We start from the raw sequence: 288358 nt of genomic DNA on the forward strand, positions 1-288358 counted from the left end.
CAGAACGTTTTTCTTTCCGCAGGTCGTTGCCGTCAAAGGAGACATTAAGAGGGCACTCTGACAGTTCATTCCGAGGCGAAGGTTACATTCCCTCAACATGTGGGCCGGTATCATTGGTGATCGATTAGTTGCACCCCATGTACTTGTAAACAGACTTACGGTGCAGGCGTACACAAACTTCCTGGAAAACACCATACCTCATGTTTTAGAAGACACTCCACTGATCAATCGTCAACACATTCACTTCTTGCATGATGGCGCTCCTGCACACTTCAGTCGTACGGCTCGCCGGTACTTGGATCGAAGGTTTCCTGATTGATGGATAGGTAGAGGTGGCCCAATTGCTTGGCCTCCAAGCTCACCTGATGTGAACCCTCTCGATTTCTACTTGTGGGGCCATTTAAAATCATTGGTTTATTCGTCTCCGGCGCCTGATTTGGAATCCCTTCGGAATCTAATTGTGGCATGTTCTGAGGACATACGCAATACTCCTGGAGTTTGGGATCGTGTTCGCAGGTCAATGAGACATCGATGTGAGGTCTGTATTCAAGCAGGGGGTGGACATTTTGAACATCTTCTGTAATGACAACGACCTGCGGAAAGAAAAACGTTCCGGTGAATTTCAATGTTGTGAAGGCCATAACTCGGAAATGAAGCATTTCCGTACACATGTTGTAATGAACTACTTTGATTGTCTACATGTGGGAAATACATACCTGAAATTATGCCCTGTATTTTTTAAACACCCTGTATATATATATATATATATATATATATATATATATATATATATATATATACAAAACATCTGTATAACAGGAACACTTGTATCGAAAGTAGTGGGGACTATGTTAAAAAGTGATAAAGTGTTTGTAGTCTTATTGCACATATTCAATTAATAAAACAATTATTAAGGTTACTTTTTGACTCTCCCTCGTATTTAATATGATATTAATGAAGACAACTAACTGTAATATATTATACTGGTTACAGATTTATTGTAACAGAATTAAACAATATTACAATAAAGTGTGCCATTCACTTTATGCTGTGGGCCTGGTCATCTTAAGTGAAATCTTCCTACAAGAGCTTTTTTTATAAAGAGAAATCATTTGAATCAATTTCTCATAACTGGATCAGTCATCATCCACATCAAGGTTCTGATTCGCATTGGCCCCGATGTTCACACTTGTCACCAGATCTTCTTGCCCCTTCTTGAGTCGATCTCGGATCAGCTCAGCAATAGCTTTTTGGGTGCGCCTCTCCAGTCTCTCCAGTTTCTTGGCAACATCACGCTTCAGATCCCAGTCCGGCTTACGTGGTGCCAGGTTGGTAATGTCCTATAAATGTAGACACATTTAAAGTAGTCAGATCACGGATTCTCACCAAGATGAATAAACAAATAATAAATCTTCATTCTGTACAAGAAGACACCACATGTGTCTGAAGCCCTTTCTATAGGTTGCAGGAAAAGACCCTCTTTATGAAGCCTACAACGCGACATTATTGCACAACCAGTTATATATTTTCGAAATATTAATGGGAAATTCGCTGCTCTTCTGAACAAGAGAAATATGATAGATGTAGCAGTTGAAAGACTAATATGGACTGTCAAAAAGGAATGCACTAAAGTGGAGAATTATGTACCGCAGCTTTCAACTGTGCCATTATAATGATAACCAGATACACGATGTTGCCAACCTATGGACATGTTTACTTGTGACATCGTTACCAGGAGAGGTAGCACCATTGTTAGCAATAAGTTTAGGTAGGGTTTGATGAGGCGATATATTAGTGTAAATTATACACACTGATGGTGATAAGGTTAGATAGAGTTTGATGAGATACATTAATGCAGTGATGGGCGTTTGAGTGCATGTGCACTCCATGCACACGGGGAATTCCAAGTGCGAGCGCTGCAGTGCACTGTAGTGTGCCAGCAGCTATAACAGATCTTACAGAGCTTTTAAATGAGTTAAATTTAGGACTTTTAAATGAGTTAAATTTAGGACTTCAGGGAAAAGAAATTCTTAATACACGATTTGCAGATAGAATTGCAGCTTTTAAGGAGAAATTGCTGTTATGGATACGTCGAATGCAAAAGGGCGAAATATATCATTTCCTATCCTTATCTAAGCGCAAAGAATTTTGAACAATGAAAATTTCGAAATGTACGCATGTATTCTATCCGGTCTATTAGACGAATTTACATCAAGGTTCCACGATTTAGATTGCCTGGAAATGGATTTGCGTATTTTTGCTACATTTTCTGATTCCAACTGATTGTTGATAACGTCCCCCCTTCATTATAGTGTGAATTGATTGACCTGCGATGTGATCGAGAGATGCGAGCGAAATATGATTCAAGGTCGAGTCTTATGCAGTTTTATGACGAATTCCCAAGAGGACGCTTTCCCAATCTGCATAAGCTGTGTGAGAAATTTTTGTGTTTATTTGGTTCCACTTACAGATGTGAACAGTTATTTTCTATTACGAAAATAAACAAATCTCAAACAAGAAAGGATGGGCTTTTAACGGCAGTTCTTCGCATAGCTTGTGCTAATACAGTTTCTCCAAATCTTGAGAAATTGAGTAATATGAATTAATGTGCAACAGACATGTTTTGTTTTGTGTTTAAGGAAGTGTTTCATTACTTTGTGTTCTTATTTAGTTTGGTAGAATAACATTTTCTTTTGAAATATACAGTACGTACCACAACTTGAATAAACCAGTTTTCGTGCGCTCTAGAAGCACACTTCTCTTGTAGTACACTGTGCAAGCACAGAGTGCATAATTCTGCCCAACCCTGCATTAATGTCAGTGATAAGGTTAGGGAGAGTTTGATGAGGAGATAGTAGCTTATATTAGTGTCAATTAAATGCACTCTCGATTTCAATATTCTCTGTACCATATCATATTTCTTCTTCATTTCGCTGTCATAATGTGTTAAGATATCTTCGAAAACGTGCATTTTCTTTTACTAAATAAAAAAAAAACACCATTATAATCCGTAAATCTTGCACTTGACTAGTGCAGTGAATTGTTAAACAATATAATCACGAATTTTACTTGCAGCATTTCGATTCTCTTTTAGGTTCATGTATCCGTTCATGTACGAACCATGGATTATCTTATGCGCATGCACTGGTTGGGTATCTGCAACGGGGTTGAAACAGAACTGCATGATGTTGGAACACTTTTTTTGGATCATTATGTACTAAATCCAGAAATGCTATAACTGCGATCATGTTTGCCTGAGAACGGGCTACTTAAATATTATCGTTTCACAGCTAATTCACATTGCAGAAAATAGAAGTTCGATAATTTTCTATAAAAAGGTAACAAAAATATGGAAAGCAAGAATTCCACTAATTCGATGTCGTGTACGGGGGGAGGGAATCTCATCTAAAAGTATATATTTTTTTATTATTCATTTATATACTTCATTTATTATACTTTTAATGAAAGTTGCATGTTGAAAATGTAATTAACTATTTCAATACTCAAATAATTTTCATTCTCTTTCTTTTTGGCGACAATTTAAATTAAATCTCTAGTTTTATTATTCGTCTGCACTGTCACTTTCCATCTTAACATCGATGTGAACAGTCGATCATGTCTTTCTTAGTATCCAGGAGACGTTGGTAAGCTTATGCGCATGTCAGAGATGCGTACTTATCAGTACATGCCTCAATCTGCCAACTATTTCTGACTGTTCCGGACCCGTGCCAAAAGTTTGTTAGAACATCCGACTGAAGTACATGTTTCTGATTCAGAACTGGTTTGGAGTGTGTTAGAATGCCTTTTCTGTACTGCGCATGCTCACAATAGTTACGGATGGTTTCTGATTGTTGTTGGAACGAACCTTTTGTTTCAGATGGCTTGGTACAGTCTGGTCGCTAGTAGTGACTATAGTCAGCTCTGCTGTGTAATAGACATTATCCAATTCTTCCAAAGCACAGACCGTTGGCAATGAAGGATGATGACATAACAAGGAGATTGTGCAATTTATCTCAATTTATCAAGTTCAAGGGCAGCTGTACAAGCTATAATTTCACAACAGCATATAAAAGAATCTAGAATTGTAAAAAAAATTATCTATTATCTAAACTACAGAAGAAAATTAGTTTACAGCAGAGTCCTTCCCATTGTAATATAAAGGGAAATGAAATAGCACACTTTCTGCTTAAAAAGAGCACTGAAATTTTACAACCATCTATTAAGGAAATCCATTTCATTCTGTTATAAAGAAACTCGGAAATTTTGGATGAATTACATACGTAATCAGTGTTAGAATACACTCAAGATTACAGATTAAAATAGATGCAGCATGTCCACAACTGTGGAGTAGTGGTCAGTGCGTCTGGCCGCGAAACCACGTGCCCCGGGTTCGAATCCTGGTCGAGGTAAGTTACCTGGTTGAGGTTTTTTCCGGGATTTTCCCTCAACCCAATACGAGCAAATGCTGGATAACTTTCGGTGCTGGACCCTGGACTCATTTCACTGGCATTATCACCTTCATTTCATTGAGACGCTAAATAACCTGAGATGTTGATACAGCGTCGTAAAATAACCCAATAAAATGAAATGTACAATGAATGAATACTCACAGAATTCCAAAGCAACTTATACGTTATAACCCTAGAGGAAAAAGACATTTGAGACGGCCAAGGAAACAACTGACTCAGACTGTAACAGACCACATGGTCTAACACAGGCAAGGAAGGTAATGATGACTTCATTCTGTAAAACACCTAATCAGAAGTAAATAGATCTGCCCAGAAACAACAAAATTCAGATGGAGCAAAAGATAAAACCCTGGGAAATTTTATTCACTAACCACAAGATAATCCCCCAAAGGGCCACATAAACCTGCTGTTGCAAAATTCAGGTTGAAGAAGGTCAAGACTGTTGTGGTGTAGTTCATGCTGCGGGGATTTCATATTATATTGGTGGCTACATTGTTTTTTTTTATTTTGTGAACGCACCCCCATTTCTCCCCCTCTGATCGGAGAAAGAAGAGAGCAGTGCACTGTCTGCTGGGGGAGCTATGAGCGGCCTCGAGAGACCTCACTCACTCGGCAGCAGGAGAGAGAGACGACCACTAGTCTGCAAACTTCACCGAGGGATTTGTCGCTTGCTTGCAGTTCGCCACGGTCGGGCTTGAGTTCACCCGCCTGGTTGAAAGGGAACAACTCTGATTATGCGTGGGACGCATCGCCGATAGAACGCCGGTCTGATGTTGTAGTTACATAGACCCGGTCTCTGTGTGCTTCATCGTTAACAGAGCATTGGCCAGCTCTGTTAATTATTATATTCCGGACAGTGCGGAATGGTTAACATCCTTACCCGACAGTGAAGTTTCTCCGAGTGTATGATTGTACTATTGGTAATAGTTTGTGAGTCTACGACGACGTATCTTACGGGAACCAGCATCTGCATTCAGCTAAAGGTTGGAGTGTTGAACTTTATCGTATTTATCAGAGCCTATGTGCTACGGGGAACCGTACGTTTTCTTGTGGGCGTTTGATCACTCCTAATGAATATTACCATTATTTTCACTTCTTATTTCATGTTAGTTATTAGTTCTCTCTGTTTCGGCAATTTATGCCGTTATTAGACCTTCAGTATTTAATATCTCTTTTATTACCACCACCCCCCTTGCCTGGGGTTATTCTTATGTACTTGCAGTTCTTAATTTGTATAACATTTGTAATTTTTTTTCTCTCTGCTCTGTTTGTTGTTTATTAAATTGTTATATGTTGTTGTTGCTGTTGTTGTCTAATGCCGGGCTTTGGCAACGAAACCATTAGCGTTCTTGCTCTCCAATATTTCTCTGTGGTGGATCCATCAGGTAGAACTTCACAGGTTTGTTGATGATCTTCAGTCATTTCTTCTTCTTTGTTGCATAGAGGGCAATTTGGATTTGTGTAAATTCCTATTTTATTCAAGTGTTTGGCCAAATAATCGTGTTCTGTAAGCAGTCTGAATTTTGCTACTGCAGATTTACGTGGGATTTCGGGAATAATTTCTGGTTTTTTTATTAAAATGCTCCATTTTTTATCTATGGCTTTGGTACATAATGCTTGGTTTTGCTTGATTTTATATTTATTTTTAATTAGTCTTTTGATGGATGTAAAAGGTAGGCTTGTATTTATTATATTGATGGTGGCTTTTTCTTATAAGTATTATTGTCAGAGGCAACCAAAAACCTTGTACCATACGATCCATTTTTCCTTCCTGGGTTGTCCCCAGGCATGCCGACACGACACTGTTTGGCAAACCACTTATTCAGGATAAGAATTTCCCACACGAGCACATCTATCTGTTTATGTGTGATGCAAATGAAGAGATGAACATAGAACACATTAAAAGATGCACAGATTGCTACAAGAAGACGATATTATACAAAAATACTAGAGTACAAGACAGCGAATGACTTCATTATCAAGTGCCTAGGTATTAGACCAACAACAACAGTTTATCTATGGCTGCGTCATCACTCATAACACAAACCCAAATATGGAGATGGGAAGGGTGGTCATTCAATCAGTTTCTGTATGCTCCATGCAATATATATATTTAAAGCAGTGTCGGTGCTGTGCTGTGTTAAAATTGCGCGTTGTTAAATGTTCCATGACATACGTAATAGTATAGGCTATAATGGCTGAGCCTGTTGCTGGTAATTCACGTCTCAAACATCATAAGAAGAAACCCTTTACAAGCAGTTTGTCACCTGAAGTGAAGTAAGTACATTCTTGTAAAAATCGCGATGCTTTCAAGGCTTTATGTTAGATTCTTACTTTAAAATAATTATATATGAAGAGTTTGCGGGAAAAAACGATGAATGTCACAGTTTTCTTAAGGTTGATGTCATTATCTAATTCAATGGATCACTGCGAAATTTAATGTTGTTCTTATGAAAAATGGTAAAAAGGAGAATTATCACCACGAATACAGTAATCCTTTCCTTTATCTTCTATAGAAACAGCACTACATCTTTCAGTTATAGACTCAATTAGATCATTATCTAATCCTTAACAGAAATGTGACATTCATTGTTTTTCCCGCATACTCTTCATATGTTATGTGTCATTCCTCCATACATGTCCATGCATGCCTTATTCTATTTTCCAACATGAACATAGGACCAATCAGTGGTTGGAGCACAGAACGATTCTGCATTATGTTTGTTGACATGTACAGTCTCCTTCTATGTAATGATGATCAGAATACAGGAAAATGATATAAGTATTCTTCATATGAAGTTATGCAATACTGACCATAATCAGATCAGACACACACCAGTACAATATAAGAAATAAAGATAATATTTTTATTGAAAGTTTTAACACAACTCTATATAAAAACAGTTTCATTCATGCTGGTCTTCTTATGTACAATAGCCTACCAAATTATCTTAAAGAAATATCTGCACATCAGAAATTTAAGAAAGCTCTTTATAAAATTTTAATCAAAAACTGCTTTTACAGTATGAATGAATTTATTGAAAATTGTCATAACTGAATAGAAAAAGAATGCCTTACTTCAAAAGACTTTACTTCCTCTTTTCCAGATCCTGACTTCGAGAAGTATGTCTTCTCATGAAAGACGCGATGGTTAAAATTGACTCCTGACTTCAAGAAATACTGCAAACGGGACTCATAGCCGAAATCGACCGACCTGTGGTTTTCTTTAATCAAGTTCCAAGTTTTTTATATTTGTATTTGTGTTGCATTTAATTATAGTTATTGCTTTTATGTATATATTGTGTAATTAATTATTAGTTTGTAAATATGACATGTCCCATATCATGTATATGATCAGTGGATGTAATAAATGATTATGATTGTTATTATGATTATGCAAGAGGCAACAGTGTGCCTGATAAACTAGCTGAGTTGGTTAGGCATGCAACCAATAATGCTAAGCAAATCTAGCTTTCAGGTAAAGCTCCCTGTGAACCAGATTTGAATAATTTCAAGGGAAAAAGTGTTCCGGGGCCGGATATCAATCCCAGGACCTTTAGCTGAGCACGCCAATGCTCTACCGACTGAGCTACCTAGGAACTTCACCCGACACTGTCTCAATTTTTCCCTTGTGGGTCCCTATCACCACGGCATGGCGCATCCTCAGGTTGCAGATAGAGGAGATGGCTTTCAGATATGGAGGGTAGCTGCGAATATATTGAATAAGCAGTTGCGGACAGCCAATGAGGGGTGTCCTCCAGCTTGTTACGAAACCACACAATAAGCCTCTGAATGGGACTGATTCTTTGGCACGACTACAGTTTATTTGGAGCTAAGAGGGACGAAGTTACAGGAGAATGGAGAAAGTTACACAATGCATAACTTGTCGCATTGTATTCTTCACCTGACATAATTAGGAACATTAAATCCAGACGTTTGAGATGGGTAGAGCATGTATGGGCGAATCAAGAAGTGCATATAGAGTGTTAGTTAGGAGGCCAGAGGGAATAAGACCTTTGGGAAGACCGAGACGTAGATAGGAGGATAATATTAAAATGGATTTGAGTGAGGTGGAGCATGATGGTAGAGACTGGATTAAACTTGCACAGGATAGGGACCGATGGCAGGCTTATGTGAGGGTGGCAATGAACCTGCGGGTTCATTAAAAGCCATAACTATATCCACATACCTCGAGTAGGCTGAAAAGATGCCAGAAACCAACATTGAGTGCACATAAACTCTGTGTGACTTGAAATTGTGGTTTTCTGTTAACGTACCTACAGTAATGTATATATTATGCATATCTAGCTTTCACATAAAGCTCCCTGTGAAATAGACTTGAATAATTTCAAGGGAAAAATTGAGATGGTGTCGGGTGAAGTTGATTTTTTTATACATCTTGATTACACAACTTTTAACACTGTATCACTTCGGAATATGTATGATGAGACTTTCCTGTATTAAATTCTAACGTACCTTGTTCACATGTTTCGACCTATTTATGGGTAATCCTCAGAACTGGTCATTGTTGGTCTTGGCACCTCTCGTTTTGTTTCCTGTGAGGGGTGTCAAAACAAGAGGCGCCAAGACCAACAACGACCAGTTCTGAGGATGACCCATAAATAGGTCGAAACATGTGAACAAGGTACGTTAGAATTTAATACAGGAAAGTCTCATCATACATATTCCGAAGTTGATTTTTTATTTTTTTAGAGTGAATGGCCAAAAGAGCTTATCTGCATAAATATTTTCGGATACTGAAAAATATATATACTGTATTTCTGTCTTTATAGAAATAAATACAACTTCTGTGTCAAATTTCCTGATCTTATCTAACAAAATAATGGAATTATGGCAAATTATAATTAAATTAAATTATTATTAAATAATTCAAACTAAGAAATGGATTTCGAACACCTCAAAATCTGTGCTTCAGTGGCTGGCCATGATAATATCTTTGAAAAATATTGGAGTGCAAGAGGTCAAATGACTTTATTGTCAAACGCCTGGCATTAGAAAACAACAACAACATAATTAAATAAATTGTTTAAAATTTACAAAATTAAATATACTTCCTTGCATCACATCTGAGAATTTACTGACATTATTGGACTAATATTTTGCCACTGCTGCTACTTTGGTGACATTTACATCCAGCAAAAATATTTTCCAAATTCAAAATGGTGTGGTGGAAAATGTGTGTAGATTTGTTTGATTTGACATGGAATCACCCATATGTGAAAGACTTTTCAATAAAGAATTTGATATTTTTATTACTATCAGGCCAATATTCAAGACACTTACTGTCTTTACAGGGTGTAATGGCTTCAAAATGGTTTATATCCAATGAGTGAGCATTCAGTCCTTTCAATAGATCTATACTCATTTTTCAATTTACAAAATTCGGAATATGTATGATAGGAGCAAAGACAACAACAAACACGCAGACAACATCATATTTTAGCACAGATACGTAGATGACATACTAACACTATACAAAGGAAACAAAAGACAGATCCAAAACCTACATCAACACAAACAAAATACACCCAAAGCTACACTACACATTAGAAATTGAAAACAACAAATCCATAAATTTTCTAGACATCACAATAACAAAAGTAGACAACAAACACACATTCAAAGTATACAGAAAACCCACAACAACAACAACACACATACACAACACATCCAACCGCCCAACATAACACAAACAAGCTGCATTCCGAACAATGGTACACAGACTACTCAACATACCAATGAACCAACAGGATTACAACGAAGAACTAAACACAATCAAATACATAGCACAAGAAAACGGATACAACCCCAACATAATAGACAACATAATACGTAAGACAAAAGAAAATCACAAAAAAACAGAAGAATACAACACAAAAACAAGAACACAAAAAATACATCACACTAACATACGAAAACAAAAACACACATAAAATTGTAACCTCATTCAAGAAATTAAACTACAACATCGCATACAGAACAAATAACACTCTACTAAAACATCTTAACACACAAACAACACAAACATACAAATACAACCACACAGGCGTATACAAACTCAAATGTAACACCTGCAACAACTTCTACATAGGACATACAGGCAGATCATTTCAAACACGTTACAAAGAACACATCACAGCCATAACAAAATTACAAAACACCTCCACATATGCAGAACATATCACAAATGCCAACCACACCTACAGAGACATCAACACAGACATGGAAATACTACACATCCAACCAAAGAGCCAGAAACTCGACACACTAGAACAATATGAAATATACAGACACACGAAAACACACCCCGATATTCTCAACACACAACTCAATTTCAAAACACATACACTCTTTGACTCTACACTACGAACACAACCACACAGGAAACAAGAGGCGCCAAGACCAACAACGACCAGTTCCGAAGATGACCGAAAATAGGTCGAAACATGTTAACAAGGTACGTTAATAATATTTAACACAAGAAAGTTCCTATCATACATATTCCGAAGTGATACAGTGTTAAAAGTTATGTAATCAAGATGTATATATTACAAAATTCCTTGATATTTCATAGTCCATAACAATGTCGACTAATGATCAAAGAAAATAGGACTTGATTCCTCGACAGAACCTGTGAGACAAACTAGCTGGGAGGCAGTTAATCTTGTAATTTTCATTCCATTATTACTCCATTACCACCACGTCGCCACTGCATGCACTTGAATATAAGAGCTGCACCTAAACTCACCAGATCCTCAATAACGACCTTCGTGTTGGCAGATCCCAGCTGTTCCCCAACCTCTGCCTCCACATTGCCTGGCTTTGCTTCAGGCAGAACATTCTCTTTCAGCGAGTCATCCTGTGGCTTATAACTCCGAAATTTTGGTCTGAAACATCCCATCATAATGTGGTTCAAGCACAGCTACCCATGAAATGATCTGAAATTATGAACAACATTAAGCATTGTTTAAGTCCCACACCATAGCACTGTGGTCTAAGACATCATGCCTGAACCTATGTTGGAATGAGCGCTGGTTTCAGTCCTCTTTTCTCATAAAATTTCGGCCAGAGTATGGGATCAGTGTCCACTCAGTATCATGATGAATTTGGGAAGCTAGAATGACAGTAAAATCTAGTTTCGAAATTTAGCTATAATGCCTTGGATGATCATCGTGCTGACCACAAGCTACTCCCATACTGGTTGGATGATCGTTCACCTTGCTGAGGCATGTGGACATGAGGCCAACAGTCGGCTGGTCAGTCTTGGCCCTTCACAAGCTATCATGCCATGGATTTCATTTTATTTAATTTTAAATGTATGTCTAATTACCTACTTTAAGCAGGGCCATCTTAACAGCATTATAGGCCCCCGGGCAAAGCAGTGTACTGGGCCCTACTCACAGGAGTGAATGTAAATTATCTATAAAATATACCTATATTTATTAGTACCTCCAACAAAATCAGTGTTTCGACACTTAAAAACGTTATACACAGCAAAGACTAATCATTACAAAGGTTTGGACAATTCAGAATGAACCTTGAACATCAATCCAGCGAATAGGGATTATAAAGAATGGACACTGAGCGAATTTTCCTGTGTTTTGTTTCTCTGTGCGCCAGCAGCTAGTTCCACTTTCAAGCGCTAGAGGTAGTGTAATCGAGCATACGCTAAGATAATAGAGTTGAGACACAGGATCCAAACATCGCCTACCTCATTGCATAATCCAGTAACAGCTTTTCCTTATTTCTCAGTGACAAACTAGTTGTAATAATAATATTTTATATTTCAGATATCATAAATTATATTATAAAATAATATAATACATTATAAAATTAAGTATCGAATTCGTTTAATATTTGTATATAATATTATATAGGTATATGGTTTTACTTCTCGTAAGAGTTGTTTTTCCATTTTCAGCGCTATCAAATCATTACATATTTTAATTGTTGTTGGGGTCAACGTCTCAACTCTCATTGTAAAGGAACTCTAGAGACTAGGTATTACAGTTAATGAAGGATTTTTTATTTTATGGATCCAATTTATTTTATTTGAGTACATAATGTACCTAGATGTATTAATTATATGTGTTATATTTCCGCTGTGTCGACTGCTAGCTGGTTTGATGTCAGCGCCAACTCTAGGGAGAAAGCTGAATCTGACGCTCTAGCTGGCTTGAAGGTCATTGAAATCGGTCCGGCTACATCAAAGGTACCGATGCGAAGTGTCCATTCTTTATAATCCCTATTCGCTGATCAATCAATCTTCTTAATGTATCCAGCTCTTTGCTGACAACATAAAGTCCACTATAGTCTACTGTAGTCTATTCAGTTGTTGTTTTTCACGAGAAATGAGGGGTAATTGATCGGTGTTCATTATAGATGCCTGTTGCTAATAGCCAGAGTTGGGGTGTAGTCAAAATATACTGCAGGGCTGTGTCTTCTGCAAATGGTACTGATGATTTTAATTTACTTTTGTGGTTTATGGATGGACAGTATAGAAGAATGTGTTCCAGATCTTCATCATGATTATTACACCACAGACAAGTAGGATTATTAGAAATGTGAAATCGGTGTAGGTACAATTTGTGTGACAATGTGACCTGTTCTGGCTCTTGTTAAAAATGTTTGAACATGTCTGGGCAAGTTTTTTGTACATTTCCAGGTCATTTGGTTTCTTTTGTACAGACTGTAAAATTTTCTCTTTGTCAGAAGAGAGCCAATTGTTGATCCATAGGTTTATAAAATGAGACTTTACTGAAGCAAAAGCAGTGGATAAAGATATCACTTAAAGAGGTCTTGATTGCAAATATGTTGCCTGTTTTGCAATATTATGGACTTTGTCGTTTCCAGGTATACCACAATGACTAGGTATCCATTGAAATGTTATTTCCTTTTGGAGTTTTTTTAGTTTACTTAGTTGTTTCTGAAATGGAATAATTCTATGTCCATATAGGTTTGGTACATATTTAATTATATTAAATGTAGCCCCCTTGGAGTCGGTAAGTATGCAAATAGATTTGTCAGAAATTTGAGTAACACACTGAAGAGCAGCATCAATAGCTAGCAATACAGTGTCAAGACTGGAGGAGGATGAACATGGCATGAAATAACTTTCTTGATATTTTGGATTATAATCCCCTTCTCCTGATGTCCCATTGTTAGATTTAGAGATCCATCTGTATAAATCTGAAGGTGATCCTTATATGTGCTGCAGAGTAGTTCCATGGCATCTAACTTAAGAATGTATGGAGGATCATTTTTGGAATGATTTCCTGGAATTTGTATGCTATGTTCTGGAATCAACCATTTCAATGAACATGAAAACAAAAAAATGTCTATATAAAAATGGTACTTAATTGGTATTGACTGAAATAACATGCGCACATTATGAAATTACCATGAGTTATTTATTATAGATCAAGTGTTCAACACAAACATTTGCGAAATTTCTTCTTGTGATTTTCATTTGTTTGATTGTTGAATTACTGGGAAGAAAAGATGAGTTCATAGTAAAATTATTATTATTAATAATATTAGGCTGATTATTAATCTCCATATTTTGTGAATCAAAATTAATTAGTGCTACATCACATAAGGTGTTGAGATTATCACTTATTTCACAAGTGTCCAAGCTAGATCTAGATTCTTGCATAGCTATCGCACAGAACACAGAAGTTCTAAAAAGAAAAAACGAATTAAAAAGGAAGGAAAATATTTACTGTACGTAGAACTTAAGACACTATAAACACTAATTCACAGAAAAGAATATGCGTCACTTTAGAACACAGGACAATCAATCACTTTATCTAGTCTTAGACAAATTGAGCATTTAAATCATACCGCCACTGGATAATGGGCATAGTCCATAGTTTCACCACTAGATGTCACGGCGAAAAAAATGCCGCCATTGTTAATGTCAATCAACTGAATGTTTAAAAGCTCCAGTGAGGAGCAGTGATCTCAACATTTTAGTATAGAGCTCAATGGTGAGGAGAGAAGATTGTGTTCTTCTCTTCTCCCTGAAAGCTCGCCATATTGCCAAACTTCATGAAAACAAAAATGAAATTTAAAACACAAACCCTTGCCAACAGAAAACAGACCTATGATGATTTTCATTACCTGAAGAATTACAGCTGCGAAAATACATTACCATTGTCATTTTAATTATCTGGATCATTACACCCCACAAGAAATGACATCCAAGTTAATCCTAGAGTTAATTTTTTTAGACTGACCATATGAAAGTAAAATATGAATTCAGACTTCCAATTGACTTGTATTTTTTTTTCGCCGTGACATCTAGTGGTAGAACTGTGAACTATTGTTCTCGATCCATTCTGAGAATAGTTACAATTACAATGTTATCGTAACATGAAACACATTATTATCAAGAGATATGATCATTAAAATTGGGGAAGAATATTAATTACCGAGAACATTTGTAAATTTGTCAACGGTGGAGCTTACAAATTCAACCTAACCTTACTTACATAGTTAATGCAACGTAACGATCACACAAACCTAGGCAAATTGATCGAAACTTCTGTATTACTTTCCTCTAACTTATTTCCTTCTTTACCAGTTTCGTCATGCTTTCGTTTCAAGGCCTTCAGTCTTTCTTTCCTCTTGAGAGCTTCTTCTTCCATAGATCCTATACTACTTCCTTCTGCTGCCATATTTGCGCTGCTGGTGACATAAGGACTGCCAACCATATTGCCTCAGAACTAAATTGCAATGTGTAGTTTTTAGTTGGTTCATTTTACGACGCTTTATCAACTGCTATAGTTATCTAGCATCCGAATGAAATTAAGGTGATATTGTCGGAGAAATAAGTCCAGGGTCCAGCGCCGAAAGTTACCCAGCTTGTTAATGGATTGAGGGAAAACCCCGGAAAAATCTCCATCAGGCAACTTGTCCCAACCAGGTTTGAACCCGCGCCCGCTCGTTTCATGGTCAGACATGTCCACATCGGTGAACTACATTGTGTAATGATTGTGGCCATTGCCTTGTAAGTTCAGAATATTTTAAAATAGGCCTAGTTTCTGATACCGGTACCAAAAGTATCCAACTACCGGAGTCTTATGGATTATATTAACATTATTCCATTCCCAAATTCCACACATTTACATCACTACACGAAGCAGAGGTAATTTTATTTGAGAATGTATTTCCATCACAGGCATTCACCTTGATGTGGTAAGGGAGTTTATAAAGTCGTACTTACGAGCAGACAAGAAAGTAGGGGTTGCCTATTGACAGCTCAGAGCAATACTATCGTAACTAGCAGCACCAATAGTAGTAGTGGCGACAGTATTGTTCTGAACCATCACTATAAAAGCTACAGTAACACCAATGCAGCCCATTCATTTTCACAGTTTTTCTGTGGAGGAAAATAGATCCTCATTCCTATCTCTGTGCAGGGACTGCGAGGAAGGACAGAAATCATGACTGTGAATACTTGGAACAACAAAAGCAATTCTGTTCAACCTATCAAAACAAAGCTCAGAAACTATATAATGCGATAAAGTGGCAAACATAGTCTCACATGGACTGATATTAATGGTGTCAGTCAAATCCAGAAGCAAAATCTGGTAACTAGGCGACACACTGAATATATCAGTACATTACGAAATTACTACTAAAAACATTATATCTTTATCGCTTATTAATGTATATGGTAGCTCTTGACATATGTCTTTCACTGGATAATGCAGAATATCTGATTCCACCTGATTACAAGTTCATGAAACTTGGTGATTTTAAAACTAATATCATCTATAGGATATTATCTTTCAAATTAAAATGGCAAAGCAATCTGCAAATGGTTGCTAATTAATGACATTTTACTTATTTTCATTTACAGGATTATAATGTTGTTGTTTTCTAATGCCAGGCGTTTGACAATAGTCATTTGATCTCTTGCACTCCAATATTTTTCAAAGATTTTATCATCGTCAGCCACTGAAGCACAGATTTACTGGATTATATGTATACATATCTTTCTGTACCTAAAGTTTTATCTTTCTTCTCTAATCATTTCTTTCCATTCACTCCTCTTTCTCTCATCTCTGTCCTGACCTCTTGCATCCACGAGCTTCAAGACTTACTCTATTTTTTCTTCCAAGTGGACATCATTCCAACACCTATCTGGGTAATATTCCCTCTTGCATCCTTATCCTACGTTCATACTAATTCAATTGCTTACACCTCACATAATCCAGAATAGAATTTTATTAACATATACAGTAATTGTATTTCTCTAATTTTAAATTGTCGCTAATCTCTTAAAAAATCCATTTTCATTCATAGTAGTTCGATTTTAAATTTTTTATTAGTTTTCAGAATTTTGTATGATTGTTTCAGTGTTATCTGTTATCTCTAAGGTAGGTGACGAATCTTTTCTGTACATTTGGACAAGTATATGCATTTAAAGAGCCAACATATCGTCGCCTGAATGCAAGAACTAGGTAACTTGATTTTTCATATTTTGTGACATTGCCTATTTACTTATTTATTGCACTAAGGAATATGTCTCGTTTTCTTTTACCTACTTGTTATATTAAAAAATAGATGTCGCTGGTATCATTCGATCAGTTACCTAGATCCTGGATTACATTTTGTGCGATTTTTGCTATGCTATAAAGGAGGTAATTTAAAAAAAGCAAATTTCGAGTTACCTAGTTCTTGCATTCAGGCGACGATATTGTTTCCAACTACTTCTTTTGGCTTCAATTATGTTTTTTCCTGAGAATTGTCTTGCTGGTATACCATTCTGTAAGGCATAACACACATAAATACACATTTCACGATTATTAGTTATTAGTCTTGTGGAAGTATATGAAATTCTGAATTTGAATTTTGAATTCATTTTTTATAGGTTTTCCAATAAGTTATATGATAATGAAAAAACAATATGGTTTCAATATTTCCGTCTTTGACATTTTTTATTGTAATGTGAACCAAAAAAATTATTTTTTGTTAACACATTTCAATTATAGAACATTTTCGCCCTGTGTAGGGCATCTTCAGACAATTGTGTAGATATCTGTGCTTAGTGTACAAAATCAATATTACATAATACAGGAATGTGACCAATTATACAAACTTTAAAATTTTCATTGTATGAAATTCTGACAAGCAAAGCTGTCATCTAAAATTAATGATATTTCTTGTAGATCATGCTTCATAGCCACAAAATAATCACTAGGGCTGGCAGTTTCCAATCCAGAACATCGCTCTTAGGTTAGTAGGTTATTTTGACAACACACACAAGCAGATTCTGGATTAAGTGGTTATGGAATAAGGTAAGATTCTTAGTGGCTCATAGTTCACATGGTTGCATTACCTGACATTGTTTATTAAGTTCTAATTGGTCTGTTTCAGCACACTACTCTTAAACTGTATGTTTATGTTCTCTTCCCCTTGTTATCAATAGTACTGTAAACTGGGGTTACTTTGAACATTTTTTCAGAAAATCATATTTAGGTTTCTACATGCTGCACTTGTTGTAGATGAAGGCAAATTATTATAAAATCATTCTCATACCAAATTTACCTCCATCTGTAACAAGAGCTGCATGTAGAAACCTAAATACGATTTACTGAAAAAATGTTCAAAGTTTCCTCTGTGTTCAAAGTAACCCCAGTTTATGTTGTTTTTTTTTTTTTTTTTTTTTTTTTTGCATTTGACATACTGTATTTTATTTTATTTAGTAAATGTAACAGTAAATGTAACAGTCAACTTCTAGGAACTGCCAGCTCTAATAATCACCAATGCTTGAAGTTAGGATACTGGAATCTTGTAATTCAATAAAGTGGACGTAGGTAAGTGTCATGTATACTTTATTTACTACATTTGATAATAATAAAACAGCACAGTCAGCATCTACAATACAGATACCAATTTGGAACATTCTTATTGAGTAACAATTGAAAATAAATCACATTCTTATTCACAATAATAATATATTAAATTGTTATACACAGCCATAATCGAGATAAATACTACTGCAGCTTGTAAGCTCAAACATTCAGTACAATGAAATATGCTGAAGCTTTAATACTCCTAGAGGTGGAAATGTTGAGGGTGGTGATGACATATGCAGTGGCAAGGTGAGGCATACAGCGTGAAAAGTTGCTCTCCGCACATTCTCTTTCTCTCATTCACTCATTTATTCATTCAACCATTCACTTGGTCACAAATGCGCTCAGGAAATAAATGCAGATATTCAGTGATTCCCAATCTCATACAAAGTTATGATACAAAACCTGAGAAATAATCACGCTCAGCTGTAATGGTCCCCCAGATATGGGTGCTTCGTGGTTCACATGACACAAGGCAGAATCCTTCCTTTTGTGCGAATGCAAAGCATTCTTTCATCGGTGAATAAATATCTTATTTTATCCTCTCTATCTCTATTCTCTCTATGTCTACAGAAATAACTTTACATATGCAACTGAGGCATTCTCTGGAACAAGAACTACAAAATCTCGAATCCAAGATAGAGAGCATCTAATATTTTAGGTCTGGTATAACAGCATTGAGCAGAACGATAGTCAAATATTCCTAGAGGGCATTGTGTTGGAGGTAAATAATATTTTGTCAGGAGGGAGATGGGTTATTAAGGATTCAATGTATGCTGGAAATGGGAACGAAGTAATGTTCGTTAAGTTGTTATTCCAGGGAATGCCTCAATTATAACAAAAGCTTGAAAAAATCAATTTAAAAATAGGGAGAGGGGGCAGTTTTATAAGAAACGACAATGGTTGTCATTTTCAACATCTTCTCGCTTTGGAAATTAGATAAACAAAATTTTGATGTTTTACACAACACTCCACTAATCTTTGGATATGAATGTATATAAGGAAATTTCATGTCTGCATTGTATGTATATCATGCTAACAGTTTTTCTTTCTTTCTTTTTAATTTTTTTAAGTTACAACTTAAATATTTTCTTTATTTGCTTGAATTTTTAGTTTTAATAATCTCAAGATAATTGCAAATACAGTAGAATTCCTCGTATCCGGCACCTAAATAACCAGCAATTCCAGAACAATGGCACTTTTGATAAAGAAAAATAAAAATGGAAATTGTGCATATAGTGTAGTTTTAGACATGCGGTCATTTCGGTGAAATTTTCATTGACTTCTGATAACGACATAGAGGGTCTTAACAGCAGTTATGACATTGGTCAGTGGTAATGCAGCATATCACTTAATATAGTAAATCGTTAAACAGAAATTAAATCTGCTTAAAAAAAAAGGGGGCTAAAAGCTTTAAATCATCATATGCCATGATGTAGGCTACCCTGCTCTCGATGTCATATGGCCGCCATTCAATATATCTTAAATTACAGTATTTTTAGTTCGTTTTATATTATGGACTAACAGATGAATGCACTGTATTAAGTACCGAAAATAAAGCTCGCCTTTCAAAATTTAATTTAAAAATTCGCATGCAAATTGTTAAATATCTACATGAAAAAAAAAAAAAAAAAAAAAAAACCGTTGGTGTCAGTCTTTAAATAACCCATGAAACTATTTTCCAATTAACCTCCAAAATTTGTTATTTGGCACTGGTTGTGTCCCGTAGTTGCCATATACAAGGAATTCTAATGTAGGAATAAATATTTTGCAAGTCTAGTTTCTTAACAGCCACTGCCCCATATATTGGCAACAGCTAATGTGAGAGATTCCTATTTCCCGAAAATATTAATTATTATTCCTTTTACTACCTGTACAGAACCTTATTTTATAATGAAGTCCGTAAAAGCAATTTTAACATTCCCCCCTCCCTACAAGGTTAAAGGCACAACATTTTTAAAAAGAGTCTTACTGTGTGAACTTCTTTCGTAGAATCTGTGGCTCAAGCAATACTGGAAAATAGAGATGGGACAGAAACTGTGTAACAGTTTTTCTTTCTTTCAACAGTTTCGGAAGTTTCAAAGCTTTAGAAATGAAAACTGTTTACAGATGTCCTCTGTCAACTGCAGTTTGACAGTCAGTGTTTTCATTAATTCTCTACCAAGTTCCAGAGCAAAACTGTCTAGGTTCTCCATGTAGAGTGCTACCATCCCATTTGAGTTGTAGGTACATTCAGGAGTAGACAAATCCCGGGCTAGGTTACCATGGCACCTAAAAATTTGTATGTGGTGCCTGAATTTTTTTATTGAATTCACTTTTTTTAACACTCAGTTCAAGCCCTATGAACAAGTTCCAGTGTATAATGTGTTTTATTAATTTTATAATATTGTTTAATATATTTCAGTAAATGTATATTTATTTCAGCTCGAACAGTTTTTTCATTGCATGTATGGGTAAAAAAGAAAAAAAAAAAATGACTCCTAAAGAAAAGGAACTGGCACCTGAAAATTTTGGAGTTTTGTCTATCCCTGGTTACAGATATATTGGTAATTTAGCAAACTTATATCTAACCTAAAATTTAATCACTTTTTCGTTTTCATGTCCAACTTCTTGGAAGGTAACACCGCACGGTTACAGCAGCATTTCCGAAAACAAGAAATGTAAAATCTACACAGTTAAAAAAAAATATTAAAACCATTCTCTCTGAATGTAGTTTTTGGATTTCACGTTCAACAGCTATGCAGGGAAACGTTATTTTAAGCTGTTTCACTATTAAAAGAGTAACACTTGGAACAGTGTATCCCATCTCTACTTGGGGACTCAATTTCAATATAGGGATCAGAAGTGTCAAGAATCCGAAATGTTAATTGTAATGCTGGTCATACACTATCGAATTCTTCAAACTACAGGAATAAGACGGGTTGGCCTGGGCTGGTGGGAATCACTGATAGGGGACACAACAGGCGGCTCGCAGTATCTTTAAAATAGTTCAATTCAGTCTTGTGGTCGCCCCACCTCTCATCGGAATGTTTGAGCATTCAATCCTCAGTCGCAAGATATCACAGTCTCAGTACCTGGATCCCAGGGTGATGATGTCACATGGGATCTTTTGCAGCTGCAGTTTCATCCTTCAACTTGTCGAGCTCAACTCGCAGTGACTCGTACGCTTTTTGCAAGGCCTTCGTGTTGTTGTAACTCTTCATGTGGCCTTTAATCTCCTAAAAACACACCAGAGCATTATCCAAGATGAGACAAAATATTATCTGAAAGGGCCTTTCATCGAACTATTTCCAATATTGTTAATATGTTCGAAAAACATGACGTTTGGAAATTCTGATTTATCTGCATGACAACATGTGAGGGAGGGTGTCGGGTTGGCTATTTCGGTTGACTGCAAAGGTCACTCCAAAAGTAATGCAACATATTTTGGTTAAATATATCTTCACTTTTACAGTACTGCTACCTACACAATGCAGTCGCATTCTTTTTGCTCCACTTCTAAGTTATTTCAACGATTACAATTTTACAATTATAGAGGTTTCGTAAGATTTTTTTACATTTATCGAAGTGTTACTACAATTTTACTAATCCTCCATTTTTATTTCACAGCTGTTGTAATTTATTTTTTATCTTGTTGGTTTAATAATAACAATAATAATAATAATAATAATAATAATAATAATAATAATAATAATAATAATAATAATACTTACAACTTACAAATGGCTTTTAGAGTACCCGGAGATTGTCACCCTCACATAAGCCCGCCAATGGTCCCTATTCTGGCAAGATTAATCCATTCTCTACCATCATATCCCACTTCCCCCGAATCCATTTTAATATTATCACAGTCTAGTATATACAGTCACAAAGTTCAATATATATGGGAACACAAGGTACCATACCCTCCTTCTTCGCCAACAAATGTAAAAACCTGGGGCTAACACACAGCATTGTGAAGTAAATAGCCATTAGTGCCCTCAAAGGATTGGCTCAGATATTGAGAAATCATTTGTACAGGAGTGATAATAGAAATTTCAAGTTATCTTAACCGATGGCTGTTGATTGGTTTAGATATCAATGCCAATAAATCCGTACTATTATTTTTCTCGTGGTATATGGCATTCATATCATTCTAACCTATCTGATGATATTTTTTTTTCCCTTTCTTAACTGTAAATGAGCACAAACGCTACTTAGGTGTAAATTTTTCTGACATTTTGTATATTCAATTCCCTCATCGTTTCAAATGCATATCATTTTACCTTTAAGGTGTGTTTCCAAATTATATGTAATATGCTTTGTCAAATCTGGCAACCTTTTCATAAGGGAAGCTAACTTTCTTCTTCTTCTATGCATACATAGATAGTTTCTAACCACTAGGATTGCTACTATCGCCTCATTACAGACAATGCAAAATAGTACCTGAATAGTGTATTGTTCCTAGTAACCTCAACAATTCAAGCTTCATGACTGTGATATTATCCTCCCATCTCGGCCTCTCCAAAGGTCTTTTCTCCTCTGGTTTCCCAACTAACACACTATATGCATTTCTGGATTCGCCCATATGTGCTACATGCCCTGCACATCTCTCAAACGTATAATAATAATAATAATAATAATAATAATAATAATAATAATAATAATAATAATAATAATATTATTATTATTATTATTATTACTGACATACTGTAATTATATATCATAAGATATCAGAAATTCAGTTTGTGCTGATGGCTAGAAAAGGGAACAAAATAATGATTTTGGATACGAGATGCCCACGGATGTTCTATTTGGTGCTTTCTCAGGAAAAAATAAGTGCATATCAGAGATACCGCGAAACTGATCTCCATTACCTAACCAATAAAGAGCAATCCTTAATTGTTGTTTTTTAACAGTGCCTGATTGCTGAAAGTAGGATGACAACTTCTGTCCAATGATGCTGAGCACTTCTTCCAGCTTTACTGCTGACATCCTAAATCTTTAATTAATTTAAAATCTGTTCTGGAAATCGTAATTCATTTTTCTTCTGAAGGTTCTCAGTCTTCGAACTTGATGAAGTTGCTCTAATCCTCAGCACTAGTACTACCCCACTTGTTTAACGTAGGTTTGTAGTCTAATTATCTCTAAAGCCAGATCAAATTTATTTATAATTTTACAGTTACTTACTTACAAACTGTTTTAACAGTTACACATTTGTAATTAATAAAATCTTTCCAGAATATCTATTTTTTTTATTTGCCAGTTAAATTGTCAAACTTCTTCACTACTTACATATTTGTAATTTTACTTTTATGAAACACCAATAAAATTTATTTTTCTTTCTACGAATTTTTAAGAAAAACGCCTGTTAAATTGTAATTGTACTTTTATGAAATAGGTCCCTGGTGTATGAGAATGAGACTGTGCGGACTGCCGCGACAACGGAACACTAAGGCCAATCCCCGGCTCTATAAATAAGGACAAGCAACCAGTCAGATTATCAGTTGCTACAGGTACCCCTAACAGGAGACTTCGACCTAGGATACCTAACCATTGAAGATGTCTGCCGCAGTAGTAGATGAAACTTCTGGGAACATCTGCACCAGTAGACCACGGCATCTTAGCCCGGAAGCTCAGTTTCAAAAAGTCATTAATGATAAAATGTGAGTGTAAAAACCTACGCCCACAATTTTCCTGTTTGAATCACTAAAAAGCAGAGGTTGCCAAGTTGATTCTGAGATTTTTGTGCGAAATTTCTGTGCTTATTTCACACTTACAGGAATTTACCTATACAATGGCTTAACTCAGCTGCTACAGCAAAAAAGCTACAATATGAAGAACACATGTTTGATATTGAGTGAAGGCAAGATTCTCCTTCTTGTCTAAAATTCCAGGACAAAGGGCTTCACTCAGCAAATGGTGCCTAGAGAGCTATCTGTACCTTGAGTATGCGTTTCCGCTTGATGCGGAAGTGCGTGCGAACCACATCCTCGAAGCCAGAGCTGGGACGCCGCAGCTGGCTCACCATGGCGTGCATGATAGTGTTGACCAGAATGTCCTCGCTGTATGACTGGCTGTAGCGCCGTCCCTTGTCTGTACCCAACAGTGCTTCGTAGCCCGGCTCGTTGAAGTATGGCTCTGGCACTAGGATCAGACTCTGGATTGAGATCAGCACCTGCATAATAATGATCAGAAATCATTTTATATAAATGTGTGTGTGAATTTATATGTATACAAAGAGTGTCTCATGCCAAAGAAATTATTATATAAGTAAATTTTCCCATTTCCAAACAGCTTCTATAATCTTTTCGCTGTAAGAAAAATCCTAATGTAAACAATACCACATGACTGAAGTGAGGCTTCATTGGCCACTGTTTGGCGCCATAGATTCTCAGTACGTGTTCCCGCCTACTGTTGTATATTCTGTTTCATGTTAAACATTTCCCGTTACTCATCAAGTAGGCCTAACCTCACTACTATGCATTCGTTTACTTAGGAAACATTAACTTTATAATTACTGTAATTAAATTATTTTTAAGTATTATGTCTTCACAATGGACAGTTGAGGTTACAGAAGCCATACTTCAGTACCACGTACTTACGTGAACAACTACGAGCTCAAGTGACGCCAGCTTGTTACAAGAACAGTCTACCTCGGTATTACTGTTGGTATTCATCCGCGTTCATAGTACATAACAAAATATAAAAGTAGCTTTTCTTTTACATAGCGTTTTACATATGAGTGAAGTTAAATGTTTCATCGTATTTAACAACTAGAATTCAATTTTTTATTTTCAAATAATACAAGATTGTGATTTCCAAATACAAACTATATTTTCCTGCGTCATGTGAGTGTTTCGACTGGGAGCCAATCACGGGTATGACAGCAACGTGCTTATGTTTACATTAGGATTTTTCTTACAGCGAAAACAGTATAGCCAGTGCTATAGTTGGGCTGGTATACCATACAGTTTAAAATAAAAACTTTATATTACCGTACCAGCAAAATATATAGACTCGAAAATATATTAATTACGTTTAACTAGTCTTTAGTATATTCTGAAATGGAGGATGTTAGCTATTTTAAAAACATTTTGATTTTGATATCTGGCATAGAAGTAGCGACTGGCATCTTGATTTTTTTTGCTTAAACACTTGTTCAGTTGTTATTATTCAGGCCTTCAGGAAATATGCTGACAACAATGTGAAACGACCACAGCTTTGTAGTTTGTTGCACATTGTTGTTGTTGGTTAGTCAACTGCCCGAAGACAGGTTTGAACCTCATAAGTGACACCAATAAGGCATCGCTCATGAAGCAACTAAGACAGGAGATAATGAGGTAATGTGGTCACTTCCTTCCCCCCTCCATTACATACACTGCCGACTAGTTACATATTACACTAATCAGACTTCAGATGCATACAAACAATTGTTCTTCCTCTGACACATATCGTCAAGTGAGATGTGTATTTGATAATAAATGTATTGTATTTTACAAGACACTGGCAATTCCAACATTGTTATATGGTTCAGAAACGTGGATTCTGACTAGAGCCCAACAGAGAAGAATTGAGGCTGCTGAGATGAGACTCTTAAGGCCACTAGCAGGATTTAGACTACAGGACCATAAGAGAAACGAAGATATACGTCAAGAACTGAATATCGAGAGTATAATAACTATAATTGAAAAATATAGAAATAATTGGTACGACCATATAACAAGAATGGCCAACGACAGGATATCTTTTAGAACGTGGTGTTATAGACCTACACGAAGAAGACGAGTGGGAAGGCCAAAGAGACATTGGAGAGACCAGTTTGACAGATAAAATTCTCGAGGCGGAACAGGCCATCGGCCTAAACCTTGAAGTTATTGATGATGATGATGTATTGCCTTAGACCAGTGGTCGTCAGTACTCGCTGAAATGTGCAAGGGTAAGCGGTGCCATTCCGTGTGCACCATCGTGCAGCAGGAAGAGATAGAGAGCATAAACGCTAGCAGCTACTACGAGTGCACCATGGTGCACTGCGTTTTCCGCGGGTAAGAGACGCTAGCCCCAGGGTGCTCTGTGCATAAGAAATTCCTTCACGTGTGAACCTAAGCTCTCACAGAATTAACCGAATTCTTCCGAAGGAAACTTAGCATATGGCAGCCGGTCATTTTTTTTCTAAGACTGTACATATCAGCCAAAACCTAATCAGAATCCAGTTACATATTATAAATTCTATTCCAATTTCAACTACAGAATGTGAATGGGCATTCATGTAATGAACGATATCTGTACTAAGAAAAGGAATAGACTACTATTCTAATAAAAGAGTTCCTAGGCTTTTGTTCCTAAAAAGCGTTCGGCCAACAGTGTCAGAATTTAATTTCTTGTCATATGTACAGGTGTCAAAAGAAAAAGTGGCCGCTCTCTAAACACTAAGTTCCCTTCGGGTATCTCTGCTACAATTCGGAGACAGGTGATGTTACATGTTGTTGGACCACGTGGCCTGATATCTACAGTCAGAATGAAAGTTTTGGCGTGTTAATCTGTAGCATAATGGTAGCGTTTCGGGCAAGTGTTCGTAGGGTCGTGTGTTCGAACACAACCTAATGCTTTTTATGTTTTTTTAGGAGAGAGAGAGAAAATATAATTGTTTCTGTTTCTTTTATGACTGTTTTAGTAATTAACATCAGGTTCATGAATGCATTATGCCATGACTGTGTCATTATTTATGACATTATAGCTGCAAATGGAAAGAAAGATTATATTCTTAACAAAAATATCTTTCGTGGCATAAACAAAACAAACTTACAGACGTCTGCCTTAAAAAATTAAAACAATTAAAAGTTAAAAAAAAAAAAAAAAACAAAAAACAAAACAAAATGCCACGATTCAATATTTAGTCCATCTTCCTCCCATCTCGATCATATCTTGCAGTCGAGTGGGCATGGAATCGACTAGTGTTTTCAAATACCGACTGTTCTCAGTCATGGCATCCCAGGGACCATGGACGAGCTTCCACAAATCATCAGGGCGGGTCAATTTTTCCGCATATGCTTCTTTACTTGCGCCTACATATTATCTAAAGGGTTCAAATCCGGAGAGCAACGAGGCCAGTCTATCAATTCAATATCCTGTCTCCTTGCAAACCAATCCCGAATCAATTGAGATGTGTGAACTGGATGATTATCCTGCTGAAATTGAATTCCAACACGACACAGATACTATACCACTGCAGGCACGCATGGCAGTGTATCTGTGGTCGAATCAGATACCAGGAGGACGATATACAAGAGTGCGCCCTTCCTTTGTAGTAGAAAAGGTGACTTCATCAGAAAAGATTGCTCTTTTCCAATTCTGATCACCATTTCCCACTGCAAAGACTAAACGCTCCTCTATATGCTCTTCCTTATGAACTTCCTTAGGAATGGCACGTCGAGATCTCAAATTGGCGGCCCTTAAACGATTTCTCACTGTCTGGTCGTGGCCAGGGAAATTAACAACTGCCTTCAAAGTAGCAGCGGTACGAAAGGTATTCCTTTCAACCTCTGCCACTAATCTAGCGTCCTGTTGTGGTGTTGAAATTTTCCTTCTACCACTCCCAGCTTTTCGGCCAAAAATTGCCGAGCACCCATCTCCGGGCTGTTCTTTATGAAACGTTGAAACGCCTACCTAACTCGGATGCCGAAAAACCAAGATGAATCACAGCCCGTATTATACTTTCATTCATTCCTGGACCTCTTTGTGGAGCCATGTCAGTCAAAGTCGCAGGCAGAAATAACGTCGTGGTTTCCTCAGAGAATTAGCCTCTACCTAGGTCTTAAAATAACAGCAAAACATTCATTGTACTAAAAATATATATTCTTCAATTAGGAAATAATAATATAAATACTTGTTAGAGTCTTATTAAAAACTATATCAATCTCATACATAAATTCCACAGAGTTAAGAAGAATATAATTATTTTATAATCTCGACCTCAGTGTCGTAATTTGTTTTCGAAAAATCTGTATTGAACTGTATCCACGCAATACGTCCATAATCATTGCTGCTGTTGCAGTTGGTATTACAACTACAAATATTATTGTCATAAACGTAAACATTTATACCATTATTAAATATTCAGAATATAATTGAAATGAATGTTCAGTAGTTGTGTTTCTGACAATGTGCTGAATTACGTTAATACCAGGTAAATGACATAGCTCAGTCGGAAGAACGTAGGAACGTCGGATGTCGCGAAATTCGGAATTGAAATGTCAACGTATCAGGCTCAAATCCTCGTGACACCTTTCCAATTTATTATGTTACAGGATAGTAAAATGTAATAATACAACAGTATAAGAATAAAAAACTAACACTCGTATTAGGCAGCTGTGTTGTTCTAAACCTAACATTAAATTTATATTACTTATATCGCTAACGAACGATAACAGAATACAAATGATAATTTGAATATTATTTATATTGCTAATTAACGATAACAGAATACAAATGATAATTTTAATATTATTTATATTGCTAACGAACGATAACAGAATACAAATGATAATTTGAATATTATTTATATCGCTAACGAACGATAACAGAATGCAAATGATAATTTGAATATTATTTATATCGTTAACGAACGATAACAGTATACAAATGATAATTTGATTATTTATATCCCTAACGAACGATAACACAGAATACAAATGATAATTTGATTACTTATATCGCTAACGAACGATAACACAGAATACAAATGATAATTTGATTATTTATATCGCTAACGAACGATAACACAGAATACAAATGATAATTTGAATATTATTTATATCGCTAACGAACGATAACACAGAATACAAATGATAATTTGAATATTATTTATATCGTTAACGAACGATAACAGAATACAAATGATAATTTGAATATTATTTATACCGCTAACGAACGATAACAGAATACAAATGATAATTTGAATATTATTTATATCGCTAATGAACGATAACAGAATACAAATGATAATTTGAATATTATTTATATCGCTAATGAACGATAACAGAATACAAATGATAATTTGAATATTATTTATATCGCTATTGAACGATAACAGAATAAAAATGATAATTTGAATATTATTCACGTCGCTAAAGAACGATAACAGAATATAACAAATTATAACTAGAATATTATATATTATATCACTAAAGGAACGATAAAATATAAATAACTTGAATATTATTCATATCAATAAAGAACGGTAACAGAATATAAATGATAATTTGAATATTATTCACGTCGCTAAAGAACGATAACAGAATATAACAAATTATAACTTGAATATTATATATTATATCGCTAAAGGAAGGATAAAATATAAATAACTTGAATATTATTCATATCGATAAAGAACGATAAAATATAATTAACTTGAATATTACTCATATAAAGAACGATAACAGAATATAAATGATAATTTGAATAATGCAGTATTTATATCTCTAAAGAACGATTAAAAAATAAAATGGAAAGTTGAACCAGGCCCAAACTCACAACCTTCAAATCATTAAGCGAGCTCTCTACCGCTGGTCTACGAGGCGCAGATATAAAATGATTTCATAGTTCCGGAACTGCTTCTAAAAGCAAATGCATCGTGTAACATCGCCATGACCCGAACTGGACTTAGAAAATATTCGCTGTTCACGAGTGCGGCCACTTTTTTTTTTTTTTGACAACTGTACAATAGTGGCTGCGATCTGGAAGGAGATCTGCAGAAGACAGAGACTGCATGACGAAGTAACCTTGGAAAAGAAGTGCAGTATGAGCTCATATAGTCTAGTCTGATCAAGAAGATTTCAACAGGACCCCCTAAAATTTGTTTCCAACTATAGCATTGCTTCTACTGCATTTTGTGGTGTATGAACATTTGAACCAAAGAACAAGTCTGCCTCAGTTATAGAGTATAGTGCGATCGTGATGAGATACAATGCAGTTTCTTTTTGAGACATTTATCGAAAGAGAAGCTTGGATTCAATTACCATATTGTGACAAGGATGTGTGTTACAGTGTTATGTCCCAAGTTTTGACGAACAGGTTCTGTTGCAAATAAAAAAGACACAGATAATAAAATGTATCAAATGCATTCAGGGATCAAATCAAGAGCAGACGCTTATGGTCAGTTTGTTTCCCACATTCAAACATATATTACTTTATCTATGGGAAATTACCTGCAGATATTAAGAGCCGACACACAATGTCAACTGCATACAGTCGTAATACTCAACTTAAAGGTACATCTCTACTATTAAACATTTAACAACAACATGTTAAATGTTAAATCGTTTACCATTAACATCCCAACATGTTGACTGAACATGTTAATGCTAATTTCATTTAACAATTTGTCCACACTGTTAAACATGTTAAACTTGACTTTCTTTGCGTAGTCCACCATAAAGTCTATGAGATTTTAATATAGATAGTGTTTTATTTTCAAACCTTGGACAATGGACTCGGATGATGATCTGACTTTTGTAATTGCCTCTATTGCTTGTTACAAGGCTTTGAAAAGGAAGAAAATGAGAATATGGATGCAGCAATATCTTAGTAAAAGACACTATGCAGGATACATTCTAAGCGAGCTTAAAGTTGAATACAGTATCGATTTGGATTCAAAAACTTTCTGAGAATGTCAGAACACAATTTTAATATAGTGCTGCAAAAATATTTCCTGTTACATCAAAGAAATACACAATTTAAGAGCAGCCATTTCATCTCAATTAAAAAAATTACAGTGCGATTATCATAGGACCTACGACATGATAGATGTTAAAGAAGTTGGTAGTATCATATAATTATTCTTTCCGAAGTTTTACGAACGTTAACATACATCACCAAATACGACCATTATGGACGTCAACATAGCATTAATGTTTAGCGTACAACGGGAGTGCGAAAACTCTCTATTGTATTCTCGAGAACAATTAAATAATAATTCCAGTTCTCTAAAACAGTTGGCCTTAGTTTTGCCCGTATATTCTTTTGCAGACACATCCCACAAACAAGGCCTTTCCATCAGTGCTTTAATTTTATTCTAATGCATTTTCTTTCGTCCACTCCATTACTTCGAACAACTTACAGCTAACACCAAGGACCAATGATAATATAAAAATGATCAAGATACGCGCCACAAAATCGGAACTTATAGTTGTTGCTATGGAAACTGTATGAACTTTGCTGATCTGTACAGACGCTGCACGAGCAAATGAATTGACTTGACATGTTTTCCGTTTCTGCTGGAAAACACGCCAACATGTTAAAAGTGTTAAATTCAACATACTTAGTTAACATGTTAAGTCAATTGAGACTTGAAATATCCATATATATGTTAAACTCAACATGTTATATTTAACATGTTGTTGTTAAATGTTTAATAGTGGAGACGTGCCTTAAGGGCATTACAGTGCTAAATAAAATTTACATGAAAGCTTTCTGAAATATTATTTCTAGTAATTGCCGAGTTAAACTACTGATGAACTTGACAAATTAAGTTAGCAGATGGCACAGCAAAGTATAGGCTCTTCTGCAGAAATGATATGAGCACGTCACCTGCAGCAATGTGGAAGTCTCGTGCCAGTGTTCGCCCTGCAGCCCCTTCCACGTGCCCAGCAGGGAGAGACACACCATGCCGCATGCGTAAAGGTTTGGATTGAAGCGGACCTGCCCCAGGCCGGTGGTGCAGAAGTGCACTAGCGGTGGTTGTGTGGGATACTGCGGTGGAAAGAAGATGTCGAACTGGAAACAGCCACCAGAGTACGGTGTGCCTTCCGGTCTGCAACATCACAAATCATCCCTCAGTAATAACAGTGTAGAGATGTAGTTTCCACTGGAGCACATGCTCATTAAGTCATTAAGCAAATATATGTTACTATTTTTTTTTGTTTATTGTAAGAATGTATATGATTCAAACAAAAGAATGGAAGTCATGATTTGGTATGATATAAATGATGCTGGCACTACTTTCAGATCAATGGATGGACAGACAGACAGACCTACTACTCAAATGATGAATTGTTTATGTTTATGCTTGTAAACTGAATTAATCTGCTTACTAAGTCTTGTACAGTAGAACTTGGTTATAGCGACCTCGTTTTGTGCAAAACCTCGCCTATAACGTCAAATATTTTGTGGTCCCAACTAATTTCCCATAAGACATATGCTTTTCTACCTTGCTTAATATGACAAACATAAATGCATCTACCTTACATATAACGTCATTTTCAACCTCAGTTTGGAATACAATTTTCTAAGAATCAAAGTATTTTAAGAAATATTTTGTTGAAATCTGCCAAATTCTTTACTGTCACCTTCTATCATAGACCTCTGAAATGCAGGCAGATTCCCCATCCCATTGTAACCTGCCCAGAGTTCATGCGGTATTAATGGTACCTGCTTGCGGTCAGTTTCGACAGGACGTTTTCACTAAGTGCACGCATTTTAACGCAGTATGGCCACTAAACGAAGTGAGTGACATTTTAGAAGCCATTAGAATTGTGAATATGTTCTATGAAGCTAGGGGAGGGAGCAGTGAAATTGCAACTGAAATAATGAACATAGAATGTAATTTAGAAAATGTGTATTGGGCAAGTAGGAAACAACGGAGTAAAATGACTGATTACTTCACTCCTCAGTAAAGAAGTTTGGTGAGTAATGAACAAATTGTTTTAATACAGAATTCTGTATTTATAATTGTACGTGTACTTCATTATGTTCATGGTATGCTTAAAAGTGAATAAATAAATCTAAAATAAGCCTAATTATGTTTATTACTTTTTTATTTTCCACCTCACTAGACTGATAATATGAATCTCGGTTACTACGACATTCGTTTATAACAACATAATTTTTAAGGTCCCTTGGATGTCGTTATAACCAAGTTCTACTGTATATTTATGTACACATTTTGATTTGTTCCTCATCTCAAAGCTTCAGTGCTGATGTAAGATCAATAGGATCAATGGAATACAATAAATGAAAAAGGAGTGGAGGGGGGAAGATAACAAATTAGTGTTTTGTGTGTGTGAAAGTAAGTATTCTTTTTTTAAATGCAATGATGTTCTATAATGAGACTATACTTTTGAGCAGTGCATTAGAGCATGATTGTTCCAAAAACTGAACCTACTAATGATATAAGGATTGGGTGGTTGTGCATTTGTTTACATCAAGTACATTCTTACAGTGAAGTGAAAATTAAACAGAAATCATTAACTGGCTAACAATTAAGGTATGCATAAATGTTTGAAATGATATTTTTTAATGATTTCTTTATTTTATTTTTGGTGTCTGGTTTCAGAAAATATATAGCATATAATGATTCTGCTGTCATAATAAAAAAAAATAAATAAAAATAAAGGTCCAGTGCGCATGTACTCTGGCTGATAATGCCGACTTTCTTTCCCTTTTTTTTTTTTTTTTTTTGCTACATTTTCAAGCTTCAAAAGAAGAAAAAAATATATTTAGAAATGAGCTAGAAACTTATTAAATTACAACTTATTACATGAGTACGGTTCTGTAGTAAAATAATTAATACCTATAATCAAAAGAGATATGAGTGTTAGAGAGCATGGAAGAAAAATTATTGAAGTCGTAAATTTTTGCCACAGTAAGGAAAAAGATCTAGCAGGAGGCTGTTTAGAAATTAAGTTACTTTACTACCATCCCTTTCCTACATTCCAAGGAGTCATTTAATCACTTAGTTATTTTAACTGAATTGTTTTCAAGGATCCTATAATTAGTTGCATATTGACAATTTTTTGCCACTTAGAACTTTTACAGCCTTCCCTCCAACCAAATTTTTTGGGAGGTTCTGTGGTATTGTATTTATTTTAATGACACTAGATTTGCTAAAGAAATTTGAAAGAATCTGGCTAAAAATGACAATTTTGATACAAAATATATACGCTTATCTTAACTTGATAAATTAAATACATTTGTATACATAACACTCGAACTTAAAACATTACAGTCTCACAGTTGTGACAATGTCGGACTCAGACGGAAATGAGTGTTACCAAATGACTAGAAATAACTGTGTTCTGTTTCAAACAAAGACAGAAAAACTAAATAACATTCAAATTAGATTTGCTACTTGGAACAAATACTTCGAAATAATTTGAGATTGGAATTAATAAAACAGTTTTGTTTTGTGACAAACTTTGCACTTCACTATATTTACAGCTTAATTTAAGGGTTAACAAAGACCAGCCTCATGGTCTAGTGGTCAGAGCTTCTGACTATAGTTCATGAGTTCCCGGTTAGAGCACAGGAATTTTTCCTTAAAGGAGAGAAGACCAGAAATGTCGAAAAGACAACCTGGTGGCATTGGATTAAAAAAAAAAATATTTACAGCTTACTTCATACTAACTCGCATCTTCATGTGGAAAGATATGAGCTGACTCACCCTATGATAAGTGCTCTCAGCAGCGTGCATTTTGCATCATCCTGCAAGAGAGAGAGAAAGAGAGAGAACAGATACGAGTAAACTGCACACACTGCTATCGGGCAACACTCAATGCTATGCAAGACACTGCACTGTTGGTCGGGATCCGAACCTGTGCTGAACAGGTTTCTAATAATATTGGTCACATGTAGTGTATTCGACAGACATTACAGCTAGCCACAATGTGCATTTCATTATTGTATCATGCATTTAAAATTAAACTGTGCAAGAAAGAAAATGTGTGTATAGAATAGTTATTTACAATACAAGTATTAAATATAAAATCTTATTTTGTGAGTAGGGATATTTGCGAAACAAGGCTATATGCCGAGTGTAGTAAACCTATGAACAAAGTAACATAATTTTTAACATGTATGTCATACAATACTTTTTAGACAGCCATTCGTCTGTGCTGGTATAGAGACAATTTTTCCAACTTCTGCATTGTTGTATTCCTCATTGTAATAGTGAAACTTTATCACATTAAAAGAAGGCAGTGATATAGCTCAGTGGTAGAGGATTCTATGGCAGGTCAGGAGGTCCCTGGTTTCTTATAATTACATTTACACAAAAACACACCCTAATGAAATTCTCAACACACAACTCAATTTCAGAACACACACACTCTTTGACTCCACATTACACTACACAAACACACCCCCACAGGAAACAAAACAAGAGGTGCCAAAACCAGCAACGACAGAATTTAACATGAGAAAGTCATATAATAGGTACATATTCCGAAGTGATATAGTGTTAAAAGTTCTGTAATCAAGATGTATAATTACATTTAATTCTTAATTGCTTCATACAGTTATCAATAAAATAGTTTTCTGAAGCAATATATTTAATTTATGTCTGTTTCGTAACAAAAAACAGTCATTTTTTAAAGTAAGCACAGCATTGCTTGAATTACTTTGTTGATAAGTTACAAATGCTGCTGTGTGAAATCTGGTGAGAAAACAATTGACAATCAGCGCAAATAGTTGAAAGCTGGTGTTAAAAATACTTTTTCCTCTAGTGTTAGAAGTACTCTTCACATGCTACCATGTAACAGCCAATTTTTTAACGTGCTTGCCTAGCATTAAAAGATCTACTTTTAGGAATGACTGTCTATAAAAGTAGGCCTACGTTTATTTAGTGAAAACAGTGACTGACAGTAAAGCATGGTGAAATGACATACTTGTAGCTACTTACAAATTCACAAAATGTTCCCTGCCAAATTGTGTATGGCTACTGCACAACTATCGTGATCAGATGTAACATACCGCCATTCTTATGAGTGTTTTGTGACCATACTTTTTATCTTAATGTCATAATGTGTGAAAATAATAAAATTTTGACATTCAATGCTTACAAAAGGTTATGTCAAGAAGTAATGTAATGTTGATAAAGACCAGCCAATAGCTTGCCTGGCACAAGTGACAGTCCTGACGAATTCACCATGTGACCTATCAATTGTGATGAATTTGCTGGACTTAGTCCCAGTCAGAAAGCTGGTAAGGGTTCGAATTCCTGCCAACAGTGTACAGGGCATGTAAAAAATTTGATCACTTACTGTACGTATGAAAATAGCTGATCCTAGATCAAGGGGCAGAGAAGTCGACAAGGCAGCCATTTCTTGTGCAATCCTTATCACCTGCGCAGAATTTGGAGGGAGGGCCTTTTTAAAATGGGTGCTGTAGTGATGTGCACTAGCACCTTCCACTAAAATAAACAGGCAACTCAAACAGCATCTGTCATGTTCCAAAGCAAAATGTGTGCTAAAACAAACCAAAGCGACACTACACAACAAAGCTTGTGTACAACAATAACACTCATCAAGCCTACTCTCCTTCCAAATAACCTTGCACTCGTTATAATAAACAATAATCATTATTTCTTGTTAATAATAAACACCTAAAACTCTTCAATACTCTGTAAAGCAGAAGATCAAGTAAAGGCTACAGCATCAACTTTAAACTGAATTAGTGGCAGAAGGGACACAATTAGAAGCTGATTTTCGCTGGGCATGTTCAACATCTCTCATATCATACCATCAACACTATCCAATAAAGAAGTCAATATGTTTTTATCACATTCTGTATACCAGAATGATTTTTCTTAAACACTGGCACACTGGTAACTGATTTATTTCTAACAAATTTTGAATAGCCTACAATATTTTACGATAGAACTAAAAATTAATCACCAGTAATATTCGATATTATATGCTATTTACTGTTGAGTTTTAAAAATCGAGGGCCTATTTTCATTGCTCATGGAAACTATAAGTTACGAATTTTCTACACAAAATTAAATTTTTAATCAACAATCCAGCTCTGGTCTAGCAAGTTCATAAATCACAATGAATTATAATCAAATTTCTCTTTATCTACAATTGACTTAATATAGCTGGTAACGTATGAGCCACCTAAAATGCGCCAAACAATATATTATAAAGATAACATTACAAATTTGTAATATGTTTATTTCTCGTTGTCTAACAAGTGTAACAGAGTTTAACTTGGATTTAAGACAATTCTACACAACAATACAAACTAAACGATACTGAACTTTATAGTTAATTGAAAAATAACTATTTTATCGAGTTACAAATTTAATTCGAAGCATTTTAAGAACAGTTCATTATTTCAATATTGATGGAGCTAGAAGACACTCCCTTCAACATCTGTAATATCCTGAAAACTGGTTGGACAAAACACGTATTCATTTATGAACAAGGTTCATATAAGATTTCACAAATTTTGGTTAATGGACATCAAAGAGAATCACGATTTCTTCCACCACATGATACAGGGGTTTCTGATGACTTAATTTCTCCTGGACCTAGTTTTTAGATTAAGGAACCAGACTTAAGGTGTTGAGGTTTGTCAAAAGTATGCATGCATAAAGAGTAATTGGCGATGGTTACAAACAATCTAGTAATTCTAACAATATTTTCAGAAACCTCTTGATATTTGAAAGCAAAAGATTCCATGCTTTGGTCCGCATACAAAACATAACGAAATTAATTTAAATTTTCAATAAAGAAACTTGGATTCTACGTGTCGGGTTCATTTGTGTAAAAAAACCTAGGTACAATTTGCATGTTATGTGAAAGTGAGCAGGAGGCTTGCAGGCACGAATGCCAAGCTGCTGGAGACACTCACCCTCGATGTCACAACTCAAAAACTGGAGGTCTTTGAGCGCATCTTTGTAGGTCTGTGCAAGTGCCTGGTCATTGCTAGTTGCCATGGGGGAGAGGGGTTGCTGCTGCTGCTGTTGTTGTTGTTGTGACTGGGATGTGCTTGGGGACTCGCTTGTTGCCAGAAAGCCCTGATTCCCCAGAGCAGCTGACACGGCATGGCTCATTTGGTAGAAGTCACGGGCCAGCTTCTCTTCTTCTGGAGCATCGGGTGCTGAACCAGAGTTGTTTTTTTTCTTGCCGGCAGGGATATTTCCATTGGCCGAGGTCTTGGTAAGCTGCACCAGAATGGCTTTGGCCTTGTCCTCTAGTCGACTCACCAGTGTGTATATGGACTGTACTTGGTCGGGCAGGCTCCACAGCAGTCCCACCAGCTTGGGCCGTGATGCAATCTCGCTGATGATATCCACCACACAGCGGTAGACGGCTGTGTGCTGGCATATCTCCAGGAATGAGTCCACCTGTAACTTCGATTCCAGGAAAGGCACGAGGGTGGAGGCCTCCAGGACATTGTACAAGTCTTCCGTTGGGTCCACAGGGCTCTTGCCATTCTGCTGACCCCAGTTTGCCGTGTATGGCTTCTTGGAGCTGCAGGACGGCAGCATGAAGCTGGAGTAGGTGTCGTGCTTAAGATCCAAGTCAGAATGTGATCCCTTACGCAACTCCTGCAGGATCTTCTGCAGCACGCACTCTATCTGCTTGTCTTTTTCGCGTTGTGCTGCCAGGTATGCGTTGATGTCCCAGCCTTTGTGAAATGACGAACTGTAGCCTGTCCCAGCAGGGAATAGCGACTTCTCGTGTAGCTTCTTCTTGTCATTGTCAGGAGCGGTGAGAGCAGGTGCATCACGCTCTGTTTGAGGAAACCTGCGATGAGCTCGAGAGGGTATCTCACTCACCCACGCCAGCCAGAGCAGATAGTTCTCCATGTCGATGTAGGCGCCTTGCGGGAAGCGGCGTATATCATTGCGCTCGCTATCCAAATCAAGGCGTGCCCATGTGCCCAGGTAGTCTTTGATCTCCTGCAGCACTGAGCGCATGTCTCGTGCAGGGTTCCAGTGTGATAACTTCAACACATCCATGCCTGCCACGCGCAGCATCATAGAGCCCTGGAGACGGGGACGTACCACCTTCACCACAGGAGGGTAAAATGGGTACAGGTCCATGGTGAAGTCAAGCTGCAATTCCACATAGTCATAGCCATATAGCTGTTTCAGCTGTCGAAGCTCCCCATCCAACTGTCCTGCTGTGTCAAATGCTGACAGAAACACTGCCCACTTGTAGATGTTGTCTTCGATAGGTTCAGCACTTATGCCTGTCTTGTGTTTAGACTCCATAATGGCCACTAAGTCATTGGTCAGAATACCAGATGCTGCCGAGTTGCTGAACACCTGAAAAACATGTGCTGTACTAAGGACTGTGTATACATTGAGAGTGATGAAATCTACGAAAAATCTCGGAATAAGTGATTCTGGAGCTCGAATCAATATACCTTATGTAACAAGAGAGAAACGATGATTATTCACTTTACATCAGTATGATGATAGAGACTAGATTAGTCTTGCTCAGGATAGGGATCAATGGCGGGCTTATGTGAGGGCAGCAATGAACCTCCGGGTTCCTTAAAAGCCAGTAAGTAAGTATTCGTGGTGTTATTAGAAAAGTAATTTTCTTATTTATTAGTGCAAATTTGTTGGCATAGTTTAAACATTTTAGGTCACAACTGTATGGATATTTAGTAGGCGTCTAGGCGTGAACTTTCGGGCCCTAGTTATTGCCACAGCATATTGTTCTGTTGTATTTATATAGCTACCGACTCATATCTGTTTTCAGGCTTTAGTAGTTTAAATTCTTTGTGTGAAATAAACTAACCACTCTACTTTTTATTGAACGAAATATCCACAATTTTACACTTTTTACAGCATCAATAGATAGGTTGTTACATGTCAGAACAAAATCCCTAACTGTAAGGTAAATGTAATCTATGAATGAAGATACAGATAAATTCCAAATACAAGGTTTAAAATTTCCTTTTTCCAAGTCACCATTTAGTTGGAAGAACTAAATTTACAGTAACTCCAACAAACTAAATTTTGAACTTGCATCAATGATGAAGCTAGATTGAAGTCTGTTTCTCTGGAGGAAACCAGAGACCATGAACTGTGCCCAAGGAATTAATAACTCTATTATTGCAGACACTGACTTACTTGTTTTGGGTGGTCCTTGATGTTGCCATCGAACATGTCAGAGGTCTTGGGCTGCTTTGTGGCAGCACGCAGCTCTGCTTCCTTGAGACGCCAGCGTTTCTTCTTCTGACACAGTACATGCTCCCACTCCTCCCCATCTTCTGAGTCGCCATCCACCACCATGAACTCCTCACCTTCCAGCTCTGACTCAGACGAGCTCGCACATGGAGAGCGTGTTGCCTTCTTGTTGTAATACAGTGACGCTGCCTTGTCCAGGATGGCTTCTAGCGACAGCAGCACAGTTGAATCCAGGATGAACTCGTTCAGGGCATTACACCAGAACTGCAAGCATGCTGTGGCTTCTACAAAAAAGTGGTCTTCATAGTGTGGGTACTCTGCAGGGCACAGCAGGCTGAAGCGCTTGTCGGTTCCTATGCTCAGTTCGAGGCATACGCGGCCATCATCACAGATCGAGTGCTGCAGCAGCTTGATCACGTGACCTTTATGCTCAGCCCAGGTCGCGAACTCCGTCAGCAGCTGTCTCTCGCCAATCTTGTCCTCTGTGTCCATGTTCATCTCTACAGCTGCAAGCACAATCACATCAACATTGAGCTGTGCTGTGTTGCACTAGGTCTGAATTAAATTACAATATGCTGATCTCCACAGGAAACAAAAAAACACCTGTTCACATCTCAAAGCAATGATGCTGACTTCGTTAAAACTTTATTCAAATTTACTGGTCCGTCCACGAAATAGTATGTTAATATAAAATCAAAGCTAAATGACAACAACAGTATAACATTTCAGTATATTCTCAACGTTTCCACTGGAAATGTGAATATCCAAACCAATCTGTAAAAAATAATAACTCATAAAAGGCTTAACTGACATTTGGATATGTCACCTTGCTTCACTGATGAGAATGAGTGATGGGCTATAACAATATTCTTAATTGAAAGTAATATGTAACTTACAAAAACTAGGATAAAAGTGACTCAATTAGTAACAGGTGTTACATGGACACATCTACCTTCCTCTAGATTAGAGTTTCTCAAAGTGTATTCAATGAAACTCCAGGGGTTCCTCAAGCAAAATTCTAGGGGTTTCGCAAGAACTAACGGATTTTTTCATTTTATTTTTACTTAGAGGATACAATAAAATGTATACAAAAATATGAATTAATAACAACATGAAACATCACTAATAATTTATTACAATGATAGTATTAATAATAATATTATTATTATTATTATTATTATTATTATTATTATTATTAAACATCTAAAACGCAAAATAAGTGTTTACTAAAATAAAATGCCGAAACAGAAGCAGAAGCAGAAACAGAAACGAGGCTACAACTTTCCGCCATAAAAGAATATGCAGGCTTAAAAACACACCTTCACCCCACTGAACAGAATTATTGAGTACTAGCTTTCACATGTTTCTTAGTTACTAAATACCGGTACTAATAAAAACATAACAAATTTTGTACCATAAAGATGATTGCATTTTTATATTTTTTACACTTATAAAATCTCATACTTAGTACTGATTATAGTAAATCTGTAATTCCAATAAAATTGAAAATTCAAAATTTTGGTACTGCATGTGCTTTAACACAGTTTCAATTCTGCAGTTGCACCCACCTTAATAAATGAGTAGTAAAAGTAGCAGTAGTAGTAACAGTAAAACAAAGAAAATGGATTACACGAGTTCCACTTCTGCACTACAGGTTAAAAGGGCTTTGGAAATAGTTTGAGAAACACTGCCTGGAGATCAACAGTTTTCAATCTTATGCAGACAGAGATCAAACTAAATTCAATTAAAAGACTACAAAATTCATGTAAACTATATTTTACTAACAAACTATGAAGAAAGCTCGTGGCTTTATGCATTAATTTTATATTATGATTATGATTATATATGATACATTATATTACACATTTGAAAGGCTCACAAAAATAGCTGTGGAGGACTGCATGCAGTCTGCGGATAGCAGATTGAAGACTACTTCCCTAGATGTTATACAGAGCCTTAGGACCTGGATTATGAAGAAAGAAGACAGACTTGGTTTTCTGGTCAGCAATTCATGTCAACATAGCTAAGTAATACTACATAAAAATGTTATTTATTTCTTCTTATATATGATATGATTTATTATCACTCAACATATTCGGTCCTACAGTTTTAACAAGAAAGAAGATACCTTGGCAATATTTATTGACTTTCAGTTAGCATATGACTCTGTTTGGTGAAATAAATTATTACTAAAACTCCAGAAATTAGGTATCTCCAGCAATATGTTCAGATGGATATCAGAATTCCTTAGTCAAAGATTCATTGCTACTAAATTCAATAACTCACTTTCTAGTTACAGACAAACATATCGAGGTCTACCTCAAGGCGCTGTCCTCAGCACAACTTTATTCAATATTTATATAAATGACTTACCCTCCCTATTAGAGGAATCAAACATGAAAACAGCACTATTTGCAAATGATATAGTTTTGTGGACTTCCGGATCTTACAGACATAGAGACAAAATTCAAAATTCTGCTCTTAAAGCTCTAAATCAACTACATGGATGGAATACATCAAATTTGATGACACTCAATTTAAGCAAAAGTAACTACCAAATATTTTCACTTGGTAAAAAAGAAAGAAATTCAATATCCAATACAATGGCCAACACCTTCCTAGGACTTATGAATCCAAATATCTTGGAGTTATTTTCGATAGTAAGTTAACATGGAGCAACCATTTGAAATACATTTCTGAAAAAGCTCGTAAAAGATTCTCCCTTCTAAAAAGACTAGCAGGAAAGAAATGGGGATGCTCTAGGAATACTTTGAACACTACATACAAAATGTTTATACAGCCAGTGCTGACATACTGCGGAGAAATTTTAATTACTTCACCTTTCATAAACGACATAGAATATGTTCAAAACCAAGCTCTCAGACTCATTACTGGTGGAATCAAAACAACTCCAATAGATTCTATGAGATTCCTCACTAATATTAACAGCATCAAAATGACAATAGAAGAAAAAGCACTGATTCAATATGAAAAACTTATCAGATTACCAGGAAACAATTGGCATTCATACAGTCCTCTCTGTAGATTGAAAACTCAAAAAAGTTTCATATCCATTGTTCAAGAATTAAAACAGAAAATCAATATCCCAAATTTAAAATAAAACTTACAAATTAAACCAAACCCTTTAACTCTATTAAATATAGAATATAATCTAAATTTAACAGAAGAAATACTGAAATCAGAAGTAAACACTGAAATACTGAAACAATTGTCTTTAGAGACAATTAATATTAGGTACCCTCCACAAAACTGGCTTCATTTATACACCAATGGATCCTTGATCTCCAGAGAACAAGGTGCCGGTGCAGGTGTTACGTGCTGTCTCTTCTCACTTTATAGATCTCTTGGATATGGAACAACAAGTTTTGATGGTGAAATCATTGCAATAAGTGAATGTCTCAGGAATCTTCTATGCCACATCAATAAATTTAGGAATGCAGTTATATTGTCAGACTCCAAAGCAGCTATTCTATCAATCGTCTCTAAACACACACCTTCATCTCAAACAGCAGAAATAACTAAAATGCTCTCTCAATTAATATCACTCAATAAAAGAATTGTATTCCAATGGATACCGTCCCATTGTGGAATCCTGGGAAACGAGAATGCGGATGCTTTAGCAAAGAAGGACAGCACTGCTACTTACAGACCTGTTACTAAATCTATGTATTATTCTGTGAAGAGATTTATTAAATCTACATACTTAGACTTCAACAAACAAAATTTGATAACTCAATCCCAAGGGAAAAAATGGAACACTCTGCATCAAAACCCACAGTTAATTCCCGATTTACCACGAAAATCGTCTGTAGCTGCATTTAGATTGGCAACAGGCCATGATTGTTTGGCCAAACACCTGCATAGAATAGGAATATATCAGTCCCTTAACTGCCCATTGTGCAACTCAAACCAAGAAATGGATTCGGAACACCTCAAAATCTGTGCTTCAGTGGCTGGTGATGATAATATCTTTGAAAAATATTGGAGTGCAAGAGGTCAAATGACTTTATTGTCAAATGCCTGGCATTAGAAAACAACAACAACATATTCGGTCCTACTGGCCCTTCACATTCCTGTATTCGGGCCAGCAGTCCAGGTCTTATATTATTTATAACATTGTTACTGTTTATTTAATTTTCAGAGCAGAAACATACCGTGAAACCCTTTCAAATAAGTGTGAAAAAATAAGAAATACACATTCTTCCCATAGAGGAAAAGAATATATTACTGAAGTAATAGACAATGTTGTTGTTTTCTAATGCCAGGCGTTTGACAATAAAGTCATTTGACCTCTTGCACTCCAATATTTTTCAAAGATATTATCACAGTCTAGTATATACAGTCGCGAAGTTCAATACGAAGTAAATATGCAAACATTAGATAGTTGCCCACCACTATGATCGCTAATATCGCCTCATTACAGGCAATGCAAAATAGTACCGTCACAGTCTATTATTTCTAGCACCCTCAAAACTCAAGCTTCGTGACTGTATATAGTAGACTGTGATATTATCATGGTCAGCCACTGAAGCACAGATTTTGAGGTGTTCCGAATCCATTTCTTGGTTTGAGTTGCACAATGGGCAGTAAGGGGACTGACATATTCCAATTCTATGCAGGTGTTTGGCCAAACAATCATGGCCTGTTGCCAATCTAAATGCAGCTACAGACGATTTTCGTGGTAAATCGGGAATTAATTGTGGATTATGAATAGACAATGTATTGTGTGCAATAAAAACAGGTGTGTAGACTGCAGAAGAGGGAGGGATAAATCTACATGCACTTAAGGCTCATTGTTTCAAAAAGGTGTCAATAAATTTTGCCTGTAATTCTTTGTTACAGTATGTGCCATTTTTCAGGACATAGATCTCCCAGCTTCACTTGCTCCTCCCAAAGAAACCATGCTGAGGAATTTTATCCAGTGGTGTCATTCCAATTTCTTAACAACATTAAATAAAGTAATAATAATAAGCAGCTACAAGTGAAGGGTAATTGCAATGCAACATACTTTTGCAGAATTATATGTAATAGTACATTATCCGAGTCTATAATGATAGTAATTAAGAAGCAAGTTTCATAATTTTCATACGAGCGTTTTAATTACCATTATAGGCAAGTTTCATACGACTTTTTATGCTCGTCCATATTTCTAACTTGAAATTATTCAGAAGTATTCATTTTATTCGCATCTGACAGAAGATCGGAAGTGACCTTGTGCATAGGTCGTTAATTGTGAGATGTGCGCAGATGCGAAAGTATTGATTTTTTCCGAGGAACAATAATGGCATTGACCTTGATATAATTTAGAGAATAACATGAACTAATTTTGATATAACCTGGAAATTGATTTAGGATTGAAAAACGAGATGACAAATTGAATTTATTTGAATATTATTTACAATTAACGCTAATTATTATAGTAACAGAACATAACCTTCTGCGACATTATTGGATTTCAAGCCTCCGTGATGTTTCCCTCGTCTTTCGATTGCACATCCGAGAATAATCGAAAACCTGAACTTTAATGAATAGGTGTACTTCAATGACATGCATTAAAGGACTGCTGCCAGATGTATAATTACTACATTTCGGCATGGTAGAGCATAAAATAATTTTAAAACTCGCACACACTGATTCGTATCATTAAGAGGAGTAGAGAATATTAACACCAACTAACTAGCTTTGAATATCTGACCACACCTATATATTGCTTGAAACATCTGAAGATGCACTTACACCCTCCATTGTTACAGCAAGTTTAACTTTCCACTTTCCAAAATGTCAACTACTTTTCTTAGAAGTGCCACTACTATCACCACTAGAATGCTTTAATGTATCATTGCACTATAATGATTACTTTATGCGAAAATTTATATTAAGATTTAAATATAAAAAGAGCTTAAATGAACCGAATGATATCAGCTCAATGACCTATAATGCATTCAGTATTGGCAATACTCTTTATTAAAAAACAATTTATTTCAATCAAATGGAATAAAAATTGTAGGAGAAATACTAAAAGTGGAAAACAAAATATGGTATCTTATAAATGTTAACAGTGTATTTTTTAGTTTAAAGTCTAGTTATTTTTAATTATTTTTTTTAATACCACGTTTCACTGTTATGTGGTACTGGCATTGGAGGGGAAAGAGGCAGACAGATGCTGAAGTAATCGCAGATAGGTTTCAAGATTGCAGGCATATCATAATTTGAATAATTTCAAGGAAAAATTGTTCCGGGGCCGGGTATCGATCCCGGGACCCTTCGCTTAGCGCGCTAACGCTCTTCCGACTGAGCTATCCCAGGAACTATACACGACACCGTCACAATTTTGTGTCGTTTTGTATAGTTCCTGGGGTAGCTCAGCCGGAAGAGCGTTCGCGCGCTAAGCGAAGGGTCCCGGGATCGATACACGGCCCCGGAACAATTTGTCCGTGAAATTATTCAAACCTGCTTTACAGGGAGCTACTACCTGAAAGCCAGATTTGTATCATATCATAATTGTTTTTGTCCTCATTGCCTGTGCACTTGGATGGGAAACAATATACAATAATAATAAGCATGATCACTTTGAGCTGTATTGTCGTTTATTTTTGCATTATGTTTACTGCGGTATTAAAAAACTGGAAAATTTCGTGTTGAATTAATGTTCTTTACTGTCTGTAAAAAAAAAAAGTAAATAAATAAATAAAACTTAAACAATTTAAGAACCAGTTCTATGAACTGCGACAAATTTAACAAGTGGTTTGGGTGAACCGAGTGAATGATACCACTGTTTTTATCCTAGGGCATAATGAAGGCAATGAAACTGTGAATTCCCTTGATAAGAAAGGCGCAGATCAAAGATTCATTGGCCTTGAAACTTTCATTCCTTCCTGCAAAGGTAGTAAGCAAGAAAACATGATTAAGAAACAAGTAGCCTAATTCTATGGAAAACAAACTGTCAAAAGACAGGCTAAAGAGCTCATTCGAGAACCTATCCTTAAAAGTAACTAGGGACTTTTACAGCTCTCCAGTAAACGTATCTGTATAACTATTGATTATTATCAGGGCATTTCTTAGAGACCATTCATTCATTCATAGTGTTCTGCCTAAGGGCAAGTCTTTCACTGCAAATCCAGCTTTCTCCAATCTTTCCTATTTTCTACCTTCCTCTTTGTCTCCATATATGATCCATATATCTTAATATCATCTAACATCATCTTCTACCCCGAACTCTTCTCCCATTCACAATTCCTTCCAGTAAATTCTTCAGTAGGCAGTTTCTTCTCAGCCAGTGACTCAACCAAGTTCTTTTTCTCTTCCTGATCAGTTTCAGCATCATTCTTTCTTCACCCACTCTTTCCAACACAGCTTCATTTCTTATTCTGTCTGTCCACTTTATACGTTCCATCTTCTCCATATTCACATTTCAAATGCTTCTCTTCACTTCATTGTAATGTCCATTTTGCTGCCCCATTCAATGCTACTCCATACAAAGCACTTCACTAGTCTTTTCCTTAGTTCCTTTTCCAGAGGCCAGCAGAATATGCTCTTGGCCATTGCTATCCTCCTTTTGACTTCACAGCAGCTCATGTTACTGCTTATAGTACACCCCAAGTATTTGAAGCTATCCACTTGTTCTATTGTCTCATTTAGAATTCGCAAGTTTACCTTCTTTATTTTTCTTCCTATGACCATAGTCTTTGTCTTATTTGCATTTATCTTCATCCCATATTGCTCACAGCTGTCAGTAGCTCCAGTAGCATATCCCTTAATATCATCTCCTCTTCTAATAACAATGCTGTATATCAGCAAATTTTACGCATTTTCCATAGAGACCATCTTTCATGATTTTGACAACCCTATTTACAGGGAAAATATATCCCATATTTGTGTGACTGAATATTGGCCTGCTTTCAGATTCGGACATCTTGGTTATCATTCCCTGAAACTGACCGAGCTCTCTCAAATGTCACTGAGGATCATTACTTCATTACTGTTTTTTATCTCAGTCACTGGTCTGATAATGACTAAGTCAGGGGTAGCACAAGAACTTAGACAGCAGTGCACGATCTGTTGCACCATTCTTTATTTAATCCATTTCTTTTGCTTGAGTTTAAACCAACAAACCTCACAAGGAACCTGTCAATGAGCTCAGATCGCAACCTTCCCTCAAACTGCACTTTTCTTTTACATTTCCACAGCAGACAGAAAAAACAATTTTTACTCCATTTCCATTACATTCCAGGGAAAATACCCTACATTGATTTTCTTACTTAAATACTGCCAACGGTAGCAGCATAGCAGCTTTGAACATGCACCCCCACCTCACCCCCTGCAGGGATACCATATGTACAATTCATAATTTCTCCTGGACCTCTTGCATGTTATATTTGTATCAATGTCATTTAACTCATAATGTACATTTTATGGGAAAGATATGAAAGAGTTTCGCTAGGTATTAAGATGAGAGTTACCATAAAGGCATCATTCTCCCAATATCTATCTCCATGTAGTAAGGTAAGTTGTGATTTAATTAGGAAATATAAAATCAGTATGTATAGCAACTAAAGGCTATGAAATAGTGTACTACGGACATAGTAGAGGTGAGACGTAAAGGAAAAATAAAATGAAAGAAAGGCATATGGTAATCGTTGGAGTGAGACATAACAGGAAGAATGAAAAAAACTTAAGAGTGCATATTTCAACCAATTGTATTGTTCTGCCACCTACCAATGTTTATTTGAACCATTGTCATGTTCATGTCACGTACAACGACCTGCCTTTCTCCCAACTATATGTGTTGCTCCCCACCCTATAAAACTCTCTTTCCCCATTGCTAAAATGCTTCTCGTGCATTTACTTTATGAAGTTTATGTCGGGGATACCCAAAATTTTTCTGACAGTTGAGGAAAACATCGGGGAAACCAGATAATCAGTCCATAGAGAATTCAAACGCACGCTCATGCACTCTCTAAATAATAATCAAACAGTCTAACTCATAAACTATAACTTAACAGTACCTACACCATGCTTGGGACACCAGTATACTATTTATTTTAACCTATAATTCATACAAAATTATAAGACAATATTCCTGATATGGTATATCGAACCCATACTTTACATTAAAATGAAAATCCCAGTCAGGTATCAGCCGTCCCCACGCACACAAGCAGCAACAATTACGGATTGACCAACTCTTGACATTCTTGGCCACTCAAAGCCATAGCACAAGTAATGTCAGTTTTGCCAGTCAGTGTGTGTTTAGCTTACGAACAACTCTTCACGTACAGGTATTATTAATATTATTGTGTGTGAATGAAATGTAGTTCAATGAAATGCAACCCTACAAGTTAACAGTAAGGTAAAGGTATCCCTGTAACATGCCATGAAGGCACTTGGGGGCCATGCAGGTAGAACCCCATGCTTTCTATGACCTCGGCACTAGAATGAAGTGGTGTGGTTGGCACCACGCTCTGACCGCCTTTTACCCCCGGTACTCAATTTTATAGGAGGCTGAGTGAACCTCGGGGCTGTTCTGAAAGTTTGGCAACGAGAAAAAATCCTGTCACCACCTGGGATCGAACCCCGGACCTTCCAGTCTGTAGCCAGCTGCTCTACCAACTGAGCTACCCGGCCGCCCCAAGTTAACAGTAGAACAGAGAATTTCCGAGTGTGACGTTTATATGAAAACAGCGTCTTGTAGAGAAGTGTGTAGGCAATTTGTACAGCAATTTCCAAAAAAAAATAAAAAAAAATAAAAACACTACATCAGGTTCCAAAGGCACAAGTTTAAGAAAGCTCAGCCCATAGAGCTACTAAATTGATAAAATTGAAACCTTATACGAATCCAAGAATTACAACAGCATGACAATGTAAGTCATATGAATTTCTATAATTGCGTTTTTACAGAATATTTCTGATGGTTTTGCTGATCCACATTTAATCATTTTCTCAGATAAAGCTCGGTTTAATTTACACGCTTGATTGTTTTCAAAGCTATTGAGACTGGAAAACAGAAAATCCTCCACGAAGTTTCTCTTCATGATAAAAGAATTGGTGTGTGGTGTGCTGTAACTGCAACATGAATAATAATAGGACCCATATTTTATAAAAATACATTAAATGGACACATATACTGCACAGAAACACTCGCAATATTTTTTTCACTTGTGACAAATCAAAAAGGACAATATGGATATTTTCAAATAAGGTTCTGCTACACTCCACACCGAGTCTTTGGCCAATATAAGGAGGGTTTTTGATGATAGACGAATTTCTAGAGAGTTATAGTCCATATGTTCACCAGATCTTACTGTGTCCGACTTTATGAAATAAAAGACAACAATATAACAACAAGACAAATTCAAAGAACTTCAGAATAAGAACTTTTGCGTGTTAATGATAGTAATTAATTTTATCAGATGTCAGGAATGCCTGAATGCAGACAGAGACCACTTTGAACAACTCCAGTAACACAGGTTAATACTCATTATAACATTATGTGCATTCTTTTGTTAATCACATTGTGTGTGTGTGTATCTAATGCTCTGGATTTAACAATGAAGTCATCATCCTTCTTGCTTCCCAATATTTTGATGGAAGGTCCACAAATGTCCTAAGAGTTTCACAATTAGCCAGGTGCTCCATCTCCATGTCCTCTTCTCTGGTGCACAGTAAGCATTTAGGTGAATTCAGTACTCCAATACGATGGAGGTGTTTACTGAGGCAATCATGACCAGTAATCAATTTAAACATGGCCACGGCAAATTTTCGAGGTAGATCAGGAATTAGTTTTGGATCTTTGAGTGATTCTTTCAAATTTGAATTTTGATGTTTTGCCTGTTCGCTGTTAATTATTCTTTTTATGACTTGTTTTATTGATTCATATGGGAACTTGAAATTTGTTTTCAAGTTGATTTTAGTTCCTTTCTTTGCTAACATATCTGCTTTCTCGTTACCGTTCAGTCCACAGTGGGCCGGTATCCATTGGAAGACCAATTTTTTATTTAGCATTTGAATTTGTTTTACCATGCAATGAATTTCTTTTACTTTTTCCACTTTAGGGGATGTAGTTGAGCTGATGGACTGGATTGCAGCTTTGGAATAAGACAGGATGACTATGTTTTTGCACTAGTTTAGCCAAACAAATACATTTTGAAGTGATGTATAAATGGCTTCAACTTCGCCATCAAAATTTGTTGTGTACTTGCCAACATTTTTATAAAGAGAAAAGTACTGACGAGTAGCTCCTGCTCCAGCTCCTTCATTTTGATCCATGAGAGATCCATCAGTGTAAATGTACAACCAGTCCTTTTGTGGATATTTTCTATTAATTGTTTGTAGGGCAATGGCTTTTGCTACTTCTGGATTTATATCTTTTTTGTTGAACACTTCATCAAGATCAAGGCAGCAGTCTACTTTGAAGTTATTAAGTGGATTATATCGAGACATCAAGTTTTCCTTTTCACTTGGTATTTCTAGATTTTGTTTAAGCGTTTCTACCTCTTGTATGTATCCGTTTTGGGTCCTCAATGTAAATTTAGAATCTTTGTATCTACTCCATTTATCCCAATTTGGAAGCCTTCTTAATTTTTCATACGTTAAAAGGGCTTGTGTTTCAAGGTCTGTTACAACTGGTTTATTAGATGTGATTATTTGCATAGCTTCAATTGGAGTAGTTTTGATTGCACCAATGATGAGACGTAAAGCTTGGTTTTGAGTGCGTTCTAATATCTGTTTATTTGTGGTTGATGAGGTTATTAGTGCTTCACCACAGTACGTAATCACATTGTAAGAGCATTGAATATGAGGGGAAATAATAGACTGAAAATGCTAGGAGTTGATCGGTTGGCAGCGGTTGTTACTTGTGTGCATGGGGCTGGCTGATCCTGACTGGGATTCTCTGTAGTAAACCTATCAGGACCTCGACAGCTCTCATAGGACTACTAGTGATTTGAGCACATATAATATGAATGCAAGCAAGCCTCTGCATACAAACCAACATACTGGTGTAGTTCTTATACTGAGGTCAAGATCTGGAAGAACCATACAACAGCAGCTCCATAGAAAAAAGCATGCTACATATCACGACGAATGCAATTAAAAAAAAAAAACCCTTGGATGTCCTGAGGTACGTCTAACAGCACATTGACATGTTGAGAATGTGGCAACGATCTTTTGATATGATAGGTCTTATGTTTGTATGATTTGAGGCTTTCTCGGCGTTGGTTCGCTAATATGTTTTCGCGGGATATCAGCCGAGTTAAAATTTTGGAATGTTCCAAGCTTTCAACTGCTATCTCTGCAGCCATCTTCAGGGAAGTTGTCTGGACGAAAATCGAATCAAAAAAAGAGAGGAGAATTGGGAGGAAAAATTAAAAAAATACGCAAAACGCGTCCTTGCAAGGGGTCGGGGTGCTGTAACAAACTAAATATGTGAGCTCCAAGCCTGTTGGCCACTAGTCTCACTCTGGTTTACGCTTCTCTACTGAAGGATTTCTAGAAAATTTTGAAGGGGAAAGCCGAAAATGGACGTAACAGAGACGGTGGACTGCAGCTTTTTTTAACTGAAATGGAGGCCATAATTCAAAATTATCCATTTCTAACTGGTGTCCTTTTTATTGTGTACAATAAAATTAGTCCCAGAAATTTAGCTGTCCTGTTGAACTCTGGTATTTACCTCAGTAATTTTCTTCATAGCTGCCACTAAAATTTCACAGCAACAATCCTTCTGATTTTTCAGACGTTGGCCAGTCAACTGCAACAGACAGTCGTAATGGTCCCAATGAGCAGGTACCCTCCTCTTTAAATAGATGTACATCCAATCTTTGAAAAGTAATTGTTTATGAGACATTATTAGGCTACAGTAATGAAAATAATTCTAAACAAATTTCTTCCTATAAAAAGTTGTATAATTCTTTACTTGTGACAAGTTTAATGACCAGTCTTATGGTGAGCCACTTTCAACAACTTTACACTTAGCTAGTCACTTTATGTTGCTATTAATACACAAATTATTACAGATACATATTATACTTATATAAAAACCCTAAACAATGTTTTCTGTAAATTTTTACATTCCTGTTAGTATGTGTTACTTCAAATATACATTCTTATAAACAATTAAGTGAATTATATACAGCTCATTTTCTTCTTACAGTACGTACACGTTGGAGCGACGATAAACGATAAAAGGAGCAGCGATGCTATATCAGAGAGAATTGAAGCACGCATTGTTATTGAGGTGTGCATATTGGAGTAACGATAAAAGCGAAGATACACGATAAAAGCGACGAAAAAGCAAAGTTCCATTTTCTTCGCTCTTGTCGTTCATATGATCTCTGATTAAGATAATATTAATCTGTATAAATACCGGTGATTATCAATATTCCGAATATTAATCGATTTATTATTATTTCGGCTTATTGAATTAATTATTGTAGATATTGACAAATTGATCAGTTGTGTATTTATTCGTCCTATGTTATGTGATCACAAGAACCAATCACACCACGAATTTATACTATCTTTGGGATGAGAAACAGGTTTAATTTTGTACGTATTTAAGTTATATTAACCTTGAACTTGGCAGCTGATACTTTCTAAATATCTTCTCTCATTAAGTGGATGCACAGAATATCTTCTACTGATAAATCAAAATGTTCGCTTCCCGCATTCTCGTTGCTCCGATATGAACACTTGATTTTTTGATAATACCAAAGCGTCGCTAGATCATTTCTCTTATCGTTTATCGTTGCTCTAACGTGTACGTACCCTTACACAGCATATAAAAGTTATAGTAATTTTACAGTTGGTGATTATTTTTGTAGGCAACTCTCCTGAAGAACGACTCTAAAGGCAATCTTCCTTCCACCTTCACTAATTGTCAACATAACATGCGAGAGGTCCAGGATAAATTACTAGGGAAATGGTCCGTTTCTCTAGTATTGCATCGTGGATCTCTCAAATGTTACATATTAATAACAAGTGGGGAGAGGGGAGCTACAACAGTGCATCAGAATATACAGGTAAGTACCAATCGATAAAACCACGTGTTTTATCACTAAATACATTTCACAGAAGCCAGAGATGCAAAAGAATAAAGGTGCCTCTTTACTGTAGCTTTTCTGGAGAATTGCCTTCTTTTTTTTTAAATACCCTACAAAGCAAACAAGTTACGGAAATCATCACGTACAAGGTGGCGGTTGCACGGCCGCTTTCAACAAGCTTTTAGTGATAAACGTGTCAACGTGTGACACAATTTCACAGTTTACTTAGAATATCAAAATGAAAAATTACCAGAATTTCTTTCAAGACCTTTATGTTGACTCTCACAGACTCTAGGAGTGCATGGACTGTTCATAGCTTGGAAGTAATATTTGTTTTACACTTTAATGAACTGATTTTGAAATTCACAAGAAACGGGAAATTAATCCTATTCAAACAATACTTGTGTGACTAGTCGTAAGTAGAATCCCACTGGAATCTCATTACATTAGGCTTACTACAATCATGAAAAAACCGAATATGTGCCCTGCTCATCAAAAAAAAAAAAAAAAAAATGCTAGAACCTATATCAGTACCACAACTGATGCAAAAACTTGTTTTTGTCCTAATGTAGAAAGCACTAACAGCTGATATCAACAATTGGTCGTGTGAACAGAAATATTGTGTTCACTTGTTGGTCAAGAGAGATTGCAGGCTGTCTTGACAAAGGGAGAAACGAGAACTTGGCATGCTAAGAACTTTAGTAGGCCTACTAAAAAGACAAAAATCGGTAATCTTTCATTGTATACCGGTACAACTGCAGAAAATCTCAAAACGGTAACATCAATTACACATAGGCCTACCCACATTTACACATATTACCCAATATTCAATTATGGAGATGCAGATATCAACAAAAATACGTTGTTTCTGAAAGTACCATCGAAAGACAGACAGATCTAGTCTATGGCCCTATTACAATCTATGTCTTTTCCCAGTGTATATACTGAATGTTAACACTATCAATCACATGGTTATAATTTCGAACACAGACCTCTAGCAGCATCGCACACACAACTGCACACTTCAGTAACACATATCGAATCAGGAAATGTGAGCTGTTATTTCACAACCATTCGAAACTGTTACGAATATACGATGCCCGTAATAGTAAACAGTACATAATGTAACAACAGTTCACCCTATCTTTAATAGTAATAACAAGCAATCTTGCAAATTAAAATACAACATGTTACGTATTTAATTTACTTACTAAAAAGTATACAACTTGTTCCAAATTTCCTTCTTTCCCAACAACCTCAACAATTAGGCCCAGTTTATTGTGAAAAAAATATAATACCACGTCTAGAAACAATAACGCATCCAGAACTCCCTTCGTTAACTGTCCGACTTTCTCGCACAAGTACAAATCACTCTCATCAATTTGTTATATTATAACTTATTGTGATTATTTACACAACGTAACGCAACACGACTCTACAAAAAAAATTCTGTTATTTTTCGTTTCAGAAATCCGTTTCCTTTTCCTGTTTCCTGGAGTATATACATCTTGCTGAAAAAGTATACAGCTCACTGAGAAAATTCCTAATTGTATTCTGTGGAAACAAGCACTACACTTGCACGGAATATGTGTGATTGTAATTTTTCAGGTGATCAGGAGTGAAATAAAGCAATGTTATTGAATAAATGCTACTTAATAAGCATACAGGAGCAGATAAATGTGAAAGAAGTTTTGTTTTACTCTTCCTATTTACACTCCGTTCTGGATTTCATACAGTTCAGTGGATATTGCTCTTTGCTAAAGTGCTCTTCTCTTTGGGCTTTACTAGCTACGGTTTGTCTACGGCGATCTTCCCCGACGTTCATCGTTGGCGATCTTCTCTGGGATTCTGTCCCGTTGATTTGAATGTGAATGTTTCTTTATGGCGTTATGGCCAAGGTAACTGGACGTTATGGCGATGAACTTCAACGAACATCGCTGTTCGCTGGGCTCGACGAACGTCGTCCGTGTTTGCCTTGGAGGCAAAAACCTGGCGGATCTTTCTGGAATTTCTCCACTAATGAAGACGAGATATTAATTGATTAAACACAAATCCCTGTTCGACATGAGCCAAAAAGAAGAACCAACGTAAACAATAACAAATCTATATTTTGCAACAACCAGAACTGTTAATACAATTGAGTAAAATGATTCATAATTTAAGGACACATATACGATACCGGTACGGCAGATTTAGCTACTGAAGCAAAAGTTTGAGTGTGAAATAATTTGGAATTTCGAGCAAAGGAGAGAAGTGCAACAACCTCCTCCTCCTCACATTATTTTTTTATTTGTAACATTATTTCCTAAATAAATGCTTCTAAATTAAAAAAAAAATAACATTGTAGGAAATAAAAATAAAGTGTTTATACCATTAGTTTTTACCTTAAAGTTGCTGCTTATCTTTCAGCTGGGCTTATTGGTTTTTTGAATAAATTTTGTGGATAATTTTACAATATAATTTTCAATTGAACTTAAAACAAAATTAAATTGTTCGGGAGAAAGTCTGAAATATTCCTTAAAATTGGTGGGATAATTTTCAAGATATCTTAATATCAATGAATTAAAAGAGCCCTCTGTATATCTATTTTTAAAATTCCGGCACACCGGCGACGCTAAAATAGCCTATCCTCTACGGTTGCGAGCGTCGTTAAATAAAACAATTTACAATTTACAAACTTATCAAACCAGGAATAATATGAACACTCCTTACGTGATATTGAGCAAAACTGTATATAGATATAAATGGTACTTAAAAGTATTAAACTGCTTAATGTACTACCTTTTTCTGCTATAACTGTAGCTGACAATGGATTTTAAGAAGTAATTAAAATAGCTTACAAGCAAGCTACAGTATTTTACTCTTGTGATAAATATTTATTTACATACTAATAAAAGTGATGTAGTGTTTTCGTGCAATTTTAATTCAAATTATTATCTATATTGTATGTAATGTATTGACGAAGTCTGTTGCATTTGTAAATGTATTGACTAATAAAGATTATTATTATTATTATTATTATTATTATTATTATTATTATTATTATTATTATTATTATAGATCACTTTAATTTTAAAGAAAGAATAAGGATACTCCATGTCCTTGTTATAACCTGTCAAATAACAATTCATATACTCTCCTCTCTCTCAAAAAAAGTAAAGAACTCTTCCTTCCCTTTTGCCCTGAGTACATTGGTCATGGACGGTAGTGACCTAGTGGGGGGGCTAAAGTACGCAAAGAAAATCATTCTGTTCCACAGCCTCATTGTCCACTACAATACCATATTATTTGCCATAGAAAGAAAAGACCTCATTAGAGAGCACGAATCTGGTCACGCAGGTAGCCGGCATTCGCATCCTTGGCAGGCAACACGCATTACGTAAACATTGCGTAAGTAGGGAGAGAGGTCATCTGAGTACCGTATTTTGAGGCCACCTGACTTTTTGGTCGTGAATTCGAACCCCGGGGCTTATTCTCCTGACTGACATTTCAAGTGATCCTGAAAATTAAGTATCTATTATTACTACGATGTTGACATATTACTACGATTACATAATATGGTCACAGTCTAGTATATACAGTCACGAAACTTGAGTTGTTGAGGTTGCTAGGAACAATAGACTGTACAGGTACTATTTCGCATTGCCTGTAATGAGGCGAAGTAGCGATCCTAGTGGTTAGCAACTATCTATGGATGCATATTTATTACATATTGAGCTTCGTGACTGTATATACTAGACTGTGATATGGTTATGGTGTTTGATAAACTTTTGTATTATACGAGGGACGTTCAATAAGTAATTTTCCCGTAGCTGTGAAATTTATTGTTATTAATTTACACTATTCTACTTTACACATTCTTTAGCTCCCTCTACGTAAGTACCTAAGGTGTTGAGGCATTTTCCCCATCTGTGTACCAGCTTTTGAATGCCATTTTCACAGAATATAATATGGCTCTGGCAGTATAAAAAATGTCGCACCGCCGGCCGTTTTGATCTGTCCATCACTCTGAAAACGGCGACCTTCCATCTCCTTTGTCAGTGCTGGAAGCAGATGGAAGTCGCTAGGCGCCAAATCAGAACTGCAAAGTGGATGTTTATGGCGCTCCCAGTGATTTGGGGTTGGGTTCGGTTTGCAGTATGCGGTCTACCGTTGTCATCAAGGAGGATACTTCGGACGAGGAGTTCAGGTCGCTTATAACGTATTGCAGATTTGAAATGTTGTAAGAATGAACAGTAATGATCAACGTTCACTGTTTCTCGTGGTACGAAAAAATATAAAAGAAGAACTCCTTTGGAATCCCAGAATATTGTCAACATGATTTTCCTTGCAGAAGGAGTGACCATGAACATTTTATTTCTGGTGAAGTGCAATATTTCCATTCCATGGTCGTCACTTTCTCTTCAGGGGTGCAATGATCAGTGGCGTAGCATGAAATTTTGAGCAGGGGAAGCTAACTCAAGTTGTCTTCCATGCAATATGAGAAAATGTATTACAAAAATATAGTCTTAAAATAAATAGTAGTCAATTTCAAGTCAGCAGTCGAAGATTGGTTGGAACATCGTAAGTAAAACCAATAAGGCATGACCTCAAATGAGACGTAATAAAATACGATTTCACGGTTTGCACATATCTCTAACAAATAGACACGTATACGTATAACATTAGCTCACTCCCTGTCATACTTAGAGAAATCACAATATTAGTATCATTACGTAAGTATGCGTCTGTCTTTTGGTTGTGTCCTTCATTGACAGCAAGGGAGTCGGTCATTTGTTTTTTAAATCACACTTTTGTTCGTAAGTCAGTCTTGATAATACAATTGTCCTAAAAAAATTCAAGTAAATTAGTGTCAGGAACTGTTATTTTACTCATTATTTATTATATCAGCCACAATGCACACTAACACTTCAACTGAACACAACTGACGAATAGGGATAACTCGGAAACTACTTATTTTAAATGTTAAAGCTAGCTTCTTTTCGAGCCTTGCGACTACGGTAGCTTAGTTAGAAAGGGATGGAAAATCTGCGGGGTGGATTACACAGAAGAAACCGGTCTGCTTGGAAGCTGGTGTGTGCAGGCTTCTTGTTTACTGCTGCATCACAAATAATCCTGAGCTGCCGCATCACAATATTTAACGCGTAAATATAAATTCTATTAAAATTAATAAATAATTTTCTCCATAAACTGCAGGTTTATTATGAAATTATTATTAACTGGGGAAGCTAAGCTTTTTAGCTTACATTGACGCTACGCCATTGGTAATGATGCAACCTGGACTCCTTGCCCGAGGTGTCCACCTCCTAGATGACAACGCTCGGCCGCCTACTGCAAACCAAACCCAACGCCAAATTGCACGCCTTGAACAGCCACCTTACAGCCCTGATTTGGCGCCTAGCAAATTCCATCTGTTCCCAGCATTCGCTAAGGAGTTGGAAGATCGTCGTTTCCTGAACGGTGAGCAGATCAAAACAGAGGTGCGGCGGTTTTTATATAGCCAGAAACATATATTCTTTGAAGATGGTATTCAAAAGTTGGTACACAGATGGGACAAATGTCTCAAGATCGAAGGGGTTTACGTGAAGAAGTAGGCCACTGATGGAGTTAAAGGATGTGTAAAGTAGGTGCCTGTAAATTAATAACAATAAATTTCACAGTTACAGAAAAATTACTTATTGACCGTCTCTCGTATAAGAAAAGTCAGTGATGGATAGCCAAGGTATTTGATTTGCAGATAATATTAGTTCAGCAAATTTTCCATGATTTGGATGCGTTTTCGTACTGCATACAGGTTATTCATGATCTGCAATCATGGTTTGATTTAAATTAAGACGTCTGTGTTGTGCTCGGACTCTTGAAAATGTGTATAAAAATTATATTCTTTCAAATATCTGCATTTTGAATAATCTTCAAAAACGTTACGAAACATGTGTAACGAATTATGGGCAGTTTTTACAACATGCATATATTACTGGTTGATATGTTTCTCAATTAAATTTCACTGTCTTTAGTTTCGGTATACACCGTATATCCAAAGATGGACCCAATTTCAAAGCCTCTGAATCACGAGTCGCCCGTGAATGACTTGCATATTATCACTTGAACTGGTACATCATAGAGTTTCTAATGACCAATGCTAGATGTCTCTCTCAAAGTAACAATAGCCGAATAACCGAACGCAACAATAGCCGCTAAATTTACTGAATGCAGTTATAAAGCAATTTTCACTGAATTGAGACTAAAGTGAGTAAAAGTAAACGTGTTATGTGCTGTTTCTGCAAGAAATGTTTTTCTTAGAAAACACAGTAAATGAGCAAACCTATCTCGAAATGTTGGAAAAGTGGCTTTTCCTGTAATTTTATGAAGACTCCAATGATCTAATTTTTCAGTAAGACGGAGCACCATCACATTGGCACCGACAGGTTTGACAGTTTCTAAATGACACACCAGCATATAGGTAATTAAGTATGGACACTTCGCGTCGGTACCTTTGATGTAGCCGGACTGATTTCAATGACCTTCAAGCCAGCTAGAGGGTGAGATTCTGCTTTCTCCCTAGAGTTGGCGCTGACATAACACCAGCTAGCAGTCGACACAGCGGAAATATAACACATATAATTAATACATCTAGGTACATTATGTACTCAATAAAATAACTTGGATCCATAAAATAATAAATCCGTCATTAACTGTAACGTCCAGACTTTAGAGTTCCTTTATAATGAGAGTTGAGACGTTGACCCCATCAACAATTAAAATATGTAATGATTTGATAGCGCTGAAAATGCAAAAACAAAACTCTTATGAGAAGTAAAACCATATACCTATATTATATTATATGCAAATATTAAACGAATTTGATACTTAATTGTATAATGTATTATATTATTTTATAATATAATTTATTATATCTCAAATATAAAAAATTATTATTACAACTAGTTTGTCACTGAGAAATAAGGAAAAGCTGTTAACTTGAATTTATTTGAAGCAAAGCGTTGTTACTGGATTATGAAATAAAGTAGACGATGTTTGGATCCTGTGTCTCAACTCTATTCTCAATTATTATCTTAGCGTGTGCTCGATTACATTAACCTCTAGCGTTTGAAAGTAGAACTAAACGCCGGCGCACAGAGAAACAAAACACAGGAAAATTCGCTCAGTATCCATTCTTTATAATCCCTATTCTCTGGACACACTACCTCAACGTTGGATAGGCCGCATGGGACTCGAAACTTAGCACTACACTCTTAGCCCCCAAAGTCCCCAGACACTATTAGAAGGGTTTGGGACGAATTCAGCTATTGCTTCGATGTTGTCCGTGCAGCAACTGAAAGACACATAGAGCACTTATAACGTGGTGAGTAAAACTTGGCGACTCATTAAACTATTTGCAATTTGTTGTATAATTATAACTTATTGTCATTGCGACATATTATGGGGCTTTGAAATTGGGTCCATATTTTTTATACATGGTATATTTTATTCTGGGCCATGCCGTACTGTACTGTACAGCACCATGTTCATGCCTTGATTCTGTTATTTAAAGGCACCGAAATAAACTAATAACTACGTGGTTTTCTAGTGCCGCGCCGGTGGGATTGGCGATTGATTGATAGCACAGTGGTAGGCCTACTACTTGGAAAGATGATGCGAGGATTCGCCATACGAGTAGGGTACCTTTCGTCTTATATTTTGCAGAAAATCTCAGAAATAAAGCTCATTCAGACAACCGGACCAAGCTACATCCTAGCACAGCCTCGGCTCACTGCTCTCGATACTCCGAGATTATGTCGATGACTGATTCATGTTATCAGCTTGTTTCAATATAGTACTTACGTGGAAGTTTAACAAGTTCATGAGACGTTGGGAAAAGGTCTTAAAAGGTTAAATCGGGACAGGGTCATAGTTCATTCATTTGTTTACTAATTTAAGTCTATTTATTATAACATAGGAAAGTACAGTACTGAAAAAAAAAACCGGACCGACCCTTGTAGCTGATTTCAGAGCCTTGTTTACTCCAGAGCACGATAGACTGGTAACTAAGACTTTCGTGGTTCGAATCCTGCCTGGGAAAGAAACATTTATTTTTATTCCTTATTCAAATTTATTCCCAATACTTTTCGATTGCATTTAAGTGTATTTAAATGCGACAGGCTCATGTCAGTAGATTTACTGGCATGCAAAAGAACTCCTGCGGGACAAAATTCCGGCACACCGGCGACGCTGATATAACCTCTGCAGTTGCGAGCTTCGGTTTAAGCACCAGATTGATTAAAAAATAACAAAATATGCTTTTACGTGCACTAAAAGCTGAAATATACTTTTACCTCTTAAATATGCATATTCATTCATAATGTTCTGCCCAAGGGCAGGTCCACTGCAAACCCAGCATTCTCCAGCCTTTCCTATTTTTTGCTTCCTCTTAATCTCCCCATATGATCCATATATCTTAATGTCGTCTATCATCTGATATATTCTTCTGCCCCAAACTCTTCTCCCGTCCACCATTCCTTCCTGTGCATCCTTCAGTAGGCAGTTTTTTTCTCAACCAGTGACCCAGCCAATTCCTTTTTCCTGTTCTCTATTAGTTTCAGCACTATGTATATATATATATATATATATATATATATATATATATATACACTATAAAATCTTGACCTTTGGTTGCAAATAACTTGAAATGCATTTATATAAAGTCACGACGCTGTTATTCCCGGCGTGACTCCTCCCCTTTGCTTACGTCTTAGGAAGTGAAGGCTCTACAAAGTCTAGGTAGGTAGTATCGTTCGCCATTTTTGTTCTTTCGTTGCCGAACTACCAGACGAGGAATGTATTTGCCACACCGTTGAACATTATCATGTCGTAGCTTCTATGATAATAAATCAAACGTACTGTAATTCAGAAAATAATTGAGCGGCAAATAATGTCCTCATGTGCTCTCTGCGAACGCCAACGAAAGAGCCAAAATGGCGGGCTATTATATTAAGTATTTATCGATCCATAGGAAATGCATAATGTTATCAGGAGCGAATCACAAGTTGCACATATTTAAATGTAGCCTACCTGCAACGTGATTGGCTGCCGAAAATAACAGCGACGGGACTATAATTGTGGCATATGATTTGCAACTAAGGAATAAAACATGCAAATATGCTGAAATTCGCCCTCTACTCATAATGACTCAGTACTGGCAAAAAATCAGGGATGTAATAAACTGATAATAAATTGCAGGAGACCTTAATTTCTGTCAGGACCAAAATACGGAAAAAAATGAATTATTCCAAAAAGAATAAAACTGAATTTGCTATAACATGAATACATAACTTCTGTATAAATTTAGTTTCTGAATTTCTTTCTCGACAATTCTTAGAAACTCCAACTAATTGCTGAAAAATGCCGGTGCGCACCATATAGTAGTAGTAGTAGTAGTAGTAGTAGTAGTAGTAGTAGTAGGCCTAGTGATTTTGCTCAGATAAATATATTCGGCCTGACTGTTATAGATCGCACGCGACTTCCATTCAATGCGATTCAGTTTAGTTTTTGGTAAAACAATGAACATTAGAACAGCCAATCTTCAATATAATATGTATAAAGATATCGTACAAAAATGTCATGCTATATTTCTAAGGAAATATTCTGGCGTTCAATAACTATTTGACCCGATAACTAAAAAATAAACTAGGAGAAACCGGCTCATTTTATACCTATATAAAAAGGCGTATAAATAGTGTTCTAACTGAAGAAACACTCGATGACATAGACTATAGGATAGGATAGTCTCCCACGAAATCGTTAAAAAGTCAGCCCAGCAGGCAGGTGTATCCAAGATATTAGCTTCGAAAGCGATACAATAGTTAAAACTAAAGCTTTGTAAGACAACAATCTTCCATAATTGAATGAAACGGACCATATGTCTAAGACTTACGGTAGTTTTAATTTTTTAGACGAAATACAGCCTGCATAGAACTCTTTTCAAAGGATGTGAAATGTACCTTAGAGAGGATGGTTGACAGTTCCAGAATATATTATGAAGTAAGCCAACCAATTGAGACTCGGAATCCAAGAGGGGCCCAATATTTAATCACTTTTAAAATTTATTTCTCACGCAAAATAATTAGTAGAAGCTTGTTGCCATGGTTATATGAAAAGATGTAATGGAGATGTACTTACGAAACAAAAAATAAATAATTAGTCAGAGGCAGTTTGTAGCAACAGCAAACATTTTTTTCAATTTCCCAAAAGTTTGATGTAATGGACTTGGGCCCCTCTTGGATTCCGGGTCTCAATTACATCTGTCATGTCCACACCTGTGGAGTAACGGTTAGCGCGTCTAGCCGCGAAACCAGGTGGCCCGGGTTCGATTTCCGGTCGGGGCATGTTACCTGGTTGAGGTTTTTTCGAGGTTTTCCCTCAACCTAATATGAGCAAATGCTGGGTAATTTTCGGTGTTGGACCCCTGACTCATTTCACCGGCATTATCACCTTCATCCCATTCAGACGCTAAACACCTAAGATGTTGATAAAGCGTCGTAAAATAACCTACTAAAATAAAATAAAAATACATCTGAAATGTAGGCCTAATGTACAAAAGGCGAGATTTTACTGCCGAAAGCTGACGCGTTGTATAACCGCTAAGTGGGCTGTTACTTACCCGTGTCATTTTTCGAACGGCACCGTACTAAGGGAAACCTGTTTCCAGGCGTACATTCGTTAACGGTTTCTACTGGATAGATTATTCAGCGCCAGTGGACGAGAAATAGTCTACGAATTTTTACTGGAGTTCTCTATCAGGGATAAGTTTCTTTTATGTGTTCTAAATCTACGATATGGGAGTCACAGCTTTATTTGCCCCCGGAGGAAGTAATTCTAAGAAATTTATCTTCCTTTAAAATCCATCGCCAACGGCTGGTTTGAGCCCACGAAACCTTGAAACCAACGACCAGCGTGGTAATTGCAAGGCAGCTGGGGACGACGCTCGCAGTTTAAATCAAGACACGCTCATTGGAGTCTAGCACTCTCAGTTGTACGAGACAAGGAAGATAACAGTACTCGTATTCTGAAAACATCAGGTATGGGCGAAATTATACACTTCGCAAAATAGGAGAGAGGTAGCTAAACGAGTCTCTAATCGACATTGTAGGGGCCTAGTCGTCGATGATGCAATGGAGAGGGAAAGGAACTGACCATCCTATCCCAATATCTCCTGGCTTAGTTGCCTCATAAGTAACGCCTTATTGCTGCCATTTGTGAGGTTCAAACCTGTCTTCGGACAATTGACCCAGCGTTTCTCAAACTATGGTCCGCGGACCACCTGTAGTCCTCAAGGTCTGCCCTTGTGGTCCTTCAAAAAAGACAGAAGAAAAAATAAAATTCAAATGAAAATCTCAGAGTTTGTAAATGACATATGGCAATCGCCTTTCACTTTTTCTCCCAGTACTGACATTTTATGAAATTTATTTACTCTACCCGTCTATTGAATTCCCACTCTACTCTCAGCAACAAAAGAGGGATTTAAACACTATGAACGTGGTGTTTCTCGCTATATTTTCCGTGCACATCCGGCGTCGTGCCTGTAACCCAGCCAGGGACTATCCGAATTCATAACAGGAGCAATGTAGGCCTACCGAACCTTTTCATGTATTTATGACTTTCTTATTAATTTGGCGACACCCAGTCTGCACATTGAAATGGTCACGTACTGTAAGTCGTACATCAATAATAAAACATGGAAAATTGAATCTTTACTTGTTGAAAATCGACCATGTTTCTGTTTTTGCAGATGACGATATAAGAAATTTTCTTCTATTAACATTAACTTAATTAGTTAATACTTACTTACTTACTGGCTTTTAAGGAACCCGGAGGTTCATTGCCGCCCTCACATAAGCCCGCCATTGGTCCCTATCCTGTGCAAGATTAATCCAGTCTCTACCATCATATCCCACCTCCCTCAAATCCATTTTAATATTATCTTCCCATCTACGTCTCGGCCTCCCCAAAGGTCTTTTTCCCTCCGGCCTCCCAACTAACACTCTATATGCATTTCTGGATTCGCCCATACGTGCTACATGTCCTGCCCATCTCAAACGTCTGGATTTTGTGTTCCTAATTATGTCAGGTGAAGAATACATTGCGTGCAGCTCTGTGTTGTGTAACTTTCTCCCTTCTCCTGTAACTTCATCCCTCTTAGCCCCAAATATTTTCCTAAGAACCTTATTCTCAAACACCCTTAATCTCTGTTCCTCTCTCAAAGTCCAAGTTTCACAACCATACAGAACCGGTAATATAACTGTTTTATAAATTCTAATTTTCAGATTTTTTGACAGCAGACTAGATGACAAAAGCTTCTCAACCGAATAATAACAGGCATTTCCCATATTTATTCTGCGTTTAATTTCCTCCCGAGTGTCATTTATATTTGTTACTGTTGCTCCAAGATATTTGAATTTTTCCACCTCTTCGAAAGATAAATCTCCAATTTTTATAGTTCTATTTCGTACAATATTCTGGTCACGAGACATAATCATTCGGGATTTACTTCCAACCCTATCGCTTTACTTGCTTCAACTAGAATTTCCGCGTTTTCCCTAATCGTTTGTGGATTTTCCCCTAGCATATTCACGTCATCCGCATAGACAAGAAGCTGATGTAACCCATTCAACTCCAAACCCTGTCTATTATCCTGAACTTTCCTAATGGCATATTCTAGAGCGAAGTTAAAAAGTAAAGTTGATAGTGCATCTTCCTGCTTTAGCCCGCAGTGAATTGGAAAAGCATCAGATAGAAACTGGCCTATACGGACTCTGCTGTAAGTTTCACTAAGACACATTTTAATTAATCGAACTAGTTTCTTGGGAATACCAAATTCAATAAGAATATTATATAAAACTTCTCTCTTAACCGAGTCATACGCCTTTTTGAAATCTATGAATAACTGATGTACTGTACCATTATACTCCCATTTTTTCTCCAATATCTGTCGAATACAAAAAATCTGACCAATAGTCGATCTATTACGCCTCAAACCACACTGATGATCCCCAATAATTTCATCTACATATGGAGTTAATCTTCTCAAAAGGATATTCGACAAAATTTTGTACGACGTCAACAAAAGTGATATTCCTCGAAAGTTACTACAGTTAGTCTTGTCCCCCTTCTTAAAAATAGGTACGATTATAGACTCCTTCCATTGTTCTGGTACAATTTCCTTTTCCCAAATTGCAAGTACAAGTTTATAGATTTCGCTAGATAATGCCCTTCCACCCTCTTGTATTAATTCTGCTGGAATTTGATCAATACCTGGAGACATGTACTTTTTCAGATTTTCTATCGCAATTTCGACTTCAGAAAGTGTGGTTTCCGGTATGAATGGCTCAGCAGTTTGTATTTGAATTTCGTCCTGATCATTTCTATTTGGCCTATGTATATTTAGTAGTTGCCCAAAATAGTTTTTCCATCTGTTCAGGATTGAATGAGAGTCTGCAAGTAAGTCACCATTCTCATCCTTGATCACGTTTACCCTTGCCTGATATCCGTTTTTAAATTCCTTTATACCCTTATATAAATCTCGAATGTTTTTATTCTTACTATTTGTTTCTACCTCATTCAGTTTTTCCTTCAAGTAATCTCTCTTTTTATTCCTAAGTGTACGACTTGCTTCCCGTCTTTCATTGAAATAATTATCTCTATTCTCCACAATTGGATCCTGTAAGAATTTCAATTTTGCCTGTTTCCTTCTATCTACTACAATGGAACAATCTTCATCAAACCATGGTTTCTAATTAGTTAATACTAATATAAAATTAATGTAATTGAATTAATTTTCATTAATTGTTTCTACATTAAAATGTAAGTATACTGGTATTAAAATATGCTAGGCCTACATAAATGATAAATTTGCTTTCGAAGGGAACAAGAGTATGGTGGTCCGCGGAACTGTTCTGACTTAAAAAATTGGTCCCCATTTGAGAAAAGTTTGAGAAACGCTGGACTAAACAACAACTAGGAACGACATAGTTAGGCTAGGGCTTCCTGTGCCGTAATAGTTGTCATGCTCGTCATGGCCTTCAGGAACTTCTGAGTCAGGGTCCATTTACACAACGACCGAACGCATTAAGAATGAAGGAACAAAAACACTATCACGTGCAAGTATACTGAAAAATATCTTGAAAATGTATTATTATATTATGTAATAGTGTATAATTATTTTGTAATAGTAGACATTTCTATGTAAATTAAGGCACAGCAGAATAACCAACATGCAGCGTTTTCAAGGATTTAGATAGATAGAGAGTAGCGTGTCACAAGAAAACTGAGCACTATAGGCAAAAACTGATTTCATTTTCGAAATCAGCACCCACGACTTAGCTAATAACCATTCACATTCTTTGTGACAAAAGTGCTGTTGACCATGTTATCAATTCTCGTTACTATAGTGGCTTCAATATTTTTCCCATTTTTTTAATGCTTATATATATAATAATTTAAATTACTTCATTATATTATTATTATTATTATTATTATTATTATTATTATTATTATTATTATTATTAATACTTCCATCTATGTTTATTATTGCTTCACTAACACTATTTATCTAACTTCTAGTATTTAATTTTACTCTTATTAAATACTTACTGTTCTAAGTTCTGGACATTACTGTAATTATTACTGTAATAGATAAGCCTATTGCATTAGGGATGGAAGGTTATTCGAAAATAACCGGTTTTCGGTTAACCGGTTATTTTAAAATTAATTTAACTTGAAAGGGATTAGCTAATCAAAAATAACCGGTTGACCGGTTATTATTAATTTTTTTTTTGTAAAAAAACTTTTCAAAGTAAGCAAATCAGTTATAAAAACCTAGTGATGTCAATAGAATAAAAAAAACCGTTTATAATCAAGTGTGAACCAACCAAAATTACATTATTAGATGTTGAAGAAGATAAAACTAGCCTGCGAATTTCAACTTTGTGTTTGTTGCCTAAAGTAAATAATGTGATTTTATATAATGTCGATATGCTGAATTCGAATTTTCAATCCGTTTACTTCTATCACGTCAGGTTTGTTTGCAAAATCATTTTAAATGTATTGTATAATTACGTGAATTTCATCACAAACTTTTTCATTTCACGTTTTTATTTCAAATGCAAAAGCAATATTTAAAAAACAAAACTTGCTGAAATTATGTGTATGGTTGTTCATACATGTCACTAGAGTGTTTTTGCTTTGCTTTGTCTTATTTACTTCACTATTGGATGTAAAAATTAGGACAATGTATCACACAAAAAATTACACCACTTGCTTCTTAGTTGAGTAAGTCCTCCTGCTCCTCTTTTTTATTTTTGTCTTCAGGTATTTTACGCTTTAACATCCAACACTAATGAGAATACATACTGATGCTCCATCGTCCCTGGTATCTCCTTTCGAACTCCTGCAGATCCTTGTGAAATCGTTCACCTTGCTCTTCGCTCAAAAATCCTAGGTTTTCGGGGAAATAATCAGGTGAGAAAACAGAAAATGAATTTTGATACTCATGTTACAACCAAGTTCCTTGAATGCTTCAAGCATGTTAGCCACAATGTTTCGGTAATTAGGACCCTTGTTGTTACCAAGAAATTTTAAAACAAATTCACAGAAAGATATCCATGCTGCTCTCCCCCTTTCATCCACAGTGTTTTTAAATGCTGCATTAGACATCTGTTTTCTTTTATCAGGGCCATTAAATATATCTTCTTTTAATTTGCTTCAGATAGTAGTGGAAATTTCTCACATATGTACAAAATGAATTTTGATACTCATGTTACAACCAAGTTCCTTGAATGCTTCAAGCATGTTAGCCACAATGTTTCGGTAATTAGGACCCTTGTTGTTACCAAGAAATTTTAAAACAAATTCACAGAAAGATATCCATGCTGCTCTCCCCCTTTCATCCACAGTGTTTTTAAATGCTGCATTAGACATCTGTTTTCTTTTATCAGGGCCATTAAATATATCTTCTTTTAATTTGCTTCAGATAGTAGTGGAAATTTCTCACATATGTACTTGAAACAGTCTCTTTCCTTATTTGAAGCCACGTTCTGCAGCACTCGACTCTGGTAGATAGTCACTGGCACTCGTCACAATTTCCTTCAACTCTACATCAGACTCAGATGAAAACTATTCAAGATTTTCTAGTCGCACAGTGATTGGTACATCAGGCCCATGGGGTACAGGTAAAATGGCTGACCGAATAACTGAATACACGATTTGCTTTTTATTTTTAGAATCGTACCCCTTCACATCACACGAACAGAAGTAGCGGTCATTACTATGGTTCGACTGCTCTCTCCAAACCATAGGTACTCCAAAAGATAGCAACAGTCTTCTGCCGTTGATCCAATGATGAAGTTCTTCAATCCATGCTCCACATACTTTGTGTGGAGTCCAAGCTTTACTTTGATCTACAAGTTTGATTCCAAAATAAGCAAGATATGACTTTTTCACAAAATCTGTCAAATTACGCGTCTGCTTAGGCAATGTCTATATGTTATATATATATATATATATATATATATATATATATATATATATATATATATATACAAAAATGGTCTGGATTATTTATACATTCTCGATGCGACATGGTAAATACTTTCTTACAGAACTAAAAACTCTCAACTTTCTACTCCACAATAAAGCTTCAAAAACTGATTTCGTTTCGTTTCCAGATGAAACACAGACTATTGAAATGTGAGAGGAACTAGTCTCTCACCAAGGTATGGCTGACATTTCTATCTCTCACAAATAAAGATAATGGGAAGGCTGCACGCTATTTCACCCTAACTTCCTTAAACGCTTGCACCCTCTATCTGCTAAGAAACATCCGTTGTCCTTGATTTTCAACATAAACATCTTAAAAATATGTTAAATACATTTGGTTTTCATATCTTAACATACTAAAACTACAGTTGTTAAAGTATTATATTTTAAATAATTACGCTATAAATTGTCGTAATATATTATAAGAAAATTAAAATAACAAAAAAATGGTACGTGATAGGAAGTTTCTGGCTTCGAATTTGACTTCAGCATGCCAAAAATATCTTAAAAACATTCAAACTTTGGAGGCAGTAATTTCATCGCAGACTAGTGTAATCAAAGAAGTCCCTGAACAAACTAAAAAAAATTAAGAGGTTATGCAATTGCAGTGTGTATATGATTTAGCTAATTACTTTACCCATATTAAGGTTATACTTACAAATGGCTTTTAAGGAACCAGGAGTTTCATTGCCTCCCTCATATAAGCCCGCTGTCAGTTTCAATACTGAGCAAGATTAATCCAGTCTCTACCATCATATCCCACCTCCCTCAAATCCGTATTTATATTATCCTTCCATCTACGTCTCGGCCTCTTCAAAGATCTTTTTCCCTACGGCCTCCCAACTAACACTCTATATGCATTTCTGGATTCACTCATACGTGCTACATGCCCTGCCCATCTCAAACGTCTGAATTTAATATTCCTAATTATGTCAGGTGAAGAATGCAATGCGTGCAGTTCTGCGTTGTGTAACTTTCTCCATTTTTCTGTAATTTCATCCCCCTTAGCTCCAAATATTTTCCTAAGCACCTTATTCTCAAACACCCTTAACCTCTGTTCCTCTCTCAAAGTGGGAGTCCAAGTTTCACAACCATAAAGAACAACCGGTAATATAATTGTTTTATAAATTCTAACTTTCAGATTTTTTGAGAGCAGACTGGATGACAAAAGCTTCTCAACCGAACAACAACAGGCATTTCTCATATTTATTCTGCGTTTAATTTCCTCCCGAGTGTCATTTATATGTGTTACTGTTGCTTCAAGAGATTTGAACTTTTCCACCTTTTCAAAGGATAAATTTCCATTTCGTACTATGTTCTGGTCACGAGACATAATCATATACTTTGTTTTTTGTTTGTTTGTTTTTTTTTTTGAGATTTACTTCCAAACCTAATCTCCTTACTTGCTTCAAATTAGGGTTATAGTAATGGTAAATAAAAACAAAATACAATTATATAATTTTTACAGAAGTAGGTATTCCGACAGACAATATATTTTTCTATAACCAACATAATATAGGCCTACTGAAAAAATTCTCGCCGTTTGAAATGCTCCAAAACCCGCACATTTACATAAGCCAATCAGAGAAAGTTAGCGATTAAGATAAGCATTGTAAACTATAGACAGATTAGGTAAGTAATGCAGTAGCCCATATCCATCTAGGAAATGGCTCACTGTTACCTATAATTCGTTTACAGGGCTGATCAGATAGAGCATGATAAAAAGAAATGATATTCTACCGATATTTGAGATACATTAATAGTACATTATGAAACGAGCCTATAATGGTAGCAATTAAGACGCGAGTATGTTTATGAAACTCGCTTGCGCTCGTTTCATAATTTCCATACGAGCGTCTTAATTACCATTATAGTCAAGTTTCATACGACTTTTTATGCTCGACTATATTTCTAACTTGAAATTATTCATAAGTATTCATGTTATTCTTATCTGACTGAGGAGCGGAACTGACCTTGTGCAATACCTCGTAAATTGTGGGATGTGCGCAGACGCCAAAGTATTGATTTTTTCCGAGAAACAAATATGTCGACATTGACCTTGATATAATCTAGAGATTAAAATAAACATTAATCTTGATATAACCTTGAAATTGAATTAGACATTGAAAAACGAGATGACAAATTGAATTTATTTGAATATTATTTACAATTAACGCTAATTATTATAGTAACATAACTGACTTTATTTCAAATATAGGTGATTTATTGATTTATTTTTGTCTTTCGATTGCATATCCGAGAATAATCGATACTTGCGCTTTCATATTGCTACAATGGTATTTTCTGATTGGTGGAACACCTGAACTTTAATGAATAGATGTACTTTAATGAGGTCCATTAAAGGGTTGCTGCCAGGTATATAATTACTACATTTCGGCATGGTCGAGCATAAAAATATAGCTGATTTATTACATAATTTAAAAAAAATAACTCGTCGTTCGGTTATTGATGAAAATAACAAACAGGTTAAACCTGAAAACAAAAAAACCGGTAATTAACCGGTTAATGAAAATAACCAGTTATCAAAATAACCGTTTTTTGGCCATCCCTAATTAGAGCCTGGTTTGTTGGACGAGAAGGTCTGCTGACCTCAGCTCTGCCAGATTAAATAAATAGTCTAAGTTATTAAGATATATGTGAATATGCAATGTTGTATTTACTTTAAAGATTGGATAAATCGATTGTAATAAAATGTATGCTAAACTTCGAACTCTTTATTAAGTTTGTGAAAATGACTGGCAAATCTAAACATGTTGCTTCCTGTTACATTAACGTTGTGCTTGTGAACCTTAAAGAAATGCAATGGATCAGCGATCTCGGTCACCCATGTGAGGCTTATCGTGAATTCAACTGATGAGGCTTTCCCCTCTCTGCGGAAGATAATTCGTTCATTTTCAATAATTGAAGTCGTCCTTGGGTCTGACACGCAATCTCAATTGCATAACGAGCTGTCAGGATGTCTCAATGTACTGCTGCTGCTCCAGTCAGTGCCGAGGAGGACGCGAAGAGCTAGAGGACCTCATTGAGTGCCGAGGTGTGTAGTGCTAACGACGTTGTCTTTGGTCCCCCCCCACACACGTAAAGTAATTCAAATGTCTTATTTGTTTTTTTTTTTAATGAACAGAAACTGTTTAAGGAGAACGATATATTTTTAAGTGCAGTGCTTTAACATCGCTTTAATTTATAGAAAATATTAAAAAATAAAAATATACTACCAATAATTTGTTATTGTAGTGCTTCAATTCAATCTACAGAGACTATTTATAAAAATAATTGTGGTAATTGTAATGGCAGCGATTAAATTTAACTTCTCGGTACAGAAGTAATTTAGGAAGTATAATATCATAACTGTAATTGCAGCTCCCAATTTAATGTCTTTTCTAACTTACAAAAAAATGTTTTTGTAATGAATAGTAATACAGTTTTAATTATGGAGCTTTATTTAAGGTCCCGTTCAATTTAATAAGCTTTCAGAAATTACAACAAAATAGTTGTAATTGCAGTGCTTTTAATTTACAGGAGTTATTCACAAAAGTTTAAAAGATAGTTGTAATTGTATGGCTTTATTTAAGGTCCCTCTCAATTTACAAAAGCTATTCAGAAAGAACAATATATAATACTAGTGGCTTGTGCAGCAAATGCTGCAAACTAAGTTCATTAGACGTTCAAATAAACATTTTTCAGATTTATTTTCAATGAAGAATACCAGACATTCTGAAAGTTATTTGCTTCCATAATAATGAAAGATACTCTCTCTCAAGCCAATACTGAAGAAAACCACGCATATAAATATCTACACACCATCGCCATTAAATATTAAATATATGAAAAAGACCCAACACCACTCGATTAATAACTATAAAAATATTTGATTTTTAATAATATTATTATCTTACGTAAGTTTTATAGCTTTCAGTAACATATACTCTATATATATATATATATATATATATATATATATATATATATATATATACATATATATATATATAGCCGCCACTCAGTAAAATATAGAAATCAAAATCTAATTTAAGTTATTCTCTACATCTACTTATATAACCCCAAAAGTTTTACTTTCATATCATCAATATAGCATTAATATGTATAATTAATGAAAAATAGTCACATCACGGCATTAACTACAATAATATTTCATTTCGAATAGTAATAATGTCATCAAACCACCTCAAGTTTTGTAGTTTTTAATATCCAATACACAGCTGTACCCAGAAAATTACACACCACAGAATCGAACCTGTAAATTATTTTTAGTAAGTTAAGTTTTTAATAACCAATTTAATTTGAGCTCTAAATATGTCAGCATTCTTGCAGATCATGGCCTTCGTGTAATATTGTTTACTGTAGTGTATGTTTTGTTTTATTCTGAAATGCAACACGGCCGACTTGATGCTCGCTTCGCATCTCCTGAATGCAATTAGCTAGTTCTCAAATCTGACGACAGATGGATTTTGGAAAATAGGAAAATTATGTAGGAAAATTGACATTTCACTGAAAACTACTATTTTTCCGAAAAACTTTGGGTTCCAAGCTTCAAAATGAGGGGCCATTTATTAAAATCCGTTCAGCCGTTTTCCCGTAATTTCCATTACCAGTTCAAATTATATATATAGATTTGTAATGTCAACGTTTTGGGGCCGGGTAGCTCAGTTGGTAGAGCAGCTGGGTGGTGATGGGATTTTTTTCTCGTTGCCAAACTTCAAGAACGTCCCCGAGGTTCACTCAGCCTCCTATAAAATTGAGTACCAGGTCTTTCCCGGGGGTAAAAGGCGGTCAGAGCGTGGTGCCGACCACACCACCTCATTCTAGTGCCGAGGTCATGGAAAGCATGGGGCTCTACTTCCGTGCCTCCCAAGTGCCTTCATGGCATGTGACGGGAATACCTTTAATTTTAATGGCAATGTTTTATTCAACTGCTCGTTACATCTACAACATTTAAATCGAAAGCTAATATTATATGAGAGCAGTGTTTTATTTAACATCTCTTCTAATCTACAGAATGTTTTCATAGAGAACAATAAGGTAATAACTGTCATATTTAAGATCCGGTTCAGTCTACAAAATTAATCCAAAAAGGATAATAAGTAGACTTCGTTGAATTGCCACACGCAGCATGCAATCAGGTTGCCGATGTACGGTAGTATAGAGGAGGTGAGCGACAGCCCGGTCTCGTAGTATAAGCAGTTCATGTTAAAAGTTGTGACCGGTCCAAATAGATAGAGCAGCTACAGCTAATGTATACCTATGTAAGCACTTGTTTTTGCATTACTGTGGTTAGAATAGTCAAAGTTTAACATTTGTTCAGTGCAGATAAGAATTCAACCAAACATACTACAATGAGAGTATTGCTGTTCCAAATAATTGCCCCTGGAATACTCTTACCCCCGCAGCCAGTCTTGACCCGTTGGAGAACGTGGTTGGATGCTGTTAATTAATAAGCAGAACATTACGGCAAAATAATGGAGGTAGTTGATGCATTGGATAGCACAGACAGTTCCGCTGTTGCAGGTGTAAAATCATTGCCTTCTGAACAGCTATTGGAAGATATCCTGTTCATTGATTGTAATTTTAAAATCGTGTCCAAAACATCATCCTATTAGAATCGTCTAAACTACAACTCTCAGAAGCCCTTAATATAGTGGATAAAGTGTCACAAACCGTTATCCAAAATAACAATTCATTAATATCAGAAAAAATTAAATGTAAGTTGAGAAACATTATTGCTAAAAATTCTGTCTATTCACAACTTCGTATTATAAATGATATACTATCAGGTCACGACAAGACGTCTGAAGTTGGTGTACTAAAAAGTAGTGACTTTCCGTTCTTCAAATATGCATCTATTACATCGTGTGATATTGAACGTACATTTTCCCAAAATAAAAACTGTTTAAGTGACCATCGGAGGAGGTTACTTTGCAGTCGCTCAAAATGTACGTAACTCTTCACTGCAATGCACATATTCAAGGATGATGTGAGTATCTTACATTAAATTTTAAGAGTTAATATATCTCACTATAAAATAATTGTGTATTTACATGTTTAGACCTTTCCTACTTCAATGATCATTCATTATATTTCTTGAATGCGGGATACAGGTTTTATTGTAACCGCAGTATACTGCTCAGTGTTTACATTAAAGGCATACTCCATCCTTTGCACGCCCCCTTCCCATACAGTCTACTGGGTGTTCAGTTCAAAATGTGTCTTGGCTCGCTGTATGCCGTCATGTGGCTAGCTGATGAGCCTAGAGAATTCAATCTTCCTACACTTCCGCAGCTCAGGTGTATAATCTAAGAGGCAGAGAAGTTGGCTAGCAAGTACGGCGTTCATTCTTAAGAGTACGTGCCGATACGTACGGTAACGCCGGTAGTGGCAGGAATGTGAACTGTTTGGAAATACGTACTGTCGGGATATGGGGAGAGGGTTAAGACGATTACTTACGTATTTGTTGACATTAACTTCGACGGTCAACATGGACACGGAGCATTTGATCTGTGTTGTGGAATGTTACCGTACGCAACCGATGATAACAAATACCCTGCGTACGACTTGCCGGCGCAAAACACAGTTCGAAAGAGGTTATGGTAGCACACAGACCGTACAGACCGCCATCTATTGCTACGACGTTCAAGTTATACCGTACACGTTCTCAAGTTCAGATTGAAGAACGCCTTAAATAATAGGCAACTTCTCTAACATATAAGCTGAAACTCGCTTCAAATCGGTGACCCAACAACAGTGACGTCATGACACACTTTGAAATGAACACCCAGTATACCGCGTGCGCAGTAAACCTTACGATTCTCGTGTCAATTCCACGAAGTCTAATAATAAGATAATAATTGTAATTGCAGTGTTTGAATTTAACGTTCCGTTTGATATAGAGAAAACCCAATATGAGGACAATTGCTGTTAAAGGATTACCAAAATGGTACAGCCTATTATTTAGTCCATTATAAAGGATAATAATCAAAATAGTCATATGCTCAGAATAATTAACATTTATGAATAAAAGATTAAATAAACAATAACTATTTTTAACATGTAATACTTATTGCAGCTATCCTCACATAGACATGTTTTATTTTTCATTTAATCGGGTTATACAAATGATTATGCAGAATAAGCAACGAATCACATAATTTGACGACCAATGTCCTGGAGTACACTAAGTTTAAGTCCATATCTTTTAAACACACTCACGGTAAATCTTGTGATTGCACCTCGAGCACCAGAGACCCAAGATTTTCCAGTTATCAGTAAGTCCACTATATCTTTTCTTCATATAATCACAACATGGCTCATAACATTGCTTCTTTTCTTTATCAATCTGTAGAATTTGATCTCGAGACGTTTCAAGACGTATTCAGGGAAAATAATATTACAATTTTAATTGTAATTCTTTATTTAATGGCCCGTTTATTCTACAAAAGCTATTCGGGAAGTATTATAAGGTTATTACAAATTAGTTGCAATGCCCCACTTTAACGTTTCGTTTAATCTGCAAAAGTCCTTCAGGGATAATAATATGATAATTTAAACTACAGTGCATCAACTAACATTCTGTTTAATCTACATAATCTCTTTAGAAAGGACCATAATAATTGAAGTTCTTACTTAATCATCATGATCTTCACTTCATGGTTTAGGCTAAGTGCCTGTTCCGTCTTCACATTTTATTCAGTTCCACCTCTTCCTAGGATGTCCGACATCTCTTTTGCCTTTAGGTTGGTATTGTTGTATCAGTGCTGGAATTCTTTCATTATCCATTCGAGACAGGTGTTCTTTCCACTTTCCTTTATAATCTTCAACTTTATCGTTTATGTTGTATATATTTAATTCTTTACGGATATCCTCATTTCTTATCAGATCCCTTCTTGTACATCCCTTTACTCTGCGAAGAAACCTCATCTCTGCAGCCTGTAATTTACTTTTATCTCGTTCTTTAATTATCCATGATTCGCTTCCATATGTCAACACAGGTACTGCCATAGTTTTATAGAACTTTAGTTTTGTTTCTTTTCTAGTTTTATTTTTAGTGTTCTATTTATTGTTCCGCATATCCACTGAAATTTGCTTATTTTGTTGTCAATATCTCTATCTACATCATAAGTTATGTTACAACCTAAATAATCAAAATGAGATACTTGTTCTATGGGCTTATTATCAACTATTATTTTTGTACGAATTGGAAATTTAGCACTGTGGGCCATTACTTTAGTTTTATGAGTTGATATGCTCAAATTATAGTCTTCTTTTCCTAGTAGGTGTAGTTTGTGAATGGCATATTGCAATTTTTCTTCACTGTCTTGTATTAATGTTACATCATCGGCAAACATTAGAATATTTAAAAATGTATTTTTACTAATCTTTATACCTGGATTCACCTCCATTTTCCATTTTTTAATTAGGTCATCTAGATATATGTTGAAGAGACTAGGTGATAGGCTACAACCTTGTCTGAGTCCTTGATTTATTCTTATTTCTTCTGTTTTCGATGTTCCTGTGTTTATTATTATCTTTATATCTGTATAGAGGCATTTTATTATTTCTATCAAATGTGGAGGGTAACCTTTATTATACATTATTTTCCATAATATGGATCGTTCTACACAATCAAAAGCTTTATCGAAGTCAACGAAAGCTATGTGCGTTTCTAAAATTCTCTTTATACTAAAAATATTGTCACTGCATGAGCGCCCTTTTCTAAAACCCATCTGCTCTTCTTCTAGATTCACTTCAGATATCATTTTTAGGCGATTATTAATTATTTTAGTATATATTTTATAAGTAGTATTTAAAAAGCTTATTCCTCTGTAGTTTTTACAATTATTTCTTTCTCCTTTTTTAAAAAGTAAAATTACTTCTGCTACTTTCCAAGTCTTGGGAATTGTGTAACTTCTCCAGCATTCATTTAGTAAATGTAGTAGTCTCAAATGTAGGATTAAACCTCCATATTTCAATAATTCAGTATTTATGCCATCGGGTCCACAAGCCTTTCTATTTTTCATATTGCCTAGTGCTGTTTTCAGTTCTTCTAATGTAATTGGATCGACCGAGGTATCATAGCTAGGTGTATTTTCTTCTATTTCCATTCCTGATAGTTCTTACTTAATGTCCCGTTTAATTCATAGAGGACAATAATATAATACTGTAATTTGTAGTGATATATTTAAAAAATCTGGCTCAATCTACAGTGCGTTCGTAGCTCGGCCGGACTTGCCGATCTTTTACGTGTAACTCTGGTGGCAGGCGCGCCAATCTTCACCCAGTCCAAGGCTGCGGAACGGTCCTGTCCAGCAAGGTACAAAGGTACAAAGGGCAATAGGGTAGTTAATTGCTGCATCATAGATGAACGTTCCGTTTTATCTATAGAAGTTGTCCAGGGGAAATAATACCACACATTTAATTGAAATGCTTTATTTCGCGTCTAGTTTATTCTACAAAAGCTATTCAAAAATGATGATAAGATCACTGAAGTCTAATTGTAGTGTCTCAATTTAACGTTCCGTTTTATCTACAGAAGTTGTGCAGAGAAAATAATACCACACATTTAATTGAAATGCTTTATTTCGCGTCTAGTTTATTCTACAAAAGCTATTCAAAAATGATGATAAGATCACTGAAGTCTAATTGTAGTGTCTCAATTTAACGTTCCGTTTTATCTACAGAAGTTGTGCAGAGAAAATAATACCACACATTTAATTGAAATGCTTTATTTCGCGTCTAGTTTATTATACAAAAGCTATTCAAAAATGATGATAAGATCACTGAAGTCTAATTGTAGTGTCTCAATTTAACGTTCCGTTTTATCTACAGAAGTTGTGCAGAGAAAATAATACCACACATTTAATTGAAATGCTTTATTTCGCGTCTAGTTTATTATACAAAAGCTATTCAAAAATGATGATAAGATCACTGAAGTCTAATTGTAGTGTCTCAATTTAACGTTCCGTTTTATCTACAGAAGTTGTGCAGAGAAAATAATACCACACATTTAATTGAAATGCTTTATTTCGCGTCTAGTTTATTCTACAAAAGCTATTCAAAAATGATGATAAGATCACTGAAGTCTAATTGTAGTGTCTCAATTTAACGTTCCGTTTTATCTACAGAAGTTGTGCAGAGAAAATAATACCACACATTTAATTGAAATGCTTTATTTCGCGTCTAGTTTATTCTACAAAAGCTATTCAAAAATGATGATAAGATCACTGAAGTCTAATTGTAGTGTCTCAATTTAACGTTCCGTTTTATCTACAGAAGTTGTGCAGAGAAAATAATACCACACATTTAATTGAAATGCTTTATTTCGCGTCTAGTTTATTATACAAAAGCTATTCAAAAATGATGATAAGATCACTGAAGTCTAATTGTAGTGTCTCAATTTAACGTTCCGTTTTATCTACAGAAGTTGTGCAGAGAAAATAATACCACACATTTAATTGAAATGCTTTATTTCGCGTCTAGTTTATTATACAAAAGCTATTCAAAAATGATAATAAGATCACTGAAGTCTAATTGTAGTGTCTGAATTTAACGTTTCGATTAATCTACAGAAGCCTTCAGGAGAATAATACGACTTCGTTATTTGTATTTATTTCACGTCCCGTTTAATGTAACTGTATTTGTGGCGTCTTAATTTAACGTTCAGTTTAAACTTTAGAAGCACTTCAGGAAAAAATAATAAATATGTTTAATTTTAATGTTATATTATTTCATACATAAAAATCACACTTATTTCCGACCAAGCTCACAAATACAAAACCAAAGGCATGGCTATAGTCTATTACGTTTGCTTGAACCCAAGTATTTAACGAGCACTACTTTCAACCATAGGACTAACATCGGCCCTAGAATTTATAACAAATAAAGAAATTCCCACATCTATTTACCTTCAACAGTTTGCAATTTAAGAATGTATGTAAGTAATTTGTTACAAGTAATTATTAATTTTTAGATGTTATTTTATTGCAATTTATGCATGTAAATTTGTTACGTATCGAATCCTTCCCTGTGCACGAGAATACTCTCTTAGGGGAGTGCTAGAATTTCGTTAATTCACAATTTCTTTGTATTATATTTTTCTGGCAATAAACAAAATTATTATTATTATTATTATTATTATTATTATTATTATTATTATTATTATTATTATTATTAATTTACAAAGTAATTCAGAAAGAATAAGATTACTAGCTTGTGTCCTTGTACTGGCTTGCAATATCTGCCTACAGTAAGCTATATCTGGCTGACAATATAAACTGGCACACGATTGGACTTCCGGACTTATTAAGTGACACATGACATCACTTGCACAATAGATGCTCGTTTACCTGGCAACATTCTTATCTACTGATGTGACTTCTTGCGTACCAGAGCTTCCAAAATGTTTTCCTTTTTGTAATAAAAACACTTTCTTTAGAGCTGTTTCCAATAGACATTGAAAAACCTATAAGCGTGTGATGTAAGGATGTGAGGGAGCAATTACTTATGAGGAAGGCACCAGCTCTTGCGAAAATATCTAGGAATAGTTGCAGTGAACACTTCCCTTCCACTTTCTTCAGACTTGCGACTGGCAGCAGCAATAAATGTCGAATCTAGTCGACATCGACTTCGACCGGAAATATTAATGAATGCTTCTGTACCGCTTCTTCTTCTTCTTATTTTATTTTTCAAATTGTCGGTGTTCAGTCTGTTCACAATTTTTAAACAAGAAATAAAAAGTTAAAATATTATAAATATTTATAGTTAATAGGTAGGACTAGGATATGGTACAAAGCTAGTTTAATTGACCGCACTCTGCTCCGTGTTGGCATGTCTAAAAGAGAGAAGACACACTTGTTTCCACACAAAGTGAGATATTAAAAACTGATCCACAAGTAAACACCTCCGCGACAACAAACTGGAAAAATCTGTCCGAACAAATCTACATACTAACTAAGATGAGTGCTCCTGTTATGGCCATGTTCCTGATATGGCCACCCCCCTATTGTGAGTTAGTTAACCAAAAAATCCGCTAAATTGCAGCAGCATCCAGTGAAAGGGCATCCTGGTATGTCACTTGATCGTTTTCCATCCAGTCAGGTTGAGCAATATGGCGTCAGTTGCCTGTTTTGCGGTTTTCATGTGACCTCTTCTTATTTTTCTCTGGTAAGTCTCCTTTGTTTTATGCATGTTTTTCAAAGACTTGTTTCATGAAAACCATCGTACTCCATTCAGTTTTTAATGTTCTGTTGATTGGTGTTGTCGTTGATGGCGTATCTCTTACGAGTTGTTCATAATCAAACGATTTTCGTGAATGCTTACCTGCTCCTGATATGGCCATATCAAATGCACCATGGCCATATCAAGTTAATTTCACTTTTATTTTTTCACCTGACAAATTTACATGCCTTATAGCTGGGATTATGCAAACATTTTGTATTTTAAGAAAAACAACTTAATTTTTTATGGAAAAATCTGTTTTGACTACAATTTTGAATTATAAAAAAGATTATTAAGTGTCATGTTTATTCATTTTACACCAAAATTATTTAATTTTAGCATAACTGCGCTATCAAACTGAAAACAATCACGATTTGTAGAACATGGAACAAGGGTGCACATGTTCCTGATATGGCCACTAGGTAGACTTTTGGAATTTGGGACTTTTTGGACAATTAAAGCTATTTTTATGGGGAAATGAAATTGTTTTAAGAAAGTCCATTAGACTGAGAACGAGTAAGAAAAATGTGGTTTACATTTTTTTTTAAATGGCGGCTAGAAAAATTCTCAAACCTTAGCATGGCCATATCAGGGACACCTACCTTAAATGTTGAAATCTGTTACAATATTTGTTTAGGAATACTTAATGGTTCCGTTGTTTTCGCTGTTTTCGAATACCGGATGCTGTATACGTGCATGATCACAAAATGACTCTTTGATAACTAAAGCACAATGCAAATAAGGTGTAATTTTACAATGAATTCTATTTAGTCTTTTACACTTAAGTTATCTTTAATCGCCGGGAAGGAATGATGCCCAAATATGGTAACTAAAGTTACTTCATTCGCTCTTATTTTAAGTTTTGACGTGTAACGCCTATATTCTACCTCCATTAGTAGCAAAATGACAGGATTCTGTGTGACAGAAATTAAACTGATTTCATTCGTCTTACGTTGCCACGTAAATGTTTACATCATATCCGATAAACTCAACAATATGAACAAGTCCATTCCTATGTACTAGGGAAGATCGCATACTATGTATATTATATGTAATAACCCACTTGGGAGAGTTTGTTATAATCCATGGAGGGGGGGGGTTACAAAATATAAAAAAAAAAGTTATTCAATTGTGCTTTGACACAGACGCGAAACAGAACCGTGCACAATATGAGTATATGTATTAACTGTAGAAGGTTTAATATAAGGCTACATTACTCACATACAAAAGCGAAATTAATAACAAGAATATTTGCAGTATTCCAGTTAATTGTTACTTGTATGCGGCTGGAAAGTAGTTCTTTACTTGTCCTCTTAAATAGTACATTCTATTATTATTATTATTATTATTATTATTATTATTATTATTATTATTATTATTATTATTATTATTATTATTATCATCATTATTATTGGAGAATTGACTGTTATTCATAGCTTGTTATTCCATTCATTAGACATAGGCCTACGTAAATTTCACAGCAAATTATATTAAACCTAATTCCATTACCCTAATTCCCGTATATAGATTTTTCACGCAAGAATAGAGATTTCCTCAATTCCCCTGTCAATTTTTTCCCCGCTCGAGCAAAAAAAAAAAAAAAAAAAGTTGCACTTTACACACGAGATACAAAAATATTTTGTTCTTAAATTGTATTTTTGTAACACCAATCATAACTATTTTTAATTATTATAGCGCGACCAAGCTTTCAGCATTATTGGCGAAACACTAAACTAAATGTCTTACGTCATTCTTAACAATCGCAGAGAGCATATATAGCCTAATATATGACCCAAGGAGGAGATATTTTTACTACTACTACTACTACTACTACTACTACTACTACTACTACTACTAGCCTACGGTACTACTACTACTGCTACTACTACTAGCCTACGGTACTACTACTACTACTACTACTACTACTACTACTACTGCTAGCCTACGGTACTACTACTTCTACTACTAGCCTACGGTACTACTACTACTACTACTACTACTACTACTACTACTACTACTACTACTACTAGCCTACGGTACTACTACTACTGCTACTACTACTAGCCTACGGTACTACTACTACTACTACTACTACTACTACTACTCCTAGCCTACGGTACTACTACTACTACTACTACTGCTAGCCTACGGTACTACTACTACTACTAGCCTACGGTACTACTACTACTACTGCTACTACTACTACTACTACTACTACTACTACTACTACTACTACTACTACTACTACTAGCCTACGATACTACTACTACTACTACTGCTATTACTACTACTACTACTACTAGCCTACGGTACTACTACTACTACTACTACTACTACTACTAGCCTACGGTACTACTACTACTACTACTACTACTACTACTACTACTACTACTAGCCTACGGTACTACTACTACTACTGCTACTACTATTAGCCTACGGTACTACTACTACTACTACTACTACTACTGCTACTACTATTAGCCTACGGTACTACTACTACTGCTACTACTATTAGCCTACGGTACTACTACTACTACTGCTACTACTATTAGCCTACGGTACTACTACTACTACTACTGCTACTACTATTAGCCTACGGTACTACTACTACTGCTACTACTACTAGCCTACGGTACGACTACTACTACTACTACTACTACTACTACTACTACTACTACTACTACTACTAGCCTACGGTACGACTACTACTACTACTACTAGCCTACGGTACGACTACTACTACTACTACTAATAACAATAACAATAATAATAATAATAATAATAATAATAATAATAATAATAATAATAATAATAACAGCAGAAATGGGATGAAAACATAACATTGAAAACTAAAGTTATGCACTTCTTTAGTTACATCATAACTCGACTTATAACTTCCGTAATCGTTTAAGTTTTCTCAGACTATTATCAACAGGATACTTTTCTGCAAACGATTTTGCTATCATGCTTTATTTTTTTGTTAGAGCTGTAAATTATTTGAACAGATTGTTGGTAAGTCAAAGACACTGCTGCAGATACAGGTCGATTATGTAACGTGGAGAAGGATAAATCATTCCATTCTGATAAAGATGTCTAGTAACTATCGTAATTTTCTTTTCTTCTTATGGTGTCCATATTTTATACTACACACTGACGTCCACATATCTCAGGCCTGCATCGCAAACAACTCACAGACGTTTGATTGCGCAATAACGGCTGACAGTAGAGGCGCATTAGTGCAACTGTAGGGTCTACATCTATATAAATAATATTATCCCAAGCCGCAGTAAGAGGACAATATAAATTAGTTTTGTAAACATTTTAGCCTGTAGTTCTTGTTTAACCATTCCGGAAGAAGCGGCTCTGCGGTCTGGATTCTGACCGGGCCTGCACCACAAACTGGTGACCGCTGCGTTCAATAGTACGTACCAAAATAATGTGATTTTTATAATGGGTTACGATCGATCAATTCCAGTCATTTCACTTTCGTTGCACAAGCTCTGCAATAAATTGAAGACATTAACAACTAACGTAACCGCTTGTGAACAGATCTCATAGCGCGGGAGAGCCTCCCTCCAATCTGAAAGTATGGAAACTGCTTTCGGTAATAAAGCACGTATTATACATCATAATACCACAGTCTAAAATATACAGTCACGAAGCTTGGGATGATTTTTTGCATTTCTCGCGATAGTTGCTAGCCGCTTGGAGCGCTGTGAGTACTAGGAACAATAGACTGTGTCACTGCCATCGTGATCTAATACAGGTCGTAAGGCAGACCATGTAACTCGCTTAACCCGATCACGAAGGGCGACGTTTCAACCATATAAATTAGTTGGAATGCATAAAGAGTAACATATATTTGTCTAAAATGTAGTGTAATTGCATTAATAAAATTTAAAACAATGATTATGGGACTCGTCAGACATAATTCACTTGCGAGTTAAGGTGTAATATTATTTTTGGTGTGAAAATTACATTGTTCGTATGTGTAATACCTGCCTTTATTTCGATTAAAGATTGCGAAATTCTTGTACATTCATTTATGCACGATTCAATAATTTTCAGTTGCACCGCACGGATATTTAGATACGTTGAAATTATAGATTATGTTTACTGTCCCAGTTGCCCCTTTCTGTCTAATTTTAGTGGTCTCCAATGCCCTGCCATTCATATGGTAATTATAGGTTATGTTTACTATATCGTATATCCCTAAATTCGCAATTATACATTATAATTAAGCATGTCATGTATGATACCCGGCACATTCAATTTGTCTGTATTTTAATACTACAATTGAGTACTGAATTATTGTATTTATCTGCTACCTAAGAGACGAAGTAACACAATCGTACGTACACTAATTTCAAAGGTGTGGTATGGTAAATTTTCTATCTACAATTAAGGAAGGTAGATGTGCTAAATTAAAATCATAATATAGCCTAAATTCTTTTTTATTGAACCTCAAAATAGCTTCCATTCTAAACTTTAAATGTTTATGCGAATAGATTATGTTAACATGTAAAATTCTCTTCACATTAAAATAACACAGTTTTGTAATTATTTCTGCAACAAATTATGCAATAAGAAGTAAACGGAACTTATGGACACATTATATTAAATAAAGCTTAGCAATGATACGCAATATAGTTACAACCTGAATATTCCATCTGTGAAACTGAATAAAACAATCATCCCGTTTAGCTTTACCGTAAAAAATCTCGGAGTGCATTTCGAATCTAATCTCAATTGGGATACGCATATTAAATATACATGTAAGAAGGCATTCTCTATTCTCCATCCACTAAAAAGATTGTATCATTATCCATCTAAATTAAAACAGACGCTGGTACAGACACTCATTCTACCTCACTTCGATTATTGCGACGTTTTGTTCAGTGATCTCAGGATTGATTCCGCTCAGAAACTACAGCGTGTTCATAACGCGTGCTCCGCTTCATTTGTAATGTTCTATACTATGATCACATCTCACCTTCTTTCGAGACGTTATCATGGCTTAGGTTACATGAGAGGAGAAATCTGCACTCACTTTCTCTCTTATATCGAATTATGCACACTTCATCCTCCTATTATTTATTCGCTCGTTTTCATACTCTCTCTCGCTATCATAATATTAATACTCGATCACAACTCGATAACACGCTAGGAATTCTACTTCACACATCATCTCTGTATTCCTCATCTTTCACTGTTGCTACCTCTCGTCACTGGAACTCTCTGCCGCCTGAAGTCAAGGGCTGCCGAACATTGAAATCTTTCAAATCCAAGTTAGAAAATTATCTTATGACGAGTTGCCAAACTAACTTACTATTATGACAAGTGTTGTATTGCATGTTTTCACGTATTCACATTTTTTTTAATGTTCTAGTGATATTTAACTTATTTTATATTTTTGTTTTCATATTTTCCGATAATGGTATATCTATAATGTGATAAGTTGAGCTATATATAATCATAATTTTCCTTACTGTGTGTACTTAAAAATATTGTATTCATTGCATGCTTTGAACTGCATTATTTTATTACTATTAGTATTATTATTATTACTATTAGGCGTATTATTATTATCATTATTATTATGACTATTCTTATTTATTATTATTATTATTATTATTATTATTATTATTATTGTTATTATTATCAATAATTGTCTTATTTTTTATACTTTGTATGGCTCATTTATTTTGACCTGCTGTTCACATTTTGTTATGCTTTTTTCTTTCTTTCTGTATGTTATATATTATGTCTGATTTCTTCTTACTTGTTGTTTACATTTTATTATTATTATCTTATTCAGTTTTGTGTGTAAAATTGTAGTGTACTTTGTAAATTTGTACTGTTTTTGTAACGCAGTTTTTACTCCTGGTTGAGTGTCAGAGAAGGCCGTATGGCCTTAATTATGCCAGGTTAAATAAATCATCATTATTATTATTATTATTATTATTATTATTATTATTATATTTCACTGAGCTCCATACAATGAAATAGAAAACCCGAACATACATTATCGTCTGCTCGGGAAAGGATCTGTGCTGAGGCTATAGTAGCGATCCTGGTGGTTATGAACTATCTATGTATGCATATTTATTAAGTATTGAGCTTCGCAAGTGTATATACTAAACTGTGATAATACCCTGACTCAAAATAATTGCTCTCATTCTATAATAGCCTTCTTTATTATTGCTACATAAACGCAATAAGTGCCAATAGGTAGCCCCTCCAGGTTTTGATTGATACTTTGTAAGTTAGAGTATGTTAATCTCTGGTCACACGGCACACATCTAGGCGACATTCCAATTCCTCCCACGCTCTGCACAGCGTACCATCATCTAACGCCTGCACCACAGCTGTGAAGGGTCGCTGTAGCTTCTGCAGATATTGGCCAAAGGAGGAACGTAAACATTGTCCTTTATGTACAGCAGTGGCAAAAAAAAAAACCGGACCGACGGAATAATCAAAGTCCCCGAAATGAGCCACTGCGCATGCCACGCCCGCATTCACAAGATAGCGAGTAATCTATTGAAATTGTTGTAGTTTCGATTGCTGGCGTAGCCCATTTCGAAAGCCATTAGAAAATAAGCCGGTAAAATTCATGTTCTGGGAATAATAATTTCTTTCTTTCTTTTTTTCTTTCTCGTAGTTCTCGTATAATTTCATCCTTCTGTTTTAGCACGTAGTTGAAAATACGAATGTCAATTTTATTATCACTATCACTAATAGAATACAGAGCTTCATTAAATGCTTCGTCAATGTCGATATGTCACTGATTCTAGACCTTACGAAAACTCGCTTTCTATTTATCTACCTGGGTACATTCCGTCAGAACCAGTTTCAACTATAAAAACTAGTTTAAACAGAAAAAGAGATGACAAAAAACGTATATGCAAGACCTGCCAAAAGCCTAAACAAACCAAACCTAACCTGTTACTGATTGTAAAAAAATGCTTTTATTCTGTCGTACTACTTATATAGAATAGATTATTACAACGAATAAGAAACTGCAACAAATGAAAAACTCCAGAAAAACTATATAACAAATCCAAAATTTAGATTATAATAAATACAAAGAATTCAGGAAAATCTATGGAAATGTAAATTACATAAGAAACAAATTATACATTATTTATTTATTATTTATTTATTTATTTAAGTGACGTTACCGCTACCAAGAATACAAATACAGTAAAACCAAGTGCATAGAAAATAAAGTATAAAGAAGTAGTAATCGGACTACCGATATAAATGCAAAAAAAAAAAAAACAAAAAAAAAAAACAAACAAATACATTAAACAAAAGGGAAAAATGCAAAAAGTACAAGTATTAATTACCTCTTATGCACGTATTTAGTGCCTAAGAAAGAAACTAAGTACCTGAAGCTAAGTATCGGTACGTACACATTTGAAGAGAAATAAAACAAACATTTTTCGAAGCTTTTACAATAACGTTAAAGTTGTCAGTCGAAGAGCATTTTAATGAATAACTACGTATACATTTTTAATGTTTCAAATAAAAAAAATATCTTCTTCTCTCTACTAGACAATGTTTATTGTATCTAGAAAAAGTTCTTTCAACTTCGCAAGACGTAACTGATGGAAAAAGAAAATTTGAAATAAAAGAGATATCTACATTGTCACAATTCTTCTGTCGGCCGTGTTCCATAAAAGTATTCCTTATACCACAAATTACAGAATATCAGGAATTTTTCTTTAGATTACTGGAAAACTTGGTCTTAACATTATAAGTAGAAGACACGTCATGCTTTTTATTTTTTTGGAGGAAAGTGTTACAATAATTGGAGAGTGTTAAGTAGGGTTTCCTTTGGCGGTTCGAGAAGTTTAATAGTTTTATATAGATCTTTGTTCAAGAACTGGGTAGCATAAAACTGGTTGAGTGGAAGAGAATGCTTTATGGCCTTAACTCTGCCAGTAGAAAAAAAAAATATATATATATATATATATATATATATATATATAAATCAATAAATAAATCAAAGAAACGCACTGAGAGCGCAACTACGCTACCAACGGCACTCTCATACTTCACCATATTAATCAGAAACTGAACGTACTAACACTGCAGCGTATTGTTGAACTACCTTCCGTACACAGCTAACATGTTTCCACCGCGTCGGTGACCAAACACTGGACTTTAGTGAAATAAGACACGTTTCAATACAACATGTTGCCTCATGATCTTCAACTTTTCTGCAGATGGCGGCGCGCGCAGTATTACTGTGCACCCTGGGGCTGGCTGCAGTGGAAGGGGCTCGAATCCTGGCTTTGTTACCAGTACCGTCTCCCAGTCACCACATCTGGAATAGAGCGCTAGTGTTGGCCCTAGCTGCGAAGGGCCACCACGTGACTGTGTTCACACCGGATCGCGAGAAGAAGCCCGTCGGAAACTTCAGGGAGATCATCATCGAGGGAATATATGAGCATATCGCCGAAACGGAGAGCTACACTGAGATGAGTACAATGAGCTACTGGGAAAACGCGATAGGATGGTTCGCCTGGGGGCAGGGTGCCTGTGAAAAAGTCCTCGCTTCTCAGGGCGCGCGTCGACTACGAGAGTTAGCAGGTCGCGAGACTTTCGATCTGATCATTGCCGACTTGACACTCCAGGAGTGCATATGGGGCTTCGTGCAGCTTTTCGGCAGCCCACCTGTGGTGGCGGTCACCGCCTACGTGAGTCCACCGTGGTACAATGCCATGGTTGGCAACCCTGTGCCATTAGCCCACGTGAACTCGTACGTGCTGCCGTACTCCGACCGCATGACACTGTGGGAGCGGACGGCCAACTTCCTTCTGCATCATGGTACCATGATGTACCGCGCCCTGTACCACATGCCGGTCATGGACGCGATGGTGGCTCGGCACTTCGGGTCGGGGATGCTGCCTCCAAGTGTCCTGGAGACCAACGTGAGTTTGGTGTTTGTCAACACTCACTTCTCGCTCGACTACCCGTGCCCTCTCTTGCCTGCCATGGTGCCTGTTGGTGGCATCCACATCGCGACACCAGACCCCTTACCGCCTGCAATGAAGAAGTTTCTGGACGGCGCGAAGCAGGGCGCCATCTTCATGAGCCTGGGAAGCAACATCCGCAGCGACCAAATGAAGACAGACAAGGTGCGCGCATTCGTAGAGGCCTTCGCAGAGCTGCCGCACCGCGTTCTTTGGAAGTGGGAGTCTGACCAGCTGCCCGGCCAGCCTGAGAATCTGATGGTGGGCAAGTGGATGCCTCAGAATGACATCCTTGGTACGTGTAACATCACATTAATCCGACACAATTCCACATTTACGGATCACCAATCGAATAGAAGAATTCAATGGAATGCCAAAAAGTCACGCTAGACAGAAAAGTAAGCACAAACGATTAGGGAAAACACGGAAATTCTACTTGAAACAAGTAAAGCGTTAGGTTTGGAAGTAAATCCCAAAAAGATAAAGTATATGATTATGTCTCGTGACCAGAATATTGTACGAAATAGAAGTAAAAAAATTGGAAATTTATGCTTTGAAAAGGTGGAAAAATTCAAATATCTTTTAGCAACAATAACAAATACGCTATAAATGACACTGGGGAGGAAATTAAACTCAGAATAAATATGGGAAATGCCTGTTATTAATCGGTTGAGAAGTTCTTTCATCTAGTCTCCTGGAAGTTAGAATTTACAAAACAGTTATATTACCGGTTGTTCTGTATGGTTGTGAAACTTGGACTCTCACTTTGAGAGAGCAACAGAGATTAGGGGTGTTTGAGAATAAAGTTCTTAAGAAAATATTTGGGGCTGAGAGGGATGAAGTTACAGGAGAATGGAGAAATTTACATAACGCACAACTGCACGCATTACATTCTTCACCTGACATAATTAGGAGCATTAAATCCAGACGTTTGAAATGGGCAGGGCATGTAGCGCATATGGGAGAATCCAGAAATGAATATAGAGTTTTAATTGGGAGGCCGGAGGAAAAAATATCTTTGGGGAGGCCGAGACGTAAATGAGAGGATAATATTAAAATGGATTTGAGAGTGGTGGTATACAATGATAGAGGCTGGATTAATCTTGCACAGGATATAGACCGTTGACGGGCTTATGTGAGGGCGGCAATGAACCTGCAGGTTCCTTAAAAGCCATTTGTAAGTAAGTAAGACAGAAAACTAAAGTTTTTGTGCCATATCAACAGTGGGCCCGTAGGATTACTGACTGTTTTTCTGAATTGTTTATTAGAAAAGGCTGTTTTTCCAACAGTTATATTTGCGATTTTCTTTTTCCAAAAGCTGACTTCCGAAGGTATAATTTCCAAATAATGTTCACAACATGTTTTTAAATAAATAAATAAGTGAGAAAATAAATAAACAAATAAATAAATAAATACACAAATAAGCAAATAAATAAATAAATAAATAAATAAATAAATAAATAAATAAATAAATAAATAAATAAATAAATAAATAAATAAATGAATAAATAAATAGGCCTAAATGAATAAATACTTACTTACTGGCTTTTAAGGAACCCGGAGGTTCATTACCGCTCTCACATAAGCTCGCCATTGGTCCCTATCCTGAGCGAGATTAATCCATTCAATATCATCATATCCCACCTCCCTCAAATCCATTTTAATATTATCTTCCCATCTACGTCTCGGTATCCCTGAAGGCATTTTTCCCTCCGGCCTCCCAACTAACACTCTATATGCATTTCTGGATTCTCCCATACGTGCTACATGCCCTGCCCATCTCAAACGTCTAGATTTAATGTTCCTAATTATGTCAGGTGAAGAATACAAGGCGTGCAGTTCTGTGTTGTGTAACTTTCTCCATTCTCCTGTAACTTCATCCCGCTTAGCCCCAAATATTTTCCTAAGCACCTTATTCTCAAACACTCTTAACCTATGTTCCTCTCTCAAAGTGAGAGTCCAAGTTTCACAACCATACAGAACAACCGGTAATATAACTGTTTTATAAATTCTAACTTTCAGATCTTTTGACAGCAGACTGGATGATTAAAGGTTCTCAACTGAATAATAAAGGCATTTCCCATATTTATTCTGTGTTTAATTTCGTTGCGAGTATCATTTATATTTCTCAAAACCTTATTCCTTTGCTGTGGTCGTGCCAGAGAATCAGTCCCATTCCGAGGCTTATTTGAAGGATTCGTAACAGGCTGTTTTTTTACGGTGATGGGTTGTTAGCCCTTCGCCCAACCCCCAAGCTGGAGGACCACTCCTCATCGGCTGTCCGCGACTGCTTATTCAATATATTCACAGCTACCCTCCATATCTGGAGGCCGTCTCCTCGATTCGCAACCCGAGGACGCGCCATGCCTTGGTGATAGGGACCCACAATACATGGGAATAAATAAATAAATAAATAAATAAATAAATAAATAAATAAATAAATAAATAAATAAATAAATAAATAAATAAATAAATAAATAAATAAATAAATAAATAAATAAATAAATAAATAAATATGTACGGTAATCAGTGACAACTGAAGTTTTCCTTTTAGTTATGGAAGATGTAGAGTACCGGTATATAGTTTGACGTTAAAATCCATAGGCTATATCAGATTAGTTACCAATTTACGATTTACTTCAGACGGTACTTTGTAACATACTGCACACTAACCCAAGCATTCTTCTTCTAATAAAAATTATCCTTCGCACATAAATGGAGAGTATTTATAAATGCGGGGAGTATAAAGACAGAAATATTTAATTTAGCATAAGTAGCCTAATTATAAACTATTTAATTGAGATATCAATTTCCAAATGAATCTAATTCTCTGTAATGGCATTAATTAAAATCTCAAACAACTCATTGGCGTCATACCGACCTGTGAATTGATTCGATTATTTATCAATTGCATTATTGTCTCGAGGCTAGGCCTCATGGATGAGGAAGCAATTAAGAAGTAACTAGAGAGAAAGCTCCACCTTGTTAAATTTAAATGCGGGTAGTATAATGACAGGAATTAAAAGAAACATTAAAATTATATTTAAAATTCGAAACCTTTACAATGCCAAGCATGGTCACAATAACAGTCAGGAACAGTATAATGTTTCACACGATTATACGGATTCGATGAATTCCCCTTCACTTTTTTTCAGTCATCTGCCGTAATATAGTAATGTAATGTATGTAATTATCTTTGTGTGAGATCGTACGTATTTGCTTGGTTTCCGCACAAAACCAATCCGCGGAAAGTCTAAAATTCCACATTCAGTATTCCCAACCTAACACACATAACAATTTCCCTCTTCTTACCGCTTAAGTGACATATTGATTTTACTGCTTTAGGCTTTTAACATTTTTAGAGACGTTCAATATAGTAATAATTATAATTTGGGTAACTTACCACTGCAATTTCACCTAAATTACACTGTTAATTATTGTTTTTAAATATTTGCAAAAATTAAGTAAACTCTAAATCATTACATAACCTTACCGTTTGTTTTAAGTTCGCATTTATAGACTGGGGGAAAAAAAAGACAGACGTATATCACGGCCTGCTGGAGTATAGTAAGCACAGAAAAAATTTTAAAGCAACAATGTTGAAGATAGATATTTTTGTTTTGCAAATTTGCCGTCATTGAACAGAAACCAAGATGGCGATTTCATTGCAACTAATTAGAAATTCCTCTTTCAGGTATGTAATAAACGATCTTCGCACAAAATAATGTACGATACACGAGTGGAACGTTTTCCTTCAATTCTCGGAAATTAAAAAAGCTCAACTACGTTTCGCTTTTTCAAACTTTTCCTCGAACATGAAAACTTCAACATACCGCTCTTGTAACGCATATTACTATTATTATCATTAAGCTCCAAACAGGCAATAGACAATGTCAAACTTAAATACAGACACAGAAACATACATAGCCTACTATAATCGCGACGCTGTTATTCCCGGCGTGACTCCTCCTCTTTGCTTACGTCTTAGGAAGTGAAGGCTCTATAAAGTCTAGGTAGGTAGTATCGTTCGCCATTTTTGTTCTTTCGTTGCCGAGCTACCATACGAGGAATCTATTTGCCACACCGTTAAACATTATCATGTCGTAGCTCCTATGATAATAAATCAAACGCACTGTAATTCAGCAAATAATTGAGCGGCAAATAACGTCTTCGTGTGCTTTCTGCGAACGCCAACGAAAGAGCCAAACTGGCGGGCGATTATATTAAGTATTTATCGAGCCTTAAGAAATGAATGACGTCTTCATCAGCGAATCACAAGACGCACACGTTTAAATGTAGCCGACCTGCAACGCGATTGGCTGCCGGAAATTAGAGCGACGGGACTATACATAACAATACATTACATATTTTTAATCTTCATATTTAAAAGTGGTCAGTAGAGTAGAATGCATTTATAACTATTTATACGATCTTGTTATAAAAATTTGAAATTCAAGCTTTTAACATCATTAAACTTAATTGTTGTTGTTTAGTCAACTGTCCGAATACAGATCTGAACCTTACAAGTGGTTGCAACAAGGTACCGCTTATGAGGCAACTAGGTCACGAAATAATGGGGTAGGATGGCCAGTTCCTTTCCCCCTCCATTGCATACATCGCCTACTAGCTACATATTAGTCTACACTAGTCAGACTTCAGATGCATACAAACAATTGTTCTTCCTCTGACACATATCGTCAAGTGAGACGTACTGCCTGATAATACAGTAGATGTACATATCAGCCAGAATCTCAATTAGAGGATTTAAACATATTATGCTATCAATTTCATATTGTGGTATGCCGATATAGTCAAATATTATGCTATGTTAAAAAAATTATGGTTTATTTAACGACGCTCGCAACTGCAGAGGTTATATCAGCGTCGCCGGTGTGCCGGAATTTTGTCACACAAGAGTTCTTTTACATGCCAATAAATGTACTGACATGAACCTGTCGCATTTAAACACACTTAAATACTATCGACCTGGGCCAGGATCGAACCCGCAACCTCGAGCATAGAAGGCTAGCGCTATACCGACTACGCTACCCAGGCCGACTATTATGCTATGTTTTATTTTTTTTTATTTTATTGGGTTATTTTACGACGCTGTATCAACATCTCAGGTTTATGCTATGTTAAAAACTCATAATTCTATACTCAAGTTTTTCAAATCTAAAAACTCATCAACTGAAAATAAAGAATTTGTAACTGGCCATTTATGAATTATTCTTGATTTAAAAGCTACAATACTCAATAATTTTAAGTTATGAGGCAATTTATTGCATAATTTCGGGCCAAGATATTATACGTAAATGAATATTTAGAGTTTTACTTCTAGTGGGCTATTTTACGACGCGTTATCAACTGCTGTGGTTATCTAGCGTCTGAATGATATGAAGGTTATAATGCCGGCGAAATGAGTCCAGAGTCCAGCGCCGAAAGTTACCCAGCATTTGCTCTTAATGGGTTGAGGGAAAACCCCTGAAAAACCTTAACCAGATAACTTGTCCCAGTCAGGATTTGAACCCGGGCCCGTTCTTTTCATCGTCAGGCATACTAAACGTTACTCCACAGCGGTTGACTTGAGTTTTACTCAACCTGAAGTATGGGAGATGCACTTCTAAACCTTGTTTTATAACTGTGTTAGTCACTTTTTAAACTAAAATGATGTAAGGAATTGCGCATAAAAATTAAAACATACAATATAAATTATACACACCATGTCTGCCGTGGCATCGTAAATTCCAGAGAATTTTTCAGGGGAAAGATTCCAGACAAAATTTACCTTCACTTCTGGTTCATATCACAATTTAGGGGTAGTAAAATTGACTTATATCAGCCGTGTCGAGAACGTGACTCGCGAGACATTGTGGCTCACAGTGATAGCTGTGCATTTCGCTTGCTTCAAACCTCCGCCAAACCCCACCCTCTCACTGACTGGAGTCAAACTCCGTTCCATTTGTATTTGTCTCTGACCTGCGAGTGGCATATGTCTCTCTCGAAACCATAGGCCTATACGAAAGTTCCAAGTAAGATGGGAGGACGGATTTTTTTGCTGTCAATATGATGAGCATATTAAATGTATGATTTGTTCACAAGTATTACGAGGAAAACGGTTGTATAACATAAAACGGCATTATACTACATGTTACTGATGAAACATTAAAAGGTTAAGTGTTATTGTTGTTATCATCATCATCATCATCGTCGTCATCTCTGTACGTCGACCCTTTTTCAGCAGATGTACGAATAATACGGTTAACTCTTCAATTTGAATTCACTGATTTAATATGTGATGTCAAAATAATGAAAGCTAGATGTAAGGACTTGACAAATGTTGAACTTTCAAATCTTTATATTAAAAGTATTTATTTCAGTCACTTACTTCACAGCATATGTTTTGCATTACATGTTTAAAAGACGTATGAACGTTTTCGTTGGACTACGCCAACATCATCAGATATGACGTACATTTCAGCAATATCAATAATCTCTACATAATCTCTACAATAAAAAACATATTTATTGGCATGCCAATAAATATGTTTTGTATTTGTAGAGATTATGTAGAGATTATTATAGAGATTATTGATATTGCTGAAATGTACGTCGTATCTGATGATGTTGTCGTAGTCCAACGAAAACGTTCATACGTCTTTTAAACATTAATGCAAAGGTTTAACACCTTAAACATATGCTGTGAAGTAAGTGACTGAAATAAATACTTTTTAATATACAATACAGACTTCTCTGAAAACTATAAAAATGAATAGTAAAATATTTCAAAACTTTGCCAAAAAATAAATATCCGACGCTTCGTTCTTTCGCTTGGTCTGTTGAAGCCATGTTCACTACAACTTTACGTTTGTGAAAAATTATTTTCAACAAATAAAATAGTAAAAACCAAATTTAGATCACGACTGACAGACAAATACCTTCGTGATCAACTACGACTGGCAGTAAGTGACATAATTCCTGATTTTGAAACTTTGTCGCAGAGACATTCTGAAGACAGTTAATTTTAGGTTGTGATATTGTTCATTTATTGTTCATTTCTTTCTTCGTTACATGTACTAAACATTAGTTTGTAGCCTTGTACTGTACAAAATTATATTTAAGTATTTGACGTAAGGAAAATGAAAATCCGTTAATAAGTCAGACAGTTGCTTCACTTCCCCTTCGGGTGTCCGCCTCCCTCCATAGGTGCTATGCACGTTGCAGGTTACACAGTGGCTCGGCGCACGATTACATTTTCGCCACCGCTGACTTATATGAACGGCTTAAATTCGTGTGAGTTTCTGTAATTCTGCATACAATCCTCGTACTAAACTATTCTAGTTTTCAGAAATTAACAACAATTGTCAATTCTTTTTAATAAGATTTATTAAATGTAAGTTCGTCGGTGGCAGTTCAGTATGCAATATGAATTTATGTTACAGCGCACCCCAACATACGGCTGTTCATATCGCACGCCGGCATGCTGAGCACACAGGAGGCCGTGTACCACGGCGTGCCCGTCGTGGGCGTACCGTTCCTCGCTGACCAATTCTCCAACATCTACAAGTTGTCGTTGAGAGGTTTGGGTGAAAAATTGGAGTACGAGACCGTGACCAAGGAGCGAGTCCTGCAGACTGTACGAGCCGTGCTCGGCAACTACAGGTAAAAGAATAGTTGCGAATATGTTTACTTTATGTACGGGAGATGAATATTGCATTATCACAGGGATTAAAAGTTGAAGCTGCGTATTTAAATTTAGTGTAACTGAATTCAACGCGGCAGCTTCACATAGTCTTAAAATATAGCTATTTGCATGCACAACGTCAACAGAGGCAATGATAATGCAGGTTCATAGTCAACAACGAGAATTGAACTGCAGTTTTACATGCATTTAAATTAATATTATTTACGTAAATTACGTACTTAATTGGGAGAATGTTAGTGTATATTGTATACGTGCAATTAAATAGAAACCATTTATCTACACAAGATATAGTACTAGTACAGTTACAGAGAAAAAACTGGCCGATGAGCAGCAAAACTCGTAATGTTACTCATGCCGGTTACAAAACATTACGAGTTTTGCTGCTCATCAGCCAGTTTTTTCTTCCGTGACTGTACGTAACAGAGAGAATGACTGCAGTCTTACATACATTTCAACAAATGTCATACATAGACCACGTAACTGTGAGAATAATATTACAGTTTCACATTCATTTAAATAAGAGCCATTTATATAAGCAACGTAACAGCGAAATTGCAAATGTAGTATAATATATAAACTTAACGTAATGCAGGGATGTATAAGAAATAGCACGCGAACGACCTTCGATTCTTTCGTGTGCTACCTGGTTGTAGTACAATTAGCGTCGTGCATGGCAGGCGCTATGTTCGGTTCGAGTTTATCGAGTATGGTGAAGTTCGCCGATGTTCGCTCTGTAGGAGGAGACCTGTCGTGTTTGTTCCATCTTGTTTTAAAAATATTCACTTTCTTCCACTCCTGCTCCTTCATGTTTTAACCGCTAACGGATTTTAGCACATAAATTGTGATTAATGTTTCATACGAAATAAGACGAAGTTTGTGATGTCTTGGTTGCCGCTCTCGTGTTCGAACATTGCATTACACTATTGTATGCTGTACGAATAGGAAGAACCAGTAGATAAGAACGAACAAAATTAACATTATGAAGTCGAGATGCAAAACTCTATACTTTTTTAATATATTTTCAATAAATACAATACAATTATTTCACAGAAAAGATGTTATACAGTGTATGCACGATTTTGAATAACTAACAAAATGTTCCTTGCACATTACAATACAAAACAAATAACTTAGAAATAACTGCGTTAACGTATAAACTTCAGAAACTGCTGCAGTATTAGATCACTTTCGTCATAATAGCATTACTGTTATGCGAAAATAAACCTTTTAAGATAAAATTTGCCCAGAATTTCTTCTTCGAATTCTGCCTCAAATTAGCCTTAATACGTCTCGCAAAATGTTATTTAAAGAAGCAAATCTAAGCATAGGGCATTTATCTTGATCGAATAGTAGCTTGGACTTTAATTTTGGCTTTGTGAGGTTCAAAAAAAAAAAAAAAAAACCTACCGGTACTTATGTGCTGCTGAAAATCGTAACAAACTAATTTTCGCTGCAAAATTAAGCATCCTCGGACACAGTTCATAGTTTAAGGAATTGTAAAATCTAAAGAAGTCCTTGTCATTAAACGTACATTTAAGCAGTGCAGCATATGAAAGATCAATTAATTTTAGCTGCAATATTATGGAGGCAAATTTCCCGGATTTGCGGATTGGGGACGACAGAAGAGCTCTAATTTGTGTTGAATCATTTCCATTTAGCGTCTCTGAATACTTCATTCCTTAATAATGCAATGTTTTCCACATATTAAGGATAGCATGTCTCCTTCTTGTTCTATACATCGCTGCTATACTTAAGCTATGCATGGTCAAGATTAGCATAGCTACTCCTCTTTCGGTGCGTTGTAGTAAGAAAAGAAAGGTAACCCGTGCGCAGAGCAATCTGCTCGTCGCGCTCTTCAACCCGTACGGACTTGAATATGCACCGATGACATAATGTATCAAGAGTTTTTACACTCCGCCCGTCCGTAATGTGTCAGCGCTATCGTGACGTCATTAATCGTAGAGCCAATCGGAATCGAGATTCATACGCTATTGTAATAGGCAGAGCCGCTATTCTAAAGCAGATAAGGCGAACCTTAACGTTGTGGTGGTGAATGGATGGCTTCTCATTTGAGATTTAGACCTAATCCCCATGATATTTGCCTTATTAAGTTGGTTTTAGTTGATAATCCCTATGAAGACAGCTCAAAATGGATATTAGGTCTAATAAAATTAATGTACTGTAAGACACACGAAAGAATTAAACAGTTATAACTGTGAAAGAGTAGCTATGTCCAATATCAGCTTCAGTTATAGAATAACGGGGAAAAAATAGAGCGAATATTCGCAACTAAATAGAGCTCATATGAATATATTTGAGATTATTGCTATGTATAGGCCTAATAAAATAAAATAAAATAATGAGATTTTTGCTCTAAAGTAACCATAGTTAGCGTATTTCCTCGAATACCCCGCGCCCTCGAATAAGCCGCGCATCACACTTTTGAAAAAAAAAACCTGGAATAGAACGCATTTCTAACTCATCCTACGCGCACGCACTGCACGTATGTCAGTTGTCTTGCTTAATCGGATAATCGGCCATTTACACGATATCCTTTAACATCAATAGCATGTATTACGATTTCTATGTTCCTCCACGTCTTTGTTAACTTTAAGCTCTACTCTGCAAGTAAATAATCGCTATATCCTATCTTTAGTGGTATTCATTGTCAGAATTGAAAATATAATTGAACTGGTAATGGATATTACGGGAAAACGGCTGAACGGATTTTAATAAATGGCCCCTCATTTTGAAGCTTGGAACCCAAAGTTTTTCGGAAAAGTAGTAGTTTTCAGTGAAATGTCAATTTTCCTACATAATTTTCCTATTTTCCAAAATCCATCTGTTGTCAGTTTTGAGAACTATTTCATTAAATCACGGCCGACTTGATTGAATTTCAGAACAAAACACACACTACAATAAACAATAGGCTATTACACGAAGGCCATGACCTGCAGGATTGCCGACATATTTAGAGCTCAATTCAATTTGTTATTAAAAACTGATTCTGCAGTGTATAATTTTCTGAGTACAGCTGTGTATTGGGTATTCAAATCTACGAAACTTGAGATGGTTTGATGACATTATTACCATTAGAAATTAAATATTATTATAGTTAATATCATGATGCATCTATTTTTCATTAATTGTACATACTGTAATATTGATGCTATATTGATGACATGAAAGTGAAACGTTTTGTGGTTATGTAAGTAAATGTAGAGAATATCTTAATTTAGATCTTCATTTCTATAATTTACTGAGTGGCTGCTATATATATAACTACAAAACTTAAGTAAGATAATAATATTGTTATTAAAAATCAAATATTTTTATACTTATTAACCCAGTGGGGTTGGGTCTTTTTCATATAGTTAATGGCGGTGTAGTGTAGATATTGATATGTGTCATTGTCTTCAGTATTGGCTCGAGAGAGCGCAAAAATTACAGTTCCTAAGGAAAGATAAAAAGGTATTACTTACTGATAAAATAAGAGGCCTGGAACATTTTGTAATCTCCAGATCATTTCAGCAAGATATCTTAGTAGGATAAAATGATTTTACGCTCTACATTTCAAGTTCTACATGCAGCATCTATACGAAAATGCTATTGTTCGAAAGATTAGCAAACCTGACTTTTTTTTTTTTTAAATTTGCCTACAATCCACAATGAACTGAAATAGCTACTGCTATCGTCCTGACACTGATACTTGCGTTTTCGCGTTGAAACTCAAAAACTGAAGTTGGCTAGGTTCAAGAAAAAGTATTTGGCCTAAAAAAATCCATTCAGATGGAGTATGTTTCATTATTGTGGAAGCAAATAACTATAAAAAAGACAAGTATTCTTCATTGAAAAAAAATCTGAAAAATTTGTATTTGAACGTCTAACGAACTTAGTTTGCAGCAGTATTTGCTGCACAAGCCACTAGTTGAAAATATAAAATGCACTTATCGCACTTGAACTTGATTGTGACACATGCACTACTAGTTCAAAAGCCATTTAACAATGTTAACAATTGGAATACCCACGTGGAAAGATAATGGCATGTGCTACCACCTTAGAAGATGCGCGGAAGGAAAATCGGGCAATGTTGCCAACTTCATTTCCAATAAGACGAGCACCCGTATTTTTAATTGCATATTTTGGAAAAAGTGCGCAGGGTATTTGAGAAAATACAGTATTTTTTGTCCATGTTGAATCTTTCGTACACTACTTTTAACACTTGAATATAAATAATTGAAGCATTGTTGGTGTGCATTCGTCACTCATACCATAATCAGGTCTCAGGTAGGCTACCACATAAGAATAGTGTTGGAAAGATGGATTCAGAAGATGTTTGTGACGAATTTATAGGGAAAAGTGCAGTCAGAAGAAATACAATTGCAATACGCCGTGCTACATAATGGCGAGTCCTTATTCTATTATCTACTTTCATTTTAGAAAGAAGTCAAGTCACCAAGTTTAAAAATGTCTACGTAATAAAAACGTTCTACTTAATTACCGTTACTAAAACTGGGTAATTATGCAGAACAGCTATGCACAAGATAATGTGGAGAATTTTTGGATAAGATATAACTTAGTTACTAGTGTGGAGGAGTGTTTCTTTGGTGGTCAAAATTGGTATTTTACAAAAAGCTACAAAGAATGTTACCTACAAATAAATGGAACATAGCCCCTGGATCTTATACTAACAACATGTACAGTACTTCAAAATCTATCTTAGATTTTCATTTTGTTACTTTAGCGTTCTATGTTATATACTATCCGTAGCCACATTAACATCATGATAATTAATATCATGGTGCATGGAAGGGAGGTTTTATGACTTTTTTTGTACTTATAACTTACGCGTTTGATCCTACCCAATATTTTTCAAAAGTTGGGGCATTGAATCAATCGCAACCATAGTCGTTGTTATTGGTAACGTGAGTATGTTCATTTTAACTTCATTAATTTCATCATTTTCTCTACACTAGAGGTTGGTTATTATATATTCTAGTCTACTAAGTATTACACAATTCCGCACTGGTCCTTCTATCTCTTCTCTACCTGTATAATTTATTCCGCTTCGTAAGTAGGAAAACTTTGTACTTGTTCAATTAAGACATATTTTAATATTATGTTCACTCTCTTCACTTCATCTTCTTGTAAAGCCACACAATTAGTCTTTTTAATCGAAATTTTTATATCACATAGCTCAGCCATGTATAGGCTATACAAATTAGAAGACCTATCGATCCAGCTGGTATGGGAAACAGTTGATGCAAGTGCCGATATTCTTAACATCGATTTACTGTGAAACCACTCTCACATTAGGCTACTTAACTGGAGCTCTCTGTAGGCCTACTAAGTGCCCCGAATGAATGAATGAATGAATGAATGAATGAATGAATGAATGAATGAATGAATGAATGAATAGCCTGGTAATGTCCCGTGTAGGGCAAAGGTCTCCTAAGAAAGGGGTGGCTCGATGTAACTTACTTGGTGTGCCATTCCAAGTAAGACTTGTGGCACTATAGTATATATCACTGACACTAACTTTACTCTTACAAGCTATATACACTTTAGATTGTACAATGTTCACTTCACTTAAGTGTTACTCTAGTTCCTTCCACTTTTTCCTGTCTCTTGCTATTCTTGACCACTGTTTTCCGGCCCTCGCTGCGAGTATGTCTGCCCATCTGCGTCTTGGTCGCCCTTGTCTTCTCTTCCCCATGTATGGGTCCCACATTGTAGCTTCGTACGCCCATCTTTCTGGATTTAGCCTTGCCACGTGTCCTCCCCACTTCCATTTTAGCTTTGTTGCCCTTTCCAAGACATCCGCGTCGCTGGAGAGGACGACGACGACGACGACATTGGGACACAGAACATCTGTGCCGTGGACCTGCTTTAGGGATTTTGTACAACCCTTTTCAGGTCTTAGATTTTGTTGTGTTATAGAGTTTTGCTTGAAGAAGAAAGCACGGGGGAGAGGTTGTTTGGTGTGTGGTTGTCTAGTGCTGCCTTGCTAAGTTCGCTGGAGAGGTTGCGTAGTTCTTCGTTTGAGATCCTGTCTTGGAGTGAGATACCCCGTATCTTTCTCGACATTTTCCTTTGACATACTTGAATGAATTGTTTGACTTTGCTACCTCTATTCTCTAGACTAGTGATTCCAAAACTTTTTTAAGGCGCGACGCACCTTTGGGCGAGAATTCAGTTTGCGTCTCCCCTCCATTACTCAAACAATTACGACAGTCACAGAAGGAATCTGAATCCGCTGCGTTCGACTGGCTGAAATTAAAAAATAAAAAAAAAAACCTCATTGAAATATGTACCTACTAGTGTCCTGCAATGTTCGAACATTAGACAGGCAATCAAGATATTAAAAACTTCGTCTTATTTCATATGAACAGAAATGAAAAACTAATCGCAAGATAAGTGCTAAAATTCTTAAGCGATTAGAATATGAGTGAAGGGCAGTAAATATTTATATAACAAGATGGAACAAACACGTCAGGCCTCTTCTTGCAGAGCGAACATTGGAGAATATCGAACAAACTTGAACCGAACATACGCCTGTAATGCACGACGCTAGTACCTACTGATAGAATGTTGAAACTAGAACTTTCTTCGCAGAGCGTTGACTAGTTCTGCACCAAAAGAATACCTCAAGTATGCTAAAGTACCGCTTAAATTTTTCATAACATTTACAACGTCACATTAATGCAAATTAAGTTTCTCGTCTACGATTGCCATCAAAACAAATCTCGAATTTTAAAATGACATCACTCCGTGTATATCGAATACTTAGTCCAGATATGAGAGACTACGTTCTGAAAAACAGGCATATTTGTAATATTAATTATTTTTTACTTTATTATTCATGACAGATTTTTTAATTTTTATGTTCAACGTTGTTTATGTTCTGCTTACTGACCTAAGCGTTACTTCGGCGTAGAAACTACAACGTGTTCATAATATGTGCATCCGTTTCGTCTGCAATATTCGCCGGGCTGATCACGTAACACCATCCCTCAAAATGTTGTCCTGGCTCCGTCTAGAAGATCGTAGGAAAATCCACTGTCTTTCCCTTCTCTTTCACATATTGCATTTCTCCACTCCTGTCTATCCTGCGTCTCGTTTTCAAAATTTATCCACCCATCATAACCTAGACACACGATCACAACACTCCTCAATATTATCCATTCCCTTCCACCGAACATCCTCATATTCATCTTCTTTCACTGTGGCTGTTCCTCGACTTTGGAATTCCCAACCGAGTAATGTCAGGGACTGTCAGACATCAAACCAATTTAAGAATAGGCTAACGAAATATTTTTCTAACAATTCTTGTTAACAATAATAGCTGTTTCAGGTTTCTCAATGTTTAATGGTTATATATATCACAGATAAATATCTAAATTATCTCATTATTATTATTATTATTATTATTATTATTATTATTATTGTTATTATGCCCTATTATTATTATTATTATTATTATTATTATTATTATTATTATTATTATTATTATTATTATTATTATTATTATTATAACTATTTCTTACCAATGTTTATTATTGTCACACTAACATTACTTATCCAACTTTCATTATTTACTTTCATGATGTTTTATGATCTAGATATTAATGTAATAACTATGTAAGCAATTGTATTCAATTAGAATTAGAGTCTGGCTGGGCGGAAGAGAAGGTCTACTGGCCTTAGCTCTGCCAGATTAAATAAATAAATTACTAATTACTAAATGCCAAATAAATGTAGGTTAATAGGCGTTTTTGTTTTATTTTGTAAGACATCTCGTGACCCCCCCCCCCTCAGCTCTTTAGACGACCCCCACTTTGGGAACCACTGCTCTAGAGTATGTTTTAAATTGCCACACTCTTTCAAGAAACGGATCTCAAGTTGTTCTTGTTATTCTAAGTTAATGTTCAGGGATTACTGTGAATTACTTTTTCCACAGCTACCGTGATAACATGCGCAACCTGTCGGTCCTATTTAAGGACCAACCAGAGACTCCGCTGGAGCGCGCCGTCTTCTGGACGGAATACGTCCTGCGACACGGAGGAGCTCCGCTACGGTCGGCCAGCGTCGACATGCCTTGGCACCAGTACCTGCTTCTGGATGTGGTCGTGGTACTGCTGGCTGGTGTTGGTATTGTCCTGCTATTGGCGTGGCTACTGATCAGAACGCTCTGCCGCGCCTTGGGGTCGCGAACGCACGAGAAACAGAACTAACTGAACGTCGTCGTCGTCTGATAGATTTGTTCCTGATACAAAGGTGAAGGAGGTGCAATTAACCACCTCTAAGTAGTATCCAAGACGAGAGTGATGGCATATGTTCAATGTGTGTGCATTCGTAAGAAATTGTTCCATTTCAAGAATCATATTTGAGTAGCATGTTGGGTAAACGGTCCTAATCTGTGTTCAGCCTTAACGTTGCTAGCAACAATTCAACGGAATGGATTCTGAAGTACTGAAGTAAGGAATACTGTACATCTCCTAGGGGTGGAACTCTTCTAACTATTCCGATTCATATGAAAAACGATTCAACACGTGAACTTTGAGGTGGAGTCCAGAAAATAGTGTGCAATCTGGGTGCAAATTCTATTGCACTGCCGATTGATGTTTCAAAGATCCATCAAATTATGATTGTAAAAGCCAAATTAAAAGACGTAATTTTTCTAAAGGATCGCTAAAATAAGAATTGTTTAGTCAAGACCCATCAGCAAGTAACTGATGGCTAGGCTTGTAATGTTGGGGATCGATTACAAGTGTTGACTGTAGCATGGTACATAGGCGGGGACGTGAGCTAGTACGAGGACACTGACTTGATTCTGTGATCGATTACGCGAATAACAAGGTGAACATAAACAAATCTGGACACCTCTAAAAGTAAATATAAACTACATAGCATTACAAAGGTATATTTTTACGTACCTTTCGTTACCTACAGAAGAATTATCATATAATTCACTCACATTTACTTCAAAACAATCACCAAATTTCGCTGAAAAAATATGCGCCTGGGAACCTTCAATCTTGAGCATTATTATTCAGCAGGCACACTGTTTACGCATGCTATGGACTGTACTCCAACCACGAGAAAGTCTTAGGGGAATGAGACACAGCGGGGCGGTGCTGTGAATGAATGTTGATGTCATAAGAAGTCATAAGGTCACACACGTGGGTACACGCATCTCCATTGGCTATCTCTCAAATTGATACACACATATTTTTACTACCCTAGTTACAAAACTAGATCACGGTTAATTTCCTGGCCTTTTAATCCCTCCATACAGAAATAACATATGTAGGAGAACGCATGTTTTTTAAACTGACGTTATAACGGTAACATTATCTATCTACTTCGCTCCAATAGATGACGAAATAGTAAGCACATTCCTTTTACGGTTGATCTCCTGATTGGAGAACAGTAGTGACTGGTGAACGGATAGTAAACTTGAAACCACTGTAACGCACCCTATCGGTCCCCAACATTACAAAGCCTACTGATGACTCTTCAGTCAGACGATTTCTTATATACGTGGTTATTTAACGATGCTGTATCAACTACTGGGTTATTTAGCGTCGAGTCGGCCTGGTTGATGGAGTTGGTATAGCACTGGCCTACTATGTCCGAGGTTGCGGGTTCGATCCCAGCCACGTCGATGGCATTTAAGTGTTTTTAAATGCAACAGGCTCATGTCAGTAGATTTAAGAACTTCTGCGGAGCAAAAAGTCCGGCACACCGGCGACGCTGATATAACCTCGGCAGTTGCGAGCGTCGTTAAATAAAACATAATTTTTTTTTAGTGTCGATGGAATTGGTGTTAGCGAGATGAGGCCGAGAATTGAACAGGGATTATCTGACATTCGCCTTACGGTCGGGAAAAACTTCGAAAAACCCAACCAGGTGATTGAACTCACGCCCGAGCGCAACTCCGGATCAGCAGGCAAACACGCTACCGCCAGAGCCACGGCGGTGGCTACCAGACGATTTCTTAGTTCATGTAATTATAGATCACATAAAAAGATCATGCATATTTCTGTAGATGCAATGATTATGAATGTTCAGATGATCGTCTCTGTTACAAGCAGATTTGTTGGAAAAAGTGCATCTTTTTTATAAGAATAGAACTAAAAATAAACACGAAGGAAAATACAAGAAAAGAATAAGTAACACCTCTATTAAGAGACTACGATTGTCTTGCAATAAAATGGTTCTTAAGAGAGGTGGTCGCTTAGAAGAAGAAACATATTTTTGTTATAAACACCTTTTTATGGAATTGTGAAATACTGTACAATAAAAATGATCATGTAACACATTGTTAAACTTGTAGCCATTTTATCTTACAGGCACTGTTTTCTCAATTGTTATTAATTTTGTCTTGTGAATTACAGATGAATAGATTTCCCGTTTTTTATTTACAACTTTCTCTTTCTCGTTGTAATCTGTTTCTTTACTTTACCATATAAACAATCTATCTGTTCCTTTTCGAGGTATCAATTATTTAAGTAGGTTAATTAGTGGATCCTCTCAATGTTTATTAAAACCACTTGTACGAGGAGCGTCCATAAAGTAACTTTCCCACTCGTCCCACAGCTAGCAAACCATATGTTGCGCGAAGCGACTGCGTGTACGTGATAGAGTAATGTCCTGGCATGGCGCATGCGCTAACGGAACTTTCCGAGTGCTCTCAGTAGCTTCGTTGCATTGGTTGAAGATGGACGTTCCTATTCCATCTGCCGCCGAGTGTGAAGTACGGTCAGTGATAAAGTTTTTGAATGCACAGGGCATAACGCCGATTGAAATTGATCGTCAGCTGTGCCAGGTCTATGGGCAAGCAGGTGGTGCGTTGTTTCTGTAGACAATTTTAGCAGGACGCCAAAATGTGCATGATGAGGAGTGCAATGGGAGGCCAACCATCATCACAGACGACCTTGTGGAGCAACGCACCATCTGCTTGCTCATGATGTTAGGCCCATAGACCTGACACAGCTGACGATCAATTTCAATCGGCGTGCCCTGTGCATTCAAAAACTTTATCACTGACCGCACTTCATACTCGGCGGGAGCTGGAATAGGAACGTCCATCTTCAACCAATGCAACGAAGCTACTGAAAGCACTCGGGAAGTTCCGCTAGCGTGTGCGCCATGCCAGGACATTACTTTATCACGTACACGCAGTCGCTTCGCGCAACATACGGTTTGCTAGCTGTGGGACGAGTGGGAAAGTTACTTTATGGACGCGCTTCGTACGACATTGAAGACATACAAGTTTCATCCTCAGTTTCTTCTTCATCTTCAGGTTTTTACTGGGATTGTTGGATTTCTCTATGAAAAAAAAAGACAGTACGCGAAACATACCAAATAATATTAATTTTTCAGGAAGAGAATGCCTGATGGCCTTATCTCTACCAGTCAAATAAATAAATAAACTAAAAATAAAATAAAATAAAATAAATAAAATAGTATACAGCAACACATATATGCAAATATGCAGTAAAATACAGTGAAATGCCCTACGTAGCTAAATATGTAAACTGATAAATATTATATAAATAAACTAAATATTTCATAAAGTAACATTTATCACGCTTGCAAAGCGATAACAATGATGAATTGCTTATACTCTGCGGCACAATATAAAATTATTATACAGTTCCAAGTTCATTGTTTACCGCTTGATAGACATGATATACTTCTATACAAAAAAAAAGTCCTTTTCGGAACAAAGAATGTCACTGAGACGAATTTTAATGGCGGAATTTCCTTTGAGTACATGACATAGTGACAAACGTTCAATATTCTGTATTTCGCAGCGACCATCGCCTTGCAAAATTCCTTTTTTGAGCTGGGGAGGTGACAAGTACTTCCTTCTTCGAAAAACTCAGAAGTTTACTTTTCGTATGAAGTGCGTCCAATTCATTTTTTTTTTGTAAGTTCAGCAATATTGTTAGTTGCGTCTGTGACTCAAAAACAGTTCTATACTTGTCCTCTTGATAGTACACTCTGTTTCAGTGCAGTATTATTATTATTATTATTATTATTATTATTATTATTATTATTATTATTATTATTATTATTATTATTGGAGAATTTACTGTTACTACTCAACGATGTATGGAGGGGAAAAGGAACTGGCCATCCTACCCCATCATCTCCTGGCTTAGTTGCGTCATCAGTAATGATTTATTGGTGTGGCTTATGAAGTTCAAACCTGTCTTCGGACAGCTGACTAAACAAAACAACATAGCTTATTTCATTTCGTTCATTAGACACATAAATCTTATAGTAATTTGTTTTCATTTATTCTAATTCCACTACCCTGGCTTCTTTATACATGTTATACGCAATCATTGGGATTTTCTTAATTCCTTTGTCACTTTTTTTCTACACGAACAAAAGTTGCTCTTTACACAGAAGCTAAATAAATAAATACTGTATTTTGCTTTGGATTAATGTTTTTTGCCATACACTCTTCAACGACATATTTCATCAGTATTCTAGAAACGCGTAGAGGCGCTTCGGTGCACTTCTTTTGTTACGTCATAACTCGACTCATAATCTCTGTAACCGCTGTATAATACCTACATACTTCAGATTTTCTAAGCGTACTTACGAACAGGATACTTTTCAGCATACGATTTCTGTTTGATATCATAGTTAATTTTTACATTATAAGTGCCGATTATGATCATTGGATCAGTTACCTATAAATCAAAGACACTGATACAGCTGCAAGTCGAGTATATAACGCGAAGCAATATAAATCTTTAGATTATAAGTGCCGATTATGGTCATTGGATCAGTTTCCTGATAAATCAAAGACACTGATATAGCTGCAGATTGAGTTTATAACGTGAAGCAATATAAATCTTTACATTATAAGTGCCGATTATGGTCATTGGATCAGTTTCCTGATAAATCAAAGACACTGATATAGCTGCAGATTGAGTATGTAACGTGAAGCAATATAAATCTTTACATTATAAGTGCCGATTATGGTCATTGGATCAGTTTCCTGATAAATCAAAGACACTGATATAGCTGCAGATTGAGTATGTAACGTGAAGCAATATAAATCTTTACATTATAAGTGCCGATTATGGTCATTGGATCAGTTTCCTGATAAATCAAAGACACTGATATAGCTGCAGATTGAGTATGTAACGTGAAGCAATATAAATCTTTACATTATAATTGCAGATTATGTTCATTGGATCAGTTTCCTGATAATCAAAGACACTGATATAGCTGCAGATTGAGTATGTAACGTGAAGCAATAAAAAATCTTTACATTTTAAGTGTCGATTATAATTATTGGAACAGGTGCTGATAAATCAAAGACACTGATACAGCAGAAGTCGAGTATGTAACGTGAAGCAATATAAATCTTCACATTATAAGTGCCGATTATGATCATTGGATCAGTTTCCTGATAAATAAAAGACACTGATATAGCTGCAGATTGAGAATGTAACGTGAAGCAATATAAATCTTCACATCATAAGTGCCGATTATGATCATTGGATCAGTTTCCTGATAAATAAAAGACACTGATATAGCTGCAGATTGAGTATGTAACGTGAAGCAATAACAAATCTTTACATTTTAAGTGTCGATTATAATTATTGGAACAGGTGCTGGTAAATCAAAGACACTGATACAGCAGAAGTCGAGTATGTAACGTGATAAGTGCCGATTATGATCATTGAATCATTTTTCTGTTAAATAAAAGACACTGATATAGCTGCAGATTGAGTATGTAACGTGAAGCAATAAAAAATCTTTACATTTTAAGTGTCGATTATAATTATTGGAACAAATGCTGATAAATCAAAGACATTGATACAGAAGAAGTCGAGTAACATGAAGCAATATAAATCTTTACATTATAAGTGCCGATTATGATCACTGGATCAGTTGTTTGATAAATCAAAGACACTGATACAGCAGAAGTCGAGTATGTAACGTGATAAGTGCCGATTATGATCATTGGATCAGTTTTCTGTTAAATAAAAGACACTGATATAGCTGCAGATTGAGTATGTAACGTGAAGCAATATAAATCTTTACATTATAAGTGTCGATTATGATCATTGGATCAGTTTCCTGATAAATCAAATGCACTGATATAGCTGCAGGTCGAGTATGTAACATGAAGCAATATAAATCATCATATCGTCCCTCCTCTGGCAAACTAGCGAAAGTGAAAATAAGCGCCCCTGCACTTAAGGTCTATATTGTACTTAGTACTTAGTACAATATAGACCTTAAGTGCAGGGGCGCTTATTTTCACTTTCGCTAGTTTGCCAGAGGAGGGACGATATTATAAGTACCGATTAGGATTATTGGAACAATTTGTTGATAAATCGAAGACATTGATACAACTGCTGGTCGATTATCTAACGTGAAGCAATATAAATAATTCCAAGTACCCATTATGATAATGCCTCGAACAAGTACAAAATTTCAATTATCTGGGTTGTGAAATATCTTATCAAAATGAAAAAGATGTGAACAAGAAAATTACCAAATTTGCACAAATTATAGGAATAATAAACAATACATTAAAAGCTAAATTAGTACAAAAATCTACAAGAATAAAAATATATAATACACTAGCATTACCCTTCCTTTTATACGGAAGCGAGATTTGGACATTAAAGAAAAAAGACATGAACAGAATCAAAGGAACGGAAATGAAATTTTTCAGGAGGACAGCAGGATATACTCTTTTAGAGCGAAAAAGGAATGAAGAAATTTTAGAACAATTAGAAGTAGAGTCAGTAGAAGAAAAAATCAGCAGATACAAATTCAATTAGCTAGATCATGTAAGAAGAATGGAAAATTCAAGAATCCCAAAAATTATGATGCAGTATAAACCTAGAGGACATCGTCGATCAGGAAGACCTTTAAGAAGACTGCTAGATGGGGCCGAAACAGGTCTACAGAGGCCTAATTCGTGAAGGATGATGATGATGATGATGATGATGATGACCGATTATGATTACTGGAACAGTCTGCTGATAAATCAGAGACACTGATACAACTGAAAGTGGAGTATGTAACGTGAAACAATAAAAATCATTACATTATGATAGTAACGCCTCATTATTATACATAAATTACATTTGTTGTTATGGCGTCCATATTTTACATTATAGTTATACATTAACGTCCAGATGTCATAAATCTGCAAGAATGGAGTGATAAATAATCACAAACTACTAAGAAATATTGGCTTGTGTAAATAACGGCTGGCAGTAAAGGCTAATTTTTTGTGTAGTTATTTTATGTGTACTTCATTACAAAGTTCAGAGTGAGCACAGCAGTAATGTAATTTTGCACACATTATAGTCTGTACTTATTGTTTAACCAGTCCGGAAAAAAGGCTCTGCTGTTCGAATTCTGACAGAGACTCGCACGGCAAACTGGTGACCGCTGCGTTTAATGGTACGTAACAAAATATGCATTATGTCATTTTCATAATGGCTCACGATCGATTCTTTCCAAGTGTCATACTCAAGGCCGGTTTTGGACTAGTATACGCCTGCGTGCAGGAGATAATTGGCCGCCCATAATCCAGATCGCCAGTAAATTCACACCTACTCTATCCCACAGAGGTTTTCTTAGGGTGGTTTTGTAACAGTATCATGTAGTTGACAAAAGAAAAACCATAAATATTTTATGATATACAGTATTTATCTATACTAATAATAAATCTGTAGCCGAAATTTTTCTGGTAATTTTTCGATTTTCCGAAAATAATTGGTCCTAACATATATAATTAACCACCCTGAAACCGAAAATCGCTTTTTGAAATTTTTGTTTGTATGTCTGTCTGTATGTTTGTTTGTTACCTTTTCACGCGATAATGGCTGAACGGATTTCGATGATAATTGGAATATAAATTAAGTTCGTTGTAACTTTAGATTTTAGGCCATATGGCATTCACAATACATTATTTAAAAGGGGGGTTATAAGGGGACCTGAATTAAATAAATCGAAATATCTCGCGTATTATTGATTTTTGTGAAAAATGTTACATAACAAAAGTTTCTTTAAAAATCATTTGCGATACATTTTATTCTTTGAAAAATTTTGATAGGACTGATATTTAATGAGATAAATGAGTTTTAAAATTAAAATAACTACCATCTAAGCCAGTGTAACGAAATAAAAAACAAATGACTTCGTCTATAAGGGGCCTTGGACAACAACAATAGAAAGCTATGAAAGATAGCCTACAGAGAATGTTTCTGTGTTTGTATGAAGTAATATCTAAATTAACCGATTTGTATAATTAATTATTATTTTACCATTGGAAAGTGTAGTTTCTCTAGATGGACATAATGCTATAATGTTATTACAATAACTTCTAATATAATATAATATAATATAATATAATATAATATAATATAATATAATATAATATAATATAATATAATATAATATAATATAATATAATATAATATAATATAATATAATATAATATAATATAATATAATATAATATAATTTAAGTTATTTGAAGGGTTAAGAACCATAGTGGGCCAAGCGCCATTTACTGAATACGTCAAAACAACAAGAGTTAAAATTAAGTTATTACCATAATTCAATGGAAACATATAGCAAGTAAAATAAAGTATACACATTAAATCTAAATGATGTCAATGTTCATTAAACTATGGTTGCATGTAATAACAAATAAGAAACATGTTAAAGGAATTGTCATTGCACCAAATGAGTGCTCTCTGAACCAAAATAATCGCATTTTAATTATTTAAATACAATTTAAATTAAGTAACATATTAAACGATTTATCCTTCTATCAAACACGAATGTTCTCTGGATCAAACGTCCTATTTTAATTATGTAATTACTTTATGTTTATTTCTAACGGGTGCAGCGGAGCGCACGGGTACGGCTAGTTTAATTTTATAAAAACAGAAGACGTACGAAATATCAAACAGATGCAACTGTTTAACATTAGTTTAGAACAGCGCTTCTTCTTGCTTTCTTATTTGCCAGTTCATCAATAACATATGATTAATGTAATTTTTCATACAATTATTTTTCTATAACAAACAATCCTAGTTCATTAAATCTTTCTTGAGTAATTGATGGTTCCTAAATAAATTTTCATAATTTTGATTTCCGAAAAACTCCTTTCGCCTGATGCTAATCTAACTGGTAATGCGAGGAAAATTCTCAAACCTATAAACAGATTAGGAAATGATAGTATCAGGTTTTTTTCAATAAAGGCCAAGTTATTTAACTGGTTAGTTTCTGTACTGTCACTGTGCAAGGTTCTGTCTGTTATCAGTTCATTGAAAACCTCAGTACCAGCGGTACCTTTAATATTTGCACTTCAGTTATTAGTTTGAAGGGAAACATCTAAATCAGAATGAGTTTTTTAAATTCAATCTTCGGTCATTTATCTGAATTCACTAATAAATTTAAATACCTTATTACATTATCTAGCTGTCTACTGAAGAATGCAATGGAAGGAATGGTGGACGGGAAAAGAGTTTGGGGTCGAAGAAGATACAAGATGATGTGCGATATTAAGTTGTGTGGATCATACGCGGAGACAAAGAGGAAGACAGAAAGTAGTAAATATTGGAGAATGCCGGGTTTACAGTGAAAAATCTGCATTCGGGCAGAAAAATATGAATGGATGAATTACATTCCCTTAGATTTTCAATTCTTGCCTTAATGGAATCTAATATGAGTACAGTACCCATCTACAATAATAACACTACTCAACAAATTTGAACTTTTTTTCCATAACATTAATAAAATAGGCTGATCTTAACTAATTTGCATGCGCTGAACAAGAAAAAAAAAATGACAGTGAAAAGTTCGTAACACGTCACGTTTTTGTGTTATAGATATTTACTTAATGTTCTCATTTTTTGGGTGAAGATTTCCAAGAGCAGCTTAGATATGATAAAACTGATACATCAATAACTGACCAGCTATTAAGGCTTATAAAAACCACTCTTCGTGCAATAAAATAGAGAAAGATAAAAAAAAAAATACCTTCATTTTTTCTCTTATGACAACTGGAATCTTCCCTTTTTAAAAACTACCAATAACCACCCATCATCGCTGGATCCCATTTCCTTGATACCGTTGCTCCATTGTAGCAATGTCTTGGTGAAATCGCTCTCCCTGCTCATCACTTACAGTCCCCAAGTTCTCAGGAGAGAAGTCCTAATGTGAGTATAAGAAGTGGATATTCAGTGACATACTGCAGGCCATTTTTTTTTTTTGTAATTTCTTAGTAACGTCTCTATTAACTGGCGATAAGTTTCTGCCTTGTGATTCCCTAAAAATCCTTGGATGCAAAAGATTTCCATGCTGGTTATTCCTTGGAGTGAAATTTTTTCTCAAAAAATGGTGTCCTTAAAGAGTTTTCTAATTTGTGGATCGACAAATATGCCTTCTTTTAATTTAGCATCACTGGTTTTAGGGAATAGAGTCTGTAAGTGTTGAAGGGCTTCTCAACTCTTATCTAGAGCTTTCACAAAATTTTTCATTAGCCCTAGTTTTATATGCAGTGGACGAAGAAGTACTTTTTCACGTTGCACTAGCGGAGGATATTTAATATTATGCTCACCAGGAATATAACCTTGTCTGATAGACGAGTTCTTCACCACATAATGTTGTGCTGTTGCTCGACTGTCCCACAAACATAATAAACAACATAACTTAGTAAATCCTCCTTGTAATCCAAGCAACAAAACTATTACTTTCAAATCCCCACAAATTTTCCAGCGATGTTCACTATAATTTACTGCATTCAATATTAGTTACAAGTTCTCATAAGTTTCTTTCATAGTGCCTGAATGAACTACTGCTGGAAGCTTTTGTATTGCCATTGTGCAATAAAACTGCTTTTAAGCTTAGTTTTGATGAATTGATGAAGTCTCCATTCTTCTGAATTATATTGAATATCTAATTGATCCATAAGCCTGTTCACATTTTTGCAGGCACAAACAGAATTTTCCATTACAAAATAACTAGTCAGTTCATCGTTTCGTTTTCTGAACACGGAAATCTTGGTATCTTTTGCTATTAAGTCCCACTTTTGTAACCTAGAACCAAATAGTTCAGCGTGTTGCTTGGAAAGACCTGAATCCCTAACTAGGTCATTAAGTTCTGCCTGTTGTATCAGATGTGGTGTTCTATGATGTTCGGGAATGTAGGCGGGATCAGCGGAAGTTGAAGGGTAGTCTGAGGATTCAGATAGGTGTTCCTTGAAAGACATAATCTTCTCCACTGGGCGGAGGAATAGGGATAGGAAGTTCAGGAGAATGTGACACGGGTATTATGGCTGGTGGGAAATTAGGATACATAATTTTATCTTTAGTTTTCCTTGAAAATCCCTGTGGTTTGACAATGCAAAAATAACAATCTTCCAGATGACTGGTGGGCTGTCGCCAAATCATTGGAACAGCAAAAGACATGTTATTTTTCCCCCGCAACCACTCTGTTAACTTCACGTAACATGTTACACAACACACGTGTGGTGCCCAATTCTTATCTTGTTCACCCACTTTATAGCCAAAATACAAGCAATATGGCTTTTTTACATTGTCTGTTATTTATCCATGTTGTGATTTCAAAGTTAATTTCCCTCAAACATAGCAGAAACTATTGGGAAAATTTTTGCAGGAGCGACGATTGCTACCCATTTAACACTATTATAGAATAACTACTAGTAGTACCGCTCACAACACTTCCACAATCAGAACTAATCGCTAAATTGTTCATTTCTTGTCTCACAATACAACAGCGACCATATTTCCTCCTTTCCCTTAGTCAGTTACTGGTAGCCAGATGTGACCTACCCTCCGTGCAGCTGCATAATAAGGGTAACAAAACGATAAACCATCGCTAGGGATGACACTCATTCAACCCACAAAAGTGTAAGTATGTTTAAAATGGTATCTTAAAAGAACGGAAATGATTGTGTAATTGTGTAAAAGATCTACGTTAAAGAAAAGAACCTCTTTCAAAGTGGGTAGGTTTTAACACATTTTTATACGATCCGCTAACTAAAAAAAATATAAGTTCCTGAAAAAATGTGACGTGTAGGCACTTTTTCAATGCCATATCCGTAATCAGGACATACAACTTATATAAAAATAGTTATTCTTGTCCATGTTATGAAAATTTTGTTGAGTAGTGTAATTAAATAAAAATTTATTCTAAACAATTTTTGGGCTTTTCATTTCCTCATTAGAACATTCATAAACAACTAACAACTGCAAATTCGGATACTACATTAAATTTATTTCTTCAGCTAAAACTTCTACACTCCTAATGTATGAAATAAACACATCTTCATATCTACATGCACTTAAAATTTAACAAGCGCACTCAGAACATTACGAGGTTAATTTATATTGTACTGAGGGCACTGCAACAGTTTGCTTAAATCAATTTTTGAGCAAATTAACTTGAAAGACGCACTCTGATTAAAAAAAAAACTGGGCTGAGTGTTTTATTTTCATGTCTCTGCAAGTGTAAGCTGTTATGTCATTTATGCCTCATTTCATTGCAATCTGAGAGACCGCATTGGTTTTATTATACTCTTCCATCTTGCAAAAATATTACGGACTTCAGTGTTAATCTAGTCATATTCCTTTTTAGTATACTGCATACCATAAGGGGATGCAGAGAAAACGATTCACTAAACAATCACTTCTCTTGTCGACAGTTTAGTGAATATTTAACAGCGTTGGGAACGAATGGAGCTGAGAGGAAGTTCCTGCGCATTCAATCAGAGACTCCGAGCACAACCTGTCTGACCTGTGGCGCGAATTCATTCGTTGTGATTACTATCAACTGGACTGGTGTGGTGTCTCATCGACAACAATCTCGACAGTTATCGTTCCGTTATCTTCAACAACTGAAACAATTATTATCTAAGTGTCGCTTAATAAAAACGACTGACTGAAGGATTGTAACTTTAACAGATATTTCAAAGACTTATTGAAAACTGTGAATATTGTACAATATGTTTTACAATGCTACGTTCCTATTTTATCGCCGATCATTACACTGAACCCTATTGTTAAATTATATTTCAATTTTATTCTGTCGGCCGCCGTAAGGGATTGGCCGTCTGAATTCAAGCACGCACTGCACATCTACTAGAACAGGCTCTGCTCATACTCGCAGTACAAATGTATTCTTGTTGAGGTATCCTATTTGTGGTCTAGTTTTAGATCACCTAGTTTTAACCGAAGTGGCTGGTAAGGTAAATAAGAGAATCAAATCGCTATCTCTGCTTCACGCAGTGGCGGTTCCTCGGGGGAGGGAAGGGAGGAACGTTCTCCTCACATTTTTCTTCTTTTGAAAGTAAATATCAAATATGTGCCTTGAAATTCGAGGAAGATTCGATAATTTTTAAGTTCTCAGCTATAAGAAAACCTCGGTTGGTCGAGTTTTAAACGACGCGCGCTCATGTGCTGCTAGAAAACTGTGAGAAAGAAGTGAGATTGTTTGTGTGGAGGAAAGTCAATCCATTCCTCCTTTACTGCAGTTAACACACATAGACAGGGCATAGACAGCGCACTAGCGACCAGAGAAAGAAGCAGAGTTTTAAAGCAAGTAAATGAACGGATAGGGAGGAGATCCTCCTCTGAATCAGCGCATGGGCGGGAAATAGAAACCGACTGGTCGTGCAACAAGCTCGTTACCGCTGCCATCTAACGATGTTGCATCCAACTAGACTATAACACATCTAGGAGGAGCCACAATAAAAACAGTTTTAACGCAAAGCTATGAAAGACACCATATAAACTTTTTTTAATTATAAATAAAAAAATATTATTCATTGCACTTTATATAAGCTACTATTCATGGTTTGAAACTTTCAAGGATATTTGCAAGTTAAAGTTGGGTTTATGTAAAACAAAGAGGAAGTAGTTAGTTATACGTTAGTATCGCAGATCTTTTTGGCCCCTGAAATTCACTTCCATTCATTGTCTACTAGACAGGGCAACAGCCAAGTTGTCAGTTTTGTACAAATATATTTGAAATTGAAAGTAGATACTCCAAATTGCATTATTTTTAACATAAAAAAATTAATTGGCCACCGGCAGCTTTGAACAATATTGGTAGTATGACTTCACAACAACTGACATTCTTCAAAAGCATGTGATACTGAACTGTAAAATGTAAGCCTACATATGGCAACACAGACCACGTGGATGGGTGCAGTGTTCTCGCTTTCCTCAGTTTATTTCCCATTCCCATTTCCGTAAAACGTATCCGATTACGTTTTAGTAGCTATAATCTCTTCCAACACGTATGATGCTGTAGTGTGCTCGACAAATGCTGCGAGGTTGTGAATTTCCTTGTAATTGTTAATTTGTGCAATTATTCAACAATGAATGGAAGTGAAAATATAATACATTTTGGAAAATTTAGGAAACTCAGTTTATAAGAACAGATTATTGCTATACAGAAGGGCATGCCAACCCCAACACTACCTGGTCTTACATGTATGCATGTAGGCTAATTTGTAGCATGTTTCATTCAAGAAGTGTCATTTCGTGCTGTTAACTTCTTTCCTCCTCTTAAGAAATACGCAGGAGCCGTCACTGGCTTCAGGGAGTTACAACTATTAATTCAATTGTTCATTGAATAACAAAACGCATTTGAATACAGTGTGTGACATATCCTTCAACTTTCCTGCAGATGGCGGCGCGCGCAGTATTACTGTGCACCCTGGGGCTGGCTGCAGTGGAAGGGGCTCGAATCCTGGCTCTGTTTGCAGTACCGTGTCCCAGTCACCACTTCTGGAATCGAGCTCTAGTGTTGGCCCTAGCTGCGAAGGGCCATCACGTGACTGTGTTCACACCGGATCGCGAGAAGAAGCCCGTCGGAAACTTCAGGGAGATCATCATCGAGGGAGTATATGAGCATATCGTAGAAACGCATAAGTACGCTGAGATGAGTATAATGAGCAACTGGGAAAACGCGATAAAATGGTTCGCCTGGGGGCAGGGTGCCTGTGAAAAAGTCCTCGCTTCCCAGGGCGCGCGTCGACTACGAGAGCTAGCAGGTCGCGAGACTTTCGATCTGATCGTGGCCGATATGACACTCCATGAGTGCATGTGGGGCTTCGTGCAGCTTTTCGGCAGCCCACCTGTGGTGGCGGTCACCGCCTACGTGAGTCCACCGTGGTACAATGCCATGGTTGGCAACCCTGTGCCATTAGCCCACGTGAACTCGTACGTGCTGCCGTACTCCGACCGCATGACACTATGGCAACGGATGACAAACGTCCTGCTGCATCATGGTACCATGGTGTACCGTGCCCTGTACCACATGCCGGCCATGGATGCAATGGTGGCTCGGCACTTCGGGTCGGGGATGCTGCCTCCAAGTGTCCTGGAGCGCAACGTGAGTTTGGTGTTTGTCAACACTCACTTCTCGCTCGACTACCCGCGCCCTCTCGTGCCTGCCATGGTGCCCGTTGGTGGCATCCACATCGCGACACCAGACCCCTTACCGCCTGCAATGAAGAAGTTTCTTGACGGCGCGAAGCAGGGCGCCATCTTCATGAGCCTGGGAAGCAACATCCGCAGCGACCAAATGAAGAGCGACAAGGTGCGCGCATTCGTGGAGGCCTTCGCAGAGCTGCCGCAGCGCGTTCTTTGGAAGTGGGAGTCTGACCAGCTGCCCGGCCAGCCTGAGAATCTGATGGTGGGCAAGTGGATGCCTCAGAATGACATCCTTGGTAGGTGTGAAGGCAGATTGGTTCGACAGTCTGACGTTGGACAATTGAATGTCCTAGAATGACATTCTCGGCATGCGTTGTGAAGTTTAGGTTGTATGTCTACACCCTGATTTTAGATATGTTTTCGGCAGACATAGCGACAGACCATTCTGAAAAACTAATATCGGGCTAGTAATGACTGTGACTGTTCTCAGTCTTCTGCGATGCTATAGTGTTACCATGCTTGCCAGGAGATCCTAGGTTCCCGAGAGAATTTTAAGAAGAAAGTTTCCAGGCAAAATGTATCGCCCATTTCTCGCCGATATCAGGATTTAGATTATGAAAAATGTACCTATACGTATGGCTTCAGCTCTCCTGGGTTTCTATCATTCTGCATACAATCTATGTACTAAACCAGTGGTCAGCAAAGATTACGTCATATAAAATGCAGCCCCTAATACATAGCACAGTGGAGAATACCAGGAGAGGATACCAAAACTGCTTAGCTTTGAATGAACAAGTGATGGCTAAGAGGAGGGATATTATGCCTTACTCCTCCGCCTTGCTTGTGTCTTAAGGGGTTAACTTGTGAGTCAAGAAAATGCGATCACTGTACTAAACCATCCTTGTTTTCAGGAGTTAACGATTAGGATGTAAATTCTGAACGTATAACGCCTATATCAGAAAGCATTGTTCTAAATGTTTGTTACAAATAATCAACGCTTTCAACATAAAGCGTTGCTTAAGAGATTTATTATATATTACTATTATATTATTATTAGAGCTGAAGAAAAGTATTGGCATCAGGGTAGTAAATCATTTCTATATACAGTAATGGCAAAAAAAACCGGACCGACCCTTATAGCTGATTTCAGAGGCTTGTTCACTCCAGAGCGTCGGTATATATTCCTTGGACCCGAAACAACCTGTGCAATTGAACAACAGCCACGCAAATGGTTACTATTTTCGTCTTTATTGAATGGCTCAGGTGCTTGGGGCGCGCCGCTATCCCAGAACATGAATTTTCAGGTTATTTTCTAATGGCTTTCGAAATGGGCTACGTCAGCAGTCGAAACTACAATAATTTCAATAAATTACTCGCTATCTTGTGAATCCGGGCGTGGCATGCGCAGTGGCTCATTTCGGGGACTGATTATTCCGTCGGTCCGGTTTTTTTTTGCCACTATTGTACATTGTTTACAAAATCGTCTCGTTGCCGGATGTCTCTACTGTCTGAAGGAGCAGAGAGAGTGTATATCCGACTCTCCTCAATAGTAGACTTGCTTAAGTGACGTGAGGTTGTATCAGAATGCCGAAACAAAAATCCAACTAAGAACAGATAATAGGAGTGAATTCAGAACACGGGAAAATTGTGTTTGAATTCATTGATAATAATGATATTTGTTATAAATGTAATACTGTATTTGTTCCGAGTTAATTAATTTGAAACACAAGCAATTCTGTAAATGTGAATTCTATTATTAGTTCATTCATACGAAGCGGACTGTACAAGCAGCCGCTATCGTAATTAGTTGAGCGTGCACACAAGCATTTTGTAAAAACACAGCTCTAAATGAGATGCAATCTAGCCTATAACGGATACTTTCTTTCTGCCCTTGGACTATAATTTAATTTAATTTCTTCCTGTAACCACTACAGGTTGCCATCGACAAAGAGTACCATGATATAATGGAGTAAATGCCTTGAGACTTAATAATACATTGTTGCTAGGGTGAAAAATAACAATTCGAATTATATTGAAACACATGTAATGTATATATAACATAGATGTTAAATCTTTTAAATAAGAGAGAGAGAGAGAAAAACTCATCCGGCCTTAATTAAGGATGACCACGAGGATCCGGAAATGAATAGGGAACAAATACAATTAATTAAATATGAATATTGTTATAAAAATAAAGTGTAATAATTAAGCACCATTGATTATCAATTATAAAATAAAATCTTAGAAGACGACTATAAATTATACTAATAAAGATTTTATTTAAAATTAGCATATCCTTAATTAATTACTGATGAAGGTGTTATTGGAATCTTTATTGTTAAATGCTGAAAACAAGGGTGGTTTAGGACTTACACATGGATTGTATGCAATATGACTCGAAAGCACGAGACCTTAAATCATTCGTATAGCCAGGTCTAACGCGTTAGAAGTTATACTTGATTTTGTATTGAACTTAATTTTTTGTAGAGTTTTTAAGTCATCGTAATGTCTGATTGCCTTTGTACTGTTCTATTTCTCACATATTGCTCAGATGACTCTCGAAGTGTCTCCATTCACTCTTTCATCTTGTTACTCGGGGCTACTATTCGCCTGCTCTCTCATTATTATTATTATTATTATTATTATTATTATTATTATTATTATTATTATTATATTATTATTATTATTATTAATCTTACTTGATTCAAAATTATATTTCCATGATCATGTGCAATATATTTATACCCATTCATTAAGAATGCTTGGTCTAATTAGAACTATAATTTATTCTTTTTCTACTCCTATGTGTTTATTAATTTTATACTATACATTGGTCAGAGCCAAGCTTGAATATGCATCTGTTGTATGGAATTCCATTACTTACACTGACTCGGCTAAATTGGAGAATATTCGAAGAAAATTTATTTCCTTGTGTTCGTATAGATTTTTACCAAATTCCGATTATAAATATGAAATTGCAAATATTTCAATTGTGGTAGTTTGTTACCAGACGTCAGGATCTTGATTATTTATTTTTTTGTAAAGTCATTAAGGGTGATATTGATTGTGAATCATTCATAAGCAATATCAGTCTTCGTATTCCTGCTAAGGGTTCAAGATTTCATAACATGTTTTATAATAGGATTTCTAAATCTCTCTCTCCGGTCTGCAGATGAATAAAATATGCTAATTTGCATGGATTGAACTTGGATCCATTTAATGTATAGTATATACTTTTTGAGTTTTTATGTCAGTTTTATTAATTTATGCCATTTGTTTAGATATGTATCATAATATTCTCGTCATTTGAATATCTTTGCAATACTACTTATATGATTCCAGTCTTCATTTATTATTTCATTAATTCATTTGTAATACATTTTATTTAATTGCCATTATTTTAACTATCTCATTGTACTAATTTTAATAATTATTTGTATGCACTGTTTTTGTTATCTACATTTTGTCATTATTGTTTATTTATATTTGTCTATCTTGTGCTAACTTTTATCTTGTGCTGAACTGTTATTGGCCCTAGGCTGTTATACAGCACAATAAATATTAGTAAATAAATACATTATTATTATTATTATTATTATTATTATTATTATTATTATTATTATTATGATTATTTTCAGTTGCTAGAAATTGGAACTCGCTTCCGAGTGATGTAAGGGGTTGTTGGACAATAACTTCATTCCTAAATTAAGTTATTGCATAAATTCTTATTTAACAGATTAATTGCTGATTAATATTTGTTACTTATAATGAAACTAACATCTATCCATTCTTATTATTATCATTCATTTCTCTAAATAGATTTACAAAACCTCTAATGGCAATTACATTAATTTTCTCATTATTTAAATATGTATATATATATATATATATATATATATATATATATATATATATATATATATATATATACACACACACACACACACACACACACATTTTTTTCTATCTGTAATATAGTCCTAGTAAGCTTATATTAAATTAATTTTCATCATTTTACTAGCTATCTCAAATCTTAAATTAATTATAATTGATTGAATTAAATAATTAGCTCATAAATTAAGTTACTACTTTACCTTATAGGTTTATCCAAATTTAAATAAATATGTAGTCTACTAGTCTTTAAAACTTAACTGAAGAATATAGCTGGAGAACCTTTCAAGTGTAGTGTAAATATTTGTAATTTAAATATGTATTGTATTGATTAAGGCTGGTTGAGTGGAAGAGAAGGCCTTATGGCCTTAACTCTGCCAGCGAAAATAAAACATTATTATTATTATTATTATTATTATTATTATTATTATTATTATTATTATTATTATTATTTTTATATCAACGAGAGTTCAGTATGCAATATGAATTTATGTTACAGCGCACCCCAACATACGGCTGTTCATATCGCACGCCGGCATGCTAAGCACACAGGAGGCCGTGTACCACGGCGTGCCCGTCGTGGGCGTGCCCTTCATTGGTGACCAATTTTCTAACATCCAGAAGTTGACATCCAGAGGCCTGGGTGAAGAACTGGAGTACGAGACCGTGACCAAGGAGCGAGTCCTGCAGACTGTACGAACCGTGCTCGGCAACTCCAGGTAAAAGAATAGCTGCGAACAGGCCTACCTAACGTAACGGGGAATGTAACTCTGCATTGTCTCAGGGATTCAAACGTTAGCTGTTTAATCGAATTTGGCTTAACTGTGGGTTCAACTCCGGAGTTACATATATTATTAAAATAAAGATATTTCCACACCGCAGTGTTGTCAAGCAGAGGAAATTGTTCCGGAAACGGGAAATTTATATTCCTAGAAGGAAAAGGGCCAGGATAACACAGGGGGTTTGGAATTGAACGGGTTACATCAGCTGCTTGTCTATGTGGATGACTTGAATATGTTAGGAGAAAATCAACAAACGATTAGGGAAAACACGGGAATTTTACTGGAAGCAAGTAAAGAGATAGGTTTGGAAGTAAATCCCGAAAAGACAAAGTATATGATTATGTCTCGTGACCAGAATATTGTACGAAATGGAAATATAAAAATTGGAGATTTATCTTTTGAAGAGGTGGAGAAGTTCAAATATCTGGGAGCAACAGTAACAAATATAAATGATACTCGGGAGGAAATTAAACACAGAATAAATATGGGAAATCCCTGTTATTATTCGGTTGAGAAACTTTTATCATCCAGTCTGCTGTCGAAAAATCTGAAAGTTAGAACTTATAAAACAGTTATATTACCGGTTGTTCTGTATGGTTGTGAAACTTGGACTCTCACTTTGAGAGAGGAACATAGGTTAAGGGTGCTTGAGAATAAGGTGCTTAGGAAATATTTGGGTTAAGAGGGATGAAGTTACAGGAGAAGGGAGAAAGTTATACAACACAGAACTGCACGCATTGTATTCTTCACCTGACATAATTAGGAACATTAAATCCAGATGTTTGAGATGGGCAGGGCATGTAGCACGTATGGGCGAATCCAGAAATGCATATAGAGTGTTAGTTGGGAGGCCGGAGGGAAAAAGACCTTTAGGGAGGCCGAGACGTAGATGGGAAGATAATATTAAAATGGATTTGAGGGAGGTGGGGTATGATGACAGAGAATGGATTAATTTTGCTCAGGATAGGGACCGATGCGGCGGGCTTATGTGAGGGCGGCAATGAACCTCCGGGTTCCTTAAAAGCCAGTAAGTAAGTAAGTAGGTAATTAAGTAAGTAAGTAAGTAAGTAAGTAAGAAGGAAAAGGGAGTTTCTGATTAAAAATGGAAAATGTCTATTGAATTACTAAGCACATGCTAGTATTTTATAATCTTTAAAAACATTAATCATAAATATTAAACACATATTTTACAAGTATTTCCCTTTATTACTAAGCGCATGCTAGAATATTATGATCTTTAAAATTATTAATCATAAATATGAAAACATATTTTTACAAGTATTCCCCTTTATTACTAACCACATACTAATATTTTATGATCTTTAAATTATTAATCGTAAAAATTAAAACACATTTTTACAAGTATTTTCCTGTATTACAAAGGGCATGCTAGTATTTTATGATCTTTAAAATTATTAATCATAAAAATCAAAACACATTTTTACAAGCATTTTCCTGTATTACTAAGCGCATGCTAGTATTTTATGATCTTTAAAATTATTAATCATAAAAATCAAAACACATTTTTACAAGCATTTTCCTGTATTACTAAGCGCATGCTAGTATCTTATGATCTTTAAAATTATTAATCATAAATATGAAAACATATTTTTACAAGAATTCCCCTTTATTACTAACCCCATACTAATATTTTATAATGTTTAAATAATTAATCATAAAAATTAAAACACATTTTTACAAGTATTTTCCTGTATTACAAGGCGCATGCTAGTATTTTATGATCTTTAAAATTATTAATCATTCATATGAAAACATATTTCACAAGTATTTTCCTTTATTACTAAGCGCATGCTAGTATTTTACGATCTTTAAAATGATTAATCATAAATATGAAAACATATTTTTACAAGTATTCCCCTTTATTACTAACCACATACTAATATTTTATGATCTTTAAATTATTTATTAATCATAAAAATTAAAACACATTTTTACAAGTATTTTCCTGTATTACAAAGCGCATGCTAGTATTTTACGATCTTTAAAATTATTAATCATAAAAAATTAAAACACATTTTTACAAGTATTTTCCTGTATTACTAAGCGCATGCTAGTATTTTATGATCTTTAAAATTATTAATCATAAATATGAAAACATATTTTTACAAGTATTTTTCTTTATTACTAACCCCATACTAATATTTTATGATCTTTAAATTATTAATCATAAAAATTAAAATACATTTTTACAAGTATTTTCCTGTATTTCTAGGCGCATGCTAGTATTTTATGATCTTTAAAATTATTAATCATTAATATGAAAACATATTTTACAAGTATTTCCCTTTATTACTAAGCGCATGCTAGTATTTTACGATCTTTAAAATGATTAATCATAAATATGAAAACATATTTTTACCAGTATTCCCCTTTATTACTTACCACATACTAATATTTTATGATCTTTAAATTATTAATCGTAGAAATTAAAACACATTTTTACAAGTATTTTCCTGTATTACAAAGCGCATGTTAGTATTTTATGATCTTTAAAATTATTAATCATAAAAAATTAAAACACATTTTTACAAGCATTTTCCTGTAATACTAAGCGCATGCTAGTATTTTATGATCTTTAAAATTATTAATTATAAATATGAAAACATATTTTTACAAGTATTCCCCTTTATTACTAACCCCACACTAATATTTTATGATGTTTAAATAATTAATCATAAAAATTAAAATACATTTTTACAAGTATTTACCTTTATTACTAAGCGCATGCTAGTATTTTACGATCTTTAAAATTATTAATCATAAATATGAAAACATATTTTTACCAGTATTCCCCTTTATTACTTACCACATACTAATATTTTATGATCTTTAAAATGTTTAATCATAAATATGAAACACAATTTTACAAGTATTTACCTTTATTACTAAGGGCATGCTAGAATATTATGATCTTTAAAATTATTAATCATAAATATGAAAACATATTTTTACAAGTATTCTCCTTTATTACTAACCGCATCCTAATATTTTATGATCTTTAAAATGATTAATCATAAATATGAAAACACATTATTACAAATATTTCCCTTAATTACTAAGCGCATGCTAGAATATTATGACCTTTAAAATGATTAATCATAAATATGAAAACACATTTTTACAAGTATTTCCCTTTATTACTAAGCGCATGCTAGTATTTTATGATCTTTAAAATTATTAATCATAAATATGAAAACATATTTTTACAAGTATTCTCCTTTATTACTAACCGCACCCTAATATTTTATGATCTTTAAAATGATTAATCATAAATATGAAAACATATTTTTACAAGTATTCCCCTTATTACTAACCGCATGCTAGTATTTTATGATCTTTAAAATGATTAATCATAAATATGAAAACATATTTTTACAAGTATTCCCCTTTATTACTAACCGCATGCTAGTATTTTATGATCTTTAAAATTATTAATCATAAATATGAAAACAAATTTTTACAAGTATTTCCCTTTATTACTAAGCGCATGCCAGTATTTTATGATCCTTAAATAATGTAAATCATAATTATGAAAACAATTTTTTACCAGTATTTTCCTTTATTATCAGTATAAATGCAGACTTTCAACAATCGGAGCACACAAAATACAATTTAAAATATAATGCTGTTTTAGTTACATCTACAGCCGAACGTGTTAAAATGCATTCTTAAGTTTCGTCACAGATCTGCAGAATTTCCCATACCTACCAAAGAACATGCTCATGAATTCATTGAGAAGTGGCGGACAATCGCGTTAGACGAAGGAAGGTATGGAGAAGTGTATTGACAGAAGAAATGTTGACTGATGTTCAAACAAGATTAAATTACGCCCTCAAAAATCACTTAGAAGATTATCTCAGAAAGTGGGCATCTCATATACAAAATGTCGTGTAGTCCATTAGTACACAGGCATTTCAGAGTTTGTTTCGAAAAATCCACTTGTATGTGGAGCTTATATTCAATCAGAAAGTGTTAATTTTCAACATTTTATGCGGTATGGGTATCTCAAGATTCCGACTCTTCCTAATTAGTGTTATTAAATGTAATCTTCATCTTACGATGTTTGCTGACGTACATACGTCCGTTGATGTGACATATTACATTTGTAAAAAGTTTCTTCACACCCATAAGCAGTGCTGACTAGATCAGACGCTATGGACAATACTCTATAACAGAGTCGCCAGTATGAAAGGATAATTCGAAGCCTTTGGCGTGAGACGAACTCGATAGCTCAATGGTAGAGCGCCTGACCGGAGAACAGGAAGTCGCAGGTTCGATTCCCGCTCGAGGTTGTTAATTTTTCTTTCATACCATGGCATGATTGTGACTATAATAGTATTTAAATTCATTCATGTTATTAAAATATGTAATATAGGATAAAAACTCAATTACGCATATATTTCGCACATGCTATAGAGTGAGAGGTTACTTATATTCGCGGAGAAACTTACAACAACACGTTTTACAGAGATTTTATTCTGTAACCAAGTTTCGTCTAATAAAAACTTCGCTGCCGAGCACTGCTTCCAACCACCGCGCTAATATGACTGAACATTCACTCGCTATCGCTTGGCGAAAGATCGGATCGGCTGATACGGTAGCAGTTGACACAAATGCCGATGTTCGTAGCATCGATTTGCGTTGCAGCCACTCACAAATTATAAATGGATCTCTCTGTACAAGTACCAGGAGTAACAATAAACTCTAAAGCAGCCTAAGTTTTTAAATTGTCAGTATGTTATTCTAAGTTAATATGCATGGATTGTAAGTGAGTTACTTTTTCCACAGCTACCGTGATAACATACGCAAGCAGTCGGTCCTATTTAAGGACCAACCAGAGACTCCTCTGGAGCGCGCCGTCTTCTGGACGGAATACGTGCTGCGACACGGAGGAGCTCCGCTACGAGCGGCCAGTGTGGACATGTCCTGGCACCAGTACCTGCTTCTGGACGTGATCATGGTACTGCTGACTTGTGTCGGTATTGTCCTGCTACTGGCATGGGTACTAATCAAAACGCTCTGCCACGCCTTGCGGTCGTGACCGCACGAGAAACAGAACTGAACGTCGTCTGATAAGTGTAAAGAAATATTAACTATCGTCTCACAAATACTGAAGCACTAAAATAGTATAACTGTAAGCTTATTCACTAAAGTGTAGAACCCATTGAATACCGCTTAACAGGTAAGGTACTCGAATGATCGTAGCTTGACCTTAATAATAATAATAATAATAATAATAATAATAATAATAATAATAATAATAATAATAATAATAATAATAATAATAATAATATATCTACATGGAAACTTCATACAGTAGAACCCCGATTATCCGTCACCCTATTAACCGATTGTTGGATTATCCGTGTCATACTCTCCTTTTTTGTTGCAGAAAAAATATTGAGTACTGCACAATACATTAGCACGTATTTTTTTTTTGTATAGAGAGTGATATTACAAGCCTTTGCCCTTATGATCTACTGTTCGAGTGACCTGTTTAATTTCTCTGCAAAACGTCTTCCAGAAGTGCCAAAAGAATGCATGTTGTGCTAAGTATCGAAGAGAAGTGCATATAATTGAGTGGTTTAGGAAAAGAGGAACTGTGGTTCATCTCACATCGGAATACGAGATTAGAGTTACAACCGTGCGGGATTTAATAAAAAAACAAGGATAAAGTGTATAAATTACTTAAATCTATAACATGAGACCTATACTTTTCCTATCTTTCCACATAAATCTATCATAGGAAGTTTCCTTGACCCTAGGAAACCCGTCATTGGCATTCATTTATTCATACATTCGTTTGTTTGTTCATTCATTCATTCATTCATTCATTCATTCATTCATTCATTCATTCATAATTTTCTATCAGTGCAAACCCAGCATTTTCCAGTCTTTCCTATTTTCTGCCTTCCTCTTAGTCTCCGCATATGATCCATTTATCTTAATATCGTCTATTATTTGATGTCTTCTTCTGCCCCGAAATCTTCTGCCATTCACCATTCCTTCCAGTGCATCCTTCAGTAGGCAGTTTCTTCTCAGTCAGTGACCCAGCCAATTCCTTTTTCTTTTCCTGATCAGTTTCAGCATTATTCTTTCTTCACGCACTCTTTTCAACAGAGCTGTTATACTTAAAACTTCTGATCCACTACGTAATATGTTAAAACACATGACCACGGAGAAAATCACAAAACTGCATTATGCAACACTTAATTTATTAAAGTTTTCTATGGTACGGATTATCCGATTTTTTCGATTAACCGTTCAGCCCACCCCCTTCATTACCGCGGATAGTAGAGGTTCTACTGTATGTGCTTTGGTACATTAAAATAATAATATATAAAGCATCAGCAAGTAGAGCTGAAAACCCGGGTTCAAATCCCGGTGCTGGAGAGAATTTTTCTCCGTTCCACTACTCTTTCGTCGCACGATGACGCAGAATATCTGCATGGAAACACCATATGTGCTTTGGTACATTAAAATAATAATAATATATAAAATAATATATTTAATTTTTATGTTAAATTTTTCATTTTTTCTTTGATAGGGCTCAGACATATCTATAAAATCTAGATTTCCTTCTTTATCTATGGTTTTTTGTTTTTGTACTTCCCACGACTATGTATTTTTAAATGCACTTTTTGATGATCCGAAATAATGAATGGACGGGAAAATAAATTATTTGGAGAGTGTCATTTGAAAAATATTAGGTCAAATAATCCTAGGTACAGTAGATAAATGTTTGAATAAGTGGCCGAATTTGGGAGTGAAGGATTTTCTAAATGTCTACAAAGGAAAACGGGCAATTTATCTATCATGCTGCAGTAATTTAGGGACCAATATAACACGGGAGTCCTTAGAAGTCTTCCGAAAATGAAAAGTTCCTGACAACACCCTGGATATGATAACCTCCACTGCACTTAAGTCATCGATTTGCATAATTAATCATCATTTATATTCTTTATAAAATGTAATTTGTCTTGTAGCCTAAATTGTTTGTTGTATTTCTAATAAATGTTTCAATGATAGCCTACCTAACTAGGGTTTCTATTAAAGAAAAAATTGAATTAAATATAAATATTCATTTAGAATTGATTAGGAGGCCGATTATTAAATCCTGGTTGGGAGGCTATCAAACATCTATCATTTGTGCTTTGACATGGACGCGAAATAGATGCGTGCACAATATATGATTAACAATAGAAAGAAGTACATACGAGCATGGCATTACTCAGAAACAGATGAATAAAACGGGGCAGGAACAGAAGCATGTGCTTATATACAATAAACCAATTAATTATTAATATCTGCGACTCAAAACAGTTATTTATTTGTCCCCTTATTAGTTAATATGTTGTGTTTTAAGGCATTATTATTATTATTATTATTATTATTATTATTATTATCATCATTATTATTATTATTATTATTATTATTATTATTATTATTATTATTATTATTATTATTATTAATTCTTGTAAATTATCAACAGTAATCTCACTAGAGGTTTTGATTTATCTAGAGAAAATCAAAACTCGAGTAGGATTTAATTGACTATTACACGATTAGAAGAAAGTATATAAAGATTAGAAGTAACGAAGTACTCCAATACAATAAAATATTAATTGACTTACGAAACTACAACTGTCTTCAAATTCTTGTACCATCTCAACATTACAAATATTACACTAGATGGCAGTAGTGTGTCATGATTAGCTGTTTTCTTGTTATCAGTTGTGCCAACTATGAAATCTTCTGTGGACAGTTATTAGTCAAGAAGGCTTTGTTGATTCAGTTTCACTTTTATTAAAACAGTTGCATTCCACTTCAATTATCCGGATCCCAGTAATCAACGTCACTTGACGGATGATTTTCAATAAATTTTAGTATTAAACAATCTCTGATCGTGACTATCCATAATATCATATAGCAGAAGCTAACATAACCTAAATAATGTAACAAGCTTCAGAAATGTTTTAATTAGGGATGATTAAATAGACAAGAAAAGTTTTAATTAACGATGATGAAATAAAAAATAAACATGAATAATTTTAAAAGGAACAATTATTGAAAGTACAATTTTCAAATTTGAATGTTTTAGTGGTTGGTGGTTCAGCTGATGTTATATTGGACGTGTGCTTAAAGAAGTGGAACTCGTTAATGTACATGGTGTATTCCTCAACCTAATCAGGATTTCCGAAATGGTGCTCTTCATTTATTTGTAAATAGGATTTCAGGGAAGATTCATAACTAAGACCAGTGATCTTTATTAATTCTTGTTCTTGAATGCCAATGAGAGTCATATTTGAAACTGCTGTGCATCGTCTGGAGTGGTTTGTAATTTTCTGTTTTTTTGTTTGTTTTTTTTTTTTTTTGACGTCCAGACCAGTGCAGTTTGAAATGTTAGCAAACAAAGCAACATATGCTAGGGTAGTGATAAAAATAAACAAATTCTAGGGAAGCGATAAAATTAAACAAATGCTGGGGACGCGATAAAATTGTGCGATAAGCAGCCATGATTGGTTGAAAGACGTCCTTTCGTACCGTTTTATTGGTCAAAAGTAGTATGACGTAGTAAAAGTGTAATAGTCATTGTAATCTATGATCTTCATTTTGTTGTTATCTCAATTATTTAATTTGTACCATAGTTGTTAATTTTATTGTATTAACTGTATCACTGTGCTGGACTTTTATTGGCCAATGGCTGTTGTCCAGCACATAAATATCGATAAATAAATAAATAAATAAATATTATTGGAGGATTGACTGTTATTAACAGCTTATTTCATCCCGTTCATCAGACACGCTTATATCTTACACTTAATTGTATTTATTTACCCTAATTCCATTGCCCTAATTCCTGAATAGACTTTACATGCACATTATAGGATATTCCTTCAAACCCCTGCCACTATTTGATAAAGTTCGTCACAGTGCTATGCCTGATTGGTGCTTCAAGATGACTACTGAAGTCCTCTGCTATATCTCTTTGGCTTAATTCACCAGAATGTGGAATGATTTTAATAATTTACCCTTCAGAAAATTCCATAAGCATTCTGTAATACACTGCTCCCTTAAATTGACTGAGCATACAAGGAATTAAATCACTGGCTTTCCCAAAACACGCTATGAAATGTTTAACATAAAACAATTTTTATCTCGGGAAGGAAGAAAAAACGAGCAAAATTGTATTAAAATTTTTGTTTGAAATATCTCAAAGAATAATCCCCTGAAATTAATGATATTACTTACGGTTCACTCTTGTACATGCTCTCAGAATAAATGACTCCATAAAATTAACAGTTCAACTTCACTGAAATAAACAGCATAAACATGTTTTTAATAACAATTGAAAAAACAATCTTTGTAGTTCAGTTAGCAGATCCGAGTTTGAATCCCGGCGACAATAGACTCGAATTTATGGTGCAGATTTTTACAAGGAGTTTCCTATTTTTCTCTCGATATTCCATCAACACCCTCCATAATTCCCTTCGTTATTATCTTCCTTTCAAAAAATAAGGTTCCACTTGTGTCTGCACTACGCCGAATCGATCATCCTCTAAAGTGGATGCTCCTCTCGATTTATCGAAAGATTAGTGGATGGCAGAGATGATGAAATCTAGAAAACTCATAGATCTACATAGAAGACCCGGAATTCCCCAGGAACCCATCCTGAATTTTGGATAAATCGCTAGAAAGAACCACTAGGCAGACGGCCTATTAGGAGCGGCAGGAACAGAAGTAGAGTTTTTAGACGGAATTGGTAGTGAAAATGAAATTGTGGAGAGTGCTGGTGAAATGACGAGGGAACTCTGTCACATTGCTTTATACAGCTGGTATTTTGAAAAGGCTTAAAAGATCTTTGCCTATATCTTGTTTCTTGAATGTATATTATGCTTTTATCCATCTCGTTTAATGTATATGTCATTTATTTGGGGACATAATAAGAAAACTGCTTTGAGACCTTTACAAGTTATTCAAAATAGATCTTTAAGAAAGTTATTGGGTTTTCATTATTTGACTCCAGTTAAATATCTATATCAATTTTCTTTCGTTCTACCAGTTGAATCAATTATCAAATTAGGTGCTGCTATTTTCATGTACAAAGTTATTAACAGTTTAATACATAGTAATATTACATTTCAGTTTAATAAAGGTATACATACTTATTTAACAAGACAAAAAGACAATATATATTTTTCTCAGCATAGCTCCGTAACTTATGGAACAAAAGGACTTAACCATTTTTAACAACAACTTTTAACCAACTTCCTTTAGAACATAGACTTTTACCAAATTGCCGGTGTTTTAAGAATTGTTTAAAAATACGTTTCTGGGAAGATTATTTATTTTAATTCTCAGTTGATTTATTTATTTCATGGTTTCAAACTTTTTCTTCTTTATGCCCAAAACTTTATGTTATCTTACTATTTGTTCTTATTTTGCTTTCTTTCTTTCATAAATTCTTGTGTTATTGTTTGTTTTCACAGACTGTAGTTTCTTGACTTTTTCAATTACATTGTACAACATACGTAGGGGAACTAGGCCTAAAATGACATACCTTAAGGCAGCGGTTCCCAAAGTGTGCTCCGCGGAGCCCTTAGGGCTCCGCGAATGATTCTCAGGGGCTCCGTCCGCGGAAGTTATGAAGATGACAAAAATTGCTAATTCCATCTAGTCTCTAGCGGGAAAACGGAAACTAGTTCCATCAAACGAAAAATACTTTCTGAGAAAGTAGTTTGCGTTCTTCTTGCTACATGGAAGCATTAATATTGGATCTACTCGTCACTGGAACTATCTCGATCTTTCTTGCTTGCCAAATACTCAATGATTCTCGAAATTTATTTTATTTTTTATATACTGGGCAGGCAGCGTTTGTTATTCGTGGTACATCTACAATCTATTGACTGTTACGTTACCTCAAAAAAAATATATACTGTATACCTGCATGTTAATTTGATAGCACATGTGTTAGCTAAACTTTCGTTGAACCGGAACTGTGGCATAAGACGGGCTCCCTAAGACCTAAGAGTCATTAGCCATCAACCAATGCTCAGTCAAACGGAGATCACAACTGCTATAACCTTACTTCAAAGAAGATAGTGCGAATTCCTGGGAATTGAGTTCGGAATATGTTGAACATGATCTTGTCTCAGAGTCTACGGTACCTAGTGTAGAGGTATTGAAAGTAACAAACGAAAATATTGTGATTTGTATTTAATGATAAAACACACATGTTAGGTCAATAATACAGTGTTCATTGATTTTATGAAATACATTAAAGGTGATATGTTACAGTTATATGAACACTACTTATTAGTGTTCATATAACTGTAACATATCACCTTTAATGTATTTCATTGTGATTTATATTTGGACATAGGATTCACTGAGTTTGCTGATGAAAGTCCACAGTGTGTGATATGTAACAAAGTTTTTCCCAATAGTTCCATGTTCCTTGCCAAGCTTAGACGGCATTTCTGAATTTAAAAATTCACAAATAAAACTGCAGACTACTTCGAAAGAAAAAGTGACGAACTCCATGCAGTTCAGACAAAATTTTACCTCGTGTAAAATCAAACAACGAGAGAAAGCACTGAAAATGTCGTACTTGGTTAGTTATGACCAGACTCTTGGTGGTAAACCTCACCCTTGCTGCAACTCTTATGAAACCAAAATTAGTGAAGGTAGTGAAGTGCATGGTGGACAAGAAAACCACAAACTTGATTTCCAGTGTGTCCTTATCAAATAACACTGCATAATCGAATCCAGAATCTATGAAAAGACGTAAAAAATATCATGATTTCCCGTATCAGTTAAACGAAATTTTCGTTACAACTTGAAAAAATCCACGGTCTTTACCGGATTAGCTATGTTCATGATGTTTGTGCGGTATGAATTTTCAGGTTCTTTCATGAAATATTTTGTTCTGCAGCCATTGCCATCCTCTACAAGCGGTACTGAAATTTTTTCTTCTTCATTGAAAACTCGATACCGTGGGACAATTGCAATGACGTGTGCACAGATGACGCAAAGGCCATGGTATGTTCTGTTGCTGGCGCTGTTACAAGGATCAAGAAAGATTTAAAAACTGAACAAGTAGTTATTGTGTACTACACCAACACGCCCTCACAACAAAAAATGCCAGCGTTATTAAAGCAGGTACTAGACGACGCCGTCAAAATTATCAACTTTGTTAAGGCACGACCTTCGCAGTGTAGGCTACTTAAAATCCTGTGTGAAGATATGGGTAGTATACACAAGTCATTGTTAGTAATATTACACACAGAAGTGCGATGGTTGTCGCGCGGTAAAGCGTTGTCCCGATTACGAGGCTCATCCAGAAAGTAAGTTTCCCGATTTTTTCCCCTTGAAAGTAGACGTAATTAGCCGTGTCAATTGCGCATGCGTAACAGATCTATGACGTATCAATCATATGCCAGCCGGACAGGTCCCGCTTGCTGCCAGTAGCGTGGCAGCAGTGGTCCGAAATGGAAGCTCTTATTCCTTCTCCCGCCGCCTGCGAGGTTCGGTCGGTGATAAAGTTCTTTAATGCACAAAGCATTGAGCCAATTGAAATTCATCGGCAGCTCTGTCAGGTCTATGGGCCGAACATCATGAGTAAGCAGATGGTGCGTCGCTGGTGTAGGCAGTTTTCCGAAGGTCGTCAAAGTGTCCATGATGAAGAGCGCAGTGGGCGACCGTCCCTCAACAGTGATGATCGTGTTGAGCTGGTGCGGCAGTGCATAATGGAGAACCGTTGCTTCACTATTACGGAGCTGAGCAGCCATTTTCCGCAGATATCGCGATCCTTGTTGCCTGCGATTGTCACTAAGCACCTGCTGTTCAAAAAAGTGTGTGCCAGGTAGGTGCCGAAAAATCTGACACCCGAACACAAAATGCAACGTTTAGGAGCAGCACTGACATTTCTGCAACGGTATCACGATGATGGCGACGAGTTCCTCGACAGGATCGTCACGGGCGATGAGACTTGAATTTCGCACTTCACCCCGGAAACCAAGCAGCAGTCAATGCATTGGCGGCATAGTGGATCTCCGGTCAGGACGAAATTCAAACAGACGCTGTCGGTACGGGAAGTGATGTGCACGGTGTTCTGGGACAGGAAGGGCATTCTGCTCATTGACTTCCTTCCAAGAGGTGAAACAGTGAACGCTGACCGTTACTGTGAAACACTGCGAAAATTTCGACGTGCCATTCAAAACAAGAGGCGTGGAATGCCTACTGCAGGTGTTGTGTTCCTCCATGACAATGCTCGTCCACATACGGCTCGGCGCACAGCAGCTGTTTTGACGGAATTTGGCTGGGAGTTGTTTGATCACCCACCCTACAGTCCTGATCTTGCTCCCAGCGATTTTCACGTTTTCTTGCACCTCAAGAAATTCCTGTCCTCTGGTGAGCGTTTTGGCAACGACGAAGAGCTGAAGACGTCTGTCACACGCTGGTTCCATTCACAGGCGGCAGAGTTCTACGACAGAGGGATACAAAAGCTGATCCCACGATACAAGTGTCTCAATTCTGATGGTGGCTATGTTGAAAAATAGCTGAAACATTGCTGTACCTGTTGCCAATAAATGTTTTCCTGAAAGTGTGTGTTCTTTTTTTTAAATAGGGAAACTTACTTTCTGGATGCGCCTCGTACATGAACTTCGAACGGAAGTTTCTTCACTTTTGAATTACCAGAACGGTTTGCTATCAGAGTATTTGAATGATCAGGAATGGTTGTACAAATTATGTTACTTGGTAGACATGTTTCAAAACTGAATTCAGCACATACATACAAGGTAAACGGAAGGCTATATTCGATGCTGATGACGAAATTGTCGCACTGAAGAAAAAGATAGCGTTCTACATAGAAAGCGTCGACAATAAGGATCTTACGTTTCTAATTGACTTCAAACTTTATAGAAGAAAATAACATAGCAATGAATGTCTCATTCATAGCAATCATGAAAGAACACCTTGACAATTTGCTTCAAAATGTGAATTCATACTTTCCAAGGGACACTCAGGAATCGATTCTAAAGAAATATGAGTGGATTGTAGATTCATTTCCAGTGAAGTCAAAGCCAGCAGTCCTCACTGCTTCAGATATGAGGTCCTTATAGACATGGTTTCGAAGAGCCACTGTCAGGCATAATTTAAATGCAAACCTTTTCCTGAATTTTGGGCTAAGTTAGGGGAGGATCTTTTGATATTAAGCTCAAAAGCTAAATTTCTCTCACTGCCTTTTGATATTTTGTACCTCAGTGAAACGACCTTTTCGAGGTACACGGCTACAAAAACAAAATATCGAACTTGTTTGGACACAGAAGACGATATACGTCTTCAACTGACTTCTATGACACCGGACATTGACAAACTCTGTCGCAAGAATCAGGCACATTCTTCACATTATGTTCGGGTATACATGTAACACTGTAACATTTTTTAAATATCTTAACTACTTGTGAATATCATTTTGTAGATTTAAATAAATTGTATCCAGTACTTTTTTACTATTGCTTCCTTTATTACGTACATACATACATACATACATACATACATACATACATACATACATACATACATACATACATACATACATACATACATACATACATACTTCCGTTTATGTATCGTGTGAAATATGCTTCATAGAACGTAGACAGATAAAACTAAAAAGTAAACATTTCTTGGGGCTCCACGAAAAACTTTTGCTTCAAAAATGGCTCCGTTGCTGAAAAAGTTTGGGAACCGCTGCCTGAAGGAAATCTTGAAAAAAATATGTATTCTTACCAAATTTGTTTTGATCAATTATATATAACTGATACTACAATATTAACACATATATTAAGATCAACAGAAAGTGGAAAATACTGACAATCTTTAACTGAAAGTTATGTTTGAAAATAGACAAACTATGTCATTTTACCCAAGTTACTAGGGTAAAATGACACACTTAAGTTAATTTTTACATAGTTAAAAAAAATTGTTCTCTTAGATATTCATTGTGTGCACATGAGAAACATTTCTTGCAGTGTAGCCATGTTTCTTCTGGTTTATATTGGCTGTAAAATTCATTGCAGTACAGACAAGGTGCATCGTTCTCAACATCACCATCGAAGTCACTCTCTTTATCTTGGTCCCCATTGCTTAGGTCAAACTGAAGCTGTGTTTTTCCTCTGTTTGCTGAACGGCTTTCTTCTACAGCTCTTCTTTCAGCTTTCTTTAATTTTAATTGGTTAATAAAAGAGATGCTCGATTTGGGACCCTTCATGTGTTCTCTTTCTTCTCACCACAGATCTAGTGCCAGAGGGAATCGGGGAGATCTCTTGCTGTGTCACATGAACTGAAGGCCTCGTTGTTCTTTTGCATTCCTTGTTATTGAACTGCTCTTCTGCGTTGCACCCTTTGGCCCGTCTGTAGGGACTGGATTCGTTAGAGGTCTGTCTGTGGGCGCTGCAAGACTAAATAAGTGATCAGGAAATATGTCCGAATAGAGTGGACAAATTCCTGTTGAAGAAAATCCAACCAATGCATTGGTGATGGTTGCAGCTTTTCCATAGACTTCAGAAAATAAGTCCGCAATTTGAAACTGTGTAATCACCCATCCAGGATGGTTCTTCAGCCACTTTGTAACGGCCTGATCATATGTTTTCAAAGGCCCGAAAAAAGAGACATCAAGTGGCTGGAGTCGGTGGGTGCAGTGACGAGGGAAGGCTAACATGACGTGTAATCACTGTTGCCAACGTCTGTGCACTATAGAGCTGGAAATCCAAACTCATCTTACAATGTTTTCCACAAAAGCGCTTTTTGATAAAGTAGGTGCAAGTAAACTTCAGACTCGCCAAGCCTAGCTCATCCATAAGAGGATAAATCAGAGTAACAAAATTCAGCGCCTTTAAATATTGAAAATATATTTATTTTAGAAACTTTAGGGTTTTATATATTTTAAAGAAATCCCCATCTCACCTATTTTAAAATCAGTTAGCTTTACGAAAAATTCAGTCTAGGAGTGAGAGAGATGCCACTATATATTACATAATTTCACAGATAATCAGCCATTGTAAACAAATTTGACACCAATTTTGCAAATCGCTATCGCCCATAATATATGGCTTCTCATTTCCAGTCAGAAACATGCACTTGGGTAAAATGACATAGTATGTCATTTTAGCCAAGTAGGTGGTATGTTATTTTACCCGGAATGAAGAAGAATATGAAATAGTGTTAGTACGACCTAACCTCTTTATGAATTTGGATATTGTAATGCTTTTTATAGAGGGAAATATTCATGTTTTCAGTCATGAACATTATTTCACTAATATCTGAAACTTAAAAGGACAAAAAATACATAACATACCTCAACAATATTATATCGTCTTGCACTTTTTTCCTTTAGTTGCACCTGCTTCACCAAAAAGCGCCTTCGCTTGCTAAAACTTGGATGTAACCACTGTTTCCAGCTTCTGTGCACTATAGAGCTGTAAATTCAAACTCAGCTTACAGTGTTTTCACAAAACACATAGTATGTCATTTTACCCAAGTATGTCATTTTAAGTCTTGTTCTCTTTGTCATTCTCTTTTCCTCATTGATTTCTCCTCGTTCTTCTTGCTGTTCCCTTGTTATCATTGTATTCTCCTTGTTGTCTCCTTCTTCTCCTTTATTCTCCCAATTCTCATTGTATTCCCGTTGTGCTCTTTGTATTTCTCTTCTTCTCATTGCTGTTCTCTTGTTTTCACCCCATCCTATTCCCCTTGACCTTTTATTCTTTTTGTTCTTCTCATATTCTCCTTCTCCTTGTATTTCCTTTTTCTCCTTGTAATCCCATTGTTTTTTTCATATTCCAATTTTTTCCTTGTACTCCCCTTGTCCTCTTTTCCTCACTTTCTTCCCCTTGTTCTCTATCTATTCCCCTTGTTCTCATTGTATTGTCCTTGTTCTCCTTGCATTCCCCATGTCATAATTCTGTTCCCCGTATTATTATTGCATTCCCCTTGTTCATCTTGTATTCCACTTATTCACCTTGTCGTCCTACTGTTCCCGTTGTATTCATATTGTTCTCTTTGTATTCCCCTTGTTCTCCTTATATTCTACTTATTCTTCTTTACATTCCATTGTTCTCCTTGTGTTCCCTTTGTTGTCCTTGTATTTACTTTTTCTTCTTGTATTCTTATTGTTCTCCTTGCATACCCGTTGTTCTCCTTGTATTCTGCTTATTCTCCTTCGTGTCCCATTGTTCGCCCAGTGTTTCTTTCTCCTCATTCTATTTCCCTTATTATCCTTGTATTCCCCTTGTTCTCCTTATATTCTGCTTATTCTTCTTTACATTCCACTGTTCTCCTTGTGTTCCCTTTGTTCTCCTTGTTTTTCTATTATTCTTCTTGTATTTCTCTTGTTCTCCTTGTATTCCTATTATTTTCCTTGTATTCCCCTTGTTCTCCTTATATTCTGATTATTCTTCTTTACATTTCATTGTTTTCCTTGTGTTCCCTTTGTTCTCCTTGTTTTTATATTATTCTTCTTGTATTCCTTTTGTTCTCCTTGTATTCCTATTATTCTCCTTGTATTCCCCTTGTTCTCCTTATATTCTGATTATTCTTCTTTACATTTCATTGTTCTCCTTGTATTCCTATTATTCTCCTTGTATTCCCCTTGTTCTCCTTATATTCTGCTTATTCTTCTTTACATCCCACTGTTCTCCTTGTGTTCCCTTTGTTCTCCTTGTTTTTCTATTATTCTTCTTGTATTCCTCTTGTTCTCCTTCTGTTCCCCTTGTTCTCCTTGTATTTCTACTGTTATTCTTATATTCCCCTTGTTCTCCTTGTATTCCCCTTGTTCTCCTTGTATTCCCCTTGTTTTCCTTGTATTCTGCTTATTCTCCTTCGTGTCCAATTGTTCTCCTAGCGTTCCGTTTGTTCTCATTCTATTCCCTTTATCATCCTTGTATTCCCCTTGTTCTCCTTGTATTCTACTTATTCTTCGTCGCGTCCAATTGTTCTCCTTGTGTTACCTCTGTTCTCCTTGTATTTCCGCTATTCGCCTTGTATCTCCATTGTTCTCCTTGTATTGCCCTTATTCTCTTTGCATTCCCTTTTGCTTGCATTCCTTTGTATGATTACACTACGTACAGCATATTTATGCAGCATACTACACTGTAAACCTGTAAATTATTTTCCCTCTTTCGCAACTCTTTATTACGTTACATACTAATGGCCACAAACCATAAACTTATTATGGAAACAGTAACTCTCACAAACAAACATTGACATAAATAATGAGAGCGTCATTTTGATAATATTTAAAGATAGTCACTGAGCCCAGATATTTGTATATTGTGTGCACTTAATATTGCGAGACTCAATAGGGGACGGCTAAAATTTCAGTGTTCGCTTTCTGTTCAACAGGTCGGGAAGGACAGGCTCTGCAGTTCGGATCCTGACGGAAATCAGCCAATAGGTGAGTCCTGCATTATTAGCATTAGTCTGCTGAACGGTATTGTAAAAAAGGAGAATAAATACAATTTATAACACGCCACAATCGATTTTATAAACATCATGTTTTCACAAGCTTCAATCATCACGCCATTTCACCGACGATTCACAAAGACTGCAACAAATAATATTACTGAATCTACAATCTGTATGCAGGCAGATCGCGTAGAGTTCGATACCTCCTTCCAACAGAAAACATGCAACATTTCCTTTGGTAATAACTAGAGCTCGGAATTTTAGGTGCTAAACGTTAAGAATGACACTGAATGTAGATGAATAGATGTGGTGCCCGTGAGGAGAGTTTTACACCTAGTTCACAAGAGTCCGATATGTAATAATAGACAACAAAGTCACAAGGACTGGGCTATGGATCTTGTGAACCGTGTGCTAATTTGTAAGTGGACGTTAAGAGGATTAAACACATTTAACGGTACCAAAAGAAAAATACTGAATGACAAGAATGAGGTTTCAAAGAAGTAGGGGCATGGCTTCTATTTATAAACTATAGCGAGAAACAATATTAACTTTTAGCGCCTAAAATTCCGGGCTCTAGTAATAACAGTAACGGAAGTCTGCAATATGTCGAAGTTTTAAGAAAATTCCGATACTGATAAGCAACGACAGCTGCAAGTTCAGCTGAACCATGATTTACGCCTCTTAGATTTGAGAAACAAAACTGTGATCTTCTGACAGTTGTTGGGAGTAATCATGCCATGAGTAAGACGACATACATCAGTTTTGCGGTTGCACCCACTTCAATAAATGTATAATAATAATAATAATAATAATAATAATAATAATAATAATAATAATAATAATAATAATAATAATATTATATTATTATTATTATTATTATTATTATTATTATTATTATTATTATTATTATTATTATTATTATTATTATTATTACAACAAAGAAAACGAAATGCAAGGGTTCTGCAAACATTCTGATGGGGACAGATAAAAAAGTTAATTTTTTCTTTCACCATGTTAATAATGTCAAAAAAGTGCTTATACCAGGCCTGCACAAACAGCGCTCAACGAGCGCGCGCGCTCCTTCAGAGCGGGAGAGCGGTGTTTACCGCTCGCCGAAACGGAGAGGAAGATATGTCAGAATGATATACATTTGCTATAGGTAGAGGAGAGAGAAGCGACCACTCAGTTATCTAGTAGAGTGCAGTGTGTAGGCCTATTCTCAGTAACTGTTTCACGTTGCTTACCTACTGCTACAGTACAGTATGGAGGAATCTAAAAGACGAAACATAACATTTAACGTTTAACGATTTACAGCTCGAACTTATTGATCTTGAATGTGACCTAAGGGCTAAAGATCGTTTGAATAATACTACTAGCCTGGTTGAGTTTTACAAGACTAAACATTAGCAATAATATCCACGACTACACAGGCTGGCTGTGAAAATGATTGCTATGTTTGGCTCAACATTTATATTTGTGAGCAACTGTTTTCTATAATTAACTTTAATAAAGGCAGACATCGAACATCTGTAACTGATGTTTCATTACGATCAGTAGGCTATTGTTTCTTTCAGCTGCCAACAGCATAAAACCTCGTTTTGATGTACTGATAAATAAAAATATAACAAAATGATATTGTACATGTAAGTAGCTACAGAATTCATATTACTTCTGTAAAATAAATATTTCTTTATTAATTAATAACAGTCCAAGATAGTTTTGCAAACACTGAACGAGAATTCATTTCATAAGCACTCGTAATAGTACTTCATTCTGTGTTTATTTTGTACGAGATCACCCCTTTTTCCAGTCCACCCTTATACAGAGCGCAGCTAATATCCGCATTCCGCTCATGAGCTGTGAGCCGGCTCGGAGAGCGCAAACCTTGTGCAGGCCTGGCTTATACTGTACAAATTTTGGCCACTCGACCGTAATTACGAGTAGACTATGTAAAAAAAAATAAGTTCGCCAGGGGCCGTTAACACATTTTCATTGGAAAAATTTATTGCAACAGACACAGCAATTGTTGAGCTATTTTTCAACATATTCCTCACAGGAATTGAGACATTTGTCACATCATGGAATCGACAGAGAGGATCAGACGGCTGTCAAACGCTGGTTCCGATCCCAGGCGACTGACTTATACCACACAAGGATACAAAAATTGATCCCATGGTATGACAAATGTATCAATTCCAGTGGGGGATATGTTGAAAAATAGCGCAACAATTGTTGTATCTGTTTCAATAAATCTTTCTATGCAATTATGCTTTTTTCTGTAAACGGCCTCAGGAAAAATCAATTTCTGGACGGCCTCGTAATTGCGGTCAAATGGCCAAAATTTGTATAATTTTGACATTATTAACGTGGTGGAAGAAGAAAAATAACTCTTTTATCTATCCCCATTAGAACGTTTGCTTGTAAGTTAAAAAGGGGTTCCGTGTTAGAAATAGTTTGAGAAACACTGACTTATGTTATTTGTCTCAAAATACCATGAAAAAGTTTTGTGCTGGACGAAATTTACGTGATGTCTAACATTTCATAAACATATTGTACATTATTAAGAATTTATTTAATCATATTTATTTATTAACTTAACACACGTTCAAGATTCAAGATTAATTAGCGAGAGATAATTAATAATGAAAATACAATGTAAGTTACAATAATTCCAGAAAAATACAGTACCAGTAGGCCTACTTAAACATAAATAGATAAAAATAACTTAAAGTAGATAAGTAAATTTATAACCCATAACTCACGCAACTTACTAATGAAAGATAAAGACAGGATAATAGTAGGCCTATCTTCCGAATGCGAAGAACACGTGTTCGGAGATACAGTACAAAGAAAAAAACTGTAAAAGCAAAGGAGTTAGCATCCACATTTTTTCTGTATCTCATGATCTTTTAGAGCTATCCATTTATAATTCTGAGATTGATCAAGGAAAATCTGGTGAACATAACCTGTAAATTTTAATATTACAGTGAACATGTAACAATTTCAATACAATATTTTGGAAAAAAAAACTTGTGAAAATTGAAAACACTGAGACGTAAGTGTCAACTTCTCTCACAAATTAATGAAAGGATTTGAATGATTTTTAGCAGCGCCCCCAGACATAATTTAATTCTGGTAACTAGAGTCCTTTTACTATGTTAGTCGGGAATGAGATAGGACTTTTTTTTTTTTGTAAATTTGAAAAATTACATTAATTACATTATTTTTTCAATTAAAGGAAATCAATATCATTTTCAAATTAACAAAGGAAAATAAATAGTTATCAAAATAAAATGGTGTATGTAGACATTCAAATCCTTATATTAGTTTATGAGAAAAATCTGCACTTAAGTGTCAGTGTTTTCAGTATTTTTTCACAAGCTTTTTTTCTAAAATGTTTCACTGAAATGTTAATAGGTTCGTTCCAGCAAGCGGTCCATGGATCAGTTCATGTATGGTTCCTGTACCATCTTATGCGCATGCGCTAGTTGAGCATCTGCTATGGGATTGAAACTGGACTGGGCACTGTTGGAACGCTTTCGCGGATCGTATGTACTAAATCCAGAGATGTTATAACTGTGATCATCTTTGCTAAGAACGGGATGCTTATTATTATTATTATTATTATTATTATTATTATTATTATTATTATTATTATTATTATTATTATTATTATTATTATTATTATTATCGTTTCGCAGTTAATTCTAATTGCAGAAAATAGAATTTCGATCATTTTCTATAAAAAGATGACAAAAAATATGGAAGGCAAGAATTCCGCCAATTCAATGTCGTGTACTGGGGGACTCTCATTTTAAAATAGTTTTTTTTTTTTAATTATTAATGTATGTACGTTATTTATTACACTTTTAATCAAAGCTTCATGTTGAAATTGTGATTAACTATTTCAATACCCAAATAATTTCATTCCCTTTCTTTTTGGCGAAAATTTAAATTAAATCTCTAGTTTTATTATTCGTCTGCACTGTCACATTTCATCTTTAACCTCATTGATGTGAACAGTCGACCATGTCTTTCTTCAGTATCCAGGAGACGTTGGTGATCTTATGCGCATGCGCGTCTCGCGTACTCTTCCGTACATGCCTCAATCCGCGGACTATTTCTGACCGTTCCGAACCCGTGTCAAAAGCTTGTTGCAACGCCCGACTGCAGTACATGTTTCCGGTTCAGGACTGGTTCGGATTGTGTTGGAACGCTTTTTCTGTACTGCGCATGCTCACGATGGTTACGGACGGTTCCTGACTGCTATTGGAACGAACCTTATTTGTTTATTACAATAGCAAATTGTAAAGTGGATATTCACTAAGGTTTCCCCAAGATATTTTAAAAATTCCAAATCGATAACTTTAAAAGTTGACGAGATACAGAGCAAAATGTGGCTGCTGTATTTAATAGCAAATTTACACTTTCTTGTTACCTCTAATGGCCGATAAGGTAAACAATAACATCAAATCACTTTGAGTTTCACCATAGATGGCAGCGCGTGCAATGTTGCTGTGCACCCTGGGGCTGACTGCAGTGGACGGGGCTAGGATACTCGCCCTACTGCCCTTCCCGTCTCCCAGTCACCACATTTGGAATCGAGGACTAGTGTTAGCGCTAGCTGCCAAGGGCCATCACGTGACTGTGCTGACGCCATTCACAGAGAGCAAGCCCATCGGGAACTTCAGGGAGCTCATCATCGGTGCAATAAAGGAGAGTGTCGCCGAAAAGAGGAACTACATAGACATGAGTACTATGAGCTATTGGGACAACGCAATACGGTGGTTCGGCATGGGGCAGAAAATCTGCAAAGAAACCCTCGCCTCCGAGGGTGCGCGCCGACTGCGAGAGTTAGCAGGCACCGAGAATTTCGATCTGATCTTGGCCGATATGACACTCCAGGAGTGCATATGGGGCTTTGTGCAGCTTTTCGGCAGCCCCCCTGTTGTGGGAGTCACTGCGTTCGGAAGCCCGCTGTGGTTCAGTGTTATGGTGGGCAACCCCGTATCGTTAGCCTACATGAACTCACACTTGCTGCCGTACTCCGACCACATGACACTGTGGCAGCGAACGGCTAACTTCCTGATGCACCACTGCGTCATGTTTTACCGCGCTCTGTATCACATGCCGGTCATGGACGCGATGATTAACCAGCACTTTGGATTGGGAATGTTACAACCTAGCGCCCTGGAGCGCAACGTGAGTTTGGTATTGGTCAACACTCACTTCTCGCTCGACTATCCGCGCCCTCTAGTGCCCGCCATGGTGTCTGTGGGTGGCATGCACATCGCGACACCAAAGTCCTTGTCACCTGCAATCAAGGCGTTTCTTGACGGCGCGAAGCAGGGCGCCATCTTCATGAGCCTGGGAAGCAACATCCGCAGCGACCAAATGAAGAGCGACAAGGTGCGCGCATTCGTGGAGGCCTTCGCAGAGCTGCCGCAGCGCGTTCTTTGGAAGTGGGAGTCTGACCAGCTGCCCGGCCAGCCTGAGAATCTGATGGTGGGCAAGTGGATGCCTCAGAACGACATTCTTGGTATGTGTGACAACAGATTAGCCTCACAGTCTGATGTTGGGCAAATATTCCAGAACGACATTCCACTCATGTATAGTAACATACAGGTCCGACAGTTTGAGTTTGGACAAACAGATATCCCAGACCATACTTTGAACAGACTAGTTCGATATCCTGTTGTTAGACAAATGTAATCCCAGAAAAAGATTCTCAGCATGCGTAGTATAACAGATTAGTCCTACAGTATGGTGATGGACATGTTGACGTTCCTGAACGATATTCTAGCCCACGAATCCGAGGTTAGACAAGTGAATGTCTCAGAAATACATTGCCGGAATGCGCAGTAACATACTAGTCTCACAGTCTGATGAAAAATTGGGTGTCAAATTGATATTCTCGGCACTCATATTGAAAGAAAAGCCAGATAACCCGATCTCGGACTATCAGATGACTGATCACGGCACTATAACAGGTGCAGCAACTTAGGAAGTCAATTGATACTGGACATTTTTAGCTGTTTGTAACTACTCCAATATGTAGGAGATCCTTCTCACACCAATGTTTGCTCACCTGAAGATGAAGGTAGGGTCAATTTTCGTTAAAAACAGTGGAAAAATTCAAATCTACTCGTCTTGTAGACGTCTGTTTCTTGCCTACAGCACAATTTAGAGATATCAAAATTGTGGTTAACAAATGACCTAAGTTCCTATTGGTTTGTGCCATTCTGCATCCACAATCCATGTATTATACCATCCTCATTATCAATAATTAGGTATGTATTATTAATACTGAGTGTATGTCTTCCTTTGAAAACAGACTGATGAAATGTTATAATAGTTCAAATTTAGTGCATAATCTTAATTTATGTCTTAGCACACCCCAACACACGCCTGTTCATCTCACATGGAGGCAAGCTGAGCTCACAGGAGGCCGCGTACCACGGCGTGCCCGTCGTGGGTATACCCTTCATTGCCGACCAATCCTCCAATATCTACAAGTTGACGTCGAGAGGCTTGGGCAAAATATTGATGTACGAGACCGTGACCAAGGAGAGAGTGCTACAGACCTTACGCTCCGTGCTCAGGAACTCCAGGTAAAAGAAGAGTTACGAAAACTTAACGTAACAACAAATTTAACATTGCATTGTCACATGGTTTCAAATGGAAGACATATACACAAATTTAACTGAGCTATGTAAAGTCCATGATGAGACACAACGTTCTTCTCTCATCTTCTTGCAGAAATTGAGCTTAACGCTTGGAATAATTTCGTTTTTGTCAGCGTTGCCACGTAGTTCGTCCTTAGCCAATAAAACGCCTGAGTGCTAATATTAACAATATATAGAAGAATTATAAATAAGTAAATTAATTAGAAAAGCTGCATGAGGACAGTTATAATCAGCATTCATATCGTTCCTTGGGGATTTATTCATTTCCATACGTAATGCCTTGCTGATAGCTATCGATATCTTCAATCCGCGAAATATTCTTAAGGGGGTTGGTACACCTTTACAACTTTACTGTATTTAAAAAAATACTCCCCCAATAATCTATAGGTCCTGCGAAAATAAAAACTGGCATATACAATAACTGTACTAAGAAAAAATTAAAAAAAGAAGTCCCTAAAGAATGCATAGGCCTATATGTCGCTAGTCCGCCCAATTTTGTAATACGGTGCCGCATTTTGGAATCAGTATAGATAAGAACATATTATACAAGATCAAAAAAATGGACGCTTGAGCTACGTCGAAAAAATTATAGGGTAAACATTGGTAATTTCGTGATAATTTCATGAAAACTAATTTAAAATGCAAATGTGTAAATATATCCTTATTCCGATTTTTTCATCTAAAAGACGATAACTTGCTGTACAAATCTGGAGACATAAAAGATTGGATACGTTCTTGAATATGTGCCAAAAACCACTTTTACAACTTAAGCTGAAAGGTTGGTTATTTCGTGATAACCTTGGTAATTTCGTGATATTGCATTGATAATTTCGTGAGAGGTAGAAGAATTGTGGAAAAATTCATTAAAGTCAAATGAAATTCTCATTTATTGTTACAAGACTTCAAACACAGTAATTCCGTCTAATATTCATAGCAAGAAAACATAGAAATACATATCAACACATAATAAGAATGAAATCAAAGTAAAAATTGAAATTGAAAAGGGATCTTCTTTGCCCTGAAAGGGTGAACACTTTTATTACGGACTTTACTATAGCCTATGTTACCTACTAGGGTAACTCCAAAAGTAATGCATAACGTTTGTTTAAAAATTATATTTTTATCCTACAGCTTTACTATTTTCACAGAATGTAGATGCATCCTTAAGGAACAAAATGTCACTTTTCCACATAAGCCCTGTCCCTTTCAACTGCCTTACGTAACCTGGGAACGAGGGCTTGTAGACCAGCACGGTAAAAGTCTGGACCAACACGTCTGAGCCACTCTTTAGCAGCGTGCACAAGGGAGTCATCTTCTAACCTCGTTCCGCGAAAGGATCCTTCAGTTTACCAAAGAGATGGTAATCGCACGATGCCAGTTCAGGACTGTAAGGCGGTGTTTCAGTGTTGTCTACCCGAATTTTCTGATCTGGTCTGTGGTCTTGTGACTGACATATGGCTGTGCGTTGTCGTGCAATAGCAGAACATCCTGCTTCTCCCGATGTCGTCGAACACGACTCAGTCCAACTTGAAGTTTCTTGAAAGTTGCAACATACACGTCAGTATTAATGGTGGTTCCGTGTGGCATGATGTCCACAAGCAAGAGTCCTTCTGAATCGAAAAACACAGTAGCCATAACGTTTCCTGCCGAAGATGCACTTTTGAATTTCTATTTCTTTGGTGAATTTGCATGATCCCACTCCATTGTCTGCCTCTGTCTCCGGTCCAAAATGGTGGAGCCATGTTCCATCTTCTGTCACAATTCTTGCAAGTAAGTCATCTAGCACTTATCATTGACACTTAGCATGATAACAAATCAAACAGAAGCTACACTGAACCCATTGCGTCTCCGTTTTCTTTTTTGTTATCACATCTTGTCTTCAGATTTCTAAAATTCCTATTGTAATACATTTTATACCATTTTAAAAATTGTAACACTTAATGCTCAACAAAATTTCGCCTCAAACAGCTAAGATTTCTATCAGTAAAGCTAAGCCTATATGGCGACTACAGATGTATCTAAAATTCCGAAAACATTTCCTAAAATTTCATGAAGAGATAATAAATCTTTGTACCAAATATCATATGCTTATCTTTAGTAATAAGCCTGTAATGTAATTACAAACATCCACAAAATCTGTATGCCTGAGAAGTCGACGCAAACTTGCTCTCTCCAAACATAAAAGCTGACTGAAGCAACTACAATAGTCACACTAAGCTTAGTTGTATGTTTCTGGAAACTGGACAACATATGCAATCCCTTGGCGGAAATTTGGATCTCGTAACACCATTGGTTAGTTCACAAAAGAGCAAAGAAAAAGTATCACGAAATAACTACTGCCACGAAATTAGCAATGTTTATCCTATATTGGAATAGGATAACCTAATAATCATTTTTTTAAGTATCAAAATTTATGGAGCATTTTGTTTAGCTGGACAGCGTTTTTATAAGTTACTCAAATATTTGTATTTTTATATAGTTCTTGTTTTGAACCATTTTTAATAAACATATCTACAATATACAGAAAAAACCCAACCATGTCAGTTAAAATATTTTTTTTTATTTTTTTTCAAATTTTATATTCCCGTATTTACTCTGCTATACGATCCATCGCCTTTAGTATCCTCCTTTACTTTTTGAAAGACAAAATACAATATTTTGTAGTAGATTTGTTTAAATTATAAATAGCACTATTATGTGGCATAAGAATGAAATAGCATACTGTTTAATCCCCTCCCAAACCAAGCGATATTATGATGTTTAAGCCTATAAGACTCTTCCCCAAATTTGGAAGTAAAAATAGGGAAATAGCCGAGTAGATAAGGTATTTTAAAATTTGATCAATTTTATTTTTAAATAAACTACTTTATGTAGCCTACATTCCACACTAATTTTTTTACTGTATGTTGTTCACACGAAAAAATAATTTATTATACATTTTCGCAAAATTACATTAAAATATTTTAAATACTTCTTAGTTATCACGTAAGACCTGTCCGGCTGAAGAAAATACTCCATAAATTTTCATAATGTATAAATTAACTACCGGTATCATATTTACAAAAAGATTAAAATTCATTAGTGATGTACAGATAGTGTAGACTAAACATGGCAATTTTTAACCACTTCCCCGATTAACCCGAGTTAACTCGGGTTGCTAACTTGTGTCAAAATTTATTAACCCGAGTTAACTCGTTTGAGTCTCATATTCGCTGCTAAGGATTATATCCCGAATATATACGTTTCCTTTCTTTCATTAACCTTTTCCTGACTAGATGGCTACAGAAGTTAGTGATATTGCTATATCTGGTGGTGTTTTTTGTACTTCTTCCTTGCGAGTGGAATTCTATGCTCATATAGCATTCACACACAGTAGTGAGTAGATGCTAGTTAGTTTTGGCGGTTTCTGTTTGTGTTTAGTGTTTTTTGTGCTGTTTTGTGTAAAGATGGATCAAGTTAGTGATTCCGAAACTTTCGATCAGAAATATATTCCTGTAGAAGATTAAGGAATGAAACATCGGTATCAGAAGACGAAGTTATAGACCAACAAACAAAATCAGATCAGTTTATGTCCCGTCCTTTCGACAGTGGTTTGAATAGAAGACATCTGGCACCATTTCTTCTGCACCTCCGAGGTTCCCATTCCCTGAAATTTTAACATTGTTTCTGATAACGATAATTCTCAATTTTTAAAATTATTCTTTAATAATGACCTCATCAACATTATATTCGAGGAGACGATTCGGCATGCTAATAAGTGTTCACAGAATGCTGAAAATAATTCGTGGCAGCCTACTACAGACTGAAATACGTGTACTTTTGGGCATAGTGATACTGCAGAACATTATTCACAAACCTCAAGAACAGATGTACTGGTACAAATATTCAATGACTGCTACACCATTCTTCCCAAAACGCTCTCATATAGGAGAGCAGATACTACTCTCCGGAATGCAATGTGCCACTGAGCGTAATACCCTGCTTTCGAGTCTATCACACGACAAGCAACATTTAACGCCTTGATAACAGCACTGGTATTGTACCTCATAAATTAATCCAAAAAAACAAAGTTGGTAAATAGTGCAGGAGAAAATCAAAGTGGGACAACTACCAGAGCTTGAATCAAGGTGCACGAGATAACTCGGGATAATAATTCAGGTATGAATGTATGTCTATTTCATAGTGACTTTTTAGGTATGTAAGAAAATTATTGATGTATAGTGATTCTGCAATATTAAATGACCTCTTTACGAAAATAAAAAAAATATGACACTTTTTTTCACAAAACTGGTAAAATATATAGTAAGGGAAGAAGTTAATTCCAGAGGTCTTATAGATTGTGAGGGGGAAGAAATGTTGAAATATAGTAACATTTTATTATAGTAGCGGAAGATGTACCTCCTTCTTTGTGTACTAATATTTAAAAAAATATATAGAAGGTAATTTTAGAGGCATGTTTTGTCTCACCCGTTTTGTCGGCCTTGAGGGTCCGACCGGTTTCGCGCAGATGTTTATGGTGATGGGACTCCTTTGTCTACATGGTGATTTACCATTCTTGCTATCTATATTTGTTCGGAAATTATAAACGATTAATGTGAAACACACTTTTGCACATCGCTACCGAGCGGTTGGCTACCTACCGTGCAGAATACAAAGACGTAGTTTTACGTCGAAGACTGCATACAATATCTGTTTTTAAATTGTAACACTATGTCAAGAGTGGGTCATATGTTATTCTTCGTTTAGGTACAGTACAACGTCGTTGATTTTATAAACCTCCTATGTGACAGTATAGAGCTTAAGTTTTGAGGAGGAAGAAAAAATGTAATTAAACATCAATAGGTCTACACTGATCCTCGATGGTATCATCATATTCACCAACTTTTGTACCGAATTATCTAATATTCTTCTCTAGGCCTACGTATTGATATTTAATTACTTTATCCTTCCTCCTGAAAAAGTTACGCTCTGTACTGTCACATATGAGGTTTCATAAAATCAAAGATGATATGAGTTTTAAGTGGGTTTCCCTTTCCACAGCTACCGTCATAACATGCGCAAGATGTCGGTCCTATTTAAGGACCAACCAGAGACTCCTCTGGAGCGCGCCGTCTTCTGGACGGAATATGTGCTTCGACACGGAGGAGCTCCGCTACGAGTGGCCAGCGTCGACATGTCCTGGCACCAGTACCTGCTTCTGGATGTGATCATGGTACTGCTGACTGGTGTCGGTGTTGTCCTGCTACTGGCGTGGCTAATACTCAAGAGGATTTGTCACGGCCTAGCCCCGCATTCTCACGAGAAACAAAACTGAACGTCGTCTGGAAAATTTGATATGATGGTGTCGTGTGATAATCATACTGATAAAATTTTGTTATTATGTCTGACTGATAAAATTAACATACTGATAAGAACTCTTGTGATATTTTAATAAGACTGCGTATATTAATAATTTTTTGTTGTATGTATGTATTTATTTACACCGCAAGTGGGCAAGCACCCGGTGCCAGTGGTATACACAATATAAACAATACACAATGAAATCATAAACAATACACAATAAAATCATAAACAATGCACAATAAAATTTACAATACACAATACAATTATACAATACACAATACAATAAGAATACACAACACAATTTAACACAATAATTACAATTAATAATAAAACATAAAATAACCTAATTTTACAATACAACCTACATATGTATAGGCTCTACATACGTTTCAATAATCTTTCACTTTACTCTCATCTCACGCACTGTAGTGGCACTATGACGCATTTCACTGACACTTTAGGACACATTTCACTGACACACTATAACACATTTCACTGACACTATAGAACACACTTCATTGACGCTATAAATTATCACTGATAGGAACTATTCACTGCACTGTAAAACCATAACTTCACTGACTCACCTCGCTTCACTGATACAACAGTTTAAATAAGTCAAATAATTACACCCTTATGCATACTTATAAACAGAACTACATTTAAGCTAAACATTTCTAGTGTAAGGCCCTCTTACACGCTATTTTTAAATAATTTGCAATTCAAACAAAGGAAGTAACTCATCAGGCTAAATAAATACATGTCACCTTAAAAATTAAGTAAATGTTAAATGTCACTTTAATTTTAATTTGCACTTTATACACAACTTTTCAAGTTATTCTTGAATCTCCTTAAGGAAGGACAGCCCTCAAAGACCGCTGCAGGTAGGTCATTCCAATCATTTATAGTTCTATTTAAAAATGAGAATTTATCTACATCCGTTTTCTGTTTCCTACATTTGATTTTAAAATCATGATCGTTCCTACATAGTACGTTGGCTTTTCTAACCGAGCCGTTATGTCTACCCATGCTTTCTGACCTAGATGTGCTCTATACAATGATGTTATTCTAGTTTTCCTACGTCTGTTTTCCAGAGTTTCCCATTTAAGTTCTTTTATCGTATCGTTTCCATCTTCTCTTTTACCTTTAACAAATTTAGCTGCCCTATGCTGGATTCTTTCTAAGGAATGTATCTGATATATTCTATAGGGATCCCAACATGTAGTTCCGTATTCCATTAACGGTCGCACTAACGTTAGATATGTTATTTCTCTCGATTTGGGGCTAGCCTTTCTCAAGATTCTCATAATAAAGTAAAGTGCCCTCCAGTTAAGTTTATTTATACACGCTTTAATATCTGTGGTCATATCGCGTGTTTAGGATCTGTTGGTATACCAGTACGCTATTTTCGCTATTGTTGTTGATAGATTACGTTCTTGTAACTGATTTTAGATTTTGATTAATATTTATGATATGGGTGATCGAGGTGGTGACGAATCATGACATGTAAATTTCCAATTTCCAATCTGGCACTTGCCTTTATGACTGAGGGATACGTTGAAAAACCCCAGTCAGGTTGGTCGGCCACGGGGTTTGAACCCGGGAACTCCCGAAAGCGAGTCTCAAACGCTACCGTCTGATCCAACTCTCTCTATAAAAAATTACTTATAACATTCAGAATGAGATTTTACTATAAATTAAGGCATTTAATACTTACATTTGCTAGCACTGCCATCACGAAATATTACGGCCCACAGTGTTATTAAAGAAATAATGCAAATATTTAACATCTGAACATCAGGTGCGACGAGATATTAAACAAATGCGTATGTTAGAACAAAGATTAGAGAGTAGAGTGTAGATTAGTTTTAGAGTTTAAGAGGTATGAGTACAGAATCTGAGATGATAGTACGGTTAAAGTTGAGGAACTATAAGGGAAGAGGATATAAATGTAATAGGATAAATACAAATGAAGTGTTAAAATGATAGTAATGTAAATGTAAATAAATGGTGATGGTACCATATACAGAAATTTGAGGACCATCACTACATTATACTGCCACAAAGCTAAGCGCTCACATTGGCTCACATTGAACAGAAAAATGTAAAAAAGACGTGAATATACCCCCAGTAGATCTATTCGTTAATTGCAAAGGTCAACGTACAATCAATTATAGAGACTATTCAGTTCATATAAATTTACAGACATCAGTCCAATATAATGTAGGAGATACGAACACCAACAAACGTAAATGGAACTTAAATATATAAAAATATGGAAATCAGTTTACTAACTAAATCAGTTTAGAAGAAGCATAGAGAACAGGATTAGGTTTCATTTCCAAAACATCTCGTGAAAGCTGTGTAAACCACGATAAATTTATTAAATGGTTGGATAATAAGAAATAGAACGAGGTTTCAGAAACAGTCGCAAAGGTATGTCTATCGGAAGAGGTCAGTTGATTAAATTTTATATATAATTCGGTGGGTAGTTTTACTTTACATTTCTATCAGGACGAATCAGTTGATTAAGTTTTATATTTAATTCCGTGGATAGTTTTACTTTACATTTCTATCAGGAAGAGTCAGTTGATTAAATTTTATATTTAATTCTGTGGGTAGGTTTACTTTACATTTCTATCAGGACGAGTCAGTTGATTAAATTTTATATTTAATTCGGTGGGTAGGTTTACTTCACGTTTCTATCAGGACGAGTCAGTTGATTAAATTTTATATTTAATTCGGTGGGTAGTTTTAATTTATGATTTCTATCAGAACAGGTCAGTTGAGTAAATTTTATATTTAATTCAGTGGGTAGTTTTACTTCACATTTATATCAGGACGGGTCAGTTGATTAAATTTTATATTTCAATCGGTGGGTAGGTTTACTTTACATTTCTATCAGGACGAGTCAGCTGATTAAATTTTATATTTAATTCGGTGGCTAGTTTTACTATCAGAACGGGTCGGTTGAGTAAATTTTATATTTAATTCAGTGGGTAGTTTTACTTTACATTTCTATCAGGACGGGTCGATTGAGTAAATTTTATATTTAATTCGGTGGGTAGATTTACTTCACATTTCTATCAGGACGAGTCAGTCGATTAAATTTTATATTTAATTCGGTGGGTAGTTTTACTTTATATTTCTATCAGGACACGTCAGTTGATTAAATTTTATATTTAATTCGGTGGGTAGTTTTACTTTACATTTCTATCAGGACGAGTCAGTTGATTAAATTTTATATTTAATTCGGTGGGTAGTTTTACTTTACATTTCTATCAGGACGAGTCAGTTGATTAAATTTTGTATTTAATTCGGTGGGTAGTTTTACTTTACACTTCTATCAGGACGAGTCGGTTGATTAAATTTTACATTTAATTCGGTGGGTAGGTTTACTTCACATTTCTATCAGGACGAGTCAGTTGATTAAATTTTATATTTAATTCGGTGGGTAGGTTTACTTCACATTTCTATCAGGACACGTCAGTTGAGTAAATTTTATATTTAATTCAATACATTTCTATCAGGATGAGCCAGTTGATTAAATTTTATATTTAATTCGGTGGGTAGGTTTACTTCACATTTCTATCAGGACGGGCCAGTTGATTAAATTTTATATTTCAATCGGTGGGTAGGTTTACTTTACATTTCTATAAGGACGAATCAGTTGATTAAATGTCATATTTAATTCGGTGTGTAGTTTTACTTTATGATTTCTATCAGGACGGGTCGGTTGAGTAAATTTTATATTTAATTCAGTGGGTAGTTTTACTTTACATTTCTATCAGGACGGGTCGGTTGAGTAAATTTTATATTTAATTCAGTGGGTAGTTTTACTTTACATTTCTATCAGGACGAGTCAGTTGATTAAATTTTATATTTAATTCGGTGGGATAGGTTTACTTCACATTTCTATCAGGACGAGTCAACTGATTAAATTATATATTTAATTCGGTGGGTAGTTTTACTTTATCATTTATATAGAACGAGTCAGTTGATTAAATTTTACATGTCGCTTTTAGATTAATCCCAATATTCAGAAGTAATATTGCATTATTAATAAAATATTACTTTTCTTTTAGAAATTGATTGTTTTAATAACTGATATTACGGCGTAGAATTGTTACAAATACAAACTGGTTAATGATGTAGTAATTTGTTGTTTTGGCAATTTTTTTACACGCCTGCCATAAAATGCCATTGTTAACATACCAAAACGAGAAGTAGCACTTTCAATAACTATTTTTTTGTTTTGTTTTGTAAGTTAAACTTTCCAGTATGCGTAGTACCGAAGAAAAAAAAAAACATTCAGTTCATTTTTCGGTATATGTACTGTAAAGCCGTCATATAAACGCAAACAATTCAATGCTATCAACACAACTAATTATTCCAAAATAATAATACACATACAGAAAATACAAGGACACGATATATTATAGAAATTACTGAATATACTCAATAGAAGTAATAAATCTGTGATATTCGTATATCTTGTATTTTTGTTACATTCATTATTCCAGTAGTCGAGGAACCAGAGGATATTGCACAAACAATTTTTTCTCAATCTTCGATCCTACTCTGTAACGAATCTTCAATATATAGCTCTCAGCAACCGTTGTCGAATGCCTCCCTCCTTGCCATTTGAGAGTTACAATGTGCCGTATTTTTCCCTACTAATTTCATAAATAACTATTTACGAACGATTTTGAGCAATAATAAAGATTGTTTATAGTGTTGGTGTACAAAAAAGTTATTTTGACGCACAGAAATTGGTCAAGAGACTATTACACAGTTCACAAATATAGTTTGTTTCTGGCGAGTGTTCATATTTTCTTCACTCATAGTTTTTAGTAGAAATCGTGGACTATGTAACTTATCACTTGTCAAGATGAAGACATTATAGCGTCCGTAGGCCTAATGTAGAATAATATAATATTATATCTAATCTTCTTTCTGCTTTCTCTTTTCTAGCAGCTTTGTTGGGCTTTCAATAGATAGTACCTGGAATACAAGTCCGATGTTTTCGATTAAAAGGGTTTCAGTAGCTCGCACACTAATAGGCCTATGAATGGAGTTATTTTCCACATCTCAAGGACAGACTTTTAAAAGAATGCTTTCACTTTCTCCATTGCCTACATGTAATTTACTGACGGTTTATTCCAGATGATTTCTATTGCATAAGCCTAAGTCAAGATAGGCAAATCTTTGCATTGAACAGGTGCAATGCTGTTTAGAGCTGCAGTTGATCGATGTGTTTAATGTCGTATATGGCTTTTGTTGTAGCGGTGGCTTTCTCTTGTATATTATCCTGAATGACGAAATTGTCGCCTACAGTGTGATGCATAGAGATTTGAAAGCATAGACTGCTTCTAACAGCTGGTCATGGAGGGTGGTAATGTCCTCTCCTGCTTCACCCCACTCCCTTCCGAGAAGTCATTTGTATGGTTTTGTTCCCATTGATGACAAATTCATTGTCATCCGTCCATTTTACTAGTGTTGAAGCATTCTGCACATCAGTTCTCTCTTCTGCTGCTAGCAATATGTCGTTTGCATACATGTGAATAACGCTTCTCCATGAAGGCTTGTTTGATTAACTCTATTACGTCTGCGGTTGCTACAATGAATAGCGCGCTGGTCTTCTATCCAGACGGCCCTGGTTCCACTCGGCCAGGTCGTGATGGAATTTCCCACTATCATTTCACCAACACACTCCACTTTCCTCTCATTTTATCTATCATTTGCAATAGTAAAAATAGGCTGGTGGTTTCCTATGCTGACACAGGAAGGACTCAGGGATCCTGTCGTCAGCTGATGGGACCTGGCTTGACCTGGCTCTATCAAGGCTGAGGCAGGGTGGTCCATCTGTCAGCCGACGATGACAGGAAAGGCTTGGGACTCCGGGTCTCTGGAGCTTATCAGGCTACTCGTCCGCGAAACGGGTCCTGGTTCTATCAGGGGCTAAGTCAGGATCGCCATCCTGTCAGCATCGGATTCATGAATGCCACCCAGGCCACCTGTCGAACTTGGACTGTCATCACTTATACAGGTGCACAATCGGCTAAAGGATACCTAAGTGTACGGTCCAGCCTAGTAAAAACCTAACCAAGCTACGAAGAGTAGCAGTAGTTTAATTGAAGCACATCGTTTGTTTTAAAAGCTACAATAAAATGGCCTTTGTGGGACTACTGAGATGCAAGTATCTGACACGGGTTCCTTTGATTCTTCGCCTTGTTTTATTTGTAAGGCCTAAACAAAACTGTACAAAATTTATTTAAAACTTTCAATATTATATTGGATTTCTTTTGACAGACGGCGAATAATTCCTCATGCGTGTTGAACAACAATATAGGTGCACAGTGCAAACTGTTTAGTTAAATTGTGACTAATAAGTTACATCAATATGTCATTAATTAGTATAGAATAAGTTATAGCGCATATGCCTTACGTTCGCTAATCGTAAGTGAAAAGGTTACTATCGAAACGTTGCAATTTTTCTCTCCTTGTAGGTTGAATATAGACTTTACACGTCAGAAATGAATTTGAGAGAGAGAGAGAGAGAGAGAGATAGAGAGAGAGAGAGACCGTCTATACATCTTTACTTTGATGTTGATTCTTAATTAGTCTTTGATTCGTCTTAATTATTACTCTTAATGATTTTGTCTTAGTGTATTTAATCGGTTATTTTGATGGCGCTGTGTCAACTACTATAGGTATCCTACAAACAAAACTCAGTTCGGACTTCTCGCGGCGCGCATGCTATACCTTTCTTACTCTCCTGCAGTAGGCGTGAGAGCATGCTGGAAACGGGATCATACCACAGTCTACTATATACAGTCACGAAGCTTGAGTTTTGAGGGTGCTAGAAACAATAGACTGTGACGGTACTATTTTGCATTGCCTGTAATGAGGCGATATTAGCGATCCTACTGGTGAGCAACTATCTAATGTTTGCATATTTACTACGTATTGAGCTTCGCGACTGTATATACTAGACTGTGATCATACTTCATCTGTGCGAGACAGTCACGCCCGCTGGTTTCTGCGCACTGAGTTTTCCTTGTTGGATGCCTATAGGTTATATTTTAGGGTTGAAGGAATTTATCATAGCGAGATGGTATTTGGTGAAATAAGGCCAAGGATTCTCCATAGATTACCTGACATTCAGTTTACTTTCGGTAAGACCTCGAAAGAAACCCAACCAGATAATCAGCCCAATCAAGAATCAAACTCACGCCCGATCGCATCTTCGGATCAGAAGGCATGCGTCTCTGCCGACTGAGCTACGTCGATAGCTGCGACGTAGTATTACAATAACTGGAAATGACAAAACCAAACATTTTTATGTCCTCAAACATTTTTATGTCCTCAACCATTTTTATTGACCCATGGTCGGTCTGAATGATAACAAGTGATGAATATAGCATATATATTATGTCAGAGGCAATATATAGGTCTAGTGAAGAACGTAACTATGACAATAAATTAAACATTGCTACTTTTTCAGTGTAATCGCTGGAAAACATAATAATTCATATCCATAGAATGTCGGCTAATATAAGTGAAATTTACGAGTACATAATGAGGGCAGAGGTTCCCAAACGTTTGGGTGTTACGGACCTCTTGAAACTCAAACTTCATTTTGACAGATATATTAAAATGTTTTACTTAATTCATACCGGAAAATGTGTTCTACTCATTAAATATTTGCGTAATGTAGTGAATTAAATATCCATAATAATCTGATAGTGATATTAAGTTATTCTAGTTGTAGCTGTAGAAAATAGAAGATCCACTGACTATTACGGAAAACACTGGAATTTTACTTGTAGCCAGGAACCGATGGCGGCCTTATGTGAGGGCGGCAATGAACCTCCGGGTTCATTAAAAGTCATTTGTAAGTAAGCTCTAGAATGTAATCTAAAGATTCATATTTATGAATTTATATTACGTCATATCATGCATGGTGAGCAAAATTAAACCAGTTTATTAGACTTAACAAGAGATTGTCAATGAGACGGTGCATATTGTATTGCAGCTGTCAGGTTTATGAAGTATCGTTCAGTTGTAAGTACTCCAATTTGCAAGTCTGGCTCAATTTTAGTTTTACTGCATTAAATTTGTTCTTCAAGAAGTCTAGAGTAGAAAATATGTATAGCCTAACCACACAAGTATGTTGATAAAAATGACATTAAGTATTGTATTGTAAGCAAATATTGGAGTACACCGTATGGTCCTATATGCAACCAAAATTGCAACCGACTCATTGTAGGAAATAGTAATATACGTTACAAGAGCGGTATGTTGACGTTTTCATATTCGAGGAAAAGATTGAAAAAGCGAAACGTAGTTGAGCTTTTTTAATTTCCGAGAACATGAAAACAAACATACCGCTCGTGTATCGTACATTATTTTCTGCGAAGATCGTTTATTACATACCTGAAAGACGAATTTCTAATTAGTTGCAATGAAATCTCCATCTTGGTTTCTGTTTAATGACGCCAACTTCGGAACACAAAAATATATATCTTTCTTCAACATTATTGCTGTAAAATGTTTTCTATGTTTACTATACTCCAGCAGGCCGTGATATACGTCTGTCTTTTTTCCCCCCAGTCTATAAATGCGAACTTAAAACAAACGGTAAGGTTATGTAATGATTTATTTTTCATTTTAATATTTTAACAATATTATTTATATAACATATTGCAGTAATAACATCGGCATCTGGAATCTCGTTGATTTTTTCACGGCTTCCTTAATGTTACTTGTATCAGGAATGCAATAAGTTTCGTGGAGTAGTAGACTTTACTTAATTTTTGCAAATATTTAAAAACAATAATTAACATTGCAATTTAGGTGAAACTGCAGTGGTAAGTTTCCAATTTATAATTATTACTATGTTAAACGTCTCTAAAAATAATATGTTAAAAGCCTAAAGCAGTAAAATGAATGTCGCGCTTAAGCGGTAAGAAGAGGGAAATTGTTATGTGTGTTACGTTGGGAATGCTGAATGTGGTATTTCACACTTACCGCGTATTGGTTCTGTGCGGAAAACAAGCAAATACGCACGAACTCGCACAAAACAATTTTAACGCGAATACGAAAATAATTAATAACAGCTCATCTTCTTCTTTGATGGGTAAACCATTTTCTGTCATCAAGAATTTTTTTCATCCATTTCATTATTTTATTACAGGAAGAAAATATCTGAATCGTTTTAGTTGTCATCCCTACTGCAACTAATGGCAATTATCTAGAAAAGATGGCAGCCTTAACCTCCCACTAACCTGTGGGCCTTCATGATCTGTAGTGGGGATATGTTACTTCCGTAATAGTGTTTGTTTCTTATCAGTTTTTCTAATACTTTAGGTATCGTTTCTAATATTACGAATAATTCACTGGTACAAAAAATAATTTACGTTGTTTATGATCAAGAATACCGTAATATAAGAAAGTTACGTTGCATTCAAGCTAAAACAGCGAAGAAATTTGTAATGGATATGATTCTATTAAGTGTCTGTAGAGAAGTTTGCTTCACTGAAAAATGATGTAAATTGAAAGAAGTATTTCTATTGACAAAAGTCACTACAGCTGATATGCAATACTATATTTAGCTCAAAACTTAATTCCCATGACGTGGAAGTTTGAGACACATTCATCTTTGTGGCAATAGAGTTTATAGGGAATTATCTAACTGATAACTACGCTGAGATTGTGCATAACATGCTTAGAGCACATCACGATTTAGATTATCGTATGTCTTTGCAGTTTTACTTCTTGTGTTTTCCACATCGAGGTATTTATATTTAATTTTGGTGATGTAAGTAATGAACATGGAGAAGATTTCATCAGGATAAATCTAGCCTATAATGGAAACAAAATACCAAGCCAATTTGGTCTGAACATGTTGGTGATTACTACTGTTTCATACAACGATCAACTACGATCGGTCATATTTACGAATTAATATTTTACGTCTCATTTATTTAGCTTTATTTCAATCCATTCTCCAGTATGGAATTTTAGGGTGGGGACATGCATGCATTTCTAATCTCGCTCCACTAATAGGCCTACTTATTCAGAAAAGAATAATTAAAATATGCGTTAATAAACCAATTGATTACTCATCCGAGCTTTTGTTCACTGATTTTAATGTTTTGAAAATTAAACAGATTTATTATATTGCCTTATTAATCTTCATACATAAAAATCGTAATAAATTCAAATTGTATCATCATAAATATGGAACTAAGAGATCCGATTTTATACGACTAGAGGAACCAAAGTGTTTCACAAGAGCCATGGTACCTTATTTGGTCCAAGGTTATACAATAAAATAATTGATAAATACCCAAATTTGGAAAATTTTAGTACCAGAAATTTAAAAAAATAGCGTTAGGAGAGAGTTTTTCTCTGTTCAATTACTCTTTCATCGTTAGGAATTTAATTTTTAAGGAATATTATATTGATTTAATATGTACATGTATTTGCATGACTTAAATTGTTAAAATTGAAATTGTATTTTTAAATTTAATTTATTCCTGTAATTTTTTTTTCTTGACCCAGTTTGTGTCAAATAATTATCTTTGTTTGTGTTTATCTTTGTATTCAGATATCTCCCTGAGCACGAGTTTTTACTCCTTCAGGAAAGAAGTAAGATTGTATTTTTGTACATGTTATTTTACTAACAATAAACAACAACATGTATACATAGGCAGAAAAGCGGAGATATCAATCACTTTTAAAAGAGTTTCTGAAGCTTATTACAAAAGTCAAGTGAATTAAATTGTTCTACAATAAACTGAATGAACTCCAGGTAATAAAAATAATAGTAATGCCACAAAAAACTAAGCCAAAATCATGATTTAATTCTATATTTTATATGCAGTGGATTATAAAACTGAGACTACCTGGTTATCTCTTAACTAGAAAATCTAACATGCCAGGCAATAACTGATTTCAAATGTTAGGCTTACATTTGGTTTACACTTTGTCGTTATTGCTTGGACATTGTGCGATGAAAAGAAATGGAAAACGGATAGTGTACCTGAAGCGGAAGGGGATTATCGGCCTCGAAGTGAACAGGCTAATAATCATTCATGGGGACTGTGCCATTGATTCTTCCGAATCATCTGATACGGGAGTTGGGGACGACTACGAATCTGATGGTCAGTTAGTTGAAAGTCTGCCATAAAATGTAATTCTAACAGGAGAATCTTCCACAACATCAGGTGTAAATCTCCTTTGAAAGTTTGCACACGAATATCTAGCTACCAACACAAATTGTAAGAGATAAAAAAAATTGTTTAATAATACAACAAAAGTTACGTTCTACTTGATAGTTCGGTAACCTTTCTGCTTATCGATACTGTGCGACAGGCAAATAAATGAACCCTTGAGAAATGCTGCACGTTATCACAACAATAGATATCAACAGACAGCTCCAGTAGGCCTGCTAAATAACGTGTGCTATCAAAACTAAGAATATTACATAAAATCTCCTGTTGACAAGCAAACATTCTCATGAGGATAGATAAAAAAGTTAATATTTTTTCTTCCACCATGTTAATAATGCCAAAACAAGTGCTTATACACATTTTGGCCACTCGAGCGCAATTACGAGAGCCGTCCAAAAATAAGTTCACCTGGGACCGTTTACAGAAACAAAACAAAATTTCATGGAAAGATTTATTGAAACAAATACAGCAATTGTTGAGCTATTTTCCAACATATTCCCCACCGGAACTGAGACATTTGTTAGACGATGGGATCAATTTTTGTATCCGTGTGTCGTAGAAACCTGCAGCCTGGGATCGGAACCAGTGTGACAGCTGTCTGCATCTCTCTGTTGATCCTACGGTATGTCATACCGTGGGATCAACATCGGATGTCTCGATTCCGGTGGGGAATATGTTAAAAAAGTAGCTCAACAATTGCTGTAGTTGTTCCAATAAAACTCTTCATGAAATTGTGTTTTCTTTTTGTAAACGATTCCAGATAAACTTACTTTCAGGACGGTCCTCGTAATTGCACTCTAGTGGTCAAAATTTGTTTTGACATTATTAATATGGTGGAAGAAAATTAACTTTTTTTTTTGTCCCCATAAGAATGTTTGCTTGTGAGTGCTCGTATCTTGTGTAACTACTCACGGACCGCAAGAAGTACATTCAACGGTTTCTTCTAATAAACATACTGATAATACGGCGTGTATACAAATGATTCATCGGGTTTATCTTCAAATGTATAATGTCCATCCATTTGTACTAATAGCCAATCAAAAGAGCACATTTTCAAGTTCTGTACATATCATTACAAATGTTCTTTGTGCCCTCCTCGTGTTACCCGACACACATCTATGCGGTAGTCCAGTTCGACCCATACACGTTGGAGCACGTCATTGTCGATGTTCCTCAGCGCAGCAGTGATGCGATTCCGGAGTTTAGCCAATGTTGTCGGTATAGGTGGCACGTAAACATTCTCTTTCACGTACCCCCAAAGAAAAAAAATATATCACAAACTGTGAAGTCAGGAGACCGTGGAGGCCACCTGAGGAGTGCCAATCATCCTGAGCAAATCTTCCACACAGTTGCGTGAGGAATGTCCAGTTCGCGACTTGCTCGACGTGTTGATTTTTGTGGGCTACGAGGGAATGCCTCTCGGATTCTCTCCACCTTTTCAGCTGAAACACCTGGTCGTCCTGAGCTTTTTCCTTTACACAAGCACCCTTTGTCTTTCAACTGTCGATACCACCGCAGAATGCTTTGGTGGGTTGGTGGATCTCCTCTGTACTGTCTCCGCTACACAGTGATGATGGATTGAGTACTCTGATATTCCAAAACTCAAAATGCTTTCTGTTATCAGTCACCATTTTACCAACCGCCACTTGTGAGTCACTGAAGAGTCAGAATGAAATCTTAAATGAGATATACCTAATTTAAGAATATGCTCTTTCTATTGGCTATGAGTACAAATGGGTGAACATTATAAATTTTAAGCTATACGATGTCGAAACCTGATGAATCATTTGTATACACTCTGTACTTCTAAGACGTTTCATCCCGGAAGTATCAATATAAACATTGGTAGGTACTCTGAAATTTTTTATGTTTAATATAGTCCGACGTGATACATTAGCGTATTTTGTAGTAAAGCTGCCAACCCTATAGTAACTATTTGGCCATGTTTTAGCAGCCTCCCACAATTTTTCTTCTCTTCAAACATTTCCCCTCATTTTTGCATGTTGTAAAATTTTTATTTCAAACATATATTTTTTTTCATGAATGAAGATGATTCATATGATGAATTTTGTTGTTCCAGAGATGCATTAAAATGTGCAATCTCTACAGAAGTTCTACCAAAAATGAGTTTCAGTGCTCACGAGTTTAAAATCCAACAACGCTAATGGAAAAACTGGTAGATTTTGTTCAAGCATACCAGGTAATAGGCCTAATGCTTATACACAGAGTGTTTTCTCTCATGAATAATAAGCGGACAGATGCTTAAAAGAGGAGTATGACACATCTAATTAAATCAGAACTGCAAATTGCAATCAACTTCAACTGTTCAAGCAGAGAGTTTTTAAGATTAGTTAAAGATAAAAAATTATTACACGAAATATTTTTAATTCGCACCTTTTCGCCAAGTATAGAATATAGTTGAGGAGCAAACTTTGAAAACCTTGCATGTTATTTTTAGAAAATGCTACAAATATGCACCTCTGTAATGAACGATGTATTCTCTAAGGTGAAATTTGATAAAATATATATATATTTATTTAATATTTCACCACAGAAAATACTTTGTTCATTGCAGAGATGTACGTTTTTGGCATCTGAAGTGTATTTTCTGAAAATGAACATGTCAGATTTCTATGTGAAATTCTGTTAATTATTTCGTACCATTACACAATCAGAGACGTATCCACATCCTCGGCCTGATCCCGCTATCATCAATTTTACCGACGCTAAATAAGCTCTCAGTTGATGCAACGCCGCTAAAATATCTTGATACTCATGTGGACAATAAGTTGGTGTGATTAAAACACACAACATTAATCAGTGCTAGATCAATTTAACGAATGCTTCAAATGCACACAATATTTACCTCCCCAGCTTTTGACATACCAAAGAAAAGTTAGCTTTACAAGGCATTAATATTGCCAGTAATTTTATGCAACAGTTTGGGGGAAGTGCTGCCAAGACTTGATTTCGAAGTTTTCTATGTAATTGGTGTGGTTGCGTACAGATGACAGCATCATTTAAGTTGGATATTTAATGTTTGCAATATGGCTGCTATTGCAGTGTGGTGTTAGTTCATAATTTTGTTTCTAGATGGTAGTACAGTCGAGGGTCTGCGTACAGAGGGCACTTACAATAGCGCGTCTGTGCCAAATGGCGGTAACACAACGCCCTACTTTTTAATAGACAATAAAGATATCAAGAAAACAGTGCGTGACCTTTCCCTTACGTGTTGTTACAATTTGGGAGGGGGTATTAACGAGTAGGCCTACTTATAAGTACTGCACACATCGCTCGCATTCCACATGTGCATGTTTGTACACCCTTGAGGGTTCCTTGCCTCGCCCTGGCTGACTGCTGTTGAATGATCAATCGATATCCTGGGGCCGTTCTCAGGGAGCCGCAAATATTTACGAATCGATGCAATAAGCCACACTATGCTACTTAACTCCGTGTTTGCTGGTCTTACACAATCACAATCAACCTCAGCAGAAAAAAAAAATTGAAGCCATTTCGATGCAACAGATTTTCTAAGAACAATAATACAATTATGCTATGTACGACCTGTTTTGATACAAGTCGTTTGTTTACGATGAAGACGGAAAAGCACAGCAAGCGTAAATGAGTTGAATTTGCAACTTTAGATGAGATTGTCACAGTGTAACTGTGTGAATTGAATGTACGTAATTCAATTACTGAAGAAGTTCCGTGCAAGTTGCGCATAGCTTCCAACTTGAATGAATACGTATAACAGGTATCCTATCTATAGGCCTAAGGAGCAGAGTATCTATACTAATAATAAATCTGTAGCCGAAATTTTTCTGGTAATTTTAGATTTTTCAAAAATAATTGGTCCTAACATATATAATTAACCACCCTGAAACCGAAAATCACATTTTTGAAATTTTTGTTTGTATGTCTGTCTGTATGTTTGTTACCTTTTCACGCGTTAATGGCTGAACCGATTTATATGAAAATTGGAATATAAATTAAGTTCGTTGTAACTTAGATTTTAGGCTATATGGCATTCAAAATACTTTATTTAAAAGGGGGGTTATAAGGGGGCTTGAATTAAATAAATCGAAATATCTCGCTTATTATTGATTTTTGTGAAAAATGTTACATAACAAAAGTTTCTTTAAAAATGATTTTCGATAAGTTTTATTCTTTATAAAATTTTTATAGGACTGATATTTAATGAGATAAATGAGTTTTAAAATTAAAACAACGCCATCTAAGACGGTGCAATGAAATAACAAATATGACTTCGTCTATAAGGGGCCTTGGGCAACAACAATCGAAAAAGGGGTCTTGGACAGCAACAATCGAAAGCTATTAAACTATTCCTATGCACAGAAAATTTGATAGGCTTTTTGTACATTCGTTTTCTATATTTCTTAAAATAATATTTATGTACACACTCATTTTAATCTCAGAGAATTAATGAACAACGGGAGTGTGTTAATTTAGTATGCAGTAATAGTACGTTAGCTTAGCAATCCATTATTTTATAATTCAAATTTTAACTATGCTCAATTGAATCGTGTTAAATTACATAAAATAGACTATATATGCAATAAATGCAATGCAAAAAAAAAATTGGGTAATGAGCCAAGCAGATTATGTTGCGCTGTTGTAAAGGTTGTTGCTTCTGAGATTCAAGAGCCCCCACAACAAATTAAAAACTTTCTTATCGGAGTACATCCGTTATCAATGCACTTTTTATATAATATAATATAATATAATATAATATAATATAATATAATATAATATAATATAATATAATATAATATAATATAATATAATATAATATAATATAATAATAAATAAGTAGCCGAAAATTTTCTGGTAATTTTCCCTTTTCCAAAAATAATTGGTGTTAACATGTATAATTATTCATCCTGAGACCGAAAATCAGTTTTTTTTAATTTTTGTTTGTATGTCTGTCTGTCTGTTTGTTACCTTTTCACGCGATAATGGCTGAACGGATTTCGATGAAAATTGAAATATAAGTTAAGTTCGTTGTAATTTAGATTTTAGGCTATATGGCATTCAAAATACCTCATTTAACGGGGCCTGAATTAAATCGAAATATCTCGCTTATTATTGTTTTTTTTGTAAAAAATGTTACATAACAAAAGTTTATTTAAAAATTATTTCCGATAAGTTTTAGTCTACGCAAAATTTGGTAGGTCTGATAGACTTTTAAAATAATAATACAATACGTTTTCACCGCCGCCTCAGATTGTAGCGTTGTTATTCCTGCAGTAATTCCCATGTGCAAAATATAAAATTTTTTAGTAGGAAGAAAAAACACATTTATTCATTCCGTGGCAATGGTACAGAGGAGATCGTGAATTCTTACATTTTCGAAAGAAAGAAATATAATTACATATCACTGTTTATGCTGTATCACTATTTAAGTTATTTGAACGTTTCAGAACCATAGTGGGCCAAGCGCCATTTACTGAAGACGTAGAAAACAAGGGTTAAAATTAAGTTATTATCATAATTCAATGGAACCATATAGCAAGTAATATAAAGTATACACAATAAAACTAAATGTTATGTCAATCTTCATTAAACTATAGTTGCGTGTAATAACAAATAAGAAACATGTTAAAGGAATTGTCATTGCACCAAATGAGTGGTCTCTGGACCAAAATGATCGCAATTTAATTATTTAAATACAATTTCAATTAAGTGACATATTAAACGATTTATCCTTCTAACAAACACGAATGTTCCCTGGATCAAACGTCCTATTTTAATTACGTAATTACTTTATATTTATTTCTAACAGGTGCAGCGGAGCGCACGGGTACGGCTAGTTATGATAATAAATGACTGAAAGAATTTCAGTTTTCTCCTATAAATGTGAAGAAATTTAATTCGAATAGATGTAACATTGTAAAATTCTTTTGCAGAACGAGAAGTTACATTTGTTCGGATCAAATTTTTACACATTTAAAGGACAAAACTAAAACTTTTTTCAATCATTTATTATCATAATACACCGTTCTCTTAAATTGACTGAGCATTTTGGAAATTAAATCAATGGCTTTCCCAAAACACGCTATGAAATATTTAATATAAAACAATTTTTGTCTCGAAATGGAAGCAAAAACGAGAAAAATTGGTATTAAACTTTTGTTTGAAATATCTCAAAGAATAACCTCCTGAAATTAATGATATTACTTACGGTTCACTCTATATACTTATATTAGTAGGTCCAATAAAAGTGAGTAAAAACAGATTCATGCATTCATTCACAGTGTTCTGCTCAGGAGAAGGTATTTCACTACGAACCCAGCATTCTCCAATCTTTGCTATTTTCCACCTTCTTCTTAGTCTCCGCATACGATCAATATATCTTAATCTTGTCTATGATCAGATATCTTCTTCTGCCCCGACCTTTTCTCCCGTTCACCATATCTTCCAGTGCTTCTTTCAGTAGGTTGTTTCTTCTTAGCCAGTGGCCTAATCAATTTATTTTTCTCATCTTCAACCACTCTTTCTAGTACAGATTCATTTCTTATTCTGTCTGTCCATTTCACTCGAGCTAGTCTTCTTCATTCTACATATCAAATGCTTCAAGTCGTTTCTCTTCACTTCGTCGTAATGAACATATTCTGCCCCATAAAATGCCACACTCCACACAAAGCACTCCATTAGTCTCTTTCTTGGTTCTTTTTCCGGAGGCACGCAGATGCTCCTTTTTTTATTAAAAGCTTCCTTTGCCATTCCTATCCCCATTTTGACTTCTGGCTCATGTTACAGCTTACAGTATCTGTCCACTTGTTCCACTGCCTCATTTCGAAGTCGTAAATTTACTTTCATTATTTTTCTTCCGATAACCATGGTCTTCGCCTTGTTTGCATTTATCTTCATCCCATAATGCTTACAGCTGTCATTTAGCCTCAGTAATATGTCCATTGAAATTAATAAAGTTGTTCTTACCAGAAAATTCCCTGCCCCGCATATTCCCAAATCCAGTACACGGGACTTTCTGTTAACACAGTTCAGCTATCATGTTGCGAATGATTAGTTAATTAATTCATTCATTTACTGTTATGCTCACTGCAAACCCAGCATTCTCCAATCTTTCCCATTTTCTGCCTTCCTCTTTGTCTTCTAATATGACCCATATATCTTAATGTCGTCTATCATCTGATATCTTCTTCTGCCCCGAACTCTTCTCCCGTTCACTATTATGAGTGTTTATAGCTTATTTTATTCTACTATTATAAAACATATACAAACTCACCTACTATGCACCAGATTATTAGAAGATGAAGTTTTGTTTGCTGGATTTTCTGAATTGCTTACAAAGGGACATCCTTTGTGATGCAAAAATTAGGCCTAGGTTTCTGACATCATATGTACAGTAAATTGTACGGCTCAAGTATAAGTTGATGTATCTACGTGCCTTAATTAATACTGTTGTGAATATTCTCATAGTGTGCGGCAATAAAATGTGGCGGTTTTTATAGCCTTCTTGAAGAACACTGAGCCCAATTAAAAGAAAACACTTACTTACTTACTTACAAAAGGCTTTTAAGGAACCCGAAGGTTCATTGCCGCCCTCAAATAAGCCCGCCATCGGTCCCTGTCCTGTGCAAGATTAATCCACTCTCTATTATCATATCCCGCCTCCCTCAAATCCATTTTAATATTATCTTCCCATCTACGTCTCGGCCTCTCTATATGCATTTGTAGATTCGGCCATACGCGCTACATGCCCTGCCCATCTCAAACGTCTGGATTTAATGTTCCTAATTATGTCAGGTGAAGAATACAATGCGTGCAGTTCTGTGTTGTGTAACTTTCTCCATTCTCCTGTAACTTCATCCGTCTTAGCCCCAAATATTTTCCTAAGTACCTTATTCTCAAACACCCTTAACCTATGTTCCTCTGTCAAAGTGAGAGTCCAAGTTTCACAACCATAAAGAACAACTGGTAATATAACTTTTATAAATTCTAACCCTCAGATTTTTTGACAGCAGACTGGATGACAAAAACTTCTCATTCGAATAGTAACAGACATTTCCCATATTTATTCTGTGTTTAATTTCCTCTCGAGTATCATTTATATTCGTTACTGTTGCTCCCAGGTATTTGAATTTTTCCACCTCTTCAAAAGATAAATTTCCAATTTTTATATTTCCATTTCTTACAATATTCTCGTCACGAGACATAACCATATACTTTGCCAAAAGAAAACACTTATTCCACAAAAAAGCAGTACAGTGATATTTATAAGTCTGTACTTATTTCTTTAAAAATTACAGTCTTTAAATAACCTCCATGACAAACACATTCTTGTAATCTACTCTGAAAGTTCTGTACACCTCTTCGCAATAAAGTCAGATCAATGATTCTAATTTAATTTGTTATGCTTTTTTTCTTAATTCAATGGTGGTGTGTGGCTGTCACGATATATTCTACTTTTCAGATATCCCCACAGAAAGTAGTCGGGTGCCTTCAGATCAGATCTTGGCGGTCAGTTGATATCTCCAAATCGTGAATTATGCGTCGAGGAAACAAGGTTTGCAGTCAGTTCCTGCACCGAATAACAGTCATATTGTCTTCCACTACAACGACAGGAGAAATTTCATACTCGAAGTTCACATAAACAATAAAGCTTCCTTTCCCACACAAAAACGGTACAAACAGCTGTGTCCTGAAAACCATCACACTTCATTGGTGCATCCGGTATACAGTATCTCTTCATATAATGTTTTCGTTTCTAATATTAATTTGCTTTCTCCGAAAATCACTATTTAAAACCGATAGAAAAATGAAAAGGTAAAACGTTATTAGTTATTTATAATGAGATTGTGTGTTTTTTCAACGAAAGCCATTGAAGTGAAAATATTTCATGAACAAACCCTTTCCAATATAAAACACATGTTTACTATCGACCGTCAGGAGCCACTGCTAACTTTTCATTACACTGACCGACAAGTATTTAAATTATTTATGGCAAGAAACGTATTCTGATTTACTTACTTACTGGTTTTTAAGGAACCCGGAGGTTCATTGCCGCCCTCACATAAGCCCGTTAAGCCCGCCATTGGTCCCTATCCTGAGCAAGATCAATCCACTCTCTATCATCATATCCCACCTCCCTCAAATCCATTTTATATTATCTTCCCATCTATGTCTCGGTCTCCCCAAAGGTATTTTTCCCTCCGGCCTCCCAAATGGAGAAAGTTACACAACATAGAACTGCACGTATTCTGACTACATGTTTTAAAATTTTTTACGTAAAAGATCGGACAGAAAGTGTATTTTTATGTTATTCAAGCCATTTTTAGTTAGTTTCAGTTTCCGTAAGCCGTGCCTAGAGTGCTGGACTTAGGCCTATAATCCTATGGAACCTAGTTAGATCTCTTATGTAACTCCGATTTAAGTTATAACTTGTGTTGGGCAAGCCTGTGGTCCAGGGAGCTCCGGTTCCCCTGTGCCATACCAACAAATTTCCATGATCATATAGATCCTAATCTCATCGCGTAGCGTTCACCAGCCTCCTATGGCGCACCCTGTCGGTAAATTGGTCTACATAACTGGCTTCTTATGGGAGAATCACGAACAGTCAAGTACACGTCATTAGTAAAAAAAAAAAAGTTTACGTAAGCACTAGGTTTAGGTCAGGTTTGAAAACTAACTAATTCACATGTTTAGGTCTTAAAGACTTTGTCTAAAGAAGTATTCAATAATTGGAGATATAATTCTATAATTATTAATTAGGTTTTAGAGAAAACTGAAGTTAATGTTTGTTCTATTTTCGTAACAAAAGTGTTACGTTAATTTTGCAAAATAAAATAGGTGATTCAAGAAGAAAGGTCAATAATAATATTAATACAGTATTCACTTGTGCACTTAAGCCTATACTGGGTGTTTCTGGGATAGTGTTACAAACTTCCAGGGATGATGGGGAAGGGAACATGTATCAGTACCTGGTCCGGAAATGACCGAGTCGAAAGTTACAAGCAAAAATACTTGTGTGGAAATGAAATAATTTTATTCCTCTGTACACCTTATTTATATGTATTTATCTGTACAGTTTACACATACTGTATTCATCTGACGTTGTTTACGTTGTCTACTTACAGTATTCCATTCAGTGCGCTGTCTGAGGGGTGGGGACAGGAAACTACACTAAGCAATGCAGATAGCGTAATGTGTAACGGACATGGTCGGTCCTGATATGCACGTCTGTAGACAGCAGTGTATGTGTACAAGTTGCAGTGTCCAGTCGATCAGTCCCAGTGAAATGGAGGAGTACACGAGAGCGGAATAAGCAGACCTGATTTTCGAATACATATGAGCCAATGGGAACAATAGACAAGCTCACAGATTGTATCGGGCAAGTACCCACGTAGGAGACATCCGGCCCATACCATCTTTCCACGACTGTTCCAAAAGTTAAGGGAAGGAGGGCATGTAGTGCGAAATTACAATTCCATTTCCACACAACTATTTTTGCTTATAACTTTCGACTCGGTCATTTCCGGACCAGGGTTCCTTATCTCAAATTGATACATGTGCCCTTCGCCATCATCCCTGAAAGTTTGTAACACCAGCCCGGAAACACCCTGTATAACCTACAACACCCCATTCTCTTATTCGACCCTTTAACTGAGCACTTAAGCCTACGTACAGTTATCTAATCAAAAACATTTTATAGTTCATAAATTGCAATATTCAACCCTTTTTCTACACTCTCATTCCTTAGTAGACTGTAATTATGAAAATATTTACTGGTCAGTTTGTTTTGTTTGGTGCACTGAAGTCGGTATGACTGTGATTCTGATTAAAATAAGTAGTGTTAAACGGAAAACTCTTGTTATCATGATGTCATTCAGTATAAATTCATATTTAAATCGTCTTGAAAATGTCATTAATCATTGTGGGGGTTCACATAATAGAAAAACAAGCATTAAATATTTTTTTCGAAAGAATTAAGTACGTATCAGTACTGTAAATGTTTTTATGCTCGACCATGCCAAAATTTAGTAATTATACACCTGGTAGCAGTCCTTTAATGCATGTCATTAAAGTACACCTATTCATTAAAGTTCAGGTTTTCGATTATTCTCAGATATGCAATCGAAAGACAACTATCGAAAAGTCACGGAGGCTGGAAATCCAATACTGTCGCAGAAGGTCATGTTCTGTTACTATAATAATTAGCGTTAATTGTAAATAATATTCAAATAAATTCAATTTGTCATCTCGTTTTTCAATGTCGAATTCAATTTCAAGGTTATATCAAGACTAATGTTTATCTTACTCTCTAGATTATATCAAGGTCGACATTCGTTTCCCGGAAAAAATCAATACTTTCGCGTCTGCGCACATCTCACAATTCATGAGGTAGGCTATTGCACTCACTCACATAACAATAACATGAATATTTATGAATAATTTCAAGTTAGAAATATGGTCCAGCATAAAAAGTCGTATGAAACTTGCCTATAATGGTAATTAAGACGCTCGTTTCATAAACATCCTCGCGTCTTAATTACTACCATTATAGGCTCGTTGCATAATGTACTATTGACGTATTACATAATGGGATATGTACTACTGTCCAGGAAAGTTGTAATTCTATAAGAAGTGATAATCAGTGTACGCAACTTATGACCCGATCTCTCTGTCTAGGGTAATGTGGTGTGCCGTACCTGTAGTTATACCGGGGAGTGGAACGCTTGCTGCGCTGGAGTCTGAGGGGTGTGTGGTGGAGGAAAGAATACATCGTACTGAAAATAATTTTACTTTTAATAGGAGGTACTTGCAATATTAATGTTTGTAATATAATACATATAATATTCAGTATTACGTACAATATAGGCCTACAGCACTCATATTTTTTATTGTGTTGTATTAAACTAACCTTGTTTTTTTTTTTTGGATGACATTTCCAAAATTAAAGTTTAGTGAAAACAAAAAGAGAGAAAAAAATTCACACAGTAACAATATTACTATTGATCTACTAGTGTACTTCCTGGATTACAATGTCGTGACAGTTGGGTTGCAATACACAATGATATTCATACGAAAATTCCTACTTTGATGGTAACTTAAGAGAAGCTTGTATTGAGAAAAGTTTGAGATGGTAGTAGATGCAAAACGATAATAATTTATATGAGTGTCTTTATAATATTGCTGAGACTGTTTTGCATTTTCACATACCATATCCCCGATCTTACAAAATGCAGAATATCCACCAGTCGACCTGATTGGCGAGTTGGTATAGCGCTGGCCTTCTATGCCCAAGGTTGCGGGTTCGATCCCGGGCCAAGCGGATGGCATTTAAGTGTGCTTAAATGCGACAGGCTCATGTCAGTAGATTTACTGGCATGTAAAAGAACTCCTGCGGGACAAAATTCCGGCACATCCGGCGACGCTGATATAACCTCTGCAGTTGCGAGCGTCGTTAAATAAAACATAATATTTAATATCCACCATTCCTGCAAATATATAACTGACTATGGTATCGCTATCTACGGTCATTGGTTTTGTAGGCATACGCAATTCCCGCATGCATTTGTTTGTGTTCAGTACCTCTCGCTGCAATATACAGCATTACGTCATAACAAGCGGAAGGCCGGTTTACTGCATACAGTTCTAACAGTGCAGGACAGAATTTGCGTACACTGGTGATAACCTGATAATAGATACTGTATATAGCCTACAGTACCTAAGTCCTAAGTGAAAATTAGACTCGCCTAATAAGCAGTCGATGTAAATACGCGATTTACACGCGGTTTCTTGGAGAGCGTCTTGTCCAGGTTTATCCTAATAATAATAATAATAATAATGATAATAATAATAATAATAATAATAATAATAATAATAATAATAATAACAATGATAATAATAATAATAATAATAATAATAATAATAATAATAATAATAATAAACCTTTCGCGATGCTCCCTGGTACTACCACAGTCTAGTATATACAGTCACGAAGCTTGAGTTTTGAGGGTACCAGGAACAATAGACTGTGCCGGCACTATTTCGCATTGTCTGTAATCACAGTCTACTATATACAGTCGCGAAGCTCAATATGTAGTAAAAATGCAAACATGGGTAGTTGCCCACCACTAGGATCGCTACTATCGCCTCATCATCGCAGATCTCTCTCCTAGCAGACGACAAAATATGTTACACTATCGTTGTCGTGTTCTTTTGGAAAAATTAACACCTTCCTTCCATTATTGAAATATTAAATGCATAAAGTTAATTTATTATTTTAATGAAGTATATTAAATTCCACCATAAACTCGAAGACACCTGCAAGAAATAGGTTAATATTATTTTTGTTTGTGTAAAACGAACTGAAATTTACTATAATCGCTTCACTCATTCAAGATTATAGCGATAATTAAATATGAAACCAATAAATATTAATTTGAATTTCCCTTTACAGCAATAATAATGGAAATATGAATTAATGGAGTAACTTACGTGTACCGGTACTTGTAGTGTAGGCTTACGTAGTTAACAAAGTGGGATGAAGTTAAGCAATAATAATCACACCAGAATTGGAAATAAAACGTGATCAATAAATTTCATTAAAACAAACTTAATTTTTCTACGTCTCTAGTAAAATATTATTATTTCAATTATTGTATTTTAGCCATTAACATTTTCATTACAACCAATAACGAACATTTCACAAGCATCAATGTGAAATACGCAACGTGCTAGCACTCGATGGAAATACGACACAGTCCAAAGTCGACCGTGGACAGTCTATTGTTTCTAGTTGCTAGCCGCTTGGAGCTTTATCACGAGATTTAAAAAAAATCACCTCAAGCTTCGCGACTGTATATAGTAGACTGTGCTGTAATAAGGCGATAGTAGCGATCCTAGTGGTCAGCAACTATCTATGAATGCATATTTACTACGTATTGAGCTTCGTGACTGTATATACTAGACTGTGGCACTATTTTATTTACGACTACATCCCCTGCGTAGGCATTATCTTGTGAATATCTTTGTTTTGTCATATACTGCGCCATGAATATTATTGTTTGCTTTTCTAGATTTATATCAGAATATACGTTTATGATTAATTTGTTTAAGAAGGTTAATTTATTACATTTTTTATATTGCTCTCCTTGCGTAGTAGTTGTGCTGTTTTCTCTACCCATTCGTTGTCATAGTTTGAGGGAAACAGACTCTGCTAAGATTAGAAGTTAAATGGACCCCGTAAAGTCCCCACGTCACATGTCGTACTGCGTGTATGAACAGGGTTCCCCAGACGACTGCCATGCAGCAGCTATAGGCCTACTCTGTAAGTATCTAACCCTAATCCTGTGCTGTGATACGGAAAAGTGCCAGCCTAAATAATAATACTACAGCAGTAGTGTCAGAGTTGTAAGCTCCGAAACCGGTTGTGGTGCTAGAGACGTCCAGTCGGAGCGTGAACTTGCTTATGTATGTGGAAGCACCGGAGCACACAACGAGTTATAGTGGAGCGCTCCGCTCCGTTTAGGCTGTGTCTGAAAACGCTGTACTACAGTATATTCAGCGCTCCGTGACACTCTCCTCGTGGTATTATCTGCCACTTAACCGGTTCTGTACAAGAAAATGTCCAGACATTTATCTAATATTTACTACGTTTTCATGGAGTATTCAGATCGATTGAATATTTTTACCGTACTGAATAAGATCCCTCCGATCCCTGTTTTCGAGCAGTTTTGATACGTATTGAAAACTACTTGAATTTACGGAAGCAGAAGTTTCGAAACTATTAAGTAGGCCTAGTGTAGAACATATTGGACATTCTGTCCTTGGCTGTAAACAACGTTGCGTTTTCTAAACGAGGCGCATTGAATTTTAATATTCTGTCTTTCAAGTAGAATGGTAATAATGATTTTCAGGAAAATACAAAATATTATATGTTAAAACACGAATTTTCTACATACACTATTGGGCTCGCACCTGGTAAAACAGGTGACAGATCAAACACGTGACGATAGTTAATGAGCTTAGCGTATTGAATACGAACGCGTTTTCATACAACTCCATCCGGATTGAATATGATCCGATCCCACTTTTTAGATATATCGACATTCAGACTAAGATCGTTTTGAATTCCCGTTTTCATGAAGATTTCAATATGATAAGCGTATTAAATCGATTTGAATACTCGATGAAAACGTAGTAATGATTAGAAACCGTTTTCTTAGTCCAACAACATTGGAATGAGTATTTTTTTAGTTGGTTATTTTACGACGCTGTATCAACTACTGGGTTATTTAGCGTATATGAGATTGGTGATAGCGAGATGATATTTGGCGAGACGAGGCCGAGGATACGCCATAGATTACCTTGCATTCACATTACCGTTGGGGAAAACCTCGGAAAAAACCCAACCAGGTAATCAGCCCAAGCGGGGCTGAACCCGCGCCCGAACGCAACTTCAGACCAGTAGCCAAGCGCCTTAACCGACTGAACCACGCCGGTGGCTGGAATGGGTATAAGCACGGGGAACGCATTACGTCACGTGTCCTTCAGTAGACATCCTGATCACAAACACAATTAACGCGCACAACAGGATCACTCTAAAACAGGTTCATTACTCCTAAACAAGTACAGTATACTTCAGGTTAGCAAAGTTTATATTATTCACTATTAGTTGAAATAAAGCTGCATAAAACAAGAGTGAAAGTATAGGAGTGAGTAGAGGAATTCGGCAGTTGGTATGTCTGTGTAAGTGATGACATAATAGTGTGAAATTTATGTAAGACTCATATAAGAGGCGTTCAGAAGTCAACATGATTAACTCCACTTTTGGTTATTTCAGAGTTTCTAAGTTGGCAGTGCACTAAATTGACCATATTTTTCAGTGGTCGATGTGATTAAATCCATAGTTCAGTAAAAAGCCCACAGAATGCAGTATTCTTCTTGACTACATCACAGAATTAGTTATGTGTATTTAACTTTAACCTTGAATATCTCAAAATCTTTGGAGAAGGATTTAATCATGTTGACTTCTGAACGCCCTGTTCTAAAAGATGGTATTTATAGCAGCATTGGAATTAACAAATATGCATAAACCATTTCAAATTGGTAGAAAGAAGTGAGTCTGACTCTACCTTTAACTAGTAATTCAATGCCGTGGACGAATTTAGCAGAGGTCTGTATAAAGTGATGGTGCAGGCCAACATTCAACAAAGTTGAGGATAAGCACTTCAACAATTTTGTTGGAAAGTATACTTGTACACATGGGCAGTACCTGTGCTATATTAGTACCGGTATTTTAAGTTAAATTTTACAGCAAATATTACTGTAATATATAGGCATAAACATTTAATTTAGGGCAGTACCGGTGTTTTAAGTTAAAATTTTACAACAAAGGTTATCGTAATATTGGCTTAAACATTACATTAAGAGCGGTACCTGTGTTACAGTTATACTAGTGTTTTAAGTTAAAATTTTACAACAAAGGTTATCGTAATATTGGCTTAAACATTACATTATGAGCGGTACCTGTGTTACAGTTATACCCATGCTTTAAGTTAAAATTTTACAACAAAGGTTATTGTAATATTGGCTTAAACATTACAATAAGAGCGGTACCTGTGTTACAGTTATACCAGTGCTTTAAGTTAAAGTTTTACAACAAAGGTTATCGTAATATTGGCTTAAACATTACATTATGAGCGGTACCTGTGTTATAGTTATACCAGTGCTTTAAGTTAAAATTTTACAACAAAAGTTATTGTAATATTGGCTTAAACATTACAATAAGAGCGGTACCTGTGTTACAGTTATACCAGTGCTTTAAGTTAAAATTTTACAACAAAGGTTATCGTAATATTGGCTTAAACATTACATTAAGAGCGTTACCTGTGTTACAGTTATACTAGTGTTTTAAGTTAAAATTTTACAACAAAGGTTATCGTAATATTGGCTTAAACATTACATTAAGAGCGGTACCTGTGTTACAGTTATACTAGTGTTTTAAGTTAAAATTTTACAACAAAGGTTATCGTAATATTGGCTTAAACATTACATTATGAGCGGTACCTGTGTTACAGTTATACCAGTGCTTTAAGTTAAAATTTTACAACAAAGGTTATTGTAATATTGGCTTAAACATTACAATAAGAGCGGTACCTGTGTTACAGTTATACCAGTGCTTTAAGTTAAAATTTTACAACAAAGGTTATCGTAATATTGGCTTAAACATTACATTAAGAGCGGTACCTGTGTTACAGTTATACCAGTGCTTTAAGTTAAAATTTTACAACAAAGGTTATTGTAATATTGGCTTAAACATTACATTATGAGCGGTACCTGTGTTACAGTTATACCAGTGCTTTAAGTTAAAATTTTACAACAAAGTTTATTGTAATATTGGCTTAAACATTACAATAAGAGCGGTACCTGTGTTACAGTTATACTAGTGCTTTAAGTTAAAATTTTACAACAAAGGTTATTGTAATATTGGCTTAAACATTACATTAAGAGCGGTACCTGTGTTACAGTTATACCAGTGCTTTAAGTTAAAATTTTACAACAAAGGTTATTGTAATATTGGCTTAAACATTACAATAAGAGCGGTACCTGTGTTGCAGTTATACTAGTGCTTTAAGTTAAAATTTTACAACAAAGGTTATCGTAATATTGGCTTAAACATTACATTAAGAGCGGTACCTGTGTTGCAGTTATACCAGTGCTTTAAGTTAAAATTTTACAATCAAGGTTATTGTAATATTGGCTTAAACATTACAATAAGAGCGGTACCTGTTTTGCAGTTATACCAGTGCTTTAAGTTAAAATTTTACAACAAAGGTTATCGTAATATTGGCTTAAACATTACATTAAGGGCGGTTCCTATGAAAAGTGACATTCTAAGTTAAAATATTACTTAAAAAGCTATTGCTATATGGGCTTAAACATGTTATGAGTAGGGTCTGTGATACAGCAACATTTTAAGTTAAAATTTTATTTCAAAGATTGTTGCAATATAGGCTTTAACATTTCATTAAAAGTAGTGTCTGTGAAACAGTAACATTTTAATTTAAAACTCCGTACTCTGAACTTCAAAGAGTAGTGGCTAAGATTCCGATCTCTAGTAATGATACATGAATGTTGTTTACAATTGAAGAGTACAGGGGGGAAAAAAAACTTGATAAGTCACGTTTCACTGTTTTTTTACAGGAGAACAAGTTAAAAGTTTCATGACCCATTATATTCTGTTGCCTTTAGGTTATCATTCTTAAAATCGTTTTGGACTAATGAAGTTGTTATTCTGTACAATTAAACTACAGAGATGCATTATAGGACCCACCCTAAATATAAAAATATGGTAAGCCACAAAAAAGGTCAACGGAAGTTGCGTTTCGATCAATTAAATGATCGATATATATTGTTTTCATTATGTTGCCAACCATTCAATATTGTTATAATTAGTTTGATCATAATCATGGCGGCAATTTCGAATGCTATAGTTCAGGCTCCGCCAAGTCGAGTCAAGATCGCGAGAGGGCGTACAGGCCTACTTACGGCTTCCACTGCGGGCAGTACACTTGTACACTGCAGTCTATCAGTGGTGGAACCTATCGAGGTCGCTTGGGGGCACCGGTGCACTGCATTTTGCACCAGGAATATTTATGTGCTAAAAACATGAACCTTAGCAATGTAATGGATGTTGTTATGCGAACAATTAATTTCATAAGGTCTAAAGGACTCAATCACAGGGACTTCAGGGCACTGCTTGATGGTATTAACAGTATGGGGATTTACTCTACCATACCGAGGTAAGGTGGTGAAGTCGAAAAGTTCTGGAACGTTTTCTCGCACTTAGAAATGAAACTGCCTTATTTATGGATGTACATGGGAAACCTATTAGAAGCCTTGGACATGAAAGAATATATAAGAATAATGCAACAATTGTGCGAAGTTTCGAACGTAGATTTGAGGATATTAGAGATCTTGAACAACAATTTAAGATATTTGCAATATCTTTTTCAGTGAGTGTCCTGGATATTCCTGCTGAACTACAATTAGAAATATTTGATTTACAAAGCGATATTGAGATAAAGGATAAGTATCAAAACAGAAAAAGTATTAACCATTTCTATACTTGTTTTCCACGAGAAAGGTTTCCTAAACAGTACAATCTTGCTGCAAGAACGTTGTAAATGTTCGGGACAACCTACGTATGCGAAACACTGTTTTGTTTAATGAAGTTTACAAAGTCGCGTCACAGAAACAACTAAGTGATGAACAATTGAAAGCATGTTTGTGATTGGCTGGTACTAAAACAATAGCTCCGAGAATTAAATAGCTGCTTACTAACAGAAAACTGTAAAAAATCGCAGCGGATCTCTGATGTTTAAGAAAAAGTACTATTATTAGAGAATTGTATTTGAATAACAACGTTTGTACTGTTGTTTTATTTTGTTAATTGAATTGTATAGCAATGAGAAGAAGACAAACAGTATATTAATCTGTATAAAAGTGTATATTTTGTTTTGTTTCATTATTGTGCAAACATGCAAAAATTTGTTTCGTATATAGTTAACTGTACAAAATTGTATAGAGTACTGTTTTTCAGTATAGTGCAATTAACAGTGAAAGCGTGCTTCAATTAAACGCTGAAATTAATTTACATTCTTATCACAAATTTGGTTCACATACAAGTTCTTAGCTCCGCCACTGTGGAAGCAGCTACCCTTGCTCGCAGCCGTACGTCAGGGCTTGAGGGTTTGTACGTACGCACGAGAGTGTAGTCACTTGACGGTCCCTGCTATAGTTAAATATAAAAGAGAAGTGGATCAAATTCTCCCTCTTGATTTAAAATGTAAATGGAAATTATGGAATTATAAATAAGTTGTAAACTTTTTAGTAGCTTTATCCATGAATAAAGACATGTAGGCTATGTTTATGGTTTTTTATGCGAATGTAGTTTACTTAGGAGTGAAATGTTTTGCGAATCATGCAATCCTGGGATGAGACTGAAGAAATGTAAAAGTAAACGAGATGAACTCCTGTGGAGATGTCATTGGAAATTACAAGGTATTAAATGACAGACACAGGAACGCCGTATCTTAGCACTTTGTGAAATCACTCGGATAACGGAGAAGATGAAACGGAACATCTCCAGTGAAGTCCATGGTAAAATGCTAATTTTACACCAATTTTGTTTTTAATTCTTTGGTCCAGGGAAAATACTGGTAAAAATGTGTTTTTGTGAAATACTAGTATTTTCCCTGGACCAAAAATGCAGTATAAATTAAGTAGAATTAGTATTTTATAATATACTATAAAGATGACAAATATGAACTTAATTTTGCTATTATAGAATTTTTTTATTCATTGTAATTATTTTGACAAGTATGCTTTATTGTACTTTTGGGAGATTGAGAATATTTTCATTTTATTTATTTTTTGAAGGTAGTCTTATTACAACTTTTTTTTTTTAATTTTAGGTTGAGGATACCAGCCTGAGCGACTTCAGGCTGGTATCTATTTATTATTTTATACTTTATTAGCATCTTTATCTTTATTATTGTTGTATTAATACCAATGTTGTATTGTTTGAAAGTTTAATGTTACTGTGTTTAAAGTTTAACTTTGGTTTGTTTCTTTAACTTTATTTTGAATAAAATTTAATATATTGTATAACAAAGGTGACTAATATTATGAGCTTAATATCATTATTGTTGGTTTTATTAAATTATACATGTTTATAGTACTTTGTATTTAGTATTGTTAAAATGGCATACTTGATATAATAATAATCGAAAATATACAATATAATCGATACTATGGAATACTCGGGATGGGTCCTATAATGCATCTACACTACCTGAGATATTACATATCTAAAACAGAAAATCAATAATTTTGGACTTATTAATTTTTTCCCCTGTGCTCTTCAATTTTCGTGTTGATCCCTACCTCTTAACAATTTCTAGTATTGCTACGTTGACTCTAATCGTTTAACCTTTACCTCGTAGATGAACAGCTTTCCAGAAGACGTTATTAAATAAAAGACTTACCACAGCACTCGTCTTCAACACAAAGATGCAGGAGAGAGGCTGGTACTTTTTAGGTAAAACACTGGACTTCCTTGATGTTATGTCTACAATTGTCTCTTCTTCTCACCAACTGTTAATAACCACTGCGTATTAAATAACGCGACGCCACTGGTTTCTAACAAAAGCCATCTTGTCTACAAATTTAATCGACCACAGTCAAATAAGTCAACATAAACTGTACTTTGCTTTGTCCATGGTTTGAACACAACACCGTGAACTGGCGATCTGTCTGATAGGGCCCTCCCTCCAAAACGCCGTCGGCTAGATTTCCAGAATAATCTGGCCCATCGTAATAACACTGCAATACATTATCCGTTGTTTATTTTCAGTAATAACACTGATAGCATTCTAAATATGTTACTTATTTACAATATCGGCGTTCACTTGTATAATATAATTTATAATATTTCTCCAAATTTTGTGACGTTCATAATATTATTACTCCCAGTAAAATTTTCCGTTAATTTCTTCTTGTATTATTTTATGTACACAACAATATCATTCACTGCCTCCTCATTCAGTTGTCCAGCGGAAATAAATAAGACACTGTCTGCTGGATTACATCCTATGATGACGCACCTATAGGATGCGATCCAGCAGGCAATGGAATAAGCACATCACGTTACAAATGAGAATCTTCAATGTAAATACATGCCAATATCCAATAAGATGTAGCAGATCAACTGTTTTCAGTAAATATGTCTATGCGGAAATACGATTCAATAAAAAATTGTTACGAAATCTTTCGCGTAATATGTAATAAAATCTTACGCAGGATTCTATATGTACGAGAATTCTCGTACACATACAGTACAAGAATTTTATCCAAACTACAACAAAATTTTTGTTGTTTTAATCTGATTACATACCCAACATTTACTACTTTTAAATATAATAATAATAATAATAATAATAATAATAATAATAATAATAATAATAATAATAATCAGTCTGCTGTCGAAAAATCTGAAAGTTAGAATTTATAAAACAGTTATATTACCGGTTGTTCTGTATGGTTGTGAAACTTGTACTCTCACTTTGAGAGAGGAACAGAGACTACGGGTGTTTGAGAATAAGATTCTTAGGAAAATATTTGGGGCTAAGAGGGATGAAGTTACAGGAGAATGGAGAAAGTTACACAACACAGAACTGCACGCATTGTGTTCTTCACCTGACATAATTAGGAACATTAAATCTAGACGTTTGAGATGGGCATGGCATGTAGCACGTATGGGCGAATCCAGAAATGCATATAGAGTGTTATTTGGGAAAAAGACCTTTAGGGAGGCCGAGACGTAGATGGGAAGATAATATTAAAATGGATTTGAGGAAGGTGATGGTAGATTTTTTTTTATTTTAGTGGGTTATTTTACGACGCTTTATCAACAGCTTAGGTTATTTAGCGTCTGAATGAGATGAAGGTGATAATGCCGGTGAAATGAGTCCGGGGTCCAACACCGAAAGTTACCCAGCATTTGCTCATATTGGGTTGAGGGAAAACCCCGGAAAAACCTCAACCAGGTAACTTGCCCCCACCGGGAATCGAACCCGGGCCACCTGGTTGGTGATGATAGAGACTGGCTTAATCTTGCTCAGGATAGGGACCAATGGCGGGCTTATGTGAGGACGGCAATGAACCTCCGGGTTCCTTAAAAGCCAGTAAGTAAGTAAGTAAGTAATAATAATAATAATAATAATAATAATAATAATAATAATAATAATAATAATAATAATAATTTATTTCCAAAAATTGTGTCAAATAATATGTTTACTAGCCAAGGTTTAAGAATAGTCTATTCATGTGATAGTTTGTTATTGTTCTCAGTTTGCATCACGGCGTAAGTTAACAACTATAGGGATGCTGTATAATTTCGGGTACTCCCGCGGCGTTGTCACATCTTGTTCTTTCTCTCTCCCTTTTTTTCAATAAAGTGAAAATGTAAATGATAGCATATAATTAATTAATTACTATACTAACAAGAATTTTATTGGTAAATCCAAATTATTTCACTACTTATGGAATTAGTAAAGTAAAGAAATAGGTTTGGAAGTAAATCCCGAAAAGACAAAGTGTATGATTATGTCTCGTGACGAGAATATTGTACGAAATGGAAATATAAAAATTGGAAAATTATCCTTTGAAGAGGTGGAAAAATTCAAATACCTGTGAGAAACAGTAACAAATATCAATGATACTCGGAAGGAAATTAAATACAGAATAAATATGGGAAATGCCTGTTATTATTCGGTTGAAAAGCTTTTATCATCCAATCTGCTGTCAAAAAATCTGAAAGTTAGAATTTATAAAACAATTATATTACCGGTTGTTCTTTATGGTTGTGAAACTTGGACTCTCATTTTGAGAGAAGAACATAGGTTAAGGGTGTTTGAGAATAAAGTGCTTAGGAAAATTTTTGGGGCTAAGAGGGACGAAGTTACAGGAGAATGGAGAAAGTTACACAACACAGAACTGCACGCATTGCATTCTTCACCTGACGTAATTAGGAACATTAAATCCAGACGTTTGAGATGGACATGGCATGTAGCACGTGTGGGAGCATCCAGAAATGCATACAGAGTGTTAGTTGGGAGGCCGGAGGGAAAAAGACCTTTGGGGTGGCCGAGACGTAGATGGGAAGATAATATTAAGGTGGAGTTGAGGGAGGTGGGATATGGTGATAGAGACTGGATTAATCTTGCTCAGGATAGGGACCAATGGCGGGCTTATGTGAGGGCGGCAGTGAACCTCCGGATTCCTTAAAAGCCAGTATGTAAGTACATAAAATATGGAATTAGTTGTGTTGAGATTCTTATCTGTTTACATCGGAGCAGGGTGTCCGTTTAAAATATTAAATTCAACAATCGGTGAGGTCACAACAATAATTACTGCAGCGTTTGTCGTGCATTATGAAAATATGAAAACGCAAATGTATCTTTTTTATTATTTATCTTTGGTCAACCAACAAGTTGCTCACAGCCAACTGTTCAATGATGCCCTAACCCATATACAATAGCAGATGAGGTTGGCTGTAAAGGCTCCTCTACTTAAATTTATTTTAAAATTAATTTGACAATAATTTCTGTGAAACAGCCTATGAGAAATAAATAAATGATCAAGATGCGGTTCTGAAGTTTCTATGTTGTGATTAAAATTTATGACGAATCTTTTGTGTCGCCGTGAGAGATGTCCTGAGGTAGTTTTCTTGTAACTAAACGGCTGACAGGATCTTGCTCCAATGTTACATGTCACAGCTGTAGGAACGCCAGGAAGTTGGTTGAAGAAAGATTTTGACACTGAATGGATGTATTGTTGTAGTGGAATAATTCCCATTTCCTGATGCAGCTCCTGATTTCTCACGAACACGGAACATTTGTTGCTGTTCGCAGGAACATGTTTTGAAAAACTTTTAGGCGATTTGTATGAATCTTATGTTTTACAGTCCCACTTTCCCTCCACACTGGCGCGGAGCGGCGCTGCGTGAGTTAAAAGAGGTCGTACAAGCGAGGTGTAGGCTAGAATTCAACAATTCAATCCTATTTGTGAACGTCTATTAACCAAAAGGTATAATTTTCGAATTCTAGAAGAGGCTAGCGTTACAATGACAGCTCTATGTGGCCATGTAAGTTTCGTATTTAATAATATGCCCAGATATTTTACAGCTTCTTAAGTGTTGTTTGAAGAGTACTAACTGCAGTATTTAAGCTAGATTTCAGTGAGAATAAATGAGAACTGTATCATCAAATAATGTGTACACCATTAAAAGAATGTGCAATATTAACATGTTGATCAAAGTCTTTACAAATCAGTAACAGTCGTGAATTTTCTTCGGAATTTTAATACGAATTGTTCTGACAATGTTAAAATGATAGTCTACCATTAAAACAATGTGCAATATTAACATGTTGATCAAAGTCTTTACAAATCAGTAACAGTCGTGAATTTTCTTCGGAATTTTAATACGAATTATTCTGACAGACGATTTCGTAATGCATGAATTACTTTATCATCCAGTAGATCTAAATATTTCCAGTAAAAGATATTCACGTAAATGCAGTTTTAGACACATCATGCATGTAGAGCTACGTCATTTCAGGATCAAAATCATTATGTTATTTTACTAAAAAGATTTACGAAATATGTATTCTAGGCTATATATATTTTCATCAAATAAAATTATTATACACCACTTCTGTGGTGTAGAGGTCAACATGCTGGTCTCTTACGCAGAGGGCCCGGGTTCGATTCCTGGTCAGGTTGAATTTCCTGGTTGAGGTTTTTTCAGGGGTTTCCCTCGACCGTAAGGCAAATGCCAGGAAATTCGGGCCACAACATCCCTGAATATCACAGGCCTCATTCATCACCGAAATCATATTCATAACAAATCAGTAATATATATACAGTCGCCATCTAGTTCACAACAATAGAACCAGTCTCAACAATAGTACACAGGCCTTCAGATTTCACACAAAAGATTAACTCGCGATATGACCAGAGATGTTAAAGCGAGTATGCATAACGGCGAGGAAAAAAAATTATTATAATCAGTATAGCCAACTGTGGAATATTACAACTTTGTCGAATTCCAGAGATTAAAAAGGGTTCATTAAATTGAATAGCCTCTTTGACACATTAAAAATTTGACATTCGTCAACATGTCTTAATCATAAATTAGTAAATCTGTTCTTAAGAAAGAAAGAACCAAACAGAAAAAGATGAGAATTCTCAAAACAATCGCATTCATATGCTTTTTAACGTGGCAATGAAAATATTATATATAGTACACCTTGTGGATAATAGTCACCAAACAAAACATGATGAGCTGCCTACATGTAAGTAATAAATGTAAATACTAAATGTTGGTGGCTGTTATTTCGAGCTGAGATAAAAAATGGTAGGCCTACGTTAACTCAGAATTGTAAACGATATGAAAATAATTTAAAACGCGAATAAATGTAAATAATGTAGATAATATGGAGAACAGTAAGTGATAGCGATATAAATGTTTAAGTGCACATCTCCAATCTGTCTTCACACATTCCAAGTTTCCTATCTCAATGTTCTATAGAGTATCTTCTAGTTCGTGTTTAATTTTTGCACGCTTTTACTGAATCATTCTGTATAAAATATGTATATTTATGCTCGACCATGCCGAAATGTAGTAATTATACACCTGGTAGCAGACCTTTAATGCATGTCATTAAAGTACACCTACTCATTAAAGGTCAGGTCTTTCAGCCAATGACGACTCAGGTTACAACTGTTCAGCCAATGACAGGTCAGCTTTCTACCGTTATAAAACCGCAAGTATCGATTATTCTCGGATATGCAATCGAAAGAGAATTAGCGAAAAGTCACAGAGGCTGGAAATCCAATACTGTCGCAGAAGGTTATGTTCTGTTACTATAATAATTAGCGTTAATTGTAAATAATATTCAAATAAATTCAATTTGTCATCTCGTTTTTCAATGTCTAATTTTATTTCAATGTTATCTCTGTAGGTTCTTATGGTCTAGCAAGGTCAATGTGGACATCTGTTCCTCGGAAAAAATCAATACTTTCGCGTCTGCGCACATCTCACAACATACGGGACATTGCTCCAGGTCAGATACAATAAAATTAATAATATCAAGTTAGAAATATGGTCGAGCATAAAAAGTCGTATGAAACTCACCTATAATGGTAATTAAGAAGCTCGTATGAAAATTATGAAACTCGCTTGCGCTCGTTTCATAAATATCCATACCACTTCTTAATTACCTTCATTATAGGCTCGTTGCATAATGTACTATTATGTATATGCATAAATTCTTCATCTGATATAATTAGGAACATTAAATCCAGATGTTTGAGATGGGCAGGGCATGTAGCACGTATAGGCGAATCCAGAAATGCATATAGTGTGTTAGTTGGGAGGCCGGAGGGAAAAAGACCTTTGGGGAGGCCAAGACGCAGATAGGAGAATAATATTAAAATGAATTTGAAGAAGATAGGATGTGACGGTAGAGACTGGATTAATCTTGCTCAGGATAGGGACCGATGACGGGATTATGTGAGCGCGACCACGAACCCCGGGTTCTTAAAAGTCATAAGTATATGCTTAAACGAAGAGGATTGTTTCAAAACATGTTTTCACCATTCTAAAAAAGTTGAGCATGTAGGAATTGTTCTACATTTTATGTAAGCAGGATTGAAATCTGCACCGAAAAATAAACAAAACGAATTTTCTCCCATCTTAATATGATGTTGAAAAGAAAGTGTTGGTCGGAACAGACCGGAATCAGTCCCTAATCTTTGAAGTTAAGTGACTACGGAGTTTGTGTAATGAGCCAATGTTTTGAAGAAGAGTAGTGGCGTGTGGTGCTGTACGATGAAAACAAACTACACCCGCATCGGAGAAAACAAACACACATATAAAGCATGAGTTCAATAATAGGGTTATGTTATTGCAAAATGAATGAATAAATAAATAAATAAATAAATAAATAAATAAATAAATAAATAAATAAATAAATAAATAAATAAATAAATAAATAAATAAGTAAATAAACATAGTCTTTGCTGTAAACTTTTAACTTAAATTGTTACTGTTTCACAGGCATTGCTCTTAATTAAATGTTAAAACCCATATTACAATAATCTTTGCTGTAAACATTTAGGCCTAACTTAAAATAACACAATAATCTTTACTGTAAAATTGAACTTAAAATACCATTACTATAACACGGATACTGCACTTGTGTACACGTGTACTTTTCAATTACATTTTTAAATTGCTTGTCCTCAACTCTGCTGAAAGAAATGTTGGCATACACTATCATTTGACACAGATCTCTGCAAAATCCGTCCGCTGGCACTGAATTGCTATTTGAAGGTAGATCATCAGACTCACTTCTTTCTATCAATTTCAAATGGTTTATGTGTTTTTTTTTAATTACAGTGCGTTGCTTTAAATACCGTCTTTTAGAACAGATTGTGCCAGTTTTACATAATTACACAAAAGTATGTCGCCACTTACACAGACATACAGACCGATTATTTAGTCCTGACAGCTCAGCGACGCGAAAGAGGGGAAGTAATAGGAGGAGTGGGGTGAGTTCCGGAGTAGAGATAGGGCGAGCGGTCGGTAAAGGCAAGCGAGTGAATAACCCAAACACCCTTTGGCGTAACTAAATGGACTCGCCTGTCCCACGCGCACATCTCCGGCGACTGTCAGGACTAAATAATCGTACTGTACTGTATTCCGAATTCCTCTACCCACTCCTGTACTTCAGTACTTGATTTAGGCATCTTTATTTCAACTAGTTATGCATAATATCATGCACATTGCTAAACTCAGGTATACTGCAATTGTTTAGGAATAAGGAATCTGTTGCAGAGTGACCTTGTAGTGCGCGTTATTTGTTGTGATTGCGAGTATAGTCTATACTGAAGAGTACGTGTTGTGTTGTATACCCCGTGCACACTTATATACTCATTCCAATGTTGTGGGACTAAGAAAATGACTTTAATCATAACATTGCTCTACTGAAGATGATGACAGTAGGCCTATATGAGTCGTTAATTAGACCTTATTGAACACTATTTGTAAAAATGTTGTTATTTAAAACAGACTTTAGAAAATTCACGCTTAAGTCGAGCAACATCCTGACGAATGTTGGTAAAGACATACATATTAAGTTTATTGAAAACTTGAGCATGCTGTTCCAAAGGACATCAGCAGCCCCTACCACGAAACAGAGAGCAAACATTCAGTGATAAGCTACAAACATTTGCTTTGTAATATATCTATACTATTCTGAAACTAATGACGAGAACTTCTGTAGCAGTTGTGCTAAGAATAATCACAGAAGTCCAGCGTCATGATACGGATAAGAGCGACTCTATTCGGCAGAGACACACCACGATATTATTACTGGAGGAGAGAGAAGTTATGACGATATGCCTACAGGATTCCCAATTTCCTTCATATTTCCTTGTAATAACGGACCAAACATGATAACGCTGTAAGAGTAGCGGAGTAGCGTTGCGAATATGAAAGAAGTCTTAGCTGTTCTAGACAGTATTTGTCTATAAATGGAAATAACACGTCAGATCTGTATGAATTTAGACATAGGCTACAGGGATTTTAATTTATACAGGGACATCATTTTATTTTTACTTCAATTTTTATTGTACCTGAGTTTTTGAATGTACTTCACTCCCACCCCTTCTACTAATGAAGTTCCAACTCCACACAGAACCAAGACCGCAGATAGTAAGCACTACTGAGTTACTGAGTATACTACGTTCCAGAAATATATTCGTGTTTTCCAGTGACGAAAGAGATTTCAATATTGAATCATATTTTCGCACAGATACTATCCGTTTGCCTACATCGCATCCCGATTTCCCCCACCTGCTTCTGCTCGCCCCTCTGTAATAGCTGGGCTGTCTTAGCTCTTTTCTGAAAACATTAATTTCTGTTAGGAATTGGACTTTTACGTAATATTATACAGCTGTTTAATTTAACTTAAATAAAAGGGTCTCGTTAAGTAATTAACTGTCACGTGATTTCCTCCCTTTCTACAATCCTGCGGCATAACCACTTGGACGGACAGTAGATAGCATGTCTGAGTAATTTTATATTTTCGGGTCGGGCAGAAGTGAAGATTCAATGTACAGTACTTAGAGTAGGTACAGAATTATTTCAACATGAGTTACTAGTACGAAGGACGAAACTGGCAATTGGAATTAGATGCAATAGTCTATAGTGCGATAATATGCGCAAAAGAACTGAAGCCTGTATCGAAATGAACGGCCACCATTTTCAAAATTGTGTTTAAATATCCATATTATGATTATTTTTCAATTCAACTTCTTTCTCTATATTGTACGCTAATGTGCTGTAGACAGTATAATATACACTGCATAATGAATATGTTCGCATGGATAACTCACTTCGTGAGTAAAAACACTTATTCTTAATACAGTACTGTACTTTGATTAAAGAAAAACCTAATGAAAATTATCAAACTCAAAATCGCGATATTTCCTAGTTTACGTAAATGGATGAACTACTTTTCTTCCTTCCTATACCTAGTAGAGTGATTTGTGTTTTACGCCAGTATCATCGAACTCCAGTCTTGGAGGGGGGAGCAAGCGTTGTTTCCGGTTCTCTAAAGGCATAGACAGGTTAATATTAAAAATGTTAGTAAAAATAAAATGATGTCCCTGTACAAATGTAACACGAGAAATCTTTACACAAATATGATATTTGATACATATTTCGTCACAGCTCTTCATTACATGTAGTGGTGGACCTCACATGTCTTGTATACGGTGTCACCATTAACAATCAATACAATAACACTTCTTTGCAGTACGCGCTTAATAATAACTAGCAATCTACCCTCTTATTGAATTTAATAATCATGTTGGTTCCGATAAGTTGTATGAGTAATCAAAGTTTTTTTTTTGTAGTTGGCCGTCAAAACTTATCTAATTGTATTACAAAATCACAATGTTTTTATTTTAGCATATCGATAAACATCTTCGGTTTAATTAAACCATCATCAGATCTTTCGTGAACCCCTCAAAATTATCATTCTTCTGAAATTTTCGAATAATTTATTGCGAAATTTTCGAAATGACTTGTCGGATATTTCTTCCATTTTTTCCATAACTTAAAACTACAAAAACTCGCTCCAATATGCTATACAATATTATAAAAAATTAGAGAAAGAAACACAATAACTTGTACTACACTATATATATACAGGGACATCATTTTATTTTTACTAACATTTTTAATATTAACCTGGCTATACCTTTGGATCAACGCCGTTTCCTACCCCCTTCCACAACTGGAGTTCGATGATACTGGCGTAATATACAAATAAATCACTTTACTAGGTATAGGAGGGAAGAAAAGTAGTTCATCCATTTACGTAAACTAGGAAATACCGCAATTTTGAGTTCGATAATTTTCATTAGGTTTTGTTTAATCAAAATACAGTGCAGTATTAACAATGAGTGTTTTTACTCACGAACTGAGCTGTCCATGTGGACGTATTCATTATGCAGTGTATATTATACTGTCTACAGCACATTAGCGTACAATATAGAGAAAGAAGTTAAATTGAAAAATAATCATAATATAGATATTTGAACACATTTTTGAAAATGTTAGCCGTTCATTTCGATACAGGTTTCAGTTCTTTTGTGCATATTATCGCACTATAGACTATTGTACCTAATTCCAATTACCAGTTTCGTCCTTCGTACTAGTAACTCATGTTGAAATAATTCTGTACCTACTCTATAAAAGAGTACCTTACGTACTGTAAATTCAATCTTCACTTCTGCCCGACCCGCACAGATCAAATTACTCAGACATGCTATCTAATGTCCGTCCAAGTGGTTATGTCGCAGGATCGTAGAAAAGGGGGGGGGAATCACGTGACAGTTAATTACTTAACGAGGCCCTTTTATTTAAGTTATTTTAAACAGTTGTATAATATTGCGTAGATGTCCAATTCCTAACAGAAATTAATGTTCTCAGAAAAGAGCAAAGACAGCCTAGCCACTAGCCTTTACAGAGGGGGAATAGCTGGTGGGGAAAACCGGGATGCGACGTAGGCAAATGGACGACAGTACTTGTGCAAAAATGATTCAATAGTGAAAGCTCTTTCGTCACTGGAAAACGTGAACATATTTTTGGAACGTACTGTTCACTATGACCTTAAGGCTACTATGACTGTATATACGGTCTTGGATCTGTGTGGAGGACGGTTGAACTTCATTAGTAGAAGGGGTGGGAATGAAGTACATTAAAAAACTCAGGTACAATAAAAATTGAAGTAAAAATGAAATGATGTCCCTGTATATATATATATATATATATATATATATATATATATATATATATATATATATATATATATAAAACTTGCACTACACTACTCTATTTTACATAGAATGAGTAATCCCTTCAGTGTTCTCAATTAGAAAAAAAACACAATAACTTGCATTGCGTTACGTACGATTGAGTAATTCCTTCAGTATCTCAAAAGAGACTGGGGTGAACTGCTTGCATGCAACGCCCGACTAACTTCCTTGAACTTCGGCGCATACGACAAGCGCACAAGCGCAATGTGGAAGACAACGTTTCTGCACGTCTCTGGGGTCATATACGAAGAACTCTGTTATTAATAGTATGAAAACATAACAGTACACTTACAAGGGAATTGTTATTAAGATCATGTCGAAATCTCACCTGAAATTGCGCAAGTAGTTACATTTCCACAGCAGACAGAAGAATAGCCTATAAAATTACTCTATCTGTACATATCAACTCTAAGTTTGCGAAATTGTAGCCTGAATAAAATATTACCGAAAAATTTGTAGCTAGTATCTTGAGTAGATAGATATAGTGCTCAGCCAGCTCGAGCAGATGGCATGTGCAGAACCCTGCCTTAGATGTCACGTGAGAGAGTAGGAACTTGACTTGGCCTTTCGACGGTTGGACTCGTTAGGCTTGTTTTGGCCTGTTATGCATCCTATATATTTGATATTCCAAGTCCGACAAGTAATCCTGGTGACATTTGGGAGCCCGATGCTGACAGTTGGGTCATCCTGCCTCAGCTCTGATAGAGCCAGGTCCCACCCTCGGACGAGTAGCCTCGAAGCTCCAAAAATGTTCCTATATCAGCATCGAAAACCCGTATTAAGGCTGATTCACAATAAACCGGGAACGAGAACCAGAATGAAAACGAGAAGCAGAAGACATGAATATGAAAATTTTTGATTCACAATAAACCGAGAACGTAGACGACTATGCATGTCGATATGTATGTCAATAACGATATGTAAAGTCGATATTACGCATTCTGATGTTATTTGTGTATAATTGACCAATGGCGTTCTCTCATGAGTACAAGGCAGCCAACATAAACACAGGTTAACCAACTTCGAAATTTCAACTGAAACATTTCATTAGGTACGGTACTATAAATATGCCCATGCATCTTTATTATCGCAACCTATTTTAAGTCTACCATAACGTAAAATAATTAAAGAAGAAACATTTGTAATAGAACAAAAATGAACACAACATTAGTTATTGAATTGAAGCGTGAATATGTAGTGTGTAATACAACCAATACAGTAATAAAATATGATTCGCTTCCGATCAGTGTTCAAAGATTGAAAGCCACGTATTCTCCTTCATTTTCTCATCTTTATACGAGGCGCGCTGCTTATCGTAAATGTGAGGATTTCAATATTACAATTTCATCAAATAAAACTTGCTTCATGATGCACAGCACAGAACAAAATAATGCCTAGGTTATGTCACGGTCTTCTTGGTACAAAATATACGACGACAAAATAGCTTTTAGAAGGCAATAGAATGAATCTAGTGGGCTGTGATCGGAAACGTGAACGCCAAAGTTGAAACTTGGCCAACTCTCCGTTCCCGATCTCGGGCTCCGGCAAGCTTTTCATTAATTGAATGCTCACATTTAAATGTATACATTTTAACAATTTTACCGTTTTCGTTTTCGTTCCGATTCTCGTTTCCGGTTTATTGTGAACCAGCCTTTACCCTCAAGACTATTTTAACTATTGAAGATGACTAATGAAATGAGAGGAAGATGAAATGTATTGGTGGAATGGAGGAGGGGAAATGAGAATATCCCGAGAAAAACCGTTTGCAATGTCTGCTTTGTCCACGACTTGGTCGGGAGAATATATGAGGTAATCAACTTAAGCGGGAATCGATCCCACGCCCGAGCGCAGCTCCTGATCAGCAGAAAAATGCACGAGCGTACTCTCAGCTACTCAGCTATATCGGTGGCTATGGCATTGATTGGTGGTTGTTGGCAACACGACGGAGACTTGTCAGAACTGTTCTTCTGTTGATCCGACTACGAGTATATAGCATTGTGGATCTTACAATATATTCAGTGTTAATTTTAATGTTTGGTAGTGCCTACGAAGCTGAGTCTCTCACGCAGTTTTCCATATCTGTGTCACAGACTTCGAATAGTTTATATGAGCATGCTAGTGAACAGCGAGTATTCAAACCGTCGGGAAAAGTAACATTTGACAGAGAGGATGTGGAAGATACCTTAGTAAATAATACGGCTTCTATAAGGAAAGGAAGAAGTTCAAATTGGGTTCTTTCAGAAAGTTAATAGACTTGGTGAAGGAAAAAGTTTCTCGTTTTGGAAAATAAAAAAAAAGCAACGCTGCGACGTGGAGGCCAAAAGGTGCAAAACGTGGGAAGTCACACAATGTGAATTCAAATTTTTCTTATCGAACTGCGCAAAATTTGCAAGTCTCTGCAAGGAATTAAAAAAGTAGCAAAATAAAGCTTCCATCAATGCAGTTGTTTTCAAACGCGACATATCTTGACGGTTGCATCACATTTCACGTTAAAAAGAAGACTCTCAGATTTGATGTCTGATGTTTGCTGATCACGCGGTTGCAACCATGTGTAAAATATAAATAGCTAATGACGATATTCTAAATATAATCCACTGTAATTTTGTAATCTACCAAGGGAACTGTTACGGAAATCATTCCGAAGCCTCCCTTCAGACTTCGAACAAAGTTACTGTATGCCTCCAAAACAGATAGTGAAATCCGTATGATTTTGTGTAACGTCTACAGGGTGTAAGGCGTATAAGTGCCATTATTTTAACTGATGATTGTTCATGTTATAAGGAAGAAAAAATGTCCTTACAATTTTTTTCTAATTGCAATATTTAACTAATGATTAAAGTTTACAATATTAGACGTTTGGCAACGTTGCTGGATGGGAACGAGGGAGTTTACAAGTACGCATTCTGATTATTCTAAAATGTGAGGTTATGGTAGTACAAGACAATCACTTTATACGCTAGATTTCGGGTTAATTTGGCAACTTCGGAAGCATTCGTCCTCATTTGTTTATACTGTCGCGTTGTTACACGAATACGCATTCTGAGAGATCTAAAATGTGAGGTTATGATAGTACAAGACAATAACTTTATACGCAAGACTTCGGGTTAATTCGGCAACTTCGGAAGCATTCGTCTTAATTTGTTTATACTGTCGCGTTGTTACAAGAATACGCATTCTGAGAGATCTAAAATGTGAGGTTATGATAGTACAAGACAATAACTTTATACGCTAGATACGGGTTAATTTGGCAACTTCGGAAGTATTCGTCTTCATTTGTTTATACTGTCGCGTTGTTACAAGAATACGCATTCTGAGAGATCTAAAATGTGAGGTTATGATAGTACAAGATAATAATTTTAGGTCAATGTAGAGTATCCACCGTCCACTGAACGAATAAATATTCGTACTTAGGTTAGGTTAGGTTAGTTTAGGCTTTTATTATCCCATCAAGATGAAGGTGAAAGCGATTGAGTGTGATTTTTTGTTTTCTATATTGGCAGTTCAAGTGCGTCGGTGTCTATTCCAAAATCGGCGGAAGTCGCTCAACGCTCGTTTCACCTAAGTAACATTCACCTAACTTTATACGCAAGACTTAGGGTTAATTCGGCAACTTCGGAACATTCGTCTGTTTATACTGTCGCGTTGTTACAAGAATACGCATTCTGAGAGATCTAAAATGTGAGGTTATGATAGTACAAGACAATAACTTTATACGCTAGACTTCTGGTTAATTCGGCAACTTCGGAAGCATTCGTCTTGATTTGTTTATACAGTCGCGTTGTTACACGAATACGCATTCCGATAGACCTAAAATGTGAGGTTATGATAGTACAAGACTGAATCTTGCAGGAATACGTTTTATAAAATTACTATCGAATGTTTTGAGTACATATTTTCTTCCACATGAATTTAATGTTATATGAACTTCATTGTTGCAAATCATAAACACTAAGCTTAATTTATAAGGATATAAAAATTGTCAACACCAAACTTATTTTCTGATATTTGCAGTGTCTCCTTTTCCCCAAGCTTTAGAAGATTATGCGTCATGTTCCTTTATACATCACATTGAAAAGTTCTTTCCTGTTACGTCCACAATTATTTTCAAAATATCCTTACTTATCGCACTGATTCAACAGTAGGGAATGTAGCACTAAACAGCGGTATCGGTAAACAGATATCCGATAAGGATAACAAATGACGGCATATGATTGGTTGTATAAGTAATGACGTAAATATAGCGCTTAGCGTGTACCATTGCTTGGTGATGCGAAAACTCTTTAATGTTAGAGTCCCTCGATAATAATAATTAACATTCAATTAGGCTATTATCGAGAAACTCTATGTAATGCTACAGGCACGCAATAAGTGCCAATAAACTGAAATGTTAACCCAGGCATGCCAGAAATCAGACTCTAAATGTGCAGTTTTGTGCGATCGCCGGATCGCCGGTCTGTGCAGACTGCATCATTCGAGCGTTGGTCTTACCCTTTCTTAGCTGGAGGGGTGTACAGTAATCTATTCTGCGCTTCTAGGGTTGGATTCAATAGGCATATGGACATTATAAACACACTTAGCAGAAGGAAAAAAACACGGTTATTATCAGTGTCTATACTTGACAATTGTAATACAAGAAAATTTAGGCTTACTCAGGTCAGTTATACTTCACAAAGTAGTGGTTTGTAAAGCACAATTTATTAATATAACTTTTATATTTGAAGAAAAGAAAACATTGCAGTAATTTCGAACCAACAAAAGACGAACAAGTATTTCATTTTATGTAGTAGGTACTAATTATTATTTTAAAGTAATAGATCCTACTCTTTCATTGTTCGCCGAGCATTATTATTTATTGGGACCATTGGTACACAAATGTTGAAGAAAATATTATACTCCCAATTAATTACATGCAGTAGGATATTGTGAAGTTTTTGCACTGAAATAATTTCCTTGCTGTATGTCAATATAAATTAACATTAATATTAATAAATGATATAAATTAAGCTTAGAATTGAAATTAACATATAGTTTATTTGGAAAACGTTGAGAGCAAGTATCGACAAGTTGGAAGCGTTACTGAAAGAAATTATAAGTGTATTTCACAAGCTGTGAAGCGACGATATTCTATTTATGTCAGGTTTAAAGGTTTATTAATGTGTATATTAGCATAATATAGTAACGTGAGATGGAAAATTTTCCATTATATATTTTTCCAGAAAATTTTTCCGCCTTGCAAATAGTTGCTTTCTTCGCTCCTTACAACCTCAAGAGCCTCCTATGTACAGTATTCCTCACAATATTCTAATCACTTACCAGCTTATGAAATGAAAGTCGTAAGTCGCCTAACCTTTGATGGCTGTGTTAGTACAGACTCCAAAACAATGCCATTGTTAAGACGTTTTGCCGGGAGGGTACTGATTAAGAAATAAGCGCTGGCAATATCATATTTTGAGAACTTTACTAATCTGATCTAAATTGTCACAAGATTATTACCTCGACATGGGCTGATGAAAGCCTTTCATTTAAAAATAATTATTGTTGGCTGAGGAAATCATTATAGGCCTAACAATTAAGTTATATGATTCGTAATTTCTCTTCTCCGTTATCTGTGAACTCCTCACTTTATTTATCATAACTTATTCACAGACACAGCCAAATCAGCACCCGTACTTAAACTGCGTTACTGAAAGAAAAGCTGATATGCTGTTGCAGGTCTGTATAGCCCTGTCGCGTTCCTCTCCAAGACGATTCACTACATCCAGGTAGGGGGAATAGAAAGTGCACATCGCACAGAGACTACTGCACAATGTGCAGGGTTTTGGCATGCCTGTGCTAACCTCTCCAAGTTTTATTTGATACATTACAACAGGGGTGGACGCGGTAGGGGAGATAAATGGAGAGTGGGGGTTAGAGATACAAGTCGACGGGACATACAGATGCAATAACAACCGAAGTTGCCTCAGCAAGTGGCGGATTTGAGAATTGTAACCTTTAATCGTGTTTGCCTTTTCTGTTCGGCTGAACAGCGTCGTTTGTCATTTTTTATTTTTCGGGAATGGATACTATCCCACTGTGGAATCCTGGGAAACGAGAATGCGGATGCTTTAGCAAAGAAGGACAGCACTGCTACTTACAGACCTGTTGCTAAATCTACGTATTACTCTGTGAAGAGATTCATTAAATCTACATACTTAGACTTCAACAAACAAAATTTGATAACACAATCCCAAGGGAAAAAATGGAACTCTCTGCATCATAATCCACAGTTAATTCCCGATTTACCACGAAAATCGTCTGTAGCTGCATTTAGATTGGCAACAGGCCATGATTGTTTGGCCAAACACCTGCATAGAATTGGAATATATCAGTCCCCTAACTGCCCATTGTGCAACTCAAACCAAGAAATGGATTCGGAACACCTCAAAATCTGTACTTCAGTGGCTGGTCATGATAATATCTTTGAAAAATATTGGAGTGCAAGAGGTCAAATGACTTTATTGTCAAACGCCTGGCATTAGAAAACAACAACAACATTTTTCGGGAAGGAATGCACATACAGATAATATATTTAAAGAAAGAGATATTTAATAAATGAAATTTAATCGATGTATTAAGATGAAATTATGTAGGCCTAATTCACTTTTAATTAATTATAAAAATAAGAAATTAATAAACAAGCACAATAAAACATTGACAAAATAAAAGAAAATAGTGCATTATCTGCATTGCTAAGTCAAGGTATAAGAGTAACTTCTTAAAACTGAAACAATAGTTTATTGCTGTAATTAATAGTAATGTCAATCATAATGATCATATTTAGCGTCTACCGCTGCGGAGTAAAGGTTAGGATTCCTGACCATTAAACGAGCGGGCCTGAGTTCTAATCCTGGTTGGGACAAGTTACCTGTTTGAGGTTTTTCCGGGGTTTTCTCTCAACCCATTAAGATCAAATACTGGGTAACGTTCGGCACTGGAGCCTGGACTCATTTTCCTGGCATTAAAAATATTTAGCTGTAATCATCATAATATTAGTAATAATCATAGGCCTAAAATAACAAATTCACCTTCCAATGATAGAAACTCTTACATTTTTTTATTAAAATACCTTTTATTATTACATAGGTTACCTTAATGGAGGACAGTATTTTATTGCATACCGTATTACTCAATACACACTCTTGTCTTTCTATGCAAAAAATAATTCAAGCCCTATTTTTCATTAGCCCTATGTGAGGGGCTCACAACCTGAGTAGACCAAATCCACTAGTGATCAGTTTGTGGATTAATACAATCTCGGATGAAGAAAACTTAAATTTATTCATTGCCATAACAAACCAAGTCCATAACTCATTTGTTACTGCACAGAAGGCAGCATTTCCTTTGGAAGGTGAAGGTTGCTAAGCATGAGCCAGGAACTTTAAGACTCAGTTTCTCAAAATTATTCTACTCTCTTTCCAGCTAAATATTGAAGTAAATGTAAATAAATGCACGTGGCATAATGGTTCCAGATTGGCTATTGGACGCACAACGCCTCCAAACTCATGCTTGTCATCTTCTTCCTCACATTAAAATAGTTCCTTCTTAAATAATAAAATGTATAATATACATGGAATACGAGTGAATTAAACATGCTTATAAGAACACTTTCTTACAATTTAAACAACATGTTTATATTAGTAGTTTCAGACATTGCATGTTAAATCATTGTAACGTGTATTATGTCAACGCGCATGCGTAATAGGCATCAAATCCCTCCCAAGGTGACTTGCAGCTTCACAGTGCACAACACAGCTGGTATAACACAGTGCGAGATTCAGTGTTGCCAACCTCAAATAAATTTCTGTAGAATTAAAGAAATTCTCCACACTTCGAAGAATAACATTTAATCACGAATCTAAAGAAAAAGAAAATCCACTATTCCCAGTAGAGAAATAATAAATATTAACCCTCTGTGAGCATTTTACGGGTTAGTTCACTTGCTGAAAATAATGCGCTTTAGTAGCTAGCTTGTGATTGCGGAGTAATACATTTCGGTTTTGTTTACGTCTACTTCAATCTTTAGTTGGAAATAATTTTTCTTTTTTCTTTTCTTTTTTTTTAGAAGGGCTCTGGTTGTGAACCTCTCATATTATGTCCTTGTTTCTTTTCTTTCTATCGTACTGCTGTGACGCATAAGGTTACTGAAATTCCGCCACTCTACTTCTTTTGATTATCCACTACTAGGTCGTGGCGAAGGGAGAAACAAGACACGTGACGATATGACGTATCAGATGTACCCTACCCTGCCTTACAAGTCCTCCATGTGAACCTCTGGTCACACGGCACACATCCAGGCGATATTCCAATTCCTCCCTCATACTGCGCAGCATGTCACCATCTGTCGCGTGCACTGCAGCTGTGATGAGACGCCTTAGCTCTTGCAGGTTGTTAGCCAAAAGGAAAGAATTACAGGGGGTTAGGTCAGGTGAGTCCGGAGGACATCCCGTCAAGTTTTGCTGTTTGGCAGTGCACATGATGGTGGGAGTCAGATGGTGCAGCACCATCTTGCTGAAAAATGAATTCGTCTTCCTCTTCCTACAGCCACAACAACGATGAATTGCAAAATTCAGAATACAAAAATGATCTCTGAGGTTTCTATAGCGCCATTTTCTAATAATAACATTTTCCAACAGTACAAAGCACATGCACATAGGACTATGGTTGCCGCACTTTTAATAAACTAGGGCAGCGTTTCTGAAACTATGGTCTGCGGACCACCTGTGGTCCTCGAAGTATGCCCTTATGGTCCTTCAAAACAGACAGAAGAAAAAATAAAATTCAAAAGAATTGCGCATCACACTATAGCTCATCTGGCGCCTGTAACCCAGCCAGGGACCACCCGAATTCATAACAGAGGACCAAAGTACCGAATCTTTTCATGTATTTATGACTTTCTTAATAGTTTTACCGACACCCAGTCTGTACATTGAAATGGTCACGTACCGTACTATATGTCGTACACCAATAATACAACTCTGAAGTCACAATTTTAAACTTATTTTTGAAGTAAATATGACGAATTTTCATTGGTTTCTGATCCCTTTCATTGCGATATTGAAAATAACAAACTTTCATTGAGTAAAAGAGAACAGTTAATTGAACTCTCGAATGACACCGGACTTAAAATAAAATTCCAAGCGGAAGGTATGGTTAATTTCTGGACCTCATCACAAGTCAAAAGGGAATATAGAGAATTGTACAATGGTGCTTTAGAGATTATAATTCAGTTTGCTTCTACGTATCTGTGTGAGAAAGGGTTTTCATCACTAACTCTAATAAAAAAAAGGTACCGAAATTGACTCGAGTATGTGACGATCTCCGACTTAAGCTTACCAGCATACATCCAGACATAGAACAACTGTGCAAGAATCGGAAAGCTCATCCATCTCATTAATGCGAGTACCAATATTTATTTATTATTTTTAGTTAATTAGTTAAAGATTATCCAAACCTTGAATTATAAAAAAACAAAATGAATTTTCTTCTATTAACATTAACTTAATTAGTTAATACTAATATAAAATTAATTGAATTAAATTACTTTCAATTAATTAATCAATCAATCATTTTTTAAAATAGAAGTATACGGTATTAAAATATGCTACAAAAATTATAAATTTGCTTTCGAAGGGAACAAGAGTAAGGTGGTCCGCAGAACTGTTCTGACTTAAAAAAGTGGTCCCCACTTCAAAAAAGTTTGAGAAACGCTGAATTGGAAGATATTAACTTTCGTTCTCACAGCTTTACATAGCCCTAGCTTACTTTCCGGAATATAATATAATACTCAGAAAAATAATTTTGGCGCAATTTTTTTTGTAAGCGATGGAAAGAAGCCAATTGTTAGGAAATACTGGCAACTCAGAGAGAGACCCATAGTGGAAAGTAGAACATCGAATGGGTGTATCAAGTTTAATTTCATGTATCCGCTATAGGAACAAAATAATTTTAAAATTTGCATTGCTGTTTCTTTTAAGAATTATTTAGCTATCTAGCGTCAGTAGAATTGGTGATAGAGAGAAAAATCCGACGATTCGCCATGACATTACCTGACATTCGTCTTACAGTTCAGAAAACCTATGGATAAATTCAAATCAGATAAATAAGCCGAAGTGGGTTTCGGAGTCACGCTCCGAGCACAGTTTCGAATAACAAGTCTAGACTTATTAGACTAATATTACAGTCTGATCTTCAAGTCGCTCCATAGTGGAATAAGCGAGAACCCGCTAGATTCGAGAAATGTAGTGGTAATCGTGGCTCTGTGTTAGCATTAGTGTAAACACCCGTTCACAAATGATTACAAATCCCTCTTGATGTAGGGGCAGTGGCGGACTGGTTGGAATGAATTTGGGTAAATCAGTAAATACTAATAATAATAATAATAATAATAATAATAATAATAATAATAATAATAATAATAATAATACAGTAGAACCTCTATTATCCGTGGTAATGAAGGGGGTGTGCTGAACGGTTAATCGAAAAAATCGGATAAACCGTACCATAAAATATTTTCGTAAATTTAGTGAATAATATTTATACTTTTGTGCGAGATCGTGCGTATTTGTTTGGTTGTCTAAAATTCCACATTCAGTATCCCCAACCGAACACACATAACAATTTCCCTCTTCTTACCGCTTAAGTGACATATTGATTTTACTGCTTTAGGCTTTTAACATATTATTTTTAGAGACGTTCAATATAGTAATAATTATAAATTGGAAACTTACCACTGCAATTTCACCTAAATTGCTCTGTTAATTATTGTTTTTAAATATTTGCAAAAATTAAGTAAACTCTACAACTCCACTAAAGTTACTGCATTTCGTGATGCATGTAACATTAAGGAAGCCGTTTGTTTTAAGTTCGCATTTATAGACTTGGGGAAAAAAAGACAGACGTATATCACGACCTGCTGGAGTATAGTAAACACAGAAAACATTTTAAAGCAACAATGTTTAAGATAGATATTTTTGTTTTGCAAATTTGCCGTCATTGAACAGAAACCAAGATGGAGATTTCATTGCAACTAATTAGAAATTCCTCTTTCAGGTATGTAATAAACGATCTTGGCACAAAATAATGTACGATACACGAGCGGTATGTTTTCTTTCAATTCTCGGAAATTAAAAAAGCTCAAATACGTTCCCCTTTTCCAAACTTTTCCTCGAACATGAAAACTTCAACATATCGCTCTTGTAACGCATATTACTATTGTAATTACCTTCGTAGTTATGCCGGTGTTGCGGTTAACATGCTAGATAGTGGATCAGAGATTCACTTATATAAGTCTGGTTATCAACGACGGGTTTTTAAGGACCAAGAAAACTTCTTGCAATGGTTGTCTGTGGAAAGATATCAGTATTGGAGGTCTCGTGTTGTAGATTTACATACTTTCTACACTCCGATCTCGGTTTATCTTTCCCCAAATCACTCAATTATTTTTCGATTCTTAGCACAATGAGTGTTTTTTTTACACCCGTAAGAAACATTTCATATAGAAGTTATACAGTACGACAATTCGAACAATAGACCATACTGTGTGTGATGTGAAAAGGCTTGTAATAACACACTCTACAAAAAAAAAAAAAAAAAAAATGTGCTAGTACAATGTACAGTACTTCATATATTTCTGCAGAAAAAAGCAAGAGAAAGACAGACGGCTAATCCACCAATCGGTTAATAGGGTGACGGATAATCGGGGTTCTTCTGTAAGTGGTTTACCCCTATGGAGTACCGGTAATTGTTAACATGTCTGACCGTGAAACGAATGAACCCGAGTTCAAATCCTGGTTGTGACAACTTACCTGATAAAGTTGTTTTTTCCGGGGGTTTCTCTAAATCCATTAAGATCAAATACTAGATAACTTTCGGCGTAAGATCCTGGACTCATTTTGCTGGCATTATCACCTTCATCTCATTCAGATGCTAGATAATCACAGAAGTTGATAAAGCGCCGTAAAATAATGCAAATAATAATAATAATAATAATAATAATAATAATAATAATAATAATAATAATAAATAATAATAATAAGTTAACTTACCCTTTCAAAGAAGATGCTGAAATGTCCTCTATTCTGTCCAAAACATAGATCCACAGTCCACACATATTATTTTGTTATGGGACACCTTAATTATAATTTATTTTGTCACTGAATCTGTGTAATTTCTTATTGCCAATTTTAGGCAATAACATCGGGTAATATCGGACAGTGAGTTTCTTTCCTCTACCACACGATGATAGTATCTGATTGACATGGTTACGTTTCTGTGATGTCGCATAGAGAAACATAACCAGCGAATAAGGATTATAAAGAATGGACACTTCGCGTCGGTACCTTTGATGTAGCCGGACTGATTTCAATGACCTTCAAGCCAGCTAAAGCGGGAGATTCTGCTTTCTCCCTAGAGTTGGCGCTGACATCACACCAGCTAGCAGTCGACACAGCGGAAATATAACATATACAATTAATACATCTAGGTACATTATGTACTCAAATAAAATAAATTGGATCCATAAAATAATAAATCCGTCATTAACTGTAATGTCTAGACTCTAGAGTTCCTTTATAATAAGAGTTGAGACGTTGACCCCAACAACAATTAAAATATGTAATGATTTGATGGCGTTGAAAATGGAAAAACAATACTCTTACGAGAAGTAAAACCATATACCTATATTATATTATATACAAATATTAAACGAATTCGATACTTAATTTTATAATTTATTATATTATTTTATAATTTATTATACTGAAATATAAAATATTATTATTATAACTAGTTTGTCACTGAGAAATAAGGAAAAGCTGTTAACTTGAATTTATTTGAATCAAAGCGTTACTGGATTATGCAATAAGGTAGGCGATTTTGGATCCTGTGCCCTAACTCTATTCTCAGTTATTATCTTAGCGTATGCTCGATTACACTACTTCTAGCGCTTGAAAGTGGAACTAACCGCTGGCGCACAGAGAAACAAAACACAGGAAAATTCGGTCAGTGTTCATTCTTTCTAATCCATATTCGCTGACGTAACCATGTCATTCAGGTACTACCACATGGTGGTAGTTACTCGATATTACCCGATGTCCGATACTACCCGACTCTCCCCTATTCGGGTGGAGTAAGATTAGGGGATCTCGAAGGTCATACATAGTCCTTGCAAAATTATCTTCACTTCAAAAGCGTCTCCTAATAAGTTCATTGACGAATGGCATGTACTGTGTGAGCCGTAACATTGTCCTGTTATAAAACCATTTAGTAGCTATTCTTAATTAAATATAACTGTCCAATAAATTGTACAGAATATCGGAACAGTAAACTTCAGAATAACGGTGCTTGTAAAAATAGGCCAATAATTCGGGATTCACATCAGATGCCTATTTTTTCTCGATCTAGTTTCGTATCATTAACTGTGTACGGATTTTCGGATGACTGTTACACTCTTACTACGTCATACTACTTTTGACCAATAAAACGGTACGAAAGGACGTATTTCAATCAATCATGGCTGCTTATCGCACAATTTTATCGAGTCCCTAGCATTTGTTTCTTTGTTTGCCAACGTTTGAAACTGCGCTGGTCTGGACGTCAAAAAAAAAAAAAAAAAAAAAATATATATATATATAATTACAAACCACTCCAGTTGATGCACAGCAGTTTCAAATATGACTCGCATTGGCATTCAAGAACAAGAATTAATAAAAATCACTGATCATACCCATGCATCTTCTGAAATCCGATTTACAAATAAATGAAGGGCACCATTCGGAAATCCTGAATAAGTTGAATACACCATGTAGGCCTAAATCAACGAGTTCCACTTCTATTACGCACACGTCCAATATAACATCAATTGAACCACCAACCACATTCAAATTTTAAAATTATTCATTCGGAAATTCTGAATAAGTTGAATACACCATGTAGGCCTAAATCAACGAGTTCCACTTCTATTACGCACACGTCCAATATAACATCAATTGAACCACCAACCACATTCAAATTTGAAAATTGTACATTCAATAATTATTCCTTTTAAAATTATTCATGTTTATTTTTTATGTCATCGTCGTTAATTAAAACTTTTCTAATATTTGTGTATATTAGTTAGGTTATGTTATAGCTTCTGCTATATGATATTATGGATAGTCACGTATCAGAAATTGTTTAATATTAAGATTTATTGAAAATCATCTGTCAAGTGACGTTGATTACTGGGATTCGGATAATTGAAGTGGAATGTTGCATTTTAATAAAAATGAAACTGAATCAACAAAGCCTTCTTGACTAGTAACATTGCCATCGTGTATAATAAATAGATCGTGAACTTCTCGACGACAAGGCATTGCTCACTACTGCCATCTAGCATGCATCTAGCGTAATATTTGTAATGTTGAGATGGTACAATAATACATTTCAAGACAGTTGTATTTTCGTAAGTCAATTAATATTTTATTGTATTGGAGTACTTCGTTACTTCTAATCTTTATATACTTTCTTCTAATCGTGTAATAGTCAATTAAATCCCACTCGAGTTTTGATTTTCTCTAGATAAATCAAAACGTCTAGTGAGATTACTGTTGATAAAATTCTGATATTCTAAGAATTAGCATAACACGACAGTTAAAACCAGGCTTCATCCATAAAAACGTTAAAGTGTTCTAACCACACTTCAACATCATGGTGCTAAATTTCTGCAAACATTCTCGTGGTAACAGAATTGGTTTTCTATCATAAACATTTTCAACTCTCCGTCACAAAATACATACTGAAAGAGACAGTACAACACTGACCGTTATCTGCAACCCTTATTACAATGGAGGAGGGTGAAGTTTCTTGCCATTGTCAGAGTATAAAGTGCAATGCCACCGTTTCCGGCATGTGAAATAAGTAATGGGAACTTTGAGATCGAGTATCTTATATTTGCCACAAATTGTGGGCGAGAAAGCTGACAACTGTGATTGGCAGATTGCTGTTCAGGAGGTGATACCACTCTCAGCAGAAGTGACAACAGTTGCCACTGATTGGACACAGTGGGCATATTGCTAACGTGACGTGTTGGGCGGTACCGTTCTCATTTGCACTGGCAACAAGTGCTCACTGACTGGCTTTTTACTCAAGGACACGCGCCAAAAACGTTGGCACTGGCTATACCTACCAACTTCTCTGAGGGTATACTGACCATCATATTATTACCTGCTGTACTGTGGAGGGACTGAAAGATCACAGTGTATCATCATCATCATCACCACCATCATCATCATCATCATCATCATCATCATCATCATCATCGTGGTCGTGTGTGTTCGCGTTACTATTTTCAGTATAAAACTTCACTGCAACATAAATTCTTTTAAAGTGGCGATCGAATATAGAAGTTGTTGCTGAAAAAGGAAATTCCCTCCAGCGTTGTTAATAAACTCGTAACCTGTGAGATTATTCACGGCCGGGAATGTGTCTAGAAGTGAGATAGCGTCGTTGGATATCGCGTGACTGAGGTCGCATAATACCACTTCATTTGAAGTCCCATATACTGGGTCACACAGCAGATTAATTGATCATACAGCAAAGCACAATCGACCGCCATATTTGGTCCGTTTAACGCTCTGTAAATCATAACCAGAGTCGTGGTTTTAATAATGGTAAACGCTAAGAGCCTAGTTATTTATGCACGACGGAAAAAAGCAAGTGCACATTTCATGTGAATTAAAAGCGGTGGGAAGTGGTGGTGGTATTAGTAGCAGTAGTAGTAACAAAAACAATAGTAGCATTAGTAGTAATAGCAGTATTTAGTAGTTGTAGCAGTACTAATAACAGTAGTAGCAGTAGTAGTACCAGTAGTAACAATAGCAGTAGTAGCATTAGTAGTAACAGTAGTAGTAGTTTTAGTAGCAGTAGTAGTAATTGAAATAACTCTTTCAACCACAGAGCTAATTCTGCGTCAGAATTGACAACTAAACTCCTTTATTTAGTCTTTGTTTTACCAGCCTAAATTTTCTCAAGGAAATTTGACGATTTTATAAGATTTCCTTGCAAGTTGTACTCTGCAACATCAACGCAGTGGCGTGTTGAGAATACTCTACAGCAGCGGTGGCGAAAATGTAATCGTGCGCCGAGCCACTGTGTAACCTGCAACGTGCATAGCACCTATGGAGGGAGGCGGACACCCGAAGGGGAAGTGACGCAACTGTCTGACTTATTAACGGATTTTCATTTTCCTTATGTCAAGCACTTAAATTTTATACAGTACAAGGCTACAAACTAATGTTTAGTACGTGTAACGAAGAAAGAAATGAACAATATCACAACCTAAAATTAATTGTCTTCAGAATGTCTCTGCGACAAAGTTTCAAAATTAGGAATTATGTCACTTACTGCCAGTCGTAGTTGATCACGAAGGTATTTGTCTGTCAGTCGTGATCTAAATTTGGTTTTTACTATTTTAAATGTTGAAAATAATTTTTCACAAACGTAAGTTGTAGCGAACATGGCTTCAACAGAGCAAGCGAAAGAACGAAGTTTCGGATATTTATTTTTTGGCAAATATTTGAAAGTTCAACATTTGTCAAGTCCTTACATCTAGTTTTCATTTGACATCACATAGTAAATAAGTGAGTTCAATTTGAAGAGCTAACGGTATTATTCGTACATCTACTGAAAAAGGGTTGACGTACAGAGATGATGATGATAACAGCAATAACACTTAACCTTTTAATGTTTCATCAGTAACATGTAGTATAATGCCGTTTTATCTTATACAACCGTTTTCCTTGAAATACTTGTGAACAAATCATACATTTGATATTCTCATCATATTGACAGCAAAAAAATTCGTCCTCCCATCCTACTTGAAACTTTCGTACATGGTTTCGAGAGAGACATATGCCACTCGCATGTCAGAGACAAATACAAATGGAACGGAGTTTGACTCCAGTGAGTGAGAGGGTGGGGGTTGGCGGAGGTTAGAAGCAAGCGAAATGCAGAGCTATCACTGCGAGCCACAATGTCTCGCGAGTCACGTTCTCGCCACAGCTGCTCTACAGTAAAATATTAGTTGTGTTAACTGAGTTCGGTGAAATGAAAGAGATAGCAGTATTGCAAACATTAGTTCTTGGAAACCCTCTTTTCAGACTCTGTAATGATTTTTGTTGCGTTCAGTCAGATGAATTAGCAAGAAGATAGAATTATATTACGCAAACCTAGAACTTGATGAAACTTAAAGGGTCGATTTCTAAAACACGGAAGAAATCGTGGTTCCAAACCTCGGCTTTTAAACCGCGACCGAGGTCTGAATCCTTATGCGATTTCTAAAACGAAGTCGAGACGCGGCTTGAGAAGAAACAGAGGTTCGTGGGTTTTATATATGGCAACGCAGCTTAGAATAGATTTTTATTGTTGTAAACAGTCGATATTAGAAAGAAATGAACATCGGGATCAAAAAGTAAGTCACATTCTTTTGTTCTCAGCTAAGGTATTGTTATATTTACTAATTTACAGAATATATGTGCGTTTAAAATATTAGCATTACTTAGTATTTAATAGGAAACGGATTTTTAGGTACCAGACTGATATTGCCCAAATTATTAGCATAAATCGAGCGTTCATGTTGTAGTTTATCATTTGTTCATAACTACTACCAACATTAACTACCTGAAAACCCGATTCTAAGGAATTAATAACCTAAATATGAACTGGATTAAAATTTCAATTGAAACGAAAATGAAGTGTAGTTCTTCATATTTTCACATATACTAGACTTACTACGTGGAAAGTCCCAGTAGCATAAAACTTTAAATAAGAAGACAAAATCACGTTTGCTTCATATTCTTATAGGCTCACATCAATTTCGAGCATTAATATATAATGTCCAAAACCACTGTAAATACTAAGAATTAAGTTATATCGTCTTATAGACATAAAGGTATAATTGAATCGCACTTTTTAGAAAGGAACTAAGTCAAAATTTGCTATTTTTAAGGAGAGCATAAAAACATTTTGTCATGCACATATAGCAGAATAAAATATTTAAGACTTACATTATGTAAATATAATATGGGATTGAATTTAATGATAACAGACTTTTGAAGAAAATTTTGTGCTACAATGGTATACTTAAATTTCTAAATTTGAGACTTAGTTCCTTTCTTCACTGGAAATTGCTTTTGAAAGAACAAAATAAATAGACTAAGTTAACAACATTTATTCAACACAGATCTACATGTATTTTGATTAAATTGTCATGTTAGAAGTTTTAAAATAATATTATGAATCAAAAAATTAATTCAAAATGCACGTTTCATAAAAAATTATCACATGTGAAATGACTAGTGGGTCTCATTCATGGTGCGCCAGGACCTGTGTAGTAGAATATGAAAATATTTCTTCGTAAAATGCTTCAGCATTTTCATCACTGACATACTTCATTAGTTTCTTAAGGTTTTCAATCTTTTGGGCATTGATGGGAACTTTTTCTTCTGATATCCCTTTGTTAGCTCAGTGTCAAACTCGTAAATTCCCCTTCCCAAGGTGAAACCTATTGCTTATATAACTCTTAATGTATGGGCGAGCTTCTACAACGCCAGGACTTTCTGAACTGTATGTGAATTCCTTTCATACAGAGGGTGTGAAATGAACCTTTCTCTCACGAGGATTCTTTGAAATTTTCTCCGATATGGTATTATTTTTTTTTTAAATTTGGGCCATCACAATCAAAGTTACTGATCAGTTTTTCAGAGTCCATTTTGTACGCTTATTTCTATATATTCTTTTTATTGTATACACCCTATCGGCCCCTGTCATTGCTTTTCTGAAAACCCCAAAATCCCTATCACAAGGGAGAAAGGAGTGGCCTCGCTCAGGAAAATGTTTTATAGTTCTGAATCTTCTAGAAGCTGCCAAACCAAGACAAAACCTAACTATTGTATGATTTTTGTTTTGGCCGCGGCAGCTATCTGAGAATATGTGTATGTTTTCATCAAAATAGTATTTAAAAAACGAACGAACATCATTGGCTCCCTTTCGAACCTGTCCTTCGTAATACACGTGCAGTACACATTGGTTGGATTTAAGATCATGAATGCAAAATACATTAACCTATAATTGCCTCATATAGAAGACTTCTTTGAACGGTAATTGGGGGAAGGGCATTTTTATAACATTATGATGACAACGTTCATCATGTCTTTGAATTTTAGGGGTCATCTTAGTTAAAATACTGGCTCATGTATCGACGCACACAATTTTCTCTGTTATGAAAATACTTCAAGAATAAAATAATAATGATTATTTAAACAACTTATTACCGGTACTTTATAATTGCCTATACAAACATTAATTGTTGTCCGTATAAACATGTTTCGTTCACAAGTCTAACAATATATAAAAAATTAATGTACTATAACAGAGTTGCAAACGATATGTTGACATATTTTCGATGTCCAAAAGGTGAAGAAACTCACTGACTTCCTGACTTAGCTCTTTTCTTTACCGTAGCACAAACATCACGGTGATGTTAGAGACACATGGAAAGGTCTGAGTAAGTTCCTTTCTTCTCCAATCAATGTGTCTTGGAAGTAGTAAACATTTGGCTAATAAAAACAAAAATGGCAAATTTTGACTTAGTTCCTTTCTAAAAAGTGCGATTCAATTAATATAAAATATTATAAAATATTATATCTTACTTCCCTCAAAGCAACAAGAAAGTGTAAAAAAAATTGTCAACCCGCAGCCTCTTGAATTTCGTTGCAGATTATTATTCAGCATTATTGCTAAATTTTGCGTTGATTCCTTCGAAAATCGAAATATTCGCCTGAAATTATCGTCGTTATATAGTTACAAAGGACTATTCCTATTTCTCATCACTCTAATCCGGGGATTTAATACCCGTAGAGGCAAATTTTCCTTTGATAATCGTCCAGCTCATCTACTGTCTCCATCTTGCATAAATGAAGCCGTGGTTTTAAACCGACCCCAGCCGTGGTCTCTGCTTCAGACCATGGTTTCGAGCCATGGCTCAGAAAAATGAAAAAGACCTCGTTTTAGAAATCGACCCAAAGATTTCTAGATTCCCTTCATGCTTGCATGGCTGGCGGAGTTATTATTTTGTGTGAGTTCGTGACATTTGCGCCTTCTGTTGTTCTTCGTATCTCCGTAGCAACCTGATGAATCTGATAAGATCTCAGCATCAAGTTTATTTTACTTCCTTTGCATTTCCATGGCAGCGGTTAATCTTCGAATGACATCGAGGCACTCTTTAAACAATAGGAATAAATGAATAAGCAAGCAATCAGCATGCGGTAGCGAAGAACTGAGTTCAAAACTTTTCTATGTGCGAAGTCGGCGGGCTCAGGGTTTTCCGCTCCGCAAACGCATGAAGAACGCCTCTGTTTATGCAGTCAGTCGACGTGGCTTAAGAAATGGGGGTAACGGAACCGCGGAGCGTGACAAATGAGATAATGATGTGCAAATGAAAGTCGCGGACCACGCTGTGCTGAGTTGCGAGGAGATGTGCAACTTAATCCATTTTCTGAATAACATGTCTCGACTCGTAGCTATGGCAACGGATTTCAGAGACGTAGAGCGAGGAATAACCTCGCACGTCGGGCTTATTCGATACCTCAACCTGTGAATTTAAATTATATAGGCTGCCTGGCACAAGTCACGAGGTCGCTTCGTGTTTGTTTACAGATACTGTTCTCATAAGTAATGTCGAATTTGGAGCAAAATTGTAGTTTGAGTTCGTTGTGAAAAGAAACTAATCTAATCTTCAAAGTAAAGGCCATTAGATTCTAGATTAAGTCACCTTTTAGCGAGATTTGTTATTCCGCGAAGGCACCAGTTTCCGGTGTGTTTTTAGTTGGTTATTTAACGACGCTGTATCAACTACGAGGTTATTTGACAAAAATTATATTTCTATCAACGAAAATAAAACCATAATTATTCCATTCTCATTATCTGAAAAATGTATTTATTTTTATTTTTTTAATTTTAGTTGGTTATTTAACGACGCTGTATCAACTACTAGGTTATTTAGCGTCGATGAGATTGGTGATAGCGAGATGATATTTGGCGACATGAGGCCGAGGATTCGCCATAGATTATCTTGCATTCACATTACGGTTGGGGAAAACCTCGGAAAAAAACCCAACCAGGTAATCAGCCCAAGCGGGGATCGAACCCGCGCCCGAACGCAACTTCAGACGGCAGGCAAGCGCCTTAACCGGCTGAGTCACGCCGGTGGCTTGAAAAATGTAACAAACCTCCTACATCTACAGAGTGTTAAAAAAATTCGGGGCATAATTTCAGGTATGTATTTCCCACATGTAGACAATCAAAATAGTTCATTACAACATGTGTCCGGAAATGCTTTATTTCCGAGTTATGGCCTTCACAACATTGAAATTCACCGGAACGTTTTTCTTTCCGCAGGTCATTGCCGTCAAAGGAGACATTAAGAGGGCACTTTGACAGTTCATTCCGAGGCGAAGGTTACATTCAGTGTTGTGTAGGCGTTAGACTATGCGACATGTATTCAAATCAAGAGCTGGCAGAGATACACTTCATGTACGGTGAGGCGGACGGCAATGCTGCGCTGGCTCGTCGTTTGTACCAGGAGAGGTACCCACAGCGACAATGTCCAGATCGGAAGACATTTGTACATCTCCATTACCGTCTGTGCGAGTATGGAAAATTTAAATCTCTTGGTTTGGGAAGGGGACGACCAAAATCTACAACTCCAGAAGTACAGGAGGAGATTCTGGAGGCTGTGAACATGACTCCTTCTATCAGCACACGAAGGGTAGCGTTGCAAGTCAATGTTCCTCATACGACTGTCTGGAGACTGTTGAAAGAGTATCAATTGTATCCTTATCATTTGCAACGTGTACAGGCCCTGTCACCAGCAGATTACCCTGCACGAGTTAGGTTCTGTCAATGAGACATCGATGTGAGGTCTGTATTCAAGCAGGAGGTGGACATTTTGAACATCTTCTGTAATGACAACGACCTGCGGAAAGAAAAACGTTCCGGTGAATTTCAATGTTGTGAAGGCCATAACTCGGAAATGAAGCATTTCCGGACACATGTTGTAATGAACTATTTTGATTGTCTACATGTGGGAAATACATACCTGAAATTATGCCCCGTATTTTTAAACATCCTGTATATTAAGTATTAAACTACATAATTCTGATTGTTGTCTTATACAGTGTAAATATCCGGTTATTAAGGAGTCCTCTGAATTTACGTATTTAGGCATAATTTTCGATAATCATTTAAAATGGAACCAACACATTAATTACCTTTGCAATAAATTACGTAAAATAATATATTATTTTGATTTATTGAGGAATTACTTGTCAGTAAGTTTATTACGCACGATATATTTAACTTTATTTCAATCGGTAATTATGTATGGAATTATAGGATGGGGTAGCTCATTTAAATCCAATTTTAATCCACTTTATTTATTACAGAAGAATATAATTAAAATATGTCTTCATAAACCTACTGATTTTCCATCTCAAAAATTGTTTTTAGACTTTAATGTACTTAACATAAGACAAATTTACTATATTGTATTAATAAAATTCATACATAAAAATCGAAATAATTTTGAATTTTATTCTCATAGTTATAAAACAAAAAGTATGAATCCTTTAAGATTGTTTGAACCAAAATGCAACACTGTTACAGTATTTAATCATAGTAGTAATTTAGGCCCAAGAATATATAACAAATTTATATTTAAATATCCTAATCTTGTCAATTCTAATAGTTCTAGTATTAAATTAAAAAAGTTATGTATGGATTTTATAAAAATTGAAAAATTGTAAATTTAAATTTATATATACTAATTGCATAGTAGACATAAGACAAATTGTATTGTATACTTATTAATTTCAATTCAGGTATCCGCCCCTGAGCACGAGTTCTACTCTTTCAGGGGCGAGCTAAACTTTTTCTGTATATTATATTACATTTTATGTTATAATTATTAGCAAAATAAATAAATAAATAAATAAATAAATAAATAAATAAATAAATAAATATAGCGTCGATGAGATTGGTGATAGCGAGATGGTGCCGAGGATTCGTCATACATTACCTGACATTCACTTTACGGTTGGGGAAAACCTCGGAAAAAACCCAACCAGGTAATCAGCTTAAGCGGGGATCGAACCCGCACCCGAATGCAACTTCAGACCGACAGGCAAGCGCCTTAACCGACTGAGCCACGCCGGTGGCTTTTTCCGGTGTTAAATGCGAAGAATTCGGTGATATCCATTTAAACGGTTTTCAAGTTATGAAAACTTCTTGCACGCAGGAAGTGAGTCAGGATGGAAACAGATGGTAATACGAAGGAGCAAGGTCAGGTTACATGCAAGTTATTGTAACAGTCCGATTCCTCCAAATTCCTGTATTTTTTCCATGGTTGCAAGAAAATTCCATTGCGATTAACTAATACCTGGTATTTCTCTCTAAAAACTTCGTGAACTCGTTGTAGCTGTTGAGAATAAAGATCCGCATCAATTGCACGTTCGTTTGGAATAAACTCCCAGTGAATCATACTTTCAAAATTCCACCAGATACATAACATTACTTTGGGGCTGAACCTATTTTTTTAACGACGACTTTGACAGGCTAACGGGGCTCGAACCACTGTTTGGAGATGTTTGGGTTGCAGTAATGTACCCATTTTACTTCATATCTGATAATCATTTTGACATAACTACTCATCCATGGGATAAACGATAAGCTGACGACAGATATCTACTTTGCGTCGAGCCTGAACAGAGGTACAGATCTACAACTTCTGTACAATTTTCTAAGGAAGGTTTCCCACTGGAGCAACTCTCAACCGCAACTCAACTGTACTTCAGCAACGCGAAGTAGATTCATACGTTCCCAACTATTTAAATCTCAACTGCTATTTCAGGTGATCAATTGAGCTGATAGCAACTGGAGTGTTATTTCGGTGACTGTAGTTAACAGTTGTTGTTTGTATATACAAAATTGCGTGCTCACAAGATAAAGATTATATCAAAGTTGTTCTTTTGTGAAAAGATACGAATTTTCAACACAATTAAGCAGTAACTACAACTCAATTTCGATTCAGTTGCGATTGAGAGTTATTCCAGTGGGAAGCCTATCTATAATGGCGATGTATTTTATCTTTTGAAGCACCAAGTACTGCTGACAGCAATCTACGAGTACCTTTTGTGGATTTTCCTCCAAAATCTGTGTGTGTTCTCAATATCCCACACCTTAATTCTTCCAAGACGTTGTAAATATTTAATGTCTCCTTCTCCATTATTGAAACGTTGGAAACATAGTTGTGCTACCCGTTCATTAATGACACCTTCACCCTCGACTTCTCATATTCTTCGAGCCGTGGCACCAGCTTTATAATCTTGTTTCCAGTAGTGCTTTAGAAGGACTCTAATAATTTCAAACTTTATCCCCTGCATTTTATATTATTTTTATTAACAATTGACGACTGCCACATGCTGGAAATTCTCAGTAGTAACCATAGCCTCCTGTAAATTGCATTTTCAAACTAAAGAAAATCATTAAAATATTACAAAACACTTATGAGACGATCTAATACATGCGACGACACTACATCAATTCATTGGTCTTAGGAAAGGAAGAGGAAAAGCAGCGCTCACCAACCGGAACGGATTCGTTCGGATTTTTATTCTTTGAACTATTTTAAATTCAGCATCGCCCACTTTGCCGTATCGCCTCCGCCCGCATGACAGGATTGCGACCAGAATTCTGGCCAGAGAATTCTAGGCGGATTTCCGTACGGACAAACGTCAAAATAAAGGAAGTCATTACAATATATCAATTGCAAGGCATCCAATCGCGGTAATATTGAAGTTGTAAATAAAATTGATGACGCGAATCTTATTTTGCTTTTTATCCTTCCAAAACTAACGCCATTAAAAATACATCCTCCTCAGAGTTACTCACAATATTTTCAAGGAAATGATGCGCTATTAGATGATCAATTCGGAAATGTACACAAGTGAGTGATACTATAATAAAAAAAAACTCTCCGAACGAAACTGTTCCGGTATAAAAAAATAAGTGAGCGTCTATCTGAAAGGAGGGCAGGCAGAAACAAGAGTTACGACAGTGATTTTGGGATTTATTCTCATAAAATATTTGGTCAAAAGAATAATTTCACAATATCAATGGAGTAAATTCATGTTGTATGCATCCGTGCTCGCCCGGTCCAGGATTCTGAATAAAATGCAACACTCTCCAGTCAAGACGGACGCAGCCGTCACCTAGCACGCCTTGATCTCTTGACGTCGCTGTCACTGAACCTGTCTTTGATTTATGATGCTAATAATAACTAGAAAATAATTACTCAGCAACTCAAAAGATACTCATCAACTTCAAACTTTCTTCATTCTACGATTTGGAGTAAAAACGACTGCTGATTGCGCTACGAATTTTGAGAATTTTGCGGCGCCTTTGACGTCGAAAATAAAAACTGTCTATGACTTGTTTGAAGCGATCAATTAGGCGGTGACAGCGACCTCAGAGCCAAACAGACTGCACTAGGGGCCATCAGCTTGAAATCAACATCTGATCAACTGACGAGGGCAGTTTAGTTAAATCTTGTACTCTTGATAGCTTTCTTGTACTTAACAGCAATGTTAAATGTGACCGAGAACCTCTGGTGTTTCCGCTGACACTCCGGCGAAAACGGTCGAACACAATTTTTCGGCTTACAAGATACAATTGCAAAAATATTGTGTACCAGCTAACATAATGGACAAAAAGCAGTAACATAGGCGCCGACTTTGAGGGATAAGGTTCTTCTTGCTCCATCGACTTATAAAGCCAGGGGCGTCGCGGTCTCAAAAAAATAATAATAGAGGGGTCTCGCCGCTACAAATAATGCCAAGAGAGATTCATAATGTTAAAGAAAACACAATTAATTTGTTTGAAAGAGGAACTGGATTTTAAGTAACTAGGACATTGAATATTTCAAATCTATAGAGAGGATCCGCAGTAGCAATGACCATGTCTCTCTTGCATTTGAGATCGGTGAATCTCCACATTTGATGCAATGGTGACTTCTTTGTCTATGAGTCACATTTTTTCAGTTCAGTTCCAATCTATCAACTATTGCAATCGGCTAGTAACAGTCATAAGTATTTCAAGCGGGGTCATTCCATACAAAATTTTAAGAATATGCCAGCGATGTCATGAATTTTTTTGGGCTTTTAATATAATAATGTTATTATGAAAATAAATTAAACTGACAACTATGACCACCATATCATTAATATATTAGTCATGCTGAAAAATGGGCGGCAGTTACATGTTATCCATCATTTAAAATATTCTAGACATCCTATATGAAGTGTCATCGAAACTAAACAGACGCCATTGTAAACTTGAATAACCATATTTTAATACCTTAAAGACTAATACGAATAATATTAAGGCATGCTAATAAAAAGACCTGATTGAAAAAAAAGAAATAGTTTTATATTCGAATGCAACAAATTAAATTCATGCGAATTTCATTCATATTAAAGAAAATCTTATTCCTAATACATCTCCCAAGTTTCATGTCTTTATCTAAAAAAACTGTGAATAATTAAATTAATAAAATTATTAATTTTTGTTTCGACGGTTGAAAATGCTACGTGTGGCGGTCGCAGCGTTCGCGAGACTTCATAACGATGAGTAATCTCAAACGTCCGTCTCCCTGACTTTGATTGCGCAACATTCTGTACGACGGGAGAGCCTACCTGCTGAGCTCCTTTGTTCCAGTGAGTTATTTTTATTAAAAATGAGGTGATATTTAAGTCAACATTCTGAAATTTTCTCAGTGGAATCAATATACCCTAAAGAATTAAACACATGTTTTTTCGTCTGTAAAAATGAATTGCATTTTGTGTTCCATATTTTTTAAAATTATTGTACGGTGGGTAACTATTTTAAAAATTACATATTTTTCTTCATATTAAGGGCATTTATAAACAAGGCTCTCCTTTTTCTAATTGCATTGAAATCACTTTTCCATCTTCCTTTACATAGTAAGAAAACTTCAAAGAATGAAATCGTGTTCTCTGTTAAACCAATATTTTATTTTAAATTCTGATTGCTGCCAAACTATGAAAGATATAAATATAGTATTGCTTGAAATTCATATTTAGAACATATAAAATAACCTACTACAATATTTTTAACTTTTGAGACATCATGGTTCAAAAACATACTTTTTGCATGGAATGACTCAGCGGAAATAATGATACATAATTAACAGTTCAATTAATAATGTATTCGACCCTTCTTTTCCTCTGCTCTCTGTTCTGTTCTGCTCTCGTTTTTTCTGTTTTTTTTTCCTGCTTCCTTTTCTGCTCCGCTCTCCTTACCTCCGCTCTTTGCTCTCTATTCTGTTATATACTCCCCTCTCCTTTCCCATGCTCTCTGATCTTCTTTTCTCTGTAATGAATAAATTTTTAATAAATAAAACTGTCCAAAACTATAATGAACGAGAATAGAATCATAAATTGGGACATAGTAGTGAAAGTGAAACTGATAGCTCATGTTCATTATCGCTGCAAGGATCAAAGAAGGGCGAAAAAAGAAGAGAAAACGAAAAAGTTCATAAGAGCTATAGTTTTCAACCATCTTTGGTTAAGCAATTATTATACGAAAAATCAGACATGTTATTTTCTGTAAAACATGTAGGCTTTTTTTTTTTACAAACAGCAATTAAAGTTACCTCAGACTTTGGTGCAGAGTCCTGCCCCCTCGTAATACATCAAAGAAGTCGGCGCCTATGGAACATCAACACTCTGGCTTCTGCGGTACCAGCCAATAGCCACTAGCCTATGTATTTATTGAGGGATGGCCTCGTCAGATGGCTCAGACGTTGGCGACCAGAGCAATCCGTCGTCTGACAATGGTTCCAACCTCACGATGAGGATTAAGCGAGAGAGCTTGCACCCTGTCATGCAGGTGCTCTCCGTCGGGCTGACACGCGCTGAACAGAAGGACAATGGGAACGTCTGATTGCTGTATAAACATGTCTCGTAAACAACGCCTGCCCCTGCGTGTCTGCAGGCCCGCAATGCGCCACTAAACAAGCAAATAAGAAAGACACTGGAAAGTCGTAGGGTCTATTTAGTGCTGCAAAGTTGGTCACACTTCACCCCGTCTAGACTACTGCAACGTCTACTGTTCTAGGACTCCTAGACTCGTCCGTTCCTAGAGAGTCACTGAGCACAAAGTTCGGAGTTCGATGCCCTTGAGACGCGCGCGGTTCCTCACCTCAACCTAAAGTAATTATTTGCTAACGGAATAGTATCGTATCTTCCCGTCACACACAACGACACTTGGAAGAAAATATAAATCGTTGTTTAGAATAAAAATATACGAATGCACACCCCAACACGCACCTCTTCCAACAATAAACTCTCACAAACAAAAACCAAACTATTCTTCGTCACCTTGACAACCAAGTTCTTCATCTCATCAACGACGAGGATATTCGTCTTGCAGGCAACGAGATTTCTCGTCTCCTTGACGACAGTGTTCATCTCCTTGGCAAAGGTATTTTTCGTCTAATTGGCCACGAGAATAATTATCTCATTGGTAACGAGAGAATCGTCGTCTCATTGGCAACGGGATCGCCGTCTCATTGACAACGAGATTCAGTGTCTCAAATTGGCAACGAGAATCATAGCCTGCTTGCAAACGAGATTCCCCGTATTCTTATTAACAAGAATCCTAGTCTCATTGGCAATGATATCGATTATCTCATTGGCAACGAGAATCTTCGTCTCATTTGTAGCAACATTCATCATCTCCTTGGTAACGAAATTTCTCGTCTCTTTGTCAACAAGATTTCTCGTCTCCATGCCAACGAGAGTTTTTGGCTCCTTGTCAAGGAGATTCTCCATCTCTTTAACAACGGGATTCCTCGTCTCCTTGACAACGAGATTCCCCGTATTCTTATTAACGAGAATCCTAGTCTCATTGGCAATGAGATTGGTTGCCTCATTGGCAACAAGAATAGTCTCATTGGCAACGAGCATCTTCGTCTCATTGGTAGCAACCTTCGTAATCACCTTAGTAACGAAAGTCCTCGTCTCTTTGTCAACAAGACTTCTCGTTTCCATGCCAACGAGAGTCTTTAGCTCCTTGTCAAGGAGATTCTCCATCTCTTTGACAACGGAATTCCTCGTCTCCTTGACAACCGGATTCCTCGTCTACTCATCAACAAGATTCCTTGTCTCCTTGCCAACGAGATTACCCGTATTCTTATTAACGAGAATCCTAATCTCATTGGCAATGAGATTGCCTCGATGGCAACAAGAATAGTCTCATTGGAAACGAGAATCTTCGTCTCATTTGCAGCAACATTCTTCATCTCCTTGGTAACGAAATTTCTCGTCTCTTTGTCAACAAGATTTCTCGTCTCCATGCCAACGAGAGTCTTTGGCTCCTTGTCAAAGAGATTCTTCATCTCTTTGATAACCGGATTCCTCGTCTCCTCATCAACAAGATTCCCCGTCTCCTTGCCAACGAGATTCCCCATATTCTTATTAACGAGAATTCTAGTCTCATTGGCAATGAGATCGATTTCCTCGATGGCAACAAGAATAGTCTCATTGGCAACGAGTATCTTCGTCTCATTGGTAGCAACACTCGTAATCTCCTTTGTAACGAAATTCCTCGTCTCTTTGTCAACAAGACTACTCGTCTCCATTCCAACGAGTCTTTGGCTCCTTGTCAAGGAAAGTCTCCGTCTCTTTGACAACCAGATTCCTCGTCTCCTTACCAACGAGATTCCCCGTCTCTTTGACAACGAGATTCCCCGTATTCTTATTAACGAGAACCCTGGTCTCATTGGCAATGAGATCGATTGCCTCGATGGCAACAAGAATAGTCTCATTGGCATCAATCATCTTCATCTCATTGGTAGCAACACTCGTAATCTCCTTAGTAATGAAATTCCTCGTCTCTTTGTCAACAAGACTTCTCGTCTCCATTCCAACGAGAGTCTTTGGCTCCTTGTCAAGGAGATTCTCCATCTCTTTGACAACGGGATTCCTCGTCTCTTTGACAACCAGATTCCTCGTCTCCTTACCAACGAGATTCCCCGTCTCTTTGATAACGAGATTTTCGTCTCCTTGGTAATGAGAATCGTCTCCTTGATAACCAGATTCTTTGTCTCCTCTTCAACAAGATTCTTCATCTCATCACCAACGAGATTCTTCGTCTTCCAGGCGACAGCAAACGACACTGCGTCCGTTGGGCTGCACATTTCAAGGGACACAATGGAACATGTAGGTGCCGCGCCCTCATTCGCACACGCCACTAGTAATAATCAACAATAAGGAGAGATGAAACTAGAGCACAGGGCCTAACCAGTTACGTCATCAGTCCAGGCCGAGGAGCAGGCTCGAGTTCAGGACCCGATGAGAATGACGGCCACGCTCAGCAGGAACACGCTGACGGGGTACTGCAGCCGCAGCTGCCCGCCATGCTGCATCGCGGCGGGGTGCTCTCCTGCAACACAAACACAAGCCGCAGCTCATAATGGCCCTCCTTGAAAAGTCTCTTAATCATACATGAAGTAGCATGCACTTTTGTTGCGTACAGCGTTTTGTAAAAGTATGACGCAACTTCAGTCGCTCATATTTTCTACACAATTAAAAAAATTCTGGCACTGGCTTATTAAATAAAAATCTGGACTTTCTTTTTGCATCACCATGACATCGAGTTTGTTTCTCATTGTTCTGGTGGTCGTGTTATCAATAGGATCTTTCCTGTAATTTGGCCTAGAAAATCGCCAGATATTATTAATGGTTCTAGAGTTATCTGAAAGAAAAAGTGTTCTTTAACAAACCTACGACAAATGAAAAGTCGAAGGACTCCATTGCACATACTGTGACATATCCCAGACAATAACTCGGAGGGTTTTCCCTCAACCCAATACGAGCAAATGCTGGGTAACTTTCGGTGATGGACCCTGGACTCATTTCACCGGCATTATCACCTTCATCTCATTCAGACGCGAAATAACCAAAGATGTTGATAAAGCGTCGTAAAATAACCTAGTAAAATAAAATAAAATAAAAATAACTCGGAAGTGCTATGTAAAACAATGAAGAAAGGTTGTTGCTTGTACAAGAACAAAATTGTGGATAAGTACATCTACGATGAAATTATGGGGATGAGTGGTGAAGCAAGAAATCCCATTTAATTTGTAGGCCTAACATGCCAATACCAGAATTTGTATGATTATGCAGGAAATTCAAGAAAATATGAGGAATTGAAATTACTTCTTACGTTTGAGAAACCCTACATTTTTCAGTGGCGAATTATAACTGGATGGATGGATGGATGGATGGATGGATGGGTGGGTGGGTGGGTGGGTGGGTGGATGGTAAGATGAATAGATGGCGTTTCAGCTTCTTAAGTAAATATTTTAACAACTCGAAAACCTCGTTCTAGTCTCGGGATAGCGAGAGGGACTTCTAATCTGAGATTTCACTCGGGGACAGGATCGAATCCCTAATTTCGCTAAGAGTTGATTAATATTACGACACAGGAACGCCATTGAGACAACACAGGACAGCACATGACAAGAGATGAACATCCTCTCCCGTGTATGGAAGATATATTTTTCCATTGCCCACAGCGGGAATAGAACCATTCAGCGCTTGATTGTAAAGCACATGTGCTGTCCTCATATTTTAAATTGTACGATTTAAAATTACCTAAGTTAGAGGTATAACATGTAGAACATACTACATTGAAGCAACGTATAAGTTCTATTTTCAGGGAATTACCTATTTGCTGCATCGTTACTGAAGCTAATCCCTTAGGATCTGTAGAATGTGGGAAACAAAACTATATCCCAAAATCTGAGAATGGCAGTGAGAGAAAAGAGACGTTAGTTTCGTTCACGCATCGATTACGATTAATGTTATTAATTAATCATGTTTATCTTTAAGTAACTTTATTCCTCGCTGGTCTTCCATTCACGCGGCCCGGGTTCGATCCCCGACCAGGTTGTGATGGACAAAGCAGACGTTGCAGAGAGTTTTTCCGGTGTACACTATCATTCCATCAACTCTCCACTTTATCTGCATTTCCTCTCTTTCAATATCATCTCCGTTTCTCTCTCCCATTTGCGGCTTGAGACCGCTGCAGAGTCGGCTGTGGCCGCCACTGAACTTGGACTCCATAGTAAGTGGTCATTAGTTTCTGGTAGTAGTGCTATGTATTGTGGGTTCTCTCCCGGGTTCATGGTACCTAAACTATTTCCAACTAAAGATTGAAGTAGACGTAAATAAAACCGAAATGTATTACTCCGCAATCGCAAGCTAGCTAGCAAAGCGCATTATTTTCAGCAAGTGAGCACGCAGGGCAGCCACCGTCTGATATATTGCAGACATTTCAACACATTCATTGAACTAATTCGTAAAATGCTCACAGAGGGTTAATATTCATTATTTCTCTACTGGGAATAGTGGATTTTCATTTTCTGTAGATTCGTGATTAAATGTTATTCTTTGAATAGTGGAGAATTTCTTTAATTCTACAGAAATTTATTTGAGGTTGACAACAGTGAATCTCGCACTGTGTTATACCAGCTGTGCTGATGTGCTCTGTGAAGCTGCAAGTCACCTTGGTAGGGATTTAATGCCTATTACGCATGCGCGTTGACATAATACACGTTACAATGATTTAACACGCAATGTCTGAAATTACTAATATAAACATGTTGTTTAAATCGTAAGAAAGTGTTCTTATAAGCATGTTTAATTCACTCGTATCCCATGTATATTATACATTTTATTATTTTAGAACGAACTATTTTAATATGAGGAAGAAGATGACAAGCATGAGTTTAGAAGCGTTGTGCGTCCAATAGCCAATCAGGAACCATTATGCCACGTGCATTTATTTACATTTACTTCAATCTTTAGTTGGAAAGAGAGTAGTGGGACAGGGGTTGAGGGACAGCGGTGGTGCCTACGTGGAAAGGTAAAGGGATTATGAAGGGTCTAGGAAAATTGGTGGTTGGCCCTTAGGGGTATTTGTAGAACGGAAGGGCTTGCACATAATTCCATCCCGGGTTGCACAATGAGCCGACTGAAGCGGCCTACGTGTGAAGGCAGTCCCAACACATGCCCCTCCATTTAATGGGGACTAGTATAGGTTCCTTTAGTGAAATATCAAACCCTGGGTTGAGGGAAGTGACCTGTAAGTCCGGAGGTCACTCATGTTCTATCAGCCCCGAATCGCATTGAAAGGGACAGACAACATGTCTCTCTCTCCCTCCGAACTTTCCCTGTCTTCATTGTTTTCGCGCTATGGAGAAGTGGTGAAAAGAACATGAAAGAGACACGGAATTACAGGGAGAAAACCTGTATGTACAGTAATCTCTTGTGTAACACAAACTTCATAGAATCTGCCCGTGAGAGGTTATGATCTCATGAAGCAACGGCTGGGGTAATGGGAAAAGTTGGACCACTGCGAGCGGCTCAAAATGGACTTGGGTCGCCCATTCACTGACTGAGCTGGGCCCTGTAACTTCGCAGAAAAAACCTCAAGATAATCGATAGGCTTGTCCGTTACGCGAAGACAGCGCTGCGCAGCGGCGTGCGTGCGAATCAATCAGTCGCAGATGTCATCGCTGGAGGCAGCAGACCGCACCTCGCTGTCACTTGGCAACGCACCGTTCGTCATTTTGACGTTTCTACCTATCTGGGCTCCGAAATCATCATATCGAAAGCCGTGCATGTGTATGGAATGTAAATGAGAGGTAGAATACAAAAAATTACCTGCCAATGCGAACTGTAAGGCACAAAAATGTTTACAAAATAGCCTTTTTATTACTTTGTTGCTTACATGTGCCTGATATGACTCTGGGTGATCCTTTGGCTTTAGTTAACTACACATAGCCTATAGATCAAATATATAAACATCTCATCTTCCACCTTCTATGTAATTATATCATAATTATTAATGAACTTTTATTGACATATAAGGGTACGTACACGTTGGAGCGAAGATTAACGATAAAAGAAGCAGCGATGCTATATTAGAGAGAATTGAAGCATGCATTGTCATTGAGATGTGGATATTGGAGCAACGATAAAAACGAAGACAGACGATAAAAGCGACGAAAAAGAAAAATTCCATTTTCTTCGCTCTTGTCGTTCATATTATCTCTGATTAAGATAATATTAGGGGAGAGTCGGGTAGTATCGAACAGTGAGTTTCTTTCATCTACCACATGATGATAGTACCTGATTGACATGGTTACGTTTTTGTGATGTCGCATAGAGAAATGTAACCATATCATTCAGGTACTACCATATGGTGGTAGATGAAAGAAACGCACTGTCCGATATTACCCGACTCTCCCCTAATAATGACCGGTGGTTATGAATAATCGATTTATGATTATTTCGTTGTATTAAATTATTTATCATGAGTACTGACAAATTGATCAGTTGTGTATTTATTCGTGATATGTTATGTGATCACAGGAATCAATCATATCACAATGAATTTATACTGGCTTTGGATGAGAAACGGGTTCAATTTGGTACCGGTACGTATTTAAGTTATATTAACCTTGAAACTATCAGCTGATATTTTCTATATATCTTCTTTCATTAAGTGGATGTATAGAATATCATTTACTGATAAATCAAAATGTTCGCTTCCCCGTGACCTTGTTGCTCCGATATGAACACTTGATTCTTTGACAATTCCAAAGCGTCGCTAGGTCATTTCTTTTATAGTTTATCGTTGTTATTGAGGTGTGCATATTGGAGTAACGATAAAAGCGAAGATACACGATACAGTATATCGAAAGATACTTTATGCTCGACCATGCCGAAATATACTAATTATACACCTAGTAGCAGTCCTTTAATGCATGTCATTAAAGTACACCTCCTCATTAAAGTACAGGTCTACAGCCAATGATAACTCAGCTTACATGTGTTCAGCCAATGACAAGTCAGCTTTGTACCGTTATAAAACCGCAAGTATCGATTATTCTCGGATATGCAATCGAAAGAGAATTAGCGAAAAGTCACTGAGGCTGGAAATCCAATACTGTCGCAGAAGGTTATGTTCTGTTACTATAATAATTAGCGTTAATTGTAAATAATATTCAAATAAATTCAATTTGTCATCTTGTTTTTCAATGTCGAATTCAATAATCAAGGTTATAATATTATAATATTATCAAGTTTAACGGGACTACGTCAAGGTCAATGACATTATTGTTCCTCGGAAAAAATCAATACTTTCGCGTCTGCGCACATCTCACAATTCACGACCTAGAACAAGGTCACTTCCGACCTTGTCAGATACAAAAAAAATGTATACATCTGAATACCGGTAATTTCAAGTTACAAATATGGTCGAGCATAAAAAGTAGTATGAAACTCGCCTATAATGGTAATTAAGAAGCTCGTATGAAAATTATGAAACTCGCTTGCGCTCGTTTCATAAATATCCATACTCGATTCTTAATTACTATCATTATAGGCTTGTTGCATAATGTATTATTATTACATTCTGTACAAACGTCCCGTACGTGATAATGGAATGCTCCAATGGGAATATAAGGATGACAAGGGGAATACAAGGAGTAACAGGAGAATGGAAGGAGAACAAGGGGAACACAAGCAGAAGAGGAAGAAGAAAACGAGGAGAACAAGTAGAATACAAGAAGAACAATATGAATGTAAGGAGAATAGGGGTGATACAAGGAGAAGAGGTAGGTATACATGGAGAACAAGGGGAAGGCAAATAGAATTGGGGGTATACAAGGAGAACATGGAGAATACAAGGAGAAGAAAAAGGGGAATGAAAGGAACATGAGGGGAAGACTAAGAAAATTAGGGAAATGCAAGAAAAACAAGAGCAATGCAAGGAGAACAAAGGGAATACAATGAAAGCAAGAGATAGACAAGCTGAACAGAGAAAAAAGGGAAAGACAAGGAAAATAAGGGGAATACAAAGGAAACAAGGGGAATATAAGGAGAACGACAGGAATAGGAGAACAAAAGGAAATACAAGGAGAACAAGGGACTGAAAAGAGAACAATGGGAAGGCAAGGTGAACGAGGGGAATACGAAGATCACATGATTCACAGTCAGGAAAGCTAAGACTACAGCCTAATAAGATATCTCGTGCTAAAATTTGTCTTCCATTCATTGAACACTTTTAATTACCTCTCCACTTCAAAGTGTCACTACTAATTTACAGTATTTCTGCGTGTGCAAACTTTAAAGTGGAGATTTGTTCTTGTGTTGCGCTGAGCTCCCTCGTCGGAGCTCTGTTGGACAGGACAGAGGTCTGAAATGCACAGAGTAGCGCAAACCTTTAAGTGTGGTTTACATTAGTAAAGTAAACAGAACTGTAACTAGGACAAGTAGCAAAAAGTCACATTACTACCAGCATCTTCGTGTAAACGACTGGGAAAATAGTCGGTAGACAGCGAGCGCTAATATTTGAGACAGAGACTAATGGGATAGCAGATAGCACTGCTGGATTGTAACTTCACCACAGTCCTTCCCACAGAACGCATTCTTCAATTGGCTACGTACTTAACTACAGGCCCTCACTGCTTCAGTAGAACTGTCGACCTAGTAAGACAAACCACGTTCATAGGGAATAAGCAAAATAAAAGTATTAGAAAATGAAGCAGAAATATGAATGCCTGTGAAATATTAATAATGTTACTCGTACACATTTTGCACTTTTTCTTATCCTCAGTTGGAAATTTCTTCAAAAGAAGCGCAGGTGCCTTTGAACGTCTGTTAGTGTAGCCACCGGTTAAAACTGCCACCTAACCCCTGGTTACGCATTTTCACTGTGTATCGACCTCGGTTACGACTTAAACAGCAAATACACTACGGCTATTTCTAACAAGTCATAATCGAGCGTTTAAAGAAGATAATTAGTGATTACTGATTAGTAAGCCTAATAAAGCAAAATGGCAGCCAAATCACAGATGATGATATCGAAGACGATTATTATTGTATTTGGATTACTTGGATAGGGATAATGGCGAGAGCGAAGTTGTGTTGATGGAAAGAGAGATCGAAATCCACCGTGTCATTTCTGCTGTATGGAATGTATCACTTGGAATGACCCACAAAAGAAACAATCCTATTTCGTCTATGAACCGGCTGTTTTATTATTTTATGCAATTGATATTTTCAGCATTTTAAGAGGTAACACTCCAATACAGGCTTGCGGAAATGGGCGGCAATTGTGGCGTACGTCATAAGGTGGAATACGTCACTCACCCCTTCCTTCCAACCCCGCGTCATTAATTTGGTTAGGATAGGGGATTTGTATTCAGTGTCTATGATATGTGATTGCGTACGGGCCACAGATACGTCATTCTACGCCGGTGGACTGTGGACGGGGAACCAACGCTTTCCCCATACTTCCACCTCTCTCTCGCCAGTTCTGCATCCCTGCTCCAATATCTGAGCCGTTCAGAGCAGAAGCGGTGTAAGTAAAAAATGGATAATGAGGGTTAAAGGTTCTGTAAAATACAGCTCAAAGTAGGAATTAATATTCAATTTATTTAAACTATTAGTAGTCAGTGGACGGCAAGAAGAACATATTAATTGCTACTTTGCGCTGTATTTTACAGAATTTTTACTTTAAACCGCATTATCCAATATTGACTTACACCACTTTTGCTCTGAATGGCTCATCTCTTTTTGTACGTCGCAGACTGATCGAAGAGAGGTTAAAATGGATGTATTTTGGGATGTAGCACAATTCCATTGTAGGCCTACTTACGTATACTTGGGGCTCTAGATTATACACACATTTGTATTATTTAATCTCTCTTTCCAAAAATCCTGTAACCAATACATATTTTTGTAATACAGTAATAGTTTCTGTAAGGAACACCCCAATCTACAATTCGCCAATTATACCCAGCTTTCATAACTTCTCCGTTCCAATCATCCTTCATCATATGATGACGCTGAATTTCTGCACGGAAATATCACATGTACTTCGGTACGTCGTAATAATTATCCGAAGTAGTTTTTGAGAAAATTTTCCCAAATTGTAGAAAACTGTAACTTTCGGAAAATTAGGATTATTAAGAGTCATGTGGTATTTAGTCATTATTTTGACTCACTTTGTTATGAAATTTCGAAATAGAATTCTGACACCCTAATCTTTAAATATCAGACAATAAAATAGAAGTAAATAAAAATAGAATTTTTGATCATTTTCACTTTACATCCCCTTTAAATAAATAGCAAATTTAAAAAGAAAGGAAAGCGAAGGTCTTACTCAGGTATATACGGTGGTCCAAATCTTAGCTACTTGAAAAATCTTCTTTATTTCAGTTATCGAGAAAATTTATGGACATAATTTACATGATATTCATGAACAGGCCCAAGTATAGATCTATGTAATAAGTAAAAGCCGTTTTCTTATTAGAGGTGTGCACGGGGATTACATTACTCGTACGTCACGTGTCTTTCAGTAGACATCCTGCTTATGAACACAAGTAACGCGCACTACAGGGTCACGCTACAACAGATTCCTTACTCATATATATGTATATATATATATATATATATATATATATATACAGAGCGTTCGCCTACGGGTGAGGCCAGGAAAGCGGCATGTACTGATACGCCGCTTTGTGCGCGCAGTTTTTGAGACACGCTCGACAATCAAGGACATCAAGGTCGACAAGTTATCAGTTGTGAGCCAGATGTTACAGTATTTAACACGTACAGTGCAGTTTCTTGACACAGTTGCTTAAATATTCAGCGTGTGTGTAAAATTAGTTAACAATGCAAAACGCAAAATTCACGCTTGAACAGAGAGTTTTTTTATGTATGATGCATATGTGAAAACAGAGGCATGTAGAGAGGTGCGTAGGCAATTTGAAGTGAAATATCCGGGTGCTCCAATTCAGGGTAGAGAAACTGTTAGACGTCTTGTTAACAAATGAAGGACAACAGGGTCGATAAATGCTACAATTCCTAAGCGAATACAAAGAGTATTGACGGAAGAAAAAATTGATGAAACCAGTGCATCATTTACACGCTCTCCTAATAAATCTCTAGGAAGTGTTTCACAGAAAGTTAGTGTTTCAAAAAATGAGTCTTTACTGCTGCTAAACTTTTAAAATTAAAACCCTACAGAGTATAGTATAGAAAGCGGAAGCTTACGGATAGACGATTCCCGCAAGCGACACCGCAGGCAGGCCGCTTTCCTGGCCCCACCCGTAGGCGAACGCTCTGTATATATATACCGGGACACGATCCACGATGGCGGCCGAACTCTTCTCATTCATATCATCAATAGCCTACTACCTGCATTTTTAAGACATACAAGTCACGTATGCAGGAGCACATATTTAAATGACTTTCTGGCCATTTTCGACAAATGTTTAGGGATACTGTTAACGTTTGACATATACATATATATACATATAGGAGTTCTGGCCGTTCTCATTGAATATATGGACTACAAGTAGCCATATTGTAGATATATCTATTAAATTGAGAACAATTCGTTCCGGCACCGGGAATCGAACCCGGGACCTCTCAGTATATTTCAGTTTAGCAATGTTTATTAAGTGAAATTTTACAGCCAAGGTTATTATAATATAGGTTTAAACTTTTCATTGAGGGCAGTGTCGACCTGGTTGGCGAGTTGGTATAGCGCTGGCCTTCTATGCCCAAGGTTGCGGGTTCGATCCCGGGCCAGGTCGATGGCATTTAAGTGTGCTTAAATGCGACAGGCTCATGTCAGTAGATTTACTGGCATGTAAAAGAACTCCTGCGAGACAAAATTCCGGCACATCCGGCGACGCTGATATAACCTCTGCAGTTGCGAGCGTCGTTAAATAACACATAACATTTTTCTTTTGAGGGAAGTGCTTGTGTTACAGTTGCACCGGTGTTTAAGTTAAAATTTTACATCAAAGATTATTATAATATAGGCTTAAACATGTTAAGAGTAATGCCTCTGATACAGTAACATTTTAAGTTAAAATTATACATCAAAGATTGTTTAAATACAGGGCTAGGCTTAAACATTTCATTAAGATTAGTGCCTGTGAAATAATATTTTAATTTAAAAGTTTACACCAAGGGCTATGTTTATTCTTTTGTACATAACACAGTTCCGTCCTTGATGCGGGTGTAGCCTGTTTTAATCGTACACCACCACGTGCCACTACTCTTCGTCAAGCCATTTGGCTCACTGCACAAACTCCGTACTCACTCAACTTCAAAGAGTAGTGGCTAAGATTTCGATCTCTAGTAATAAGCAAGTGGAATTTTCTTTTCGGTTAAGTATTTCTGAGATAGCAAGATCGTCTCAGTTTACTAAATGAAGCTATTCATTTTTTACTGCTAACATTAGAGAGGGAAGGTTGTAACGAAAGAAATGAGATCGCAGGAAAGTTTGATAAGTTTTTAAACATCACGGAAGGTCACAAAACTTTTGAGTACTAGTAGTCAACATTTCTCGGGAGTTGGCTTTCTGCCTTACGACAACGAAAGTGAAAGTTAATTATTCCACTATAGTACAGATGTTTGAAGGACTGCTAAAATTACAATGGCGCACATCCTTCTGCTGTAGAACGAGCAACATTTTATCTCGAGGGCAGCAAAGCACAATGCTCAGCGACAGAGGACTGGCAAACCCTCGGATGAGTATAAGTGACGTGCATTGCCGGGAACAAAGAAACGACTGGACTTGGGGTACAATAGACATCTAAAATAGATGTTTCCTTTCATTATCACATGTCTCTGAGCGTTGAAAACCAAGCAGATATAATTGTACTTATAATATGCAGGCTCTAATTCATTTTGAGACGCTGAAGTACCGTTTAAGGGGTTAGGTACAGCTTACAGCAGCAAAAGTTTTGGAAATATTCAACATTTTTTTCCTCCATTGCTGTATCTTGTGCAATAATGAAAATTGGCATGTGTAAAACACTGTCCTTCAGCTATATGAAAAAAATATTTTTACGATTTAAAAAATTATATATATATATTTTTTTTTTCAAAATTCAGAATTGTGAGAGTTCACTGTGCACTAATGAAGCGTTTCCCTCATAACTCAAAAACTTGTTAACTTCTTCATGATCTCTCTGTTTTATTTTATTGCTGAAACTTATGTTTACAATATCATGCTCTTTCAACTACATTCCTTAATAAATAATATATATATTTTTATTTTTGTGTTATAAGAAAATACTGATATTTGGCCATTTTTTGATGTATCTATTTTTTATCAGACAATCTATGAAAGGTAGAGAAGTGATATTGCATCATATTGTAGATATGATATGCATAAATACACACACAAAATTTCATCACAGAATGTTGGATAGGTTTTGAGTTATGTGGGAAACGCTTCATCACTGCACAGTGAACTGAATTTTGAAAAAAAAAAAAAAGTGTAAATAACTTTTTTAAATCGTAAAAATATATATTTTTTTTTCACGTAGCAGAAGAACAGTGTTTTACACATACTAATTTTCATTATTGTACAAGATACAGTAATGGAGGAAAAAAATGTTGAATATTTCCAAAATTTTACTGCTATAAACTGTACCTAACCCCTTAAGCTAGAATATCAATTTTAATATGAAAGAAAAACTCTTCGAATGGAATGTATGATTTACCAATGGATTACATTTAATGTTCCTTAACAGCTCAATAATTTATGCTAGGGTATTAAACTACACGGACGCGTGTTTCCTTCCTAGTGTTATCTTACAGAGGGAAAGTACCCGCTATGTTTTAAATGAATGGATCCCATCAATTCCATGGCGGCGCAATGGCATAGGGATATAGTTATGTAACAACAGACCAATCAGTAAAACCACTTTTTAAAGATATTGAGCTATTTAGTGGGAATTGATTATAAACCCATACTACCAATTCTGTTCAAATTCAATTGACTCTAAGCACGGAAGAAATTAATTTTAATACCAAAGAGGGCATTATTTACCATTATAACGAATATGATGTAAATTATACAATAACATACTAGCGTTTGTCTGTTGTCGCAGAATACGAAATGAAGAGAATGCCAGCGAGCGAGAAACTAATACTCAATGTTGAGAGTGGATTATTTATTTTTATTTTAGTAGGTTATTTTACGACGCTTTATCAACAGCTTAGGTTATTTAGCGTCTGAATGAGATGAAGGTGATAATGCCGGTGAAATGAGTCCGGGGTCCAGCACCGAAAGTTACCCAGCATTTGCTCATATTGGGTTGAGGGAAAACCCCGGAAAAAACCTCAACCAAGTAACTTGCCCCGACCGGGAATCGAACCCGGGCCACCTGGTTTCGCAGCCAGACGCGCTGACCGTTACTCCACAGGTGTGGACTTGAGAGTGGAAAATAAGAAACCTTGTGTCTAGATATATTAAGGGGACACAGAATTGCCCATCTTGTTAATCTTAAATTATGTATTACATAAGGAACAATTTATCAAAAACTGTTAAAGAAAGCTAATTATTTACAGCTCATAAACATACGAGTATAACTTGATTTTATGCTGAAACAGTAGCTTTTATTTAATTTATTTCCTTACTAGAAATAATTTTTTCCCCCATTCGTATATTTTTTCAACGATTTTCAGTACATTATCCTTTGCAACATATCGGAAATTTTAAGAAATTCAAAATATTTGTTTTAGTAGGCCTACATGTAAACTATTCCTGAAAATTTCAGCTTTCTATATTAAATGTAGGAAAACTAAACCAACGGAAAATTAATTTAGCATAATAATATGTGGTATTTATACCATTTAAAGAAGAAAAATAAAAGAATAACTTTGAAAAATGGAAATGTATATAATCCTCCGCGAAAAGTTCGTAAATTTATTAATAATGAACATTAAACTAAAACTTTTACAGATACGGAATTAAAATTTGGAGCGAGTCTTGATGGGATCCACCTGTATGTAGGTAACAATTAAGGTATGTATTAACGTTTGAAATGGCGTTTTTATGACTAAAATTTTCTTTGTAATAATGTTAGCTGCAAAATCCTAGTACAGAGCATTGTACGCATAAACAGCAATAACTCAGTGAAAGAAATTTCAAAATTGAGTAATTTTTAGAAAATATATGGCATTTTGAAGAAATAGAATAATTTTTAATTAACTATTTTTTTAAGGAATCAAAAAGTGAAACTGAAGTTTCTGATATATGGCTATGTTAGTCTACTTTCATATGTTGTCTGATAAATATCTTAAAAAGGTTGGTTAAAAAATGTAGATTTTCCTTCAAAACGTTAATACATACCTTAAACACGACTGTCCACAAAATAGCATATACACAGGGGCTCTTGTTTACTGTACATGCGCAGTGTGGTGTAAGCGAAATTTATACAATAAGGGAGCTCCAAATTTTATTTCTGTATCTGTACATCCCTTATCAGAAAATCGAAGAATTAAAATGGATACAATATGAGTATAGTCAAATGTGATATGCAAAAGGAAAAATCAAATAATATATTGGGGAAATATTATATATATATATATATATATATATATATATATATATATACATAAACATTTTCACCCAAAATCAATTCCGTTCCTCCTTAAGATATTTTCAACTATTTGCCCGTAGATGACACCGAAATCTCACTTTTACAAGATTGCTACTTTATCTGCTGTTGCATAATTCCGTCCAATTCATTGAACAACAAGAATTTTGCTCCGACTTAAAACAATGTGTCCCTTATGGTTTAGTGTGCGCTGAATTCGAAAGTGCATCTCTTTTCTCCGTATCACGTAAAGATTTTAAGATATACTAAGATTTCACTTTTCGATAAGCGCTCTTGCGCGGTTGGGGGTTGTAAACCAAAACAAAAGCTAATGCATTTTATGAGTTTATGACCTAATTCCGATTTCTTATCTATACTAATAATAAATCTGTAGCCGAAATTTTTCTCGTAATTTTCGATTTTCCAAAAATAATTGGTCCTAACATATATAATTAATCACCCTGAAACCGAAAATCGTTTTTTTTTTAATTTTTGTTTGTATGTCTGTCTGTCTGTCTGTCTGTATGTTTGTTACCTTTTCACGCGATAATGGCTGAACGGTTTTCGATGAAAATTGGAATATAAATTAAGTTCGTTGTAACTTAGATTTTAGGCTATATGGCATTCAAAATACATTATTTAAAAGGGGGTTATAAGGGGGCCTGAATTAAATAAATCGAAATATCTCGCTTATTATTGATTTTTGTGAAAAAGTTACATAACAAAAGTTTCTTTAAAAATAATTTCCGATAAGTTTTATGCCTTGAAAAATTTTAACAGGACTAATATTTAATGAGATAAATGAGTTTTAAAATTAAAATAATTGCCATCTAAGGCCGTGTAATGAATTAAAAAACAAATGACTTTGTCTATAAGGGGCCTCGGACAGCAACAATCGAAAGCTATGAAAGATAGCCTACAGAGAATTTTTCTGTGTTTGTATGAAGTAATATCGGAAGCTAAATTAACCGATTTGTATAATTAATTATTAATTCACCATTGGAAAGTGTAGTTTCTCTAGATGGACATAATGCTATAATGTTATTACAGTAACTTCTGAGTGAATCGAGGACATGTAAGATTAAAATAGCTTCTTATGCACAGAAAACTTGATAGGCTATTCTGTACATTCGTTTCCTGTATTTCCTAAAATAATTTTTATGACCAAATGAGTGGTCTCTGGATCAAAATGATCGCATTTTAATTATGCAAATACAATTTAAATTAAGTAACATAATAAACGATTTATCCTTCTATCAAACACGAATGTTCCCTGGATCAAATGTCCTATTTTAATTATGTAATTACTTTATATTTATTTCTAACGGGTGCAGCGGAGCGCACGGGTACGGCTAGTAAATAATAAGTAAACAAATTCTGGTCCCTTCTATTCAGTAAATTTCATAACAGTTCAAAGTGAGGTCTGCGCAATGAACAAACAAGGGTGTAGTTTTCAGTAGCCTATTTAAAACAAAAGTTTACCAGTTTGAGTGAAGGCAAATTAAAAGAGGGCATTTTCATCGGTTCACAAATTCGCAAAGTTACGGCCGACTCTTTGTTTGAAGAAAAACTTTCCGTTACAGAAAAAATGCTTTCAAAGATGTTTGCTCAAATTTCCTTGGAAATTCTAGGGCAAATAACTTACTATCGAACTTGTGAAAACCATGTTAAGAGGATATGAGAAAATGGAGTGCAATATGTCTCTCAAAATTCACTTTTTACATTCTCATTTGGATTTTTTTTCCTCCCAACCTTGGAGCGGTAAGCGACGAGCATGAAGAAAGATTTCATCAAGCAATATCTGAAATAAAAAGGCGATAAAGGAAGATTATCTAGCATGCTTGCGGTCTATAGTTGGTTCTTTGTAAAAGAAGTCCTGGGTCTAGTTATAAACGGATATCATCCAGAAAATCCTTTTAAATGATCAGTTCAAATTCCGAGATTTTTCTCATTATACACATGAAATATTTTTATTGTTATTGTGTGGTTTTCTTTTGTATTTTAAACTATGTAACATCATTTTTGTATCCAGTACACATTTTGCAAGTGTTATGAGGCATTTTGAATCCCTAGTCTGTTGTAATTTTATCGGTAGCAGCGAAAAATAAAAAAATATATTTTTTTTTTCATATAAAATTCAATTCATTTTCCCCATAAAATGGTACTGTGATGGGACAATTTGGATTTCAAATTCAGATTTTGGGCACACATATTAGTAATATTCACCTATTTTTATTTCGGAGCGAGACAAAAAGTAAAAATTTGTTGTTCAGTGTTATTAGGATGTTTGCAAAATATATATAGCGTACTCTTTGTTTTGGTAACTTGCGTCTTAGTGGACTACTTGTGCAAAATATGAAAATGAATAAATGAAACATATTTTCTCAGCAAAGTTTAAATATAAACTTTAAGGTGGCTATTCATAGACATTTCGCAGCACGCGCTACGAGCGTACTAAGCTAGCCCCGGCTATCCACTGGTTACTACTACAGAATTCAAATCATATCCTATCGCTAACACTGGTTTATGAATACGAAAAACTCTGATCATCCACCGGAAACCCGCGCTAAAATTGTCTATGAATACGGCCCAAAGGAATTTAAAAGAATGGAAGTGTATGTTAGGCAATCATCATCATTATCGTCATAGATATGATTATCATCAGCATCACTTCATAGTGATAAGATAAATCGATCTCAGATGTCAATTAAATTACTGAACTCCCAATTACTATCTGCAACTCAGCGTTAATTGCCCCGTGACATTTAACGCACAGAACGCGTTTGCTGAAGTAGGAGAGAGACAGACAGCACTGTCAATGAGGCGGGTCATGCTACATAGGGTAACATCAGGCAGAATCCTTCATGGATCCCTCGTCTAATTGGGTCCAAGACAATTCCAATAGCTGAGTATGTCTACGAATATTTTAAAATAATCCTTCCAGTTGGTTGGAATAGTCAGCCATATCGAGCCCACTAGGTTACGATATGTGACCTTTGAAGTCATGTTACATAGACGTGCGGCTCACAACAGAAAGAATTTAGCTGTAAGATAAAACTGCGCATGCGCGGATTTGTTTAATAAAACCGAAACTAACCAAACCTAACCTTCGTATATGGAAGATGTGTAACCGGAGCAAGGAGGGAACTTCTCGATTTGATCTGGAATGTGCACGAGAAAATAAATCCAGCTAAGGATCACGCAGTCACTGCATGAAAAGTCCGCGCATGCGCAGTTTGATCTCACAGCTAAGTTTCTTCCTGTCGTGAGCCACTCCCCTACATAGTCCGGAATATGAAAACTGTACGTAGTTCCAGTTACGAAACCTTTTTTTATGTAATGGAGGGCTCTTGACTCCGTCATTCAGGCAAGCGTCTCCATCTGTGGGCGACGCACCGCAGCTGTAGTTCCTCTAACTGTCTGTAGGCGTCGCCCTTTATGCACCATGGGAGACGAAATACATAGAACCATATCACAGTCTAAGACATACAGTCACGCAACTCATACGTATAAAATATGCCAACATTTGACAGCTGGCGCGACAGTAGCCCTCTAGCGGCAGGCAAGTTAAAAGTGTGCACACGACATATGATAACATATCAGAAAACGGGTTTTGCGTAATTTGTTTTATATTTTTATGCTATACAGTAAGTGTATATGATTCTTATTAATTTTAATTTAGAATCCTAGAAGAATTTCACACGCAGTTAATCTACAAGTTTCAGAAGCTGAGAATAAACGTAATTCTTTCTGCTCCTTACAACTGAATCATGGAACTGTTCACGTATCATGGTTTGAAATAATATAATTGTTCGTACGTGGATGGTTAATTAAATTCATTCCTGAATATATTTATGAATCATTAGAACTCTATATTTCCTGTGAGAAGAGTCAAAATTAGTAGCTTCAAAATTGTAGGTTACATTGCGTGGTGAACTCCTCTCCCTATTTCCTGAGAAATTAACTATTTTCCATACCGCAAATTGGGGTAAACTCGGCCGCTGAGGTAAACTTGAAAATAAAAAAGGGGAGGATTTAAACCTTAATATGACATTGATTTATGAAGTTTATTATTTTTCATTTCTTAAGAACCGGTATTTCCTTTATTATTTTGAGTGACAAATAGTGCTGATATTATGGTTTAAATGTTTATGGCAAGTTTACCGCATTTTACATTACATTTCCAGTTTTCACACATAATGCCTAATTTTAACTTATCCTACCTATATAATACGTAATTTACATGCCCTTACTTTTAATATGACGTAGGTGAAAACAAATAAATGAACACACAATTTTGTTGAAAAAATTGTGACTTCAATTAACTCAGAAAATGTAGGCCTAATTTTATTTTCAGAGCAGAAGTGGTGTAAGTCAAAATGGGTAATGAGGGTTAAAGTAAACATTCTTTAAAATATAGCGCAAAGTAGCAGTTAATATTGAATTTATTTAAACTATTAGTAGTCAGTGAATAGCACGAAGGATATATTAATTGCTACTTGCGCTGTATTTTACAGAATATTTACTTTAAATCTCATTACCTAATTTTGACTTACACCACTTCTGCTCTGAACAGCTCAAATAATCACTGGGAATGTAAAATCAACACCAATAGCAGTCATACAAATTATTACAGAAAAGATTGCTTTTTATATTAAATTTAAAAAGGCTCTTGAGAACTTAATACGTCTGCCACATGAATCTACACCAACACATCAGAAATCTATCGACACAGTCTGGATTTATTCAAGAAGTGAATATTTTGCAAAAGGATTACAATACTCCATGAATTCTTGAAAAATTAACACCATGATCCCTACTTGAATGCAATATAACGTTCAACTTTTGAAAAATATATAGAAAAAAAAACACGAATACAAAAAGTATGGAATTACTTGCATTAAAAACTGTAGATACATTATCCAAAATCGGAATGGTTACACATTTACACATATGATTTCTACAAAAAAATAATATACTGTAACAGGTATTTACTTTGTTTTTATTTAAACTCTCCTTCCTGACATACAAATAGGTAACTGATAAGTAATAATAATGTTTTATAGAACACAATACGTAGGCTACCTGCAACGTGGATTATTGGTTATTCCTGAGTTATGATTTTCTCATGGTCTTTAGGGAATCTGAAGAACGACAAATTCGGAGATTTAAACTTGTTACTGCAATTTTCGTCATTGCACACATTGTCTTTATTCCAATGCATGATTAAAACGTTATTATAACATCTCGCATCCCTTTAAAGCACGTGCTGGCTGAACGAGACTATGGCCAGTGCCTTGCCTGCCGCTTGGGCGCTAGTGTCGCGAATGTTGGCAGAAAAAGTGTTGAAGTTGCGTGACTGTATGTCTTAGACTGTGACCATATGGTGTTGATGATTAAGGGTACGTACACGTTGGAGCGACGATAAACGATGAAAGAAGCAGCGATGCTATATCAGGGAGAATTGAAGCATGCATTGTCATTGAGGTGTGCATATTGGAGTAACGACAAAAGCGACGAAAAAGAAAAATTCCATTTTCTTCGCTCTTGTCGTTCAAATGATCTCTGATTAAGATAATATTAATCTGTATAATTACCGGTGGTTGTCAATATATCCGAATATTAATCGATTTATTATTATTTTGGCATATTAAATTAATTATTGTAGATATTGGCAAATTGATCAGTTGTGTATTTATTCGTCATATGTTATGTGATCACAATAATCAATCACAACACAACGAATTTATACTATCTTTGGGATGAGAAACGGGTTTAATTTTGTACGTATTTAAGTTATATTAACCTTGAACTTAGCAGCTGATATTTCCTATTTATCTTCTTTCATTAAGTGGATGCATGGAATATCTTCTACTGATAAATCAAAATGTTAGCCTCCCGCGTCCTCGTTGCTCCGATATGAACACTTGATTCTTTGATAATACCAAAGCATCGCTAGATCGTTTCTTTCATCGTTTATCGTTGCTCCAACGTGCACGTAACCGAATGCAGCAATGGTAAAATGTCGGCAGGAGAAACAGCAGAATAACGCGAAAACCAAATACCATGCACCATTCTTGTCACTACAAATTCCAGTTGGACCCGCAGGGACTCAAACCCAGGTTACCAATGTGGAATACCGACGCTCTAGCCGAAGATGTTAAATTCCCCACACGGTGGAATATTAAAAATTTTACTTCTGAACATAATAACTGCAAATTTCATATACGCCTAATTGGCGGGAATTTTCCATTAAAAAAAAACAGCATAATATTGAGGGCACCTAATTCATTTCTTTGAAAGTCACTGAAAAGTTATAGAAATTAAAATATTTCATAGACTTCCAAGTAAGCTTTTGTTTACTTGATACATAAAGTAAGACGTATTATCATTAATCCATAAATCGATGTCACTGATGTCACAAACTCACATAAAACAGCTATTAGTGGGCTATATTGTGATCATTTGTAAAATAGGTTTAACATGTAACATCTACTACATTCGATCTAATTTCTAAGCTATAGTGAGAATGAAACGAAAATATGTAAAGTTTCCATCAACTGAAGAGCGACCGCAAAATGTTACATTGCTTATACTTGTTTTTTTGAAAGATGGGACATGACAGGAGCGTTGCGATCGGAAAAACAACTGAATGTCACGTAGCGTGGTAGGTCTGTTGCTATGGCAACAACGGTTGAGTTGCCAAACTTACCTTTCCCACGTGGCGAGTGCTTAATAGCTCTCTTGGTGACATTTATTGTGCACACAATGTTAGCATTGGTATGCTTCGTCTTTGATTCATTGTCGATTTCTGTATTGTTTTCTTACCTTCGAGTCAATTTTCAATGAATGTTTTAACGTCTGCCATCTCAACGTCAATTGCTAGCTTCCATCAGCTGACAGCGTGCTAGTCCACATTGGCAACATAGCACTGTAGTTCCAAGCTCGGCCGCTTAACTGTCATGTCCCATCTTTCAAACAAACAAGTATAGTTCTTCAGGTAACCTCCCAATGGCAATTAAAAGCATAAGTAATCCGCAACCACGCGTCATCCTTGGCTTTCATTTTCATACTAACTGCTTTCTTGCGTTCCAAATTATCTTCTCAAAGTTTGGTTACCAATTCCATTAACAAAGTCTTTTTCATATTACTAAAATTTAATCTTTATTTATCAACCATTAGTTTCACGGTGCATTTTCAACAACACATAATAATTGCCAAAGAGATTGCAATATTGCACACGTTTTCTCATAGCGTCTTTGGTTTTCTCTACGTGACGCGGACGAAATGCGTTCAGAAAACCATTGGTTCTGACAAGGTCTCTCTAATTTATACTATTCTCAATTTGTGCGTAAAATGTCAGTATCCATATGGAAATCGTCAGTAGAACCGAAATGCAGGGAAGAATATTAACACAATTGTTAAAATTTTCCCATCTACGTCTCGGCCTCCCTAAAGGTCTTTTTCCCTCCGGCCTCCCAACTAACACTCTATATGCATTTCTGGATTCGCCCATATGTGCTACATGCCCTGCCCATCTCAAACGTCTAGATTTAATGTTCCTAATTATGTCAGGTGAAGAATACAATGCGTGCAGTTCTGTGTTGTGTAACTTTCTCCATTCTCCTGTAACTTCATCCCTCTTAGCCCCAAATATTTTCCTAAACACCTTATTCTCAAACACCCTTAACCTATGTTCCTCTCTCAAAGTGAGAGTCCCATTCCGAGGCTTATTTGAAGGATTCGTAACAAGCTGTTTTTTACGGTGATGGGTTGTTAGCCCTTCGCCCAACCCCCAAGCTGGAGGACCATCCCTAATCGGCTGTCCGCGACTGCGATTTGAGGGAGGTGGGATATGATGATAGGGAATGGATTAATCTTGCTCAGGATAGGGACCAATGGCGGGCTGATGTGAGGGTGGCAATGAACCTCCGGGTTCCTTAAAAGCAAGCAAGTAAGTAAGTAAGTAAGTAAGTAAGTAAGTAAGTAAGTAAGTAAGTAAGTAAGTAAGTAAGCAAGCAAGCAAGTAAGTAAGTTAAAATTTTAGAGTGTGTTAGTAAACAACGTGTTAGTGCACTTTCAACATTTGTTGACGAAATTGGCTCTAAATCCATTCCGTTAATAGTTTCCGTGACGACGCGATGCAGGTACCCAAGGTCGCTAAAAATACGACGTGGCAACTCCGTCAGAGCTGGCACAAGGGTACCCATAAAACAGCCATCAATGGTTACGACCAGCGTCTGTCCTCCTCAACCACTTCCAAACTTCATTGTCTCGGATTTTATACCACCCAGATGCGCGCGCCCGTTGCCATAACGACTAATTGCCTACGTCATTGTGGAACGCCGGGGATGTTGCGGAGATTTCGCCAGAAACGTATGTTTATAAAATTACCGGTAGGATCGCTTTTACACTCCTTTGCTGAAATATGTACACAGTGATCTTGTCGTCGTACCGTGATTCACTTCGACAGCTAGCAGTCATTTTGGGGCTTGTTTAGCGGTACTGTATACTGGAAGTATGCTTCGTCTCTGTTTCTTTTAAAAAGCTGTTACGTGAAATCAATGAATACATGTTTCTTTCCACCTCCCCGCCTTTTCAAGTTCAAGAGTTCATTTCATTCGGCTGTCGGTGCCATGACATTAAAGGCAAGAAGTTCATAAAGTATGCATTCACCAAAGGAACAAAGAACAACGTTTTGTAGCTGTTGCTTGTTTCTGTGAAAGCTACAGAATGTTCCTCTGTTTTCGTTTTGTTGTCTAAAATAGACCCGTAACTTTTAGCTTTAGCCTATATAGTTTGGGTCTTCTTAATTTATATCCCAGAGGTAAAACCCAACCATTTTTCCCAGTGGATTATAGTGATCTTATAGTTGACAGTTCGAATTTTCTTTTGCCAACTCTCTTTCGAGTTTCAGTACTGATAAATACTACAACTGACAGTTATTTTTTAACAGTTATGTTGACAGCATTGTTTGCCTTTGAAGAAGCTGTCAATGATCATGAAACGAAAGTTACTAGCGAGTGATATTTGCAATTTGAACGTAATTAATAATATAAATAAACGATACAGTAATAATTAATAAATTAACAATATACATTTTAAAGTGACATTCGGTTTTCGGAATTCGTACTAATTGTTTCACGTGGTCATTTTTAATTATTTTAGGACGCTTTATCAACTGCTATGGTTATCTAGCGTCTGAGTGAGATGAAATTGATATTTCTGGCGAAATGAGTCCAGGGTCCAGCGCCGAAAGTTACTCAGCATTTGCTCTTAATTGGTTGAGGGAAAACCCCGGAAAACTTCAATCAAGTAACTTGTCCCAAGTTGTTCGTTTCACAGTCAGGCATGTTAACCGTTACTCCACAGCGGTGATTTTCACGTGGTCAAACAATAAATTTTTAGGTTAGATATCATGAATCACAAACTGTTTAGTCAGACTAATGAAGAGTGTTGCTAAAGAAAATACATTTTAATGTTAGATCAATAAATAAATAAATAAATAAATAAATAAATAAATAAATAAATAAATAAATCAATCAATCAATCAATCAATCAATCAATCAATCAATCAATCAATCAATCAATCAATCAATCAATCAATCAATCAATCAATCAATCAATCAATCAATCAATCAATCAATCATCGATCGATCAATCAATCAATCAACCAATCAATAATAATAATAATAATAATAATAATAATAATAATAATTTATTTATACTGGCAGAGTTAAGGCCTTAGGGCCTTCTCTTACACTTTACCAGGTCACAAAGTATACAAGCAGTTAAAATTTAACAAAAAGTTAAAGAACAGAATACTAACATATTAAAAAAAATAATAGCATAATAAACTCGACACTAAACAACATGAAAATAATACCATAATAGAAAAAAAAGAAAAGTAAAATACATTGGAATATAGTGAAAGCAACTCACTCATTTAGTACAAATGGTTAATATGGAAAAACGTAAGGAAGAATATATCAAAATGGAATGTAATAAAATAATAAAAAAAGAAAAGAAATACGAAAATTAAATAAAATTCACGATAAAAAGGCTATGATAATAAATTCATTGGCTGATAAGGGGAACAAAAAGGGGAAAGGAAGGAAAAAGAAATATACAGCCTATATTATTTTTACAAAACTATGGCAGAGAAAAGGGCTTATAACTGAAAGGATGAATCATATTTGCTTCAGTATATATGAGGTCGTTCCGAAAGTAATGTCTCCTATTTTTTTGTGTTGATCTGTAACGTCTGAGCCGGATGTCAGTGGCGTTGTAGTAAAGGTTGAACCTTCACGCTAATGTCCTGTTAGTTTGGTTGTCGTGCGATGAACAGTGGCAGCAGGGCAATCTACCAAAATGGCATCTGATATAGAGGTGCGTAAAACAGAAATTGAATTCCTCTCTGCAGAACAAATTGCATGCAATGACATCCATCGACGATAGTTAAAGGTGTATGCAGGTGGTTCAGTGGATGCGAGCACAGTGAGGCGGTGGATAGTGCGTTTCAACAGTGATGAAAATGACAGTCCTTTCGTATAGACGGGGTGTGATTCTTTTGGATGTCCTCGAGATTGGAGGAACTGCAATTCTGAACGCTGTAAGCAGATGCTGGTTAAGGGGTTAGGTACAACTTATAGCAGTAAAATTTTGGAAATATTCAAAAATTTTTTCCTCCATTACTGTATCTTGTACAATAGGCTAATGAAAATTAATATGTGTAAAACACTGTCCTTCTGCTATATGAAAAAAACAGTTTTCCGATTAAAAAAATTATTTACAATTTTGTTTTCAAAATTCAGTTCACTGTGCAGTCATGAAGCGTTTCCCACATACCTAAAAAACTATCCAACATTCTGTGATCAAATATTTTGTGTGTATTTATGCATGTCATATCTACAATATGATGCAAGCTCTCTTCTCTACCTTTGATAGATTGTCTGATAAAAAATAAATGAATTTTAAAAATGGTCAAATATATCAATACTTTCTTCTAACAAAAATTAAAAAAAAAAATTATTTATTGAGGAATGTAGTTGAAAGAGCATGATATTGTAAACATGAGTTTCATCAATAAAATATAAGAGCGAGAACAAGAAAAAGTTAACAAGTTTATGAGTTATGAGGGAAACGCTTCATTACTGCACAGTAAACTGCCATCATTTTGAATTTTGAAAAAAAAATGTTTTTTAAATAGTAAAAATATTTGTTCCATATAGCAGAAGGACAGTGTTTTATACATACCAATTTTCATTATTGTACAGTTGTGGCAAAAAAACTGGACCGACCCTTGTAGCTGGTACAAAAGAATCCTGTGCTGTGTATTTTGTCAGTTTAAAGTTGGGAATGCTTGTTTCTATTTCAGTGTCTATTATTCCGTGGCAATTGGGGTCCAATCCGGCATTAGTTATATTCAATATTAGTTATATTAAATGCAAACAGACTCAAACTCGACCAGATTGGTCTGCAAAGGGGATCGAACCCAGGACCTCCTGAATGCCAGTAAAGCGCGACATTAATGTTATTTGTATTCCAGGAATAACTGTAATTATGACAATTTATTTATTTATTTTTAAATAATGTTACACGTCTTCAGTTAACCCGCAGATCACATAAATTCGTAGTCGATATAGCGCTGACTTTCTGTGTTCGAGGTTGCCGGTTCGACCCCGGCCCAGGTCGATGGCATTTAAGTGTGTTTAAATGCGACAGGCTCAAGTCAGTAGATTTATTGGCATGTAAAAGAACTCTTGCGGTACAAAATTCCGGCACACCGGCGACGCTGATATAACCTCTGCAGTCGTCAAATAAACAATAACTTTTTACGCAAATCAAGATTTCAGGTATAACTCCCTGTAAAGTTGATTTGAATAATTTCGAGGGAAAAATTGTTCCGGAGCCGGGTATCGAACCCGGGACCCTTGGTTTAACGTACCAACGCTCTACCACTGAGCCACTCGGGAACTCTAACCGACACCGATCCAATTTTTCCCTCTATATCCACAGACCTCAAAGTGGGCTGACAACCGTCAAGCAACCAACTTCGAGTGCACACTAACTCCGTGTGACTTAAATTGTGGTTTTCTGTTAACGAACAGTAACGTGTATTATGCAAATCAAGATTTCAGGTATAACTCCCTGTAAAGTTGATTTGAATAATTTCGAGGGAAAAATTGTTCCGGAGCCGGGTATCGAACCCGGGACCCTTGGTTTAACGTACCAACGCTCTACCACTGAGCCACTCGGGAACTCTAACCGACACCGATCCAATTTTTCCCTCTATATCCACAGACCTCAAAGTGGGCTGACAACCGTCAAGCAACCAACTTCGAGTGCACACTAACTCCGTGTGACTTAAATTGTGGTTTTCTGTTAACGAACAGTAACGTGTATTATGCAAATCAAGATTTCAGGTATAACTCCCTGTAAAGTTGATTTGAATAATTTCGAGGGAAAAATTGTTCCGGAGCCGGGTATCGAACCCGGGACCCTTGGTTTAACGTACCAACGCTCTACCACTGAGCCACTCGGGAACTCTAACCGACACCGATCCAATTTTTTCCCTCTATATCCACAGACCTCAAAGTGGGCTGACAACCGTCAAGCAACCAACTTCGAGTGCACACTAACTCCGTGTGACTTAAATTGTGGTTTTCTGTTAACGAACAGTAACGTGTATTATGCAAATCAAGATTTCAGGTATAACTCCCTGTAAAGTTGATTTGAATAATTTCGAGGGAAAAATTGTTCCGGAGCCGGGTATCGAACCCGGGACCCTTGGTTTAACGTACCAACGCTCTACCACTGAGCCACTCGGGAACTCTAACCGACACCGATCCAATTTTTCCCTCTATATCCACAGACCTCAAAGTGGGCTGACAACCGTCAAGCAACCAACTTCGAGTGCACACTAACTCCGTGTGACTTAAATTGTGGTTTTCTGTTAACGAACAGTAACGTGTATTATGCAAATCAAGATTTCAGGTATAACTCCCTGTAAAGTTGATTTGAATAATTTCGAGGGAAAAATTGTTCCGGAACCGGGTATCGAACCCGGGACCCTTGGTTTAACGTACCAACGCTCTACCACTGAGCCACTCGGTGACTCTAACCGACACCGATCCAATTTTTTCCCTCTATATCCACAGACCTCAAAGTGGGCTGACAACCGTCAAGCAACCAACTTCGAGTGCACACTAACTCCGTGTGACTTAAATTGTGGTTTTCTGTTAACGAACAGTAACGTGTATTATGCAAATCAAGATTTCAGGTATAACTCCCTGTAAAGTTGATTTGAATAATTTCGAGGGAAAAATTGTTCCGGAGCCGGGTATCGAACCCGGGACCCTTGGTTTAACGTACCAACGCTCTACCACTGAGCCACTCGGGAACTCTAACCGACACCGATCCAATTTTTTCCCTCTATATCCACAGACCTCAAAGTGGGCTGACAACCGTCAAGCAACCAACTTCGAGTGCACACTAACTCCGTGTGACTTAAATTGTGGTTTTCTGTTAACGAACAGTAACGTGTATTATGCAAATCAAGATTTCAGGTATAACTCCCTGTAAAGTTGATTTGAATAATTTCGAGGGAAAAATTGTTCCGGAGCCGGGTATCGAACCCGGGACCCTTGGTTTAACGTACCAACGCTCTACCACTGAGCCACTCGGGAACTCTAACCGACACCGATCCAATTTTTCCCTCTATATCCACAGACCTCAAAGTGGGCTGACAACCGTCAAGCAACCAACTTCGAGTGCACACTAACTCCGTGTGACTTAAATTGTGTTACTGTTCGTTAACAGAAAACCACAATTTAAGTCACACGGAGTTAGTGTGCACTCGAAGTTGGTTGCTTGACGGTTGTCAGCCCACTTTGAGGTCTGTGGATATAGAGGGAAAAATTGGATCGGTGTCGGTTAGAGTTCCCGAGTGGCTCAGTGGTAGAGCGTTGGTACGTTAAACCAAGGGTCCCGGGTTCGATACCCGGCTCCGGAACAATTTTTCCCTCGAAATTATTCAAATCAACTTTACAGGGAGTTATACCTGAAATCTTGATTTGCATAATACACGTTACTGTTCGTTAACAGAAAACCACAATTTAAGTCACACGGAGTTAGTGTGCACTCGAAGTTGGTTGCTTGACGGTTGTCAGCCCACTTTGAGGTCTGTGGATATAGAGGGAAAAATTGGATCGGTGTCGGTTAGAGTTCCCGAGTGGCTCAGTGGTAGAGCGTTGGTACGTTAAACCAAGGGTCCCGGGTTCGATACCCGGCTCCGGAACAATTTTTCCCTCGAAATTATTCAAATCAACTTTACAGGGAGTTATACCTGAAATCTTGATTTGCATAATACACGTTACTGTTCATTAACAGAAAACCACAATTTAAGTCACACGGAGTTAGTGTGCACTCGAAGTTGGTTGCTTGACGGTTGTCAGCCCACTTTGAGGTCTGTGGATATAGAGGGAAAAATTGGATCGGTGTCGGTTAGAGTTCCCGAGTGGCTCAGTGGTAGAGCGTTGGTACGTTAAACCAAGGGTCCCGGGTTCGATACCCGGCTCCGGAACAATTTTTCCCTCGAAATTATTCAAATCAACTTTACAGGGAGTTATACCTGAAATCTTGATTTGCATAATACACGTTACTGTTCGTTAACAGAAAACCACAATTTAAGTCACACGGAGTTAGTGTGCACTCGAAGTTGGTTGCTTGACGGTTGTCAGCCCACTTTGAGGTCTGTGGATATAGAGGGAAAAATTGGATCGGTGTCGGTTAGAGTTCCCGAGTGGCTCAGTGGTAGAGCGTTGGTACGTTAAACCAAGGGTCCCGGGTTCGATACCCGGCTCCGGAACAATTTTTCCCTCGAAATTATTCAAATCAACTTTACAGGGAGTTATACCTGAAATCTTGATTTGCATAATACACGTTACTGTTCGTTAACAGAAAAACACAATTTAAGTCACACGGAGTTAGTGTGCACTCGAAGTTGGTTGCTTGACGGTTGTCAGCCCACTTTGAGGTCTGTGGATATAGAGGGAAAAATTGGATCGGTGTCGGTTAGAGTTGCCGAGTGGTTCAGTGGTAGAGCGTTGGTACGTTAAACCAAGGGTCCCGGGTTCGATACCCGGCTCCGGAACAATTTTTCCCTCGAAATTATTCAATAACTTTTTAATTTATTTCACCTAAATTGTTGCCGAAGAACAACCGGAGATTCGCGGAACATACTTTGAAAAACACTGGAATAATTTAACTTAGGCCTAATCGATTGTTTTCTTACAAGTCAGGATGGAACATGTAACATGTTTGTTGTGAAGAGAACTCCTACCAACCGATAAATGCCAACATCGTTTTGTGATAAATTATTATTTACTTACAACGAGAGATCACGTTTTCGAAATCACTGGGACCAAGTATAGCAAAGCTGAATTATACAATGGTCGAAGTTCGCTGAGTTATTGGCAGCGAAATGTTGCGGACTGTCGCTTCAGTTGTAGGTACACCTACCTTTTCCCACTATTCTCAAATAGCTTCCATAGTTCAGAGGTTAAACGACGGAATGATAACGGAAATGTCACGAATCAGATAATCTTACAGTTTCTACTTTTCTTTCTTTTCTTTTTTCCAAGTTATTAAGTGTTTAATTTACTTGTGAACATGTTTATTTCTTAACGTGATGTAGAAAAAGAGACATTTGTGCGAGATTGTGCGTATTTGCTTGTTTTCCACACAGAACCAATACACGGTAAGTGTGAAATACCACATTCAGTATTCCCAACGTAACACACATAACAATTTCCCTCTTCTTACCGCTTAAGCGCGACATTCATTTTACTGCTTTAGGCTTTTAACATATTATTTTAGAGACGTTTAACATAGTAATAATTATAAATTGGAAACTTACCACTGCAATTTCACCTAAATTGCACTGTTAATTATTGTTATTAAATATTTGCAAAAATTAAGTAAAGTCTACTACTCCACGAAACTTATTGCATTCCTGATACAAGTAACATTAAGGAAGCCGTGAAAAAATCAACAAGATTTCAGATGCCGATGTTATTACTGCAATATGTTATATAAATAATATTGTTAAAATATTAAAATGAAAAATAAATCATTACATAACCTTACCGTTTGTTTTAAGTTCGCATTTATAGACAGACGTATATCACGGCCTGCTGGAGTATAGTAAACACAGAAAAAAATTTTATAGCAACAATGTTGAAGAAAGATATTTTGGTGTTCCGAAGTTGCCGTCATTAAACAGAAACCAAGATGGAGATTTCATTGCAACTAATTAGAAATTCGTCTTTCAGGTATGTAATAAACGATCTTCGCACAAAATAATGTACGATACACGAGCGGTATGTTTGTTTTCATGTTCTCGGAAATTAAAAAAGCTCAACTACGTTTCGCTTTTTCAATCTTTTCCTCGACCATGAAGACGTCAACATACCCCTCTTGTAACGTATATTACTATTACCTTTCCTTTGTGCGTTGTTTTAGTATGAGTAATATCACTGCAATATTATTCTCTTATTTAAAATTACAAAACTTTAATTTATTATTCGGAAGTAGTCATGAATACCATATCAAGATGATGGTACGTTCAATGGTCAACTCGAAAGTAATACGTAATTGCGTAAACGACATATCACACAAGTTGAGAGGATGCGAAGGCATTTCTTTCCCCTTCTTCTTGCCCAGAGTCCGTCAGCGACCGAGCGCTAGCTGTTACCTTTATACCTGCACCTAGTTATAAAATTGAAAAAGATGTTGGGAAATTAAAAAGTGGCTAGTTAATAAATATAGTTACCGATTGAAGTTTATTGTAAAGAAGTAAATCTTAGAAAGTGATGTAGTGAAGTTTATGAAAGATTGGTCTATGGCGAGTCCTTGGCATCAACACCTTTGATTTGATTACCCCCTTTGATTTGATTACCTGGTTGGGTTTTTCCGAGGTTTCCCCCACCGAAAAGGCAAATGCCGGGTAATATTTTGGCGAATCCTCGGACCTCATCTCATCTCACTACATCTCGCCAAAATGTAAAAAAATTGTACAACATTGTAAAAATTGTAGAAAATTACTAAATTGTAAAACTATAAAAATTTGTAAAAATTGTAATTGTACTATTGTAAAATGTTGACATGTTCCACATCTTAAAGCTTCATTGCTCATGTAAGATCTATGGAATAAAATAAATGAATAAATGAATGAATGAATGATCATAGTGATAGTATTTACAATGTTCTATAATTTTTTCTGAGTGTTGATTGTGGCGAAGAAATGAATGATCAAACTAAAGTGCACTAGATACTCATGTCAAGGTTTAATAAGATTATTATAATGACGTGTATTAGGTAGAAAAAAGATCCCAATGAGTATAACCGAATGAAGTGTTAAAGGTTTTTAAATAGGAATGTTAGTACAGGGATTTCAATTAGGATAGTCAGTTAAAATTTAAGAACGATATTTTGAGAAAGTAATAATGATCAACAGAATAATATCCTGTCGAGTAGAACGAGTTAGATGTAATGTAGAAAGACGAAATTTTTTTATTTATTTTAGTTGGTTATTTAACGACGCTGTATCAACTACTAGGTTATTTAGCGTCGATGAGATTGGTGATAGCGAGATGAGGCCGAGGATTCGCCATAGATTACCTTGCATTCACATTAAGGTTGGGGAAAACCTCGGAAAAAAGCGCCTTAACCGACTGAACCACGCCGGTGGCTTGAAAGACGGAATTATATATCAATTCAGTTAGCAAGATTAGAATGCTGAAAGGAACGCAAGTGTGGCACGAACAAATGGTGAACATTTAAGATCACTAAGAAGAAATTGCCTGTTTGGAGTTAAGTTAATAGCAAGAGTAGAAGAGTTATCAGTTTAACAGGCTGTCGGGATTGCATGCTAATTGTAGGTATATGTAATAGGACGTTATGGTGAAACCCGTATACATAAGTTGTGGTAGGGTAAACATTGGTAATTTCTTGGCAGTGGTTATTTCGTGATACTTTTTCTTTGCTCTTTTGTAAACTAACCAATGGTGTTACGAGATCCAAATTTCCGCCAAGGGATTGCATATGTTGTCCAGTTTCCAGAAACATACAGCTAAGCTTTGTGTGACTATTGTAGTTGCTTCAGTGAGCTTTTATGTTTGGAGAGAGCAAGTTTGCGTCGACGTCTCAGGCATACAAATTTTGTGGATGTTTGTAATTACATTACAGGCTTAGTACTAAAGGTAAGCATATCATATTTGGTACAAAGATTTATTGTATCTTCATGAAATTTTAGGAAATGTTTTCGGAATTTTAGATACACTGTAGTCGCCATATAGCCTTAGGTTTACTGATAGAAATCTTAGCTGTTTGAGGCGAAATTTTGTTGAGCATTAAGTATTACAATTTTTAAAATAGTATAAAATGTATTACAATAGGAATTTTAGAAATCTCAAGACAAGATGTGATAACAAAAAAGAAAACGGAGACGCAATGGGTTCAGTGTAGCTTCTGTTTGATTTGTTATCATGCTAAGTGTCAATGATAAGTGCTAAATGACTTACTTGCAAGAATTGTGACATAAGATGGAACATGGCTCCACCATTTTCGACCGGAGACAGAGGCAGACAATGGAGTGGGATCATGCAAATTCACCAAAGAAATAGAAATTCAAAAGTGCAACTTCGGCAGGAAACGTTATGGCTACTGTGTTTTTCGATTCAGAAGGACTCTTGCCTGTGGACATCATGCCACACGGAACCACCATTAATACTGACGTGTATGTTGCAACTCTCAAGAAACTTCAAGTTCGACTGAGTCGTGTTCGACGACATCGGGAGAAGCAGGATGTTCTGCTATTGCACGACAACGCACAGCCATATGTCAGTCACAAGACCACAGACCAGATCAGAGAATTCGGATAGACAACACTGAAACAACCGCCTTACAGTCCTGAACTGGCACCGTGCGATTACCATCTCTTTGGTAAACTGAAGGATCCTTTCGCGGAACGAGGTTAGAAGATGACTCCCTTGTGCACGCTGCTAAAGAGTGGCTTAGACGTGTTGGTCCAGACTTTAACCGTGCTGGTCTACAGGCCCTCGTCCCTAGGTTACGTAAGGCAGTTGAATGGGACAGGGATTATGTGGAAAAGTGACATTTTGTTCCTTAAGGATGCATCTACATTCTGTGAAAATAGCAAAGCTGTAGGATAAAAATATCATTTTTAAACAAACTTTATGCATTACTTTTAGAGTTACCGTAGTATTATAGGCTATAGTAAAGTCCGTAATAAAAGTGTTCATCCTTTCAGGGCAAAGAAGATCCCTTTTCAATTTCAATTTTTACTTTGATTTCATTCTTATTATGTGTTGATATGTATTTCTATGTTTTCTTGCTATGAATATTAGACGGAATTACTATGATTGAAGTCTTGTAACAATAAATGAGAATTTCATTTGACTTTAATGAATTTTTCCACAATTCTTCTACCTCTCACGAAATTATCAATGCAATATCACGAAATTACCAAGGTTATCACGAAATAACCAACCTTTCAGCTTAAGTTGTAAAAGTGGTTTTTGGCACATATTCAAGAACGTATCCAATCTTTTATGTCTCCAGATTTGTACAGCAAGTTATCGTCTTTTAGATGAAAAAATCGGAAGAAGGATATATTTACACATTTGCATTTTAAATTAGTTTTCATGAAATTATCACGAAATTACCAATGTTTAACCTACACCATAACTAATATATATGTTCATGACAAACAAATATCTATCTATCATTTATCTGTACCTGCACCTCCCCAAACTTTACACAGAAGAAATACAAATATCAAATAAAGTACATAAAGTAATACAAAACACATCCATACAGATATGAGTTTTTTGGCTTTAACGGTGGATTACCCAAAAACCTAATTAAAGTAACACAGGTGTTTGACAATTACTACTTTCAGTATATTTTAGTGCCACTGTTAAAATAGTTAAAACTAATAAAATTACTAATTTTATTAAATTAAGAAATGTCGATTTGTACTGTATTTAAGAAGCGATACAGTGCACATTGTCCTATTGTGTATTGTAGTGTAGCAACAAGCGGCGAAGAAAATATTTATCTCCAGCTCTCAGTAGCTTTTTAATGTGCCAATTGATATAAACAGCAATAGAAGGAAATGAAATTAATACAAACGTTTAGTATAGACTTTCGAAATATAGGTTACTGATGCAAATTTTCAACAATAAAATTTGTCATTTTGTGTTAAAAGTCAATTAGTCTAACATTTGTGAGGTGGACAGTAGCATCTTCCCCTTCACTAATGGTAGAGAGTGTGAGTAGAGGGGAAAAGCCTATCACCTAAACTGAAATGAAGAATAGGTACTACACGAACAGAAGTGTTTAGACAAAATTTAGAAAAAAATCATTACAACCTAAGACTTTTGTAACAGTTTGTTTATGTGTGTGTGTGTGTTTGTCTAATGCCTACCACTTCATTTTCGTGATTCGGGTTCCACATACTGCGGATAGATGGCAGGACTGTGACCCAATTTCAAGTTGCACACCACTTCGGCATACTGTTATACATATCAAAAACAGTAATGGATAATGAAACTCCTTCTTTATAACTGGAAATCTCTTAAATCTTCCTTTAGTTATTCACTCATTCGTAACATTTGAAAGGCATGGTAGATCCTTGAAAACAAGCCCACTCTATCCTGTTCCAAGCTAGACAATGGCACATATTGTAACAGATGTTGTACCTTCCGGCGCGACGTCAAGATTCTGAAATATTGCATTTCGCTACGAAGAGTATAAAATAATTAATTTCTCCGAAACACAAAAGCCTGCGGACATTTGCTCATTATAGTTATTATTTCTTTCTCATATGAAAGAAACAAAATAATAATAATAATAATAACAATAATAATAATAATAAAAATAATAATAATTGTATACTTAAATGGCTTTTAAAGAAATCTGAGGTTCAGTGCTGCCCTCACATAAGCCCGCCATCGGTCCCTATCCTGAGCAAGATTAATCCACTCCCTAGCATCATATCTCACCTCCACCGAATCCATTTTAATATTATCCTCCCATTTGTCTCGGCCTCCCCAAAGGTCTGTTTACCTTAGGTCTTCCAACTGACACTCTATATGCATTTATGGATTCACCTATACGTGCTATATGCACGTAATGATGATGATGATGATGATAATAATAATAATAATAATAATAATAATAATAATATCAATCAATCAAATCGAAATGATAGCCGTCCAATCTTGGATTTAAAATATCGGCATCCTAATCAATTCAAATGAACAAAAAAGAAAATGTAAATTAATTAAAAAAATACATAATGAAATTTTAAAAAAGAACATTCTGCGACAAGATGTGGTGGCTATCAAAACGATAAAAATTTATTGAAAATATATATAACATACATTGAATATTATAAAGAAGAATAGAGATGGTGATTGATGATGTTCAATGAAGATTTTAAAATGGTTGATGCAATTGTCTGAAGAGTCTTTTCAGGAACCTTTAATAATAATAATAATAATAATAATAATAATAATAATAATAATAATAATAATAATAATAATAATAATAATAATAATAATAACAATAATAATAAACATTTGGATAATTTTGAGTTCAGGTCATATTCCTGCTTTTATTTCAAATACAGAACTATTATTCGTAATATAAAATACATATATTCAGAATAAATTGACTCGTATTTCCTGAATAGATGTAAAAATATCCGTTCAATGTTTTAGTAAAAATTGCTGTACACAGACGGACAGAAAGATTATGTATCCAAAAATTATTTTTCGGTATGGATGATACTAAAACATGCATTTTCATGAATATTTCGAAGTAAGTTTTGTAACATAACAAAATTCCTCCCTTTTATACAGGGAGTCCCAGCGAACGTTCTCGGTATTTTTGTGTGCCGACCAAGGGCAGGTCCCTCCCCCCGTTACCCCCGCTGCTTGCATACGCGAACTCACGGCGCTTCCCCGTATTAAAACTTAAAAAGGTCGGTACTCACACTCCCCACAGTAGCTGCTGGAAGTGTTGCCCATCTTTTATGATACATAAGCCTAATTTACATCACATCGTTTACATAACGTGCTTCATTAAATCTATTCACTAAATTTAGTATTGTTTTTCTACACGGAAACGGAACTGGGCGGCTACGAAATTTAAGTCTAAAGTTTTCCCTTGTTCTGCCACACGATTTCATTTTTATATTTATCTATTTATTTTACTTTATGCAATGACAGAAGCCTGATATTTCATACTTGTATATTGAAATTAAGTTCAATTTATAGTTCATGGTTTGTAAATATATACAGTATATGTAAATATGTAAATATATTCACATTCCACGTAATGAAGGCGTTTGGAGTTCTATGCTTTCATAACATCGGTAGTTACTCAAATGAGTTGGTGTGTCAACACATCACGCTTTGATCACTTTTACACCCGGGAAATATATGGTATTGATTCAATAGGCGGTTGGGTGAACTTCGGGGACTTTCTAAAAGTTTTGGCAATGAGAAAAATCCCGTCATCACCTGGGATTGAGCTAGTTGCTCTACTGACCTATGTTTTGGTTATAAAGTGATTATTCTATTATTATTATTATTATTATTATTATTATTATTATTATTATTATTATTATTATTACTATATTTTGTTTCAGCAAATAAAACTTATAAAGGTAAGTCATAGCACATAATGACGTCTAGTTGCAAAGGCAAAGTTTCAACCGCACGACTGTTAATATATATTTTACTAGCACATCTTATCTAGAGTATTGAATTTTCCAGATAAATTTACTCGCAGCTAACACTGCTCGTAAATTCATCGGTAACCTCAAACTCTCTGTTAGTATTACATTTGACAATCCTAATAGTAAAATAACATGACAGAAGATAACGAAAACAGTTATGAAGCTGACTCTACTCTTTCATCGCACGTTTCGTAATAATTCAGTTCCGTCATCACGTTGTTAATAGAGTACTGTATATAGTTTTTATTTTCTTGACTTTTCACTTAAAGGTAAAAGGTAAAGGTATCCCCGTAACATGCCATGAAGGCACTTGGGAGACATGGAGGTAGAGCCCCATGCTTTCCATGGCCTCGGCACTAGAATGAGGTGGTGTGGTCGGCACCACGCTCTGACCGCCTTTTACCCCCGGGAAAGACCCGGTAATACAGCAGTTCTTAAAAAATTAGAAATAAGTTATGCATATTATGAAAATGTTGGCCCATACATGTTTAATAGGCAATACTTACTGATTTACAAATGGCTTTTAAGGAACCCACAGGTTCATTGACACCCTCACATAGGCCCGCCATCGGTCACTATCCTGTGCAAGATTAATCCATTCTCTATCATCATATCCCACCTCCCTCAAATCCATTTTAATATTATCCTCCCATCTACGTCTCGTCCTCCCCAAATATTTTTTTTCCCTCCGGCCTCCCAACTAACACTCTATATGCATTTCTGGATTTGCCCATACGTGCTACATGTCCTGTCCAACTCAAACATCTGGATTTAATGTTCCTAATTGTCAGGTGAAGAATACAATGCATGCAGTTCTGTGTTGTGTAACTTTCACTTCCAAAAAATAGATTAACCCCCAGTACAAGACAGACATTCTTTAAAATTCAGAAATATATGTTTTCGAGACATTGATCAATATAATTATGTGACTGCCTAAATAGATTAGTCCTAAATAAATATAGCCGTTCTTTCAGGAAATCATAAATATACCCGTTATGAAAATATTAGCCCATATATGTTATTAAATACATAGTCCATATATTTTATTTTTCTACGCTTGTGGACATAGAGCGGAAGCAGCAATGGTGAGCCAAGGAATAATACATAGGGTAAACATTGGTAATTTCGTGATAATTTCATGAAAACTAATTTAAAATTCAAATGTGTAAATATATCCTTCTTCCGATTTTTTCATCTAAAAGACGATAACTTGCTGTACATATCTGGAGACATAAAAGATTGGATACGTTCTTGAATATGTGCCAAAAACCACTTTTACAACTTAAGCTGAAAGGTTGGTTATTTCGTGATATTGCATTGATAATTTCGTGAGAGGTAGAAGAATTGTGTAAAAATTCATTAAAGTCAAATGAAATTCTCATTTATTGTTACAAGACTTCAATCATAGTAATTCCGTCTAATATTCATAGCAAGAAAACATAGAAATACATATCAACACATAATAAGAATGAAATCAAAGTAAAAATTGAAATTGAAAAGGGATCTTTTTTGCCCTGAAAGGGTGAACACTTTTATTACGGACTTTACTATAGCCTATGTTACCTAATAGGGTAACTCCAAAGTAATGCATAACGTTTGTTTAAAAATTATATTTTTATCCTACAGCTTTGCTATTTTCACAGAATGTAGATGCATCCTTAAGGAACAAAATGTCACTTTTCCACATAAGCCCTGTCCCTTTCAACTGCCTTACGTAACCTAGAAACGAGGGCCTGTAGACCAGCACGGTAAAAGTCTGGACCAACACGTCTAAGCCACTCTTTAGCAGCGTGCACAAGGGAGTCATCTTCTAACCTCGTTCCGCGAAAGGATCCTTCAGTTTACCAAAGAGATGGTAATCGCACGATGCCAGTTCAGGACTGTAAGGCGGGTGTTTCAGTGTTGTCTATCCGAATTCTCTGATCTGGTCTGTGGTCTTGTGCCTGACATATGGCTGTGCGTTGTCGTGCAATAGCAGAACATCCTGCTTCTCCCGATATTGTCGAATACGACTCAGTCGAACTTGAAGTTTCTTGAGAGTTGCAACATACACGTCAGTATTAATGGTGGTTCCGTGTGGCATGATGTCCACAAGCAAGAGTTCTTCTGAATCGAAAAACACAGTAGCCATAACGTTTCCTGCCGAAGATGCACTTTTGAATTTCTATTTCTTTGGTGAATTTGCATGATCCCACTCCATTGTCTGCCTCTGTCTCCGGTCCAAAATGGTGGAGCCATGTTCCATCTTCTGTCACAATTCTTGCAAGTAAGTCATCTAGCACTTATCATTGACACTTAGCATGATAAATCAAACAGAAACTACACTGAACCCATTGCGTCTCCGTTTTCTTTTTTGTTATCACATCTTGTCTTCAGATTTCTAAAATTCCTATTATAATACATTTTATACTATTTTAAAAATTGTAAAACTTAATGCTCAACAAAATTTCGCTTCAAACAGCTAAGATTTCTATCAGTAAAGCTAAGCCTATATGGCGACTACGGATGTATCTAAAATTCCAAAAACATTTCCTAAAATTTCATGAAGATACAATAAATCGTTGTACCAAATATGATATGCTTACCTTTAGTACTAAGCCTGTAATGTAATTACAAACATCCACAAAATTTGTATGCCTGAGAAGTCGACGCAAACTTGCTCTCTGCAAACATAAAAGCTCACTGAAGTAACTACAATAGTCACACAAAGCTTTGCTGTATGTTTCTGGAAACTGGACAACATATGCAATACCTTGGCGGAAATTTGGATCTCGTAACACCATTGGTTAGCTGACAAAAGAGCAAAGAAAAAGTATCACGAAATAACCACTGCCACTAAATTACCAATGTTTACCCTATCTGCTTTTCTTGTGTTATTGGACGGGATCTTATTTAGCTGAACTGAGTGATAACTTGCATTATCCATTACTATTTATTTACCATTACTATTTCATTTAAGGGACACACAAATAATTTCAAAAGTAAACTGATGGCGTAATAAAAGTTAATGATAGTAATTTTTTTCAGACGTGCTAACCTTTACACAACAGCGGTGAACAATTATTGTAAGTTATTTAATGTTTGTATCATTTGAGGATAAATTGATTTGCAGATACTGAGTATGAACGAAATCCTACCAATAATTTAGAACATATTATCGCTATACATAGACGGACCATATGCCAAAACGATTTTTTCGAAATTAAGGATGCTGAAAACTCCATTTCCGCGAAAATTTCGAAATCGAACATATTCAGCATCGTAATAGATTCTCGTTTACACTTATGATACCACGAGAAAGTAAGAAAAGTAAGACTAGACGCGAGTTTCGAACCCGGAATCTCTTCACGACTAATTCTGCGTTTAAATCCTGAATTATAGCTGCTATTTGCAAACAGCAGGAAGAAGGAACATTGATTAACTTAAAAGGCGGCAGACCGCAGCTTCCTCTACCAAGAACTCAGCACCGTTCAGTAATTTTCATTTGCTAAACTTCGTTTTCATAATTAACTTCCAGCCAAAACACTATCACCAAAATCAATGATACCAAAATCGCGTCGTCTTCCTGTGGGAGGAGCGCAGTTCCACCAACAGACAAAAGCCAATATTGCTATGTCATTCATTACTCAGTTGTGGGAAAATAACAAAATAAGCAATCATTACATAAATCCTCTCAGACTGAGTTAACAGTTAGGTATTCATACAATTAAAGTCGAATAAATATGGCGATAGATTCAGCTGGTTTTGTTTTCTCATGAGACAAGTATTGTGATAATGCAAAAAGGGAATAGCTGTACAGTATTATAGGTTACAATAAAGAGTGTTATTCCAAAACTCGCTCAATCAATTTGTCCATTTTTATGTTTTACACATTATAGATGATTATGTTTGAGGCCTCTATCATTGTATTTTAAGCTTGATTTCTTCCAAAATACGCCATTCCTTGTCTGAAAGTTTGTGTTATTGCGCATGTCACTTGAAAAGTCGATCAGTCCGTAAATCAGTAGATGTATGTTTGTATTTATTTATACTGCAAGTGGGCAAACACCCGGGGCAGTGGCACACACAAAAACAATACACAATTCAATTAATACACAATAATTATAATTAATAATAATAAATAAAATAAACTAATTAATAAGTGAACCTAATTTTACATTACAACCTACATATGTATAGGCCCTATATAAGTTTCACATTGATACTGATAACCAGAGACCGGAAGTTTAGGCATTATGAATAATTAAAATAGGCAGTCAAAAAGGCATCATAAATAGCTAAAATAGGCAGGCAAAAAGGCAGTAAAATAGCTAAAATACGCATTAAAAGGTAATTAAAAAAACCTTGCACTAGACCCACAACCTTGCACTTTCTACAAAGGGATTTCGGCAGCAAGAAAAGCTTTACATAAGTCGAATGCAAATTGAGATTTTCGACTCGATGTTGCAATTACTGTTGGAAGCAAAGAAATCTTCTTCCCAATAGCCTTGGAAAGTGCATTTTTGTGTTTGGTTGTACTGATATGTCGCGATATGAAATATTTAGCTAGCTACAACAACGTAGCAATGAAAACTGAAAGAAAAATAACCGTTAAAAATAATGGTAGACCAGCACTCATTGTTGCCTTGTCAAATAAGCACAATCGATAATTAAAATGCTTACTGTTACACATTTTTGCACGACAGCACTCACTGTTGCAAAGAGAATATGAACTGACTGAAAGACAATAATATACATTCGGTGAAGTCACTTTCATTGTAGCGGTTATAGAAATAAATTGAAATATACCTGCAGGCAATTTTTAATAATAAAATAATAGATAAATAAAGGAAAAAACATTTATTTGTAAATTAGGCATTTATATTAAAAAAAGGCAGAAGAGGGCAACATAAAACTGTGAAGTTTCAATCACAAAGGTATAATTCGTACAGATTTACTTTCAAAATGAAGATAGATTTAACACATTTAAGAAGACATTCTGCCAAAGTTCCGGTCTCTGCTGATAATACTCTTTCACTCTACTCTCATCTCACTCACTGTACTGGCACTATGACACATTTCACTGACACTATAAAAGAAACTAACCCAGTCCTTCCACAAAATTGGACTTAACGCGTTTCGGTATCACACTCTTCAATTATGGGGGCCATCTTTCTCCATAGGACACAAAACACAATAGATCTGGTGAAGTAACAGTTGAATAGCGTTCTTAGTTATTAGGCCTATTCGATAAGCTGCAATTTATTAATTATCGATGAGCTGTAAATGCTACCGAAATAAAGAAATTAAATAATAAAATTTTATTAATTTCTCATGTTGTATTTCTTGACCAGTGAAAATATTCGTCTTTTATGAACACACTCGTATTTGTACTAGTGTTTTTTTTTTCAAAAGACGGCTGGACCAAAAATAAAATATGACATTTCTACGAAAACTGTCCATTAATTTAGAAGTTAGCAATAGACCTATATTTTATATAGCCAGATTGAAATACAAATTTATAGCGATATCAAAATTCATACCATTCAGCCAATCAGGAGTTTGGCCCCCATAATATATCTGTTCCGCAAAAAGTCTAGTTCGAGATTTTCACGAAAATTTCCTTTTCAAAATTCCTCATATGAAAAAGTGCCTATGGACATGCATGCCACATGACTACCCTTCTATGTACGGTACAGTACTTCCCCTAAACTACTAATCATGTTTTGTTCACATCCAGTAAATATGAGTAAATTTATTCGAGAATGATGTAAATGGAGTCTAATAAATTTTATTAAATAAAAAGTGATAGGAGAATTGAGAAAATTCCTACGATGTAATGTCTAGGCCTATGCAGGAATTAGAGTAATGGAATTAGAATAATTTACTTTAGAAAAATCTTCTCACCTTTGTGAGCTGCCACAGAGGACAAAGAGTACTTTAAGCACAAAAATATAATAGAAGTTCAGTTACAATTTACTATAAGATTTAAGTTTGTCTAACGAAAGGAATGAAATAAGCTGTGAATAACAATTATACACCAATGATAATAATAATAATAATAATAATAATAATAATAATAATAATTTATTATTTATTGATATTTATGTGCTGGACAACAGCCATTGGCCAATAAAATACAATAAAATAAACAACTATGGTACAAATTAAATAATTGAGATAACAACAAAATGAAGAATATAGATTACAATGATTAATTTACAAGAATTAATACTATAAAATGTTATGGAAAAGAGTTGATTGTTACAAAAGTATTACCAATTTGTGTACTCCAATCGTACTGATTTAAACTATCACTGACTACATTGTTACTTTTTTCTTTAGACATCATCCTGATTGTGCTATATTTTCAAAATTGTCTCATAATAATCTCTTTCTATTATCTAATATCATTTGAAATATATTAACATTCTATGTATTTTAGCTTAATTCTGCTACACAGTTTATTTCAGTGTTTAATTAATAGTTCATAGTATTTTGTTGTTTAATTCGTAAATAACTCTTGTATACATGTACCTCTCATCTAAATCAAATTGTTGAATTCTTTGTAAGTTCATGCATATGTATATACACATTTTGCTGGTTGAGTGGAAGAGAAGGCCTTACGGCCTTAACTCTGCCAGCTAAAATAAATTATTATTATTATTATTATTATTATTATTATTATTATTATTATTATTATTATAATAAGGATTATGCAAATAATATTAGAAAAGACATTGCCATATTCTAATACTTCTATAGATTGAATGGATCGAAATCGCCTACATGTAAGTTAGCATGTTTAATACATCTGGAGACCGGCGAGGAAGATTTAGAATTTCTAATATAGAAGAGTTTGTGATGTCTCATGTCCTTCATACGAATACGAAGGCTGACACTGTTTAAGAAAGATTAACAATTGATGTCACCTTTAAGGACCTTACATAAGAATAAGTAATCGAGATCATGACGTCTAGCATACAAGCTTCGACATTTAAAGTGCTCGCATGTTTTTATACCTGGAGTTATTAGGCAGAAATCTGTACGAACTTAATGAAATAAATTTCCTTTAAATATTTTCCAGTTTTGCCGAACAGTAATAGATGCATATTCAAGTTTCGATCTCAGTAATGTATAATATAGTATTAAAACAGAGTCAGGTGTTGAAAAAAAAATAATAATAACAGCAATGATAATACTAATAAAAACAACAATAAAAATCATAACAATAACAAGAATAAGAGTAATAATGATTTTATTTACTAATATTTTAGTGTGCTGTACAACAGTTCAGCATAAATGACAAAAATTACAAATAATAACAATATTAAAAATAATGACAATAATTAAAAATAATTCAATAATTACAAATAATGACAATAACTGCAGTAAATGTACTTACTGTACATGAATAGACATTCATGGATAGAAGATGTGAAAATGAAGAATAACTCAATTGCAACATAATAACAAAACATGTGTTAGATTTGAATTAGAATCCAATATTAAAATAACAACAATATAAATATCCAAATTATACATTAATCCAATTTCATACCATACAAATTGGCAAATTTTATGCATCTGGCAACCGGGGAAAGAGATTTAGACTTACTTGTATAAAATATTTTTTGAAATCTTAGTCCTTTAGAAGGAACACGAAGGTACAAATTACTTATGATGGATTCAAAAAGAATGTCACCCTTTATAGCCTTAGAAAAGAATACGTAATCGAGATCAAGACGTCTGGCATAAAGACTAGAACAATTAAAATAATTACAGGTTAGTTCATAATTGAAAACAGAGGAAGTTGGTAGAAATCTAAACGAACATAAGAAAATAAAATTTTCTTTGAATATTTTACAATTTAACCGAATCAGTAACAGTAATAGAATTCCAAACAGATGCATATTCAAGATTGGATCTGACTTCTATATTGTATAAAACTAGTAGAGTAGCAGGAGTAGAAAAAGAATAAGTTATAGACCTTATAAGTCCAAGCATTCTTATGGAATGATTGTATGTATGTTGAACATGATTATGAAAATGTAATTTGGAAATAAAATAGAACTCCAAGGTCTCTAATACAGTATTTCTTAATTATGTTGACATTATTAAGAGCGTAATTATTAAATTTTGAAGATGTAGTTTTTCTTGAGAAGGAAATGACAAATGTTTTACATTCATTAATTTTCATTCATTAGAAGCTGACCAAAGCGCAATAGCGTTTATATCATTTTGCAAAATTTGACAATCAGTCAGGCTATTGATTTTGCGAAAGATTTCCAGGTCATCCGCAAATAATAGGCACTTTGAACTTATTCTTTTGCAAATGTCATGTATAAATAGTAGAAATAGTAGAGGCCCCAATAATAATAATAATAATAATAATAATAATAATAATAATAATAATAATAATAATAGAACATCTCCTAATTACAGTATTACCAGTGTACAATGTGTATATTAGGGTTCTAATTTGTACAACATGATTACAAAGACTTAAATTACAAATCCCCTGTGCAAACAACGCCCTCAATGGGGTTTGAACCTGTGAACTTTCAGTATAGCTCTCTCTGCACAATACTCTTCAGTGGGACGTAAACCGAGCTATGTTGCCTACACTTCCGCCCTTACAGTAATGAACGTGGGTGTCTGTTTCTGCGTGGTCGGATACTGCGATTGTTTTTCAACAGCCGAGCTAATGTCGCAATGATATGATGTTGAAAAAACTTCATAAAACGCATCCAGTTCGCGATGGTGGCATTACCGATCGGAGAAAAGCCATTAACTCTAAAATCATTGTTAAGGTGTCTTTGCCTGTATCTCCAAGTGTGTCGGAATTGAATTTCAAAAGTGTGAGACGCCAGATTATTCCAATGTAGTGTTTCTTGCAGCACAGTATTCTTCACTGTCGTCTGGAAATAAAATGTGACAACCTGACTCACATTCTAGGTAAGCTTGCTACATTATTTATATACAAGCAGCATTTCACAAGCCATCACGCGAATGATGTGGCGTTTCCAAGATGTTACATTCAACTTTATATCTACGCACAGTGCTGAATATTCACGCAGTGATGCTGGGTAACTTTCGGTGCTGGACCCCAGGCTCATTTCATCGGCATTATCACCTTCATTTCATTCAGACGCTAAATAACCTAGATGTTGATAAAGCGTCGTAAAATAACCCAATAAAATAATAATAAAAAAATAAAATTCACGCAGTGATTTAATTTTGGTATTTTAAGGGGTTAGGTATTAGCAGTAAAATATTTGGAAATATTCAACATTTCTTTCCTTCATTATATGTACGTGAACGACCACAAAAATATTATCAGAAAATGCAGGCTCTAAATTTCTAAAATTGTATAAGAAAATGAACTCACAACTACACAAAAATCATAAGGTACCACAAAAAGACTTATTAGAACTTAAATATCTGATAAAAGCATAAAACGATTACTAATAATATTTTTCAATCCACTTTTATCAAAGTATGAAAAAACAAAAAAAAAAAAAAACAAAAAAATACTGCAGTTACATCATTTGGTAACCATAACATTGTTATGGTCTCTCTGACGTCTTTAACATTTCTCCTGCACGTGATAAACACTTATTTCTGAATAGCAGACTACTCTCAGACATGTAGAGGTGTTTATTTTAATTCAATTAATTTTTGATTTGTCCTATATAAAATATATTAAAATTTATATAATATTTTGTGACCTAATTTTTCTATTTTCAAGGCAATGGGCATTATTGTAGTCTACCTTTTGCACAAATGCAAGCTAAATCAGTGTACAACATTTCAGAATTCTATCTCTAATGGTTGTGGAGTTATGAAATAATATGTGTGAACATTTTAAAATTTTGGAAAATTTAATGTAAATTAAAAATTGAATTCAAAAAAATATATTAGTAACCTTTTTTATACTTTTTATCACATATTTAAGTTCTAATAAGTCTTGTTGTGGTACCTTGTAATTTTTGTCCAATCGTGAGTTCATTTTCTTATAAAATTTTAGAAATTTAGAGTCTGCATTTTCTGATAATATTTGTGGTCGTTGACGTACATAATACTCTTACTGTATATTGTACTATGATGTAAATTGGTATGCGTAAAACATTGTCCTTCTGCTATATGAAAAAAATACTTTTAGGATTTAAAAAATTGTTTATATATATATATATATATATATATATATATATATACATATATATATTTTTTTTTTTTCAAAATTCATTATGATGGTAGTTCAATGTGCAGTGATTAAGCGTTTCCCTCATAACTCATACACTTGTTAACTTTTTCGTGTTTTCTCTCTTTTATTTTATTGCTGAAACTCATGTTTACAATATCATACTCTTTCAACTACCTTCCTAAATTAGTAACGTTTTTTTTATTTTGTGTTATAAGAAAATACTGATATTTGACCATTTTTAATGGATTTATTTTTTATCAGACAATCTATAAAAGGTAGAGAAGTGATCTTGCATCATATTGTAGACATGACATGCATAAATACACACAAAATTTCATCACAGAATGTTGGATAGTTTTTGAGTTATGTGGGAAACGCTTCATCACTGCACAGTGAACTGAAGTTTGAAAAAAAAATGTAAATAATTTTTTTAAATCGTAAAAATATTTTTTTATATAGCAGAAGGACAGCGTTTTACACATACTAATTTTCATTATTGTACAAGATACAGTAATGGAGGGAAAAAATGTTGAATATTTCCAAAATTTTAGTGCTGTAAGCTGTACCTAACCTCTTAATACATAATTCTGTTACAAATTGAATAGAATGTGAAGGCCATCATCTTCAATCGTGGTCCGTCATTTTCTTCGTCTCTTCTTCTCTCCTCTCGACTCTTATACTCTGACCTCGTCTCCTCTCGTAACCTCTTAATATTCTCCTCTATCTTCGTCTCCTCTCCTTTCTCCTCGTCCTGTCTACTCTACTACTTTAAGCTCCTATTTCTTCTCCTCTCCTTCCCTCTCAGCTCTTATCTCCAATTATCTTGTCTTGTATCGTCTCCTGTCGACTGCTTACCTCATTTTATCTCATTCCATCTCCTCTCTTTTCCCTCGCCTCGCCTTGTCTTATCCCTTGTCGAGTCTACTTTTCTCTCCTCTGTTCTCGTCCACACTTGTATCATATCGTCTCCTCTCTTCTCCTCTAGCCTCGTCTCGTTAATTATTGTTTTTAATTATGGTTATAAATTGAAGTAGATATGAATATACATTCTACTTTTAAACTAAAATTGAAGGATCCATTTGAAAGATTTCGATGTCTGCTAATAAATGAAGTTTAATATTGGAATTAACATGAACCACAAGATTTTATTATTTCAATAATGCTTGACATAATGCCACAAACCATTAATTTATAAAACACATATATATGATCATGTGTAATACATTAATAAGATACATTTAGAAATAATCAATCTTAAACACAAGGTAACATTTATATAATTTGAACCTGTTTTAATGTCCATAATTTTAACAACTTGTTTTTCTATAGTTGTTTTAATTATTGTTATAAATTTAAGTAGATATGAATACTGATTTGGTTCTAACCATCACACAAATATATTATTAAAAACAATAATTAACTCAACTGTAGTTTATTATTTTATTTTATTTGTATATATGATTTTAATATATTTATTTTAAGATTGTTTATGTATGTTATTCCAATCACTGTAAAATTAATGTACCACATTAGATAGTTTGAATATATCCCTGAAGATGCCAAATAGACGAAAACGTTAGCAGTAAATGTTTTAACTTCAATGAATTATTTATATTTATAAATATTTTTTGTTGTTTTTAAATATTCATAAGTCATTTGGACTGAAGAAATAAAATAAATTTTCTTATATTATATTATATCGTCTTATCCCTTCTATCATCTCGTCTCGTACCTATTCTTTCCTTTTGTCTCCTTTCCTATACTCTGTTCTCGCGTCTCCTTTCCTTTCCACTCCTCTTCTGTCCTTTCGTCACGTCTCGACTCCTCTTGTTCCATCTTCTCTCCTTTCGTCTCCTCTATTATCTTCTCGTCACGTCTAATCTCCTCTCTTTTCCTGGCCTCTCGTCTCGTTTCCTCTCCTATCTTACAGTCCGCCTCGTTTCGTCTCTTCTACCCACTCGTCCCATCTTGTCTCCTCTCCTATCATCTATTCTCCTCTCGTCTTCTTTCCTATCCTCTGTTCTCGTCTCCTCTCGTCCCCTTTCCTATTCCCTCGTCCCGTCTCGACTTCTCCTCCATCGTCTAGTCTCCCCTCGTCTCCTCTCCTGTCATCTTATTCCGTCTTCTCTTTTTTATATCCTTTCGTCCTATCTTCTCTCCTCTCCCCTTCTATCCTCGCCTCTCTTCTCGTATCCTTTCCTATCTTCTCTCCTCTTGTCCACACCTGTGGAGTAGCGGTTAGCGTGTCTGGCCGCGAAACCATGTGGCCCGGGTTCTAATCCCGGTCGCGGCAAGTTACCTGGTTGAGGTTTTTCTGGGGTTTTCCCTCAACCCAATATGAGCAAATGCTGGACTCCGGACTCATTTCACCGGCATTATCACCATCTCATTCAGACGCTAAATAACGTAAGATGTTGATAAAGCGTCGTAAAATAACCTACTAAAATAAAAATAAAAAAATCTCTCCTCTTCTCGTCCCGTCTTGTCTCGGCTCTTCTCTTCATTCCTCCCCTCTTTCCTCTTCCTTCTCTCCTCTCCTGCCCTCTCGTCTATCCTCTCATCCCGTTTCCTCTCCTCTCCTGTCCTCTAGTTCCGTCTTGTCTCCTTTTCTATACTTTCATTTCCTCTCCTGTCATTTCGTCGTTAATCTAACTTCTCTTCTCGTCCCTTTCCCTCTCGTATCGACTCGTCTCCTCTCTTGTCATCTCATCCTGAACCTATCGTCTTCTTTCCTAGTCTCAGGAGCACGCTGGTGCTCGTTAAGCCTTGGTTTTTCTGAACCGACGCATGCGACTTGCGAGGCCCGTCTCGCACAAATCTGGACTACAGGAGAGATAGTGAGTGGTTTCTACAACTGTGAGATGCGAGGTCTGCGCACCTCGCAGCCATAGAAACCACTCATTATCTCTCCTGTAGTCTGGATTTGTGCGAGACGGGCCTCGCATCTTGCACGTCGCGTACGTCGGTTCAGAAAAGCCAAGAGCGTATTCCGAATCTTACCGGTGAGCAATCCGATGGCATCACGGTGTTACGAATTTCACCGATGACGTCACTGATGCTCCATCGGTGTCGCACCGGTGCCATCAACTTGCAGAGGTGGTGGCAGTCTCCATCAGCCGCCATCAGTGAATCTAATTGGTTCTTGTATAGGGCGGGAATTAGCAGACGAATGACATCGTGCACTGTTGTGTCATGGCTGTGTGTTCTGCTTTAGTTCTGCTGTATTGTTTGTAATGAGCACAACGTAAAAACAATATGTTAATGGCTTATGAGCGAACATGTCAACGGACCAGTTATTACTACCGGTTCAAGAAATAAATTGTTTATGCTATCTTTTCTTTGAACGAGATGGCAGTACGAATATTTCGCAAAATTTTGCTAGCGTAGCACAGACAACAACTTGTACAGTCGCCATGACAGCCATCGATCCTTCCAGCAGTTTTGTTCCTTATTTCGCTGCAACATGACGTCATTGATGCCACCGGACCGGTGAGATTCGGAACACGCTGCAAGGCTTAACCCGTTAGCAGAAAGGCTTTGAACAATGACGACCGGCATTGAAGTCCCAGCTAATCCAACTTGTAATTAGTGAAAGGTTTTCTCGAAGTATTTAATTTCCTACCTACAGTTTTACCGTTTCCAAAATTAAGTAACCTCTGCATCACCGATGCAGAAAATTCTGTTCCTCATAACAGCCTCATATCGTCGAACTGAAAAACACAGGCAAGAAAAAGCCACCTGTCCGGACCCAGACTCCTTGCAGCAGATGCCTACGTTGCCAAATCTCCCTAACGGCGAAGCGATAAGCGTCAACGAAAAGCTCTCAGAAACCGCGGCACGAGGTAAACAAATTGCCTGCCCCAGGAAGGGACGCGCTCGCACGCAGTCACCGCGCGCCTCATTTATTTGTCGAAAATCGATACATATAGTGAGAAGTCGATGAGACTAAAAAAAAAAAAGAACGGAGCTGGTGGCCCTAAGACAAAAAAGCAACGCGTTATCACGAGAGTCAGTGTCATTGAACAGGCCATGCGTTACTCGAGGTTTCAACACCTCCGTTCCGAACCAACAGTTCTATTATAAAAGATTATATTCTGGATAAATATTCGATTCGAAAGATTTTCTTTGGTAATTAAATTATAGTGGATTAATTTTTACTAGGAAAATTGAGAGACCTTTTTTTTATAAAGGTAACATATTGCTTAATATGGGAAATGCGTATTATTATTCGGGTGAGAAGCTTTTGTCATCCAGTCTGCGCTGAAAAAGCTGAAAGTTAGGATTTACAAAACAGTTATATTGCTTGTTCTGTATGGTTGTGAAACGTGGACTCTCACTTTGAGAGAGGAATAGAGGTTAAGAGTGTTCGATAATAAGGTGTTTAGGAAAATATTTTAGGCTAAGAGGGATGAAATTCAGGAGAACGGAGAAAGTTACAAAACGAACTGCACGCATTGTATTCTTTACCTAACAAAATTAGGAACATTAAATCCAGACGTTTGAAATGGTTAGGGCATGTACACGTATGGGTAAATATAGAAATGCATATATAATTGCATAGTTGTGAAACTTGGACTCTCACATTGAGAGAGGAACAAAGGTAAAGAGTCGGGGGACAACAATGACGTCACGCTGCAGCGAAATAGGAACAAAACTGCTGGAAGGCTCGATGGCTGTCATGGCGAATGTACAAGTTGCTGTCTGTGCTACGCTAGCAAGATTTTGCGACATTTCCGTACTGTCATCTCGTTCAAAGAAAGGAGAGCATAAACAATTTATTTCTTGAACCAGTAGTAATAACTGGTCCGTTGATATGTTCGCTCATAAGCCATTAACATATTGTTTTTACGTTGTGCTCATTACAAACAATACAGCAGCACACCGCCATGACCCAACAGTACACGATGTCATTCGTCTGCTAATTCCCGCCCTAAACAAGAACCAATCAGATTCACTGATGGAATCCACACCTGTGGAGTAACGGTTAGAGCGTCTATCCGCGAAACCAGGTGGCCCGGGTTCGATTCCCGGTTGGGGCAAGTTACCTGGTTGAGGTTTTTTCCGGGGTTTTCCCTCAACCCAATATGAGCAAATGCTGGGTAACTTTCGGTGCTGGACCCCGAACCCATTTCACCGGCATTACCACCTTCATCTCATTCAGACGCTAAATAACCAGAGATGTTGATAAAGCGTCGTAAAATAACATAATAATTATTCACTGATGGATACTGCCACCATCCCTGCAAGCTGATGGAACCGGTGCGACACCGGTGGAGCATTAGTGACGTCAATGTTGAAATTCGGAACACCGTGATGCCATCAGATTGCTCAGGACTGAGATTCGGAATACGCTCGAAGTTACAGGAGAATGGAGAAAGTTACACAACGCAGAACTGTACGCATTGCATTCTTCACCTAACATAATTAGGAACATAAAAAATCCAGACGTTTGAGGTGGGCAGGGTATAGACACGTATGGGTAAATCCAGAAATGCATATATAGTATTAGGTGGGAGATCTGGGGGGGGGGGGGAAATACTTTGGGGAGGCCGAGACATAAATGGGAGGGTAATATTAAATTTGAGGGAGGTTGAATATGATGATAGGGACTGGATTAATCTTTCTCAGGATAGAGATCGATGGCGAGTTTATTTGAGGGTGGTAATTAACCTCTGGATACTCTGAAAGCCACTTGTAAGTAAGTATAGCTAACTTGTCTTTCATTTCACAATCAACCTATAGAACACACCTCTTACGGGCCGATTGTATAAACCATTTAAGCTTAGATCAGAGGTTAAATTGATCCTCGTTCTAGCTGAACTTGGAATTTTGTGTTGTATACAGTCTAATCTGAGATTAATTTGTCTTAAACTAAAGTTAACTTTAACTGAAGAAATTTCTCCGATTAAGTTAGATGATCCAAGTTCAGTTATTTCTTTTCTATTTGAAATATACGTGTGGCAGATTGTGCGAAAAGAATAACCATTATTATTAATATTAATAGACATGGTATATATATATATATACATATATATATATATATATATATATATATATATATATATTCAATTTCTTGTATTAATACACACACATTCTTATATTTTATATCGTGTTCAGCAGTATCAAATAACTTAACCTATAATCACATTATGTTTATAACTACTATTAATTATTAATGGATATGATAGGTACTTTCATGAATTTTCAATTAACTGTATTATTAAACGAAAATTCGTTTTATAAAGCTTTATTATGTTTAGCAGTATCAAACACCATACATGATAACAATTTGGAGAACGGGCAACCTTCTTATTGTCCGCCATTATTTACAATGCACAAAACAAACCAGTGTCTCCAACAGAGTGTACGGAAATTCGTCAAAAAGTAGTTGGAAAGTCGCTAGATTTCTCATTATCAACAAAGAAAGATTAAATGTTGTCACTATGGGGTGCTAAAAAGATCACTAAATCCCTATTTAAGCAACATAAAAGTTAAAAGAAATTGTCGTTGAAAAAGAGTTAAAGTCGTTAAATTGGCAACACTGAACAAACCTGTACAACATGGCCCGCGCAATACATACTTCACCTGTTTATGCGATGTTGCCAAATCCTTTTCACGTGAACTTGGATTGCATTTGAACCAAGGTAATTTGATCGCATGAAAGTTTTATACAATAAGTGTCTGAACTCAGTTCACTTTCTGATCTTCGATAAAAGTTGATCTTTAGTCAGGGAATTTTATACAATTGGGCCTTGCTGTCCAACGTATATAAAACTCCGCGGGAGTCTCACCGACACGGCCTTTCCCAATTATTTTTCCCTCTTTTCAGAAATACTTACAGGTCCCATCATCAAGGTAGGTTCACCTGAGATCAGGTGTCAGGAAAGACTATATCAATACAACACAGTTGAGACTCACCGTTGAGCACGTGAACGACCACAGTCTTGAGGTTGGCATTGGAGGGGTTGCAGGTGTACTTCCCCGAGTCGGGCGTGTTGGCTCTCTGGATCAGCAGGTAGCTGGTAGTGACGTCACCCTTCTCCGTGATGACGCTCACACCCCCCCGCGGGGAGTCGTAGTTGATCTCCTGCAACATGAGATGGCTCGGTACAAATGCGACGGGGATAGAATCTGGTCTCCTGCATACTAAGCGCTTCCCCTTAAAGTGTCTGGTGGGATATGAGACCCCAAACCTATTACTATAATGCCCCATCTCTCATTACAAGAGCAGACGGCTCCAGTTCCGAGTTCGAAAGTCTACATGGGTACAATATATAACGCACAAAGTTTACAAAAGTCTGAATGATGAATCTATGGCAGTCTTCCTCAAACTTCTTCCACCGCGGAACCTCTTTAACCTGTAGTGCAACCGAGGAACTCTTCTAATACGTTTTCTTTAATTGCTATTATTATTATTATTATTATTATTATTATTATTATTATTATTATATAGCATGTATGGGAGAATCCAGAAAAGCATATAGAGTGTTAGTTGGGAGGTCGGAGGGAAAAAGATCTTTGGAGAGGCCGAGACGTAGATGGGAGGATAATATTAAAATGGATTTGAGGGAGGTGGGATATGATGATAGAGAATGGATTAATTTTGCTCAGGATAGGGACCAATGGCGGGCTTATGTGACGGCGGCAATGAACCTCCGGGTTCCTTAAAAGCCAGTAAGTAAGTAAGTAAGTAAGTAAGTAAGTAAGTAAGTAAGTAAGTAAGTAAGTAAGTAAGTAAGTAAGTATGTAAGTAAGTAAGTATTATTATTATTATATTATTATTAGGTCTACTACTAAAATACTACTACTAAAATACTACTACTACTACTACTACTACTACTACTACTACTACTACTACTACTACTACTACTACTACACATTTATTGAAGCAACTAACAACATTGCAATCGTGTTAATAATGCATATAAATTGTCAAAATATTGCATTTTTAATTTTATAGAAATTAACTTACAGATTTGCCATTAATCAGTACAACGAGATTTCATAAGAACATTAGAAAATAAGAAACAATCAGCTTTATGATACAACATTCAGTGCCGTTTTAACGCATGGTGTCTCAGAATGATGATGACGATGATGATAATAATAATAATAATAATAATAATAATAATAATAATAATAATAATAATAATCTATGCTAATAATAAATCTGTAGCCGAAATTTTTCTGGTAATTTTCGATTTTCCAAAAATAATTGGTCCTAACATAGGCTATACAATTAACCACCCTGAAACCGAAAATCGCTTTTTTGAAATTTTTGTTTGTATGTCTGTCTGTCTGTCTGTCTGTATGTTTGTTACCTTTTCATGCGATAATGGTTGAACGGATTTCGATGAAAATTGGAATATAAATTAAGTTCGTTGTAACTTAGATTTTAGGCTATATGGCATTCAAAATATATTATTTAAAAGGGGGGTTATAAGGGGACCTGAATTAAATAAATCGAAATATCTCGCTTATTATTGATTTTTGTGAAAAATGTTACATAACAAAAGTTTCTTTAAAAATAATTTCCGATAAGTTTTATGCCTTGAACAATTTTGATAGGACTGATATTTAATGAGATAAATGAGTTTTAAAATTAAAATAACTGCCATCCAAGGCCGTGTAATGATTTAAAAAACAAATTACTTTGTCTATAAGGGGCCTTGGACAGCAACATTCGAAAGCTATGAAAGATAGCGTACAGAGAATGTTTCTGTGTTTGTATGAAGTAATATCAGAAGCTAAATTAACCGATTTGTATAATTAATTATTATTTCACCATTGGAAGCGTAGTTTCTCTATATGGACATAATGCTATAATGTTATTACAGTAACTTCTGAGTGAATCGAGGACAGTTAAGATTAAAATAGCTTCTTATGCACAGAAAACTTGATAGGCTATTCTGTACATTCGTTTCCTGTATTTCCTAAAATAATTTTTATGACCAAATGAGTGGTCTCTGGATCAAAATGATCGCATTTTAATTATGCAAATACAATTTAAATTAAGTAACATAATAAACGATTTATCCTTATATCAAACACGAATGTTCCCTGGATCAAATGTCCTATTTTAATTATGTAATTACTTTATATTTATTTCTAAAAGGTGCAGCGGAGCGCACGGGTACGGCTAGTAATAATAATAATACGAGAAATTTATACTACTACTGTTCCGACCAGTCTTCGGACTGACTAAAGAAACAAACATTATTGTTGTTATTACTATGAATTTGTATTATTATTATTATTATTATTATTATTATTATTATTATTATTATTATTATTATTATTATTATTATATTATATTTTTTCGTAAGGGGTTCAATTATTACTTTTTTCGGGGACTCGTACCGTTCTTCATTTGTTCCCGACACAATTTATTATACCTGTATTAGTATTTAATAATTAACAAATATGTCAAATCTGGTATCTCAATAATTTTGTTCAGTGGGATGAATGTGTTTCTTTAAATCCGCAGATTCTTTTTATATCTGATTTAATGGCAGAAAGCTGTCGCGTTATTTCTGCTCCTGCATTTAGTCTGTTCGGTATTTTGATTTTGGTGGACATACACGCAGAAAATCCATGATAAAGGTAATAAATGACAGTTTTCGTTTCAGATGTTTAGTAATAATATATTTTTTTATTTTATTTTAGAAGGTTATTTTACGACGCTTTATCAACACCTCAGATTATTTAGCGTCTGAATGAGATGAAGGTGATAATCTCGGTGAAATGAGTCCGAGGTTCAGCACTGAAAGTTACCCAGCATTTGCTCATATTGGTTGAGGGAAAACCCCGGAAAAATCTCAGCCAGGTAACTTACCCCGACCGGGAATCGAATCCGGGTCACCTGGTTTCGAGACTAGACGCGCTAATCATTACTCCAGAGGTATGAACAGTAATAATAATATAAAACAATAATTAGGATAATAATTATT

General features: G+C 35.9%; 5 protein-coding genes across 11 annotated transcripts in view; 2 read left to right on the plus strand and 3 right to left on the minus strand.

The window, feature by feature from the left end:
* Window positions 1-969: 969 nt before the first annotated feature.
* LOC138699557 (coiled-coil domain-containing protein 12) lies at window positions 970-15220 on the minus strand. The gene is made up of 3 exons (XM_069825541.1): window positions 15015-15220; window positions 11239-11377; window positions 970-1340 (listed from the first exon to the last, which is right to left on the minus strand). The coding sequence occupies exons 1-3, from the start codon at window positions 15203-15205 to the stop codon at window positions 1137-1139; spliced, it is 534 nt and encodes a 177-aa protein (XP_069681642.1). The 5' UTR covers window positions 15206-15220; the 3' UTR covers window positions 970-1136.
* Window positions 15221-18317: 3097 nt separating this feature from the next.
* On the minus strand, window positions 18318-55844 carry LOC138699560 (baculoviral IAP repeat-containing protein 6-like). Of its 4 annotated transcripts, none has more exons than XM_069825547.1 (9): window positions 55528-55843; window positions 52948-53025; window positions 40203-40765; window positions 37964-39386; window positions 36370-36518; window positions 34773-34813; window positions 31922-32144; window positions 24279-24512; window positions 18318-21573 (listed from the first exon to the last, which is right to left on the minus strand). In XM_069825547.1, the coding sequence occupies exons 3-9, from the start codon at window positions 40755-40757 to the stop codon at window positions 21451-21453; spliced, it is 2748 nt and encodes a 915-aa protein (XP_069681648.1). In that variant the 5' UTR covers window positions 40758-40765; window positions 52948-53025; window positions 55528-55843; the 3' UTR covers window positions 18318-21450. The 4 variants fall into 4 exon arrangements, with proteins under 4 accessions (XP_069681648.1, XP_069681649.1, XP_069681651.1 ...); XM_069825548.1 differs by having other exon boundaries at window positions 52948-53093; XM_069825550.1 differs by lacking the exon at window positions 55528-55843 and adding an exon at window positions 55309-55449.
* Window positions 55845-73853: 18009 nt separating this feature from the next.
* On the plus strand, window positions 73854-109053 carry LOC138699558 (UDP-glycosyltransferase UGT5-like). 4 transcript variants are annotated; one of them, XM_069825543.1, is made up of 4 exons: window positions 73854-73961; window positions 91387-92431; window positions 99579-99798; window positions 107802-109053. In XM_069825543.1, the coding sequence occupies exons 2-4, from the start codon at window positions 91387-91389 to the stop codon at window positions 108073-108075; spliced, it is 1539 nt and encodes a 512-aa protein (XP_069681644.1). In that variant the 5' UTR covers window positions 73854-73961; the 3' UTR covers window positions 108076-109053. The 4 variants fall into 4 exon arrangements, with proteins under 4 accessions (XP_069681644.1, XP_069681645.1, XP_069681643.1 ...); XM_069825544.1 differs by having other exon boundaries at window positions 73944-74010; XM_069825542.1 differs by lacking the exon at window positions 73854-73961 and adding an exon at window positions 76743-76919.
* A 5101-nt stretch (window positions 109054-114154) lies between these two features.
* Window positions 114155-159170, plus strand: LOC138699559 (UDP-glucosyltransferase 2-like). Its single transcript, XM_069825546.1, has 7 exons — window positions 114155-115300; window positions 122566-123610; window positions 127705-127924; window positions 132797-132968; window positions 146417-146468; window positions 152871-153090; window positions 158206-159170. Exons 1-7 carry the CDS (start codon window positions 115298-115300, stop codon window positions 158477-158479), a joined length of 1986 nt encoding a protein of 661 aa, XP_069681647.1. The 5' UTR covers window positions 114155-115297; the 3' UTR covers window positions 158480-159170.
* Window positions 159171-228777: 69607 nt separating this feature from the next.
* LOC138699561 (zwei Ig domain protein zig-8-like) overlaps window positions 228778-288358 on the minus strand; it is an 853254-nt gene continuing 793673 nt past the window's right edge. Inside the window, exons 5-6 of the mRNA XM_069825552.1 lie at window positions 285327-285495; window positions 228778-232346 (exon numbers count right to left, since the gene is read on the minus strand). Coding sequence (XP_069681653.1) covers window positions 232246-232346; window positions 285327-285495 — 270 coding nt within the window. The 3' untranslated portion in view covers window positions 228778-232245. The remainder of the gene's footprint in view (window positions 232347-285326; window positions 285496-288358) is intronic.

The sequence above is a fragment of the Periplaneta americana genome, chromosome 5 (genome assembly GCF_040183065.1).
Source record: "Periplaneta americana isolate PAMFEO1 chromosome 5, P.americana_PAMFEO1_priV1, whole genome shotgun sequence".
Classification (NCBI taxonomy): domain Eukaryota; kingdom Metazoa; phylum Arthropoda; class Insecta; order Blattodea; family Blattidae; genus Periplaneta; species Periplaneta americana.

Coding starts and splice junctions, on each gene's coding strand:
- LOC138699557 (XM_069825541.1), bottom strand. CDS start 15,205: ATGGTTGGCAGTCCTTATGTCACCAGCAGCGCAAATATGGCAGCAGAA. Junction 11,378..15,014: donor GTTTCGATCAATTTGCCTAG/GTTTGTGTGATC, acceptor GGGATGTTTCAG/ACCAAAATTTCGGAGTTATA. Junction 1,341..11,238: donor AGGTCGTTATTGAGGATCTG/GTGAGTTTAGGT, acceptor CTACATTTATAG/GACATTACCAACCTGGCACC.
- LOC138699558 (XM_069825542.1), top strand. CDS start 76,899: ATGCACATATTCAAGGATGAT. Junction 76,920..91,386: donor TGCACATATTCAAGGATGAT/GTGAGTATCTTA, acceptor ACTTTTCTGCAG/ATGGCGGCGCGCGCAGTATT. Junction 92,432..99,578: donor GCCTCAGAATGACATCCTTG/GTACGTGTAACA, acceptor TTTATGTTACAG/CGCACCCCAACATACGGCTG.
- LOC138699559 (XM_069825546.1), top strand. Junction 123,611..127,704: donor GCCTCAGAATGACATCCTTG/GTAGGTGTGAAG, acceptor TTTATGTTACAG/CGCACCCCAACATACGGCTG. Junction 146,469..152,870: donor TGACGGAAATCAGCCAATAG/GTGAGTCCTGCA, acceptor TTTATGTCTTAG/CACACCCCAACACACGCCTG.
- LOC138699560 (XM_069825551.1), bottom strand. CDS start 40,757: ATGAACATGGACACAGAGGACAAGATTGGCGAGAGACAGCTGCTGACG. Junction 36,519..37,963: donor TTTGAGTTGTGACATCGAGG/GTGAGTGTCTCC, acceptor TGTTTATTTTAG/TGGAAGGTGCTAGTGCACAT. Junction 24,513..31,921: donor AGACTTCCACATTGCTGCAG/GTGACGTGCTCA, acceptor ATTATTATGCAG/GTGCTGATCTCAATCCAGAG.